The sequence below is a fragment of the Mustelus asterias genome, chromosome 15 (genome assembly GCF_964213995.1).
Source record: "Mustelus asterias chromosome 15, sMusAst1.hap1.1, whole genome shotgun sequence".
Taxonomy (NCBI): Eukaryota; Metazoa; Chordata; class Chondrichthyes; order Carcharhiniformes; family Triakidae; genus Mustelus; species Mustelus asterias.
In genome coordinates this window covers 64,656,805-64,932,891 of record NC_135815.1, presented here as the reverse complement: position 1 = coordinate 64,932,891, position 276,087 = coordinate 64,656,805, and the positions used below count along the sequence as shown (strand labels likewise).

The window sequence follows — 276,087 nt, the reverse complement described above, 5'->3', positions numbered from 1 at the left end:
CATCAAGCATGATTTCCCCTTTGTAAATCAATGTTGACTTTGTCTGATTATACCACTACTTTCCAAATGCTGAGCTATGAATCCCTTGATAATGGACTCCAGCAACATCCCCAGTAGTGACATTAGGCTCACTGGTTTATGGTTCCCTGTTTTGTCTCTATCTCCCTTTTGAATAGTGGACTTGCGTTAGCTACCCTCCAATCTGTACAAACTATTCCAGAGTCCAAAGAATTTTGGAAAATGACCTACTATTGTAGTGATCTACTATTTCCAAGCCACTTGCGTATTCTGGGATGCAGATTATCAGGCCCAGGAGATTTATCTACCTTCAATCACATCAATTTCCTCTCGATCATTTCTCTACTAATACTGATTTCCTTCAGCTCCTCATTAAACTTGTTTCTCTCAGAACTTCTGGTACATTATTCATATCTTCCTTTGTGAAGAAAGAAGCAAGGTAAGAATTTTAGTTTCTCAGCCATTTCTTTGTTCCCTGTTATGAATTCTCATCTTACCAGGGACCTGATTGCTGTTAGAACCACAGCCTCTGCACAGAGGGGGCTCGCCACGTTTTGCAGTGCAGATGCAGTAGTTTTAACCCCTCCCACCACCCACTGAAGAATTCTCGACCCCCATCCCACCGACCCCCAGATCACTCTAGCCACTGTCTCCTTATCACGCACAACCCCCTCTCCACTCAATAATCCTCTTTTTTTATCTTTCCTGCCCAATTTTCACCCTGGGGTAAAGTCTGAGGCATTAAAATGGGATTAGATCAGGATCAAGGAAACATTTAAAGTGCTATCCTTAAGGATATAAAGTGATTCTGTAGTACCACTGATCTGTTGCACCACACATTAATGATCTTGCCTAGTTTACTGTGGACACTCTCTGACTGACTGCATTGAACACTAAAATCTAAATTGGCTGTTTCTGCTTTCTCCCTTTCAAACGCCAAGTTAATTTTGATCATATGATTCGGCAAACATTCTCTCATTGAGAGAGAATGTTTACCTAGGTGGCACGATGGCATAGTGGTTAGCACTACTAGCCTCGGTGACTGCCTCACAGCGCCAGGGCCCTGGGTTCAATTCCAGCCTGGAGGCCCAACTGCATCAGCAACATGGTGTGTGAGGCCTCAGCGATAGCCCTCTGAGTTTGGACCAAACTTTAGAGCCCCTCAGTGATAGCCTCTGAGACTGGTCCATGCTCTCAAAGCCCGCAGTCATGGCCTACTGTGTCTCCTGAGGCCCTCAGCCATGATCTTTGGAGACTCAGCCAAGCCTTGGACCCTGCCACACATGGCTACCACTTCATGCCCCAAACTTTCCACGTGGCGCTACCCTTGCAGTGTTGACCTGGGTGCTACGCAATGCCAACACCACTTTCTGTGCCTGAAGGCTGTGGGACTCCTCCAAACAGCCTTGCAGTTGTTGGAATGTTGCCTCCTGCAATTCCCGGCTCTCCTCTGTATCTCCAGCAGCTTTGGGAGAACTGTTCCCAGAATCTCAACGCCTAGCCCAGGGGCAAGCTGTTTCCTCTGCCCAAGCCCTCGGACATCCCAGCCTCCAGCTGATGTGTATCAATGACTGTGTGATGCTAAAGACAAAGTACCCCAGACGCCTCGCCACTAATATGTCCCACCAAGGTGAACGTATCTGTGCCGGTGGATGGTGCATATGATGCCTGTATTGACTGGTAATGCTTACCTTGGAGGTTTATGCGGGGCTTTCCTCCAAGGTTTTTTTTTGGAGCTTCGCTCTAGGATCTTGACGGGGGTCGCAGTAGGGCCTGCGGGGGGAGGGAGGTGGAGCTGCGACATCTGATGGGCTAACCTCATTGGGGGTCATCTGCAAAACAAGACACATGGTTCAGTGCAAGGGAGGGACAATATCTAAGCTGCTTGCAACTTGCATGAGATAAGTCATATTAATGAAGTATTTATGGAATCTCACCCCGAGACATCCATGGCACACTCCTCAGAGAGTCAGGAGATGCAGCTTGGTGACCCCACCTCCGGTTTTCTTAGAACGATAGAACATTACAGCACAGAAACAGGCCTTTTGGCTCTGCCGAACCATTTTTCTGCCTAGTCCCACTGACCTGCACCTGGACCATATCCCTCCACACCCCTCTCATCCATGTACCTGTCCAAGTTTTTCTTGAATGTTAAAAGTGAGCCCGCATTCACCACTTCATCTGGCAGCTCATTCCACACTCCCACCACTCTGTGTGAAGAAGCCCCCCCTAATATTCCCTTTAAACTTTTCCCCCTTCACCCTTAACCCATGTCCTCTAGTTTTTTTCTCCCCTAGCCTCAATGGGAAAAGCCTGCTTGCATTCGCTCTATCTATACCCATCATAATGTTATACACCTCTATCAAATCTCCCCTCATTCTTCTACACTCCAGGGAATAAAGTCTTAACCTATTCAACCTTTCTCTGTAACTCAGTTTCTCAAGTCCCGGCAACATCCTTGTAAACCTTCTCTTCACTCTTTCAGCCTTATTAATATCCTTCCTGTAATTAGGTGACCAAAACTGCACACAATACTCTAAATTCGGCCCCACCAATGTCTTATACAACCTCACCATAACATTCCAACTCTTATACTCAATACTTTGATTTATAAAGGCCAATGTACCAAAAGCACCCTTTTAGACCATATCTACCTGTGACGCCACTTTTAGGAAATTATGTATCTGTATTCCCAGATCCCACTGTTCTACTGCACTCTTCAGTGTCCTACCATTTACCTTGTATGTTCTACCTTGGTTTGTCCTTCCAAAGTGCAATACCTCACACTTGTCTGCATTAAACTCCATCTGCCATTTTTCAGCCCATTTTTCTAGTTGGTCCAAATCCCTCTGCAAGCTTTCAAAACCTTCCTCACTGTCCACTACACCTCCAATCTTTGTATCATCAGCAAATTTGCTGATCCAATTTACCACATTATCATCCAGATCATTGATATAGATGACAAACAACAATGGACCCAGCACTGATCCCTGTGGCACACCACTAGTCACAGGCCTCCACTCAGAGAAGCAATCTTCCACTACCACTCTCTGGCTTCTTCCATTGATGTGGAGATGCCTTCTTCCATTGAGCCAATGTCTAATCCAATTTACTACCTCTCCATGTATACCTAGCGACTGAACCTTCCTAACTAACCTCCCATGCGGGACCTTGTCAAAGGCCTTACTGAAGTCCATGTAGACAACATCCACTGTCTTCCCTTCATCCAGTTTCCTGGTAACCTCCTCGAAAAACTCTAATAGATTGATTAAACATGACCTACCACGCACAAAGCCATGTTGACTCTCCCTAATAAGTCCCTGTCTATCCAAATATTTGTAGATCCTATCTCTTAGTACTCCTTCCAATAATTTACCTACTACTGACGTCAAACTTACCAGCCTATAATTTCCCACATTACTTTTTGAGCCTTTTTTAAACAACGGAACAACATGAGCTATCCTCCAATCATCCGGCACCTCACCCGTGGATACCGACATCTTAAATATATCTGCCAGGGCCCCTGCAATTTCAACACTAGTCTCCTTCAAGGTCCGAGGGAATACCATGTCCGGTCCTGGGGATTTATCTGCCTCAAGACAGCAAGCACCACCTCCCCTCTAATCTGTATAGGTTCCATGACCTCCCTACTTGTTTGCCTTATTTCCATAGACTCCATGCCAGTTTCCTTGGTAAATACGGATGCAAAAAACCCATTTAATATCTCCTCCATTTCTTTTGGTTCCATACATAGCCGACCACTCTGATCTTCAAGAGGACCAATTTTATCCCTTACTATCCTTTTGCTCTTAATATACCTGTAGAAGCTGTTAGGATTATTCTTCACCTTGTCTGCCAAAGCAACCTCATGTCTTCTTTTAGCCCTCCTGATTTCTTTCTTAAGTAGTTTCTTGCACTTTTTATACTCCTCAAGCATCCCTGTTGCCTATACATGTCATACATCTCTCTCTTCTTCTTTATCAGAGTTCCAATATCCCTCGAGAACCAAGGTTCCTTATTCTTATTCACTTTGCCTTTAATCCTGACAGGAACATACAAACTCTGCACTTCTCAAAATTTCTCCTTTGAAGGCCTCCCACTTACCAATCACATCCTTGCCAGAGAACAGCCTGTCCCAATCCACGCTTTTTAGATCCTTTCTCATTTCTTCAAATTTGGCCTTTTTCCAGTTTAGAACCTCAACCCGAGGACCAGATCTATCTTTATACATGATCAAGTTGAAACTAATGGCGTTATGATCACTGGAACCAAAGTGTTCCCCGACACACACTTCCGTCACTTGTCCTAACTCGTTCCCTAATAGGAGATCTAATATTGCATCCTCTCTAGTTGGTACCTCTATATATTGATTTAGAAAATTTTCCTGAACACATTTTACAAACTCTAACCCATCTAGACCTTTAACAGTATGGGAGTCCCAATCTATATGTGGAAAATTAAAATCCCCTACTATCACAACTTTATGTTTCCTGCAGTTGTCTGTTATCTTTCTGCAGATTTGCTCCTCCAATTCTCGCTGACTATTGGGTGGTCTATAATACACCCCCATTAATGTGGTCATACCTTTCCTGTTTCTCAGCTCCACCCATAGGGCCTCGGTAGACAAGCCCTCTAATCTGTCCTGTCTGAGCACTGCTGTAACATTTTCCCTGACTAGCAATGCCACCCCCCACCCTTCATCCCTCTGCCTCTATCGTCTGAAACATTGGAACCCTGGAATATTGAGCTGCCAGTCCTGCCCCTCCTGTAGCCAAGTTTCACTAATGGCTATAATGTCATAATTCCATGTGTCAATCCACACCCTCAGCTCGTCTGCCTTCCCCACAATACTCCTGGCATTGAAATAGACACACCTCAGAAGATTATTACCACCACACACAACCCTTCTATTTGTGATTTTGCATGAACTATTAACAACATTTATTTTCACCCCCGCTCCACTATCTGCTCTGGCACTCTGGTTCCCATCCCCCTGCAAATCTAGTTTAAACCCTCCCCAATAAGACTAGCAAACCTCCCTGCAAGTATATTGGTCCCCTTGTAGTTCAGGTGTAACCCATCTCTCTTGTACAGGTCCCACCTGCCCCAGAAGAAGTCCCAATGATCTAGAAATCTGAAACCCTGCCCCCTACACCAGTTCCTCAACCACGTGTTCATCCGCCCGAGCATCCTACTCTTACCCTCACTGGCACGTGGCACAGGTAGCAATCCTGAGATTACTACCCTCGGGGTCCTGCTTTTTAACTTCCTACCAAGCTCTCTATACTCACTCTTCAGGACCTCCTCACTCTTCCTTCCTACGTCATTGGTACCGATGTGTGCCATGACATCTGGCTGATCACCCTCCCACTTCAGAATGCTGTGCACGTGATCAGAGACATCCCTGACCCTGGCACCCGGGAGGCAACAAACCATCCGGGAGTCTCTGTCACGACCACAGAACCTCCTGTCTGTACCTCTGACTATCGAGTCCCGATCACTACCGCTCTCCTCTTCCACCCTCCCTTCTGCGCTGCAGAACCAGACTCAGTGCCAGAGATCCGGCTGCCGCAGCTTGCCCCAGGTAAGGCATCCCCCACAACAGTATCCAAATCGGTATACCTGTTGTGGAGGGGAATGGCCACAGGGGAACCCTGCTCTGCCTGTCCTTTCCCCTCGCTTGACGGTAACCCAATTACCTGTGCTCTGTGCCTTTGGCGTAACTGCCTCCCTGAAGCTACTATCTATAAACTCCTCATTCTCCCAAATGATCCGGAGGTCATCCAGCTCCTGCTCCAGTTCCCTAATGCGGTTTTTTAGGAGCTGCAGCTGGATGCACCTCCTGCAGGTGTCATTGTCAGGGACACCAGAAGTCTCCCTGACTTCCCACATCATGCAAGAGAAGCATTCCAACATCCTGCCTGGCATTCTTTCTACTCTGAAGAAACAAAAACAACTTACCGGAACCTACCCTCGCCTCTGCCTGTTCACGCCGTAGCCTGTTTGAGCTAAAGCCGTCCCACTCTGCTCCCTCTCACTCCGCTGCCCGCTGAATAGAGTGGCCTGCTTTTTAAACCTTCCGTGCGCTACTGGCTGACGTCTGGCACCTGCGCAGTCTCGTGTTCCACTCGCTGCCTCCCTTGCTCCAACTCAAAAAATTCACTGGGGCCTACTTCTGGTTTTACACTCCCGGCTGCCTTAGAGAAAAAAAAACTCCGAAAAAAAGAGTAAGTTAAAAATACCTCTTCCTACTAGCTCTCCTCACTTGAACCACCACTCTAGCTGCTCCTCTGGAACAATGATTCCAGGCACAACAGACAAGATTGACGCACTCTCTTGCTGTCTGAACGAGGTCATTCGTTTTCTTTGCACTGGTCCTCTGTGCCAATGTATGGGCATTGGCTGTCATTGCTACTGCTTCCCAGGCTGCACTGCCAGCCCAACTCTTGGGTTGCTGACGCTCTCAAAGAACAAAGAAAGTTACAGCATAGGAACAGGCCCTTCGGCCCTCCAAGCCTGCACCGACCATGCTGCCCGACTTAACTAAAACCCCCTACCCTTCCGGGGACCATATCCCTCTATTCCCATCCTATTCATGTACTTGTCAAGACGCCCCTTAAAAGTCACTACCGTATCCGCTTCCACTACCTCTCCCGACAACGAGTTCCAGGCATCCACTACTCTCTGTAGAAAATCTGCCTCGTACATCTCCTTTAAACCTTGCCCCTCGCACCTTAAACCTATGCCCCCTAGTAATTGACTCTTCCACCCTGGGAATTTGTCAGCCTTCACAGTTAATATCTTCTCTTGGGGGGAGAAGATGGCCCTCCTGCGTCCAACAGCGTCCCAACTCTCCCTCGGTAAACAGTGTAGCAGCTCTAAATGGTGCCATCTTCCTGGTGTGACTGACTGTAAGTGCATCGTTAGTGTTAAAATGCAGCTCCCCTGCTTAACGGCACATAGCTGCAGCCACTTTGGGCGGGTCTGGTGCGTCCATGACATGGAGGCTGGTTCATTGCACCGTGTTGAAAGATTGCAATGCGGACCGTGCCTAAGAGACTCCTGTTTTCTTGCCTTTATGACACTTAGAATTTATTTGGGAAAATTCCACCCATCTACTTTACTAAATGATTCAGCTCATGACAACAAATGAGGTGAGAAACAACAAAACTTAAGGAAACAGTGTATCAAAAGTGCAATTAATGGTTTAAACCAAAGGGACAGGGAGCGACAAATAACAGCAAAAAAACACAGGAATTTTGGTAAGAGTGGCTGTTAGGGAATGCAGAAACAAACTAGCAGCATTAACAAAATAATTTTACAATTGTTGTTTAAAAAAGATTCCAAAAGAAATCCAGGAAATTATAGGCCAGTAAGTTTGACGTTGGTGGTGAGCAAATAATTGGAAGGTGTGATAAGGGATAGGATCTACAAATATTTGGATAGACAGGGACTTATTAGGGAGATTCAACATAGCTTTGTGCGTGGTAGGTCATGTTTGACCAATCTATTAGAGTTTTTCGAGGAGGTTACCAGGAAGGTGGATGAAGGGAAAGCGGTGGATGTTGTTACCTAGATTTCAGCAAGGCCTTTGACATGGTCCCTCATGGGAGGTTAGTTAGGAAGGTTCAGTCGCTGGGTATACATGGGGAGGTAGTAAATAGGATTAGACACTGGCTCAATGGAAGAACACAGTAAGAAGTTTAACAACACCAGGTTAAAGTCCAACAGGTTTATTTGGTAGCAAAAGCCACACAAGCTTTCGGAGCTCCAAGCCCCTTCTTCAGGTGAGTGGGAATTCTGTTCACAAACAGGGCATATAAAGACACAGACTCAATTTACATGAATAATGGTTGGAATGCGAATACTTACAGCTAATCAAGTCTTTAAGAAACAAAACAACGTAAGTGGAGAGAGCATCAAGACAGGCTAAAAAGATGTGTATTGTCTCCAGACAAGACAGCCAGTGAAACTCTGCAGATCCAGACAACTGTGGGGGTTACAGATAGTGTGACATGAACCCAATATCCCGGTTGAGGCTGTCCTCGTGTGTGCGGAACTTGGCTATCAGTTTCTGCTCAGCGACTCTGCGCCGTCGTGTGTCACGAAGGCCGCCTTGAAGAACGCTTACTCGAATATCAGAGGCCGAATGCCCGTGACCGTTGAAGTGCTCCCCAACAGGAAGAGAACAGTTTTGCCTGGTGATTGTCGAGCGGTGTTCATTTATCCGTTGTCGCAGCGTCTGCATAGTTTCCCCAATATACCATGCCTCGGGACATCCTTTCTTGCAGCGTATCAGGTAGACAACGTTGGCCGAGTTGCAAGAGTATGTACCGTGTACCTGGTGGATGGTGTTCTCACGTGAGATGATGGCATCTGTGTCGATGATCCGGCACGTCTTGCAGAGGTTGCTGTGGCAGGGTTATGTGGTGTTGTGGTCACTGTTCTCCTGAAGGCTGGGTAGTTTGCTGCAGACAATGGTCTGTTTGAGGTTGTGCGGTTGTTTGAAGGCAAGAAGTGGGGGTGTGGGGATGGCCTTGGCGAGATGTTCGTCTTCATCAATGACATGTTGAAGGCTCCGGAGGAGATGCCGTAGCTTCTCCGCTCCGGGGAAGTACTGGACGACGAAGGGTACTCTGTCCACTGTGTCCCGTGTTTGTCTTCTGAGGAGGTCGGTGCGGTTTTTCGCTGTGGCGCGTTGGAACTGTTGATCACTTAGTTACAGGAAGGATGTAAATAAGGTTGAAAGAGTGCAGAGAAGGTTCACAAGGATGTTGCCGGGACTTGAGAAGCTGAGTTACAGAGAGAGATTGAATAGGTTGGGACTTTATTCCCTGGAGCGTCGAAGAATGAGGGGAAATTTGATAGAGGTGTATAAGATTTTGATGGGTATAGATAGAACATAGAACATAGAACAGTACAGCACAGAACAGGCCCTTCGGCCCACGATGTTGTGCCGAGCTTTGTCTGAAACCCAAATCAAGCTATTTCCTCCCTATCATCCCGAAGTACTCTATGTGCCTATCCAATAGCTTCTTAAATGTTCCTAAAGTTTCTGACTCCACTATCCCTGCAGGCAGTCCATTCCACACCCCAACCACTCTCTGAGTAGAAATCCTACCTCGGACATCCTTCCTATATCTCCCACCATGAACCCTATAGTTATGTCCCCTAGTTACCACTCCATTCACCCGAGGAAATAGTCTTTGAACGTTCACTCTATCTATCCCCCTCATCATCTTATAAACCTCTATCAAGTCTCCTCTCAACCTCCTCCGCTCCAGGTCACTTTTAACATTTAAGGAAAACTTGGACGGGTTCATGGATGAGAGGGCTGTGGAGGGATATGGTCCAAGTGCAGGTCAGTGGGACTAGGCAAAAAATGGTTCGGCACAGCCCAGAAGGGCCAAAGGGCCTGATTCTGAGCTGTAATCTTCTATGGTTCTATGGTTCTAATTAGGGTTTGGACCTCTTGAAGCAGATGAGGTAATATCACAAATGAAATTAAGGAAATGGTAGATTTGTTGCACCATACCAACTCTTTGGAGCTCCTTTCAAATTAATTTGTCAGCCTTCACAGTTAGTATTGATTTCTGCAAGACATTTGATTTGGTTCCACATAAGAGGCAAATTTAAACCAATGGAATTGAAGACAAATTATTGACCTGGTCAGGTGATTAGTTAAATGGGAGGAATAGTGTAGCAACAATGAACTTGTGCTCAAATTGTAAGGAAGTGATTAATTACGCCAGACAAAGATCTTTGTTGAGGCCTTAACGATTGATTATATTTGTTAATGAATTAGTTAACACAATAGATAAACGCAAAATACTGTGGATGCTGGAATCTGAAACAAAAACAGAAAATGCTGGAAAATCTCAGCAGGTCTGACAGCATCTGTGGAGAGAGAGTAGAGCCAACGTTTCGAGTCAGCTCTGATGAAGGGTCATCTAGACTCGAAATATTGGCTCTAATCTCTCTCCACAGATGCTGTCAGACCTGTTGAGATTTTCCAGCATTTTCTGTTTTTATGTAGTTAACACAATAGATCAGTTAACAATTTGTTAACACCACATATCCAAGTTTGCTGATGACAAAAAAGGTTGGCGATTACAGTAAATTGTATAGACAGATGCTTAAAATGACAAAGAGTCCTTGATAGATTTAGCAAGTAGGTGAAGCCATAGCAGGTAGATTTCAATGGAACTATGTTGAAGGTCATTCATTCGAATTGTTCCGAAGTAGAAGTCCATTTGGCCCTTCACTGTGCACTGGATCTCTGAGAATCTGGGTGACATGGTGGCACAGTGGTTAGCACTGCTGCCTCACAGCGCCAGGGACCCGGGTTCAATTCTGGCCTCGGGTCACTGTCTGTGTGGAGTTTGCACATTCTCTCCGTGTCTGCGTGAGTTTCCTCCCACAGTCCAAAGATGTGCGGGTTGGGTTGATTGGCCATGCTAAATTGACCCTAGTGTCCAAAAGAGGATTAGCAGAGTAAATATGTGGGGTTATGGGAACAGAGCTGGGTGGGATTGTGGTCGGTGCAGACTCGATGGGCTGAATAGCCTCCGTCTGCACTGTAGGGATTCTATGATTGTGACTTAGTGCCGTTTTCCTGCCTTTTCCCGGTAACCATGCACATTGTTTCTGTTCAAATAATAATTTAATGCCCTCTTGAATGCTGTGATTGAACCTGTCTTTTCCAGGCAGTGACCAAATAGATACATCCACATTTTTTAAAATTGTAAAATGCTGTGAACAGGCAGTCCAAAGAAACTTAGGGGCCCATGTACACTGGTCATGAAAATGTAGCAGTTAGGTACAAAAATCATAGAATAGATCGTAGAATCCCTACAGTACAATGGAGGTCCATCGAGTCTGCACTGACCACAATCCCACCCAGGCCCTATTCCCGTAACCCCACACACTTACTCTGCTAATCCCCCTGACACTAGGGTCAATTTGCCATGGCCAATCAACCTAACCCGCACATCTTTGGACTGTGGGAGGAAACCCACGCAATGAATCAAAGTAATGATTTGTTAATTTTTTAACTAGAGGGGTATAATATAAAGGGAAGGAAGTTTAACGGTATCTATACAAATCATTGTACTTGCATCTTGAGTACTGTGTGCAGGTCTGGTTACATTACGTAAGAGAAAGAAGGAGGATTCATCACAATGTTATCAAGGATTAATGAACTCCTCAGAGGTTGGTGTCCCTTCACCAGATTCCCTTTATTTCCAAACTCAATTTCACTCCTGAAGGGTGCTTCAGATACGCAGTCAAAATTTGGAATGTCACAGCAGTGCATCTGCGTGGGTTTCCTCTGGGTGCTACGGTTTCTTCACCCAGTCCAAAGATGTGCGGGTTAGGTGCATCGGCATGCTAAATTGCCCCTTAGTATCACGGGATATGTAGGTTAGAGGGATTAGCGGGGTAAATACGTGGGGTTGTGGGGATAGGACCTAGGTGGGATTGTTGTCAGTGCAGACTCAATAGGCTGAGTGGCCTCCTTCTGCACTGTAGGGATTCTATGATACTAACAATGTTAATAGAAAAGAAAAATCTGAGTATGATGAAATTGAAAAAACAAAGAATGTACCTTAGCAAGCTAAAAAGAAATTGAATAAGAGATTTGTGATGGAGTATTGGAGCTGGAAAGCAATCACAAAAATGTGTTATGCACCAGGTGCAACCTTTGATGGATAGAAATGGAAAGGGTGCATAAAAGGGTGCAGATGTTCTGAGGGAAGATGTATTAGTAATTTTGAAAAATGTGAAGGTCGATAAGTCCCCTGGGCCAGATGAGATATATCCTAGGATTCTTTGGGAGGCAAGGGATGAGATTGCAGAGCCTTGGGCTTTGATCTTTGGGTCCTCACTGCCCACGGGGATAGTGCCAGAGGACTGGAGAGTGGCGAATGTTGTTCCTCTGTTGAAGAAAGGAAATAGGAATGACCCTGGTAATTATAGGCCGGTTAGTCTTACTTCGGTGATCGGTAAGTTAATGGAAAAGGTCCTGAGGGATAGGATTTACGACCATTTAGAAAGATGCAGCTTAATCTGGGATAGTCAACACTGATTCGTGAAGGGTAAGTCTTGCCTCACAAATTTGATTGAATTTTTTGAGGAGGTAACTAAGTGTGTCGATGAAGGTAGAGCAGTTGATGTCATATACATGGATTTTAGTAAGGCGTTTGATAAGGTCCCCCATGGTCGGCTCATGAAGAAAGTAAGGAGGTGTGGGATAGAGGGAAAGTTGGCCGATTGGATAAGTAACTGGCTATCTCATAGAAGACAGAGGGTGGTGGTGGATGGAAAATTTTCAGACTGGAGACCAGTTACCAGCGGTGTACCACAAGGATCAGTGCTGGGTCCTCTGCTATTTGTGATTTTTATAAAAGACTTGGAGGAGGGGGCTGAAGGTTGGATCAGTAAATTTGCGGATGACACCAAGATTGGTGGAGTAGTGGATGAGGTGGAGGGCTGTTGTAGGCTGCAAAGAGACATTGATAGGATGCAGAGCTGGGCCGAAAAATGACAGATGGAGTTTAACCCTGATAAGTGTGAGATGATTCATTTTGGGAGGACAAATTTGAATGCAGATTACAGGGTCAAAGGTAGGGTTCTGAGGAATGTGGAGGAACAGAGAGATCTTGGGGTTCATATCCACAGATCTCTGAAGGTTGCCACTCAAGTGGATAGAGCCGTGAAGAAGGCCGATAGTGTGTTAGCATTTATTAACAGGGGGTTTGAGTTTAAGAGCTGTGGGGTTATGCTGCAACTGTACAGGACCTTGGTGAGACCACATTTGGAATATTGTGTGCAGTTCTGGTCATCTCACTATAAGAAGGATGTGGAAGTGCTGGAAAGAGTGCAGAGGAGATTTACCAGGATGCTGCCTGGTTTGGAGGGTAGGTCTTATGAGGAAAGGTTGAGGGAGCTAGGGCTGTTTGTTCTCTCTGGAGCGGAGGAGGTTGAGAGGCGACTTAATAGAGGTTTATAAGATGATGAGGGGGATAGATAGAGTGGACGTTCAGAGACTATTTCCTCGGGTGGATGTAGCTGTTACTAGGGGGCATAACTACAAGGTTCGTGGTGGAAGATATAGGAGGGGTGTACGAGTAGGTTCTTTACTCAGAGAGTGGTTGGGGTGTGGAATGGACTGCCTGCTGTGATAGTGGAGTCGGACACTTTAGGAACTTTCAAGCGGTTATTGGATAGGCACATGGAGCACACTAGAATGATAGGGAGTGGGATAGCTTGATCTTGGTTTCGGAAAAGGTTCGGCACAACATCGTGGGCCGAAGGGCCTGTACTGTGCTATACTGTTCTATGTTCTATGTAAAAGACAAAGATTGTAAATAGTGTTTGAAAACGATTTTGAAAGTAAATGGTTGAACAGAATATATTAGTGAATTGTACGACAATCCAAATCCAGAAATTTGTTTTAAATTCATTTTACGGAACGTGAGAGTCGCTAGGCGGGATAGCATTTATTGCTCGTCCCTAACTGCTCTCTATTTCAGAAGACATTTGAGAGTCAACCACATTGTTGTGTGCCTGGAGTCACATGTAGGCCAGTCCGGATAAGGACAGCAGATCTCCTTCCCTAAAGGACATTTGTGAACCAGATGGATTTTTCCGACAATCGACGATGGCTTTATGGTCACCATTAGACTTTTAATTCCAACGTTTATACAGCTCCAACATTACCTCCTTGCTCTTATACTCGCTGCCACAACTGATAAAAACAAGTCTCCCATATGTCTTCTTTACTATCCTATTCACTTACTCTGCAACCTTCAGGGATCTGTGAATAAGTACTCCAAGATCCATCTGTTCCTCTGAGCTTTCTAGTGTCCTGCCATTCGTTAAATATTCCCTTGTCTAGCTACTTCATCTTCTCTTTTGAATTTTTACCAGCTGTACTTCAACTTTTCTTCTTCTTATTTTCTTATTTTCTATTCACAGAATTGCTAGGCTAATCCACATATCAAAAATCTCAGTCAACTTGTCTTCCTAATCAGTTCCCATTTAAAAATAGTTTATTTTCTTTTAATGATACATTCCCCAGAAAATATTCCCAATTATTAGATTCCTCAATTTGCATTTTATCACAACTTCTTGACATTATTCATAACTGAAGTCCCTCATCCCAGTTACAATCCTGGTAAATCTCCTCTGTGCCTTTCTTAAAGGATTTATATCTTGCCTGATGTCTGGAATGCTCCAGCTGATAATGAAACAATGATTTAAAGAGTTCTGTCATGATCTCTCTGCTTTTATATTCTGCTCCATTTATGAACCCAGGTAACTGCCTTATAATCACCCATCAACTTGCCATGTTACCTTTAAGATTTTTTGTACATTGACTTCAAAGTCTCCTTAGTCATATATACGTTTTCAAAATTATGCCATGTATTGTGTTACAGATGGGGAGTGGTGGTGAGATCATTTGTTTCTCACCTCTCAGTTGTATACATCAAGGTGTATATTTTGGAGACCAAAGAAAAAATGCTGGAAAATCTCAGCAGGTCTGGCAGCATCTGTAAGGAGAGAAAAGAGCTGACGTCTCGAGTCCAGGTGTCTTGGATGCATCTGTACAGAGATGTCTTGCTGCATCTGTACAGGGCATTGGTGAGGCCTGTAATGGAAAATTTTAACATAAAGAACAAAACAGACCACAGGTCAGGATGGCCAAGCTTGGGCTAGTTCAATAAGGAGGGACTAAAATGATTAAAACTCAAGGTTGAGCAGCTGCACAAGGGGGTGGTTGAGAAACTGCAGAAGCGAGGAGACTGATTAAAACAGGCGAGTGGGTAGTGATAAAGGATTTTAGAAGGAAGAGTTGGAAAGCCAGAAGGTGGTTGGGACCATTCCAGGTGCTCCTTGTGACGCAGACAGCGGTAAAGGTAGCAGAGAGGGCTACGTGGGTTCACGCCAGCCATTGCAAGCGAGTACCAGAACCCCAGCAAGCACCAGACGAGGCAACATGAAGCGGACAGGATCGCACCCCATGAAACTCCTGATTCTCCTGGCGGAGCTGGTGATGGGAGGAATCCCTGAAGTGACAGTGACATTGACCAAGGGAAAAACGGGAACGTTCACATGTGAGCCATGGCCTTATCCTCCTAGTAGAAGTTACGGTCGTGGCGATTATTCACAAAATGACAAGTACCTATGTAGGGACCCCTGTGGCCAGTCCGATTGGCACCTGGTGGTAGCAACTACAGCCAAAGGCACCCCTAACACTGGCAATCGCTTCAGTATAGTCAAGACAACTAGGACAACCTGGAATGCTGCTAGAGTGACCATAAGAGCAGTGGAGAAAAGAGATGAAGGAGTATATTGGTGTGCAATAGACGTGCCATATTCTGACTTATTTCAGAGAGCTGTTACAGTTGAAGAGCCTCAGCCTAAGGCGACGGACAGTATAATACCCCACAATGCTATGGTTGAGGACCCGCCGGATGAGGATGTGTTTAGCGATCTGGACACACTGGACCCGAGCGGGAAGGTCACAAGGCGGGCACTGAGACGATGTGGAGATAATAGTGCATGCGCCTTGGCGATCTTACATAAGGAAGACCTGAGGATAGATGGAGATTGTTGGATTTGCCATGCATTAGCAGCCCGGTGGCAAACCAAACCCCTGACAGTTGGGACTGCCCAGCAGGGCCATGCCGCCGGGAGCCAAGGAACTACAGAAGGTAACGGTTGTACCTTTCCCCGGAGCATGTTAATGGTGCTATATACAGGACAGTTAATTAAGGAGAATAAACCTGTGGTTCCGCACCCAAACGCCACATGTGTAGATGACCATCCGGCGGCAAGCAACATGGCCTTTGAAGTACCCCTTCATCATGCAGAAACGTGCGTGTGTTCTAACTATTCAAAGGGTCCAAAGCTGGGGTGGTCCAGCTGTGCCACAAGAATACGCGTAGACACTGCCAAATCCCTGAACTGTACATCAAGGTGGCCCAACGATACTACATATGCCTTCCAGTGCCCATTTAGTCAACTAACCTCACAATCGGGACTTATGTGGGTACGTGGCAGGAAAGCTTTACACCTCCTGCCTCCCCATTTTTGGTGGGCGGGATGTTGTCACCCCGCAGTTGTGACCACTGGAACTACCATATACTCAGCGTCCGAAGGTCAACCAGACCAACATCAACGTCGACGGAGGAGTCTGACAGAAGACGGGACAGGAGTCCCTCGAGGCTACCAAGGCTATACTCTGGCTGACCCTTGGACTGCTCCGGGAGCTAATATAGGATGGTCAATGTTTCTTGGAGTAGGCACTGCTGTGGCCATCAACAAGATTAACGGACTAGCATGGTCAGTCCTAAGGCTCGCCAACGAAACTGAAGCAGCCCTAGCTATGGTAGATGGAGAAATGACGGCCGTTAGAACCACCGTAATTCAACACAGATTGGCCTTGGATATTCTACTGGCGGAGCGAGGAGGCGTCTGCAAACTGCTTAATACATCCTGCTGTTTTTATATACCTGACGAACATGAGAACATAACTAATGTCATTAAGCATATGAGAGAGGCCATTCGTGTGCCCCCAGCAGCAGACAATGCTTGGTTTGCTTGGCTCACCCAGCTGTGGGGAGGCTGGGGGTACTGGATGATACATGTAATGATACCAGTAGTGATCGGGTTTATATTCCTACTATGCATGGGACCGTGCGTCTGCCAGTTTTTGCAAAGAATGATTACAACAAGCCTGTCTCGCGACTACCAAATGCTGAGACAATCTGACTCGAAGGAAATGGAAGAGGCAATTGAATGGGTACCTCCGTTCAGAGACGAACTGTCAATGGACTAAATGCTTATAATGTATAACTGTTGTGTGACAATCATTCCCTATATCGTATACCAAAGATTAATGATGGCATTGCAATGGTAATACCTGATTAATGTACTTTGAGTAAAATACTGTACAAAGCTAAGAGAACGTAAATAACGCTTGAGTAGCTTGGTAAAATTGAGCATTAAAATTTTAACAAGGTATTGTCATAAAATGACAAAAAGGGGGGAATTGTAATGGAAAATTTTAACATAAAGAACAAAACAGACCACAGGTCAGGATGGCCAAGCTTGGGCTAGTTCAATAAGGAGGAACTAAAATGATTAATACTCAAGGTTGAGCAGCTGCACAAGGGGGCGGTTGAGAAACTGCAGAAGCGAGGAGACTGATTAAAACAGGCTGAATGAGGAAGATAAGGAAGAAAATGAATGAGGAAGCAAAGGAAGAAAAACAACTCCCTAATACGGAATGAAAAGTACTGATATTGTATTAGCTCATTACTGCCTGTGTGTCTGTGTAGCCAGGCCAGTAGAATAGGTATAAAGACTGTCGTTTGCTGTACTCGGGCACGCCTTCCCCCCCACTCTCTCAAGTGGCAGGAGGAACGCGACCTCTGCAGAGTAAAAATAAACGTTGTTCCTATCCATGACTAACTGTCTCTGAATCCTATTTTTCCACCACAGGCCGCAGCTGGAATACTGTGTGCAGTATTGGTCCCCTTATTTGCGGAAGGATATATTGGCCTTGGAGGGAGTGCAGAGAAGGTTCACCAGGTTGATACCGGAGATGAGGGGTGTTGATTATGAGGAGAGACTGAGCAGATTGGGTTTGTACTCGTTGGAATTTAGAAGGCTGAGGGGGGATCTTATAGAGACCTATAAGATAATGAAGGGGCTGGATAGGGTAGAGGTGGAGAGATTCTTTCCACTTAGAAAGGAAGCCAGAACTAGAGGGCACAGCCTCAAAATAAAGGGGGTTCAGTTTAGGACAGAATTGAGGAGGAACTTCTTCTCTCAGAGGGTGGTGAATCTCTGGAATTCTCTGCCCACTGAAGTGGTGGAGGCCACCTGTTGAATATGTTTAAATCACGGATAGATGGATTCCTGATCGGTAAGGGAATTAGGGGTTATGGGGATCAGGCGGGTAAGTGGAACTGATCCACTTCAGATCAGCCATGATCTTATTGAATGGCGGGGCAGGCTCGAGGGGCTAGATGGCCTACTCCTGCTCCTATTTCTTATGTTCTTACGACCCTTTGTTTTGGAGACATTGTTTTAAACCTTTTGAATGTTGTCACTTTGAATAATGTACACAAACAGGCTTTCTGGTTCGCCTAAAGTAGAATAAAAGACAAACATTTATTCACACAATACCCCCAAAATGTAAATGCAACAAAAACATTCAGTTCCTCAAACACGCGCACCAGCATACACAAAAATGTAATCCTAGAAATGAGGCATGCACTTAGGTTATTAGCAGAATAACAAGAAGAATGAGGTGTTTGAGGTTTTATGAAATTGTGCCTGAACTTCTCACTCTTGCAAGTAAAATAAATTAGCTGTTGCGTATGTGGTGTTTGTCTCTTTAAGATAGTACAGCAGCAGTGAGTCACCTGACTTGAGGGATCAATAGAAACTTAGAGTAAGTGATCACCCCAGAGGGTGGAGTCCTCTCAGCAGAATCTTCTAGAAGCCATGTTGTAAGGACTGGAGATGCTGTTTAAGGACCAACAAGGGCTGCAAACCTCCATATCAACTTTCTCTTATCAATAAATACCTTTTGTTCCTAACAAAGTCTGAAATCTCTTGATGACACCAATACCACAACATAACACATATACGATGAGGTGGATCAATTGAATGGCACAACCTACCTGTGAATATCTAATTTAATTGAAGTTGGAAAAGAGGGATGCCTCTTGGGCAAATAGATTCAGCGAGAGTTGTTGAGCGAGTGACAACCCCGAAGAAGCAGTCAAAGTACTGAACCCGGTGTGGCTGGCAATTAAAGAGGTTTGGAAAATATAGGAAAAATTAAAATGAAGAGAGATTTGCTTCAGGAGCAAGGAAAGTGATACTTGAGCAAACTAAAAAAAAGACAAGAATTTGAAATAAAAGGAAGATATACACAGCCAAAAGAAAACTGTTTTTCAGATTTTAAAAGGAGAATCTGGAAAGGAGGTTTTCTTTAAAGGAAGATATTGGCTGCAGTTAAACAAGGTCAGAAAGAAAAGCCACAGGGAGTTATTGCAGGTCTCCTACTCTGAACAGAGCCTGCAGGAGTCTGGGTAGTAGCCCTGAGGAACGTGCAGCAGAGAAGTTCTGATGTTTTAGAAGAGAAGTCTTTCACAGAACATAGCAGCGCAGTACAGGCCCTTTGGCCCTCGATGTTGTGCCGACCAGTGGTACCAATCTAAAGCCCCTCTAATCTACACTATTCCAATATCATCCATATGTTTATCCAATAACCATTTGAATGCTCTTAATGTTGACGAGTCCACTACTGCTGCAGGCAGGGCATTCCACGCCCTTACTACTCTCTGAGTAAAGAACCTACCTCTAACATCTGTCCTATATCTCTCACCCCTCAATTTAAAGCTATGTCCCCTAGTGTCAGCCATCACCATCCGAGGAAAAAGGCTCTCACTATCCACCCTATCTAATCCTCTGATCATCTTGTATGCCTCTATTAAGTCACCTCTTAACCTTCTTCTCTCCAACGAAAACAACCTCAAGCCCCTCAGCCTTTCCTCATACGATTTTCCCACCATACCAGGCAACATCCTGGTAAATCTCCTCTGCACCCTTTCCAACACTTCCACATCCTTCCTATAATGCGGCGACCAGAACTGTACGCAATACTCCAAGTGCGGCCGCACCAGAGTTTTGTACAGTTGCAACATGACCTCCTGGCTCCGAAACTCAATCCCTCTACCAATAAAAGCTAACACATCGTACGCCTTCTTAACCACCCTATCAACCTGGGTGCCAACTTTCAGGGATCTATGCACATGGACACCCAGATCCCTCTGTTCATCCACACTACCAAGTATCTTACCATTAGCCCAGTACTCTGTATTCCTGTTACTCCTTCCAAAGTGAATCACCTCACACTTTTCCGCATTAAACTCCATTTGCCACCTCTCAGCCCAGCTCTGCAGCTTATCTATGTCCCTCTGTAACCTGCCACTTCCCTCCGCACTGTCCACAACTCCACCGACTTTAGTGTCATCCGCAAATTTACTAACCCATCCTTCTATGCCCTCATCCAGGTCATTAATAAAAATGACAAACAGCAGTGGCCCTAAAACAGATCCTTGCAGTACACCACTAGTAACTGAACTCCAGGATGAATATTTCCCATCAACCACCACCCTCTGTTTTCTTCCAGCTAGCCAATTCCTGATCCAAACCACTAAATCACCCTCAATCCCATGTGTCCGTATTTTCTGCAAAAGCTTACCATGGGGAACCTTATCAAACGCTTTGCTGAAATCCATATACACCACATCAACCGCTTTACCCTCATCCCCCTCTTTGGTCACCTTCTCGTTGCTTAAAATTTTTTTTTAAATGTTAAAAGAAGATAATGGTCCTAAAATGGATAGTGCCGCCTGGAAGTGCAATTAACAAAAAGAACGGCACAAACATCTCCATAGAGGTTAAAGTCATAGAGGTTTACAGCATGGAAACAGGCCCTTCGGCCCAACTTGTCCATGCCGCCCTTATTTTTTTAAACCCCTAAGCTAATCCCAATTGCCCGCATTTGGCCCATATCCCTCTATTCCCATCGTACCCACGTAACTATCTAAATGCTTTTTAAAAGATAAAATTGTACCCACCTCTACTACTACCTCTGGCAGCTTGTTCAGACACTCATCACCCTCTGTGTGAAAAAATTGCCCCTCTGGACACTTTTGTATCTCTCCCCTCTCACCTTAAACCTATGCCCTCTAGTTTTAGACCCCCCTACTTTTGGGAAAAGATATTGGCTATCTACCTTGTCTATGCCCCTCATTATTTTGTAGACCTCTACAAGGTCACCCCTCAGCCTCCTACGCTCCAGAGAAAAAAGTCCCAGTCTATTCAGCCTCTCCTTATAAGTCAACCCATCAAGTCCCGGTAGTATCCTGGTAAATCTTTTCTGCACTCTTTCTATTTAATAATATCCTTTCTATAATAGGGTGACCAGAATTGCACACAGTATTCCAAGTGTGGCCTTACCAATGTCTTGTACAACTTCAACAAGACATCCCAACTCCTGTATTCAATGTTCTGACCGATGAAACCAAACATGCCGAATGCCTTCTTCACCACTCTGTCCACCTGTGACTCCACTTTCAAGGAGCTATGAACATGTACCCCTAAATCTCTTTGTTCTGTAACTCTCCCCAACGCCCTACCATTAACTGAGTAAGTCCTGCCCTGGTTCAATCTACCAAAATGCATTACCTTGCATTTGTCTAAATTAAACTCCATCTGCCATTCGTCAGCCCACTGGCCCAATTGATCAAGATCCCGCTGCAATTGGAGATAACCTTCCTCACTGTCCACCTTGCCACCAATCTTGGTGTCATCTGCAAACGTACTAACCATGCCCCCTATATTCTCATCCAAATCATTAATATAAATGACAAATAACAGTGGGCCCAGCACTGATCCCTGAGGCACACCGCTGGTCACAGGCCTCCAGTTTGAAAAACAACTCTCTACAACCACCCTCTGGCTTCTGTCAAGAAGCCAATTTTGTATCCATTTAGATACCTCACCCTGGATCCCGTGAGATTTAATTTTATGCAACAACCTTATGCAAGGGCGGCATGGTCGCACAGTGGTTAGCACTGCTGCTTCACAGCTCCAGGGACCTGGGTTCGATTCCCGGCTTGGGTCACTGTCTGTGTGAAGTTTGCACATTCTCCTCGTGTCTGCGTGGGTTTCCTCCGGGTGCTCCGGTTTCCTCCCACAGTCCAAAGATGTGCGGGCTAGGTTGATTGGCCAGGCTAAAAAAAAAAAAATGCCCTTAGTGTCCTGAGATGTGTAGGTTAGAGGGATTAATGGGTGGATATGGGGGTAGGGCCTGGGTGGGATTGTGGTCGGTGCAGACTCGATGGGCCAAATGGCCTCTTTCTGCACTGTAGGGATTCTATGATTCTATGATTCAACCTACCATGCGGTACCTTGTCAAAGGCCTTGCTAAAGTCCATGTAGACAACATCAACTGCACTGCCCTCATCTACCTTCTTGGTTACACCTTCAAAAAACTCAATTAAATTTGTGAGACATGCTTTTCCAGTCACAAAGTCATGCTGACTGTCCCTAATCAGTCCTTGCATCTCTAAATGCCTGTAGACCCTGTCTCTCAAAATACCTTCCAACAATTTACCCACCACAGATGTGAGGCTAACTGGCCTGTAGTTCCCAGGCTTTCCCCGGCAGCCCTTTTTAAACAAAGGCACAACATTTGCCACTCTCCAATCTTCAGGCACCTCACCCGTGACTATCGATGATTCAAATATCTCGGCTCGGGGACCCGCAATTTCCTCCCGAGCCTCCCACAACGTCCTGGAATATACCTCATCAGGTCCCGCAGATTTATCTACCTTGATGCGCTTTAAGACTTCCAGCACCTCCTTCTCTGTAATGTGTACACTCCTCAAGACATCAATATTTAATTCCCCAAGTTCCCTAGCATCCATGTTTTTCTCAACAGTAAATACTGATGAGAAATATTCATTTAGGATCTCACCCATCTCTTGTGGATCTGCCCATAGATGACCTTGTTGATCCTTAAGAGGCCCTACTCTCTCCCTTGTTACTCTTTTGCCCTTTATGTATTTGTAGAAGCTCTTTGGATTCTCCTTTGCCTTAACTGCCAAAACAATTTCGTGTCCCCTTTTTGCCCTCCTAATTTCTCTCTCAACTCTACTCCTACACCCCCTATACTCTTCAAGAGATTCACTTGATCCCAGCTGCCTATGCATGTAATGTGCCTCTCTCTTCTTCTTGACCAGGGCCTCAATATCCCTAGTTATCCAGGGTTCCTGAGTTCTGCCAGCCTTGCCCTTCACTCTAAGAGGAATGTGTTTACCCTGAACTCTGGTTAACACACTTTTGAAAGCATGCCACTTACCAGACATCCCTTTTCCTTCCCCCAGACTCCCCCAATTAACTTTTGAAAGTTCCTGCCTGGTACCATCAAAATTGGCCTTGCCCCAATTTAGGATATTAACTTTTGGGACAGACCTACCATTCTCCATAGTTATCTTAAAACTAATAGAATTATGGTCACTGCAGTCAGTAAACATAAAAAAGTTACAGAAATTATTGAAGAAATCTTCTACCAGCTAACACGAGAAATTTCACAGTTTACAAAGGGTCCAAGAAGGAGGAGCTGTAGTTTCCCGCCAAATCTACAAAAGCATCGCAAAAGCAAATAGGGAAACAGCAGCTGAAGAAGTTTAATAAGCTGACAGTCTTAAAGTGGTAATACATTTAATGAAAGTGGGGCGGCACTGTAGCACAGTGGTTAGCACTGCTGCTTCACAGCTCCAGGGACCTGGGTTCGATTCCCGGCTTGGGTTACTGTCTGTGTGGAGTTTGCACATTCTCCTCGTGTCTGCGTGGGTTTCCTCCGGGTGCTCCGGTTTCCTCCCACAGTCCAAAGATGTGCGGGTTAGGTTGATTGGCCATGCTAAAAATTGCCCTTAGTGTCCTGAGATGCGTAGGTTGGAGGGATTAGTGGGTAAATATGTAGGGATATGGGGGTAGGGCCTGGGTGGGATTGTGGTCAGTGCAGACTCGATGGGCCGAATGGCTTCTTTCTGTAGTGTAGGGTTTCTATGATTCTATGAAAGAACCACAAGAAGGAACAAAGAACAAGGGACAGATAATTCAAAGACGACCCGAGTTAGAGAGCAACTCTTTTTCTTTTTTAAAAATAGGTAGTCTATAGGCAACATAAGGCCTCAAGAAAGGGGCAATGCTGGAGCTCAGAGGAGGTAATAAGCTCTCAAACAAGAGGCAACACCAGACACAGAGTAGGCAGTAAATGTCCTCTGAGGGGGGATCCTGAGAGACCCCAGGACGATAATAAAAGATCCTAACTGACTAAGTGAAGAGCCTGAAAGCAAAACTAAGTTGTGTCCCATCCTTTTGTATTATAATGAGAAGTTCCTTGAAGGTGTGGCAATGGACTACAAGCAAACAATAAAGCTATAATCAGTCTAAAAGTAAGACAAGCCACAGAAATGGAGAGTGAAAAAAAGAGTTGAATAAACTTCACCGAGAGCAAATAGTAAATGAGGTAAAAAAATTATGACCTGTAATCTAAATGAGAACTAGCCTAGCTATATCAAAGCTAAGGAAAAAAAACAAGCACTATGAAAAAGTGGAAGTAGCTTTTAGAGCCAGTAGAAAAATGGTACAACATTCACCAGCAAGCAGTAAAGAAACTGGAGTTGGAGCATGAAGATGTGAATAAAGGGTAAAAAGGGTTGAGAGCAAAAGCACAAATGGAACTTGGCAACAGAGGTCATAGCATTGAACTTGGGAAGAGCCAAAGAAATAATAGCCCATAACTTCCGATTAATGGTGGCGGAAAGCCATGGCCACCAAAAATAAAATAATATTTTGCGCACTTACCCAAGTTCATAAATTGCGCCCGAAGTCCTGATGGGAGCAGCAACCTTTAGTCTTCAGCGGGACCATCTCTGCAGCCCCAGTGTGATGCAGGAGGGCTCTAACCATGCCCCTTATGACGTGGCCAGATTGGAAATGCCCATTGAGGTCCAGCTTGGAAATAGCAGTTTTGCATTTGAAGATTTTTTTGTCATTTTTTTGCTATTTATTTTAAGTAGTTAGTACTATTGCAGTTGACTCATTTAATGTGTAATTTGTTTTGATTGAAGATGAGTACAACATAATGTATAAATGAACATAGATTTTGTTATTTTTTCTAAATCTGTGAAACTACTATTTAAATCTGCATTATATTATTTTACAGCTTTGTGTGGCATGTCAAATATTGTATTTAGAATGTGGAAACAGAAAATGTAATTGGGAAGATGAGAATTCAGAACTTCTTGGACCATGATTTGGATATCTTATTGCATGAGATTGAGCAAAGGAGAAATCACATTTGGGCCATGGAAAATCTAAATTGTGTTTATTATTAGTATTCTTCTGTCTTACTTACTTCATTTATAATTGTCATATTTAACTGTTCTGTGTTGATATTTCAATAAAGCATTTGTATAATTTCATTTTTAAATGCTTTGTTTTAATGTTTCAATAAAGCGTTAGTAGAATTTTATAAAGTTTAATGGAAAACATTTAACAAAAAAAGTTAGAAATACAAAAGTTTGATACCATTGTTAACATTTTACTTTAGCAGCTGCACTGATATTTTTTAAATTGTAAATGGCAGACCAATTGAACAAATACTTTGGATCTGTCTTTACGAAGGAAGACACAAATAACCTTCCAGATATAATAGCGAACAGAGGGTCTAACAGGAAGGAAGAACTGAAGAAAATCCTGATTCATTTTGGTAGGACTAATTTAAATGTGGATTACAGGATCAAAGGTCAGGTTCTGAAGACTGTGGAGGAACAGAGAGATCTTGGGGTCCATGTCCACAGATCTCTAAAGGTTGCCACTCAAGTGCATAGAGCTGTGAAGAAGGCCTATAGTGTGTTAGCTTTTATTAACAGGGGGTTGGAGTTTAAGAGCCGTGGGGTTATGCTGCAACTGTACAGGACCTTGGTGAGACCACATTTGGAATATTGTGTGCAGTTCTGGTCACCTCACTATAAGAAGGATGTGGAAGCGCTGGAAAGAGTGCAAAGGAGATTTACCAGGATGCTGCCTGGTTTGGAGGGTAGGTCTTATGAGGAAAGGTTGAGGGAGCTAGGGCTGTTCTCTCTGGAGCGGAGGAGGCTGAGGGGAAACTTAATAGAGGTTACAAAATGATGAAGGGGATAGATAGAGTGAACGTTCAAAGACTATTTCCTCGGGTGGATGGAGCTATTACAAGGGGGCATAACTATAGGGTTCTTGGTGGGAGATATAGGAAAGATATCAGAGGTAGGTTCTTTACGCAGAGAGTGGTTGGGGTGTGGAATGGACTGCCTGCAGTGATAGTCGAGTCAGACACTTTAGGAACATTTAAGCGGTTATTGGATAGGCACATGGAGCACACCAGGATGATAGGGAGTGGGATAGCTTGATCTTGGTTTCAGATAAAGCTCGGCACAACATCGTGGGCCGAAGGGCCTGTTCTGTGCTGTACTGTTCTATGTTCTACTCAGGAAATTGTATTGGAGAAATTACTGGGATTAAAACCCGATAAGTGCCCAGGGCCTGATGCTCTGCATCGCAGAGTACTAAGGAAGTGGTCCGAGAAATAGTGGTTGCATTGGTGATCATTTTCCAGCATCCTATAGACTCTGGAAGAGTTCCAATGGATTGGAGAGTAGCTAATGTAACCCCACTTTTTAAAAAGGAGGGAGAGAAAAAACAGGCAATTATAGACCGGTTAGCCTGACATTGGTGGTGGGGACAATGCAGGTGTCAATTATTAAGGATGTAATAACTGAGCATTTGGAAAGCAGTGGCAGGATCGGTCCAGCTGAGCATGGATTCACTAAAGGGAAATCATGCTTGACAAATCTTCTGAAATTTTTTGAGGATGTAGCCAGTAGTGTGGACACGGGTGAACCAGTGGATGTTGTGTATCTGGACTTTCAAAAGGCTTTTGACAAGGTCCTACACGAGATTAGTGAGCAAAATTAAAGCTCCTGGTATTGGGGAAATGTATTGACGTGGATAAAGAATTGGTTGGCAGACAGGAAGCAGAGAGTGGGAATAAACGGGTCCTTTTCAGAGTGGCAGGCAGTGACTAGTGGGGTACTGCAGGGTTCAGTGCTGGGACCCCAGCCTATTTACAATATACATTAATGATCTGGATGAAGGAATGGGACAGTGATACAGTGGTTAGTTAGCACTGCTGCCTGACAGCTCCAGGGACCAGGGTTCAATTCCGGCCTCGGGTGACTGTGTGGAATTTGCATGTTCTCCTTGTATCTGCCTCCGGGTGCTCTGATTTCCTTCCACAATGCAGCTTGGGTGGATTGGCCATGTTAAGTTGCCCTGTAGTGTCAGGAGGATCAGGAAGGGTAAATATGTGGGGTTATGGGGATAGGGCCTGGGTGGGATTGTGGTTGGTGCAGACTCAATGGGCTGAGTGACCTCCTTCTGCACTGAAGATTGTATGCTTCTATAAACTGAATGCAATATCTCCAAATTTGCAAACAGCACTAAGCTGGGTGGCAGTGTGTGCTGTGAGGAGGATGCTAAAAGGCTGCAGGGTGACTTAGACAGGCTGGCTAAGTGGGCAAATACTTGGCAAATGCAATATAATGTAGATAAATGAGGTTATCAACTTTGGTGGCAAAACAGGAAGGAAGATTATTATCCGAATGGTGGCAGTTTAGGAAAAGGGGAAGTGCAACGTGAGCAGGGAGGTAGGGTGGAACAATCGCTGAAAGTTTGCATATAGGTACAGTCGGCAGTGAGGAAAGCTAATGGCATGATGACCTTCATAGCAAGAGGATTTGAGTATAGGAGTAAGGATGTCTTGCTGCAGTTATACAGGTTTTGGTGAGGCCACACCTTGTGTATTGTGTGCAGTTTTGGTCTCCTAGTCTGAGGAAGGACATTCTTGCTATTGAGGGAGTCCAGCAAAGGTTCACCAGACTGATTCCTGGAATGGCAGGACTGACATATGAAGAGAGACTGGATCAGCTGTGCTGAGCAGAGGGACCTGGGTGTCCTCGTGCAGGAATCTCAAGGAGTTGGTTTGCAGGTGCAGCAGGTAATTAAGAAGGCAAATGGAATTTTGTCCTTCATTGCTAGAGGGATAGAGTTTAAAAACAGCGAGGTTATGTTGCAGCTGTATAAGGTGCTGGTGAGGCCACACTTGGAGTACTGTGTACAGTTTTGGTCTCCTTACTTGAGAAAGGATATACTGGCACTGGAGGGGGTGCAGAGGAGATTCACTAGGTTGATTTCGGAGTTGAGAGGGTTGGCTTATGAGGAGAGACTGAGTAGACTGGGGCTATACTCATTGGAATTCAGAAGAATGAGGGGAGATCTTATAGAAACATATAAGATTATGAAGGGAATAGATAAGGTAGAAGCAGGGAAGTTGTTTCCACTGGCGGGTGAAACCTAGAACTAGGGGGCATAGCCTCAAAATAAGGGGAAGCCGATTTAGGACTGAGTTGAGGAGGAACTTCTTCACAAAAGGTTGTGAATCTGTGGAATTCCCTGCCCAGTGAAGCAGTTGAGGCTACCTCATTGAATGTTTTTAAGGCAAGGACAGATACATTTTTGAACAGTAAAGGAATTAAGAGTTATGGTGAGCGGGCAGGTAAGTGGAGCTGAGTCCACAAAAAGATCAGCCATGATCTTATTGAACGGCAGAGCAGGCCCGAGGGGCCAGATGGCCGACTCCTGCTCCTAGTTCTTATGTACTCACTGGAATTTAGAAGAATGAGAGGGGATCTCATAGAAACATAAAATCCTGATGGGACTGGAGGCTAGATGCAGGAAGAATGTTCTCGAAGTTGGGGAAGTCTAGAACTAGGGGTCACAGTCTAAGAATAAGGGGACATTATCCATTCAGGACTGAAATGAGGAACAATTCATCTCAGAGACTCATGAACTTGTGGGATTCTCTACCACAGCTGTTGGGGCCAGTTCATTAGGTATGTTCAAGAGGGAGCTGGGCATAGCCCTTGTGGCTAAAGGGATCAAGGGGTATGGATGGAAAGTGGGAGTGGGATACTGAAAATGCATGATCAGCCATGATCAATTTGAATGGTGGTGCAGGCTTGAAGGGCCGAATGGCCTACTCCTGCACCTATTTTCTATGTTTCTATATTTCTTAACTTTTCAATTTTTTTTACAAAAATATATATTTTCTCTAACACGACAATCAATAAAATATTTTTACACACAGAACATAGAATGTTACAGCGCAGTACAGGCCCTTCGGCCCTCGATGTTGCGCCGACCTGTGAAACGAATCTAAAGCCCATCTAACCTACATATTCCAATATCATCCATCTGATTATCCAATGACCCTTTAAATGCCCTTAATGTTGGTGAGTCCACTACTGTTGCAGGCAGGGCATTCCACGCCCTTACTACTCTCTGAGTAAAGAACCTACCTCTGACATCTGTCCTATATCTATCACCCCTCAATTTAAAGCTATGTCCCATTGTGCTAGCCATCACCATCCAAGGAAAAAGGCTCTCACTGTCCACCCTATCTAATCCTCTGATCATCTTGTATGTCTCTATTAAGTCACCTCTTAACCTTCTTCTCTCTAACGAAAACAGCCTCAAGTCACTCAGCCTTTCCTCATAAGACCTTCCCACCATACCAGGCAACATCTTGGTAAATCTCCTCTGCACCCTTTCCAATGCTTCCACGTCCTTCCTATAATGCGGCGACCAGAACTGTACGCAATACTCCGAGTGCAGCCGCACCAGAGTTTTGTACAGCTGCAACATGACATCATGGCTCCGAAACTCAATTCCTCGACCAATAAAAGCTAACACACTGTACGCCTTCTTAACAACCCTATCAACCTGGGTGCCAACTTTCAGGGATCTATGCACATGGACACCCAGATCTCTCTGCTCATCCACACTACCAAGTATTTTACCATTAGCCCAGTACTCTGTAATCCTGTTACTCCTCCCAAAGTGAATCACCTCACACTTTTCCGCATTAAACTCCATTTGCCACCTCTCAGCCCAGCTCTGCAGCTTATCTATGTCCCTCTGTAACCTGCAACATCCTTCCGCACTGTCCACAACTCCACCGACTTTAGTGCCATCCGCAAATTTACTAACCCATCCTTCTACGCCCACATCCAGGTCATTTATAAAAATGACAAACAGCAGTGGCCCCAAAACAGATCCTTGCGGTACACCACTAATAACTGAACTCCAGGATGAACATTTCCCATCAACCACCATCTCTGTCTTCTTACAGATAACCACTCCATCTGACGAAGGGGCAGCGCTCCGAAAGCTTATGGTATTTACTACCAAATAAACCTGTTGGACTTTAACCTGGTGTTGTGAGACTTCTTACTGTGCTTACCCCAGTCCAACGCCGGCATCTCCACATCATTCTTACAGCTAGCCAATTTCTGATCCAAACCGCAAAATCACCCTCAATCCCATGCCTCCGTATTTTCTGCAATAGCTTACCGTGGGGAACATTATCAAACACTTTACTGAAATCCATATACACCACATCAACTGCTTTACCCTCATCCACCTCTTTGGTCACCTTCTCAAAGAACTCAATAAGGTTTGTGAGGCACGACCTACCCTTCACAAAACCGTATTGACTATCCCTAATCAAATTGTTCCTTTCTGGATGATTATAAATCCTATCTCTTATAATCCTTTCCAAAACTTTGCCCACAACAGAAGTAAGGCTCACTGGTCTATAATTACCAGGGTTGTCTCTACTCCCCTTCTTGAACAAGGGGACAATATTTGCTATCCTCCGGTCTTCTGGCACTATTCCTTAGACAATGACGACATAAAGATCAAAACCAAAGGCTCTGCAATCTCCTCCCTAGCTTCCCAGAGAATCCTAGGATAAATCCCCTCCGGCCCAGGGGACTTATCTATTTTCACACTTTCCAGAATTGCTAACACCTCCTCCTTATGAACCTCAATCCCGTCTAGTCTAATAGCCTGTATCTCAGTATTCTCTTCGACAACATTGTCTTTTTCCTGTGTGAATACTGACAAAAAATATTCATTCCGCGCCTCTCCTATCTCTTCGGACTCCACGCACAACTTCCCACTACTGTCCTTGACTGGCCCTAATCTTACATTAATATACATTAATACAATAGTTCTGTTGTCTCTAAACAAGGAGGTGAGGGAGGGATATGAGTAGGGAGTGGGTGGGATGCTGGGAAAGGGTGGGGGGGCTTAATAGGGCAGTCGCCAATTATCTCTATCTGTTACCATCCCATCAAAAGGAAATGAGGAGGGTATAGGTCCAGCATTTTCCCTCTAGGGTGAATGAGTAACTAGCCCAGAGAACCATGGATATGCAGCCCAGAGAACCATGGATATGCAACCCAGAGAACATGGATGTCCAGTCCAGAGATATTCAGGATACAGTGAGAAGGAAAAGAAAGGCTTTTAGCGGGTACAAGGGGGCAAATCAGAATTAGTGAAGTATAGAAAGTGCAGGGTGGAGCTTAAACCCACAGAGTCCCGAGTAGATACTCGTGATGCACCCTGTCGAATGCCTTGTCCTGGTCAAGAGACAGGAAGGCGCTTGACAGACCAGCCCTCTGGGAATGGTGGATTAGGTCCTGGGCCAGGTGCAAGTTGTCATGGATGGTCTGGGCCATGACCATGTAGGACACGTGAGGGTGGATCATGTGGTTCAGCACGGTGCCTTGGCAAAATGATTGGTGAAAATTTTATAGTCCGTACTGAGGAGGGAGACTGGGTGTCAGTTTTTCAGTAGGCAGATGTCCCCCTTCTTGGCAGCAGGGCAATCACCGCCCTGCGCAACGAAAGGGGCATCTCCCCGGTAGCAATACTCTCCCCCACGACCACCATGTAGTTGTTCCCCAGGATGTCCCAGAATGCCCTAAAGAACTTCACTTTCAGCCGCCCAGCCCCGGGGTCTTACCCTTGAAGAGGCTATCGAGGGCGCCGGTCAGCGCTGCCAGGCCAATAGCTTGTTGAGCTTCCCGGCACCCTCTGGGCTTACCTACAGCAGGTCCTCCCACAAGACTCTATGGACATCCTCGCTGGATGGATCTGGAGAGAAAAGGGCAGTATAATACTTTCGGGCGATGGCCCCAATGCCCTCCGGATCCGAGACAAAAGATCCGTCATCAGCATGATGATGGACCATGCCTTTTTTCCAGCGCGTAGAAGAAGGGGGAGCTGCAGTCCAGGTCCATAAGGAACCGTATCCGCGACCTCACATACGTGCCACGGGACCCAACAAGTTGATTTGATTTATTATTGTCACATGTATTAACATACAGTGAACAGTATTGTTTCTTGCACGCTATATAGACAAAACATACCCTTCATAGAGAAGGAAATGAGCGAGTGCAGAATGTAGTGTTACAGTCATAGCTAGGGTGTAGAGAAAGATCAACATAATGCAAGGTAAGTCCATTCAAAAGTCTGATGGCAGCAGGGAAGAAGCTATTCTTGAGTCAGTTGGTACGTGGCCTCAGACTTTTGTATCTTTTTCCCGAAGGAAGAAAGTGGAAGAGAGAATGTCCGGGGTGCGTGGAGCCCTTAATTATGCTGGCTGCTTTGCCGAGGCAGCGGGAAGTGTAGACAGAGTCAATGGATGGGAGGCTGGTTTGCGTGATGGATTAGGCTACATTCATGACCTTTTGTAGTTCCTTGTGGTCTTGGGCAGAGCAGGAGCCATATCAAGCTGTGATACAACCAGAAAGAATGCTTTCTGTGGTGCATCTGTAAAAGTTGGTGAGAGTCGTAGCTGACATGCCAAATTTCCTTAGTCTTCTGAGAAAGTAGAGGCGTTGGTGGGCTTTCTTAACTATAGTGTCAGCATGGGGGGACCAGGACAGGTTGTTGGTGATCTGGACACCTAAAAACTTGAAGCTCTCGATCCTTTCTACTTCGTCCCCCTTGATGTAGACAGTTGCCGGATCTTGAGCCCCTCCGCCGATCCTATGGACAGAGAGTATGTGCTCAAGATCTCCCCATATGAATTGTACAGGTGGAGACAAGCTAAGATCTCGACTCAGAGACTCCTTTTATATGAAATGGTTAAGGTGGCCTAAAGAATAAGAAAACATTTTTTTGAGAAAAGTTAAGACAATAGATAAACTAATTTAAGCTTCTCTTCAAGGTGATCATAGCCAGCAAGAAAGAGAGTTAAAGAGGAATTGTTGGTTGAGACAATTTGAAAGTGGAGGAGGACAAAAAAATACTTGCTAATAATTTATCACAAGATAGATTCGGGTAAATGGAGAAAGGATGGGTGGATGTATTAATGATTATTAGAGGCAACATGGTTTTGAGAAGGGGAGGTCGTGTCTCACTAACTTGGTCGAGTTTTTCGAGGAAGTGAAGAAGATAATTGATGATGGTAGGGCAGTGGATGTTGTCTACATGGACTTCAGTAAGGCCTTTGACAAGGTCCCTCATGGCAGACTGGTGCAGAAGGTGAAATCGTGTAGGATCAGAGGTGAGCTGGCAAGGTGGATACAGAACTGGCTCGATCATAGAAAGAGTTTTAACAACACCAGGTTAAAGTCCAACAGGTTTATTTGGTAGTAAATGCCATTAGCTTTCGGAGCCCTGCTCCTTCGTCAGATGGAGTGGATATCTGCTCCCAAACAAGGCAAGTGCCTTGTTTGGGAGCAGATTTCTACTCCATCTGACGAAGGAGCAGGGCTCCGAAAGCTAATGGCATTTGCTACCAAATAAACCTGTTGGACTTTAACCTGGTGTTGTCAAAACTCTTACCGTGTTTACCCCAGTCCAACGCCGGCATCTCCGCATCATGTCGATCATAGAAGACAGAGGGTAGCAGTGGAATGGAGGGCTGTGACAAGTGAAGTTCCTCAGGGATCAGTGCTGGGACCTTTGCTGTTTGTAATATATATAAATAATTTGGAGGAAAATGGAACTGGTTTGATTAGTAAGTTTGCGGATGTCACAAAGGTTGGTAGATTTGCGGATAGTGAGGATTTGAGGATACAGTTATAGATCAGTTGGAGACTTGGGCGGAGAGATGGCAGATGAAGATTAATCCGGACAAATGTGAGGTAATGCATTTTGGAAGGTCTAATACAGATAGGAAATATACAGTAAATGGCAGAACCCTTAAGAGTATTGATAGGCAGAGGGATCTGGGTGTACAGGTACACAGGTCAGTGAAAGTGGCAACGCAGGTGGAGAAGGTAGTCAAGAAGGCATACGGCATGCTTGCCTTCATCGGCCGGGGCATTGAGTTTAAAAATTGTCAAGTCATGTTGCAGCTTTATAGAACTTCAGTTAGACTGCACTTGGAATATAGTGTTCAATTCTGGTCGCCACACTACCAGAAGGATGTGGAGAGGGTACAGAAAAGATTTACCAGGATGTTGCCTGGTATGGAGGGCATTAGCTATGAGGAGAGGTTGGAGAAACTTGGTTTGTCCTCACTGGAGCGACAGAGGTTGAGGGGCGACCTGATAGAAGTCTACAAGGTTATGAGTGGCATGGACAGAGTGGATAGTCAGAAGCTTTTTCGCAGAGTGGAAGAGTCAATTACTAGAGGGCATAGGTTTAAGGTGCGAGGGGCAAGGTTTAAAGGAGATGTACAAGGCAGGATTTTTACACAGAAGGTGGTGGGTGCCTGGAACTCGCTGCTGGGGGAGGTAGTGGAAGCGGATACGATAGTGAGTTTTGAGGGGCGTCTGGACAAATACATGAATAGGATGGGAATGGAGGGATATAGTCCCCGGAAGGGTAGGGAGTTTTAATTAAGTCGGGCAACATGGTCAGTGCAGGCTTTGAGGGCCGAAGGGCCTGTTCCTGTGCTGTAATTTTCTTTGTTCTTTGTATATTACTGCGTCTATGAGCTACAACAAGACCGCAGAATTAACACCATGGTCACAGGCAGAGTTATGCGCCTATCAGAGGGAACTGCCTGGAAGTGAAGCTACTGAGACATTGAAAGATAGAGTTATATATAGACAGCTTAAGGAATTAAGGTCTGGAGTGAGACAGCAACAGGAGGTAGCAAACCCGGGAAGAAGTGAGGGAGAACAGTTACCCCAGAACATGCCAGAATTAGAGGATAGTTAGGGGGTGCACCAGAATTATCTGGATCTACCTTTCATGACAAGGACCTTACTGAATAATGATGATTAGTAAGTGATGCATGTATAAGTTTGGAAGCATTAATCATGACTGAAATTGGGGTGACACAGTGGCGAGCTGCTGCCTCACAGCGCCAGGGACCCAGGTTCGATTCCCAACTTCGGTTACTATCTATGCAGAGTCTGCATGTTCTCCCCGTGTCAGCGTGCGTTTCCTCTGGGTGCTCTGGTTTCCTCCTACAGTCCGAAAGACGTGCTGGTTAGGTGCATTGGCCATGCTAAATTCTCCCTCAGTGTACCCAAACAGGCGCCAGAATGTGGCGACTAGGGGATTTTCACAGTAGCTTCATTGCAGTGTAATCTTAGAAATCCTACAGCACAGAAAGAGGCCATTCGGCCCATCAAGGCTGCACCGACCACAATCCCACCCAGGCCCTATCCCCATATCCCTACATATTTACCCACTAATCCCGCTAACCTACGTATCTCAGGACACTAAGGGGCAATTTTAGCATGGCCAATCAACCTAACCCGCACATCTTTGGACTGTGGGAGGAAACCGGAGCACCCGGAGGAAACCCACGCAGACACGGGGAGAATGTGCAAGACAGTGACGCAAGCCCGGAATCGAACCCAGGTCCCTGGAGCTGTGAAGCAGCAGTGCTAACCACTGTGCTACTGTGCCTATTTGTGACACGAACAAATAAACTTAAACCTTATATCTTACAGTCTGTTTCTGTCAACAGAAAGCAACCAGCAGCTTACTGAACTATTTTTAGACAAACCTTCAATGCAATGGCCTTCTGGAGGACAGCAGCAGCAGTAATCACACCCTTATCAATAACAGCAGCATGGAGGTGCCCACCTTGGACATCAATAAAGCCATCAGTCTGCATCCAGGACAGTACATGCAACTACCTAACAGAGGGAGCAGAGAATGGATAAGGAAACCAAGTGTTGGAATTTCTGACATAAGTCCCTTCCAGTAGTCATCATGTTATAGAGTCATAGTCGTACAGCCCAGAAAAGACCCTTTGGCCCATCAAATCTGCACCAACAATAACTACCACTAAAGTCGCACTGATCCCATTTTCCAGCACTTGTCCCATATCCTTGAATGTTATGATATTTCAAGTGCTCATCCAAATACTTTTTAAAGGGTTGTGAGGTTTCCAACCTCCACTATCTTCCCAGACAGGGCATTCCAGATTCTCACCACCTTCTGAGTGAATTCTTTTTTTCTCAAATCCCCTCTGAATCCCCTGCCCTTTACCCTAAAACTATGCCTCCTCTTGGTTGACCCCTAAACCAAGGAACAGCTGCTTCCTATTTATGCTGTCCATACCCCATGTTATTCAGTTATATTATCAAAAAAGGGATAGACTGGCTCAGGTAACATTGCCCCGACCGTTTACATTAAAGGCATGGCTGGAAATATGGACATCAGAGGAGTGTACAATACTAGCTAGGTCTTGGGGGAATTCTGTTAGCTCCGTCCAACAGGAATGAACATTATGGCGGGATGGACTAATTTGTCCCTCTTTGTTTTAGGACCTGGATTAGAGCAGCAATACTTCAAGAGAGTTGTGTAGTTGTTATTAATCAACTTAGTTGTACCAATACATTGTGTTTTAACTTGTCAACATTCAAGTATCAGAAAGTCATTAAGTAAGTGCCCAGCCACCATGTCACTGCCCTTGGATGCATAATCAGAAATGAGAAACCCAAAGTGATATTACAGTCAGAAACAGGAGAATTCATAACAGGGAACAAAGAAATGGCTGAGGAACTAAACTCAAAGATGAAGATTTGTCCAAAGATGTGCGGGTTAGGTTGATTGGCCATGCTAAAAAATTGCCCTTAGTGTCCTGAGATGTGTAGGTTAGAGGGATTAGTGGGTAAATATGTAGGGATATGGGGGTAGGGCCTGGGTGGGATTGTGGTCAGTGCAGACTCGATGGGCCGAATGGCCTCTTTCTGTACTGTAGGGTTTCTATGATTTCTATGATTTCATACTTTGCTTCACAAAGCAAAACACGAATAACGAGCCAGAAATTTGAGAGAAATAGGTTTTAATGAGGCGTTGAAGGAAATCAGCATTAGTAGAGAAATGGTTTTGGGAAATTGATGGGATTGAAGGTGGATAAATCTCCAGGGCCAGATAGTCTTCATTCCAGAACACTTAAGGAAGTGGCCCTAGTAATAGTAGATCCATTGGTGGTCGTTTTTAAAAATTCTTTGGACTCTGAACTAGTTCCTACAGATTGGAGGGTAGCTAATGTAAGCCCATTATTCAAAAAGGGAGGTGGAGAGAAAACAGGAACTACAGACCAGTCGAGCCTAATATCAGTAATGGGGAAGTTATTAGAGTCCATTATCAAGAATTTCATAGCTCAGCATTTGAAAACCAGTGGTATAATCAAAGTCAGCATGGATTTACAAAGTGGAAATCATGCTTGATGAATATATTGGAATGCTTTGAGAATGTAACTAGTAGAGTTGACCAAGGAGAATGGGTGGATGTGGACAATTTAGACTTTCAGAAGGCTTTCAACAAGATCTCACACAGCAAACTATTATGTAAAGTTAAAGCACACTGGATTGTGGGTAGTGTTTTGAAATGGATAGAAAGCTGGTTAGCAGACAGGAAGCAAAGAGTTGACATAAATGGGTCTTTTTGAATTAGCAGGCAGTGACTTGTGGAATCCTGCAGAGATCTGTGCTGGAACCCCAGCTATTCACTATATATATTAATGATTTAGATGAGGGAACTAAATGAAATATCTCCAAATTTGCAGATGAGACAAAGCTCTGTGGGAGGGTGAGCCGTGAGGAGGATGCAGAGATACTTCAGCATGATTTGGACAAGTTGAGTGAGTAGGATAATGATTGGCAGATGCAGTATTATTTGGATAAATGTAAGTTTATCCAGTTTGTTGGCAAAAACAGGAAGGCAGATTACTACTTGAATGGTCATAAATTAGGAGAAGCGAATTTGCAATGAGATCAAGTTGGCCTCATACACCAGTCACTGAAGGTAAGCATGCAGGTGAGGCCACACCTGGAATACTGTGTGCAGTTTTGGTCTCCTTATCTGAGGAAGGGTGGTCTTGCTATAGAGGGAGTACAGAGAAGGTTTACCAGACTGATACCTGGGATGGCAGGACTGACATATGAGGAGAGATTTGCTAGGTTAGGATTGTATTCGCTGGAGTTCAAAAGAATGAGGGGGGAAATCACATAGAAACCTATAAAATCCTAATAGGACGACAGGGTAGATCCAAGGCTGGTGTTCCCGATGGTGGGGAAGTCCAGAACCAGGGGTTACAGGCTGAGGTTACAGGGTAGATGGTTTAGGACAGAGATGAGGAGAAATCTTTTCACCCAGAGAGTGGTCAGCCTGTGGAATTTACTACCACAGAAATTAGTTGAGGGTAAAACATTGCATGTTTTCAAGAAGCAGTTAGATATAGCACTTGAGATGAAAGGAATCAAAGGATATGGGGGGGGCGGGGGGGAAGGCGGGATCAGGCTATTGAGTTGGATGATCAGACATGATCATAATGAATAAGGTCATGCCTAGCAAATTTGAATTTTTTGAGGAGGTGACCTGGTGTGTAGATGAGGGCAGTGCAGTTGATGTAGTTTATCTGGATTTCAACAACATCTTTGACAAGGTCCCACTTGGGAGACTTGTAAAGAAGGCAAATGCACATGGGATACAGGGTAATTTGATAAAGTGAATTCAAAAATTGGCTCAGTTGAATGGTGTGGAGATGCCGGCGTTGGACTGGGGTGAACACAGTAAGAAGTTTCACAACACCAGGTTAAAGTCCAACAGGTTTATTTGGTAGCAAATACCATAAGCTTTCGGAGCACTGCTCCTTCGTCAGATGGAGTGGAAATGTGCTCTCAAACAGGGCACAGACACAACATCAAGTTACAGAATACTAATTAGAATGCGAATCCCTACAGGCAGCCAGGTCTTAAATGTACAGACAATGTGGTGGAGGGAGCATTAAACACAGGTTAAAGAGATGTGTATTGTCTCCAGACAGAACAGCTAGTAAGATTCTGCAAGCCCAGGAGGCAAGCTGTGGGGGTTACTGATAATGTGACATAAATCCAACATCCCGGTTTAGGCTGTCCTCATGTGTGCGGAGAGTCGCTGAGCAGACACTGATAGCCAAGTTCCGCACACATGAGGACGGCCTAAACCAGGATGTTGGATTTATGTCACACTATCAGTAACCCCCACAGCTTGCCTCCTGGACTTGCAGAATCTCACCAGCTGTTTTGTCTGGAGACAATACACATCTCTTTAACCTGTGTTTAATGCTCCCTCCACCCATATTGTCTGTACCTTTAAGACCTGGCTGGCTGTAGGGATTCACATTCTAATCAGTATTCTGCAATTTGATTTTGTGTCTGTGCCCTGTTTGAGAACACATTTCCACTCCATCTGACGAAGGAGCAGTGCTCCGAAAGCTTATGGTATTTGCTACCAAATAAACCTGTTGGACTTTAACCTGGTGTTGTGAAACTTCTTACTCAGTTGAATGGGACAGAGGGTGATGATAGAAGGCTGCTTTAATGGCTGGATGCCAGTGTCCAGTGGCATACCACAGGGATCTGTCCTGGGTCCCCTATTTTGTGTCATTTATCTAAATGACATAGATGATTTTGTTGGGGGTAGGATTAGTAAGTTTGCAGATGACACAAAGATTGGCTAGGTGGTTCACAGTGAGGCTGGGTGTCTTGGGCTACAAGACAATATAGACAGGATGGTCAAATGGGCAGATAAGTGACTGATGGAATTTAACCATGAAAAGTGTGAGGAGATACACTTTGGAAGGAGTAATTTGACAAAGAAGTATTCAATGAACAGCATGACACTAAGAAGTTCGTGTAGAACAAAGGAACCTTGGCATGTTTGTGCATAGATCTCTGGAGGTGCAAGGGCATGTCAATAAGGTAGTTAAAAAGGCATATGGGACACTTGTTTTTATCAATCGAGGCATAGATTACAAAAGCAGGGAAGTCATGTTAGAGTTGTATAGAACTTTGGTGAGGCCACAGCTAGAGTACTGTGTGCATTTGTGATCACCATATTATAGGAAGAATGTGATTGCACTAGAGGGGATGTAGAGGAGATTCAGCAGGATGCTGCCTGGGACATTTAAATTATGAAGAGAGATTGGATTGGCTTGGGTTGTTTTCGTTGGAGCAGAGAAGACTGACGGGTGACCTGATCGAGGTGTACAAGATTATGAGGGGCATGGACAGAGTGGATAAGGAGCAGCTGTTCCCATTAGTTGAAGGGTCAGTCATGAGGGGACACAATTTCAAGATCAGGGACAGGAGGTTTAAGAGGGATGTGAGGAAAAACCTTTTACCCAGAGGGTGATGATGGTCAGGAATGTGCTAGTAGAGTTGCCTCACATCCTTTAAAATGTACCTGGATGAGCACTTGGCATGTCATAAATTTCAAGGCTATGGGCCAAGTGCTGGTAAATGGGATTAGGTGGAATGTCAGGTGTAGGTGCAGACTCGATGGGCTGAAGGCTCGATGGGCTTCTGCACTGTATGATTCTATGATTCTAACACCATGGGATCTTTACTGTCTTCCTAGGTTTAACATGCCAGCTAACAGTACAATACTCCCTCAGACTGAAATGCCAGCCTAGATTACATGTTGGTAATAATCTTGAAGCTGCAACCTTCTGATTCAACATGCCAGTAACTGGGCCAAATAAGCACTGTAGAAGAACTTGGCTAGTTTGGTACCAAAGAACTTCAATTAGCTGAATGGCCTATTTTCATCCTTACCTTCTAAGATTTCTCTTTGTTTTTGGACATTACTTATCACCATTGGTATTTGAGTTCTTATTTTAGCAATTCTTTTAAACTTTCAGAATAAGACCATAGAGTAGTACAACATAAAATAAAACTATATAGCCCACTGAGTCTACACCATCCTTTTCAAGCGTTGCCCTCTAACTTGGGTCAACTGACAGCGTGAGCAAAGACACTCAAATTCCTGAATTATTGTACAACAATCTCCTTTACTGTACTGTACCAAATTACCACAAAATTACACCAGGAATCAAACTTCATTATACACAAAGCAACTAGTCTCTGAATTACTTTTTTATATACAACGTAACTAACCTCTGACGTAGTCTATTTTACACATGTGTATTCAGAACATGTCAAAACTTCACAAAATATCCAAACTCACGACTTGGACTTAGAAATACTGGCCTGAATTTTACTGTCCTATCCACTATGGGAATTGGAGCGGGCGAGGGGAGAGGTCCATTGACCTCGGGCGGGATTTATGGTTTCAGGACGAGCGAGGCCATAAAATCCTGCCCATTACCTGTGGTGAGACGAAGTGATCAGATTCCCTGCTGATGGGTTTTGTTTCAATGTTTCCGAGTCCCAGACTCAGGGTCTTTAATCCCAGGTTACTGTTATCAATATCCATGTGTCTCTTTGCCTTATAGAGATCTTGCTGGTACTGATCATGCTTATAATTACGTACTCCAAGGATAGGCACTAATCAATCACTGTCTTTTTGGTCGCAAGTACTGAGAGTGGTGCCTCTGTCAGGCGTCGTAATTCTCTCAGGAACATGACATACAGGCAGCTGTGTTTCATAGAATCCCAACAGTGCAAAAGGATGCCAGTTGGCCATCAAGTGCACCAACTCTCTGCAGAACATCTTACTCTGCTGGTCGATCTGTCAGTTTCCTTCTATCAACAGCAAAATCAACAGGTTTCCGAGCTTTTTCCAACAAGAACTCAATTTAAGAAATAATTTATACATTTAAAATTTGTTGGTCAAACTAGGAATTGAACAATGGGAGGTCTTCAAAGAGGAGATAGTTTGGGTAAAGCATAGACACATAAGGTGGAATTTTATGGCCTTGCTCTCCCCGAAACCGTAAAATCCCGCCTGAGGTTAACAGACTTTTCCATTTTCTCAGATTCCTGTCGTGGCCGTGGCTGTAAAATTTTGGCCAATATTCCAAAGGGGGCAAGAAAGAAAACTAGAACTTCCTGGACAAAAAAGGACATATGGGACCTTTCATATCCCCATTAAACCAAATGCTTATTTGCCTGTTAACATATGACACTTTTGGCACACTGCTCTAAATCTCGATTATGCATTGGTCTTCAGGGAGTGGTGTTTGTTGATTTGCAGCTGTAAGGAAATCCTGAATCAAATAGGAATCTAATCTTACCTGTAACCACAAACTGAAATGAATTGGAACTGTAGCACAGTGGTTAGCACTGCTGCTTCACAGCTCCAGGGTCCCGGGTTCGATTCCCGGCTCGGGTCACTGTCTGTGTGGAGTTTGCACATTCTCCTCGTGTCTGCGTGGGTTTCCTCCGGGTGCTCCGGTTTCCTCCCACGGTCCAAAGATGTGCAGGTTAGGTTGATTGGCCAGGTTATAAATTGCCCCTTAGAGTCCTGGGATGTGTAGGTTAGAGGGATTGGCGGGTAAAATATGTGGGGGTAGGGCCTGGGTGGGATTGTGGTCGGTGCAGACTCGATGGGCTGAATGGCCTCCTTCTGCACTGTAGGGTTTCTATGATTTCTATTTCTAGATGTTCAAAACCATGAAAGGTCTGGACAGAATATGGAGGGAGAAAGTGTTTCTGTTGGCGGGAGGATCAAGAACCAGAGAACATCGATTTAAGGTCTTTGGCAAAAGAAGCAAGAGTTGCATGTGGAAAAAAACATTTTAGTTGAGATCTGGAGTGCGCTGCCTGAGTGTAATGTAGTCAGATTCAAACGTGGCCCGGGTAACACCTGAAGAGGAAAAACAATGCAGGGCTACCAGCAAACAGCGTGGACTGGTACTAGATGAGTTATTTTTATTGAGAGTCGGTGTAGATACGACCGAATGGCATTCTGTGCTGTTAAAATTCTATGAATCCAATATGAAATATCAGATTATAATATCCATAGATTACACTAGATGTAGTCCATATTCATTTTGAAAAGAATGTTGAATATAAGAAAATAATTAAAATAAATGTTTTCTTTCTTGGCTCAAGGAGATGACTATGAGCTGAATGTGGGCGGGGTTGAACATAGCCCCACCCCGCTGTTTCCTGAACACTCACTTCCATCGCCATGAATCAGGATGAGGATGTTGTTATTGTCTCTGCTGCCAGAACCCCGATCGGTGAGAATACTCGGCTCGGTTTGCGGGGCGGGGGTCAGGGAGAAGCTGCGCGCTTTCTTTCCTGTCAGGCTGTGTGCGGAGCCGGCTTGTTGTGTGAAGGGTTGGCAGTCGCGGCCTATCCTTCCTTCACTCCCTAACCCAGCCTCAGAGCTGGCAGCCAATCGGAAACTGTCTCACTGCCTGGCATGATGCTCACACCGGCATCTGATTGCTTGTTTTCTTTCACAGGAAATGAGTGAGGGTAAGAGAAACAAAAAAATATTCACACTCTTTAAACTCAATGTAATCAATTTTCCAAATCCTAAAGCCTTTATCAAAATCATAGAATCCCAACAGTGCAGAAGGAGGCCATTTGGCCCATCAGGCCTGCACCGACCACAATCCCCCATACCCCATGCATTTTACCCCAGCTAGTCCCCCTGACACTAAGGGGCAATTTGGCATAGCCAATCCACCTGCCCCGCACATCTTTGGAATGTGAGAGGAAACCGGACCATTCGGTTTCCTCCCATATGTTGAACTGGGAACGCAAAATCCAAAGATGTGTGGGTTAGGTTGATTGGCCAGGTTAAAAATTGCCCCTTAGAGTCCTGAGATGCGTAGGTTAGAGGGATTAGCGGGTAAATATGTGAGGGTAGGGCCTGGGTGGGATTGTGGTCGGTGCAGACTCGATGGGCCGAATGGCCTCCTTCTGCACTGTCGGGTTTCTATGATTTCTATAAATGTCTCTTGGCTCCATGGAGCCCCATCTCGCAATCCAAAAATCAGAAAACTGGCAGCATTTCAGCTACTTACGGTTTCTTTGAAAGAAAGCTGTGGTGAACCATCGTTGGTTCCCACTAGGTAGTACTGAGCCAGGGTCTGGCCAGTACTACGAGTATGTATATATGTTGCTGTTGGGGTTAGGGATGGGTTGTTCTACTTGTTGCTGTTGGGGTTAGGGTTGGGCAGTTACACCTGTATTATAGTTATTATGGTACATCCCAGTCGGGCTCCGCTTCCTGGGAGAGGTATAAAGGTCACTGCTCTGTCTGGGACCCCTCAGTCTGGGATCGTGTACTATACATGGTAGCTTCGTTGTAATAGTAAATAAAAGCCTTTATTTCCTTGAGCATCTCAAGCCTCGTGTGTGATAACGCGCATCAATTTTATTCACTATTAATTAAACTCTCGTCGTTAAAAAAAAAAGAAAATGATACAGAGAGTATGGAGCAAATGTTAAAACCCGAACGTCTTACACTGGATCCACGTGCGGCGGGCGCCTCTAACACCTTCGACCACTGGTTGAAATGTTTTGAGGACTACCTTGCAGCCTCCGCAGCGGTCACCACAGACGACGACAGACTCCGGGTCCTCCACGCAAGGGTAAGCGACACCGTATATCTCGCGATCCGTGCGGCCACCAACTACACAAGGGCCCTCGAGCTTCTTAAGAAGCGTTACATTAAACCGCCAAACGAGATGCATGCTCGATGCCTCTTAGCCACTCGACGACGGCAGCCCGGCGAAATGACGGAAGAGTACGTGAACGAGCTCCTACAGCTAGCCAGGGGCTGTAACTGCAAAGCAGTGTCGGCAGACCAGAACATGAACGACCTCGCTCGAGATGCGTTTGTGGCGGGAATCGGATCATCTTATATCCGACTCAGACTGTTGGAGCAAGGTAATCTTGATCTCACTAAGTCGATAGAACTAGCGGATACGTTGGAGACGGCCTCCAAAAGCCTAGTATTGTATCCCGAAGACCACGTGGAGACAATGTGGCAGGAGCAGTCGCTGATCCCTCCTCGTCCCTCGGGTTCGAAAAGCTGCGTGATGGCGTGCCCACACTCGGGCCTGACGATGGCAGCAGCTCCGGGCGGCCCGCGGTGTTACTTCTGTGGGGGAGTGAAGCACACTTGGCAGCGATGTCCCGCTAAAGCTGTGTTGTGCTCCGCCTGCGGTAAGAAGGGGCACTATTCGAAGGTATGCCGATCCAAACTTACTTCCAGGAACAGCAGTGCGGCCTGCGACTCCCCGGAGCCCGGTTCTTCGTCGTCGGCATCGTCGAGGCTTTCGTCCACGTGCGAGGCTAGGACGCCGCCATTACAGTCGACGGAGTCGCAAGTGATGCGCAACCACCAGGGGTGGCTGATTTTGGCGCCATCACCCATGTGCGACCTATGGGAGCAGCCATGTTGGTTGGCACCGACCGCGAACGACCAGCAGGGGTCATCTTCATCTATCTCAGCTGCCTGCAGTGGCGCTCACGAACCAACGGTGGCGTCGATCATCCTGGACCAGGCCAAGCCTCACCGACTCGACAAGTCTATGATGGACATTCAGGTAAACAAACACTTGATTTATTGTCTGTTTGACAGCGGGAGCACTGAGAGTTTTATTCACCCAGACGCTGTGAAGCGGTGTGGCCTCCAGATCCAACCTGTCAAACAGACGATTTCGATGGCATCAAGGTCCCGGTCTGTCACCGTGCTAGGGAGTTGCATGGTAAATTTAACGGTGCAGGGCACGGTTTACGAGCGCTTCAAGCTCCTGGTGTTACCGCACCTTTGCGCGCCAATACTCCTCGGACTAAATTTCATGGTCCACTTGAAGAGTGTAACCCTACAGTACGGTGGGCCAGTCCCTCCGCTTTCAGTGGGAGAACAGCAGCTTCCAAATTGCCCAACGCGCCCCGCCTGTAGCCTCTCGACGCTGAAGATTACCACACCCTCCCTGTTCCAGAATCTTGTGCCAGGCTGCAAGCCCATCGCGACTAAGAGTAGGCGTTACAGCGCTGAGGATCGGATCTTCATTCGATCTGAAGTTCAGCGGCTCCTCAAGGAAGGGATCATCCAACCTAGCGCTAGTCCATGGAGAGCGCAGGTCGTGGTGGTCAAGAGTGGGAACAAACCCCGGATGGTCATTGACTAGAGTCAGACCATTAATAGATACACGCAGCTGGATGCGTATCCCCTCCCGTGCATATCTGACATGGTCAACCAGATTGCGCCGTACCGGGTGTTCTCCACCATAGACCTCAAGTCTGCCTACCACCAACTCCCCATTCGCCCAGAGGACCGACAATACACGGCTTTTGAGGCGGATGGTCGCTTGTATCACTTTCTAAGGGTTCCTTTTGGTGTCACCAATGGGGTCTCGGTCTTCCAGCGTGCTGTGGACCGAATGGTGGACCATAACGGACTGCGGGCTACCTTCCCGTACCTGGATAACGTCACCATCTGCGGCCATGACCAGCAGGACCACGACACAAATCTCCTTAAGTTCCTACGCACTGCATCTCGCCTGAACCTGACCTACAACAGGGAGAAGTGTGTATTTCGTACGCGCCGTTTAGCCATCCTCGGATACGTGGTGGAAAACGGGGTCCTTGGCCCTGATCCAGACCGTATGTGTCCCCTCCTTGAACTTCCCATGCCCACTAGCGCAAAAGCACTGAGAAGATGCTTAGGCTTCTTCTCTTACTACGCACAGTGGGTTCCCAATTACGCGGACAAAGCCCGTCCGCTCATCAAGTCCACCTCTTTTCCCCTAACACCAGAGGCTCGGTTGGCCTTTGATAAACTAAAAGCCGACATCGCGAAAGCCACGATGCACGCTGTTGATGAGTCCATCCCCTTTCAGGTGGAGAGCGATGCATCTGATTTCGCCCTGGCCGCCACACTTAACCAGGCGGGCAGGCCCGTCGCCTTTTTTTCCCGCACCCTCCAAGGCCCCGAAATTCGACATTCAGCGGTGGAAAAGGAGGCCCAGGCCATTGTGGAGGCCGTCAGGCATTAGCGCCATTACTTGACGGGAAAACGGTTCACCCTGATCACGGACCAGCGGTCCGTGGCGTTCATGTTCAATAACACGCTGCGGGGCAAGATCAAGAACGACAAGATCTTGAGGTGGAGAATCGAACTCTCCACCTATAATTATGACATCATGTATCATCCAGGGAAACTCAACGAGCCCTCGGATGCCCTGTCGCGTGGAACATGCGCCAGTATACAGGAGGACCATTTGCAGGCTCTCCATAATGACCTATGCCATCCTGGGGTCACTCGGCTCTACGACTTCGTAAAAGCCCGCAACCTGCCCTACTCGGTGGAGGATGTCAGGTCCATAACGAGAAGTTGTCGGGTATGCGCGGAATGCAAACCGAACTTTTACCGACCTGACCGGGCACAACTAGTCAAGGCCACTCGTCCCTTCGAAAGACTGAGTGTGGACTTTAAGGGCCCCCTTCCCTCGACAGATCGGAATGTGTACTTCCTCAACATCATTGATGAGTACTCGAGATTCCCTTTTGTTATTCCCTGCTCTGATACACCCGCTGCCACGGTTATCAAGGCATTCCGTGATCTTTTTACTCTGTTCGGGTACCCCTGCTACATTCACAGCGATAGGGGCTCGTCGTTCATGAGCGATGACTTGAGGCAATACCTGCTCTCATACGGGATTGCCTCTAGTAGAACCACGAGCTACAACCCTAGGGGTAACGGACAGGTGGAACGTGAGAATGCTACAGTCTGGAAGGCTGTCTTACTGGCGTTGAAGTCAAAAAGCCTTCCAGTCTCCCGTTGGCAAGAGGTGCTCCCTGATGCGCTCCATTCCATACGCTCACTCCTGTGTACGGCAACCAACGCTACTCCTCATGAGAGGCTGTTTTCATTCCCTCGGAAGTCTTCCTCTGGGACCTCATTACCGTCTTGGTTGACGTACTCAGGACCTGTCCTCCTGCGGCGACATGTAAGGGCCCGCAAGTCCGACCCTTTGGTTGAACAGGTCCATCTCCTCCACGCCAACCCTCAGTATGCCTATGTGGCATACCCTGACGGGCGAGAGGACACGGTCTCGATTCAAGACCTGGCGCCAGCAGGGGACGTAGAAACCCCTGTCGCTCCCATACCTCCTGTTAGAGACCCCCCAACTATTGTTTCCCCTCCTGACACGGCGCGGCCAGCATCGGGACCATCACTTAACCCTTTTACTCCCGTGTACAGCTTGCCTGAGTCCAGGAGATGGTCACCACTTCAGGGCGTGTCGGAACTCAACGGATTATCATCACCTCGGGGTCAGCCGGCCCGTGAGACTGTGGAGGAACCGTTGGACATCGCCTTGGGGAGAACGCCACCGCGAGTGCCTACTCCGGTGTCATCACCGGTGTTGAGGAGGTCACAACGACGGTGCGGTCCCCCTGACCGTCTGAACTTATAGACTGATGACAAATTATTCTGGTTTTTTTGTACCCCGCCGGCCTTTGTCTTCAAAGGAGGGGTGAATGTGGTGAACCATCGTTGGTTCCCACTAGGTAGTACTGAGCCAGGGTCTGGCCAGTACTACAAGTATGTATATATGTTGCTGTTGGGGTTAGGGATGGGTTGTTCTACTTGTTGCTGTTGGGGTTAGGGTTGGGCTGTTACACCTGTATTATAGTTATTATGGTACATCCCAGTCGGGCTCCGCCTCCTGGGAGAGGTATAAAGGTCACTGCTCTGTCTGGGACCCCTCAGTCTGGGATCGTGTACTATACATGGTAGCTTCGTTGTAATAGTAAATAAAAGCCTTTATTTCGTTGAGCATCTCAAGCCTCGTGTGTGATAACGCGCATCAAAAACAAAGATCCAAATCCCTTAATATAAAAGCAAAATACTGCGGATGCTGGAATCTGAAACAAAAACAGAAAAAACTGGAAAATCTCAGCAACCCTGACAGCATCTGTGGAGAGAGAATAGAGTCATCCACAGATGCTGTCAGACCGGCTGAGTTCCAGCATTTTCTATTTTTGGATCAAAAACCTTAAATGGGTATAGTTAAAACGGCAAAGAACATTTAGAGAAAGCCAGTTAATTTACAAAAAGAATATTCGGTTTGTAAACATGGACAAAGCCAGCATTCCATTTCTATACTAATGAATGTGAACATTTCAATTTTTTTCTATTCATTGTTGGATGAGCTGCCTTTTTGTACTGCTACAGTCCTTGTGGTGTAGGTACACCTACAGTGTTGTTAGGAAGGGAGTTCCAGGATTTTGACTCAACAACAGTGAAGGAACAGCAAAATGGTTCTAAATCATGATGGTGTGTGACTTAGAGGGAATTTGCAGGTGGTGGTATTCCTATGCACCTGCTTTCCTTGAGCTTTTAGGTGATAAAAGACCTGTGTTTGGGAGGTACTGTTGAAGAAGCTTGGATGAGTTGCTGCTCTGCCTCTTGTAGATTGATATTTGCTGTCACTGTGCATCAGTGATGGATGGAGGGAATGTTGAAGGTTGTGGATACGGTACCAATGAAGTAGGCTGGTTGGACTTGGATGATGTTGAGCTTTCTTAAGTCTTGATGGAGAAGCACTTATTCAGGCAAATAGATAGGCTTTGGAGATTCAGGAGATGAGTTACGTGCTGCAAGATTTCTAGCCTCTGCCCTGTTCTTGTAGCTTCAGTATTTATATGGCTAGTCCAGTTGAGTTTCTGGTCAATGGTAACCTCCAGGACGTTGATAGCAGGGGATTCGACATTAGTGATGCCAATGAATGTCAAGAGGCGATGGTTAAATTCTCTCTTGTTGGAGATGGCCGTTGTCTGACATTATGTGGCGTGGATGTTACTTGTCACTTACCAGTCCAAGGCTGAATGTTGTTCAGGTATTGCTGCATATGACATGGTCTACTTCCATATCTAAGGAGTTGAAATTGTTGCTGGACATTGTGCAATCATTGGTGAACATCCTCACTTCTGACTTTATGGTGGAGAGAACATAGAACATTACAGCGCAGTACAGGCCCTTCGGCCCTCGATGTTGCGCCGACCTGTGAAACGAATCTAAAGCCCATCTAACCTACATTATTCCAGTATCATCCATATGTTTATCCAATGACCCTTTAAATGCCCTTAATGTTGACGAGAACACTATTGTTGCAGGCAGGGCATTCCACGCCCTTACTACTCTCTGAGTAAAGAACCTACCTCTGACATCTGTCCTATATCTATCACCCCTCAATTTAAAGCTATGTCCCCTCGTGCTAGCCATCACCATCCGAGGAAAAAGGCTCACACTGTCCACCCTATCTAATCCTCTGATCATAGAACCATAGAAAATTACAGCTCTTGTCTGTGCCGAACCATTTTATGCCTAGTCCCACTGACCTGCACTTGGACCATATCCCTCCACACCCCTCTCATCCATGAACCCATCCAAGTTTTTCTTAAATGTTAAAAGTGACCCCGCATTTACCACTTTATCCGGCAGCTCATTCCACACTCCCACCACTCTCTGCGTGAAGAAGCCCCCCCTAATATTCCCTTTAAACTTTTCTCCTTTCACCCTTAACCCATGCCCTCTGGTTTTTTCTCCCCTAGCCTCAGCGGAAAAAGCCTGCTTGCATTCACTCTATCTATACCCATCAAAATCTTATACACCTCTATCAAATCTCCCCTCAATCTTCTACGCTCCAGGGAATAAAGTCCCAACCTATTCAATCTCTCTCTGTAACTCAGCTTCTCAAGTCCCGGCAACATCCTTGTGAACCTTCTCTGCACTCTTTCAATCTTATTTACATCCTTCCTGTAAAAAAGGAAGGAGACAAAAGGCGGGTAACTATAGGCCGGTCAGCTTAACGTCTGTAGTAGGGAAAATGCTGGAATCCATTATTAAAGAGGAGATAGCAGGGCATCTGGATAGAAATGGTTCGATCAATCAGACGCAGCATGGATTCATGAGGGGAAAGTCGTGCTTGACGAACATGTTGGATTTTTATGAAGATGTGACTAGGGCGGTTGATGGAGGAGAACCGGTGGATGCGGTGTTTTTGGATTTCCAAAAGGCGTTTGATAAGGTGCCCCATAAAAGGCTGCTGAAGAAGATTAGGGCACACGGAGTTGGGGGTAGTGTGTTAAAGTGGATTGGGGACTGGCTATCCGACAGGAAGCAAAGAGTCGGAATAAATGGGTGTTTTTCCGGTTGGAGGAAGGTAACTAGTGGCGTGCCGCAGGGATCGGTACTCGGGCCGCAACTGTTTACCATTTATATAGATGATCTGGAGGAGGGGACGGAGTGTAGGGTAACGAAGTTTGCAGACGACACAAAGATAAGTGGAAAAGTGAATCGTGTGGAGGACGGAGAAGATCTGCAGAGAGATTTGGACAGGCTGAGTGAGTGGGCGAGGATATGGCAAATGGAGTATAACGTTGAGAAATGCGAGGTTATACACTTTGGAGGAAATAATAACAAATGGGATTACTATCTCAATGGAAACAAATTAAAACATGCTACCGTGCAAAGGGACCTGGGGGTCCTTGTGCATGAGACGCAAAAGCCCAGTCTGCAGGTACAACAGGTGATCAAGAAGGCAAATGGGATGTTGGCCTATATTGCGAAGGGGATAGAATATAAAAGCAGGGATGTCTTGATGCACCTGTACAGGGCATTGGTGAGGCCGCAGCTGGAATACTGTGTGCAGTATTGGTCCCCTTATATGAGGAAGGATATATTGGCATTGGAGGGAGTGCAGAGAAGGTTCACCAGGTTGATACCGGAGATGAGGGGTTTGGATTATGAGGAGAGGCTGAGGAGATTGGGTTTGTACTCGTTGGAGTTTAGAAGGATGAGGGGGGATCTTATGGAGACTTATAAGAATATGCGGGGGCTGGATAGGGTGGAGGCGGAGAGATTCTTTCCACTTAGGAAGTTAAAACTAGAGGACACAGCCTCAAAATAAAGGGGGGTCGGTTTAAGACAGAGTTGAGGAGGAACTTCTTCTCCCAGAGGGTGGTGAATCTCTGGAATTCTCTGCCCACTGAGGTGGTGGAGGCTACCTCGCTGAATATGTTTAAAGCGCGGATGGATGGATTCCTGATCGGTAAGGGAATTAAGGGTTATGGGGATCAGGCGGGTAAGTGGTACTGATCCACGTCAGATCAGCCATGATCTTATTGAATGGCGGGGCAGGCTCGAGGGGCTAGATGGCCTACTCCTGCTCCTATTTCTTATGTTCTTATGTTCCTGTAACTAGGTGACCAAAACTGTACACAATACTCCAAATTCGGCCTCGCCAATGCCTTATATAACCTTACCATAACACTCCAACTTTTATACTCGATACTCCGATTTATAAAGGCCAATGTACCAAAGGCACTCTTTACGACCCTATCCACCTGTGACGTCACTTTTAGGGAATTCTGTACCTGTATTCCCAGATCCCTCTGTTCAACTGCACTCTTCAGAGTCCTACCATTTACCCTGTACGTTCTTCTTTGGTTTGTCCTTCCAAAGTGCAATATCTCACACTTGTCTGCGTTAAATTCCATTTGCCATTTTTCAGCCCATTTTTCTAGTTGGTCCAAATCCCTCTGCAAGCTTTGAAAACCTTCCTCACTGTCCACTACACCTCCAATCTTTGTATCATCAGCAAACTTGCTGATCCAATTTACCACATTATCATCCAGATCATTGATATAGATGACAAACAACAATGGACCCAACACCGATCCCTGCGGCATACCACTAGTCACAGGCCTCCACTCAGAGAAGCAATCCTCCACAACCACTCTCTGGCTTCTTCCATTGTGCCAGTGTCTAATCCAATTTACTACCTCCCCATGTATACCTAGCGACTGAACCTTCCTAACTAACCTCCCATGAGGGACCTTGTCAAAGGCCTTGCTGAAATCCAGGTAGACAACATCCACCGCCTTCCCTTCATCCACTTTCCTGGTAACCTCCTCAAAAAACTCTAATAGATTGGTCAAACATGACCTACCACGCACAAAGCCATGTTGACTCTCCCTAATAAGTCCCTGTCTATCCAAATATTTGTAGATCCTATCCCTTATCACACCTTCCAATAACTTGCCCACCACCGACGTCAAACTTACTGGCCGATAATTTCCCGGATTTCTTTTGGAACCTTTTTTAAACAACGGAACAACATGAGCCACTCTCCAATCATCCGGCACCTCCCCCGTGAATACTGACATTTTAAATATGTCTGCCAGGGCCCCTGCAAGTTCAACACTAGCTTCCCTCAAGGTCCGTGGGAATACCCTGTCCGGTCCTGGGGATTTATCCACTCTGATTTGCCTCAAGACAGCGAGCACCTCCTCCCCTTTGATCTGTAAAGGTTCCATGACCTCCCTACCTGTTTGCCCTATTTCCGTAGACTCCATGCCCGTTTCCTCAGTAAATACGGATGCAAAAAAACCATTTACTATCTCCCCCATCTCTTTTGGTTCCATACACAGTCTACCACTCTGGTCTTCAAGAGGACCAATTTTATCCCTCACTATCCTTTTGCCCCTAACATACCTATAGAAGCTCTTTGGATTTTCCTTCACTCTGTCTGCCAAAGCAACCTCATGTCTTCTTTTAGCCCTCCTGATTTCCCTCTTAAGTAGCTTCTTGCACTTTTTATACTCCTCGAGCATCTGATGTGTTCCTTGCTGCCTGTACATTTCATACAACTCTCTCTTCCTGTTAATCAGTGTTACAATCTCCCTCGAGAACCAAGGTTCCTTATTCCTATTTACTTTGCCTTTAATCCTGACAGGAACATACAAACTCTGCACTCTCAAAATTTCTCCTTTGAAGGCCTCCCACTTTCCATTTCCATCCTTACCAGAGAACAGCCTGTGCCAATCCACACTTCCCAGATCCCTTCTCATTTCATCAAATTTGGCCTTTTTCCAGTTCAGAACTTCAACCCGAGGACCAGATCTATCCTTATCCACGATCAGGTTGAAACTAATGGCATTATGATCACTGGATCCAAAGTGTTCCCTCACACTCACATTCATCACCTGCCCTAACTCATTTCCCAATAGGAGATCCAATATCGCATCCTCTCTAGTTGGCACCTCTATATACTGATGTAGAAAATTCTCCTGAACACATTTTACAAACTCTACCCCGTCTAAACCTTTAACAGTATGTGAGTTCATCTTGTATGTCTCTATTAAGTCACCTCTTAACCTTCTTCTCTCTAACGAAAACAGCCTCAAGTCACTCAGCCTTTCCTCATAAGACCTTCCCACCATACCAGGCAACATCCTGGTAAATCTTCTCTGCGCCCTTTCCAACGCTTCCACATCCTTCCGATAATGCGGCGACCAGAACTGCATGCAATACTCCAAGTGCGGCCGCACCAGAGTTTTGTACAGCTGCAACATGACATCATGGCTCCGAAACTCAATCCCTCTACCAATAAAAGTTAACACATGGTACGCCTTCTTAACAACCCTATCAACCTGGGTGCCAACTTTCAGGGATCTATGCACATGGACACCGAGATCTCTCTGCTCATCCACACTACCAAGTATCTTATCATTAGCCCAGTACTCTGTATTCTTGTTACTCCTTCCAAAGTGAATCACCTCACACTTTTCCGCATTAAACTCCAATTGCCACCTCTCAGTCCAGCTCTTCAGCTTATCTATGTCCCTCTGTAACCTGCAACATCCTTCCGCACTGTCCACAACTCCACCGACTTTAGTGTCATCTGCAAATTTACTAACCCATCCTTCCACCATCCAGGTCATTTAAAAACATGACAACTGGCAGTGGCCCCAAAACAGATCCTTGTGGTACACCACTAGTAACTGAACTCCAGGATTCGGTGTCTTTTGTTATTGCAATGGAGAGGGAGAGGGCCATACGGCAGGGCATAGTTTACAATTGGGGGAGAGGTAATTATGATGCAATCAGGCAGGAATTAGGAAGCATAGGATGGGAACAAAAATTGTCAGGCAAAGGCACTAATGATAAGTGGAACTTTTTCAAGGAACAAATACTGCGTGTCCTTGATAGGTATGTCCCTGCCAGGCAGAGAGGAAATGGCCGAGTGAGGGAACCATGGTTCACAAAAGAGGTGGAATGTCTCGTCAAGAGGAAGAAGGAAGCGTATGTTAGGTTGAGAAAACAAGGTTCAGTTGGCTCGATGGAGGGTTACAAGTTAGCAAGAAATGAGCTGAAAAAGGGGCTTAGGAGAGCTAGGAGGGGGCATGAGAAGTCCTTGGCAGGTCGGATCAAGGAAAACCCCAAGGCTTTTTACTCTTATGTGAGGAATAAAAGAATGACCAGGGTGAGGCTGGGGCCGGTCAAGGACGGCAGTGGGAATTTGTGCATGGAGTCAGAAGAGATAGGAGAGGTGATGAATGAATATTTTTCTTCGGTGTTCACCAAGGAGAGGGGCCATGTTTTTGAGGAAGAGATGGTGTCACAGGCTGATAGGTTGGAGGAAATAGATGTTCGGAGGGAAGATGTACTAGCAATTTTGAATAAACTGAAAGTTGATAAGTCCCCTGGGCCTGATGAAATATATCCTAGGATTCTTTGGGAGGCAAGGGATGAGATAGCAGAGCCTTTGGCATTGATCTTTGTGTCCTCACTGTCCACGGGGGTGGTGCCAGAGGACTGGAGAGTGGTGAATGTGGTTCCTCTGTTTAAGAAAGGGAATAGAAATGACCCTGGTAATTATAGGCCGGTTCGTCTTACTTCGGTGGTCGGTAAGTTGATGGAAAAGGTCCTTAGGGATAGGATTTACGACCATTTAGAAAGATGCAGCTTAATCCGGGTTAGTCAGCACGGATTTGTGAAGAGCAAGTCTTGCCTCACAAATTTGATAGAATTTTTTGAGGAGGTAACTAAGTATGTAGATGAAGGTAGTGCAGTTGATGTCATATACATGGATTTTAGTAAGGCGTTTGATAAAGTCCCCCACGGTTGGCTTATGATGAAAGTAAGGATGTGTGGGATAGAGGGAAGTTTGGCCGATTGGATAGGTAACTGGCTATCTAACAGAAGACAGAGGGTGGTGGTGGATGGAAAATTTTCGGACTGGAAACCGGTTACCAGCGGAGTGCCACAGGGATCAGTGCTTGGTCCTCTGCTATTTGTCATTTTTATAAATGACTTGGAGGAGGGGGCTGAAGGGTGGATCAGTAAATTTGCTGATGACACCAAGATTGGTGGAGTAGTGGATGAGGTGGAGGGCTGTTGTAGGCTGCAAAGAGATATAGATAGGATGCAGAGCTGGGCTGAAAAATGGCAAATGGAGTTTAACCCTGACAAATGCGAGGTGATTCATTTTGGTAGGACAAATTTAAATGTGGATTACAGGGTCAAAGGTAGGGTTCTGAAGAATGTGGAGGAACAGAGAGATCTTGGGGTTCATATCCATAGATCTCTGAAGGTTGCCACTCAAGTGAATAGAGCCGTGAAGAAGGCCTATAGTGTGTTGGCATTCATTAAGAGGGGGTTTGAGTTTAAGAGCCGTGGGGTTATGCTGCAACTGTACAGGACCTTGGTGAGACCACATTTGGAATATTGTGTACAGTTCTGGCCACCTCACTACAAGAAGGATGTGGAGACACTGGAAAGAGTGCAAAGGAGATTTACCAGGATGCTGCCTGGTTTGGAGGGTAGGTCTTATGAGGGAAGGTTGAGGGAACTTGGGCTTTTCTCTTTGGAGCGGAGGAGGTTGAGAGGAGACTTGATAGAGGTTTATAAGATGATGAGGGGGATAGATAGAGTGAACGTTCAAAGACTATTTCCTCGGGTGAATGGAGTGGTAACTAGGGGGCATAACTATAGGGTTCATGGTGGGAGATATAGGAAGGATGTCCGAGGTAGGTTTTTTACTCAGAGAGTGGTTGGGGTGTGGAATGGACTGCCTGCAGGGATAGTGGAGTCAGAAACTTTAGGAACATTTAAGAAGCTATTGGATAGGCACATGGAGTACTTCGAGATGATAGGGAGGAAATAGCTTGATCTGGGTTTCAGACAAAGCTCGGCACAACATCGTGGGCCGAAGGGCCTGTTCTGTGCTGTACTGTTCTATGTTCTAGGATGAACATTTCCCATCAACCACCAACCTCTGTCTTACAGCTAGCCAATTTCTGATCCAAACCGCAAAATCACCCTCAATCCCATGCCTCCGTATTTTCTGCAATAGCTTACTGTGGGGAACCTTATCAAACGCTTTACTGAAATCCATATACACCACATCAACTGCTTTACCCTCATCCACCTCTTTGGTCACCTTCTCAAAGAACTCAATAAGGTTTAGAAACATAGCAACATAGAAAAACTACAGCACAAACAGGCCCTTCGGCCCACAAGTTGTGCCGAATACATCCCTACCTTCTAGATCTACCTATAACCCTCCATCCTATTAAGCTCCATGTACTCATCCAGGAGTCTCTTAAAAGACCCTATTGAGTTCGCCTCCACCACCACTGATGGCAGCCGATTTCACTCGCCCACCACCCTCTGTGTGAAAAACTTACCCCTAACATCTCCCCTGTACCTACCCCCCAGCACCCTAAACCTGTGTCCTCTCATAGCAGACATTTCCACCCTGGGAAAAAGCCTCTGAGAGTCCTCCCTATCTATGCCTCTCAACATCTTATACACCTCTATTAGGTCTCCTCTCATCCTTCGTCTCTCCAAGGAGAAAAGACCAAGCTCCCTCAGCCTATCCTCATAAGGCATGCCACTCAATCCAGGCAACATCCTTGTAAATCTCCTCTGCACCCTTTCAATCTTTTCCACATCCTTCCTATAGTGAGGCGACCAGAATTGAGCACAGTACTCCAAGTGGGGTCTGACGAGGGTCTTGTATAGCTGCATCATTATCCCCGGACTCCTAAACTCAATCCCTCGATTGATAAAGGCTAGCACACCATACGTCTTCTTAACCACCTCCTCCACCTGCGGGGCCGATTTTAGAGTCCTATGGACCCGGACCCCAAGGTCCTTCTGATCCTCTACAGTACTAAGAGTCTTTCCCTTTATATTGTACTCCTTCATCCCATTTGACCTACCAAAATGGACCACGACGCATTTATCTGGGTTGAAGTCCACCTGCCACTTCTCCGCCCAGTCTTGCATCCTATCTATGTCCCTCTGTAACTTCTGACATCCCTCCAGACTATCCACAACCCCACCAACCTTCGTGTCGTCGGCAAGCTTACCAACCCATCCCTCCGCTTCCTCATCCAGGTCATTTATGAAAATCACAAACAGCAAGGGTCCCAGAACAGATCCCTGGGGCACACCACTGATGACCGACCTCCATTTAGAAAAAGACCCATCTATACACACTCTCTGCCTCCTTTGGGAAAGCCAGTTCTGGATCCACCGGGCAGCAGTCCCTTGGATCTCATGCCCTCTCACTTTTTCTAGAAGCCTTGCATGGGGGACCTTATCGAACGCCCTACTAAAATCCATTTAAACCACATCTACCGCCTTCCCTTCGTCAATGTGTTTAGTCACATTTTCGAAGAACTCCACCAGGCTCGTAAGGCACGATCTGCCCTTGACAAAGCCATGCTGAGTATTCTTGAGCATACTAAACCTCTCTAAATGCTCATATATCCTGTCCCTCAGGATCTTCTCCATCAGTTTACCAACCACTGAGGTTAGACTCACCGGTCGGTAATTACCTGGGCTATCCCTATTCCCCTTCTTGAAAATAGGAACCACATCTGCAATCCTCCGGCACCTCTCGCGTCTCCATCGACGACGCAAAGATCATCGCCAGAGGCTCTGCAATCTCTTCCCTTGCCTCCCACAGTAACCTGGGTACATCCCATCTGGACCCAGCAACTTATCTATCTTGATGCCATTCAAAGATTCCAGCACAACCTCTTTCTTAAAGTCCACATACTCAATCCTTTCAGTCCACCGCACGGCCGCAGTACATCCATCCAGGTCCTTCTCCTCTGTGAAAACCGAGGCAAAATACTCATTGAGCACCTCTGCCATTTCTACTGGTTCCGTACAGACTTTCCCGCCTTCACCTTTTATAGACCCTATTCCGTCACGTCTCATCCTTTTACTCTTCACATATTTATAGAACGCCTTAGGGTTCTCCTTAATCCTACCTGCCAGGGCCTTCTCGTGACCCCTTCTGGCTCTCCTAATTTCCTTCTTTAGTCCCTTCCTCCAAGCCGTATACTCATCTAGATCCCTATCTTCGTCAAGCTCTCTGAGCCTTTTGTACGCTTTCCTTTTCTTCTCCACTAGGTCCCACACAGCTTTCGTGCACCACGGTTCCTTTAACCGACCAACACCTCCCTGTCTGCTCGAAACGTTGTCCTGTAGAACTCTAGACAGACGTTCCTTGAAAAACTGCCACCTCTCCAGTACATTTCCCCGAGAATACCTCCTTCCAATTTACTCCTCTAATTTGCTGTCTAATGTCTTCATATTTCCCCTTACTCCATATAAACACTTTCCTAGCTTGCCTGATCCTCTCTTTTTCCAGTGCAAACCTAAAGGAGATAGAGTTATGATCGCTATCCCCAAGATGCTCTCCCACTGAGAGATCTGACACCTGTCCAGGTTCATTGGTCAGTATCAGATCAAGTACAGCCTCTCCTCTTGTAGGCTTGTCCACATGCTGTGTCAGGAAACCCTCCTGAACACACCTAACGAACTCTTCCCCATCCAATCCCCTTACCCTAGGGATATTCCAATCTATGTTTGGGAAATTAAAGTCTCCCATCACAACAACTCTGCTATTACTGCATCTCTCCAGGATCTGTTTCCCTATCTGCTCCTCCACCTCCCTGTTACTATTGGGCGGCCTATAGAAAACTCCCAGCAAAGCGACCGGCCCCTTCCCACTCTGAACTTCCACCCACAGAGACTCGGTGGACAATCCCTCCACAGCATACACCTTCTCTACAGCTGTGACACTATCCCTGATCAGCAGTGCCACTCCACCTCCTCTCTTGCCTCCCTCCCTGTCCTTCCTGAAACATCTGAATCCCGGCACCTGTAGTATCCAGTCCTGTCCCTGAGACATCCAAGTCTCCGTAATGGCCACCACATCACACTTCCAGGCATCGATCCACGCTCTGAGCTCATCCCCTTTATTCACTATACTCCTGGCATTAAAGTAAACACATCTCAATCCTTTGGTCTGAGCTCTCCCCTTCTCTATTCCCTGTCCATCCGCCCTCTTGCACTGTCTATAACCCTTCTCTGTTTGTGAGCTACCTTCCTCACTCTCAGTCATCTCATTTTGATCCCCTCCCCCCAACCTATCTAGTTTAAACTCTCCCCAGTAGCCTTAGCCAGGATATTGGTCCCCCTGGGATTCAAGTGTCACCCATTTTTTGTGTACAGGTCACACCTGCCCCTAAAGAGGTCCCAATGGTCCAGGAACCTGAATCCCTGCCCCCTTCACCAGTCCCTCAGCCACATATTCATCCTCCACCTCACTCCATTCCTGTCCTCACCTTCCCGTGGCACAGGCAGCAATCCTGAGATTACTACCTTTGCTTTCCTCCTTCTCAGCTGTCTCCCTAATTCCCTATACTCTCTTTTCATGACCCCTTCCTACCCACATCAGCGGTACCAATATGTACCGCTACCTCCTCTCCCTCCCACCTCAGGATTTCTGGGACTCGCCCAGCGACATCCTGGATCCCAGCCCCAGGGAGGCAGACCACCATGCGAGACTCCCGCCTACCTCCGCAAAAATGCCTGTCCAACCCCCTTACTGTCGAGTCCCCGACAGTACTCAGGCAGGAGTACTTGTTGTGTAGGGGCAGGAGTACTTGTTGTGTAGGGGCAGGAGTACTTGTTGTGTAGGGGCACACCCACCGGGGTGCTCTCAATTACCCGAGCTTTACCCTTCCTGGCCGTCACCCACTTGGCCTCCTCCCGTGGCCCTGGTGTGACCACCTGATGATAGCTCTTGTCTATCACCTCCTCATTCTCCCTTGACAGCCTAAGATCCTCGAGCTGCAGTTCCAGCTCCCTAACACGGTCCCTCAGGAACCGCAGCTCGACACACCCCTCACAGATGTGGATGTCCGGGAGGCCAGGTGCCTCCAGGACCTCCCACATACTGCACTGCAAACAACACACTGGCTTAACACTCATATTTCACCCTTTCTACCAAGGTACACAGAGAAAAGTAAATTAGAAATAACAAAAAAGAAACTCACCCCTGCTCGACCTTTCCCCCCGAAGTCCTGTGAGCCAAAGCCCTTACAGCTTTCACACTGCTTCCCACTCACTTCCCTGCCCACTCCCGACGCTGCCCGCTGTATACTGCGGCCTCCCTTTTATACTTCGCACGCTTAAAAAACTACAAAATGTCCGCCCACGTGACCCCGCGCCCGGGCTACTTCCGGGTTACTCTTACACTCTTAAATAACTAAAACCCCGCGAAAAAATAGATATTTAAAGTAGCTCCCTTCCCCTTAGCACTGTATCACTGTATCCACCAGCTCTCCTGTCTCTCTCTTGCTCCGGTGCAACAATGAAAGTTTGTGAGGCACGACCTACCCTTCACAGAACCGTGTTGACTATCCCTAATCAAATTGTTCCTTTCTGGATGATTATAAATCCTATCTCTTGTACTCCTTTCCAAAACTTTGCCCACAACAGAAGTAAGGCTCACTGGTCTATAATTACCAGGGTTGTCTCTACTCCCCTTCTTGAACAAGGGTACAACACTTGCTATCCTCCAGTCTTCTGGCACTATTCCTTAGACAATGACGACATGAAGATCAAAGCCAAAGGCTCTGCAATCTCGTCCCTAGCTTCCCAGAGAATCCTAGGATAAACCCCATCCGGCCCAGGGGACTTATCTATTTTCACACTTTCCAGAATTGCTAACACCTCCTCCTTATGAACCTCAATCCCGTCTAGTCTAATAGCCTGTATCTCAGTATTCTCCTTGACAACATTGTCTTTTTCCTGCGTGAATACTGACGAAAAATATTCATTCAGCGCCTCTCCTATCTCTTCGGACTCCACGCACAACTTCCCACTACTGTCCTTGACTGGCCCTAATCTTACCCTAGTCATTCTTTTATTCCTGACACACCTATTATAGAAAGCTTTAGGGTTTTCCTTGGTCCTACGGATGGGCGGCACGGTAGCACAGTAGTTAGCACTGCTGCTTCACAGCTCCAGGGGCCTGAGTTCGATTCCTGGCTTGGGTCACTGTCTGTGTGGAGTTTGCACATTCCCCTCGTGTCTGCGAGGGTTTCCTCCGGGTGCTCCGGTTTCCTCCCACAGTCCAAAGATGTGCGGGTTAGGTTGATTGACCATGCTAAAATTGCCCCTTAGTGTCCTAAGATGCGTAGGTTTGAGGGATTAGTGGGTAAAATATGTAGGGATATGGGGGTAGGGCCTGGGTGGGATTGTGGTCGGTGCAGACTCGATGGGCCGAATGGCCTCTTTCTGTACTGTAGGGTTTCTATGATCTATGATCTACCTGCCAAAGAGTTCTCATGTCCCCTCCTGGCTCTACTTAGCTCTCTCTTCAGGTCCTTCCTGGCTAACTTGTAACTCTCAAGCACCCTAACTGAGCCTTCATGTCTCATCTTTACATAAGTCTCCTTCGTTCTCTTCACAAGAGATTCAACTTCTTTAGTAAACCACGGTTTCCTCGCTCGACCACTTCCTCCCTGTCTGACAGGTACATACTTTTCAAGGACACGCAGTAGTTGTTCCTTGAACAAGCTCCACATTTCAATTGTGCCCATCCCCTGCAGATTTCTTCCCCATCCTATGCATCCTAAATCTCGCCTAATCGCATCATAATTTCCTTTCCCCCAGCTATAACATCCTACAGCTAGTGCGGATGAGCAGAGAGATCTCGGTGTCCATGTGCATAGATCCCTGAAAGTTGGCACCCAGGTTGATAGGGTTGTTAAGAAGGCGTGTTAGCTTTTATTGGTAGAGGGATTGAGTTTCGGAACCATGATGTCATGTTGCAGCTGTACAAAACTCTGGTGCGGCCGCACTTGGAGTATTGCGTACAGTTCTGGTCGCCGCATTATAGGAAGGATGTGGACGCATTGGAAAGGGTGCAGAGGAGATTTACCAGGATGTTGCCTGGTATGGTGGGAAGGTCTTATGAGGAAAGGCTGAGTGACTTGAGGCTGTTTTCGTTAGAGAGAAGAAGGTTAAGAGGTGACTTAATAGAGGCATACAAGATGATCAGAGGATTAGATAGGGTGGACAGTGTGAGCCTTTTTCCTTGGATGGTGATGGCTAGCACGAGGGGACATAGCTTTAAATTGAGGGGTGATAGATATAGGACAGATGTCAGAGGTAGGTTCTTTACTCAGAGAGTAGTAAGGGCGTGGAATGTCCTGCCTGCAACAGTAGTGGACTCGTCAACATTAAGGGCATTTAAAGGGTCATTGGATAAACATATGGATGATATTGGAATAGTGTAGGTTAGATGGGCTTTAGATTGGTTTCACAGGTCGGCGCAACATTGAGGGCCGAAGGGCCTGTACTGCGCTGTAATGTTCTATGTTCTATGACATTGAAATCCCCATCCTTGCTTCCTCCAAGTGATGTTCAACATGAAGGAGTACTGACTTATCAGCTGAAGAAGGACAATAGGTGGTAACCAGCTGGAGGTTTGACCTGATGCTATGAGATGTCATGGAGTGCAGAGTTAATGAGAACTGCCAGGACAACTCTCTCTCAACTGTATACCACTGTGCTGTCAAACCTCTGATGGGTCTGCCCTGTCAGTGGTGTCTGGGACATTGGATGGTGATGGCAGCAGCTGGGACAAAGTCCTACTTATGTAATCATACCTTATAGACAGTCAGGCTGTTGCTTGTCTCTCCCAATTATGCCACAAGCCAGATGTTAGTAACGAGGGCTTTGCAGGGTCAACAGGGATGTGTTTGCCGTTATCATTTCTGGTGTCTTGGGTTATGCATTGTTAAATTTTGTTAGGCCATTTCAGAGGACATTTAAGTCCTCCATACTGATATGGATTACAGTTAGGCTAGACCAGGTAAAGATGTCAGATTTCCTTCCCTAAAGGACGTCAGTGAATCAGATAGGTACTTATGGCAATCAACAATGATTTCACAGTCACCAGTTTTTTAAAACTAACTTTTTTAATTCCAGATTTATTAATTGAATTTAAATTCCACCAGTTGCCAAGGTGAATTACTAATGCAATGACATTACCATTACAGCACCGCCTCCCTGTTGTATTTTCAAGGAGTGGTTAAACATGATTTCCCTTTAACTAAACAATGTTGACCTTGCCTGATTACCTTGAATTTATCCAAGAGCCCTGCTGTAACTCCTCTAATAATAACTTCTAACATATGCACTACGACAGATGTTAAGCTAACTGACTTGTAATTTCCTACGTTCTGTCTCCCTCCCATTTTGAATAATGGAGTTACGTTTGCTATTTTCCAATCTAATGGGACCTACTCCGAATCTAGGGAGTTTTGGAAAATTAAAACCAGTGCTTCAACTATCTTACTCGACACTTTTTAAAGACCCTACGATGAAGTCCTTCAGGGACCTGGGCTCTTGTCAGCCCGCAGCTCCAACAATCTTTTCATTACCAATCTCTTGAAGAGTATAGGGGGTGTCGGAGTAGAGTTAAGAGAGAAATCAGGAGGGCAAAAAGGGGACACAAAATTGTTTTGGCAGATAAGGCAAAGGAGAATCCAAAGAGCTTCTACAAATACATAAAGGACAAAAGAGTAACAAGGTGGTGGTGGGCGGCACGGTAGCACAGTGGTTAGCACTGCTGCTTCACAGCTCCAGGGTCCCGGGTTCGATTCCCGGCTCGGGTCACTGTCTGTGTGGAGTTTGCACATTCTCCTCGTGTCTGCGTGGGTTTCCTCCGGGTGCTCCGGTTTCCTCCCACAGTCCAAAGGGTTAGGTTGATTGGCCAGGTTAAAAAATTGCCCCTTAGAGTCCTGGGATGTGTAGGTTAGAGGGATTAGTGGGTAAAATATGTGGGGGTAGGGCCGGGGTGGGATTGTGGTCGGTGCAGACTCGATGGGCCGAATGGCCTCCTTCTGCACTGAAGGGTTTCTATGATTTCTAAGGGAGAGAGTAGGGCCTCTTAAGGATCAACAAGGTCATCTATGTGCGGATCCACAAGAGATGGGTGAGATCCTAAATGAAAATTTCTCATCAGTGTTTACTGTTGAGAAAAGCATGGATGTTAGGGAACTTGGGAATTAAATATTGATGTCTTGAGGAGTGTACATATTACAGAGAAGGAGGTGCTGGAAGTCTTAAAGCGCATCAAGGTAGATAAATCTGCGGGACCCTGAGGTATATCCCAGGATGTTGTGGGAGGCTAGGGAAGAAAGTGCGGGTCCCCTAGCCGAGATATTTGAATCATCGATAGTCACGGGTGAGGTGCCTGAAGATTGGAGAGAGGCACAACATTTGCCATTGTTTAAAAAGGGCTGCAGGGAAAAGCCGGGGAACTTCAGGCCAGTGAGCCTCACATCTGTGGTGGGTAAATTGTTGGAAGGTATTTTGAGAGACAGGATCTACAGGCATTTAGAGATGCAAGGACTGATTAGGGACAGTCAGCATGGCTTTGTGAGTGGAAAATCATGTCTCTCAAATTTAATGGAGTTTTTTATAAACATAGAAACATAGGGGTAACCAAGAAGGTAAGATGAGGGCAGTGCAGTTGATGTTGTCAACATGGACTTTAGCAAGGCCTTTGACAAGGTACCACATGGTAGGTTGTTGCATAATGTTAAATCTCACGGGACCCAGGGTGAGGTATCTAAATGGATACAAAATTGGCTTCTTGACAGAATGTGGAGATGCCGGCGTTGGATACTTCTTGACAGAAGCCAGAGGGTGGTTGTAGAGAGTTGTTTTTCAAACTGGAGGCCTGTGACCAGCGGTGTGCCTCAGGGATCAGTGCTGGCTCCACTGTTATTTGTCATTTATATTAATGATTTGGATGAGAATATAGGGGGCATGGTTAGTAAGTTTGCAGATGACACCAAGATTGGTGGCATGGTGGACAGTGAGGAAGGTTATCTCCAATTGCAGCGGGATCTTGATCAATTGGGCCAGTGGGCTGACGAATGGCAGATGGAGTTTAATTTAGACAAATGTGAGGTAATGCATTTTGGTAGATTGAACCAGGGCAGGACTTACTCAGTTAATGGTAGGGCGTTGGGGAGAGTTACAGAACAAAGAGATCTAGGGGTACATGTTCATAGCTCCTTGAAAGTGGAGTCACAGGTGGACAGAGTGGTGAAGAAGGCATTCAGCATGCTTGGTTTCATCGGTCAGAACATTGAATACAGGAGTTGGGACGTCTTGTTGAAGTTGTACAAGGCATTGATGAGGCCACACTTGGAATACTGTGTGCAATTCTGGTCACCCTATTATAGAAAGGATATTATTAAACTAGAAAGAGTGCAGAAAAGATTTACTAGGATGCTACCGGGACTTGATGGATTGAGTTATAAGGAGAGGCTGAATAGAATGGGACTTTTTTCTCTGGAGGTCTTTTTTCTTATAGAAGTCTATAAGATAATGAGGGGCATAGACAAGGTAGATAGTCAATATCTTTTCCCAAAGATAGGGGAGTCTAAAACGAGAGGGCATAGGTTTAAGGGGAGAGATACAAAAGTGTCCAGAGGGGCAATTTTTTCACATGGTGGTTAGTGTCTGGAACAAGCTGCCAGAGGTAGTAGTAGAAGCAGCTACAATTTTATCTTTTAAAAAGCATTTAGATAGTTACATGGGTACAATGGGTATAGAGGGATATGGGCCAAATGCAGGCAATTGGGATTAATTTAGAGGTTTTAAAAAAGAAAGGGCGGCATGGACAAGTTGGGCCGAAGGGCCTGTTTCCATGCTGTAAACCTCTATGACTCTATGACTAGAACATAGAACAGTACAGCACAGAACAGGCCCTTCGGCCCACGATGTTGTGCCGAGCTTTATCTGAAACCAAGATCAAGCTATCCCACTCCCTATCATCCTGGTGTGCTCCATGTGCCTATCCAATAACTGCTTAAATGTTCCTAAAGTGTCTGACTCCACTATCACTGCAGGCAGTCCATTCCACACCCCAACCACTCTCTGAGTAAAGAACCTACCTCGGGCATCTTTCCTACAGAGGAGGTTTACCAGGATGTTGCCTGGTATGGAGGGGCTTGGTTATGAGGAGAGATTGGGGAAACTGGGGTTGTTCTCCTTGGAAAGACGGAGGATGAGGGGAGACTTAATAGAGGTGTATAAAATTATGAAAGGCATAGATAGGGTGAACGGTGGGAAGCTTTTCCCCGGGTCGGTGGTGACGTTCACGAGGGGTCATAAGTTCAAGGTGAAGGGGGGGAGGTTTAACACAGATATCAGAAGGACATATTTTACACAGAGGGTCGTGGGGGCCTGGAATGTGTTGCCGGGCAAGGTGGTGGAGGCGGACACACTGGGAACGTTTAAGACTTATCTAGACAGCTATATGAACGGAGTGGGAATGGAGGGATACAAAAGAGTGGTCTAGTTTGGACCAGGGAGCGGCGCGGGCTAATTGTTCTTTGTTTCTCGTTTCAAGGCTTCATTCTATGATCATCTTGCTGGTGCCAGTACAGAGCGAGACTGCGGATAGTTGGGAACCTGTCTCGGGGGCAGGGAATTCAGATGGTGTTCGTAAAGCAGAAGTGGAAATGAATAGGGTTGGGAAGCATTTTCTGATCAGGGCCAGTGTGATCTCCTGGACTCGTTTCGATCGCCTCAGGGGGTCGGAGAGGAATTTCCCAGATTTTTTTTTCCCCATATTGGCCCTGGGGTTTTCACTCTGGGTTTTCGCCTCTCCCTGGAGATCACATGGTCTGGAATGGGGGGGTGGGGGTGAGTTAATAGGTTGTGATGAACAAAGCATCGTAGCTGTGAGGGACAGCTCGGTGGATAGGATATTAGGATGTAGATAGGCTGGAAAATTGGGCGGGGATTCTGGATTCAGGATTCAATCCTGGACCGGGGAGCGGCGCGGGCCTGGAGGGCCGAAGGGCCTGTTCCTGTGCTGTATTGTTCTTTGTTCTTATATCTCCCACCATGGACCCTATAGTTATGCCCCCTTGTAATAGCTCCATCCACCCGAGGAAATAGTCTTTGAACATGCAGTCTATCTATCCCCTTCATCATTTTGTAAACCTCTATTAAGTCTCCCCTCAACCTCCTCCGCTCCAGAGAGAACAGCCCTAGCTCCCTCAACCTTTCCTCACAAGACCTACCCTCCAAACCAGGCAGCATCCTGGTAAATCTCCTCTGCACTCTTTCCAGCGCTTCCACATCCTTCTTATAGTGAGGTGACCAGAACTGCATACAATATTCCAAATGTGGTCTCACCAAGGTCCTGTACGGTTGCAGCATAACCCCACGGCTCTTAAACTCCAACCCCCTGTTAATAAAAGCTAACACACTATAGGCCTTCTTCACAGCTCTGTCCACTTGAGTGGCAACCTTCAGAGATCTGTGGATATGGACCCCAGATCTCTCTGTTCCTCCACAGTCTTCAGAACCCTGCCTTTGACCCTGTAATCCACATTTAAATTTGTCCTACCAAAATGAATCACCTCACATTTAGGGTTGAACTCCATCTGCCATTTTTCAGCCCAGCTTTGCATCCTATCTATGTCTCTTTGCAGTCTACAACAGCCTTCCACCTCATCCACTACTCCACCAATCTTGGTGTCATCAGCAAATTTACTGATCCACCCTTCAGCCCCCTCCTCTAAGTCATTAATAAAAATCACAAAGAGCAGAGGACCAAGCACTGATCCCTGTGGCACTCCGCTAGCAACCTGCCTCCAGTCCGAAAATTTTCCATCCACCACCACCCTCTGTCTTCGATCAGATATGATGTGGAGATGCCGGCGTTGGACTGGCGTAAGCACAGTAAGAAGCACACTTCGATCAGATAGCCAGTTACCTATCCAATCGGCCAACTTTCCCTCTATCCCACACCTCCTTACTTTCATCATAAGCCGACCATGGGGGACCTTATCAAGCGCCTTACTAAAATCCATGTATATGACATCAACTGCCCTACCTTCATCAACACACTTAGTTACCTCCTCAAAAAATTCTATCAAATTTGTGAGGCACGACTTGCCCTTCACGAATCCGTGCTGACTATTCCGGATTAATCCGCATCTTTCTAAATGGTCGTAAATCCCATCAATTTACCAACCACCGAAGTAAGACTAACCGGCCTATAATTACCAGGGTCATTTCTATTCCCTTTCTTAAACAGAGGAACAGCATTCGCCATTCTTCAGTCCTCTGGCACCATCCCCGTGGACGATGAGGACCCAAAGATCAAAGCCAAAGGCTCTGCAATCTCATCCCTTGCCTCCCAAAAAATGCTAGAATATATTATCAGGCCCAGGGGACTTCATAGAAATCATAGAAACCGTACAGTACAGAAAGAGGCCATTCGGCCCATCGAGTCTGCACCGACCACAATCCCACCCAGGCCCTACCCCCATATCCCTACATATTTTACCTGCTAATCCCTCTAATCTACGCATCCCAGGACACTAAGGGGCAATTTTAGCATGGCCAATCAACCTAACCCGCACATCTTTGGACTGTGGGAGGAAACCGGAGCACCTGGAGGAAACCCACGCAGACACGAGGAGAATGTGCAAACTCCACACAGACAGTGACCCAAGCCGGGAATCGAACCCAGGTCCCTGGAGCTGTGAAGCAGCAATGCTAACCACTGTGCCACCGTGCCGCCCGTAAGATGTGCTGGTTAGGTACATTGACCCGGACAGGCGCCAGAGTGTGGAAACTAGTGGAATTTCACAATAACTTCATTGCAGTGTTACTGTAAGCCTCACTTGTGACGAATAAATAAACTTTATTTTACTTTACTTTTCTGCATTCTCGCCAATGTGTTCACATTCTTCTTGTAGTGTGGCGCCCAGAATTGTGCACAATATTCCAGCTGACGTCCAACTAGTGTCTTGTATAAGTTCAACAAAACCGCCTTGCTCCTGTACTCTATGCTCCTGTTAATAAAGCCCAGAATATGATAAGCTTTATTAACTGCTCACTCCACCTATCCGGCCACCTTCAATGATCAATGCACAATACACAAAGGTCACTCTGCTCCTACACCCCTTTAAGAATTTTATTTCTTATTTTATATTATTTGTCCAAGTTCTTCCTACCAACATACAAATTAGGAGTGGGCTTAGGCTATTTAGCGGATCTGATTGTAACTTCAACCCACAATCCCCGCATATAGCCCAATAATCTTTCACCTCCGCCCCCCAACCGTCTCATAGAAATCATAGAAAACCTACAGTGCAGACAGAGGCCATTCAGCCCATCGAGTCTGCACCAACCACAATCCCACCCAGGCCCTACCCCCACATATTTACCCGCTAATCCCTCTAACCTACGCATCTCAGGACTCTAAGGGGCAATTTTTAACCTGGCCAATCAACATAACCCGCACATCTTTGGACTGTGGGCGGAAACCGGAGCACCCGGAGGAAACCCACGCAGACACGAGGAGAATGTGCAAACTCCACACAGACAGTAACCCAAGCTGGGAATCGAACCCAGGTCCCTGGAGCTGTGAAGCAGCAGTGCTAACCACTGTGCTACCGTGCCGCTACCGTACCGTCTCCACATACACCCTGTGAATACCCCTCAGGATCTTAAAGGTTTCCATCAAGTCGCTTCTCTCTTCTGAACTCTAGTCTCTCCAACCATTCCTCATAAGACAACCTGCTCATTCCTGGTATTAGTCTAGTAAATCTTCTCTGAACTGCTTCTAATGCATTTGCATCATTCCTTAAATAAGGAGACCAATATTGTACACGGTGCATCAAGGTAGATAAATCCCCGGGACCTGATGAAATGTTTCCCAGGACATTGTGAGAGGCTCGGGAGGAAATTGCTAGCCAAGATATTTGAATCATCGATAGTCACGGGTGAGGTGCCTAAAGATTGGAGAGTGGCAAATGTTGTGCCTTTGTTTAAAAAGGGCTGCAGGGAAAAGCCTGGGAACTATAGGCCAGTGAGCCTCACATCTGTGGTGGGTAAATTGTTGAAGGTATTTTGAGAGACAGGATCTACAGGCATTTAGAGATACAAGGACTGATTAGGGACAGCATGGCTTTGTGAGTGGAAAATCATGTCTCATAAATTTGATTGAGTTTTTTGAAGGGGTAACCAAGAAGGTAGATGAGGACAGTGCAATTGCATAAAGTTAAATCTCACGGGATCCAGGGTGAGGTATCTAAATGGATACAAAATTGGCTTCTTGACAGAAGCCAGAGGGTGGTTGTAGAGAGTTGTTTTTCAAACTGGAGGCCTGTGACCAGCGGTGTGCCTCAGGGATCAGTGCTGGCTCCACTGTTATTTGTCATTTATATTAATGATTTGGATGAGAATATAGGAGGCATGGTTAGTAAGTTTGCAGATGACATAAGATTGGTGGCATAATGGATAGTGAAGAAAGTTATCTCCAATTGCAATGGGATCTTGATCAATTGGGCAGTGGGCTGACGAATGGCAGATGGAGTTTAATTTAGACAAATGCGAGGTAATGCATTTTGGTAGATTGAACCAGGGCAGGACTTACTCAGTTAATGGTAGGGCGTTGGGGAGAGTTACAGAACAAAGAGATCTAGGGGTACATGTTCATAGCTCCTTGAAAGTGGAGTCACAGGTGGACAGAGTGGTGAAGAAGGCATTCGGCATGTTTGGTTTCATTGGTCAGAACATTGAATACAGGAGTTGGAACGTCTTGTTGAAGTTGTACAAGACATTGGTAAGGCCACACTTGGAATACTGTGTGCAATTCTGGTCACCCTATTATAGGAAGAGTGCAGAAAAGATTTACCAGGATGCTACCGGGACTTGATGGATTGAGTTATGAGAGGCTAGATAGACTGGAACTTTTTTCTCTGGAATATAGGAGGCTGAGGGGTGATCTTATAGAGGTCTATAAAATAATGAGGGGCACAGATCAGCTAGATAGTCAATATCTTTTCCCAAAGGTAGGTGAGTCTAAAACTAGAGGGCATAGGTTTAAGGTGAGAGTGGAGAGATACAAAAGTGTCCAGAGGGGCAACTTTTTCACACAGAGGGTGGTGAGTGTCTGGAACAAGCTGCCAGAGGTAGTAGTGGAGGTGGGTACAATTTTGTCTTTTAAAAAGCATTTAGATAGTTACATGGGTACGATGGGTATAGAGGGATATGGGCCAAATGCGGGCAATTGGGACTAGCTTAGGGGTTTTAAAAAAGAAAGGGCGGCATGGACAAGTTGGGCTGAAGGGCCTGTTTCCATGCTGTAAACCTCTATGACTCTGTAACACTCCAGATGTGGTCTTACCAATGCCCTGTACAACTCGGTTGTACAGGAGTGGAGGAGAAAGAAGGGAAGAGCAATAGTGATAGGGGATTTGTTAATTAGGGAACAAATAGGTGTTTCTGTGACTGTAGACTGATTCCAGGATGGGATATTTCCTCCCTGGTGCCAGGATCTAAGATATTACAGAGTAGTTGCAAGACATTCTTCTGGGTGAAGGTGAACAATCAGAAGTTGTGGTCCACATTGGTACCAAAGACTTCGGTAGGAAGGGGGATGGGGTCCTGCAATCAGAATTTAGGGAGTTAGGCGGAAAATGAGCAAGCAGGACCTCAAAGGCAGTAATCCCTGGATTACTCCCAGTGCGCCGTGAAAGTGAGTAGGGAAATAGGAGAATAAAACCGAGAGTACAGCTGGAAAGATAGTGCAGGAGGGGGGTCTTTAGGTTCCTAGGATTGACTCTGGGGTTCAGGCACAAGCCAGATGAACAGAACCAGGACTGGGTTCTTTCTAGGGCATTTTGCTCATGCTGTCGGAGGAGCTTTAAACTAACTTGGCAAGGGTGTGGGAACCAAGAGGAAATATTAGAGAAGAATATCAGGATGCACAAAATATTTGGTGAGACAGAAAGCAATGGTAAAGAGAATAGTAAGTTAATAGGTGAAGTCGGAATAGGTGAAGAGAGAAAGTAATGATGTCGAAATCAGGGTTACTGTGCATGTATGAGAATACACAAATACAAATAAATGAGATTGAAAATTTACAGGCACAGATCACATTGTGGAAATATAATGTTGTGGCTATAATGGAGGACAGGCTCAAGGAAGAGTAGGACTGGGTATTAAATATTCCTTGGTACAAGGTGTTCAGAAAATATAGAAAAGAAAGAAAGGGGGGAGGGGTGGTGGTATTGGTTAGGGAGCACATTACAGTGCTGGAGAAAGAGGATGTTCTAGAGAATTCAAGGACAGAATCAATGTGGCTTGAGTTAAAGAACAAGAAGGATGCAATTAGATTGCTCGGTATAGTCTATAGACCGTCAACTAGTGAGAAGGAGATAGAAGAACAAATCTGCAGGGAAATTGGAGAGAGATGCAAACATTATAGAGTAGCTATAATGGGGGATTTTGTTAGTCAAATGTAGACTGAGACAGTGGTAGTGTAAAGGGTGGAGAGAGGTAAAAGTTCCTAGATTGTGTTCAGGAAGATTTCCTGCAGCAGTACGCGTTCAGTCCAACAAGACCTGGTACTTGGAAATGAAGTGGACCAAGTAGATCAAGTGTCTGTGGGGGAAGGTTATATTGTGAGATTTATAATGATGATAGAAAGAGAAAATGGGCAATCCAGAGTAAAAATAATTAACTGGGGGAGAACTGACTTCAATGGGAAGAAAAACAGAACTGGGCTGGTTTGACTGGAATGAAAGGTTGGCAGGAAAAACTGTAGCTGAAAAATGGACTATCTTCAAAATAGAAATGGTCCGGACAATCAAGGTACAATCCCTTTAAAAGGGAAGGGTCAAGCAAACAAATCCAGAGCTTCCTATATTCAAGAAAGGGAACAGGGACAGCCCGGGAAATTACCGACCGGTGAGTCTAACCTCAGTGGTTGGTAAGTTGATGGAGAGGATCCTGAGAGACAGGATTTATCATCATCTAGAGAAGTTTAGTATGATCAAAAGTAGTCAGCACGGCTTTGTCAAGGGCAGGTCGTGCCTTACGAGCCTGGTTGAGTTCTTTGAAAATGTGACCAAACACATTGACGAAGGAAGAGCGGTGGATGTGGTCTATATGGACTTCAGCAAGGCGTTCGATAAGGTCCCCCATGCAAGACTTCTTGAGAAAGTGAGAGGGCATGGGATCCAAGGGGCTGTTGCCTTGTGGATCCAGAACTGGCTTGCCTGCAGAAGGCAGAGAGTGGCTGTGGAGGGGTCTTTCTCTGCATGGAGGTCAGTGACCAGTGGAGTGCCCCAGGGATCTGTTCTGGGACCCTTGCTGTTTGTCATTTTCATAAATGACCTGGATGAGGAAGTGGAGGGATGGGTTGGTAAGTTTGCTGACGACACCAAGGTAGGTGGTGTTGTGGATAGTTTGGAGGGATGTCAGAAGTTGCAGCGAGACATAGATAGAATGCAAGACTGGGCGGAGAAGTGGCAGATGGACTTCAACCCGGATAAGTGTGTGGTGATCCATTTTGGCAGATCCAATGGGATGAAGCAGCAGTATAATATGAAGGGTACCATTCTTAGCAGTGTAGAGGATCAGAAGGACCTTGGGGTCCGGGTCCATAGGACTCTTAAATCGGCCTCGCAGGTGGAGGATGCGGTCAAGAAGGCGTACGGCGTACTGGCCTTCATTAATCGAGGGATTGAGTTTAGGAGTCGGGAGATAATGCTGCAGCTTTATAGGACCCTGGTTAGACCCCACTTGGAGTACTGCGCGCAGTTCTGGTCACCTCATTACAGGAAAGATGTTGAAGCCATTGAAAGGGTGCCGAGGAGATTTACAAGGATGTTGCCTGGATTGGGGGGCATGCCTTATGAGGATAGGTTGAGGGAGGTTGGTCTCTTCTCCCTGGAGAGACGAAGGATGAGAGGTGACCTGATAGAGGTTTACAAGATGTTGAGAGGTCTGGATAGGGTAGACTCTCAGAGGCTATTTCCAAGGGCTGAAATGGTTGCTACGAGAGGACACAGGTTTAAGGTGCTGGGGGGTAGGTACAGGGGAGATGTCAGGGGTAAGTTTTTCACTCAGAGGGTGGTGGGTGAGTGGAATCGGCTGACGTCGGTGGTGGTGGAGGCAAACTCGTTGGGGTCTTTTAAGAGACTTCTGGATGAGTACATGGGATTTAATGGGATAGAGGGCTATAGATAGGCCTAGAGGTGGGGATGTGATCGGCGCAACTTGTGGGCCGAAGGGCCTGTTTGTGCTGTGGCTTTCTATGTTCTATGTTCCTGGATAAAAAAGGAGATAGAAATTTAGATAATGTAGAAAAAATGTGTTTATGACAGCTGTCAGGTAGAAAATACAGTTGAGAACAGTTGGTGGGAGATATAGGAAGGATGTCCGAGGTAGGTTCTTTACGCAGAGAGTGGTTGGGGTGTGGAATGGACTGCCTGCAGTGATAGTGGAGTCAGACACTTAAGGAACATTTAAGTGGTTATTGGATAGGCAGATGGAGCATACCAGGATGATAGGGAGTGGGATAGCTTGACCTTGGTTTCAGATAAAGCTCGGCACAACATCGTGGGCCGAAGGGCCTGTTCTGTGCTGTACTGTTCTATGTTCTATGTAGAACCAAGAGGAATATAGAAGATTCAGCAGGGAGGTGGAAAAGCACATTAGAGAAGCGAAGTGAGATTGTGATAAAAGGTGGGCAGCCAACATAAAGGGGAATCCCAAAGTCTTCTATAGCCATGTAAATAGTTAAAGAGTGGTAAAAGGAGTAAGGCTGATTAGTGGCCTAAAAGGGAATTTACGCATGGAAGGTTGCGGGCATAGCTGAGGCATTAAATGAATACTTTGCATCTGTCTTTATCAAGGAAGTAGATGCTACCCGGGGGGTGGTGACAGTCAAGGAAATTCTATCCTTAGATGAGTTCAAAATGGGTTCAAAATTGATAAGGAGGAAGTGTTGAATAGACCAGTCGTTTTCAACTGATTTCCTGCAGCACACTGGTGTGCCATGAGAACTCTCCAAGTGTGCTTTGAGATTTTGTCCTATGTCCTAGTAATACCATTGCATTTATCCATTCAACTTTCACGTAACATTTTAAAAATGTAATATGTGCCCATCAGAAAAAATGTTGGAATAAGTATCCTCTCTGCGATTGGTCTGTTTTATTTCTTGCTTTACAATACATACACACAAAAGTCTTTTAACAGGTGATTGGTTTCTGAAAATGAAATCCCCGGTTAGCAGCTTGAGCAGACAATTATTTATTCAGCAGTTTGTATGCGTGATTTAAAGTGGATTGCTCTGGGTTTGTTTGTTAGTTTTATTTTAGGTTTATTTTTCCTCAGTCACAGTTTTGCCCTTTTGCTGCCCAGTTGTTCCCTTGGTTTCTCTCTGAGTTGCTGCTGCCTCACCTTCACCTTCCTGCCAGCCTGGTCAGATTACCTTCTGGCGCCGGCTCATTGCCCTCTTTCCAGAGCCATCCATCCAGCTCCGGATGCTGGTTTCTTTGGCAGTTTTCTTCTGTCTGCTGCCGGCTGCCGTCCTCCAGCCGTCTCCTCCCAGTTTCGTTTTTACCCAGGCTCCTCTTCATCTCTCTAGGGCTAGCGACCACATTCCGTTGTTGCTGGCCGTATCCCTTGGGCTTTGAGGGTCGGGGCGGTAGTGGCGGCTGGGTGGCTATGGCCATCCAGGTGTTGCTGGTTGAGCCTGAAGAAGCTTGAGGCCCTGCTGCCTGCTGAGTGCAGCAGCAAGTTGCCGCTAACCAGGTTCTGCACTGCTTGGTTCACCCATTAATTGATCCGTGGCACATTGTCACCGGCGGCCGACAGCACCTTTACGCTGGCCAGAAGAGTCATCGTCTCCACGATGTGGCCAGACATGGTGGGTGCTCCTGCCACACCTTGGGCGGTAGCGGACTGCTCCTCCATCTCACCTTCCTGCCTCTGGAGGAGTCTTTAAACAGATTGCCCGAAGCTAATTGCAGTGATGCCTTCAGCATCTACCCTTTGCCACCCCTCCCAGATGGACCCCACTCCTTCACTACTCACTGTGGGGACAGAATTGGCTGATGGTTGAAGCTCGAAGCTAACCACAGCCGAATGACCAGAGTGGCCCCGCTCATTATTGATCACTGGCACAGGAAAAGCCTGGGCTGGCCTAACGAGAGACCTGTTCAGCAAGACTAGGTCAGTACCCAAACATGTCCTGAGCTGCAGAGGTGGCATCAGCTCCTGCTTATCCCTCTTCGGTTGCTCTATCCCCAGAGTCCTGTCTCAGGTAAGAGGCCGTTGGCTCTCAGTGAAGTTATTTCACATCAAAGTGATTGTTCACTTGTTTCTGCATGTTCAGATTCTTGCTCAGTTCCCCCCCCCCCCCCCAAAATTTACATTATTTGGACTCATGTTGAACTCATCTTTATTGGTATTATTCATGTGAATTCCACATTTATGGGTACATATAATTTATATCCAACGATCATTGTTTCATACATTTGCGCAAAAACTTTCCCTTGGTTATACATAAAATGACTTCTTTTATAAAACTCCAGCATGGTGACAGAGTAGTTGGCACTGCTGCCTCACAGCGTCAGGGATATGGATTCAATTCCTGGCTTGGGTCACTGTCTGTGCGGAGTCTGCTACATTCTCCCCGTGTTTCCATTTGTTTCCTCCAGGTGCTCTGGTTTTCTCCCACAGTCCAAAAGACGTGCTGATTAGGTGCATTGGCCATGTTAAATTCTCCCTTAGTGTACCCGAACAAGCGCTGGAGTGTGGCAAGTAGGAAAAACGCAAATGTCTCTAATCCCATGCAACACACTTTCTTTTCTCTGTCTTGTTCATTCAGAACCATCGTGCCAGAAGAGCTGGAAGATATCCTTGCAATCAGTCTTTACACACTGGATGTCCGTGGCCCTGCAGTTATACCGTGCCAAGGCGGCACGGTAGCACTGCTGCTTCACAGCTCCAGGGACCTGGGTTCGATTCCCGGCTTGGGTCACTGTCTGTGTGGAGTTTGCACATTCTCCTCGTGCCTGCGTGGGTTTCCTCCGGGTGCTCCGGTTTCCTCCCACAGTCCAAAGATATGCAGGTTAGGTTGATTGGCCATGCTAAAATTGCCCCTTAGTGTCCTGAGATGCGTAGGTTAGAGGGATTAGCAGGTAAGTGTGGAGGGATATGGAGGTAGGGCCTGGGTGGGATTGTGGTCGGGGCAGACTCGATGGGCCAGATGGCCTGTTTCTGCACTGTAGGGTTTCTATGATATCTCCCAAACATGAAATATTAAAGTTTAAAGTTTATTTATTAGTGTCACAAGTAGGCTTACATTAACACTGCAATGAAGTTACTGTGAAAATACCCTAGTCGCCACACTCCGGCACCTGTTTTGGTACACTGAGGGAAATTTTTTTTAGCATGGCCAGTGCACCTAGCCAGCACATCTTTTGGACTGTGAAAGGAAACCGGAGTACCCGGAGTACCCGGAGAAAACCCACACAGACATGGGGAGAACGTGCAGACTCTGCGCAGCTAGTGACCCAAGTCGGGAATCGAACTCGGGTCCCTGGTGCTGTGAGACAGCAGTGCTAACCACTGTGCTGATAAGGCACTGGGATTGGATGAGAGGCATCCAAGAATATTGAAGGAATTGAGAATAGAAATTGCAGAGGCACTTGCCATAATCTTCCAGTCTTGTCCAGACTCGGGAGGAGCCAGAGGACTGGAGAATTGCAAAAATTGTTCAAAAATGGTTGAATGGATAGCCTCAGTATTTACAGGCCAGTCAGTTTAACACAGCAGTGGGCAAGCTTCTAGAAACAATTATTCAGGGTAGAATTAGTAGTCACATGGAAAAATGTCAGTTGATTAGGAAGAGCCATATGGATTTTGAAAGGGGAAATCATGTTTAACTTGTTGGAGTTTTTTGAGGAGATAACAGAAAGGGTTGATGAGAGTAAACATAGAAACCCTACAGTGCAGAAGGAGGCCATTCGGCCCATCGAGTCTGCACCGACCACAATCCCATCCAGGCCCTACCCCCACATATTTACCACTAATCCCTCTAACCTACACATCCCAGGACTCGAAGGGGCAATTTTTAACCTGGCCAATCAACCTAACCCGCACATCTTTGGACTGTGGGAGGAAACCGGAGCGCCCGGAGGAAACCCACGCAGACACGAGGAGAATGTGCAAACTCCACACAGACAGTGACCCGAGCCGGGAATCGAACCCGGGACCCTGGAGCTGTGAAGCAGCAGTGCTAACCACTCTGCTACCGTGCCGCCCTTCAATGCAGGTAATGCACTTACCTGCATTGAACTTCATCTTTCCCCTATCTGCCCACCCCTCTAACTTGGCTATGTCCTTTTGAAATTCTACATTGTCCTCTTCACAGTTTACAGTAGTTGCAAGTTTTGTGTCATCCACAAACTTTGAAATTGTCCCCCGTACACCAAGATCTGTCAGGAAACTAGAAGCAGGAGTAGGCCGTTTAACCTTTTGAGCCTGCTCCACAATTCATAATGGTCATGGTTAATCCTCGAACTCAATGCTAAATTCCCACTTTCTCCTCATACCCCTTAATGTTGTTAAAATCTCAAAAAAATCTATCTCTTTCTTGTATTCATTCAATGACTTAACCTTCACAACCTTCTGCGGTCGAGAATTCCACAGGTTCACTACTCTTTTAGTGAAGAAATGTTTGCTCGTTTCAGTCCTGAATGGTCCACCCCATATCTTGAGACTCTGTCCCCAGTTCTAGATTTTCCAAGCATGGAAAACATCCTCCTTGCATCTAGTCTGTCTAGCTCTGTTGAAATTTAACACATTTCAATTAGATATCTCATCCTTCTAAATTCCAGTGACTACAGGACCAGTCGAACCAATCTCTCATCATAGCACAGTCCTGTTAACCCCAGTACGAGCCTAGCGTACCTCCACTGCACTCCCTCTATGGCAAGAACAATACAGCACAGGAACAGGCCCTTCGGCCCTCCAAGCCTGCACTGATCATGTGTTCCTAACTAGATAATCCGTTTGTATCCCTCTATTCCCAGTCTGTTCATGTGGCTATCTAGATAAGTCTTAAATGATCCTAGCGTGTCTGCCTCAACCACCTTGCTTGGTAGTGCGTTCCAGGCCCCCACCACCCTCTGTGTAAAATACGTCCCCCGCATATCTGTATTGAACCTTGTCCCCCTTACCTTGAACTTGTGACCCCTTGTGTTTGTCATTTCTGACCTGGGAAAAAGCTTCCAACTGTTCACCCTATCTATGCCCTTCATAGTTTTATAAACTTCTATTAGGTCACCGCTCAACCTCCGTCTTTCCAGGGAGAACAACCCTAGTTTACTCAATCTCTCCTCATAGCTAATACCCTCCATACCAGGCAACATCCTGGTAAACCTTTTCTGCACTCTCTCCAAAGCCTCCACGTCCTTCTGGTAGTGTGGCGACCAGAACTGGACGCAGTATTCCAAATGTGGCCTAACCAACGTTCTATATAACTTCAACATCATATGCCAACTTTTATACTCTATGCCCCGTCCAATAAAGGCAAGCATGCCATATGCCTTCTTCACCACCTTTTCCACCTGTGCTGCCACCTTTAAGGATCTGTGGACTTGTACACCCAGATCCCTCTGTGTGTCTATACTCCTGATGGTTCTGCCATTTATTGTATAGCTCCCCCCTGCATTAGATCTACCAAAATGCATCACTTCGCATTTATCTGGATTAAATTCCATCTGCCATTTCTCCACCCAATTTTCCAGCCTATCTATATCCTGCTGTATTCTCTGACAATGTTCATCACTATCCGCAACTCCAGCAATCTTTGTGTCATCCACAAACTTACTAATCAGACCAGCTACATCTTCTTCCAAATCATTTATATATATCACAAACAGCAGAGGTCCCAGTACAGAGCCCTGCGGAACACCACTAGTCATGATGTGGACATACCGGCGTTGGACTGGGGTAAACACAGTAAGAAGTGCGCTATATAAGTTAAAGTCCAACAGGTTCATTTCTGCCAAATAAACTGTCTGCCAAATAAACCTGTTGGACTTTAACCTGGTGTTGTGAGACTTCTTACTGTGTTAACACCACTAGTCACAGACCTCCAATCAGAAAAAGACCCCTCTACTGCTACCCTCTGTCTTCTATGGCCGAGCCAGTTCTGTACCCATCTAGCTAGTTCACCTTTGATCCCCTGAGATTTAACCTTTTGCACCAGCCTGCCATGAGGGACCTTGTCAAATGCTTTACTAAAATCCATGTAGACGACATCCACGGCCCTTCCCTCGTCAATCGTTTTTGTCACCTCCTCAAAAAACTCAACCAAATTTGTGAGGCATGACCTCCCTTGTACAAAACCATGTGGTCTATCGCTAATGAGATTATTCAGTTCTAAATGTGTATAGATCCTATCTCTAAGAACCTTCTCCAATAATTCCCCTACCACGGACATCAAGCTCACTGGCCTATAACTACCCGGGTTATCCTTGCTACCCTTCTTAAATAACGGGACCACATTTGCTATCCTCCAATCCTCTGGCACCTCACCTGTGTCCAATGAAGAAACAAAGATTTTTGTTAGAGGCCCAGCAATTTCATCTCTTGTCTCTCTCAGTAATCTAGAATCTTAGAATCTCTACAGCACAGAAAGAGGCCATTCGGCCCATTGAGTCTGCAGCGACCACAATCTCACCCAGGCCCTACCCCCATATCCACCCACTAATCCCTCTAACCTACGAATCCCAGGACACTAAGGGCAATTTTAGCTTGGCCAATCAACCTAACCCGCACATCTTTGGACTGTGGGAGGAAACCGGAGCACCCGGAGGAAACCCACGCAGACACAAGGAGAATGTGCAAACTCCACACAGACAGTGACCCAAGCCGGGAGTCGAACCCAGGTCCCTGGAGCTGTGAAGCAGCAATGCTAACCACTGTGCTACCGTGCCGCCCCCAATACCAGATGGTATCTAGGACATCTCTTGTCTCTCTCAATAATCTAGGACAGATGCCATCTGGCCCTGGGGATTTGTCTACCTTAATGCTTCCTAAAACACCTAACACTTCCTCCCTTGTAATTGAGATTTGTTCTAACGGGTCTACACATCCCTCTGAGACACTACCAATCAACGTGTCCCTCTCCTTTGTGAATACTGATGCAAAGTATTCGTTTAGGATCTCACCTACTTCCTTGGGTTCTAAGCATAATTCCCCTCCTTTGTTCTTGAGAGGTCGACTCTTTCTCTGACAACCCTCTTGTTCCTAACGTATGTATAAAATGCCTTGGCATTCTCCTTAATCCTGTCTGCCAAGGACATTTCGTGACCCCTTTTTGCCCTTCTAACTCCCTGTTTGAGTTCTTTTCTACTTTCTCTGTATTCCTCCAGTGCTTCATCTGTTTTTAGCTGCCTAGACCTTATGTATGCCTCTTTTTTCTTTTTGATTAGACCCACAATTTCCCTGGTTATCCACGGCTCTCGAATCCTACCTTTCCTGTCCTTTCTTTTTACAGGCACATAGAACATTACAGCGCAGTACAGGCCCTTCAGCCCTCGATGTTGCGCCGACCAGTGGTACCAATCTAAGGCCCCTCTAATCTACACTATTCCAATATCATCCATATGTTTATCCAATAACCACTTGAACGCTCTCAACGTTGACGAGTCCACCACTGCTGCAGGCAGGGCATTCCACGCCCTTACTACTCTCTGAGTAAAGAACCTACCTTTAACATCTGTCCTATATCTCTCACCCCTCAATTTAAAGCTATGTCCCCTCGTGCTAGCCAACACCATCCGAGGAAAAAGGCTCTCACTATCCACCCTATCTAATCCTCTGATCATCTTGTATGCCTCTATTAAGTCACCTCTTAACCTTCTCTCTAACGAAAACAACCTCAAGCCCCTCAGCCTTTCCTCATACGATTTTCCCACCATACCAAGCAACATCCTGGTAAATCTCTTCTGCACCCTTTCCAACACTTCCACATCCTTCCTATAATACGGCGACCAGAACTGTACGCAATACTCCAAATGCGGCCGCACCAGAGTTTTGTACAGTTGCAGCATGACCTTCTGGCTCCGAAACTCAATTCCTCTACCAATAAAAGCTAACACACTGTACGCCTTCTTAACAACCCTATCAACCTGGGTGCCAACTTTCAGGGATCTATGCACATGGACACCCAGATCCCTCTGTTCATCCACACTACCAAGTATCTTACCATTAGCCCAGTACTCTGTATTCCTGTTACTCCTTCCAAAGTGAATCACCTCACACTTTTCCGCATTAAACTCCATTTGCCACCTCTCAACCCAGCTCTGCAGCTTATCTATGTCCCTCTGTAACCTGCCACTTCCCTCCGCACTGTCTACAACTCCACCGACTTTAGTGTCATCCGCAAATTTACTAACCCATCCTTCCACGCCCTCATCCAAGTCATTAATAAAAATGACAAACAGCAGTGGCCCCAAAACAGATCCTTGCGGTACACCACTAGTAACTGAACTCCAGGATGAATATTTCCCATCAACCACCACCCTTTGTTTTCTTATAGCTAGCCAATTCCTGATCCAAACCACTAAATCACCCTCAATCCCATGTGTCTGTATTTTCTGCAAAAGCTTACCATGGGGAACCTTATCAAATGCTTTGCTGAAATCCATATACACGACATCAACCGCTTTACCCTCATCCACCTCTTTGGTCACCTTCTCAAAGAACTCAATAAGGTTTGTGAGGCACGACCTACCCGTCACAAAACCGTGCTGACTATCCCCAATCAAATTATTCCTTTCTAGGTGATTATAAATCCTATCCTTTCCAATACTTTGCCCACAACAAAAGTAAGGCTCACCGGTCTATAATTACCAGGGTTGTCCCTACTCCCCTTCTTGAACAAGGGGACAACATTTGCTATCCTCCAGTCTTCTGGCATTGTTCCTGTAGACAATGACGACACGAAGATGAAAGCCAAAGGCTCTGCAATCTCCTCTCTAGCCTCCCAGAGAATCCTAGGATAAATCCCATCCGGCCCAGGGGATTTATCTATTTTTACCCGTTCCAGAATTGCTAACACCTCCTCCTTATGAACATCAATCCCATCCAGTCCAACAGCCTGCTTCTCAGTACTCCCCTCAACAACACTGTCCCTCTCCAGTGTGAATACCGACGAAAAATATTCATTTAGTGCCTCTCCTATCTCTTCAGACTCCATGCACAACTTCCCACTCCTGTCCTTGACTGGCCCTAATCTTACCCGAGTCATTCTTTTACTCCTGACATACCTATAGAAAGCTTTAGGGTTTTTCTTGATCCTACCTGCCAAAGACTTCTCATGTCCCCTCCTGGCTCTTCTTAACTCTTTCTTTAGGTCCTTCCTGGCTAACTTGTAACACTCAAGCGCCCTAACTGAGCCTTCATGTCTCATCTTAACATAGGTCTCCTTCTTCCTCTTCACAAGAGATTCAACCTCCTTAGTAAACCACGGTTCCCTCACACGTCTGCTTCCTCCCTGCCTGACAGATACATATTTATCAAGGACGCGTAGTAGCTGTTCCTTGAACAAGTTCCACATTACAATTGTGTCCATCCCCTGCAGTTTCCTTCCCCAACCTATGCCAGCTAAATCTCGCCTAATCGCCTCATAATTTCCTTTCCCCCAGCTATAACTCTTGCCCTTTGGTATATACCTATCCTTTTCCATTGCTAAAGTAAACGTAATCGAATTGTGGTCACTGTCACCAAAGTGCTCACCTACCTCCAAATCTAACACCTGGCCTGGTTCATTACCCAGTACCAAATCCAATGTGGCCTCGCCTCTTGTTGGTCTATCTGCATACTGCATCAGGAAGCCTTCCTGCACAAACTGGACAAAAACCGACCCCTCTAAAGTACTCGAACTATAGCTTTTCCAGTCAATATTTGTAAAGTTAAAGTCCCCCAGTATAACTACCCTGTTACTTTCGCTCCTATCCAGAATCATCTTTGCAATCTTTTCCTCTACATCTCTAGAACTTTTCGGAGGTCTATTAAAAAACTCCCAACAGGGTGACCTCTCCTTTCCTGTTTCTAACCTCAGCCCAAACTACCTCAGTAGACGAGTCCTCATCAAATGTCCTTTCTGCCAACGTAAGACTGTCCTTGACTAACATGCCTGTCCTGCACTCCTATCAATTGCTTCTTAAAAGACTCCCACATGCCAGATGTGGATTTACCCTCGAACAACCTCTCCCAATCAACAGCTGCCTAATCCGGCTGTAGTTAGCCTTCCCTCAATTCAGCGCCTTACCCATAGGACAACCCTCATCCTTTTCCATGACTATCCAAAAGTTTACAGAATTGCAGTCACTGTTCACCACATGTTCCCCCACTGAAACTTTGATGACCTGACCGGGCTCATTCCCCAGTACTAGGTCCAGTTTAGCCCCCTCTCTAGTTGGACTATCAACATATTGTTCCAAAGAACCTTCCTGGACACATTTTACAAATTCCTCCCCGTCCGGACCCCTAGCCCTAAGGGATTGACTTGAACTTGAACGCCTCAGACCTAGACTTCAATAGTGCTATTGTCACTAGGCTGGTAATCCAGTGAGCCAGCATAATATTTTGAGGACCCTAGTTCGAATCCTGCCATGGTAGATGGTGAAATTTGAATTCAATAAAAATCTGGAATTAAAAGTCAAATGCTAACCATTGTTAATTGTCATAAAAACCCACCTGACTCACTAATGGCCTTTAGGGAAGGAAATATTCCATCTTTACCTGGTCTGGCCTACATGTGACTCCATATCTGCAGCAACATGTCTGACTCTTAAAATACCCCTCCGGCAACTAAGGATGGGCAATAAATACTGGCCGAGCGAGCAATGCCCACATTCCATGAACAATTAAGAAAAACAATATTGGTAACAGTGGCATAGTGCAGACTTTTTAAAATGTTCAGACTTACAAAATAGTAATAAAATCTATAACAAATGGCAATTTAACAATGTACCCATTAATAAATGTTTCCTTTGGGGATCTCAGGTGGCACAGTGTTTAGCACTGCTGCCTCAGCGCCAGGGACCTAGGTTTGATTCCAGTCTTGGGTGACAGTGTGGAGTTTGTGTGTTCTCGTCGTGTTTGCGTGGGTTTCCTCCGGGTACTCCGGTTTTCTTCCACAGTCAAAGATGTGCAGGTTAGGTGGATTGGCCATGCCAAATTGCCCCTTAGTATCCCAAGGTTAGGGGAATTAGTGGGGTAAATATGTGGGGTTAAGGGAATGAGGCAGGGAGTGGGTTGAGCCTGGGTAAGATGCACCGTTGGAAAGTCGGTGCAGTCTCAATGGGCTGAATGGCTTCCTTCTGCACAGTAGGGATTCAATGATTCTATGATCTGCATTGTTTAATTTGTGGTAAACCTTAGTAAATTTTGAATTTATGGATTTGTTTGTCTATGCAGGCTCGTTCAGTGGCAGCTTATCTAGCCTGGCTGCCCATAGCCTGGCTTCGGTGGTAATAAAAGAAGTCCTGAAGAGAGCAAATATCAAACCCGAAGATGTGTCCGAAGTAATTTTAGGGCACGTTTTACCCGCAGGTACAGTATGGTAGTTGTGTGGTATTAAGAGTTGTGCACAACAAAAGAAACAAAGCGAAGATTTGCATTTATTTTGCACCTTTCATGTGTTCAGGACATTCGAAAACTTTTCACAGCCAATTAAGTACTTCTGAGGCATAGTTACTATTGTAATCCATTCTTGTCCATTCCCCTGCACTAACCCAATAACACTGTAGGTTCATTTCTTTCAAGTGTCCATTTAATTTCCATTTAAAATCATTCATCGTCACCACTTCTCTCAGCCTCAAATGTAGCAAGTTCCAGGTTGTTAGTGGAAGAACAAACAGGACTGCCCAGTAGGCCCATTGTGTCAGCCTGTTCCTGCCCCACAGAACTAATTTCCTCCTTTCTTGACTCCATTCTCTCTATCCTCTTGTCCAGTCCCTTCCCACTTACATCTGCTATTCCTCTGACGCCCTACGCCATATTAACAACTTCCAGTTCCCTGGCCCAAGCCACCTGCTCCTCACCATGGATGTCCAATCCCGCTATACCTCCATTCCCCACCAGAATGACTTGAAAACTCTTCTTTTCTTCCTCAAACAGAGACCTGAACAATCTCCATCCACCACCACTTACCACCATAGACCTGGCAAAATTTATCAATTTCGCTTCCAATTTCCATCCCTTTATCACATTGTCCATCTCTGACACTTCTCTTCCCTTCCTTGACCTCTCTGCCTCCATTTCTATGATAGACTGTTTACCAGTATCCATTGCAATCCCACCGACTCCCACAGCTACCTTAACACAGCTCTTCACACCCCATTCTCTCAGTTCCTTCGCCTCTGCCGCATCTGTTTTGATGATGCCACTTTCCAAAATGGCACTGCTGATATATCTTCCTTCTTCCTAAATCGTGGTTTACCACCCACTGTGGATGACAAGGTTCTCGACCCATCTCCCGGACCACTGCTCTCACTCCTTCCCCTTCCTCCCAGAAAGAAGATAGAGTTCCCCTTGTCCTAACTTCTCACCCCACCAGCCTCCGCAGTTAAAGGATCATCCTCCACCATTTCCGTCAACTCCAACTTGATGTCACTAGTCAATTTTTCCCCTCACTCCCCCTGTCAGCATTCCGCAAGAGACCATTCTCCCCAGGTCACCCTGGTCCACGCCTCCATCACACCTAACATCTCATCCACTGCCAATGGCACCTTCCCATGGATTCAATATTCACAACGTGGTCAAACTAGAGCTTTATAAAGGTTCAGCATAATTTCTGTTCTTTAGTACTCAATACCTGTATGGACTAATGATCATGGTAAGAAGTCTCACAACACCAGGTTAAAGTCCAACAGGTTTATTTGGTACTCAAACCACTAGCTTTCGGAGCGCTGCCCCTTCATCAGGTGAGTGGGAGTTCTGTTCACGAACAGGGCATATAAAGACACAAACTCAATTTACAAAATAATGGTTGGAATGCGAGCCTTTACAGGTAATCAAGTCTTCAAGGTACAGACAATGTGAGTGGAGAGAGGGTTAAGCACAGGTTAAAGAGATGTGTATTGTCTCCAGCCAGGACAGTTAGTGAGATTTTGCAAGCCCAGGCAAGTCGTGGGGGTTACATGTGACATGAACCCAAGATCCAAAATTCACTGGACTCTGAAGCAGTTCCGGCAGATTGGAAAACAGCAAATATGACGCCACTGTTTAAAAAAGAAGGTAGACAAAAGGCGGGTAACTATAGGCTGGTTAGCTTAACTTCTGTAGTGGGGAAAATGCTTGAATCTATCATCAAGGAAGAAATAGCGAGACATCTGTTCAGAAATTGTCTCATTTGGAAGACGCAGCATGGGTTCATAAAAGGCAGGTCATGTTTAACTAATTTACTGGAATTCTTTGAGGACATTATGAGCGCAGAGGACAACAGGGAACCGGTGGTTGTGGTGTAAATGGATTTCCAGAAGGCATTCGACAAGGTGCCCCACAAAAGGTGTAAGAAAAAAGTGCATGGAGTTAACTGTAATGTATTAGCATGGAAAGCGGATTGGTTAACTAACAGAAAGCAAAGAGTGGGGGTAAATGGGTGTTTTTCTGGTTGGCAATCAGTGACTCGTGGTGTGCCTCAGGGATCAGTGTTAGAGTCATAGAGGTTTACAACATGGAAACAGGCCCATCGGCCCAATTTGTCCATGTCGCCCCTTTTTTTAAAACCCCAAAGCTAATCCCAATTGCTCGCATTTGGCCCATATCCCTCTATACCTATCTTACCCATGTAACTATCTAAATGCTTTTTAAAAGACAAAATTGTATCCGCCTCTACTACTATCTCTGGCAGCTTGTTCCAGACATTCACCATCCTCTGTGTGAAAAAATTGCCCCTCTGGACCTTTTTGTATCTCTCCCCTATCACCTTAAACCTATGCCCTCTAGTTTTAGACTCCCCTACCTTTGGGAAAAGATATTGACTATATAGCTGATCTATGTCCTTCATTATTTTATAGACCTCTATAAGATCATGCCTCAGCCTTCTACGCTCCAGAGAAAAAAGTCCCAGTCTATCCAGCCTCTCCTTATAACTCAAACCATCAAGTCCCGGTAGCATCCTAGTACATCTTTTCTGCATTCTTTCTTGTTTAATAATATTCTTTCTATACAAGGGTGACCAGAACTGTACACAGTATTCCAAGTGTGGCCGTACCAATGTCTTGTACAACTTCAACAAGACGTCCCAACTCCTATATTCAATGTTCTGACCAATGAAACTAAGCATGCTGAATGCCTTCTTCACGACTCTGTCCACCTGTGACTTCCCCTCCAAGGAGCTATGAACGTGTACCCCTAGATCTCTTTGTTCTGTAATTCTCCCCAACGCCCTACCATTAACTGAGTAAGTCCTGCCCTGGTTCAATCTACCAAAATGCATCACGTCGCATTTATCTAAATTAAACTCCATCTGCCATTTGTCAGCCCACTGGCCCAATTGATCAAGATCCCGTTGCAATACAATATAACCTTCACTATCCACTATGGCACCAATCTTGGTGTCATCTGCAAACTTACTAACTATGCCTCCTATATTCTCATCCAAATCATTAATATAAATGACAAATAACAGTGGATCCAGCACTGATCCCTGAGGCACACTGCTAGTCACAGGCCTCCAGTTTGAAAAACAACCCTCTACAACCACCTTCTGGCTTCTGTCATCAAGCCAATTTTGTATCCATTTAGTTACCTCACCCTGGATCCCGTGAGATTTAATCTATGCGGTACCTTGTCAAAGGGCTTGCTAAAGTCCATGTAGACAACATCAACTGCACTGCCCTCATCTACCTTCTTGGTTACCCCTTCAAAAGACTCAATCAAATTTGTGAGACATGATTTTCCACTCACAAAGCCATGCTGACTGTCCCTAATCAGTCCTTGTATCTCTAAATGCCTGTAGATCCTGTCTCTCAAAATACCTTCAACAATTTACCCACCACAGATGTGAGGCTAACTGGCCTGTAGTTCCCAGGCTTTTCCCGGCAGCCCTTTTTAAACAAAGGCACAAAATTTGTCACTCTCCAATCTTCAGGCACCTCACCTGTGACTATCGATGATTCAAATCGATGATTCAAAGATGTGCAGGTTAGGTTGATTGGCCAGGTTAAAAATTGCCCCTTAGAATCCTGGGATGTGTACATTAGTGGGTAAATATGTGGGGGTAGGGCCTGGGTGGGATTGTGGTCGGTGCAGACTCGATGGGCCGAATGGCCTCCTTCTGCACTGTAGGGTTTCTATGATTTCTATGAAATATCTCTCCTAGGGGCCCCGCAATTTCCTCTCTAGCCTCCCACAATGTCCTGGGATACACTTCTTCAGGTCCCAAGAATTTATCTACTTTGATGCGCTTTAAGACTTTCAGCACCTCCTTCTCTGTAATATGTACACTCCTCAAGACATCACTATTTATTTCCCCAAGTTCGCTATCACCCATGCTTTTCTCAGCAGTAAATACAGTGTTGGAGCTGCAATTGTTTACAATTTACATGGATGATTTGGAGTTGGGGACCAAGGGCCCGATTTTACCAAAACTTCGCGTCCGTTTTTGGGCGCGAAATCGCGGTAAAGTTGGGCGTCGGGCCTATACCGCGATCTGCACCCGGTTCCGAGCAGATCGCGACTTTACCAACACCCGACCCGCGCCCGAATCGGGCAGCCCGACGATTTAAATGCATTAGCAGTCTTGACAATTTAGAGACAGCGGAAGACTCAAGAGAAGTGAGGCAGGATTCTCCAGTGTCTTCTGTGGTGGGACCTGTTGCGAGTGAGAATGGAGAAATCATAGAAGAATTTGATGTTCTAGCCAAAACTCCATTCACTTGCAGCAGCACAGGAAAATCCCAGCCACGAACAAAGACAGAAGATTTTGGCCATGGTGTTGAGGTAGACCTAGAGTCAAAACGTGGAAGTAATAGTTTATGCAGTGGAGTTCTGATTTAGAACCTGAAAGGATGGAGGAAGCAGATTTAATAACATTCAAAAGACCAGTACTCGAAAAGGAAAATAATTACTCGGATATGGGAAAGTGTAGGGTGGTGAGACTAATTGGATATCTCATAAAAGAGTTTGCACCAGCGCAATTGGCCATACAGCATTCTATGCTTATCATTCTAAAATTCTTGTCTTTTACTTTAATTTCTGATGCTCGTCTCTGGCTGATGGGAAAATGTCATGATGTGGAGATGCCGGCGTTGGACTGGGGTAAACACAGTAAGAAGTTTAACAACACCAGGTTAAAGTCCAACAGGTTTATTTGGTAGCAAAAGCCACACAATCTTTCGGAGCTGCAAGCCCCTTCTTGCTCACTCACCTGAAGAAGGGGCTTGCAGCTCCGAAAGCTTGTGTGGCTTTTGCTACCAAATAAACCTGTTGGACTTTAACCTGGTGTTGTTAAACTTCTTACTGATGGGAAAATAGCAGTAAAACATTTTTGACAAAATCAGATCTCATGTACAAGAAAAATAATCTCAGTAATATTTGATTCAAGACTTTTTGTTCTGTTTTATAGTGATAATGATGTGCTTTATGATAGAAAGCATTACTGTTTTATTTTTCTTCCATTATTTTGTAGGCCAAGGACAGAATCCTGCCCGTCAGGCTAGTGTCAGTGCAGGAATCCCATATCTGGTGCCAGCGTGGAGCTGTCAGATGATTTGCGGCTCTGGGCTGAAAGCAGTGTGTCTCGCAACACAGGCCATCGTAACAGGAAACTCCAGTATTGTGGTAGCAGGCGGTATGGAGAACATGAGTAAGGTACAAGCATAGTTTATCAGTCGTGCTAAGTGATCATTCTCACCACAGACTTCTTGCTTTATGTGCAGATTTAAAACCAAGAAATTCCTGGAGTTGCTGCCAATTATTAATGCCATTTATTGCCCATCCTAATTTCTTGGATTAGGTAATGGTGGGCTGCCTTCTTGAACTGTTGTAGTTTATTTTTTGTAGTGCCTTGATAAAACTGGTTGGCTTGCTCCAGTGGGCAATTAACAGTTAAGTAGTGAGTCACGGTGGCAGTTTTCCTTCGCTAAAGGAGATTAGTGAACCAGTTTTTAGTGATGATCATTCATGGGCACATTTACTAATGCTAAATAATTATTTCCAGGATTATTTTGGTAACTGAAATCAAATTCTCAAACTTCCATTGTGGCATTTGAATTCACGTTCTCTAGAATATTAGTAGAATAGCAGGCCTGCCTCTGAATTACTAGTCCAGTAATGTATAACAGAAAAAAGTACACTGCAGTATGTCATTTGTCCAAGAATAACATTTTTGGAATTTTAAAAGTCATTCATTCTTGGGAGATATGGACCTTGTGGGGCATCAAGGAGAAGGGGTGGTACTGGCTCATTATTTCCACACCAGTGGGCAGAGAAGCACAGTTAATGTTTCATGTCAAAACCGCTATAGAAACTGGTATGTTTCAATGAGATCACGAATCATTCTTCCAAACTCCAAAGACAATAAGCCCAATTTGCGCAGCTGTTATCTTTAGGCAACCTTCTCAGCTCAGAAGCCAATGTAGTGAACGTTTGCTATTCTACCCCCAATGCAAGTACATCCCTTAAATATGGAATCAAAACTGCAGATATGATTTCCCTGTACAACTGTACCAAAACTTTCTTACTCTTCTTCTCTAATAATCCCTTCGCAATAAAGACTAATATGCTGATTGGTTACTGTATCTGCATGTGAACTTTCCATGTTCCTTCTATGAGTACAACAAAGTCTCCCTTTAATGAACTTTAGGAAGTTTCGCACCTTTTAATAGATTGTCCACATCCTTCCATCTGTGCAAGATGACATGCAGCAAATATAATCCATTAGAGATGGGTAGCTTCACATGGTGCACTTTTGCTGATGGCCAAAGTGACCAATCCATGAAAAGCAGCTTCAGCTATAAGTGATGCATGTGAAGCTGTTATAAGGTTCTGCTGTTTTTGATGTTGCTGCCTATTGCCAAGCTGCTGCATGAATCAATATTAGGGCTCTTATGTCATGCTGGTAAACATTCTTGAAGTGGAACTTAAGACACCCTACCAGCTACCTTGCCATTGGCAAATTCATAGGTATGTGATATGACCGTCTTCCATTCTGCCCGAACCATTAAAGTCACACGGCTTGCTGAGTGCCAACATACCTGTGAACTTTACTTCTGAGAGGGTTGCCACAAAGTAATTTGGTTATTTTTATTATCAAAGTAAATAACCTCACACTTCTCCACATTATACTCCATTAGCCACCTTGTTGTCTATTAATTAAGCTGTCTATATCTCTTCGTAGTCTTCTCACAATTCACATTCTCAAATAGTTTTATATCATCAGCAAACTTAGATATATTACGCTTAGTCTCAGTAATAGCTTAGCTGGAGGCTAATTCTGTGGAAGCTCAAAATTGACCAGACATGAAGTGCTATGGGCCATTAGTAGCAACTGAATTATGTTCGACCATGCTCTCTTAACTCATGGTCCAGTATCTCCCTCCTCAAATCAGGTGGCCAACCTTAGCAGCAGTGTCCTAGGCTCAACTATCTTCAGCTGCTTTATCAATGACCTTCCTTCCATCATAGAGTCAGAAGTGGGGATGCTCACTAATGATTGCACCATGTACAGTAACATTCACCACTCCTCGGACACTGAAGCAATCCATGTCCAAATGCTGCAAGACCTGGACAATATCCAGGTTTGGGCAGACATGTGCCAGTAACATTCACACCACTCAAGTACCAGACAAAGACCATCTCCAACAAGAGAGAATCTTGCCATCACCCCTTAATAGTCAGTGGTATTACCAACAATGAATCCCCCACTATCCACATCCTGAGTGTTACCATTGACCAGAAGCTGAACTGGATAGCCTTATATATACTGTGGCTACCAGAACAGATCAAAGGTTAGGAATTCTGCAGCGAGTAACTCACCCCCTGACTCCCCAATGCCTGTCCACCATCTACAAGGCACAAATCAGGAGTGTATTGGAATACTCTCCACTTGCCTGGATGAGTGCAGCTCCAACAACACTCAAGAAACTAGGAGAAAGCAGCCGGCTTGATTGCTACCCCTTCCACAAGCATTCAATCCCTCCACCACCAACGAACAGTGGCAGTAGTGTGTACTATCCAAAAGATGCACTGTAGGAACTCACCAAGGTTCCCTAAGCAGCACCTTACAACCCTACAACCATTACCATCTAGAAGGACAAGAGCAGTATATACCTGGGAACACCACCACCTGGAAGTTGCCCTCCAAGCCAATCACCATCCTGACTTGAAAATATATCGCCATTGCTTCACTGTTGCTGAGTCAAAATCCTGGAACACCCTCCTTAACAGCACCGTGGATATATACCTCAGGGACTGCAGTGGTTCAAGAAGGCAGCTCATCACCACTTTCTCAAGGACAACTAGGGATGGACATAAATGCTGATTTAGCCAGCGATGCCCACAGCCCATAAATAAATGAAAAACACCAGGCATACCTAAAAATGAGATGCCTAATATGTAAAGCTACACATGTTTAAAAGCATACTGAACATTTGTAGTAGTGCTATAGACAGAGATAAATAATCTCACATCCAATGGATAAGCTCTATAGTCTTGTCATATCCAGTCATGAATAGTGGCAGACAGTTAAACAACTAATAGCTGAGGAGGCTACATGAACATTCCCACACATTAAGTGAGTGCAAAACACAAGACTAAAGTATCTGCAACCATCTTTAGCCAGAAGTCCCAAGTGGATTATACTCCTACGGATGTCTTCACCATCTCAGATGCCAGTCTTTAATTAATTCAGTTCTCTTCATGTCACACCAAAAAAAGGTTGAGTGCATGGATATAGCAAAGGCTTCGGACTTTGGCGGCATGCAATTATAGTAATGAAGAAGTATTGTACTCCAGAATGAGTCGTGGCTTCAATCAAGCTGTTCCATGCAGCAACAACAATGGCCTCTACCCGACAAAGTGAAAAATTTCCAGACATGTCCACAAAAACAGGACAAAGTGAACCCAGCTAATTAACATCCCATTAACATGCTCATAACTGTCAGCTAAGTAATGCAAGGTGACATCATTGATGCTAACAAGCAACACTTACTTACCAATAACTTGATCACCAATGCTCAATTTGGGTTCTGCCAGGATTGCTCAGCTCCGCTCCTTGTAGTCTTCTACAAACATGAATGAAAGAGCAGAATTCCATAGGGTGGGTAAGAATACATCAGGGTGTGTTTGATAATGTGGGGCATCAAGGAACAATAGTAAGATTGAACCCCAAGGCTTCAGGGGGAAACCCCTATTCTAGCAGGGGTTAAACTAAGCACAAAGGTTGTGGTTGTTGAAGGCCAATCATCTCGGCCTCAGGATATTTCTGCAGGAGTTTCTTAGGGCAGTGTTCTGTACCTAGGCTCCCCAGAAATGGTCCCAGTGAAGTTTTGTGAGGAAGTGACAAAAACAGTTGACGAAGGAAGGGCCGTGGATGTCGTCTATATGGATTTCAGTAAGGCATTTGACAAAGTCCCTCAGGGCAGGTTGGTTAAGAAGGTTAAGGCTCATGGGATACAAGGAGAGGTGGCTAGATGGGTAGAGAACTGGCTTGGCCACAGGAGACAGAGGGTAGCAGTCGAAGGGTCTTTTTCCGGCTGGAGGTCTGTGACCAGTGGTGTTCCGCAGGGCTCTGTACTGGGACCTCTGCTATTTGTGATATATATAAATGATTTGGAAGAAGGTGTAACTGGTATTATCAGCAAGTTTGCGGATGACACAAAGATGGCTGGACTTGCGGATAGCGATTAACATTATCGGACAATACAGCAGGGGCGGCACAGTAGCACAGTGGTTGGAATGCTGCTTCACAGCTCCAGGGACCTGGGTTCGATTCCCGGCTTGGGTCACTGTCTGTGTGGAGTTTGCACATTCTCCTCGTGTCTGCGTGGGTTTCCTCCGGGTGCTCCGGTTTCCTCCCACAGTCCAAAGATGTGCGGGTTAGGTTGATTGGCCATGCTAAAATTGCCCCTTAGTGTCCTGGGATGCGTAGATTAGAGGGATTAGCGGGTAAAATATGTAGGGATGTGGGGGTGGGGCCTGGGTGGGATTGTGGTCGGTACAGACTCAATGGGCCGAATGGCCTCTTTCTGTACTGTGGGGTTTCTATGATGATTCTATGATATAGATAGGCTGGAAAATTGGGCGGAGAAATGGCAGATGGAATTTAATCCAGATAACTGCGAAGTGATGCATTTTGGAAGAACTAATGTAGGGGGGAGTTATACAATAAATGGCAGAGCCATCAAGAGTATAGAAACACAGAGGGACCTAGGTGTGCAAGTCCACAAATCCTTGAAGGTGGCAGCACAGGTGGAGAAGGTGGTGAAGAAGGCATATGGTATGCTTGCCTTTATAGGATGGGGTATAGAGTATAAAAGCTGGAGTCTGATGTTGCAGCTGTATAGAACGCTGGTTAGGCCACATTTGGAGTACTGCGTCCAGTTCTGGTCGCCGCACTACCAGAAGGACGTGGAGGCTTTAGAGAGAATGCAGAGAAAGTTTACCAGGATGTTGCCTGGTATGGAGGGTCTTAGCTATGAGGAGAGATTGGGTAAACTGGGCTTGTTCTCCCTGGAAAGACGGAGAATGAGGGGAGACCTAATAGAGGTGTACAAAATTATGAATTATAGATAGGATGAACAGTGGGAAGCTTTTTCCCAGGTTGGAGGTGACGATCACGAGGGGTCACGGACTCAAGGTGAGAGGGGCGAGGTATAAGGAAAGGAAGAAAAGGAAAGCATACAAAAGGTTCAGAGAGCTTGGCGAAGATAGGGATCTCGATGAGTATACGGCTTGTAGGAAGGGACTAAAGAAGGAAATTAGGAGAGCCAGAAGGGGTCACGAGAAGGCCTTGGCAGGTAGGATTAAGGAGAACCCGAAGGCGTTCAATAAATATGTGAAAAGTAAAAGGATGAGACGTGAAGGAATAGGGCCTATAAAAGGTGAAGGTGGCAAAGTCTGTACGGAACCAGTAGAAATGGCAGAGGTGCTTAATGAGTATTTTGCCTCGGTTTTGACAGAAGAAAAGGACCTGGGTGGATGTACTGCGGGCTTGCGGTGGACTGAAAAGATTGAGTATGTGGACTTTAAGAAAGAGGTTGTGCTGGAATCTTTGAATGGCATCAAGATAGATAAGTCGCCGGGTCCAGATGGAATGTACCCCAGGTTGCTGTGGGAGGTGAGGGAAGAGATTGCAGAGCCTCTGGCAATGATCTTTGCAAAGTCGATGGAGACGGGAGAGGTGCCGGAGGATTGGAGGATTGCGGATGTGGTTCCTATTTTCAAGAAGGGGAATAGGGATAGCCCAGGAAATTACTGACTGGTGAGTCTAACCTCAGTGGTTGGTAAGCTGATGGAGAAGATCCTGAGGGACAGGATTTATGAGCATTTAGAGAGGTTTAGTATGCTCAAGAATACTCAGCATGGCTTTGTCAAAGGCAGATCGTGCCTTACGAGCCTGGTGGAGTTCTTTGAAAATGTGACTAAACACATTGACGAAGGGAAAGCGGCAGATAGAACATAGAACATTACAGTGCAGTGCAGGCCCTTCGGCCCTCGATGTTGCGCCGACCAGTGAAACCAATCTAAAGCCCCTCTAATCTACACTATTCCAATATCATCCATATGTTTATCCAATAACCATTTGAATGCTCTTAATGTTGACAAGTCCACTACTGCTGCAGGCAGGGCATTCCACGCCCTTACTACTCTCTGAGTAAAGAACCTACCTCTAACATCTGTCCTATATCTCTCACCCCTCAATTTAAAGCTATGTCCCCTCGTGTTAGCCATCACCATCCGAGGAAAAAGGCTCTCACTATCCACCCTATCTAATCCTCTGATCATCTTGTATGCCTCTATTAAGTCACCTCTTAACCTTCTCTCTAACGAAAACAACCTCAAGTCCCTCAGCCTTTCCTCATACGATCTTCCCACCATACCAGGCAACATCCTGGTAAATCTCCTCTGCACCATTTCCAACACTTCCACATCTTTCCTATAATGCGGCAACCAGAACTGTACGCAATACTCCAAGTGCGGCCACACCAGAATTTTGTACAGTTGCAGCATGACCTCCTAGCTCCGAAACTCAATCCCTCTACCAATAAAAGCTAACACACCGTACGCCTTCTTAACAACCCTATCAACCTGGGTGCCAACTTTCAGGGATCTATGCACATGGACACCCAGATCCCTCTGTTCATCCACACTACCAAGTATCTTACCATTAGCCCAGTACTCTGTATTCCTGTTACTCCTTCCAAAGTGAATCGCCTCACACTTTTCTGCATTAAACTCCATTTGCCACCTCTCAGCCCAGCTCTGCAGCTTATCGATGTCCCTCTGTAACCTGCCACTTCCCTCCGCACTGTCTACAACTCCACCGACTTTAGTGTCACCCGCAAATTTACCAATCCAGCCTTCTACGCCCTCATTCAGGTCATTAATAAAAATGACAAACAGCAGTGGCCCCGAAACAGATCCTTGCGGTACACCACTAGTAACTGAGATCCTTGCGGTACATCACTAGTAACTGATGTGGTTTATATGGATTTTAGCAAGGCGTTCGATAAGGTCCCCCATGCAAGGCTTCTAGAAAAAGTGAGAGGGCATGGGATCCAAGGTGCTGCTGCCCTGTGGATCCAGAACTGGCTTGCCCAGAGGAGGCAGAGAGTGTGTATAGATGGGTCTTTTTCTAAATGGAGGTCGGTCACCAGTGGTGTGCCCCAGGGATCTGTTCTGGGACCCTTGCTGTTTGTCATTTTCATAAATGATCTGGATGAGGAAGTGGAGGGATGGGTTGGTAAGTTTGCCGACGACACGAAGGTTGGTGGGGTTGTGGATAGTCTGGAGGGATGTCAGAAGTTACAGAGGGACATAGATAGGATGCAAGACTGGGTGGAGAAGTGGCAGATGGACTTCAACCCAGATAAATGCATAGAGGTCCATTTTGGCAGGTCAAATGGGATGAAACATAGAAAAACTACAGCACAAACGGGCCCTTCGGCCCCACAAGTTGTGCCGAACATATCCCTACCTTCTAGGCCTACCAAAAACCCTCCATCCTATTAAGTCCCATGTACTCATCCAGGAGTCTCTTAAAAGACCCTATTGAGTTTGCCTCCACCACCACTGACGGCAGCCGATTCCACTCGCCCACCACCATCTGTGTGAAAAACTTCCCCCTAACATTTCCCCTGTACCTACCCCCCAACACCTCAAAGGAGTACTTTATATTGTACTCCATGAAGGAGTACAATTTAAAGGGAAAGACTCATAGTACTGTAGAGGATTAGAAGGACCTTGGGGTCCGGGTCCATAGAACCATAGAAAATTACAGCTCAGAAACAGGCCTTTTGCCCCTTCTTGTCTGTGCCGAACCATTTTTTGCCTAGTCCCACTGACCTGCACTTGGACCATATCCCTCCACACCCCTCTCATCCATGAACCCGTCCAAGTTTTTCTTAAATGTTAAAAGTGACCCCGCATTTACCACTTTATCCGATGGCTCATTCCACACTCCCACCACTCTCTGCGTGAAGAAGCCCCCCCTAATATTCCCTTTAAACTTTTCTCCTTTTACCCTTAACCCATGCCCTCTGGTTTTTTTCTCCCCTAGCCTCAGTGGAAAAAGCCTGCTTGCATTCACTCTATCTATACCCATCAAAATCTTGTACATCTCTATCAAATCTCCCCTCAATCTTCTACGCTCCAGGGAATAAAGTCCCAACCTATTCAATCTCTCTTTGTAACTCAGCTTCTCAAGTCCCGGCAACATCCTTGTGAACCTTCTCTGCACTCTTTCAACCTTATTTACATCCTTCCTGTAACTAGGTGACCAAAACTGTACACAATACTCCAAATTCGGCCTCACCAATGCCTTATATAACCTTACCATAACACTCCAACTTTTATACTCGATACTCCGATTTATATAGGGTCATAAAGGCCAATGTACCAAAGGCACTCTTTATGACCCTATCCACCTGTGACGTCACTTTGAGGGGATTCTGTACCTGTATTCCCAGATCCCTCTGTTCAACTGCACTCTTCAGAGTCCTACCATTTACCCTGTACGTTCTTCTTTGGTTTGTCCTTCCAATGTGTAATATCTCACGCTTGTCTGCGTTAAATTCCGTTTGCCATTTTTGAGCCCATTTTTCTAGTTGGTCCAAATCCCTCTGCAAGCTTTGAAAACCTTCCTCACTGTCCACTACACCTCCAATCTTTGTATCATCAGCAAACTTGCTAATCCAATTTACCACATTATCATCCAGATCATTGATATAGATGACAAACAACAATGGACCCAACACCGATCCCTGCGGCACACCACTAGTCACAGGCCTCCACTCAGAGAAGCAATCCTCCACAACCACTCTCTGGCTTCTTCCATTGTGCCAGTGTCTAATCCAATTTACTACCTCCCCATGTATACCTAGCGACTGAACCTTCCTAACTAACCTCCCATGAGGGACCTTGTCAAAGGCCTTGCTGAAATCCAGGTAGACAACATCCACCGCCTTCCCTTCATCCACTTTCCTGGTAACCTCCTCGAAAAACTCTTAATAGATTGGTCAAACATGACCTACCACACACAAAGCCATGTTGACTCTCCCTAATAAGTCCCTGTCTATCCAAATATTTGTAGATCCTATCCCTTATCACACCTTCCAATAACTTGCCCACCACTGACGTCAAACCTACTGGCCTATAATTTCCCGGATTTCTTTTGGAACCTTTTTTAAACAACGGAACAACATGAGCCACCCTCCAATCATCCGGCACCTCCCCCGTGAATACTGACATTTTAAATATGTCTGCCAGAGCCCCTGCAAGTTCAACACTAGCTTCCCTCAAGGTCCGTGGGAATACCCTGTCCGGTCCTGGGGATTTATCCACTCTGATTTGCCTCAAGACAGCGAGCACCTCCTCCCCTTTAATCTGTAAAGGTTCCATGACCTCCCTACCTGTTTGCCCTATTTCCGTAGACTCCATGCCCGTTTCTTCAGTAAATACGGATGCAAAAAAACCATTTAGTATCTCCCCCATCTCTTTTGGTTCCATACACAGTCTACCACTCTGGTCTTCAAGAGGACCAATTTTATCCCTCACTATCCTTTTGCTCCTAACATACCTATAGAAGCTCTTTGGATTTTCCTTCACTCTGTCTGCCAAAGCAACCTCATGTCTTCTTTTCGGTCTCCTGATTTCCCTGATTAGAGTCCATAGGACTCTAAAATCGGCCCCGCAGGTGGAGGAGGTGGTTAAGAAGGCGTATGGTGTGCTGGCCTTTTATCAATCGAGGGATTGAGTTTAGGAGTCCGGGGATGATAATGCAGCTATATAAGACCCTCGTCAGACCCCACTTGGAGTACTGTGCTCAGTTCTGGTCGCCTCATTACAGGAAGGATGTGGAAATGATTGAAAGGGTGCAGAGGAGATTTACAATGATGTTGCCTGGACTGAGTGGCATGCCTTATGAGGATAGGCTGAGGGTTCTCGGTCTTTTCTCCTTGGAGAGACGTAGGATGAGAGGAGATCTAATAGAGGTATATAAGATGTTGAGAGGCATAGATCGGGTGGACTCTGAGGCTTTTTCCCAGGGTGGAAATGGCTGCTACGAGAGGACACAGGTTTAAGGTGCTGAGGGGTAGGTACAGGGGAAATGTTAGGGGGAAGTGTTTCACACAGAGGGTGGTGTGCGAGTGGAATCGGCTGCCGTCAGTGGTGGTGGAGGCAAACTCAATAGGGACTTTTAAGAGACTCCTGGATGAGTACATGGGACTTAATAGGATGGAGGGTTATAGGTAGGCCTAGAAGGTAGGGATATGTTCGGCACAACTTGTGGGGCCGAAGGGCCTGTTTGTGCTGTAGTTTGTCTATGTTTCTATGACTCAGATATCAGAGGGACGTTTTTTACACAGAGAGTGGTGGGGGCTTGGAATGCGCTGCCAAGTAGGGTGGTGGGGGCAGACACTCTGACATCGTTTAAGACTTACCTGGATAGTCACATGAGCAGTCTGGGAATGGAGGGATACAAACGAATGGTCTAGTTGGACCAATGAGTGGCACAGGCTTGGAGGGCCGAAGGGCCTGTTTCCTGTTCTGTACTGTTCTTTGTTCTTTGATCCAGGAATCTAAAACTCTGCCTCCTGCACCAACTTTTGAGCTACACATTTTCCTATTTCTATACTTGCTCGCACCAGCATTCACTCTGTTACATTCTCAAGAACTGGCTTATAGAGCAGAATTTTGCAGTTAGTCCGCTAGTGAATTTGCAGGTGGCAGAACTTGTAAAATTCCACGGTGGTAATGCTACCACCTTCCCATCCAACCCTGACTTGTGCACAATTTTATGAGGGGCACGTATGGCTGGTTCCTGCTGGCCTCAATTTTGATCCTGGCAGGAATAGTTCAAGGTCAGGCCGCATGCCACATCATCCCTTTCCTTCCATCGTCCCACCATTCCACAGACTTCATCTCCTCTTCCACCCTGAGATCCTTGCCCTGCATTTACCTTGTGCTGGACTCAAGGATTTAGAAACTGAGGATTGCTCATAGCTGCCACTTTTGGAGAGGTTAGGTGCCCTTTGAGATTGATGGGAGTAGACATGAATGTGCATAAAAAGTGGATAAGCTCAGTAAAACTGTCAAGACATTTAAATCCCCAAGCCCTTTAAAGTTTGGTGATAAAGGCAGCCTGTTGTTATCCTGCTTATAATTTCACTAGTTGTTGACATGATGGTTTTGATTAAGGGATTAATGTTGTTGAACTGCTTCCACAATCTATCATTGTCACAGTGGGGGGGGGGCTCTGTAAATTCACAGTTTGATTGATGACTCCAAGTGTTTAAAAAGAGATTAGCTATCTTTGATGTGGACTATGACTACAAGTTACTGATTTCATAAGGAATTAAATACTTGAATGAATTAAGCATTGAATGAATTTTTATGAGTTTTTTAAAAGTAAAGTCTATAATATTCATAGATTCATAGTTGTTCACTGCATAGAAGGAGGCCATTGAATGTATCGTGTTCATGTTGATTAGCAAAGACCTGACTACACTAATCCCATTTTGCAGTGCTTGGCCTTGGAGGTTACAGCAATACAAATGAATTTCTAAGTATTTCTTAAATGAGAGACATACACTTCAAACTTTGTTTTATTTTGTCTCAACATGACTCCTCAGGTCTGCTCATGGTGTTAACTGGGTGAGTTGGCATGGAGTGTGTAAGGGCAAAGGGTGATGGATGGGTTGGCACCAAGTTGGCAATGGGGCAATCAAAGGGCCATGGGGATGAATGGAGTGGGTTATGGGTTTGCATGAGTTGGTACTTAGTACAGAGGCTATTAGGGTCACGGTGGGGATGTGTGGGTGGCATGGACAGTATGCAGGTACACCACCCCAATGGCTATTTGGACAACTTGGCCAAAGGCAAACCATTTTACCATAGAAGACATTATGAATGAGTGCTTGCCAACATCCAGTCCAGTCATTTAAACTTACAGAATACTGAAAGGCCTGGATCGAGTGGACATGGTGAAGATGTTTCCATTAGTGGGAGAGACTAGGATCTGAGGGCACAGCCTTAGAGTAAAGGGACAACCCTTTAGAACCGAGATGAGGAGGAATTTTTCAGCTCGAGAGTGGTGAATCTATGGAATTCATTGCCACAGCAGGCTGTGGAGGCCAGGTCATTGAGTGTATTTAACACTGAGATAGATAGATTCTTGATTGATAAGGGGATCAAAGGTTACGGGGAAAAGGTGTGAGAATGGGGTTGAGAAACTTATCAGCCATGATTAAATGGCAAAGCAGACTCGATGGGCCAAATGGCCTAGTTCTGCTCCTTTATCTTATGGTACATGTTTGTGCTTCCCTACAGTATTTAATTTGTTCAGTCTAATAATGCAGTATAAAAATTGCATTTAATTGTGTACTCCAGACTCCGCATGTGGCACTGATGAGAACTGGAATCAAAATGGGTGATGTATCGCTTCAGGATAGCATTCTTTGTGATGGTCTGATGGATGCTTTTCATAATTACCACATGGGAATAACAGGTAAGAGCTTCCTCTAGCTACCATGAAAGTGTATACTTTTGCAAGTATGAGAACATTTGGTTCAAGTATCAATTTTGGCCCAATGATAGTACTCCCACTGCTAAATCCCACATCAGAGACTTGAGCACATAATCTAGGTTAAGATTTCATTAAGGTGCGGTATTTCCAGTGTGACATTAAAACAAAGCAGCATCTGCCCGCTCAGGTAGACGTAGAAGATCTCCTAATGCTATTTGAAGATCATTGGAGCTTTCTTGGTTCCCTAGCTAATCTAATAATTAAAACAGATCAACTGGTCATTTATCTTATTGGACCTTGCTGTGTGCTAATTGTTTGGGCATGGTGGGCAGCATGGTGGTACATTGGTTAACACTACTGCCTCACAGCGCCACGGTCCCAGGTTCAATTCCAGCCTCGGGTCACTGTCTGTGTGGAGTTTGCACGTTCTCCCTGTGTCTGCATGCGTTTCCTCCAGGTGCTCCAGTTTCCTCCCACACACCAAAGATGTGCAGGTGAGGTTAATTGACCATGCTAAATTGCCCCTTTTAGTGTCAGGGAGACGAGCAGGGTAAATAGGTGGGGTTATGGGGATAGGGCCTGGGTGGGATTGTTGGCAGTGCAGGCTCAATGGGCCGAATGGCATTGTAGGGATTCTATGATTTCATGATTCTACATTTCTCCATGTTACAATAGTGACTGTATTACAAAAATACTTTGTTGGCTGTTAAGGACTTTGAAATGTCCTGAGGACATGGGGGCGCAAAATAAATGCATGTCTTCTGTGTGCTCTTATTTCTGATCCAGTTATAGCTACAGCTGTGAATCGTGAAACCATAAGACAAAGGAGCAGAATTAGGCTACTCAGCCCATCGAGTCTACTCCGCTGCCATTCAATCATGGCTGATATTTTTCAAATGCATGGCAATATTGGTCATGAATGCTGAATGAGGGAAGTGGCTAGGCTGAACAGTTATATCCGTTGATCCATTCTACTTACTTTGTGTTGCCATAGCCAACTTTTGACTTTGTTAAGTTGTAGATAAGTGGAAACATCTTAAAAAGGGGTAGGAATGACAAAACATTACATACCCAATGAAATAAACCTTCAAATATTGTGGATTTACAGAAGGGGTGACTTTTCTCAAGAACTTGAACATAAACGTCTAGCCTGTCAAAGTCTAACAGGTTTGTGCAATGGAAGCATGATCTGTCAGAAGTGGAATGTGACTCTTATGTTGTGGAATAAAATGCACAGACCACCTGGCACCAACCTAAGCACTAGAAATGACAACAGCACATCCAGTCCTGTTGATCCTGCAAAGCCCTGCTTATTAACATCTGGGGGCTTGTGCCAAAATTGGGAGAGCTATTCCCTGGACTAGACGAGCAACCGCTTGACATAGTCATACTCACCAAATCGCACCATACAGCCAATGTCCCAGACATAGCCATCACCATCCTTAAATATGTATTGTCCCCCTAACCAGCAAGACCCAAAATGGTATATAGTCAGAAGGAAATTGCCCTAAGAGTCCTCAACGTTAACTCTGGACCCCATTAATTCTCATGGAATTAGATCAAACATAAGCAAGGAAAATACCTGCTGGCTACCATGTACCACCCTCCTTGGCTGATGAATAAATACTCTCCGTGTTGAACATCATATCCAATCTGCAAGTGCCGGCCTCGGATGACAGTCTTCAAAGACTGTGACATTCATGCTGACGCTAAGATCCTCATGTACAAGGCAGTCATCCTCCCAACTTTTCTATATGGCTCAGAAACTTGGAACATATGAATTAGGAGCAGAAGTAGGCAAATTCAACCCTTCAACCCTGCTCTACCATTCAACCAGATCATGGCTGATCTCTCCCTGGTCTCAAATCCACCACCCCGCCTGTTCCCCATATCCCCTTATCCCTTTTATAAAATTAGAAATATATCTATCTCCTTCTTGGAGGAAACATTGAGGGTGGAGAGGGCACAGAATGTATTCTGGATAGGAGCTTCATTGTCATCAAGAATGGCTTGGTAACACCACTACTGACAAAGCTAGCAAGCCGTACTGAGAGGGGATATATCCGAGGGTTCGGCCACTGAGTCTATATGGGTAGAACTGAGAAATAGGAAGGGGGAAATCACTTTGATAGGGTTGTACTATAGGCCCCCAAATAGTCGGTGGGAAATTGAGGAGCAAATATGTAAGGAGATTACAGATAGCTCCAAGAAAAATAGGGTGATAATAGTCGGAGATTTTAATTTTCCCAACATTGACTGGGACAGCCATAGTATTAGCGGGTTGGATGGAGAGAAATTTGTTGAATGTATTCAGGAGGAATTTCTCTTTCAGTATGTGGATGGCCCAACTAGAGAGGGGGCAAAACTTGACTTCCTCTTGAGAAATAAGGAAGGGCACGTGACAGAAGTGTTAGTGAGGGATCACTTTGGGACCAGTGACCATAATTCTATTAGCTTTAAGATAGCTATGGAGAATGATAGGTCTGTCCCAAAAGTTAATATTCTAAATTGGGGCAAGGCCAATTTTGATGCTATCAGGCAGGAACTTTCAGAAGTTAATTGGGGGAGTCTGTGGGAAGGAAAAGGGACATCTGTTAAGTGGCACCCTTTCAAAGGTGTGTTAACCAAGGTTCAGGGTAAACACATTCCTCTTAGAGAGAAGGGCAAGGCTGGCAGAAGTCGGGAACCCTGGATGACTCGGGATATTGAGGCCCTGGTCAAGAAGAAGAAAGAGGCACATGACATGCATAGGCAGCTGGGATCAAGTGAAGAAGAGTATAGGGGGTGTAGGAGTAGAGTTAGAACATAGAACAGTACAGCACAGTACAGGCCCTTCGGCCCACGATGTTGTGCCGAACCTTTTCTGAAACCAAGATCAAGCTATCCCACTCCCTATCATTTTAGTGTGCTCCATGAGCCTATCCAATAACCGCTTGAAAGTTCCTAAAGTGTCCAACTCCACTATCACAGCAGGCAGTCCATTCCACACCCCAACCACTGAGTAAAGAACCTACCTCGGACATCCCTCCTATATCTTCCACCATGAACCTTACAGTCATGCCCCCTAGTAACAGCTACATCCACCCGAGGAAATAGTCTCTGAACGTCCACTCTATCTATCCCTCTCATCATCTTATAAACCTCTATTAACTCGCCTCTCAACCTCCTCCGCTCTAAAGAGAAAACCCTAGCTCCCTCAACCTTTCCTCATAAGACCTACCCTCCAAACCAGGCAGCATCCTGGTAAATCTCCTTTGCACTCTTTCCAGTGCTTCCACATCCTTCTTATAGTGAGGTGACCAGAACTGCACACAATATTCCAAATGTGGTCTCACCAAGGTCCTGTACAGTTGCAGCATAACCCCACGGCTCTTAAACTCAAACTCCCTGTTAATAAACGCTAACACACTATAGGCCTCCTTCACGGCTCTATCCACTTGAGTGGCAACCTTCAGAGATCTGTGAATATGAACCCCAAGATCTCTGTTGCTCCACATTCCTCAGAACCCTACCTTTGACCCTGTAATCCGCATTCAAATTTGTCCTCCCAAAATGAATCACCTCGCACTTATCAGGGTTAAACTCCATCTGCTATTTTTTGGCCCAGCTCTGCATCCTATCAATGTCATTTTGCAGCCTACAACAGCCCTCCACCTCATCCACTACTTCACCAATCTTGGTGTCATCCGCAAATTTACTGACCCACCCTTCAGCCCCCTCCTCCAAGTCATTTATAAAAATCACAAATAGCAGAGGACCAAGCACTGATCCCTGTGGTACACCGCTGGTAACTGGTCTCTAGTCTGAAAATTTTCCATCCACCACCACCCTCTGTCTTCTATGAGATAGCCAGTTACTTATCCAATCGGCCAAGTTTCCCTCTATCCCACATCTCCTTACTTTCTTCATGAGCCAACCATGGGGGACCTTATCAAACGCCTTACTAAAATCCATGTATATGACATCAACTGCTCTTTGAGAGAGAAATTAGGAGGGCAAAAAGGGGACACGGAATTGTTTTGGCAGATAAGGCAAAGGAGAATCCAAAGAGCTTCTACAAATACATAAAGGGCAAAAGAGTAACAAGGGAGAGAGTAGGGCCTCTTTAGGATCAACAAGGTCATCTATGTGTGGAGCCACAAGAGATGGGTGAGATCCTAAATGAATATTTCTAATCGGTATTTACTGTTGAGAAAAGCATGGATGTTAGGGAACTTCATAATGCTAAAGTGCAAAGGGACTTGGGAGTCCTAGTCCAGGATTCTCTAAAGGTAAACTTGCAGGTTGAGTCCGTAATTAAGAAAGCAAATGTAATGTTGTCATTTATCTCAAGAGGCTTGGAATACAAAAGCAGGGATGTACTTCTGAGGCTTTATAAAGCACTGGTTAGGCCCCATTTGGAGTACTGTGAGCAATTTTGGGCCCCACACCTCAGGAAGGACATACTGGCACTGGAGCGGGTCCAGCGGAGATTCACACGGATGATCCCAGGAATGGTAGGCCTGACATACGATGAACGTCTGAGGATCGTGGGATTATATTCATTGGAGTTTAGGAGGTTGAGGGGAGATCTGATAGAAACTTACAAGATAATGAACGGCTTAGATAGGATGGACGTAGGGAAGTTGTTTCCATTAACAGGGGAGACTAGGACGCGGGGGCACAGCCTTAGAATAAAAGGGAGTCACTTTAGAACAGAGATGAGGAGAAATTTCTTCAGCCAGAGAGTGGTGGGTCTGTGGAATTCATTGCCACAGAGGGCTGTGGAGGCCGAGACGTTGAGCGTCTTCAAGACAGAAATTGATAAATTCTTGATTTCTCGAGGAATTAAGGGCTATGGGGAGAGAGCGGGTAAATGGAGTTGAAATCAACCATGATTGAATGGTGGAGTGGACTCGATGGGCCGAATGGCCTTACTTCCGCTCCTATGTCTTATGGTCTAACTTGGGGAATTAAATATTGATGTCTTGAGGAGTGTACATATTACAGAGAAGGAGGTGCTGGAAGTCTTAAAGCGCATCAAGGTAGATAAATCTGCAGGACCTGATGAGGTATATCCCAGGACGTTGTGGGAGGCTCAGGAGGAAATTGCGGGTCCCCTAGCCGAGATATTTGAATCATCGATAGTCACGGGTGAGGTGTCTGAAGATTGGAGAGTGGCAAATGTTGTGCCTTTGTTTAAAAAGGGCTGCAGGGAAAAGCCTGGGAAATACAGGCCAGTTAGCCTCACATCGGTGGTGGGTAAATTGTTGGAAGGTATTTTGAGAGACAGGGTCTACAGGCATTTAGAGATGCAAGGACTGATTAGGTACAGTCAGCATGGCTTTGTGAGTGGAAAATCGTGTCTCACAAATTTAATTGAGTTTTTTGAAGGGGTAACCAAGAAGGTAGATGAGGGCAGTGCAGTTGATGTTGTCTACATGGACTTTAGCAAGACCTTTGACAAGGTACCGCATGGTAGGTTGTTGCATAAAATTAAATCTCACGGGATCCAGGGTGAGGTATCTAAATGGATACAAAATTGGCTTCTTGACAAACTGGAGGCTTGTGACCAGCGGTGTGCCTCAGGGATCAGTGCTGGGCCCACTGTTATTTGTCATTTATATTAATGATTTGGATGAGAATATAGGGGGCATGGTTAGTAAGTTTGCAGATGACACCAAGATTGGTGGCATGGTGGACAGTGAGGAAGGTTATCTCCAATTGCAGCGGGATCTTGATCAATTGGGCAAGTGGGCTGACAAATGGCAGATGGAGTTTAATTTAGACAAATGCGAGGTGATGCATTTTGGTAGATTGTACCAGGGCAGGACTTACTCAGTTAATGGTAGGGTGTTGGGGAGAGTTACAGAACAAAGAGATTTCGGGGTACATGTTCATAGCTCCTTGAAAGCGGAGTCACAGGTGGACAGAGTGGTGAAGAAGGCATTTGGTATGCTTGGTTTCATCAGTCAGAACATTGAATACAGGAGTTGGAACGTCTTGTTGAAGTTGTACAAGACATTGGTAAGGCCACACTTGGAATACTGTATGCAATTCTGGTCACCCTATTGTAGAAAGGATATTATTAAACTAGAAAGAGTGCAGAAAAGAGTTACTAGGATGCTACCGGGACTTGATGGATTGAGTTATAAGGAGAGGCTGAATAGACTGGGACATTTTTCTCTGGAGCGTAGGAGGCTGAGGGGTGATCTTATAGAGGTCTATAAAATAATGAGGGGCACAGATCAGATAGATAGTCAATATCTTTTCCCAAAGGTAGGGGAGTCTAAAACTAGAGGGCATCGGTTTGAGGGGAGAGATACGAAAGTGTCCAGAGGGGCAATTTTTTCACACAGAGGGTGGTTAGTGTCTGGAACAATCTGCCAGAGGTAGTAGTAGAGGCGGGTACAATTTTATCTTTTAAAAAAACATTTAGATAGTTACATGGGTACGATGGATATAGAGGATATGGGCCAAATGAGGGCAATTGGGATTAGCTTAGGGGTTTCAAAAAGAAAAATAAGGGCGGCATGGACAAATTGGGCCAAAGGGCCTGTTTCCATGCTGTAAACCTCTATGACTCCTGAAGGACACATTTGCCACATTGGTCCTGTAGCAGTAAGTGAGGGAACCAACAAGCAGGAAACATATACTAAACTCTGTCCTTACGTGTTGCAGATGTATCCATGAAATTATTGGGAAGAGTGACCACCACATAATCCTCGTGGGGATAAAATCTGGTCTTCACACTGAGGATACCCTCCATTGAATTGTGTGGCACTACCAGCATGTTACAAGGAATAGATTCAGGACAGATCCAGCAACTTCAGTCTGGGCAATAATAAGATGCTGTGGGCCATCAGCAGCAGTAGAATTGTATTGAACCAATATCTGTAATCTCATGGTCAGCATATCCCTTACACCACCATTATCACCAACCCAAGGGATCAAGCTTTCCTAGATATGAGGGAATGTCAAAGATTGGAAAAGCAAATGTATTTAATATATCCTTATTCAAGAAGGGTTGTAAAATAGTCCTCGGCCTGAATTTTTGCAAAGTCAGAAGGGGTTTGCGCATTGGAGGGAGTTCAGAGGAGGTTCGCCAGACTGATTCCGGCGTTGAAGGGGTTGACATATGAGAAGATATTAAGTAGTTTGGGCTTATACTCGCTGGAGTTGAGAAGGATGAGAGGGGATCTCATCAAGGGAGATAAAATTTTAAAAGGGATTGATAAAATAAATGTAGACCAAATGTTTCCACTTATGGGGTAATCTCGAACAAGAGGCCACAGGTATAGGTTGCGAGGTGATAGATTTAAAACTGAGATGAGGAGGAACTACTTCTCGCAGAGGGTGGTGAATTTCTGGAACTCGCTGCACCATAGTGCGGTGGAGTCTGAATCGTTGAATGGTTTCAAGAAGCGTGGGTGCGATGACACATCCCTGCTTGCCTCCAGTCTTGACCTGAAAGGTTTCTGTCTTATTTCCATTGATGAGGACTGTCACCGACATCTTGACATGAAGGAGTCGAAGGATGTTGATGAATTTCCCTGGACAGCCAGCCTTTGACAGGGTCTTCCATAGCACTTCCCGATTCATCGAATCAAAAGCTTTGGTCAGATCGATAAGGGCTTTGTCAAATGGTTGATGTTGCTCCTGGCATTTATCTTGAAGTTGTCAAGCAATGAAAATCATGTCCACTGTTCCATGATTTGATCAGAAGCCATACTGGCTAGCAAGGATTTGGGCAATGATCTTCCCGGTGATGGAGAGTAGGGAGGTTCCTCGGTAGTTTCTACGGTCCACTTTTTCTTATTTCCTGTAGATGGTGTCGAAGATGACATCCCTGAGGTCAGCAGGAATTTCTTCTCTGTCTGAGAGTTTCAGGAACAGCTGATGGAGATGACAGGTGATCTCTTCTCCAGATTTGAAAATCTCTGCCGAAATCCCGTCCACTCCTCTGGGTTGTTCATCCGGTAGGGGTACTCCAGTTGCAAGCAATAAAAGAACTAACTTCACAAAGTAAATCAAAGAAAAGGTTTAATAAAGATACTTCATTATGCCACGCCCTGGGCCACAAATGCTCTCTACAATCCTGTCTGCTTTCTATTTATATCTGGTCAGCTGACCACCACACCACTTTGCCATTGGTTACACTGTCTATTGGGTCAGCTGACCTTCACAGCATGTTATCATTGGTTACATCATAACATGGCTTTTCCATTCTTCACGTATTTAATAGTGGCTTCGACTTCGTCCACGCTTGCTGGGAATCTAAGATCATCTTTGATGGGGAGTTGGGGGATTTCTTCAAACATGTCCTCCTCTATGATTGTGTCATGATTTAGGAGTTCTTGGAAGTGTTCTCTCCATCTCTCTGTCTCTCAAGAGATTTCTGCCCTTACTCTGCACCAATTTGAGGCCTCGAGTGTTGGGTCCATATATTGCCTTGGTGGCACTGAAGAAGCCCCTGGTATCATGCTTGTCAGTGAGGAGTTGTAGCTCCTTAGTTTTCTCAGTCCATCATTGGTTCTTGATTTCCCTAGTTCTTTGTTGATTGGAGAGCTCCCCTCTTTGCCTTGCTGCTTCTGTTGTTTTGGCAGGCACCGAGAGCTTTCCTCTTCATGTCGATGAGTTCTTGGATGTTATGGTCATTCTCATCTCACCAGACTTGGTATTTCGTGGTCTTGTGATCGATGGTTTCTTCACAGTTTGAGATGATGGCTGTCTTCAGCTCTTTCCAGTTTTCCTCCACTCCATTAAAATGAACACTTTGGAGCTTATGGAGAAGATATTTTTGGAAGTTCACTAGCATGTTTGGCTCTTGAAGCCGCTCAATGTCGATCTTTGTTTGAGCTGTTTCATCATCCTCCGCTGCTTCTGGTGAAGTTTGATGGACATAAAGGAGCAGATGAGCTGGTGGTCTGTCCAGCAGTCGTCTGCACTAGTCATCACTTTGGTGATGAGGGCATCCTTTTAGTCTTGGGATGATGAAGTCAATCATGTGTCAGAGCTTTGGTAGTGGGTTTTAAACAAAAATAAAATATGTCGTTTGCACACGGGGATTCAAAGTAACAACAAAGATTTATTCTAAGAGCATTGAGTGCCAAAGCAGGGAAGTTATGCTGAACCTTTCAAAATGTTCTAGTTCGACCCCAAATAGTGTATTGTGTGCATTTCTGGCCACCATATTTTAGAAAAGATATGTAAGAGTAGAACATGAAACTAAACAGCAGCCTGTGAAACACCCCAACGACATCATGTGACTGGCTCTTACAGCAATCACACAACTGCTTAAATATATAACACAACTAACTAGGCACAGCACTGAAAGAAAAATTAAATGCTTAATCCACCATAACTGATCTTGCCCATAACCATCCATATGACACATTTACTTATTTTACCCACATGTCTGCTGCTGTTGTATTGGAATCCATCTGACAGAATATGGCATGACTTTACTGACTTTTGTTATCAGATACAAAACAGGTCCAAGTCCAGTTTAGAGACCAAGACCTGGATCACACCATTCCTTTTCCTGCTTCACTCTCGTAATGAGTGGGAGATGGTTGGGCAGGGGAGTAAATGTAGAGTTTAAGTAATTCATCCCCTTGCTCTATCTGGGCTAATACTAGGGCCTAAGTAAAATGGTGCGGAAAAATAAATTTTTTAATCAGTGAATCAATTCTCATCTCACTTTATTGTCATAATGAAATAGGATTATTTTCTTTCACAACCCACATTTCAGTAGATACAAATTTAATGTAACTGAATTGGAACTGGCAGTGAAGATTCCTCAACTCTATTTAAAACAAAGATTCTAATTTTTTTCCTCAAACACTTCAAGACAACACCAGCACAGTATGTGATTTTCTTGTGCATAATTCTAATTTGTAAAGCTTTAAATCCCCCTTTAATCTGTGTTAACTGTTCAATAGTTCAAGAGTTGTCACAGCAACCTTTGGAAAATGCACCTCCGATATCATAGAAATTTACAGCATACAAGGAAGTTGTGTCTTCATTGGATGACAAGAAGCCTTGCAATCTAATCCCACTTTCTGGCTCTTGGGTCCTTGGAAGGGTGAGATGGCTCTCTATAGAGCTAAGGGAGACTTGACTATTTGAATAGAATTGTGCAAGATTATGACAGGTTTCGATAAAGTAGACAAAGAAAAGCTCTTTCCATTAGTTGATGGGACAAGGATGAAGAGACACAGATTTAAGATGTTGACCAAGAGTCAGGGTGGGGCGGCACAGCAAGTGATAAAGTGATAATAATGTGGAACCCATGCGGGTGATTGAAGCAGATATAATCATTGATTTCAAAAGGAAATTGGACATAGCCTTGTAGATTATAGCACTTCAAGTACATATCCAGGCAGTTTTTAAATGTTATGAGGGAGTGGAAGTTTTCATTCTGGGACTAAGACCTGTGGTGGGGATGGGAACTGGGAGTGCTTCCTCTCATGGGGCTGGTTGGAATTTGTGCCATACCGCATGATGCCAGCCTCTTGTGTAGTCAGGGTTTCCCAATTTTCTTTTGTGGACTGGATGTCACACCTTGCTCTCGGATCTGAGCATTAAGCACCAAAGCAGGGAAGTTATGCTGAATCTTAGAGCCCAAATAGTGTATTGTGCTCATTTCTGATCACCATACTTTAGGAAGCATGTGAAGGTCATTGAGAGAGTGCAGAAGAGATTTACCTGAATGATTCCAGTGATTGGGTGGGTTTTATTACATGATTAATTTGGAAGGGTGAGATGGCTCTCTATAGAGCTAAGGGAGACTTGACTATTTGAATAGAATTGTGCAAGATTATGACAGGTTTCGATAAAGTAGACAAAGAAAAGCTCTTTCCATTAGTTGATGGGACAAGGATGAAGAGACACAGATTTAAGATGTTGACCAAGAGTCAGGGTGGGGCGGCACAGCAAGTGATAAAGTGATAATAATGTGGAACCCATGCGGGTGATTGAAGCAGATATAATCATTGATTTCAAAAGGAAATTGGCCATAGACTCTGAGTTTTACAGCACATGGGCGCTTCAAGGACACAGAAGTATCAGGGCTAACTGGATATGGTGAGTGTAATAACTCCACAGAGTTTTAACTCTTGAGTTAAAACAGAAACTATGTGAAATGATTGCAGATTAAGTGTTTGTATGCCAGACTGTACTAATACAAACATCGAGTTCTCAGGCAAAAGGGAACATTTTGACCAAGGCCAATAGTGTAAAAAAGGCAATATTGATTAATTATCTGTTATATACCCTCCCCGATCTCCATGTTCACAACTGGGAAAACAACTGATCATGATTTTTACAGCACAATGTTTTATTTTGTTATTTTTCTTCTCCTTTTGCAGCCGAGAATGTGGCCAAGAAATGGAACATTAATCGGGAAGAGCAGGACAAGTTTGCTGTAGAGTCCCAGAAAAGAACTGAGATGGCACAAAAAGCAGGATTTTTTGATAAAGAAATTGTTCCTGTATCTGTCCCATCCAGAAAAGGTATTTGTGTGATTCCTTTTGGGAGGTGGTTTGATCTTCAACATTGACCATGGTCAGCTGTGTTTTTTGGGGTGGAGGAACTAGATTGCAGGAGAGGTATTTCAGTCTCCAGCAAGTAATTCCTGTCTTCCTCTTCTGAAATTGCTGCCTAACATTGGGACATTAAAACTTATCCCTAATTTTGTATTCCAGCTCTGAGCAAGAGTCGTACAAACTCAAAATTTTAAATCTGTGCCTCTCACTACAGATCCTGCCAGACCTGCTGGGTCTTTCCAGCATTTTCTGTTTTTGTATTTATATTATTTCGTTTGTCAGAGTTGACGACTAATGTCACTGGTGAATTAGTTGTGGAGCAGGCACCTCAACCAAACCAAGTCATAGTGTTCATATAACATATGAAATATAACATAAACATATAGTGTATCAAAGTGTTCATATAAATTAGCACTTCCAGCTCTGCTGCATTGCAGTGTCCTGGAACTGAGACTATTGATCTCCAATAATCGCAACAATCTTCCTTTGTTCTAGGCAACCAGTGGAGAGTTTTCCCGCAGTTCTCATTTATTCCAGTTATGCGAGAGCTCCTTGGTGCCAAATGCTGCTTTGATGTCGAGGGCAATAATTCTCACCTCACCTCACTTCTGGATTTCAACTCTTTTGTCCATGTTTGAACCAAGGCTGTAATGACATCAGGAGCTGAGTGACCTAGGCAGAACCCAAACAGAGCAGTGAACATGTTATTGCAAAGCAAGTGTCACTTGAAAGCTCCCTTTCCATCACTTTGCTTATCATCGAGATGGACGGATGGGTTGGTAATTGGCTGGGTTGGATTTATCCTGTTTTGAGTACAAGACATAGCTGGACAATTTTCCACATTGCTGGTTAGATGCTGGCGTTGTAGCTGTCCTGGAACAGCTTGGCTATTAATGCGGCAAGTTCTAGAGCACAAATCCCTTGCAGTATCCAATATCACATGGAGTGAATCAAATTGGCTGAAGACTGGCATTTGTGATGCTGGGGACTCCTGGAAGAGGCTGAGATGGCAATTCTGACTGAAGATTGTTGCAAATGTGTCGGCCTTATCTTTTGCACTGACGTGCTGGGCTTCTCCATCATTGAGGATGGGGATATTTGCGGAGCTTCCTCCTTCTCCAGTGAATTGTTTAATTGTCCACCACTCTTCATGATTTTGATTTGATTTGATTTATTATTGTCACATGTATTAGCATACAGTGAAAAGTATTGTTTCTTGCACGCTATACAAAGCATATCATTCATAGAAAAGGAAACGGGAGAGTGCAGAATGCAGTGTTACAGTTATAGCTAGAAAAAGATCAACTTAATGCAGGGTAGGTCCATTCAAAAGTCTGATGGCAGCAGGGAAGAAGCTGTTCGTGAGTCGGTTAGTACGTGTCCTCAGACTTTTGTATCTTTCTCCCGACGGAAGAAGGTGGAAGAGAGAATGTCCGGGGTGCGTGGGGTCCTTAATTATGCTGGCTGCTTTGCTGAGGCAGTGGGGAGTGTAGACAAGAGTCTGGATGTGGCAGCACTGCAGAGCTTAGAACTGATCCGTTGGTTGTGCAATGTCTTCACTTTGTCTATTGCATGCTGTAGCCTTGTGTTTTGGCTTCACAAGGTTTACATCTCATTTTTAGGTATGCCTGATCCTGCTCCTGACATGCCCCCCTTCATTAACAAATGAATAACCACATTATAAATTTTTTAAACCTTATCCTTATTCGATTCCAGAGTCAAAATGTGTCCGAGCAGAGGGATCAGGTTGTCTATGTTAATGAATCGCAGAAAGTTAGTATGCAGGTGCAGCACGTAATAGAAAAGGCAAATGGGGTGTTGGCATTTATTGCAAAAGGACTGGAGTATATAAGTAGAGAAGTGTTGTTGCAGTTGTATAGGGTGTTGGTGAGACCACATCTGGAGTATTGTGTCCAGTTTTGGTCTCCTTAATTTGAGGAAGAATGCAATGGCATTGGAGGCGCTTCAGAGGAGATTCACCAGATTGATTCCGGAGATGAATGAGTTGACGCATGAGGAAAGATTAAACAGTTTGGCCTTGTACTCGCTGGAGTTTAGAAGGATGAGAGGGGATCTAATCGAGATGTATAAAATTTTAAAAGGGATTGATAAAGATAAATGTTTCCTCTTATCAATCAATCTAGAACAAGAGATCACAGGCATAGGTTGCAAGGCGGTAAATTTAAAACTGAGATGAAGAGGAATTACTTCTCACAGAGAGTGATGAATTTGTGCAACTCACTGCCCCATAGCATGGTGGAGTTTGAATCATTGAATGATTTCAAGAGGGAGGTAGACATATTTCTAATAAAAAAGGGGAAAGAGGGATATGGGGAAAAGGTGGGGAGGTGGATTTGAGACCAGGGAGAGATCAGACATGATCTTGTTGAATGGTGGAGCAGGGTTGAAGGGCTAAATTTGCCTACTTCTACTCATAATTCCTATCTTCCTATATATGCAAAGAGGGACAGCTGGACAAAGATCTTCCTCTGTGGATTGAAGTCAAATGTCAGAATCTTACATAGTCCAGCCTTTTTTTGGTGATCTGATGCGCACACACATTGGGGCAGCAAAGCATCATGTCCAATACACACACACTGATTTCTTTCCCAGTCCAACATCAGAACATCTTTAATGACTGTAGCACACTGCTGAAAAAGCAAAGTTAATGCAGCACAAACATAATATTTACAAAGATATAGAAACCTTATTGCTGCAGTGGTGTTAACGTTCCCTTCTTAGATGAGGTGCATCCCAGCGTCTAAAGGTGACTTGGAGGCTGACTTCTGATGTCCATGCTCCGTGGCCTTCTATGACTTGGTGAGCATCCTCAGGTTGCTGGATGCATGGTGGGGCCAAGACAATTCTGTGGCTGCTGTTGTTGCTGGAGGGGTTTGAGTACTGGCAGAGGGGGCGGGGAGCTACTCACAGCCCTCAGGCTGCCCTAAGAAGTATCCTCTAGTTTTTCAGTTGGCATCTCCTCAGTCCTTTTGGTTCGGGGTGACACCTCCTTACTTTCTGCGGGTGAAGGTGCTCCTGGAGGGATGCCCTGGGCTTCATTTGCCTTTTGTTGGCTGACGGTGGTCACTACAGTTCAATGTGTCATGCTGCAGGCTTTCATTCACACTAGGCACCCACTGAGAGGTCTCCTGATTCTGCCTCTCTATGATGGTTGCCAACGTCTCCATGGAAGAAGAAATGTGCTTGTCCACTTGAGACATTTCAGAAGTCATGGCCTGGATGGACACCTCCCAGTTTCTGCTGATCACAAAATCTCATACAACTTTGCAGATTCTCCCATGTCTTGTCTTTAGAACTGCAACAGTGTGAGTGTGACCCTCATCTGAGGCTTGTCATCAGCTTCGGGTGTAGAAAGAGCCTGGCCTCCAACTGTCAGTGGCCTCATCTATCACAGCCCCTATTATCTGTGTACACTCAACATTGAGGAGCTCACCAGAGTGTGACTTAGAGCTGGCGTGCACTTCTATCCAGCACTTGTGATTTGATTTGATTTGATTTATTATTGTCACATATATTAGTATACAGTGAAAAATATTGTTTCTTGCACACTATAAGACAAAGCATACCGTTCATAGAGAAGGAAACGAGAGAGTGCAAAATGTAGTGTTACAGTCATAGCTAGGGTGCAGAGAAAGATCAACTTAATACAAGATAGATCCATTCAAAAGTCTGATGGCAGCAGAGAACATAGAACATTACAGCGCAGTACAGGCCCTTCGGCCCTCTGTTGCGCCAACCAGTGAAACTAATCCAAAGCCTATCTAACCTACACTATTCCAATATCATCCATATGTTTATCCAATGACCATTTAAATGCCCTTAATGTTGGCGAGTCCACTTCTGCTGCAGGCAGGGCATTCCACGCCCTTCCCACTCTCTGAGTGAAGAGCCTACCTCTGACATCTGTCCTATATCTATCACCCCTCAATTTAAAGCTATGTCCCCTCGTGCTAGCTATCACCATCCGCGGAAAAAGGCTCTCACTATCCACCCTATCTAATCCTCTGATCATCTTGTATGCCTCTTAAGTCACCTCTTAACCTTCTCTCTAACGAAAACAGCCTCAAGTCCCTCAGTCTTTCCTCATAAGACCTTCCCACCATACCAGGCAACATTCTGGTAAATCTCCTCTGCACCCTTTCCAATGGAAGAAGCCAGAGAGTGGTCTTGGAGGATTGCTTCTCTGAGTGGAGGCCTGTGACTAGTGGTGTGCCGCAGGGATCGGTGTTGGGTCCATTGTTGTTTGTCATCTATATCAATGATCTGGATGATAATGTGGTAAATTGGATCAGCAAGTTTGCTGATGATACAAAGATTGGAGGTGTCGTGGACAGTGAGGAAGGTTTTCAAAGCTTGCAGAGGGATTTGGAGCAACTAGAAAAATGGGCTGAAAAATGGCAAATGGAATTTAACGCAGACAAGCGTGAGATATTGCACTTTGGAAGGACAAACCAAAGTAGAACGTACAGGGTAAATGGTAGGACTCTGAAGAGTGCAGTTGAACAGAGGGATCTGGGAATACAGGTACAGAATTCCCTAAAAGTGACGTCACAGGTGGATAGGGTCGTAAAGAGTGCCTTTGGTACATTGGCCTTTATAAATCGGAGTATCGAGTATAAAAGTTGGTGTGTTATGGTAAGGTTATATAAGGCATTGGTGAGGCCGAATTTGGAGTATTGTGTACAGTTTTGGTCACCTAGTTACAGGAAGGATGTAAATAAGGTTGAAAGAGTGCAGAGAAGGTTCACAAGGATGTTGCCGGGACTTGAGAAGCTGAGTTACAGAGAGAGATTGAATAGGTTGGGACTTTATTCCCTGGAGCGTAGAAGATTGAGGGGAGATTTGATAGAGGTGTATAAGATTTTGATGGGTATAGATAGAGTGAATGCAAGCAGGCTTTTTTCGCTGAGGCTAGGGGAGAAAAAAACCAGAGGGCATGGGTTAAGGGTGAAAGGAGAAAAGTTTAAAGGGAATATTAGGGGGGGCTTCTTCACGCAGAGAGTGGTGGGAGTGTGGAATGAGCTGCTGGATAAAGTGGTAAATGCGAGGTCACTTTTAACATTTATGAAAAACTTGGACGGGTTCGTGGATGAGAGGGGTGTGGAGGGATATGGTCCAAGTGCAGGTCAGTGGGACTAGGCAAAAAATGGTTCGGCACAGACAAGAAGGGCCAAAAGGCCTGTTTCTGAGCTGTAATTTTCTATGGTTCTAACTCAATCAGTTAAGGATGATTTATTGTGTAACTCCCTGTTACTTTCCAGTGATTTGATTCCCAAGAGCGCGACAGGAACATAAAGTACAAAACTCACAACAAATATCACAAACAGTACAAACTTATACTTTAACTAAACATATAAACAATTCTCTGTGTTGTTCGCCACTACAGACAGAGCCCTTAACACAGTATCTTAAACTTTAACAGTGCACTTTAGTTAATCTCACTTATGACCCTATCACACAAGAATCGGTCCTATCACACAAGGACCCTGTCTGACCCTTTTACCTTTCTCGCCCCATCAAACAAGGGCTTGTTCCTCTCCCAGAGGGAATAGAGACTCTCTCTCCTTCTCATGACGTCTTTCCTTTAGTCATAGAGTCATAGAGGTTTACAGCATGGAAACAGGCCCTTCGGCCCAACTTGTCCATGCCGCCTTTTTTTAAAACCCTAAGCTAATCCAATTGCCTGCATTTGGCCCATATCCCTCTCTACCCATCTTACCCATGTAACAGTCTAAATGCTTTTTAAAAGACAAAATTGTACCCGCCTCTACTACTACCTCTGGCAGCTTGTTCCAGACACTCACCACCCTCCGTGTGGAAGAATTGCCCCTCTGGACACTTTTGTATCTCTCCCCTCCCACCTTAAACCTATGCCCTCTAGATTTAGATACCCCTACCTTTGGGAAAAGATAGAAACATAGAAAAACTACAGCACAAAACAGGCCCTTCAGCCCCACAAGTTGCGCTGAACATATCCCTACCTTCTAGGTCTACCTATAACCCTCCATCCTATTAAGTCCCATGTACTCATCCAGGAGTCTCTTAAAAGACCCTATTGAGTTTGCCTCCACCACCACTGACGGCAGCCGATTCCACTCGCCCACCACCCTCTGTGTGAAAAACTTCCCCCTAACATTTCCCCTGTACCTACCCCCCAGCACCTTAAACCTGTGTCCTCTCGTAGCAGCCATTTCCACCCTGGGAAAAAGCCTCTGAGAGTCCACCCGATCTATGCCTCTCAACATCTTATATACCTCTATTAGGTCTCCTCTCATCCTACGTCTCTCCAAGGAGAAAAGACCGAGCTCCCTCAGCCTATCCTCATAAGGCGTGCCACTCAATCCAGGCAACATCCTTGTAAATCTCCTCTGCACCCTTTCAATCTTTTCCACATCCTTCGTATAGTGAGGCGACCAGAACTGAGCACAGTACTCCAAGTGGGGTCTGACGAGAGTCTTATATAGCTGCATCATTATTCCCGGACTCCTAAACTCAATCACTCGATTGATAAAGGCCAGCACACCATATGCCTTCTTAACCACCAGCTCCACCTGCGGGGCCGATTTTAGAGTCCTATGGACCCGGACCCCAAGGTCCTTCTGATCCTCTACAGTACTAAGAGTCTTTCCCTTTATATTATACTCCTTCATCCCATTTGACCTACCAAAATGGACCACTACACATTTATCTGGGTTGAAGTCCATCTGCCACTTGTCCGCCCAGTCTTGCATCCTATCTATGTCCCTCTGTAACTTCTGACGTCCCTCCAGACTATCCACAACCCCACCAACCTTCGTGTCGTCAGCAAACGTACCAACCCATCCCTCCACTTCCTCATCCAGGTCATTTATGAGAATGACAAACAGCAAGGGTCCCAGAACAGATCCCTGGGGCACACCACTGGTGACCGATCTCCATTTAGATAAAGACCCATCTATACCCACTCTCTGCCTCCTTTGGGCAAGCCAGATCCGTGTCACTCATGATTTTATAGACCTCTATAAGATCACCCCTTAGCCTTCTACGCTCCAGAGAAAAAAGTCCCAGTCTATCCAGCCTCTCCTTATAACTCAAACCAGCAAGTCCCGGTAGCATCCTAGTACATCTTTTCTGCACTCTTTCTAGTTTAATAATATCCTTTCTATAATAGGGTAACCAGAACTGTGCACAGTATTCCAAGTGTGGCCTTACCAATGTCTTATACAACTTCAACAAGACGTCCCAACTCCTGTACTCAATGTTCTGACCGATGAAACCAAGCATGCTGAATGCCTTCGTACCACTCTGTCCACCTGTGACTCCACTTTCAAGGAGCTATGAACCTGTACCCCTAGACCTCTTTGTTCTATAACACTCCCCAACACCCTACCATTATCTACCAAAATGCATCACCTCGCATTTGTCTAAATTAAACTTCATCTGCCATTCGTTAGCCCACTGGCCCAATTGATCAAGATCAACAAAGAACAGTACAGCACAGGAAACAGGCCCTTCGGCCCTCCAAGCAGTGGCACAGGCTTGGATCCCATTGCAATCGGAGGTAACTTTCTTCACTGTCCACTATGCCACCAATCTTAGTGTCATCTGCAAACTTACTAACCATGCCTCCTATATTCTCATCCAAATCATTAATATAAATGACAAATAACAGTGGACCCAGCACTGATCCCTGAGGCACACCGCTGGTCACAGGCCTCCAGTTTGAAAAACATCACAGGCCTCCAGTTTGAAAAACTCAATTAGACAATCTGCCCGGTCTGTTCAGGAGTGGAATTTCAACAATCTGTCCCTTTGTCGTCAAGCTAAAAAGAGGAAGTGATTTTAAAAAAGTTAAGCCATTCCTGAAATAAGTCAAATATCGCAGTACACCCGCTGGGACAAACAGACTGCACTTTGAACCATCCAAGGGAGGGCCTCTTTAGTGACTAAAATATCACCTTTTTGTTGTACTGGCCAGGTAGAGTTATTCCCTGGAGAGCCGCTGTGCTTGTGTCTGCTTACTCACCAGCTAGGAGCAAGCGATCTCAGTGGGACCTCCAAAGAATACTGTCGAAATCTCGACTTCCAGATTTGACTTTAACACAAACACACATTAACACAAGATACTTAACCGACAGATTGTCTTTATTTTACTTGTTAGCAAGGGGGTCAGTTCCTAACACAATGGGTCGAGACACCACTCAAACGGACGAAGAAAATCATCCTGGTTTATACAATTCTGCAGCTCACAGATAGTTGGACACAATCCAATCAAAAGTGTTACAAATGACATACTTTATGTATTGATCCAATAGAAAAAACACTGAACCACCCTGATCTATGAGATCACGATACCTTGTAGGATACCCCAATATATCATCCCTAAGCCTGTCCTCTGGTCTCTTAGTCAGACATCATGTCTCTATTTTCGATAGCAGCTTCACAAAGCATCTTCACTAAAACAGTCTCACATGGGTATCCTTTAATTGATAAAGGGGGCCTACAAAAACCATTAGTATTTTATGGCCTTGTCAGTGAAGTTAACTGAATCTCTAAAGGATGTGGTCAACTCATCTTGCCTTCAGGATATTTCCCAATTATAGCCCTGATAAGTTTTGCTTATTACCAATATAATGAAACACATGGATATATTGCTGATCAATTCAATGACTGAGCTTTTTATCACTACCTACAGTGGGTAGTAGGTACAAGGGTATCATCATGTTACCATTAACTCTTGTCAGTTTCCACTAAGTCCCCTACCATAACTCTTTTATTGGCTAAGACATTAATATCTTTCTGACTCTGTTTTGGTTAGAAACTGTGAAGGCAGCTTCATTAAAACTCACTCTTGTATCAGTTGTTTCTGATAAGGTGTCTGGTGAGGCAATTAAGTCTCCTTTATGGCCTTGTGATTCCAATAGTTGAGTGCTTTAAAGGAATATGTTTGGTATCAAAGGGGCACTCTGTAACTGCATCAAAGTTTCTTTATTTAATTTCTAAAAATGTATAGAAGATGTATTTATATGTATGGACTAATTAAAGGTATTACATGTACCTCTAAAACTACAAAGTATTTAAAACATCTCATTACAATTACTAGCAAACTTGCTCCCCATTGATTTAAAGTGAATTCTACATCTAAGTTGATTAAACAAAAACCCTAGCAGAGTCTGCCAATCTTATAGTAGCCCTCTTCTTTTCTATCTTTCTAGAGGGATACAAAGGAGATTCACCAGGATGTTGCTTGGGAGGAACATTTGAGCTAGGAGAGACTAGATAGGTGTGGATTGTTTTCTTTAGAGCTGAGAAGGCTGAGGTGGGACATGATTGAGGTGTATCAGATTATGAGGGATATGGAAGGGTGACCAGGAAGTACCTTGACTTTTAAGGGGCATCTTGGCAAATACATGAATAGTATGGAAATGGAGGGATATGGTCCCTGGAAGGGTAGGGGGTTTTGGTTCAGTTGGGCAGCATGGTAGATACAGGCATGAAGGGCTGAAGGGCCTGTTCCTGTGCTGTAATTTTCTTTGTTCTTTGTACCTGTTCTCTTTGGTTGAGAAGTCCATCATGAGGGTTTAGAGTGAGAGGCAGGAAATTTGGAGGGGACTTGAGGAAAAAAATCACTCAGCTGGTGGTGAGAATCTGGAATGCACTGTCTAGGAAGGCAGTGAAGGCCAGAAACCTTACAACCTTTAAAACGTATTTGGATGAGCACTTAAAATATCATAACATTCAAGGATATGAGACAAGTGCTGGAAAATGGAATTAATGCAACTTTAGTGGGAGCTATTGTTGGTGCAGACTCAATGGGCCAAAGGGCCTTTTCTACGCTATATGTCTCTATGACTAATGCTTTTTAATCATAGAATCCCTACAGTACATTCAGCCCATCCAGCCTGTACCAACTACAATCCCACTCAGGCCCTATCCCCGTAACCCGACCTATATTTAACCTGCTAATCCCCCTGACACTAAGGTTAATTTGGCATGGCTAATCCACCTAACCCACACATTTTTGGAGTGTGGGAGGAAATCAGAGCACCTGGAGTAAACCCACGCAGACACGGGGAGAACGTGCAAACTCCACACAGACAGTGAGCCGGGGCTGGAATTGAACCGGGGTCCCTGGCACCATGAGGCAGCAGTGCTAACCACTGTGCCACCCGGAGGAAGCAATCTTTAGGGGAGGAATCTTTGCACAATAGTGTGCAAGAATGTTCTTGGTGCATTTTTCCTCATTTTATTGGGCATAGTCCCTGATTTTACCAGCACGGCCGCCCCGAAATCAGGGTGGGCAAGGCTCATAGAACGGCATTCCCCGTTGGCCTCAGACGTGATATTACAAGCCTCAGGCGGCCGTGTCGGTAAAATTAGGGCCAGAGAGTATAAAAATTAGCAAGTCACATAGCAGCTATATAGAATTTGAATTAGGCCACATTTGGAATATTGCATACATTCTGGTCACCACACTACCAGAAGGATGTGGAGACTTTGAAGAGGGTACAGAGAGGGATGTTGCCTGGTTTGGAGGGTATTAGCTATGAGGAGAGATGGGTCAAATTTGGTTTGTTTTCAATTCAACATTGGAGGCTGAGGGGCGACCTGATAGAAGTTAACAAAATTATGAGAGACATGGATAGTATGGATTGTTGGGAGCCTTTTTCCCAGGATAGAAATGACAATTACTAGGGGACATAGGTTTAAGGTATAAGGGGGAAAGTTTAAAGGAGATATGAGAGGCAAGTCTTTTACACAGAGGGTGGTAAGTGCCTGGAATGCACTGGCAGAGGAGGTGGTAGAAGCATATACAATAGCAATGTTTAAGTGGCATCTTGAGAGATACAGGAATCGGCAGGGAATAGAGGGATATGGGCCACAAAGAGGCAAAAAGTCTTTAGTTTAGCAAGGTTTCATTTGTTGGCGCAGGCTTGGTGTACTGTTCTTCGTTCTTTGTTCTTTTTATTCGAGACAGGCAGTATAAGGCGTATATTGTGCAACATGGTTGAATGTCCCTGTGGGGGAGGGTGGGAAGTTTGCGCTGGTAGATTGTGTTAGGATAAAGAACAAAGAACAGTACAGCACAGGAAACAGGCCCTTCGGCCCTCCAAGCCTGTGCCGCTCCTTGGTCCAACTAGACCAATTGTTTGTATCCCTCCATTCCCAGGCTGCTCATGTGACTATCCAGGTAAGTCTTAAACTATGTCAGCGTGCCTGCCTCCACCACCCTACTTGGCAGCGCATTCCAGGCCCCCACCACCGTCTGTGTAAAAAACGTCCCTCTGATATCTGAGTTATACTTCGCCCCTCTCACCTTGAGCCCGTGACCCCTCGTGATCGTCACCTCCGACCTGGGAAAAAGCTTCCCACTGTTCACCCCATCTATACCCTTCATAATCTTGTACACCTCTATTAGATCTCCCCTCATTCTCCGTCTTTCCAGGGAGAACAACCCCAGTTTACCCAATCTCTCCTCATAGCTAAGACCCTCCATACCAGGCAACATCCTGGTAAACCTTCTCTGCACTCTCTCTAACGCCTCCACGTCCTTCTGGTAGTGCGGCAACCAGAACTGGACGCAGTACTCCAAATGTGGCCTAACCAGCGTTCTATACAGCTGCATCATCAGACTCCAGCTTTTATACTCTATACCCCGTCCTATAAAGGCAAGCATACCATATGCCTTCTTCACCACCTTCTCCACCTGTGTTGCCACCTTCAAGGATTTGTGGACTTGCACACCTAGGTCCCTCTATGTTTCTATACTCCTGATGACTCTGCCATTTATTGTATAACTCCTCCCTACATTATTTCTTCCAAAATGCATCACTTCGCATTTATCCAGATTAAACTCCATCTGCCGCCTCTCCGCCCAATTTTCCAGCCTATCTATATCCTGCTGTATTGCCCGACAATGCTCTTCGCTATCCGCAAGTCCAGCCATCTTCGTGTCATCCGCAAACTTGCTGATTACACCAGTTACACCTTCTTCCAAATCATTTATATATATCACAAATAGCAGAGGTCCCAGTACAGAGCCCTGCGGAACACCACTGGTCACAGACCTCCAGCCGGAAAAAGACCCTTCGACCACTACCCTATAACTGTTGAAAAAGTGGATCTCAAGGGCATCCCTGGGTTAGGGTCTGACTCAATACAAGCTTTCAAACCAGGTCATTACACACAACAGAACATTCTACAAGTCATCTGTTCAGACACCAGATCATACACACTCCCCCACTGATTTGATTTGATATATTATTGTCACATGTATTGGTATACAGTGCAAAATATTGTTTAGAGTCACAGAGGTTTACAGCATGGAAACAGGCCCTTCGGCCCAACTTGTCCATGCCGCCTCTTTTTTTTAAACCCCTAACCTAATCCCAATTGCCCGCATTTGTCCCATATCCCTCTATACCCATCTTATCCATGTAACTATCTAAATGCTTTTTAAAAGACAAAATTGTACCCGTCTCTACTACTACCTTTGGCAGCTTGTTCCAGACATTCACCACCCTCTGTGTGGAAAAAATTGCCCCTCTGGACACTTTTGTCTCTCCCTCACCTTAAACCTATGCCCACTAGTTTTAGTTTCCCCAACCTTCGGAAAAATATGTTGACTATCTAGCTGATCTATGCGCCTCATTATTTTGTGGACCTCTATAAGATCACCCCCAAGTCTCCTACGCTCCAGGGAAAAAAGTCCCAGCCTACCCTTATAACTCAAACCCTCAAATCCTGGTAGCAAACTAGTAAATCTGTTCTGCACTCTTTCTAGTTTAATAAAATCATTTCTATAATAAGGTGACCAGAACTGTACACAGTATTCCAAGTGTGGCCTTACCAATGTCTTGTACAACTTCAACAAGATGCCCCAACTCCTGTATTCAATGTTCTGACCAATGAAACCATGCATGCCGAATGCCTTCTTCACCACTCTGTCCACCTGTGACTCCGCTTTCAAGGAGCTATGAACCTGTACCCCTAGATCTCTGTTCTATAACTCTCCCCAACGCCCTATGATTAACTGAGTAAGTCCTACCCTGGTTCAATCTACCAAAATGCATCACCTTGCATTTATCTAAATTAAACTCCATCTGCCATTCATCAGTCTACTGACCCAATTGATCAAGATTCCTTTGCAATCCTAGATAATCTTCTTCACTGTCCACCATGCCACCAATCTTGGTGTCATCTGCAAACTTACTAACCATGTCTCCTAAGTTTTCATCCAAATCTTCAATATAAATGACAAATAGCAGTGGACCCAACACCATTCTCTGAGGCACACTGCTGGTCACAGGCCTCCAGTTTGAAAACCAACTCTCTACAACCACCCTCTATCTTCTGTCATCAAGCCAATTTTGTATTCATTTGGCTACCTCACCCTGGATCCCGTGGGATTTAATCTATGCAACAAGATTTAACCTTATTCAATCTTATGTATTCAGAAAGGATGCTTTCTATGGTGCATCTGTAAAGATTGGTGAGAGTCGTAGGGGACATGTCAAATTCCCTTAGCTTCCTGAGAAAGTAGAAGATTTGGTGGGTTTTCTTAACTATAGCGTTGGCGTGGAGAACCAGGTCAGGTTGTTGGTGATCTGGATACCCAGAAACTTGAAGCTCTTGACCATTTCCACTTCACTTTCATTTCATTTCCACTGGCACCATAAAGCACAGCTGCCGTCAAAAATGTTCCAGTTAATTTTCATGTTCAGGCTCATGTAATTATTAATTTGCTTGCATACGAAGTAGCTGATACTAACAGGTCTTCAGGTTCTGATTTAGTATTTAACAGCACAGAGGCATTAGCCAAAAGTGGAGTACTCTGGACCCACTAAATTCAAACTCAAGAATAAGCTATAAAAATGCAAACAGGACTGAGTCACCATTTGGTTACTCAAGAGTTGCTCACTCCTGAAATTATGGCTGTATGTTCTGTCTCCACAAGCTATAGTTGGGTGGAATTTTCCACGCTGGAGATTAAGTGCAGCAGTACGTGAGAAAGTTGGCATGATTCCTGTCATGTCAAATCATCCACTTTTCAGCTCATTGTGTATGCATAGACAAGCAGCCTGTGGTGGGGTGGGCTGAGATTTGTTCATCCTGCCATTACCTTATAAGGATGAAGAGCCAGGCACCATATTTAAACAGCACTCAGACAGACAAATTCACTCTGCAACCTAGGACATCTTGTGCCAAATACCAGAATGGCCCCAAGAACCAAATCATCTGCCTCAAAATACTATGAAAAATACATGGAGAATCTCCTCCAGGCAACCGAGGACCAGCAAAAGACCCTCTGCCCTTGTGATGAGAGCTAGGAGTTCACTAACCTCATAACGCAGGCATGGAAGAAGGTCGCCAGGAGGTCAGTGTTTGCAGACCTCAGAAGAAGACTGCTCTATAATGCCGAAGAGGATGAATGATCTCATCCACTTCACCAATGTAAATCAAACTTCTCCTCACTCTCAATTCGTACTCTCATAAGGTCATTAGGCATTCGCAGGGTTAGAGGCCAGAGGGATCTCATACCACAAGTGCAAGGGACATCGCCTCTGATTCTCTCAATGCACACTTAAACATCTTCAACTCTTGTGACATCCTGCACAAGATCAGTCAATGCACACAAGGGCAGGCATGCTTTTCTGTTTTTGCATCCAAGCTACACACTCTGTCCATCTGTTATTTGCAGGACAAGATCACCCACAACAAGGAGAAATCCCAGACAAGAGATGGGATGCTAGAGCTCAGGCCACTCCCCACTTTGAGGAACAGGTGGCAGAGCTGACTGATGAAGAGAGAGACTGTTCCTGCACCAAAGGCGAGATTGGTGTCTCCCAACAAGCCAGTGAGGGTCCATCCAGTAGTCTTCACCCACCCGCCAATACTGCGAATGCTTTTTAATGTACATGACACCCCAGCCAATCACTAATTATCTCTTCTCTCCATTACAGCCCACCAGCAAAAAAAGGCCATGAGAAGCCACCGGCCAGCTCATCAACCCACAGAACACTGAGATTCTGACGAAGCATCCGAAGAAAAGCTCAGTGGTGATCTGCACTCTGCACTCTCCACTCACACACAGACACACACTTTGGTGGCACCTAGTTTTACAGCAGGCTCAAGTTCGCCATCTGGTTAGCACAGCACAGAAATGGATCCACAGCAAGCAGAGGCAAAGATGCTCTGAGGACTACAAGAGGTCAGGCTCCTGCTAAGTTTGGGTCTGATAAGAAGCCTCGACAATCAGCCCTCAGAGAAATGTTAGAGTTCCAAAGACAGGCAGGTGTACATCAGGCAGGGTTGTCAAAAGCCATCACCAGATTAGCACCAGATGAAGGCGTCTGCACCAAATGAATTGAGGTCACCATTGGAATTGTTGCGACCACCATGGAGACCAAGGTCCAGCGGTTTTTGCCAGATATGCACTTGGACCTGGACAACATCACTCTGGTCATAGTAGGATCCATCAGTGGCTGGATGCGATGGGAACAGGGCACCCTGTTCTCCCTTGAGGAGTCCCTTCTCCTCAAGGAGTCAAAGATGGGCTCTCAGGCATCTCTTGTCCTGTATACAAAATGCAGGACAAATCCAACCTGACCAATTACCGCCCAATCAGTCTATTCTCGATCATCAGTAAAGTGATGGAAGAGGTCATCAACAGTGCTATCAAGCAGCACCTGCTCAGCAATAACCTGCTCAGTGACGCCCAGTTTGGGTTTCGCCAGGGTCACTCAGCTCCTGACCTCATTACAGCCTTGGTTCAAACATGGACAAAAGAGTGAATCCCAGAGTGACGTCAAGGCCGCATTCGACCGAGTGTGGCATCAAGGAGCCCTAGCGAAACAGGAATCAATGGGTATCAGGGGGCAAACTCTCCGCTGGTTGGAGTCATACTTGGTACATAGGAAGATGGTTGCGGTTGTGGAGGGTCAGTCATCTCAGCTCCAGGAGATCTCTGCAGGAGTCCCTCAGGGTAGTGTCCAAGCCCAACAATCTTCAGTTGCTTCATCAATGACCTTCCCTCCATCATAAGGTCAGAAGTGGGGATGTTTGCTGATGATTGCACAATGTCCAGCGCCATTCGCAACTCCTCAGATACTGAAGCAGTTTATGTTCAAATGCAACAAGATCTGGACAATATCCAGGTTGACAAGTGGCAAATAACATTCACGCCACACAAATACCAGGCAATGACCATCACCAATAAGAGACAAACCAACCACTGCCCTTTAACATTCAATGGTGTAACCATCACTAAATCCCTCACTGTCAACATCCTTGGGGTTGCCATTGACCAGAAACTCAACTGGACTCACCACATAAACACAGTGGCTACAAGAGCAGGTCAGAGGCTAGGAATACTGTGGCAAGTAACTCACCCCCTGACTCCCCAGAGCCTATCCACCATCTACAAGGCACAAGTCAGGAGTGTGATGGAATACTTGCCTGGATGGGTTCAGCTCCAACAACACTCAAGAAGCTTGACACCATCCAGGAAAAAGCAGCCCGCTTGATTGGCACCACATCTACAAACATTCAATCCCACCACCACTACCGGTGCTCAGTAGCAGCAGTGTGTACTATCTACAAGATGCACTGCAGCAATTCACCAAAGATCCTTAGACAGCACCTTCCAAAGTCACGACCACTTCCATCTAGAAGGACAAGGGCAGCAGATACATGGAAACACCACCACCTGCAAGTTCCCCTCCAAGTCACTCACCATCCTGACTTGAAAATATATCGCCATTCCTTCGCAGTCGCTGGGTCAAAATCCTGGAATTCCCTCCCTAACGGCATTGTGGGTCAACCCACAGAACATGGACTGCAGCGATTCAAGGCAGCAGCTCACCACCACCTTCTCAAGGGCAACTCGGGATGGGTAATAAATGCTGGCCAGCCAGCAACGCCCATGTCCCACGAATGAGTAACATGGAAGAGGAGCATCAGTTGGATAGTAGACCTTGTAGCAATCCATCACGGACTTTCCAAGGCTGTACAGGCGCACCAAATCCCCTTTGACAGTGACCTCCAACTGCTCAAGCGAGGAGGGCATGCCTGTCCCACAGAAGGAGACCTTCAGGGCTTGGGTTTCCAGAGAATACCTCTAAGATCATCTCAGACAATAGGGTGTGGCAGTTTGCAGACTGCCTCCACTTTTGCTGTGGATGTCCGGGATACACCTAGATGAAGCAGTAAGGAAAGGAAAATTAAGTACTGAGAAAACTGTGTGGAGTTTGCACATTTTCCTCGTGTCTGCGTGGGTTTCCTCCGGGTGCTCCGGTTTCCTCCCACAGTCCAAAGATGTGCGGGTTAGGTTGATTGGCCATGCTAAAATTGCCCTTAGTGTCCTGAGATGCGTAGGTTAGAGGGATTAGTGGGTAAATATGTAGGGATATGGGGGTAGGGCCTGGGTGGGATTGTGGTCGGTGCAGACTCGATGGGCCGAATGGCCTCTTTCTGTACTGTAGGGTTTCTATGATTCTTCTAAAACAATGGTGGCACGGGAATTCACTCTCATCATATACTTTGCACATCTGTGAATATATATGGTGACCCACACTGGGGTCATTCCAACCCAGTGCATTTTTCAATAGCCTTCATGTAATGTCTGTTAGATTTATGTGTGGGTTACAGTTTAAGTAACAGTCAGGAACCTTAGCCATTCATGGCAGTCTTCAGCGTGATGTCATGATCACATTTCCAGCTAAACATTAGTCCGGGAGCAGCACGGTGGCACAGTGGTTAGCACTGCTGCCTCACAGTTCCAGGAATCCAGGTTCAATTCCAGACTTAGGTGACTGTCAGTGTGGAGTTTTCACATTCTCCCTGTGTCTGCGTGGGTTTCTTCCCACAGTCCAAAGATGTGCAGGTTAGGTGCATTGGCCATGGTAAATGCCAGAAATTAAAAGGCAGTACTGGGGCAATGTGCAGCATACTACAAAGCTACGCGTGGTGCGCATGTCTTGGTCCAAGTCTGGGGAGGGGGTGGACCTGTTTATGAAGGTTGTGAACAGCATGGTGTGCAGAGGCTGGTCAGTCCCTCACACTTTTGAGTTCGAGGGGTTGGTGTTTTGGTACTGGGGTGGCAGATGGCACAGTGGTAGTCAGGGGTGGCATCTGCAGCCCATGAATGGGGAACTGGTAAGTAAGAGTGGTATGGTCTCATGGGACAAGGTGGTCTTGGAGCCACAGAGATATACAGCACAGAAACAGACCCTTCAGTCCAACTTGTCCATCCCGACCAGGTTTCCTGAACTGAACTAGTCCAACCTACTATAGAAAGGATATTATTAAACTAGAAAGAGTGCAGATAAGATTTACCAGGATGCTACTGGGACTTGATGGATTGAGTTATAAGGAGAGGCTGGATAGACTGGGACTTTTTTCTCTGGAGCATAGAATGCTGAGGAAAGATCTTATAGAGGTCTATAAAATAATGAGGAGCACAGATCAGCTAGATAGTCAATATCTTTTCCCAAAGGTAGGGGAGTCTAAAACTAGAGAGCATAGGTTTAAGGTGAGAGGGGAGAGATACAAAAGTGTCCAGAGGGGCAATTTTTTCACACGGAGGGTGGTGAGTGTCTGGAACAAGCTGCCAGAGGTAGTAGTAGAGACGGGTACAATTTTGTCTTTTGAAAAGCATTTAGACAGTTACATGGGTAAGATGGGTATAGAGGGATATGGGCCAAATGCAGGCAATTGGGACTAGCTTAAGGGTTTAAAAAAAAGGGCAGCATGGACAAGTTGGGCCAAAGGGCCTGTTTCCATGCTGTAAACCTCTATGACTCTATAACCATTTGCCTGCATTTAGCCCATATCCCTCTAACTTTTCCTATCCATGTACCTGTCCAAAGGTTTTTTAAATGTTATAATTGTACCCGTCTCTACCACTCCACTGGCAACTCTTTCTATATTTTCACCACCCACTGTGTGAAAAAGTTGCCCCTCAAGTGCCTTTTAAATCTTTCCACTTTAGGTAAGTTATTGTGCATAGGGCCACGTTATTAACTTGGCTGTCAAGTCCTGAGGTGGAACTTGAACTCATAGCTTCTGACTCAGAAGCAGGGATACTACCCACTGGCCACAAGACTTCTGAATGGATAATAACCCACCTATAATTTAACTGCATCCAATCTTTAGGCTGTACATAGCTGCATTTCATCTTTTATCGTTTCATTAAAATATATGCTAATACTGGAATAATTCAGTGGATGATTTTTATACTTTTCCATTCCTGATTTCAGCTCTTTTTCATTATTAGCTCTGCACTTTGATAAAACTGATTCTGGACATTTCCTGTACCACGAGTAAGGAACATTTCTGAAAAACACAATTTTAGCCTATTCGGGCAGTAAAAATCAGTACATCATTGATGCATTTAATCTTTTGAATGCTTGTTGGGAAAAGAAGTAGGTTTTAATTTGAGTAGCTTTCACATGAAAAAGACACCAAAAATGACATTGCATTTGGTATGTTTCTTTCAAGTTTATTTATTCCTGTTACAAGTAGGCTTACATTAACACTGCAGTGAAGTTACTGTGAAAATCCCCTAGTCGCCAGAATCCAGCGCCTGTTCGGGTACACTGAGGGAGAATTTTGCATGGCCAATGCATCTAACCAGCACATCTTTCGGACTGTGGGAGGAAACTGGAGCACCTGGAGGAAACCCACACAGGGGAGGTGATGGCCTAGTAGTATTATCGCCAGACTATTAATCCAGAAACTCAGCTAATGTTCTGGGGACCTGGGTTCGAATCCCGCCACAGCAGATGGTGGAATCTGAATTCAGTAAGATATCTGGATTTAAAAATCTACTGATGACCATGAAACCATTGTCGATTGTCGGAAAAACCCATCTGATTCACTAATGTCCTTTCGGGAAGGAAATCTGCCATCCTTGCCTGGTCTGGCCTACATGTGACTCCAGAGCCACAGCAATATGGTTGACTCTCAATTGCCCTCAGGCAACCAGGGATGGGCAATAAATGCTGGCCAGCCAACAACACCCATGTCCCACGAATGAATTTAAAAAAAGACACGGGGAGAATATGCAGACTCCACACAGACAGTGACCCAAGCCGGGAATTGAACCAGTGTCTCTGGTGCTGTGAGGCAGCAGTGCTATCCACTGTGTCACCGTGTGTCTGAAAGTGCTGTTTTAAGCATTCAATGTTGGCTTTGATCTATAAATAACTGAATGTAAATATACCTCTCTTCAGGCTCTATTGAAGTAACAACTGATGAATTTCCCCGTCACGGGAGCTGTTATGAAGTGATCTCAAAACTGAAGCCATGTTTTTTAAATGATGGAACAGGGAGCGTCACAGCTGCTAATGCATCAGGTGAGTAAGGAGCCTTCCCTTTAACCCTAGTCATTTTCATCTCCTGAGCAATGATTAGCTATCGCAAGAACTGGACTGATGTTATTTTGGTTCCTATTCCTGATGCTGCAGGTATAAATGATGGGGCTGCAGCTGTGATTCTGATGAAGAAATCAGAAGCTCTTAAAAGAAATTTGGCATCGTTGGCACATGTTGTATCCTGGGCACAGGCTGGATTAGATCCTGCGATCATGGGAATTGGTCCTATACCAGCAATAAGGAAAGCGGTAAGACGCGCAAATTCCTTCACAGCATTGTACATTAATAACAGGCCTTACAGCATTACATTTGTTATAGTGTGAAGCAAAATATATACGGTGGCACAGTGGTTAGCACTGCTGCCCCACAGCACCAGGGTCCTGGGTTCAATTCCAGCCTTGGGTGACTGTGTGGAGTTTGCATGTTCTCCCTGTGTCTGTGTGGGTTTCCTCCGGGTGCTCTGATTTCCTCCCACACTCCAAAGATTTGTGGGCTAGGTGGATTGGCCATGCTAAATTACCCCTTAGTGTCAGGGGGATTAGCGGGGCAAAGACATGGGATTACAGGATAGGGAGTGGGTGGAATTGATTTTGATGCAGACTCGATGGGCCGAATGGTCTCCTTCTGCACTGTAGGAATTCTGTGGAATTATCTGACTTATCCTATGATAACCAAAAAAGAAAGAAATTAAACTATAGAATCCCTAGAGTGCAGAATGAGGTTATCTGGCCCATCGAGTCTGCACCGACTCTATGAAAGAGCATCCTATGCAGGCCCTCCCCTCTGCCCTATCCCCGTAACCTCATGCATTTGCCATGGCTAATCCACCTAACCTACAACTCTTTGGACTGTGGGAGGAAACCAAAGCACCCAGAGGAAATTCACGCACTCACGGGGAGAACATGCAAACTCCACACAGATAGTCATCCAAGGTCGAAATTGAACCTGGTGCTGTAAAGCAGCAATGCTAACCACATCAAGGGAGAAAATGTTTCAGAAAACAGAAACCTTCCTCATTCCAAGGAGAATGGTCTTTAATTTTCCAATTGCTCCTCGCAATTGAAATCATTCGTCCCTAATAACAATGTGGTCAATCTCCTCAATACCGTTTCATAAGACTTTACATCTTTCTGAACCCAGAATTGTCCACAATGCTCCAGCTGAAGTCTAACAAGTGATTCATAAAGTTCTAGCATGATCTCTCTGCTTTTATATTCTATGCCTCTACTTAAAACCCAAACAACCTATATGGTGTTTATCCATCTTTAGGAATTTGTTCTTTGGCCACCAACATCTCTCAACTCGCCTCCATTTTTCAAAATTAATTCATTTGTATGATCTCCCGTATTAGTCCTCTGGAAGTCTATTATTTCACACTCTGCATTGTCTTCCACCATCATTTCATCATTTTGTCAATGTTATCTTGAAGCCTATAACTTTTCTTCGTCTCTACCTACCACTTTGCCAAGTTTCGTAAAATCTGATAACCTTATAATGCTACTCCACATAGTCATAGAATCGTAGAATCCCTACAATGCAGAAGGAGGCCATTCGGCCCATCGAGTCTGCACCGACCACAATCCCACCCAGACCCCATTCCCGTAACATCACATATTTATCCTGCTAATCTCCTTGACACTAGGGTAATTTAGCATGGCTAATCCACCTAACTCGCACATCTTTGGACTGTGGGAGGAAACCAGAGCACCTAGAGGAAACCCATGCAGACACGAGGAGAACATGCAAACTCCACACACAGTGACCTAAGCCGGGAATCGAACCCAGGTCCCAGGCAGCAGTGCTAACCACTGTGCCACCATGCCACCCACAGTTGAGTCTAGGTCGTTCATAGATTTCGACAGGATTAATGGACCCTGAACTGACCCTTGAGGCACATCACTGTAAACCACCTCTCATTCTGAAAAAATCCGTCCATACCACTACATTTTATTTCAATTCCATGGGCTTCCATCTTCTCTTACAGGCCTCTGTCAAATGCCTTCCAAAAGTTCATATAGTCAACATCTACTGATCTATTACGTCATCAAATAATTTAATTAAGTTTGTGATTTACTTGCCTTTAGTAAATCTATGTTGGCTTTCCTTGATTAACTCATGCCTTTTCAAATGAAAGTTTATTTTGCCTTTGATAATCTTGATGGGTTCATCATAGAATCATAGAAACCCTACAGTGCAGAAAGAGGCCATTTGGCCCATCGAATCTGCACTGACCACAATCCCACCCAGGCCCTACCCCCATATCCCTACATATTTACCTGCTAACCCCTCTAACCTACGCATCTCAGCACACTAAGGGGCAATTTTAGCATGGCCAATCAACCTAACCCGCATATCTTTGGACTGTGGGAGGAAACCGGAGCACGCGGAGAAAACCCATGCAGACACGAGGAGAATGTGCAAACTCCACACAGACAGTGGCCCAAGCCGGGAATCGAACCCAGGTCCCTGGAGCTGTGAAGCAGCAATGCTAACCACTGTGCTACCGTGCGCCCAATGTGAATATTCGGCATCCCTGAATGGGATCGAACCACCATCCTTTCGATTAACAGCCGAACGCGCTAACCGATTGCACCACAGAGACACGGCACGATAGCACAGTGGTTAGCACTACTGCTTCACAGCTCCAGGGACCTAGGTTCGATTCCCGGCTTGGGTCACTGTCTGTGTGGAGTTTGCACATTCTCCTCGTGTCAGTGGGACTAGGCACAAAAATGGTTCGGCACAGGCAAGAAGGGCCAAAAGGCCTGTTTCTGTGCTGTAATGTTCTATGGTTCTATGGTCTGTGTGGGTTTCCTCCGGGTGCTTCGGTTTCCTCCCACAGTCCAAAGATGTGCGGGTTAGTTTATAGAGTCAGGTGGAAGGAGCAGCACGCTCCGAAAGCTAGTGGCATTTGCTACCAAATAAACCTGTCGGACTTTAACCTGGTGTTGTTAGACTTCTTACTGTGTTTACCCCAGTCCAACGCCGGCATCTCCACATCGGTCATAGAAGACAGAGGGTAGCAGTGGAAGGGTGCATTTCTGAATGGAGGGCTGTGACAAGTGGCTTTCCTCAGGGATCAGTGCTGGGACCTTTGCTGTTTGTAATGTATATAAATGATTTGGAGGAAAATATAACTGGTTTGATTAGTAAGTTTGCGGACGACACAAAGGCTGGTGGATTTGCGGATAGCGATGAGGACCATCAAAGGATACAGCAGGATATAGATCGGTTGGAGGCTTGGGCAGAGAGATGGCAGATGGAGTTTAATCCGGACAAATGTGAGGAAATGCATTTTGGAAGGCTAATACAGATAGGAAATATACAGTAAATGGTAGAACCCTTAGGAGTATTGAGAGGCAGAGGGATCTGGGGTGTACAGGTACACAGGTCACTGAAAGTGGCAACGCAGGTGGAGAAGGTAGTCAAGAAGGCATATGGCATGCTTGCCTTCATCGGCTGGGGCATTAAGTTTAAAAAGTGGCAAGTCATGTTGCAGCTTTATAGAACCTTAGTTAGGCCGCACTTGGAATATAGTGTTCAATTCTGGTTGCCACACTACCAGAAGGATGTGGAGGTTTGGAGGGCGTACAGAAAAGATTTACCAGGATGTTGCCTGGTATGGAGGAGAGGTTGGAGAAACTTGGTTTGTTCTCACGGGAACGACGGAGGTTGAGGGGTGACCTGATAGAAGTCTACAAGATTATGAGGGGCATGGACAGAGTGGATAGTCAGAAGCTTTTTCCCAGGGTGGAAGAGTCAATTACTAGGGGACACAGATTTAAGGTGCAAGGGACAAGGTTTAAAGGAGATGTACGAGGCAAGCTTTTTACACAGAGAGTGGTGGGTGCCTGGAACTCAACTCGCTGCCGGGGGAGGTAGTGGAAGTAGATACAATAGTGAGTTTTAAGGGGCACCTAGACAAATACATGAACAGGATGGGAATGGAGGGATATGGTCCCCGGAAGGGTAGGGGGTTTTAGTTCAGTCGGGCAGCATGGTCGGTGCAGGCTTGGCGGACCGAAGGGCCTGTTCCTGTGCTGTAATTTTCTTTGTTCTTTGTCCTACTCTCGCTAGCACATGGCACCGGCAGTAGTTCAGAAATTACTACCTTGAGATCCTGCACTTTAGGCTTCTGCCTAACTCTCTATATTCACACTTCAGGACCTCATCCCATTTCCTATCTAGTCGTTGGTATCAATGTGTACAATGACCTCTGGCTGCTCACCCTCTCCCTTAAGAATATCCTGCAACCGCTCTGAGACGCCCTTAACCCTGGTACCGGGGAAGCAGCACACCATTCTGGAGTCTCGATCGCAGCCACAGAAGTGCCTGTCTGTGCCTCTAACTAGCGAGTGCCCTATTAATAATGCTTGCTTGCTCTTTGCCCGACCCTGCTTTGCAGCAGAACTAGGTGTGGTGCCATAGGCCTTGCTGCTGCTGGTATTTTCCCCGGAGAGGCTATTCCCCTCAACAATATCCAAAATGGTATACCTGTTTGAAAGGGAAATAGCCACAGGAGACTCCCGCACTACCTGCCTGCCTCTCCTGATAGTCACCCATCTACCTTACTGAACCTGTGATGTGACAACCTCTCTGTAACTAGTGTCTATCACACTTTCTGCCCCTGTATGCTCTGTAGTGCGTCCAGCTACCTCTCCAGCCGAGCAGTGCGGTCTGTGAGGAGCTGCAGCTGGACACACTTTTTGCAGACAAAGTTGTCAAGGAGACTAGATTGCCCTTGATTTCTCACATCTGACAGGAGGAGCATACCACTGCCCTAACTGCCATAACTGCCTATTGACAGTTAAAAGGATAACAGAATCGCAACTCACCTTTCCCTTGCTTGTGGTCCTCACAGTGACCTTTTTTAGCTAGAGGGAGGGAGGGAAACACTGAAGTAGTGTTTGGGGTTTAACTGTCTCTTGACAACAACTCCTCTACAAACCGCTGTCTTGCACAGGTCCTCCTTCTGGAAAAGAGTTTTTTCTCACATTATGTTTGCATCTTCTACAAATCACTTTAAATCTGTGCCCTCTCGTTCTTCATCATTTTGTAGAGAGAACAGTTTCTCTCAATCTACTATGTCCACCCTCTTCATGATTTGAACATCTCTATCAAATCTCCTCTTAGCCATCTGCCCTCCAAGGAGAACAGTACCAAACTCTCCAATCTATCCTCATCACTTAAGTTTTGTTATGTTGTGGCACTCTAGTGTCATCAAGCGATTTGAGGCTTTGTTTGGAATAAAAGGTATTTATTGATAAGAGAAACTTGGTACAGGCATTTACAGCCCTCAGCCGCCCTGGAGCAGCAGCTCCAATCAAGAACAAAGAACAGTACAGCACAAGAACAGGTCCTTTGGCCCACCAAGCCTGCGCCGATCAGTCCTTGCATCCTTCAGTTTCCGTTGGTCTTTCAAATCAGGTGACCTACTTCTGCTATACTGCCTTAAAGATACAGACAACATACACAAAAGTTTCTCACCTCTGAAATCATTCTTGTAAGCCTCTTCTATACTCTCTCCAGTGCGTTCACATCCTTCCTATAGTGTGGTGCCCACAATATTCCAGCTGAAGTCTAACTAGCCTCTCGTATAAGTTCAGCATAACTTCATTGCTCTTATACGCTATGCCCCTATTAATAAAGCCTAGAATATTTTATGTTTTATTAATAGCTCTCTCCACCTGTCCTGCCTGCCAAGCAGACCCACACAAGAACAGTGGAGGGAAGCAATGCGTGGAGCCACAGGAAGTGGATGAGATCCTTAATGAGTACTTTGTATCAGTATTCACGGGCGGCACGGTAGCACAGTGGTTAGCACTGCTGCTTCACAGCTCCAGGGACCTGGGTTCGATTCCCGGCTTGGGTCACTGTCTGTGTGGAGTTTGCACATTCTCCTCGTGTCTGCGTGGGTTTCCTCCGGGTGCTCCGGTTTCCTCCCACAGTCCAAAGATGTGCGGGTTAGGTTGATTGGCCATGCTAAAAATTGCCCTTAGTGTCCTGAGATGTGTAGGTTAGAGGGATTAGTGGGTAAATATGTAGGGATATGGGGGTAGGGCATGGGTGGGATTGTGGTCGGTGCAGACTCGATGGGCCGAATGGCCTCTTTCTGGACTGTAGGGTTTCTATGATTTCTTATTCACCAAGGAGAAGGACATGATGGATGTTGAGGTCAGAGATAGGTGTGTGAACACTCTAGAGAATGTCAACATATCGAAGGAGGAAGTGTTGAGTATCCTAAGTTGCATTAAGGTAGACAAGTCCATGGCACACGGGTTCGATTGCCGGCTCGGGTCACTGTCTGTGTGGAGTTTGTACATTCTCCCCGCGTCTGCATGGGTTTCCTTCGGGTGCTCCAGTTTCCTCCCACAGTCCAAAGATGTGCAGGTTAGGTGCATTGGCCATGCTAAATTCTCCTTCAGTGTACCCGAACAGGTACACTGGGGTGTGGCAACTAGGGAATTTTCACAGTAACTTCATTGCAGTGTTAATGTAAGCCTACTTACGACTAAAACGTAAATAAATAATAAAAGTCCCCGGGGCTGGATGGGATCTATCCCAGGTTACTGTGGGAGGCAAGGGAAGAAATAGCTGGGGTCTTAACAGATATTTTCACAGTCTCTCAGGCAAGGTTCCAGAGGACTGGAAAATAGCTAATGTTGTTCCCTTGTTTAAGAAACGAAGCAGGGATAATCCAGGAAATTATAGACCAGTGAGCCTGTCCATCTTCTCCAAAAGCTTCCCCAATGGTGGGGAAGCTTTTGGAGAAGATACTAAAGGACAGGATAATTGCACATTTGGAAGAAAATGGACTAGTTAGTGACAGGCAGCAAGCTTTTGTACGGGCAAGGTCATGTCTCACCAACTTGATTGAGTTTTTGAAGAGGTGACAAAGATAATTGATCAGGGAAGGGCTGTGAATGTAGTTTATAGGGACTTTAGTAAGCGTTTGACAAGGTCCCACGTGGCAGACTGGTACCAAACTTAAATCACATGGGAGTTGGGGTGGGCTGGCTGGATACAGAAGTGACTTGGTTAGAGAAGTATCACCATCTCCACATCTTGGTTAGAGAAGACAAAGTAGCGGTGAAAGGGTGTTTTTCAGAATGGAGATCTGTAGCTAGTGGTGTTCCACAGGGATCACTGCTGGGACCTCTGCTGTTTGTTGCATATATAAGTGATCTGGAGTAAAATGTGGGGGGTCTGATTAGTAAGCTTGCAGAGGACACGAAGATTGGTGGAGTTGCTGATAGTGCCGGGGATTGTCAGATGATACAACAGGATCTTCACGCAGAGAGTGGTGGGAGTGTGGAATGAGCTGCCGGATAAAGTGGTAAATGCGGGATCACTTTTAACATTTAAGAAAAACTTGGACGGGTTCATGGATGAGAGGGGTGTGGAGGGATATGGTCCAAGTGCAGGTCAGTGGGACTAGGCATAAAATGGTTCGGCACAGACAAGAAGGGCCAAAAGGCCTGTTTCTGAGCTGTAATTTTCTATGGTTCTATATAGATAGATTGGAGATTTGGGCACAGAAATGGCAGTTGGAGTTTAATCCAGACAAATGTGAGGTGGTACATTTTGGATGTGAATTATACTGTAAATGGCAGAAACCTTAAGAACATTAACAGAGAGATCTGGGTCTACAGTTCCCTAAAAGTGACAACAGAGGTGGCCAAGGTGATAATGAAAGCATAAGGCATGCTTGCTTTCATCAGCCGAGGCATTGGATAAAAGCTTTGGGAAATAATGTTGCAGTATATAAAACTTTGGTTACGCCACATTTGGAGTATTGCATGCAGTTCTGGTCACCATACTACCAGAAGAATGTGGAAGTTGTGGAAAGAGTGCAAAGAAGATTCACCAGAATGTTGCCTGGTCTTGAGAGTGTTGACTATGAGGGGAGGTTGAAAAAACTAGGATTGTTTTCACTGGAAAGACAAAGGCTGAGGGGAGACCTGATAGAGGTCTATAAAATTCTGAGACATAGAGTGGGTGGATAGTCAGAGGCTTTTTCCTAGGGTGGAAGTGTCAATTACAAGAGGGCACAGGTTCAAGTTGAGAGGGGGAAAGTTTAAGAGAGATCTGTGGTGAAGTTTTTCACGCAGAGTAGTGGGTGTCTGGAACACGTTGCCAGAGGAGGTGGTGGAAGCAGGCACATTAGCAACATTTAAGAGGCAGCTGGACGGGTACATGAATAGGGAGGGAATAGAGGGATACGGACCGAGTGAGGGTAGAAGGTGTTGTTATTGTTTAATTAGGGCATCATGATCGGCACAGACTTGGAGGGCCGAAGGGCCTGTTCCTGTGCTGTATTTTCTTTGTTCTTTGCCATCTTTAATAACTTCTGCACCTAGGTTTCTCTGTTAGATAGAAACATAAAAGATAGGAGCAGGAAGAGGCCATTTGGCCCTTTGAGCCTGCTCCGCCACTCATTAAGATCATGGCTGATCATCCAACTCAAAAGCCTAATCCTGCTTTTTCCCCATAACCTTTGATCCCATTTGCCCAGTGCTATATCCAGCCACCTCTTGAATGCATTCAATGTTTTGACATCAACTACGTCCTGTGGTAATGAATTCCACAGGCTTTTTGAGTGAAGAAATGTCTCCTCACCTCCATCCTAAATGGTCTACCCTGAATCCTCAGACTGTGGCCCCTGGTTCTGGACTCCCCCACCATCGGGAACATCCTCTCTGCATCTATCCTGTCTAGAGCTGTTAGAATTTTATAAGTCTCTATGAGATCTCTCCTCATTCGTCTGAACTCCAGCGAAAACAATCCTAACCTAGCCAATCTCTCCTCATACATCAGTCCTGCCATCCCTGGAATCAGCCTGGTAAACCTTCGGACTTGCGGATAGCGATGAACATTGTCGGACAATACAGCAGGATATAGATAGGCTGGAAAATTGGGCGGAGAAATGGCAGATGGAATTTAATCCAGATAAATGCGAAGTGATGCATTTTGGAAGAACTAATGTAGGGGGGAGTTATACAATAAATGGCAGAGCCATCAAGAGTATAGAAACACAGAGGGACCTAGGTGTGCAAGTCCACAAATCCTTGAAGGTGGCAACACGGGGAGAAGGTGGTGAAGAAGGCATATGGTATGCTTGCCTTTATAGGACGGGGTATAGAGTATAAAAGCAGGAGTCTGATGTTGCAGCTGTATAGAACGCTGGTTAGGCCACATTTGGAGTACTGCGTCCAGTTCTGGTCGCCGCACTACCAGAAGGACGTGGAGGCTTTAGAGAGAGTGCAGAGAAGGTTTACCAGGATATTGCCTGGTATGGAGGGTCTTAGCTATGAGGAGAGATTGTGTAAACTTTCCAGGGAGATTGTTCTCCCTGGAAAGACGGAGAATGAGGGGAGACCTAATAGAGGTGTACAAAATTATGAAGGGTATAGATAGGGTGAACAGTGGGAAGCTTTTTCCTAGGTCGGAGGTGACGATCACGAGGGGTCACAGGCTCAAGGTGAGAGGGGCAAGGTATAACTCCGATATCAGAGGGGCGTTTTTTACACAGAGAGTGGTGGGGGCCTGGAATGCGCTGCCAAGTAGGGTGGTGGAGGCAGACACACTGGCATCGTTTAAGACTTACCTGGATGGTCACATGAGCAGTCTGGGAATGGAGGGATACAAATGAATGGTCTTTGTTCTTTGTTCTTTATTTGGTAGCAAAAGCCACACAAGCTTTCGGAGCTCCAAGCTTGTGTGGCTTTTGCTACCAAATAAACCTGTTGGACTTTAACCTGGTGTTGTTAAACTTCTTACTGTGTTTACCCCAGTCCCACGCCGGCATCTCCACATCATATTTGCAACAACACATCCCTGCTCCTGTACTCAAAATGTCTCGCAATGAAGGCCTCTGTTCCTGCTACCCCTTAAGAATTTTACCCATTATTTGATATTGGCTCTCTTCATGTTCTTTCTACTAAATTGCATCACCTCATACTTATCTGCATTGAACTTCTGCCACCTATTTGCCCATTCCACCAACTTGTCTATATCCTTTCAAAGTTCCATGCTGTTCTGTTCACTGTTTACAGTACTTCCAAGTACTGTGTCATCCGCATGCTTTCAAATTGTTCCCTGCACACCAAGATCCAGATCATTAATATATATCAGGAAAAGCCAGGGTGCCAACACAAACCCTGGGAAATACCACTACAAATCTTCCTCCAGCCTGTAAAATAGCCATTGACCATCACTCTCTTTCCTATTATTCATTCAATTTTTGTGCCTGTGTTGCTTCTGTCCCTTTTATTCCATGAGCTATAACCTTCCTCACAAGTCTATTGTGTCACTCTGTCGAATGCTTTCTGAGATCCATGTACACCACATCAACAGCATTACTCTCATTGAACCTTTTTGTTCCCTCCACAAAAATCTCCCCTTTAGAAATCCATGTTGGCTCTCTCTTATCATAGAAACATAGAATGTCATAGAATCATAGAAACCCTACAGTGCAGAAAGAGGCCATCTGGCCCATTGAGCCTGCACCGACCACAATCCCACCCAGGCCCTACCCCCATATCCCTGCACATTTACCCGCTAATCCCTCTAACCTACCTAGGACGCTAAGGGGCAATTTTAGCATGGCCAATCAACCTAACCGGAGCACCCGAAGGAAACCCACGCAGACACGAGGAGAATGTGCAAACTCCACACAGACAGTGACCCAAGCCGGGAATCGAACCCAGGTCCCTGGAGCTGTGAAGCAGCAGTGCTAACCACTGTGCTACCGTGTCGCCCAATAATCAGCTGGCATTTTTCCATGTGACTACTAATTTTATCCCCAATAAATGTTACTAGAAGTTTTCCTACCACTGATGTTAAACTGACTGGTCTGTAATTGCTGGACTTTCCTTACACCTTTTATGAACTACAAGATTATGGCCAGCACCCCTGCAGTTTCCATTCTCACTTCCTTCACTATCATTGGATGCATCTTATCCGGTCCCAATGCCTTGTTAACTTTAAGTACCGAAGTTTATTCAACATTTCCTCCTTACCAATTTTGAACCCCCTAGGAGCAGACTTTCGTCATCTGTCTCCATGGTCTGGGTAGCATCTACCTACATGGTAAATTATTCATTTAATACCTGATCTATGCCCCCAGACTCCATGTGTAAATTCAATTTTAGGTCCCTAATTGACCCTACTCCTCCTTTTACCACTCTTTTACTATTTATATGACTTTGGGATTCCTCTTTATGTTGGCTGCTAATCCTTTCTTAGAATCCCTCTTTGCTTCCTTAATATGATTCCCACCTTCCCTCTGAACCTTCTGTATTGGTTTTCAACTGTATTTACCACCTGACACCTTTTACTGCTGTATCTTAATTTCTATCTCCTTCTTCATCCAGGGAGTTCTGGATTTGTTTGCCTCACCTTTCCCTTTTAAGTGAATATACCTTGACTGTGTCTGGGCCATTTCTGGTTTGAAGGTAAACATAGAAACTAGAAGCAGGAGTAGACCATTCGGCCCTTCAAGCCAGCTCTGCCATTCATTATGATCATGGCTGATCATCAAATTCAATATCCTGATCCCCTCTTCCCCCTAGATCCCAAGAGCTTTATCTAATTTCTTCATAAAATCACACAATGTTTTAGCCTCAACTACTTTCTTTGGTAGTGAATTCCACACATTCACCACTCTGAGTGAAGAAATTTCTCCTCACCTCAGTTCTAAAAGGTTTACCCCTTATCCTCAAACTATGACCCCTAGTTCTGCACTCCCCACCATTGGGAACATTCTTTCTGAACCCTACCCTGTCTAACCCTGTTAGAATTTTAAGTTTCTATGAAATCCACTCTCACACTTCTAAACCCCAATGAATACAATCCTAACCAACTAAGTCTCTCCTGATATGACAGAAGTGCCATCCCAGGAATCAGCCTGGTAAACCTTTGCTGCACTCCCTCTATAACAAGGACATCCTTCCCCAGATAAGGACATCAAAACTGCACACAATACTCCAAGTGTGGCCTCACGAATGCCCTATACAATTGCAGTAAAACATCTCTATTCCTGTATTCAAATCTTTTCACTATGAACGCCAACATCCAAATTAGCCTTCTTTACTGTCTGATGTACCTGCGCACTTACTTTCAGCGACTGATGCACGAGGATACCAAGATATCATTGAGTATTCACTTCTCCCAATTTACATCCATTCAAGTGATAATCTGTCTTCCTACTATTGCTACCAAAGTGGATAACCTCACATTTATCCACATTATGCTGCATCTGCCATGCAGATGCCCAAACACTCAGCTTGTCCAAATCACTCTGAAGCATCTCTGCATCCTCCTCACAGCTCACCCAACTTTGTATCATCTGCAAATTTGGAGATAATACATTTAGTTCCCTCTTCCAAATTATTTATATATAATGTGAATAGTTGGGGTCATAGCACAGATCTCTGTGGTACCCCACTAGTTACTGCTTGCCAATGAGAAAAAGACCCATTTATGCCAACTCTTTGCTTCCTATCTGCTAACCAGCTTTCTATCCATCTCAAGACATTACCTGCAATCCCATGCGCTTTAACTTCACATAGTAGTCTGTTATGTGAGACCTTGTTAAAAGCTTTCTGAAAGTCTAAATAAACCACATCCACTGGTTTGCCTCGGTCAACTCTACTAGTTACATCCTCAAAGAATTCCGATAGATTCGTCAAGTATGATTTCCGTTTTGTAAATCCATGCTGACTTTGTCTAATAATATCACTGCTTTCCAAATGCTGAGCCATGAAGTCCTTGATAATAGACTCTAGCAACTTTCCAGTACTGATGCTAGGCTCACTGGTCTATAGTTCCCTGTTTTCTCTCTTAAATGCACAGCCTCTGCATTTAAAAGAACAAAGAAAATTACAGCACAGGAACAGGCCCTTTGGCCCTCCAAGCCTGCACCGACCATGCTGCCCGACTTAACTAAAACCCTCCACCCTTCCGGGGACCGTATCCCTCTATTCCCATCCTATTCATGTACTTGTTAAGACGCCCCTTAAAAGTCATTACCGTATCCGCTTCCACTACCTCTCCCGGCAACGAGTTCCGGGCACCCACTACTCTCTGTGTAAATAATCTGCCTCGTACATCTCCTTTAAACCTTGCACCTCGCACCTTAAACCTATGCCCCCTAGTAATTGACTCTTCCACCCTGGGAAAAAGCTTCTGACTATCCGCGCTGTCCATGCCTGTCAGGTCTCCCCTCAACCTCCGTCGCTCCAGTGAGAACAAACCAAGTTTCTCCAACCTCTCCTCATAGCTAATGCCCTCCATACCAGGCAACATCCTGGTATATCTTTTCTGTACCCTCTCCAAAGTCTCCACATCCTTCTGGTAGTGTGGCGACCAGAATTGAACACTATATTCCAAGTGCGGCCTAACTAAGGTTCTATAAAGCGTCAACATGACTTGCCAATTTTTAAACTCAATACCCCGGCCGGTGAAGGCAAGCATGCCGTATGCCTTCTTGACTACCTTCTCCACCTGCGTTGCCACTTTCAGTGACCTGTGTACCTGAACACCCAGATCCCTTTGCCTATCAATACTCTTAAGGGTTCTGCCATTTACTGTACATTTCCTAGCTATTAGACCTTCCAAAATGCATTACCTTACATTTGTTCGGATCAAACTCCATCTGCCATCTCTCCGCCCAAGTCTCCAAATGATCTATATCCTGCTGTATCCTCTGATGGTTCTCATCGCTATCCGCAAATCCACCAACCCTTGTGTCGTTCACAAACTTACTAATCAATCCAGTTACATTTTCCTCCAAATCATTTATATATATTACAAACAGCAAAGGTCCCAGCACTGACCCCTGAGGAACACCACTTGTCACAGCCCTCCATTCAGAAACACACCCTTCCACAGCTACCCTCTGTCTTCTTTGACCGAGCCAGTTTTGTATCCACCTTGCCAGCTCACCTCTGATCCCATGCGACTTCACCTTCTGCACCAGTCTGCCATGAGGGATCTTGTCAAAGGCCTTACTGAAGTCCAAGTAGACAACATCCACTGTCCTACCCTCATCAATCATTTTCGTCACTTCCTCGAAAAACTCGATCAAGTCAGTGAGACACAACCTCCCCTTCCCAAAACCATGTTGCCCCTCACTAATACGTCCACTTATTTCCAAATGGGAATAAATCCTGTCTCGAAGAATCCTCTTCAATAATTTCCCTATCACTGATGTAAGGCTCACTGGCCTGTAATTGCCTCGATTATTCTTGCTATCCTTCTTAAACAAAGGAACAACATTGGCTATTCTCCAACTCTCTGGGACCTCCCCTGTAAGAAGTCTCACAACACCAGGTTAAAGTCCAACAGGTTTATTTGGTAGCAAAAGCCACTAGCTTTCGGAGCGCTGCCCCTTCGTCAGGTAAGTCGGAGTTCTGTTCACGGGTTGGACTTTAACCTGGTGTTGTGAGACTTCTTACTGTGTTTACCCCAGTCCAACGCCGGCATCTCCACATCATGACCTCCCCTGCAGCCAGTGAGGATACAAAGATTTCTCTCAAGGCCCCAGCAATTTCCTCCCTTGCTTCTCTCAGTATTCTGGGATATATCCCATCAGGCCCTGGGGACTTGTCTATCTTAATATTTCTCAACAACCCCAATACTTCCTCCTTTTGGATCTCAACATGACTCAAACTATCTACACATCCTTTCCCAGACTCATCATCCTTCTCTTCGGTGAATACTGATGCAAAGTACTCATTTAATACCTCGCCCATTTCCTCTGGCTCCACGTATAGATTCCCTGTCTTGTCCTTGAGTGGGCCAACCCTTTCCTTGGCTACCCTCTTGCTCTTTATATATGTATAAAAACCCTTGGGATTTTCTTAATCCTGCTGGCCAATGCTTTTTTAAGACCCCTTTTAGCCCTTTTACTCCTTGCTTAAGTTTCTTTCTACTTTCCATTGCTTCGTGTGTTCCCAGCCTCCTAGCTTTGACAAATGCTTCCTTTTTCTCTTTGACTAGGCTCACAATATCTTTACATCATTTAATCAATAATGGTAAATTGACACCACCTCCTATTTCAACAAATAATGCTCAGATACAGTTATTGACAGATAAACAATCCAGGAAACCTGGATTCCAGGTTGAAATAGATTGTGTTGAACAGCTTGGTCTTGAGTGATTATTTATCGCTTGTGTGTGATATTATTAATAATAAGAAATTAAAATCAAAAATCAATACAGATACAAAAGTGGTTTCTGTCACAGTCACCATCTGCAACTCTGTATGTTTTTGTAAATACACATTTCTCTTTGTTCAGTTTCTCAATTCCATGATTTTGTGTGTACACACCAGCCTTTGCTAATGCAATGCTTCAGTCACACAAGTCTGACTTGCTTGGCTGTGGTCACACAGTCATGAAGGTGAGAATAATTCAGTGTGCACAGCTTCCTGGGAAAAAAAGAGAGATGTGACATTGTGAAATTAGCTTATTTTTGCACCTTGGCTCATCTCCCTCTATAGTTGGTTTGTGTCCAGCAGAATTCATGACCTGTTTACTATTGTTACCAATATCTACAAGATACTTTGCAACAGTTGAGATTTATTTTTACATTAATATTCTCAACATCCAGAGAAACAGAACTTATGTAAAATCACTGCTAAACCGTGGGTTTCATTTACTGACTTTACTCTTAAATTTTACTAGGTGGAGAAGGCTGGCTGGACACTAGATGAAGTCGATCTATTTGAAATTAATGAAGCTTTCGCAGCACAATCAGTTGCTGTTGTCAAGGAGCTGGGTTTAAACCCAGAAAAGGTGAGATATAGCTACAAAACTTGTTTTCACAGTACCTGGGGAAAAAAAAGGGAAGAATTGGACAAGAATCTCAGGGAAACAAGGTATATGTGACTCCACTTTCATAACTCCTTGAAAGTGGAGTCACAGGTGGACAGAGTGGTGAAGAAGGCATTCGGCATGCTTGGTTTCATTGGTCAGAACATTGAATACAGGAGTTGGGACGTCTTGTTGAAGTTGTACAAGACATCGGTAAAGGCCACACTTGGAGTACTGTGTACAGTTCTAGTCACTATTATAGAAAGAATATTATTAAACTAGAAAGAGTACAGTAAAGATTTACTAGGATGCTACCAGGACTTGATGGTTTGAGTTATAAGGAGAGGCTGGATAGAACAACGAAAAGTACAGCACAGGAACAGGCCCTTCGGTCCTCCAAACCTGCGCCGATCATGATGCCTGCCTAAACTAAAACCCACGGAGTCCGTATCTTTCCATTCCCATCCTATTCATGTATTCGTCTAGTTGCCCCTTAAAGGCTGCTATCGTACCTGCTCCCAACACCCCCCAGGGCAGCGATAGACTGGGACTTTTTTCCCTGGAGCGCAGGAGATTTAGTGGTGATCTTATAGAGGTCTGTAAAATAGTGAGGGGCATAGATCGGCTAGATAGTGAACATCTTTTCCCAAAGAGAACTAAAACTAGAGGGGATAGGTTAAGGTGAGAGGGGAGAGATATAAAAGGATCCAGAGGGGTAATTTTTTCACACAGAGGGTGGTGAGTGTCTGGAACAAGCTGCCAGAGGTAATAGTAAAGATGGGTACAATTTTGTCTTTTAAAAAGCATTTAGTTACATGGGTAAGATGGGTATAGAGAAATATGGGCCAAACGCGGGCAATTGGGATTAGCTTAGGGGTTAAAAAAAGAGGGCGGCATGGACAAGTTGGATCGAAGGGCCTGTTTCCACTCCATATTAGAACAGAGGATAGTTAATACAAGCATACTCCAGTAAGACTTGGCAGCTTAAGGAACATATGAACACACAAATGATGACTTCCGGAGCAGCAATGGAAATTCATAGAATCCTTACAGTAGAGGAGGCCATTCAGCCCATCGAATCAGCACCAAGTCCCTGAAAGACCATACCAGCCAGACCCAATCTGTACTCTATCCCATAACAGTGCACATTTATCATGGCTAATCCCCCTAACCTACACATTTTTAGACACTAAGGGGCAATTTAGTATGGCCAATCCATCTAACCTGCGCATCTTTGGACTGTGGAAGGAAACTGGACAACCCGGAGACAACCCACGCAGATACGGGGAGAACATGCAAACTCCGCACAATCACCCAAGGCTGGAATCGGCTGGCTGGCGCTGTGAGGCAGCGGTGCTAACCACTGTGCCACCATGCCACAGAGAATTAAATATATAACACAGCACCTTAAGTACACAAAGCAGTGATGCTGTGATATTCTTTGATTTCTGGATACACAATACAGCAGGATTGCCATAAAGAAAGGTCTGTATCTGTAACTGGTATCAGAATTCCCACATCCCACACATACACACCACATACACCACACTACCTCACACACACATACTTCACACACACACACATCACACACACACACCACACACACACACACCACACACACACACATACACACCACATACACCACACTACCTCACACACCCCACACACACATACTTCACACACACACACATCACACACACACACCACACACACACACACACCACACAGACGCACCAACACACAAACCACACACACAAACACACCACACACACACCAACACACACACACCACACAGACACACACCAACACACACATACACCCACCAACACACACCCCACACACACCATACACGCCACACACACACACCACACACACACACATACACACCACATACATCACACTACCTCACACACCCCACACACACATACTTCACACACACACACATCACACACACACACATCACACACACACACCACACACACACACACCACACAGACGCACCAACACACAAACCACACACACAAACACACCACACACACACCAACACACACACACCACACAGACACACACATACACCCACCAACACACACCCCACACACACCATACACGCCACACACACACACACCACACAGACACGATATACACACACACCACATACACACACACACCGCAAATACACATACCACACAGCACACACCCACACACCATACATACCACACCCACAGAGCATACAGACCACACACCCACCACACACAACACAGCCACCACAGACACACACACACCACACACATACCACACACATACAGACTCACCATACACACTCACCCACACCCCGCGCGCGCACACCCCACCCCGCGCGCGCACACCCACCCCGCGCGCGCACACCCCACCCCGCGCGCACACACCCCACTGCACGCGCGCACACCACACCGCACACACGCGCGCACCCCACATGCGCACACCCCACACAGACACGCACACAGAGACACCACATACACACACACCCACACATTCACACACCACACACACGAACACACACACACCACCGAGACACACGTACATACCACACGCACACCCATACACCACACACACGCACCAACACACACCACTCACCAACAAATACCACACACCCCACACACATACACCCCCCATGGCTATCAGTTTTTTCTCAGCGATTCTACGTTGTCATGTGACCTTCGGGTAAGCATTCTCCAAGGTGGCCTTCGCGACACACGATAACACAGAATCGCTGAGCAAAAACTGATAGCTAAGTTCCGCACACATGAGGACGGCCTCAACCGGGATCTTGGGTTCATGTCACACTATCTGTAACCCCCACGGAACTGTCCTGGTTGGGGACAATTCACACCTCTTTAACCTGTGCTTAACCCTCTCTCTACTCACATTGTCTGCACCTGTAGAGACTAGATTACCTGTTAAGACTCGCATTCCAACCATTATCTTGTAATTGAGTTTGTGTCCAGATATATATGCCCTCTCACTCACCTGATGAAGGGGCAATGCTCCGAAAGCTCGTACTACCAAATGAAAGAAAGAAAGAAAGAAACCCTACAGTACAGAAAGAGGCCATTCGGCCCATCAAGTCTGCACCGACCACAATCCCACCCAGGCCCTACCCCTATATTCCTACATATTTACCCACTAATCCCTCTAACCTACGCATCTCAGGACACTAAGGGCAATTTTTAGTGTGGCCAATCAACCTAACCCGCATATCTTTGGACTGTGGGAGGAAACCGGAGCACCCGGAGGAAACCCACGCAGACACGAGGAGAATGTGCAAACTCCACACAGACAGTGACCCAAGCCGGGAATCGAACCCAGGTCCCTGGAGCTGTGAAGCAGCAGTGCTAACCACTGTGCTACCGTGCTGCCCAATAAACCTGTTGGACTTTAACCTGGTGTTTTGAGACTTCTTACCGTGCCTATTGGTGCACTGCACTCCTTTAGGGAGCAGCACTCCCAGCAATCTCCAATACTGAATACCATAGAATCATAGAATCCCTACATTGCAGACAGAGGCCATTCGGCCCATCGAGTCTGCACCGACCACAATCCCACCCAGCTCTGTTCCCATAACCCCACATATTTACCCTGCTAATCCCCTGACACTAGGGTCAATTTAGCATGGCCAATCAACCTAACCCGCACATCTTTGAACTGTGGGAGGAAACCGGAGCGCCCAGTTTGGAAGTAGCACACACCCTGAAGGCCTGTGCACTTCCTGCCTCTTCCTAGTCTTCCAGGTGGCACATGCCTAATGTCAAGAGCTCTTACTGTCTGTGGATGGCTGCCTCCCACAACGTACATTAAAGTAACGTATCCTCCTTGATGCTCCACTGCGGCTGCAGTTGCGTTAGAAATCTCGAGCTGGAGTTGATTCATTTCCAGCACAAGGTTCCCTATAATACGTGAAATGTTTTGAGGTCAAAGTGTGGGAATTGCAGGTAACAGATGTCCATTCATGATGTAAAAAAAACTCAATTCCCTCTAGTTACCCCCTTATTTACACTACTGATTTTAATTGATAAACTTTAGCCTGACCTTCTACACATCAAATAGCATTTCGATTGCACTCTTTATAATTTTTGAATGAATTTAAACAAATATGTTCCTTATTAGTGGATATACCTGTTACAAGATTCCGATAATCCTGCAATTGGTGAACTTCCAGTTTCTGTACAGCTTGTGACCACATCACAACAATCAACCCTCCCTGGGTGTGCAGTCATCTCTCAAATCACCTTGAACATAATATTACTGTGGGTATTTTTTGTTAGCTGGAAGAGACATGTCAGGTTTGAAATTACTCTACTGGCACAACCACGATTATTTCACTCATCACCAAGAAGCTGCCTCCTCTCATCAAACTATATCTCCCACACAACCTACTGCCTTCAGGGGCATTTGGTTTCAGGGAGATTGATAAATCAGTATGAGAATGCTAGGATTTTTACTTTAGAAAACAAATTGCCGTGTTAATTGACTTTATGGCAGGCTGGGGACAGTTCCAGTCCCCTGGGTCAGCATGTGTGCAGGAAGTGTCTCCAGCTACAGCTCCTGGAAGCTCGAGTTTCAGAGTGGAGCTGCGGCTGGAGACACTATGAAGCATCCGCGAGTCAGAGAGTATCATGGACAGCACGTATAGAGAGGTGGTCACACCTCAGACTCCGCAGGCAGGAAGGGAATGGGTGACCACCAGACAGGAAGAGAGATAGGCAGGTAATGCAGGAATCTCTTGTGGCCATTCCCCTGCAAAACAGATATACGGCTTTGGATACTTTTGAGGGGAATGACCTCTCAAGGGAAAGCAGCAGCAGCCAAACATGTTGCATCATGGTTCTGCTGCAGAGGAGAAGGGTAAAAAGTGCGCCAGTGCAATAGTTACAGGGGATTCAATTGTAAGGGGAATAGACAGGCATTTCTGTGGCCGCAAACGAGACTCCAGGATGGTCTGTTGCCTCCCTGGTGCTAGGGTCAAGGATGTCTTGGAGCGGCTGCAGGACATTCTGAAGGGGGAGGGCGAACAGCCAGTGGTCGTAGTACACGTTGGTACAAACAACATAGGTAAAAAAAGGGATGAGGTCCTAAAAGCAGAATACAGGGAGCTGGGAAGAAAGTTAAGAAATCGGACCTCAAAGGTAGTGATCTCAGGATTACTACCGGTGCCACGTGCTAGTCAGAGTAGAAATGACAGGATATATCGGATAAATACATGGCTGAAGAGATGGTGTCAGGGGGAGGGTTTCAGATTCCAGGGGCATTGGGACCGGTTCTGGGGGAGGTGGGACCTGTACAAATTGGACGAGTTACACCTGGGCAGGACTGGGACTGATGTCCTAGGGGGAATGTTTGCTAGAGCGGTTGGGGAGGGTTTAAACTAATATGCCAGGGGGTTGGGAACCTATGTAAGGAGTCCGAGAAGGAGGGAGCAAAGACAAAATGTGGGGAGAATGTTCCAACTACATCAAAAATCAGGAAAAAAGTTAAAAGGAAGGAGAACTCAGGAGATGTTATTAATCGAAGTGTTAGAATTCAAAAAGAAGGTACAAAAACTAGCATAAGGGCACTTTATCTGAATGCTTGCAGCATTCGAAACAAGGTAAATGAGTTGACGGCACAGATCATTGCGAACGAGTATGACTTGGTGGCCATTACAGAGACATGGTTGCAGGATGGTCACGACTGGGAGTTAAATATCCAGGGGTATCAGACTATTCGGAGGGACCGACAGGAAGGTAAGGGAGGTGGTGTAGCTCTGATATTTAAGGATGACATCAGGGCGGTAGTGAGAGATATAGGTTCTATGGAAAAAAAGGTTGAATCCATTTGGATGGAAATTAGAAACAGTAAGAAGAAAAAGTCACTGATAGGCATAGTCTATAGGCCACCAAATAATGATACCATGGTGGGGCGAGAAATAAACAAAGAAATAACTGATGCATGTAAAAATAGTACAGAAATTATCATGGGGGATTTTAATCTACATATCAATTGGTCAAGGCAGCCTTGAGGAGGGGTTCATAGAATGTATCCACAATTGCTTCCTTGAACAGTATGTAATGGAACCTACGAGGGAGCAAGCTATCCTAGATCTGGTCCTGTGTAATGATGTGGAGATGCCGGCGTTGGACTGGGCATTCTTCCTGTGTAATGAGGCAGGAGTAATTAATGATCTTGCCGTTAGGGATCCTCTTGGAAGAAGCAATCACAGTATGGCTGAATTTAAAATACAGATGGAGCGTGAGAAGGTAAAATCCAACACCAGTGTCTTGTGCTTAAACAAAGGGATGAGGGAAGAGTTGGCTAAGGTCGACTGGGAGCAAAAACTTCATGGTGGCACAATTGAGAAACAGTGGAGGACTTTCAAAGCGATCTTTCACAGTGCTCAGCAAAAGTATATACCAGTGATAAGGAAGGACTGTAGAAAAAGAGATAATCAGCCACGGATATCTAAGGAAATAAAGGAGGGTAACAAATTGAAAGAAAATGCATACAAAATGGCAAAGATTAGTGGGAATTTAGAGGATTGGAAAATCTTTAAAGGTCAACAGAAAGCCACGAAAAAAGCTATAAAGAAAAGTAAGATGGATTATGAGAGTAAACTAGCTCAGAATATAAAAAGAGATAGCAAAAGTTTCTACAAATATATAAAACAAAAAAGAGTGGCTAAAGTAAACATTGGTCCTTTAGAGGATGAGAAGGGGGATGTAATAACTGGAAATGAGAAAATGGCTGAGGCATTGAACAGGTATTTTGTGTCGGTCTTCACAGTGGAAGACACAAATAACATGCCAAAAATTGATGACAGGAAGGCAATGGGAGGTGAGGACCTAGAAACTAACATTATCACGAAAGAGGTAGTGTTGGGCAAGCTAATGGGGCTGAAGGTAGACAAGTCCTAATGGAACGCATCCCAGGGAGATGGCAGAAAAAATAGCAAATGCATTAGTGGTAATTTACCAAAATTCGCTGGACTCTGGGGTGGTTCCCACAGATTGGAAAACAGCAAATGTGATGCCACTGTTTAAAAAAGGAGATAGACAAAAGGCGGGTAACTTCTGTAGTAGGGAAAATGCTTGAATCTATCATCAAGGAAGAAATAGCGAGACATCTGGATATAAATTGTCCCATTGGCAAGACGCAGCATGGGTTCATGAAGGGCAGGTCATGTTTGACTAATTTGGTGGAATTCTTTGAGAATATTACATGTGCAGTGGACAATGGGAAACCTGTGGATGTGGTGTATCTGGATTTCCAGAAGGCATTTGACAAGGTGCCGCACCAAAGACTGCTACATAAGATAAAGGTGTTACGGGTAATGTATTAGCATAGATAGAGGATTGGTGAACTAACAGAAAGCAAAGAGTGGGGGTAAATGGGTGTTTTTCTGGTTGGCGATCAGTGACTAGTGGTGTGCCTCAGGGATCAGTGTTGAGACCGCAATTGTTTACGATTTACATAGATGATTTGGAGTTAGGGACCAAGTGTAGCGTGTCAAAGTTTGCAGATGACACTAAGATGAGTGGCAGAGCAAAGTGTGCAGAGAATGCTGAAAGTCTGCAAAGGGATATCGATAGTCTAAGTGAGTGGGCGAGGGTCTGGCAGATGGAGTACAATGTTGGTAAATGTGAGGTCATCCATTTTGGTAGGAAAAACAGCAAAATGGACTATTATTTAAATGGTAAAAAATATGCAGTATGCTTCTGTGCAGAGGGACCTGGGTGTCCTTGTGCAAGAATCACAAGGAGTTGGTTTCCAGATGCAGCAGATAATTAAAAAGGCAAATGGAATTTTGTCCTTCATTGCTAGAGGGATGGAGTTTAAAAACAGCGAGGTTATGTTGCAGCTGTATAAGGTGCTGGTGAGGCCACACCTGGAGTACTGTGTACAGTTTTGGTCTCCTTACTTGAGAAAGGATATACTGGCACTGGAGGGGGTGCAGAGGAGATTCACTAGGTTGATTCTGGAGTTGAGAGGGTTGGCTTATGAGGAGAGACTGAGTTGGAATTCAGAAGAATGAGGGGAGATCTTATAGAAACATATAAGATTATGAAGGGAATATATAAGATAGAAGCAGGGAAGTTGTTTCCACTGGCAGGTGAAACTAGAACTAGGGGGCATGGCCTCAAAATAAGGGGGAGCCGATTTAGGATTGAGTTGAGGAGGAACTTTTTCATACAAAGGGTTGTAAATCTGTGGAATTCCCTGCCCAGTGAAGCAGTTGAGGCTACCTCATTGAATATTTTTAAGGCAAGGATAGATAAATTTTTGAACAGTAAAGGAATTAAGGGTTATGGTGAGTGGAGCTGAGTCCACAAAAAGATCAGCCATGATCTCATTGAATGGCGGGGCAGGCTCGAGGGGCCAGATGGCCTACTCCTGCTCCTAGTTCTTATGTTCTTATGTTCTTATATCTGATTGTGTTTTTCTAGGTAAACGTGCAAGGTGGTGCCATAGCTTTAGGACATCCCTTGGGAATGTCTGGGTGTCGCATCCTGGTCACACTTATCTACGCTTTGGAGAGAACTGGAGGAAAACGTGGGATTGCTGCTTTGTGCATTGGTGGTGGAATGGGAATAGCAATGTGTGTTGAAAGGCAATGAATCAGACTTGTGCTTTGGTTGCAACAAATCCTACACTGGATAAAAGTGAGCAGGCATTTCACATGGCTTCTTCGCCATAACAAAATTAAAGGGTGATTGCCGACTGTTGTTGATGATTTGATTTTTCCCCTTCAATATTTTTGGCCAAAATTTGCTGCAAAAATAATGGTGAGTCCACAATGCAAGCCATTATTATTAACGTGTAATGAAAGAAAACAATTTGTAGTGAGGAAGAGAGTTGCCATAAGTTTGCAAATTGCCATGATGATTTTTCCTGCTTTGCTTTTAGCCTCATATAAATGTATCAACCTCATGAATGTCCAGAAATAACTGCAGTTGGATTAGAGAAACAAATTCAATTCACCACAACAAGTTAGGGTTGTTATTTATGTAAGGACATTATTAATGGGGCATATATGTTTCCGTGACTTTACACTTTGGAACCAGTTAGCAATAAATGATCAGTGTTGTGTATGTAAAGCATGTAACCAGACTGCAAGTTAAAATGTGGACATTATAAAAAAGAAGTACAGAAACTAAAACCAGTAATGACAGCCCCAATTCCCCACGCACCAACATTCCCATGCTTTACCATCCCTCTTTTACAAAGTCCATTTAGCCGCAATGGAAAAATAAAAGTCAAAATAAACATTCTAAATGAAACTTATGAATTAACTCAGCATCACTTGTGAATTCCTGTGCTGTCCATATTCTGTGTATCTTTGACCACCCTAATGTTACCTCAGTGGCTGCAGCATAGCTAGTGAGTGGATATCTGCTGGCATTCAGTGAGGAAACAGCAGATGACCTTCGAATCAACTCCGCGCCTGTCAGGGATGATTGTTTCACCAGCAAGGGCACTAGCAGATATGAAAAGATGAATGCTCAAAGAAACTACCGTCACGCCCCGGGATGTGATCTTAGTAATTTTCAATCTTAGTAATTTTTGGGGAAAGACTGCTGGACCATAAGCCCCTTTATCTACTGTAATTCATAGCCGTGATGGCAGCAGTCTGAGCTTCCTTGTCATTCTCAGATGTTGGGTGGCTGCTGTTTATTCTGCGATGGATGCTGTGACCTCAGTCATCAGATGATGCATTATGGTTTATTCCACAAATTCACCACCAGAAACCCTGTTCCAAGTTGGTGCTAGGCTCCTCCATTCTCGTTGTCATTGACCAGAGGCTTTTTGACAGTCCTGCCAATGCACCAACAAGTTACCTTCTTCTATAGGTTATTTTACCCGGATCCTCTGTAATAGAACCTATGTGAGACAACCCTGTGGTGAACTGTGCAATCCTTGCCCTCTGTTTGCAGCTCACTTCTGAATTACACATACTGTCTTCTGAGCTGGTGGTTGTGAGTGTGGAATTACTGTCTCTTCAGCATACCTTCAGTGCCTGGCCAGGTTCACCTCTTGGTTATCTGAAAAGATAGACACAAGAATAAGTTGTTGTTGGCAGTTGGGGGTGTTTGCTCACACCATCTGCATCTTGTAAATCAAAAGTCTGGAAGAGAGGCAAGTGAGAAGGAGGATTAGTTAACTGCTACAGAATCACAGAATTGTTATGGTGCAGATGGAGGCCATCAGGCCATTGTGACTGCACCAGCTCTTCAAATGAATGTTTTGATTTAGTGCCATTAGTGCCATTCTTTGCATTTTCCCCCACAGCCTTGCACATTGTTTCTATTCAAATAGTCATCTAATGCTCTAGAATCATAGAGTCATAGAAACACTAGTGCAGAAAGAGGCCATCTGGCCCATCGAGTCTGCACAATCCCACCCAGGCCCTACCCCCATATCCCTACACATTTACCCTCTAATCCCCTAACCTACGCATCTCAGGACACTAAGGGGCAATTTTAGCATAGCCAATCAACCTAACCCGCACATCTTTGGACTGTGGGAGGAAACCGGAGCACGCGGAGGAAACCCACGCAGACACGAGGAAAATGTGCAAACTCCACACAGCCAGTGACCCAAGCCAGGACTCGAACCCAGGTTTCTGGAGCTGTGAAGCAGCAGTGCGAACCACTGTGCTACCGTGCCGCCCTTGAGCATTCTCTTGAATGCCTCAATTGAACCTGCCTCCACCACACTTCCAGACAGTGCATTCCAGACCCAAGGATACTGTAAACTTCAGTGGTTTCAGCCCTACCAAAATGATTATCATGTCTGAATTGTGGTACGTGTGCAAGCTGTGAGGTATGGGTGTGAGGATTACAGCAGTCCAAACTGTGAAGGTGAAGTAAACGTTAGGTGTAAGTCCTGATTGATAGAGCTTGTTGGTAGGTGAATAATGGGAGCGTAGTGCTTTGAGTAGTGTTGGAGGCTAGTGTGAAGTTGATTGGACATGGTATTTGAAGATGCATTCACTGATCTTGACCACTTGTGCACTTTCATTGAACTTCTTGTAGTGTTGCATCCAAATCCTGGGCGCTTAAAAACTGGCTTTAACCTCTGTGGCTACCTACTCTCTCTGTGGAGTCTCCTAGGCCCTGCAACCACGGAACATCTCTTCTACTCTCCACTTCCTTCTCTAAAGTGTCCAATACTTTGTGAGGAAAGCTTGGAGCTCACTCTCTCACAGGTTGTACCATTTTTCACATTTTCCAGGTGAGAATCATTTCCTCATGACTGCCAGTTCCTGCTTCAGCTATAAGGTACCTTCCAGACTGGGTTTAAGCAGTGCAAGCTAACTTTAAGTGGTATGAGGATGCATTCAGCAAACATTCAACTGTGCAGGCAGCACAAAGTTAGCATGTCGTCTACATTACAGTGAATTGATGCAGGTTAATTGTGATTCACGTGCCCATTTTGTGGCGGCGGTTCAACTTAGTCCGCACTGTCTTTCACCATATAATGAGATTACTGTTCCCAATAGAAAATAAATTTGATCTATTGTGCCTCTTTGTATTGAAAGTCAATATATATCAATCATTTTATCTTCATCAACCCTCCCTGTTATTTCACCAAATAATTGAACCATATTAGGCAAACATATTTTACCTTGGGGAAGTTACCTTAGGGAAATTATTGGAAAAGATTCTTAGGGACAGGATTTACTCACACTTGGAAACAAATGGACTTATTAGTGATAGACAGTTTTGTGAAGGGGAATTCATGCCTCACTAACTTGATCGAGTTTTGTGAGGAAGTGATGATGATAATAGATGAGGGAAAGGCAGTGGATGTTGTACACATGGACTTCAGTAAAGCTTTTGACAAGGTACCTCATGGTAGACTGGTATGAAAGGTGAAGTCACACAGGATCAGAGGAGAGCTGTCAAAATGGATACAGAGCTGACTTGGCCAGTGAAGACAGAGGGTAGAAGTAGAGGGGTGCTTTTCTGAATGGAAATGTGACTAGCGGTGTTCTACAGGGATCAGTTCTGGGACCTTTGTTGTTCATAGTATATATAAATGATTTGGAAGAAAATGTAGCTGATCTGATTAGTAAGTTCGCAGATGACACACAAATTGGTGGAGTTGCGGATAGTGAAGAGGATTGTCAGAGGATACAACAAGATATAGACCGGTTGGAGACTTGGGCGGAGAAATAGCAGATGGAGTTTATAGAACAGTACAGCACAGAACAGGCCCTTCGGCCCACGATGTTGTGCCGAGCTTTATCTGAAACCAAGATCAAGCTATCCCACTCCCTATCATCCTGGTGTGCTCCATGTGCCTATCCAATAACCACTTAAATGTTCCTAAAGTGTCTGGCTCCACTATCACTGCAGGCGGTCCATTCCACACCCCAACCACTCTCTGCGTAAAGAACCTACCTCTGATATCCTTCCTATATCTCCCACCATGAACCCGATAGTTATGCCCCCTTGTAATAGCTCCATCCACCCGAGGAAATAGTCTTTGAACGTTCACTCTATCTATCCCCTTCATCATTTTATAAACCTCTATTAAGTCTCCCCTCAGCCTCCTCCGCTCCAGAGAGAACAGCCCTAGCTCCCTCAACCTTTCCTCATAAGACCTACCCTCCAAACCAGGCAGCATCCTGGTAAATCTCCTCTGCACTCTTTCCAGCGCTTCCACATCCTTCTTATAGTGAGGTGACCAGAACTGCACACAATATTCCAAATGTGGTCTCTCCAAGGTCCTGTACAGTTGCAGCATAACCCCACGGCTCTTAAACTCCAACCCCCTGTTAATAAAAGCTAACACACTATAGGCCTTCTTCACAGCTCTATCCACTTGAGTGGCAACCTTTAGAGATCTGTGGATATGGACCCCAAGATCTCTCTGTTCCTCCACAGTCTTCAGAACCCTACCTTTGACCCTGTAATCCACATTTAAATTAGTCCTACCAAAATGAATCACCTCACATTTATCAGGGTTAAACTCCATTTGCCATTTTTCAGCCCAGCTTTGCATCCTATCTATGTCTCTTTGCAGCCTACAACAGCCCTCCACCTCATCCACTACTCCACCAATCTTGGTGTCATCAGCAAATTTACTGATCCACCCTTCAGCCCCCTCCTCTAAGTCATTAATAAAAATCACAAAGAGCAGAGGACCAAGCACTGATCCCTGTGGCACTCCGCTAGCAACCTGCTTCCAGTCCGAAAATTTTCCATCCACCACCACCCTCTGTCTTCGATCAGATAGTAAGAAGTTTAACAACACCAGGTTAAAGTCCAACAGGTTTATTTGGTAGCAAAAGCCACACAAGCTTTCGGAGCTCTAAGCCCCTTCTTCAGGTGAGTGGGAATTCTGTTCACAAACAGAGCATATAAAGACACAAACTCAATTTACATGAATAATGGTTGGAATGCGAATACTTACAACTAATAGTTATGTTATGTAACATTGTAACATTAGTTGTAAGTATTCGCTCCAACCATTATTCATGTAAATTGTGTTTGTGTCTTTATATGCTCTGTTTGTGAACAGAATTCCCACTCACCTGAAGAAGGGGCTTAGAGCTCTGAAAGCTTGTGTGGCTTTTGCTACCAAATAAACCTGTTGGACTTTAACCTGGTGTTGTTAAACTTCTTACTGTGTTTACCCCAGTCCAACACCGGCATCTCCACATCATGACTTCGATCAGATAGCCAGTTACCTATCCATTCGGCCAACTTTCCCTCTATCCCACACCTCCTTACTTTCATCATAAGCCGACCACGGGGGACCTTATCAAACCAGATCAAACGTTTAATCTGGACAAGTACAAACAAAGAACAATACAGCACAGGAACAGGCCCTTTGGCCCTCCAAGCCCATGCCGCCCCCTGGTCCAAACTAGACCATTCTTTTGTATCCCTCCATTCCCACTCCGTTCATATGGCTGTCTAGATAGGTCGTTCCCAGTGTGTCCGCCTCCACCACCTTGCCTGGCAGCGCATTCCAGGCCCCCACCACCCTCTGTGTAAAATATGTCCTTCTGATATCTGTGTTAAACCTCCCCCCCTTCACCTTGAACCTATGACCCCTCGTGAACGTCACCACCGACCTGGGGAAAAGCTTCCCACCGTTCACCCTATCTATGCCTTTCATAATTTTATACACCTCTATTAAGTCTCCCCTCATCCTCCGTCTTTCCAGGGAGAACAACCCCAGTTTACCCAATCTCTCCTCATAACTAAGCCCCTCCATACCAGGCAACATCCTGGTAAACCTCCTCTGTACTCTCTCCAAAGCCTCCATGTCCTTCTGGTAGTGTGGCGACCAGAACTGGGCGCAGTATTCCAAATGCGGCCGAACCAACATTCTATACATCTGCAACATCAGACCCCAACTTTTATACTCTATGCCCCGTCCTATAAAGGCAAGCATGCCATATGCCTTCTTCTCCACCTGTGACGTCACCTTCAAGGATCTGTGGACTTGCACACCCAGGTCCCTCTGCGTATCTACACCCTTTATGGTTCTGCCATTTATCGTATAGCTCCTCCCGACATTATTTCTGCCAAAATGCATCACTTCGCATTTATCAGGATTGAACTCCATCTGCCATTTCTTTGCCCAAATTTCCAGCCTATCTATATCCTTCTGTAGCTTCTGACAGTGCTCCTCACTATCTGCAAGTCCTGCCAATTTTGTGTCGTCCGCAAACTTACTGATCACCCCAGTTACACCTTCTTCCAGATCGTTTATATAAATCACAAACAGCAGAGGTCCCAATACAGAGCCCTGTGGAACACCACTAGTCACAGGCCTCCAGCCGGAAAAAGACCCTTCCACTACCACCCTCTGCCTTCTGTGACCAAGCCAGTTCTCCACCCATCTAGCCACCTCCCCCTTTATCCCATGAGATCCAACCTTTTTCACCAGCCTACCATGAGGGACTTTGTCAAACGCTTGTCCATATAGACGACATCCACGGCCCTTCCCTCGTCAACCATTCTGGTCACTTCTTCAAAAAACTCCACCAGGTTAGTGAGGCATGACCTCCCTCTCACAAAACCATGCTGACTATCGTTAATTAGTTAATTCCTTTCTAAATGCGCATACATCCTATCTCTAAGAATCTTCTCCAACAACTTCCCCACCACGGACGTCAAGCTCACCGGCCTATAATTACCCGGGTTATCCTTCCTACCCTTCTTAAATAACGGGACCACATTAGCTATCCTCCAATCCTCTGGGACCTCACCTGCGTCCAGTGACGAGACAAAGATTTGCGTCAGAGGCCCAGCGATTTCATCTCTCGTCTCCCTGAGCAGCCTTGGATAGATTCCATCAGGCCCTGAGGATTTGTCAGTCTTTATATTCTCTAACAAACCTAACACTTCCTCCCTTGTAATGGAGATTTTCCCCAACGGTTCAACACTCCCCTCCGAGACACTCCCAGTCAACACATCCCTCTCCTTTGTGAATACCGATGCAAAGTATTCATTTAGGATCTCCCCTACTTCTTTGGGCTCCAAGCATAATTCCCCACTTTTGTCCCTGAGAGGTCCGATTTTTTCCCTGACAACCCTTTTGTTCCTAACGTATGAATAAAATGCCTTGGGATTCTCCTTAATCCTGTCTGCCAAGGACATTTCGTGACCCCTTTTTGCCCTTCTAATTCCCCGTTTGAGTTCTTTCCTACTTTCTTTGTACTCCTCCAGAGCTCCCTCCGTTTTTAGCTGCATGGACCTAACATACGCCTCTCTTTTCTTTTTGACCAGTCCCTCAATTTCCCTGGTTATCCACGGTTCTCGAATCCTACCCAGTGTGAGATAATGCATTTTGGAAGGACTAATGCATGTAGGAATTATACAGTAAATGGAAGAACCCTTAGGAGTATTGACAGGCAGAGAGATCTGTGCGTTCATGTCCACCGATTACTGAAAGTGGCAACGCAGGTGGATAAGGTAGTCAAAAAGGCATACGGCATGCTTGCCTTCATCGGTCAGGGCATTGAGTATAAAAATTGGCAGATCATGCTGCAGCTGTACAGAACCTTAAATTAGGCCTCATTTAGAATATTGTGTACAATTCTGGTCGCCATAGTACCAGAAGGATGTGGATGCTTTGGAGAGGGTACAGAGGAGGTTTATCAGGATGTTGACTGGTCTGGAGGGTATTAGCTATGAGGAGAGGTTGGAGAGGTTTGGTTTGTTCTCACTGGAACAACGGAGGTTGAAGGGTGACCTGACAGATGTCTACAAGATTATGAGAGGCATGGACAGAATGGATATCAGATGCTCTTTCCTAGAGTTGAAAAGACAAGTACAAGGGGACATAAGTTTAAGGTGCATGCAGAAAAGTTTAGAGGAGGTGTGCGAGGCAAGTTTTTCACACAGAGGGTGGTGAATGTTTGGAACGCGCTGCCCGGGGAGGTAGTGGGAGCAGGTACAATTGCAGTATTTAAGGGGCGACTAGACGCATACATGAATAGGATGGGAATTGAAGGTTATGGACTCCATAAGTGCATACGGTTTTAGTTTAGGCAGGCACCATGATCGGCGCAGACTTGGAGGGTCGAAGGGCCTGTTCCTGTGCTGTACTTTTCTTTGTTCTTGAACAAATCATAACTTTCGTTTTGTGTCAGATTATTGAATCGAAAAGGTTCAATTTGGCTGAGTGGGCTGAATCCAAATACAAGTTCAATTGTGCAGTTTCTGCCTCTAATGAGCACAGTCAAGTAATTATATACGGCACGAAAAGAGGAATTAAATACTGAATTTGCCATAAATCATCTTGCTCATGACCATCCATATGACACATTTACTTCTTTTACCCACATGTCTGTGGCTGTTGTCCTGGAGTCCATCTCAACAGTTTCTGACAGAGTATGACATGACTGTACTGATCTTTGTTATCAGATACAAAACAGGTCCAAGAGACCAAGGCCTGAATTTTAAGCGATCACACCATTCTTTTTTGTTATGGTTCAAATAAGAAACTCCAAAATGTTTGATGGAGCCTGCCTGGATCATAAGTTTTGCGTCTTGAATTTGGCTACGATAAGCATGATGTGTTTCACTTCAGGTATGATTCAAAAGACCCACTAGGGAGCTTTTATTAAACAGGTTTATTTAAGAATATAGTTGATATGTATAGTAAGAAAATTAGCAAGAACTCATCACATATTTATAGAACGCCTTAGGGTTCTCCTTAATCTTACCTGCCAAGGCCTTCTCATGACCCCTTCTGGCTCTCCTAATTTCTGCCTCACTCTCATAACAGGTTGGGCAGGGCGCGGGGGGGGGGGGGGGGGTAAACGTAGAATTTAAGTAATTCATCCCCATAATACTAGGACCTAATAAAATGGAGTTCTGTTCACAGGAGAAGAAAAATACATTTTATCAGAGTGTCAATTCTCACCTTACTTTATTGTCACAATGAAATGGGATTATTTTCTTTCACAACCCACATTTCAATAGAAACAAATTTAATGTAACTGAATTGGAACTGGCAGAGGAAGAGGATCAGAGAGGTTTACACCATGGAAACAGGCTCTTCGGCCCAACTTGTCCATGCCACCCTTTTGTTTTAAACCCCTAAGCTAATCCCAATTGCCTGCATTTGGCCCATATCCCTCTATACCCATCTTACCCATGTAACTGTCCAAACGCTTTTTAAAAGACAAAATTGTACCCGCCTCTACTACTACCTTTTATTAACAGGGGGTTGGAGTTTAAGAGCCGTGGGGTTATGCTGCAACTGTACAGGACCTTGGTGAGACCACATTTGGAATATTGTGTGCAGTTCTGGTCACCTCACTATAAGAAGGATGTGGAAGCGCTGGAAAGAGTGCAGAGGAGATTTACCAGGATGCTGCCTGGTTTGGAGGGTAGGTCTTATGAGGAAAGGTTGAGGGAGCTAGGGCTGTTCTCTCTGGAGCAGAGGAGGTTGAAGGGAGACTTAATAGAGGTTTATAAAATGATGAAGGGGATAGATAGAGTGAACGTTCAAAGACTATTTCCTCGGGTGGATGGAGCTATTACAAGGGGGCATCACTATAGGGTTCATGGTGGGAGATATAGGAAGGATGTCCGAGGTAGGTTCTTTACTCAGAGAGCGGTTGGGGTGTGGAATGGACTGCCTGCTGTGATAGTGGAGTCAGACACTTTAGGAACATTTGAGCGGTTATTGGATAGGCACATGGAGCACACCAGGATGATAGGGAGTGGGATAGCTTGATCTTGGTTTCAGATAAAACTCGGCACAACATCGTGGGCCGAAGGGCCTGTTCTGTGCTGTACTGTTCTATGTTCTATCTCTGGCAGCTTGTTCCAGACACTCACCACCCTCTGAGTGAAAGAATTGCCTCTCTGGACACTTTTGTATCTCTCCCCCCTCACCTTACACCTATGACCTCTAGTTTTAGACTCCCCTACCTTTGGGAAAAGATATTGACTATCTAGCTGATCTGTGCCTCTCATTATTTTATAGACCTCTATAAGGTCACCCCTCAGCCTTCTACGCTCCAGAGAAAAAACTCCCTGTCTATCTAGCCTCTCCTTATAACTCAAACCATCAAGTCCCGGTAGCATCCTAGTAAATCTTTTCTGCACTCTTTCCAGTTTAATAATATATTTTCTATAATAGGGTGACCAGAACTGTACACAGTATTCCAAGTGTGGCCTTACCAATGTCTTGTACAACTTCAACAAGACGTCCCAACTCCTGTATTCAATATTCTGACCAATGAAACCAAGCATGCTGAATGTCTTCTTCACCACTCTGTCCACCTGTGACTTCACTTTCAAGGAGCTATGAACATGTACCCCTAGATCTCTTTGTTCTGTAACTCTCCCCAACGCCCTACCGTTAACTGAGAAAGTCCTGCCCTGGTACAATCTACCAAAATGCATCACCTCGCATTTATCTAAATTAAACTCCATCTGCCATTCGTCAGCCCACTGGTCCAATTGATCAAGATCCCATTGCAATCGGAGATAACTTTCTTCACTGTCCACTTTGCCACCAATCTTGGTGTCATCTGTAAACGTACTAACTATGCCTCCTATATTCTCATCCAAATCATTTATATCAATGACAAATAACAGTGGACCCAGCACCGATACCCGAGGCTGGTCACAGGCCTCCAGTTTGAAAAATAACCCTCTACAACCACCCTCTGGCTTCTGTCAAGAAGATTTCTCAACTCTATTTAAAACAAAGATTCTTATTTTTCCCTCCAACACTTCACTACAACACCAGCACAGCATGTAATTTTCTTGTAAAGCTTTAAATCCCCCTTTAATCTGTGTTAACTGTTCAATAGTTCAAGTCTTGTCACAGCAACGTTGGGAAAATGCACCTCGGGTATCATAGCATGCAAGGAAGTTGTGTCCTCATTGGATGTCAAGAAGCCTTGCACTCTAATCCCATTTTCTGGGTCCATAGCCTTGTAGATTACAGTGCTTCAAGTACATATCCAAGCAGCTTTTAAATATTATGAGGGGGTGGAATTTTTCATTCTGGGACCCAGCCCTGTGTTGGGAACTGAGAATTTCGGAAATCATGTTGTAACAAGCTGGGAACGTCATGCTGTGGGGACTTCCCGACGTTTTTCACAGTGGAGCGGCTTAGATGTCGTACATTGCCCTCAGATCCAAGTGCCAAATTTAAAAGACACCCAAACATCACACTTGAAGGAGGAGATGACCTGCCAATCACAGGAATCTCTGACCCTGAGATTAGTGTGAACCTGATTGCATTGCTGGCGAGGGGCGTTGAAAATCATGATCCCACCAGTGCGATACGCATTTTACATGTTTTGCTGGATCTTGAACCCCCGCCGCCATTCCAGCGCACAAAGAGTGCGGGCTCAAAATCACCCCTGATATCTCCAGATTTGCACATGACTCAAAGCTGTGTGGGATGGTGAGCTATGAGGAGGATGCAGAGATGCTTCAGTGTGATTTGGACAGGCAGAGTGAGTGGGCAGGGATCTGGGTGTACAGGTACACAAGTCACTGAAAGTGGCAACACAAGTGGATAACATAGTCATAACCATTGACCCCCAATTGCAGCAGTTAACCCTTCAACCCTCTCCATCATCCTCATTCCACGCAAATGAATGCTCCCTGACTTTCATAGATACCCACTCCTATGGAAGTGGATCTCCTTCATTTTGCCAAATACATCCCCTCCAAAAACTCTCAGTGCCCCTTCACTCACCATTGCTGAACCTTGACCCTAGTGGCTCCCACTGCACCTTTAAACCAACACCATTCCTTCTTGAGGATGCTCCCAGAACTCCTTAATTGACACTATAGATTCCTCCCTCTGAACTCCTTTTTCCTCTTCTCCCCATGTCTGTTCACACCTGCCCCTCCACCTTCATTCCAGTACAGCCCTTCCCACCCTCCTGTTCCATAGCTCATCCATTCGACAACCCTCACAGCATATATTTCTTTCATAGAAACATAGAAAATAGGTGCAGGAGTAGGCCATTCAGCCCTTCGAACCTGCACCACCATTCAATATGATCATGGTTGACCATGCACTTTCAGTATCTCACTCTCGCTTTCTCTCCATATCCCTTGATCCCTTTAGCCACAAGGGCCACGTCCAACTCCCTCTTGAACATATCTAATGAACTGGCTCCAATAGCTTTCTGTGGTAGAGAATTCCACAGGTTCACAACTCTTTGTTAGGTGTGTCCAGGAGAGTTTCCTGACACAGTATGTGGATAAGCCTACTAGAGGAGAGGCTGTTCTTGATCTGGTGCTGGCTAATGAACCTGGACAGGTGGAGGATCTCTCGGTGGGTGAGCATCTTGGGGATAGCGATCATAATTCTATCTCCTTCACGATAGCATTGGAAAGAGATAGGGTCAGGCAGGCTAGGAAAGTGTTTCTCTGGAGTAAAGGGAAATACAGTGTCATCAGGGAGGAAATTAGACGGGTAAATTGGAAGGAGGCATTCTTGGGGAAAAGTACCGAAGGAAAGTGGAGGATTTTCAAGGAATGTTTGTCTGGAGCTCTGCATGACAACGTTCCGATGAGACAGGGGGGTGTTGGTAGGGTACGGGAACCGTGGTGCACGAAGGTTGTGATGAACCTGGTAAATAAGAAAAGAGAGGCGTACAGAAGGTTCAGAGAGCTAGGAGGTGTTAAGGATTTAGAGGAGTATACGCGATGTAGGAAGGAGCTTAAGAAGGAAATTAGGAGAGCGAGAAGGGGTCATGAGAAGACCTTGGCGGGTAAGATTAAGGAGAATCCCAAGGCTTTCTACAAATATGTCAAGAGTAAAAGGATGAGATGTGAAGGCATAGGACCCTTAAAAGGTGAAGGGGGAAAAGTTTGTGCGGAACCGTTAGAAATGGCGGAGGTGCTTAATGAATACTTTACCTCGGTATTCACGGTGGAAAGGGATCTGGGTGGTTGTACTGCTGGATTGCGGAGGACAGAAAGGATCGAGCATGTGGACATAAAGAAAGAGGATGTGTTGGAACTATTGAATGGCATCAAGGTTGGTAAGTCGCCGGGACCGGATGGGATGTACCCCAGGTTACTGTGGGAGGCGAGGGAGGAGATTGCGGAGCCTTTGGCGATGATCTTTGCATCGTCGATGGAGACGGGAGAGGTTCCGGAGGATTGGAGGATTGCAGATGTGGTCCCTATATTCAAGAAAGGGAACAGGGACAGCCCGGGAAATTACCGACCGGTGAGTCTAACCTCAGTGGTTGGTAAGTTGATGGAGAGGATCCTGAGAGACAGGATTTATGATCATCTAGAGAAGTTTAGTATGATCAAAAGTAGTCAGCACGGCTTTGTCAGGGGCAGGTCGTGCCTTACGAGCCTGGTTGAGTTCTTTGAAAATGTGACCAAACACATTGACAAAGGAAGAGCGGTGGATGTGGTCTATATGGACTTCAGCAAAGTGTTCGATAAGGTCCCCCATGCAAGACTTCTTGAGAAAGTGAGAGGGCATGGGATCCAAGGGGCTGTTGCCTTGTGGATCCAGAACTGGCTTGCCTGCAGAAGGCAGAGAGTGGCTGTGGAGGGGTCTTTCTCTGCATGGAGGTCAGTGACCAGTGGAGTGCCCCAGGGATCTGTTCTGGGACCCTTGCTGTTTGTCATTTTCATAAATGACCTGGATGAGGAAGTGGAGGGATGGGTTGGTAAGTTTGCTGACGACACCAAGGTAGGTGGTGTTGTGGATAGTTTGGAGGGATGTCAGAAGTTGCAGCGAGACATAGATAGAATGCAAGACTGGGCGGAGAAGTGGCAGATGGACTTCAACCCGGATAAGTGTGTAGTGATCCATTTTGGCAGATCCAATGGGATGGAGCAGCAGTATAAAATGAAGGGTACCATTCTTAGCAGTGTAGAGGATCAGAAGGACCTTGGGGTCCGGGTCCATAGGACTCTTAAATCGGCCTCGCAGGTGGAGGATGCGGTCAAGAAGGCGTATGGCGTACTAGCCTTCATTAATCGAGGGATTGAGTTTAGGAGTCGGGAGATAATGCTGCAGCTTTATAGGACCCTGGTTAGACCCCACTTGGAGTACTGCGCGCAGTTCTGGTCACCTCATTACAGGAAAGATGTTGAAGCCATTGAAAGGGTGCAGAGGAGATTTACAAGGATGTTGCCTGGATTGGGGGGCATGCCTTATGAGGATAGGTTGAGGGAGCTTGGTCTCTTCTCCCTGGAGAGACGAAGGATGAGAGGTGACCTGATAGAGGTTTACAAGATGTTGAGGGGTCTGGATAGGGTGGACTCTCAGAGGCTATTTCCAAGGGCTGAAATGGTTGCTACGAGAGGACACAGGTTTAAGGTGCTGGGGGGTAGGTACAGGGGGGATGTCAGGGGTAAGTTTTTCACTCAGAGGGTGGTGGGTGAGTGGAATCGGCTGACGTCGGTGGTGGTGGAGGCAAACTCGTTGGGGTCTTTTAAGAGACTTCTGGATGAGTACATGGGATTTAATGGGATTGAGGGCTATAGATAGGCCTAGAGGTGGGGATGTGATCGGCGCAACTTGTGGGCCGAAGGGCCTGTTTGTGCTGTGGCTTTCTATGTTCTATGTTCTATGTTCTTTGAATGAAGAAGTTCTTCTCATCTCAGTTCTGAATAGCTTACCCTTATACTGAGACTGTGACCCCTAGTTTTGGACTTCCTCAACATCGGAAACATTCTTCCTGCATCTAGCCTGTCCAGTCCCATTAGGATTTTATATATTTCTATGAGATGCCCTCTCATTCTTCTAAATTCCAATGAGTATAAGCCCAGTCGATCCAATCTCTCTTCATATATCGGTCCTGCCATTCCAGGAATCAGTCTGGTGAATCTTCGCTGGACTTCATCAATAGCAAGAATGTCCTTTCTCAGACTAGGAGACCAAAACTGCACACAATACACAAGGTGTGGCCTCACTAAAACCTGTATAACTGCAGCAAGACATCCTTACTTCTATATTCGAATCCTCTTGCTATGAAGGCCAGCATGCCTTCCTCATCGCCTGCTGTACCTGCATGTTAGGCATCAGCAACTATTCCACCATTTCCCCCACCTCTTTCAACCTTCCCCATCCCCCTCTAGGCCTTCACACACACTCACCTCTTTATTCCTCTCCTTGTCATCTAATACACCCCCCAGTACAGACTATCACCTCCCGACAGCCCCTCCTGCAGCTGTCCACGTGCAGCTTGAAAATCCACCTCCTGCATGTTGCTGCAGTTAAGGATTCTCATTGTTGAAGTTCCACCCACTACTGCATGTAATGTTCCTGCATTCCCCGTTGCTGGAGGGTTCCATCTTGATCTCTACAGCCTACTTCAGGTAAGTGCCAACATTTGCACATCACGTTGGTCCAGGCCTGTTCTGGACTGATGTGAAAATTGACTGGTGGCGTGGATGATCGGGCATGGGGATACAATTATAGTCGGGTCTTCATCTGTAGCCCATTTATGGTGCATAGAACAGTTTCACACTGGCTTCTGTCGAGAATGGTGACCTGCCCTTTCAGGCGGGAGTGAACATTGTAACCAGTTTTTCAGCTCCCACTGCACTATCCCCCAAGTCCACCATTCGACCACCACAGCGGAGACTGGAAAATTCCACCGAGGGTTTCTTCTTTCTCCCATTCAAAACAGTAAGTTCAACATCTCCACAATGTTTCCGGATGAGAAAATTTCCCCTGAATCCCCTCTAAACCTTCTACTCCTCACGCTAAATCTGTGCCACTTGGTTATGAACCCCTGAACCAAGGGTAATAGAGCCTTCATAATTTTATACCCTTTAACTAAAGTTACAATTAAGCTTCTTGTTACAAAGAAAGTAACCTCTAGTCAATCCAATCTTTTCTCATAACTAAAATTCTCCAATCCAGGCTGCACCATACTATAGCCAGAATTTTACCACCATGTCCACCCCAGAAACGGGGCGGGCGCGGCTCACAGAACGGAATTCCCCGTTGGCCTCGGGCAGGATTTTACGAGCCTCACCCGAATGAGGCCGTAAGATACCGGTCTATATCTCTGTGCTCTCACCAGTACAATTACATGTTTCCTATAGTGTGGTGAAGGGGGATGTTACAACCCCCATAGAAACCGATCACTTTTAAAGGGAGATATGAATTTCCCAGTGACCAATGCAAAGAATCACACAACAGGATTTCAGGTTTTAAGACTTTTGTTGTGACAGAGACAAACTAAAATCAATATTGACTGGACATTACTTAGTAAACAATAAACTGAAGAAAAGGTATTCCCTATTAAAGCTATCTCTTAAAACAACCAAAATGCCTACACCACATTTACACATTACACCACACTCCCAGGTAATCTGGTGTTTAACATCCGTAAATTCCACTTGATCTCTTGTCCCTGCCTGTTAGGATGCTGGACCACAACCCCAAGTTATATTAGGATGCCAGACCAGACCCGAACAATTTTTCTGTTTTGGCAATAATGAGGAAAATATACTTCTTGTTTCTACTGACAAATTATGGATCTTTTAGAGTAGAACAAACTTTATTTAAAAATGTAATTTAATAACAAGCAGATTAACTATTAATAGTTGAACAATATTTAAAATTGAAAGGAAGCAACTTTACTTTCTACCTTATGACTGTTTCAGTTCCAAATAAGCAACTTTCCTCTTAGAGACTTAAATGTCACTTTAAATGACATTTAAGTCTCGGCACGGTAGCACAGTGGTTAGCGCTGCTTCACAGCTCCAGGGATCCGGGTTCGATTCCCGACTTGGGTCACTGTGTGGAGTTTGCACATTCTCCTCGTGTCTGCGTGGGTTTCCTCCGGGTGCTCCGGTTTCCTCCTACAGTCCAAAGATGTGCGGGTTAGGCTGATTGGCCATGCTAAAATTGCCCCTTAGTTTCCTGAGATGCGTAGGTTAGAGGGATTAGCGGGTAAAATATGTAGGGATGGGGGTAGGGCCTGGGTGGGATTGTGGTCGGTGCAGACTCGATGGGCCGAATGGCCTCTTTCTATACTGTATGATTTCTATGATAATTCTATGATTCTATGAAATATAGTTAGCAATCATAAATATACTTGCTATAAATTGTGTTAACAGTCTTAACGTTTTCAGAGAGAAAATTAATTTTAGAGCAGCTTGTAGACCTCTGACTTCAGCAGACTCCCAGCTAGTACTGCAACTCTAAAACTGCAAAAGCTCCTTTCTCTCTGCTATGACCAAGTTTATCACATGACCCTGTCAATCAACTTTCATCAGAAATCCCTGGGGAATTTCTTGTATAAACAAGAGCCTATTAACTCTATCTAAGTAACAAATTCTGAGCTGAAAATGAGTTATTAACTTGCTTTTACACCCTTGAGCTAAATGTTTTTCAGATACACCAGCTGCCAGCATAATAAATCTGAAATTTTAAACATTCCCCTTAACAAGAAAATAACTCTATGTATTTATATTAATTGCACTTATATCATCACACTGCCCTACCAAGGTTAATTTTCCTATGGCCTTTTTGTCCCTTCATTCAATCTTCTGAGTATACTCATAGATTTCCAGGAGCAAGGCATTTAATTCTCCATAGACTTCATTTCTTTGAACAGGATATCTATCCTCATCAGAACTCTGCTTGGAGGTTAAGACAAGAACAGCCCATGGCATAACAGCAGCTGTTTTGGGTCTTCTTCTCCAAAATCTCTGGCTGACTCAGAGTTGGTGAATTTGCAGCAAGAACAAGTCTTGTGTTCAAGTGTTAAAACTTTCACCTTGGATCTTCTCACTGCAGGAGATTCCTGGTGTTCGATCTTCATACTGCAGAGCGATTCCAGGTGTTGGATCTGCTCACTGCAAGTGGTTGCATGAGGTACCTTTCACGGCAATGATATTTACTGGGGGGAATTAGATGGGGAGGAGAGGAATGATGAGGTGGAAGATGAGAGGTTGGGGAGATGGTGGATGGTATAGGTGAAGCGATGCTGAGCATTGTTAGACTGGACATGGAAGTGAACCATATTCTGGGGGTCAGCAGGATGAGGGGTGGGGGAGTGTTAATTGTAACAGGGATGGGCTCTGGGAAGGTAAGTGTTGTAGACATTCACCTGCATGGGACAAGGCATGATGGCGGAGAGTGTTAGGGTTGTTGTCAGTATGTCAAAGTTCACATGAGGAGGGCCAATTGTTATGGGGTGGAGGAGGGTATGGGTCATAGGGGGAAGCTGGATGGTGTTGGACTCTGTATGAAATTTCACATGCACTGTGGTGCTTATAATATCTAGAGCCTCAATATGGAGATCTTGAGATGCTGCCATTGTGACAAATAAGTTGATGTCCCAGCCCCTTTTAAATATGGCGGGCAGAAAAAATGGCAAGATGTGTGTCATCCAGTTCATCCCACCACGAAATATGCTGGAAAACCCTCAACTGTATAATTAATGAATCCCGCATTACATTAACGCTAATTTCCAATGACCTCTGTGCAAAAAGGGTCAGAATATATTGGTGGGAGTAGATTATAGGTCTCCTAACAGTAATTATACCATTAGACAGAACATTAGCATTTAGCAAGAAATACTTTTAGCTTATAATTGTGGGAGACTTTAAACTGGACAAAACTGGATGGCACAGTGACACAGTGGTTCATACTGCTACCTCACAGTGCCAGGGAGCTGGGTTCAACTTCTGGCCTCAGGTCACTGCCAGTGTGGCGCTCTGACCAAGGGTCAGCTAGCTTCAAAATGTTGGCTCTATTCTCTCCCCACCAATGGCGGGGACTTGCTGAGAGTTTCCATCATTTTCTGTTTTTGTTTCAGATTCCAGCAACCACAGTATTTTGCTTTTATCAACTGTCTGTGTGGAGTTTGCACATTATCCACTGGTCTGTGTGGGTTTCCTCCGATTGGTTTCTCCAGTGCTTCAGCCACTCCCCTGTCTATCACGGGGAGATTTAGTGTCCCGAAGAACTCCTGAAAGTCCACCAGTATTCTCCGGACTATACAGGGTTGAGTAAAAGCCCCTAAACAGTTCATTTATTCGCTGTGGATCAGCAGAGACCCCATTCGGAGTCTGCATTTGTGGTATTAGACTTTTGGCGGAGAATTGGCACAACTGGTGAGCTAGTAGCTTGCTTGCTTTGTCCCCATGCTCATAGTGTGTATACTTAGATTTGAACAGCATCTCTTCCTCTTGATGTGAGGACAAGGTCTGAAACTCCGCCTGTAGTAGTAAACGTTCCTTTTATACCTCTGGGGACGGGCCCACAGCGTACGTGGCATCAACTTGAGCGATACGCCCCAGCAATTCCAATAACCACCTACCTCTCTGCTTCGCCTTGTGTGCTGAATAAGATATCATCTGGCCTCTTAAATAAGCTTTCAATGTCTCCCATAAAGGTAGCTGCCGAGACTCCCGGAGCATCTAAGAAATCATCGATCTGGGTTAACAGAAATCTAACAAATTCATCATCAGAGAGCAGACAAGTATTGAATTGCCAAGGCGTACGGGGGTCCACCCTTCTCCCCACTGCCAAGTCCATTGTCAAGGGAGCATGGTCCGAGATTACAATGGTTTCGTAGGAGCATGAGCACACAGCCAGGAGCAACTTTTTATCTACCAAAAAGTAATCTATACATGAATACGTTTGGTGGACAGGTGAAAAAAAAGAATTTTCGCTAAGAAACCTCTATGGGTCCAACACCATGTATTCCATGAGAAATGATTTAATAATTTCTGCATACTTGGAAGATACAGCGGTCCTGGGGGAGGGGCGGTCCAGGGCAGGATTCAACCTCCACCCAGTATCAACCGATTCGAATTCAAATCTGGAAGTAGCGCAAAAACGACCAGAAAAGGTTTTCACAGCCCCAGTTTGGGGCATACACATTGGCTAACACCAACATAGGCCTCCGGAAGGCCTATCAGATGGATGTTATCAGATGGATGTCCATCTCATCACATTTCTCCCTCAGGGACTTAACCTCCAATGTCAAATGAGTAACTTGGCTCTTCAGTTCGGAGATAGTGTTTCCACTAAATGCTTCCCGAGTCCTCAAGCTCCTTCAAGCGGTTCTCATGGGTGACATGACACTTTGGAGAGATTTAACAGATGATCCAAGCTCCTCTCTCAGCTCATCTATCTTGGCCTGCAACTCAGTGGCCCACTAGTCCAACTTACTGTCCAATCTTTGCATGGCCTCCATAATAACTTCCCCTGTCCTTTCGCTCAGCATGCTCTCTGATGCACTATCAATCAAGCAAAGACTAGTTTGTATGCAAGAACAAATAGGCTTTTATTCGCAAAAGACTTGGAGCACACCCATGCCGATGAACTGGTCCAGAGACTGAGGCAGGGGGTGGGGAGCAGTCACCTTTATACCCGGACTAGGGGGGGGAGGAGTCTCAGGCAGGGCCGACAGGGACATGTCCAGGCATGTCACACACACACACAGGCAATAAGCTAACAGTGGTTTACCACATTCACCCCCTGCTTTTAAAAAAAAGAGTTCGGTGGGGGTGAGGTGGATGGAACGATATTTACAGAATTACAAATTTACAAATTTAGTCTCTCTGGGGGCTTGATCTGCCGCTGCGACTGCCGTAGTGCCGGTTGTGGTGTCGGTTCCGGTGGCCGCGGTGTTGGTTCAGGCACCAGGCCGTAGTCGCTCGAGTCGTCTGTAGTCCCTTCCAATTGTCGGGTGCGAGGTGGCGGCTCCTGGGGCTCAGGCGTGCTGTATACGGGGGCTAGGGGAGCGTGCTGTGGCCCCGGTGCTGTATATGGGGGTTGGGGGTGTGGGGTTGTGGGTCGTCGTGGTCCCTGGGGCACCTGCAGGTGCCAGGTCTCGAATAGAGACCATGTCCTCCCGCCCGTCGGGGTACGCCACATAGGCGTATTGGGGGTTGGCGTGGAGGAGCTGGACCCTTTCGACCAGGGGTCCGACTTATGGGTCCTCTCGTGCTTCCGGAGCAGGACAGGGCCTGGGGACGTCAGCCACGACGGTAGTGAGGTCCCCGAGGAGGACTTTCTGGGGAAAACAAACATTCTTTCGTGAGGGGTAGCATTGGTAGCTGTGCAAAGGAGTGATCTAATCGAGTGTAGTGCGTCAGGGAGGACCTCTTGCGAGCGGGTGACTGGAAGACCTTTAGACCTCAGAGCTAGTAAAACGGCCTTCCAGACTGTCGCGTTCTCCCTCTCTACCTGTCCGTTCCCCCTGGGGTTGTAGCTGGTGGTCCTACTCGAGGCTATGCCTTTGGAGAGTGGGTACTGTCGCAGCTCATCACTCATAAAGGAAGATCCCCAGTCACTATGGATATAGCTAGTGAAACCGAACAGGGTGAAGAGGCTGTGCAGGGTCCTGACGACCGTGGCCGAGGTCATATCCGATCAGGGAATAGCGAAGGGGAAACGTGAATATTCGTCAGTGACATTGAGGAAGTATATGTTGCGGTCAGAAGAGGGGAGGGGGCCTTTGAAGTCGACGCTTAGGCGTTCGAAAGGTTGGGTGGCCTTTAGGAGGTGTGCTCTGTCTGGCCGATAGAAGTGTGGCTTGCACTCTGCGCAGACCTGGCAGTGTCTGGTTATAGACCTGACTTCCTCAATGGAGTAGGGCAGGTTACGGGCTTTAATGAAGTGAAAAAACCTGGTGACCCCCGGGTGGCAGAGGTCGTTGTGGAGAGTCTGCAATTGGTCTATTTGTGCGCTGGCACATATTCCCCGGGACAGGACGTCTGGGGGCTCATTGAACTTCCTGGGCTGGTATAAGATGCCGTAATTGTAGGTGGGAAGCTTGATTCTCCACCTCAATATTTTATCATTTATGATCTTGCCCCGCTGTGTGTTATTAAACATGAATGCAACTGACCGTTGGTCCGTGAGCAGGGTGAATCGTTTACCAGCTAAGTAGTGGCGCCAGTGCCGTACAGCTTCCACTATGGCTTGGGCCTCCTTTTCGACAGAGGAGTGTCGAATTTCAGGGCCTTGGAGTGTTCGTGAGAAGAATGCCACGGGTCTGCCCGCCTGGTTAAGAGTGGCGGCGAGGGCGAAGTCAGACGCATCGCTCTCCACCTGGAACAGGATGGATTCGTCTACAGCGTACATCGTGGCCTTCGCGATGTCTGCTTTGATGCGGTCGAAGGCCAGGCGGGCCTCTGCCGTCAGGGGAAAAGAGGTGGATTTGATGAGCGGACGGACTTTATCCGCATAAGTGGGGACCCACTGGGCGTAATACGAGAAGAAGCCCAGGCATCTTCTCAGTGCTTTGAGGGTGGTGGGGAGGGGGAGTTCCAGGAGGGGACGCATGCGGTCGGGATCGGGACCGATGACCCCGTTTTCCACAACACAACCAAGGATGGCAAGGCAGCGAGTGCGGAATACGCACTTCTCCTTATTATAGGTCAGACTTAGAAGTGTGGCAGTGTGGAGGAATTTGTGGAGGTTGGCGTCGTGGTCCTGCTGATCATGGCCACAGATGGTGACGTTATCCAGGTACGGGAAGGTGGCCCGCAGCCCGTTCTGGTCCACCATTCGGTCCATCTCACGCTGGAAAACCGAGACACCGTTGGTGACGCCGAAGGGGACCCTAAGGAAGTGATAGAGGCGGCCATCCGCTTCGAAGGCTGTATATTGGCGGTCTTTTTTTTAATAGAAACCCTACAGTACAGAAAGAGGCCATTTGGCCCATCGAGTCTGCACCGACCATAATCCCACCCAGGCCCCATCCCCATATCCCTACACATTTACCCACTCACCCCTCTAACCTACGCATCTCAGGACACCAAGGGGCAATTTTAGCTTGGCCAATCAACCTAACCCGCACATCTTCCGGGCGGATAGGGAGCTGGTGGTATGCAGATTTTAAGTCGATGGTGGAGAACACCCGATATTGCGCAATCTGATTAACCATGTCAGATATGCGGGGAAGGGGGTACGCGTCCAGCTGTGTGTAGCGGTTAATGGTCTGACTGTAGTCAATGACCATGCAATGTTTCTCCCCAGTCTTAACAACTACTACATGGGCTCTCCAGAGGCTGGTACTGGCCTCGATGATCCCCTCCCCTAGGAGCCATTGTACTTCGGACCTGATAAAAGCCCTGTCTCCAGCACTGTACCGTCTGCTCTTGGTGGCAATGGGCTTGCAGTCGGGGGTGAGATTTTCAAATAGTGAGGGAGGGGCGACTTTAAGGGTCGAGAGGCTGCAGGTGGTGCGCGGTGGGCGATCTAAGAACTGGTGATTGCAAACAGAGAGCAGGGGAAAAGGCCCGTTATACTCCATGGTGACGCTCTTAAGGTGACACAGAAAATCTAGCCCCAGGAGTACGGCAGCGCAAAGTTGTGGCAGCACGAGGAGCCTGAAATTTTTTTCCACTGTGCCCCGTACAGTCAGGGTCGCCACACAGTACCCAAGGCCATCCACCGAGTGGGACTTTGAAGCCATGGAGATTGTTGGCTTCACTGGCAGTACTGAAAGAGCGTAGCGACTCACTGTGTTAGGGTGAATAAAGCTCTCCGTACTCCCAAAGTCAAATAAACAGTTTGTAGTGCGACCATTTACCTCGATGTCCATCATGGACCTGGCGAGTTGGTGAGGCCTGGATTGGTCCAGCGTAACCGAAGCCACCGTTGGATTTTGCGACGCGGCTGACGGCATCCAAGATGGCGGCCCGCATGGCTCACACTCGGCTGAAGGCGTCCAAGATGGCAGCCCGCACGGCTCACACGCGGCTGATGGCATCCAAGATGGCGGCCCGCATGGCTCACACGCAGCTGAAGGCATCCAAGATGGCGGCCCGCACGGCTCACCCGCAGCTACCGGCGCCCAAGATGGTGGCCCCCGCGGGTCGCACGCAGCGCTACTGGGCTTGGAGGTCGATTTCGCCCTGCATACCTTCACGTAATGGCCCTTCTTTCCACACCCAGAGCAGATCGCATCCTTCGCCGGGCAGCGTTGTCGGGGGCGCTTCCCCAGGCCGCAGAAGTAGCACTTCAGGCCTCCGGAGACTGCCGCAGCGGTCGGGTCATTGGTGGGACATGGCATGGCGTAGGCCTGCGGCCCTCCCGAGTACAGAGGTGGCGGCGACCACGGTGTCCACGATGCGCCCCCATGGTCGAGATTACGGAAGGCCACCTCTAACGAGTCGGCAAGCGCCACAGTCTTTTGTAGGTCCAGCCCACCCTGTTCCAGCAGTCGCTGTCGGATATAGTTTGACCTGATACCCGTGACAGAGGCATCTCTGATTAAGTCCTCAGTGTTTTGGGCGGCTGTTATGGCCTTGCAGTTGCAGGCCCTGCCATGTGCTCGCAACGCACGCAGGAATTGATCACCCGATTCTCCTGGCTGTTGTCTGCGAGTAGCCAGAAGATGTCTGGCGTAGATTTCATTAGACTGTTTGTTGTACTGGCCTTTTAAAAGTTCAATCGCATCCTTGTAAGTTTCAGCGTCTCTAATCATCGAGAATACTTGATCGCTTACCCGGGCGTGGAGCACGTGTAGCTTGTCCGGTTTCGGTCCGGATGACGGAGGCGGTGCGGAAAGTTTCGAAACATCGCGGCCAGTGATCGAAGCTGTTACAGGCTCCTACAGCTTGAGGATGCAATTCTAGTCTATCGAGTTTTAGTATCTGCTCCATCCCAAAACTTTTGCGAATATCAATCAATCAAGCAAAGACTAGTTTGTATGCAAGAACAAATAGGCTTTTATTCGCAAAAGACTTGGAGCACACCCATGCCGATGAACTGGTCCAGAGACCTTTATACCTGGACCAGGGGGGGCGGAGTCTCAGGCAGGGCCGGCAGGGGCATGTCCAGGCATGTCACACACACACACAGGCAATAAGCTTAACAGTGGTTTACCACACTCTCTTCAGGGACCCCTCCAGGAGAGCGTGGTGGGGACCCCCCTCTGCCCCTGTGGTCCCACTCTTTGATTTTGGTTTGCCTCCTGCCATATTGCCAGTGCCAGCACCTGTGAGCTTACCCATTTCCTCCAGCCTGGAGCGCTATTTCTTGGTCCACATATCAAGCTATCTTGCTGTTCGATCTACCAGGGTTCTTACATGGATTGCTTTTCACCTTACTTCACCCTTAACTTGGGTGAACAGAAGCAGCAAAGGGTTCCCAGCCGAGCTGCAAGTTGCAACTCTCTCCCTCACTTTAATTCACCCTTGGCTGGGTGAAAAAAGAAACAGCACAGTGTCCCCAGGTTGATCTGACAGCTGCAGTTTTTATGACACAGGAGTTCTTCCCTGGGCTGCCCCCCACCCTAAACCAATTCACACTTGACTGAGTGAAAAAACTACAAGATGGTTCCAGGCTGAACTGCAAGTCCCAACATGCCCCTCATGGATTTTTTTTTCCAGCTGGAGCTCTATAAGTAGAAGTAGCAGCTTGCAATTTGCAGCAGGAGCTCAGTGGCTCCTGCTTCCCATCTTAACTCACCCTATCTTGGGTGAAAAAAGGAGAGAGTATTTGCAGACTGACCTGAAATCCACTGCCCCTCCCCCACTGAGCACACACAGTAAATTCTAACGGCAGGAAGGAATCTAAAAATAACCCTTTCCAGTTAGACTTTTGAAGTTCTCTCTTTGTAGCTGCACTCCAAGTATGTTTAAAGCTTTCTTTTGATGTACATTAAACTCTCTCCAGACCTCAACAAACAGCCAGATTTCAAGAAGGATCTTGCCACCTGTGGATCATGCTTCCTCTCACACCAGCGCCATCTTTGATTCCCCCCCCTTTTCCTTTCTTGAATAGCGGAACAACATTAGTTATTCGCCGGTCCTCAGGGACCTCTCCAGTGGCTAGCGAGATACAAAGATTTTTGCCAGGGCCCCAGCAATCTCCTCTCTTGCCCCTCTCAATAACCTGGGGTAGATCCCATTAGGCCCTTGGGACTTATCTACCTTAATGCTCTTCAAGAGACCCAACACCACTTATTTCTTGATCTCAAAATGTCCTAGCATATTAGCATGCTCCACACTAATCTCACTATCCTCCATGTCCTTCTCCTTAGTGAATATCGACGCAAAGTACTCATCTAAGAACTCACCTACAACCTCTGCTTCCAAGTACAAATCTCTCTTTTATCCTTGAGTGGTCCTACCCTCTCCCTCGTTATGTTCTTGTTTTTAATGTTTGTATAAAATGCCTTGGGATTCTCTTTAACCCTACTTTGTCAAGGTCCTTCCTTGTTTTTCTAATTCCCTGCTTGAATTCTTTCCTTTCTTTATATTCCTCATGGGCAGTCTGATTTTATCTTCCTAAACCTTGCATAGCTTTTTTCCTTTTAACTAAATTCACAACCTCCCTCATTATCCAAGGGTCCCTACCCTTACCATCCTTGTCCTTCCACTTTACTGGAACATGCCGGTCCCAAACTTTGATCAGTAGGTTTTTAGACGACTCCCACATGTCAAATGTGGACTTGCCCAATATCAACTGCTCCCAATTAACTCCCACTTCCTAGCTCCTGCCCAATTCTGTGGTAATTTGCCCTCCCCAATTTAGTAACTTTCCACAAGGTCCTGACTTATCCCTGTTCATAGCTATAGAAGTTCAACAGATTGATTTTGGGGATGAAAGTGTTGACGTATGAGAAGAGAGTAAGCAGTTTGGGTTTATACTCGCTAGAGTTTAGAAGGATGAGAGGGGATCTGATTGAGGTATATAAAATTCTAAAAGGGATTGATAGAGTATAGACAAAATGTTTCCCCTTATGGGAAAATCTAGAACAAGAGGTCACAGGTATAGATTGAGAGGTGGTGGATTTAAAACTGAGATGAGGGGAAACTACTTCTCACAGAAGTGGTGAACTTGTGGAACTCGCTGCCCCATAGTGTAATGGAGTCTGAATCATTAAATGATTTCAAGGCGATAGATTTCTAATAAAAAATGGGTAAAAGGGATATGGGGAGCGTGGATTTGAGACCAGGGAGAGATCAGCCATTATCTGATTGAATGGCGGAGCAGGCTCAAAGGGTTGAATTTGTCCACTTCTGCTCCTAATTCTTATGGTTTGGTTTTCAGACAGATATTAATACATTGTCATTTTGTTTTTAGATACTGCTGACCTTCATTCTGATATTCATTCTGACCAATCCTTTTGAATTTAATCCTATCATTACCACTCCCTTTGTCTTGTGTTTCATGACATTTTTGTCATTTAATCTCCCCCACCCTTTAACCTTCTATTTTGCTCCAACTGCCCCTCCCTGTTTTCAACAGCAAAAAACCCATCACATTTCTACCTCTCCAGTTCTGAAATCATTTTAGACTTGAAACTAACTGTTTCTCTCTCCTCCGATGCAGTTAATCCAACTTTTTCTGTTTTTATTTCAGATTTTGCTTTGATTTAACAGATGATTGGCTTCATCTAAAGGGTATTAGAACACTAAAGATTATATGCTTCAGTTCATTAGAGACTTTCTTAAGACCATCTGAACCACCAAGTTTTGGCCTGTGCGACTCAGGAAGGATAGAATTTCTCTGATATTGCTTCACTGGAACATGTTAGCCTCATGTGATTGCTGCTGAAATACATGGTTTAAGTTTTTTCCTATCAGCTGCTTCATTCAATAATTGTTATGGTGAGAGGCAAGATCTGCTTTGAATTTGATTTGATTTGATTTATTATTGTCGCATGTATTAATATACAGTGAAAAGTATTGTTTCTTGCGGGCTATACAGACAAAACATACCGTTCATAGAGAAGGAAACTAGAGGGTGCAGAATGTAATGTTACAGTCATAGCTAGGGTGTAGAGAAAGATCAACTTAATGCAAGGTAAGTCCATTCAAAAGTCTGACAGCAGCAGGGAAGAAGCTGTTCTTGAGTCGGTTGGTGTGTGACCTCAGACTTTTGTATCTTTTTCCCAACGGAAGAAGGTGGAAGAGAGAATGTCCGGGGTGCGTGGGGTCCTTAATTATGCTAGCTGCTTTGCTGAGGCAGCAGCAAGTGTAGACAGAGTCAATGGATGGGAGGCTGGTTTGCGTGATGGACTGGGCTACATTTACGATCTTTTGTACTTCCTTGCAGTCTTGGGCAGAGCAGGAGCCATACCAAGCTGTGATACAACCAGAAAGAATGCATTCTATAGTGCATCTGTAAAGGTTGGTGAGAGTCATAGCTGACATGCCAGATTTCCTTAGTCTTCTGTGGAAGTAGAGGTGTTCGTGGGCTTTCTTAACTATAGTGTCCACATGGGGGGACCAGGACAGGCTGTTGATGATCTGGACACCTAAAACTTGAAGCTCTTGACCCTTTCCACTTCGTCCCCATTGATGTACATAGAACATAGAACAGTACAGAACAGGCCCTTCGGCCCACGATGTTGTGCCGCGCTTTATCTGAAACCAAGATCAAGCTATCCCACTCCCTATCATCCTGGTGTGCTCCATGTGCCTATCCAATAACCGCTTAAATGTTCCTAAAGTGTCTGACTCCACTACCACTGCAGGCAGTCCATTCCACACCCCAACCACTCTCTGCGTAAAGAACCTACCTCTGATATCCTTCCTGTATCTCCCACCACGAACCCTATAGTTATGCCCCCTTGTAATAGCTCCATCCACCCGAGGAAATAGTCTTTGAACGTTCACTCTATCTATCCCCTTCATCATTTTATAAACCTCTATTAAGTCTCCCCTCAGTCTCCTCCGCTCCAGAGAGAACAGCCCTAGCTCCCTCAACCTTTCCTCATAAGACCAGGCAGGTCTGTTTTTATTTCAGATTTTGCTTTGATTTAACAGATGATTGGCTTCATCTAAAGGGTATTAGAACACTAAAGATTATATGCTTCAGTTCATTAGAGACTTTCTTAAGACCATCTGAACCACCAAGTTTCCTCCAAACCAGGCAGCATCCTGGTAAATCTCCTCTGCACTCTTTCCAGCGCTTCCACATCCTTCTTATAGTGAGGTGACTAGAACTCCACACAATATTCCAAATGTGGTCTCACCAAGGTCCTGTACAGTTGCAGCATACCTCTGATATCCTTCCTGTATCTCCCACCACGAACGAAAATTTTCCATCGACCACCACCCTCTGTCTTCAATCAGACAGCCAGTTGCCTATCCAATCGGCCAACTTTCCCTCTATCCCACACCTCCTCACTTTCATCATAAGCCGACCATGGGGGACCTTATCAAACGCCTTACTAAAATCCATGTATATGACATCAACTGCCCTACCTTCATCAACACACTTCGTTACCTCCTCAAAAAATTCTATCAAATTTGTGAGGCACGACTTGCCCTTCACGAATCCGTGCTGACTATCCCGGATTAATCCGCATCTTTCTAAATGGTCGTAAATCCCATCTCTAAGGACCTTTTCCATCAATTTACCAACCACCGAAGTAAGACTAACCGGTCTATAATTACCAGGGTCATTTCTATTCCCTTTCTTAAACAGAGGAACAACATTTGCCATTCTCCAGTCTTCTGGCACCATCCCCATGACAGCGAGAGACCAAAGCCAAAGGCTCTGCAATCTCATCCCTTGCCTCCCAAAGAATCCTAGGATACATTTCATCAGGCCCAGGGGACTTATCGACCTTCAGTTTATTCAAAACTGCCAGGACATCCTCCCTCCGAACATCTATTTCCTCCAGCCTATTAGCCTGTAACACCTTCTCTTCCTCAAAAACATGGCCCCTCTCCTTGGTGAACACTGAAGAAAAGTATTCATTCATCACCTCGCCTATCTCTACTGACTCCATACACAAGTTCCCACTACTGTCCTTGACCGGCCCTAACCTCACCCTGGTCATTCTTTTATTCCTCACATAAGAGTAAAAAGCCTTGGGGTTTTCCTTGATCCGACCCGCCAAGGACTTCTCGTGTCCACTCCTAGCTCTCCTAAGCCCCTTTTTCAGCTCATTCCTTGCTAACTTGTAACCCTCAATCGAGCCATCTGAACCTTGTTTCCTCATCCCTACATAAGTTTCCATCTTCCTTTTCACAAGACATTCCACCTCTTTCGTGAACCATGGTTCCCTCACTCGGCCATTTCCTCCCTGCCTGACAGGGACATACCTATCAAGGACATCCAGTATTTGTTCCTTGAAAAAGTTCCACTTTTCATTAGTAGACAGAAGCATGTTCTCCTTTATGCTTCCTGAAGTCGATGACAATCTCCTTCATTTTGTTGACATTGAGGGAGAGATTATTGTTGCTGCACCAGTTCACCAGATTCTCTATCTCATTCCTGTACTTTGTCTCATCATTGTTTGATATCCGACCCATCCGACGATCAGTGGTGTCGTCAGCAAACTTGAAAATCGAATTGGAGGGAAATTTGGCCACACAGTCATCAGTGTATAAGTATAGTAGGGGGCTGAGAACACAGCCTTGTGGGGCACCAGTGTTGAGGATGATCGTGGAGGAAGTGTTGTTGCCTATCCTTACTGATTGTGGTCTGTAAGTTAGGAAGTTCAGGATCCAGTCGCAGAGGGAAGTGCTGAAGTCCAAGCCATGGAGTTTGGAGATGTGTTTCGTGGGAATAATAGTGTTGAAGGCTGAGCTGTCAATAAATAGGATTCTGACATGGGTGTCCTTGTTATCTAGGTGTTCCAGGGTTGAGTGCAGGGCCAGGGAGATGGCATCTGCTGTGGACCTGTTGCGGCGGTAAGATAACTGTAGTGGATCCAGGTAGTCCGGGAGGCTGGAATTGATTCATGCCATGACTTTCGAAGCACTTCATAATGATGGATGTCAGAGCCACTGGCCGATAGTCATTAAGGCACGCTGCTTGGTTTTTCTTAGGTACCAGGACGATGGTCGTATTCTTGAAGCAGATAGGGACCTCAGATTGTTGTAAAGAGAGGTTGAAGATGTCTGTGAATACCCCCCCCCCACCCCAGCTGATCCACGCAGGATCTGAGTGCTTGTTCGGGTACCCCATCCGGGCCAGTCGCTTTTCGTGGGTTGACCTTCGAGAAGTCTGCTCTGACATCTGCAATGGTGACCCAGATACAGATTCATCCAGGGTGGAGGGTATGCTCTCACTGACCTCTTGCTCAAAATGGGCGTAGAATGCATTGAGCTCATCAGGGAGGGGTGCGTTGGAGCCGTTGATTTTACATGCCTTCATCTTGTAGCCTGTTATGTCTTGCAGACCTTGCCATAATTGGTGGGAGTCGGTGTGGCTAGCCTGGGACTCTAGCTTGGTGCGGTACTGTCTTTTGGTATTTTTGATGGATCTTCTTAGATCGTATCTGGTTTTCTTGTATGTGTCACCTGCCTTGAACACCTCAGACCTCGACTTCAGCAATCAGTGGATATCCCTGTTCATCCATGGTTTCTGGTTGGAGAACACACAAATTTGCTTCTTTGGCAGTCTTCTATACACTTACTAACGAAGTCAGTTACTGTAGTGGCGTACCTGTTTAGGCTGGTCACAGAGTTTTTTAATCCTGACCAGTCCACTGACTCCAAGCAGCCCCGTAGATCATCCGATTCCTCAGACCAATATTGCATGACTTTCTTTGATGGATTCTCCCGCTTCAGTTTTTGTTTGTAAGCCGGGAGCAGGAACACAGCCTTGTGGTCTGATTTGCCAAAGTGTGGGCGGGCGATAAAGCGGTCAGCATGTTTGATATTTGTGTAGCAGTGTTCTAGGATGTTTGGGCCTCTGGTTGAACAGGAGACGTGTTGGCGGTAACTTGGTAGTATGCTCTTGAGCTTGGTCTGATTGAAGTCCCAGGCCATGATGAACAAGGCCTCGGGATGTTTTGTCTCAAGGCTATTCGTAGTGGTGGGACTATCAAGTAGGATTTTGTAAAGCATTTCCTGACACAATCGCTTTTGTAAACTCATCTGTTAGGGATGCCATCAATTATATTTTAAAACCAAATATCAGAATCTCTATTTTACTTGTAAAGGTAGCAATTCATCATTTTAATACCAGATCAATTTTTAAAAGCTTGATTCTTTTTTGTTATCCTTGTTTTTAAAGATCTTGTTTCAAAAATGATAGGGATGGTACCTGGCTGAGATGCAATGCCAAGTTCAATATTCCAGATGGGGTTTCATTAGAGCACTATTGACTCAATTTCTGCTTTAAAGGTAATATGCCATAGTTTATTTTTGTACCCACCAGCTGTGTGATTTCTGAATCTCCAGATTCAATTCATCCAGTTCCTAGCTTCTCATTCCAAAGATGTGCAGGTTAGGTTGATTGGCTATGCTAAAATTGCCCCTTCGAGTCCTGAGATGTCTAGGTTAGAGGGATTAGTGGGTGGGATATGGGGATAGGGCCTGGGTGGGATTGTGGTCAGTGCAGACTCGATGGGCCGAAGGGCCTCTTTCTGCACTGTAGGGTATCTATCTATTATTTAGAAAATATTCACCACTTTCTCACCATCCCTTCAAATTATTTGAGTAAAACCACTGCATTATCAGTGCAGTTGCCTGGGGGGGGGGGGGGGGGGGGGGGCGGAAAGAGGGGACACAACTACACGTACCCTGCCAATTTGACCATACTTGTTACTCCTCCCATCTACCTACCAACAGGTTTCATATCCAAGCCAATAGAATGCCTATAATTCCAAGAGTGCTCATTTTTTATTGAACTTTTTTTGTATATGGGATCATGTCAATTCCTCATCTCCCCACACCTTCTCAGAAAATTCAGTGCTAGGACTTGTCCACTACAAATCCGGACTTTCTCCGATAGCTCATTTGTCCACTCGGTCACTCTATACCACAACCCCCTCACTCCCTATAGATTTAAATCCCACAACTGATCTTAACCTGTCCACCATCTCTTGTTTTGTGTCTCCTAACCTTCTTAAATAATGGGAGATATTTTGGCAGTTTTCTTATTAAAGGGGGTTAATTTCCCACACTTGTACTAATCTCAGCTTTTCTCCATGATTTAGTTTTCCTTGAGTGCCTGATACTTTATCCCCATCCTCTGCTACGAAGTTCAACACAAAGTAGCCATTTAGAAAATCTGCTATTTCCTTATTTCCAATTACCCCTGGATCAAATTCTTGTTCTTAAAGGAGAATCACATGCCAGGTGCAATGCAAGGTTGACAGCAGGAACCGCCTTTGTGAAGTTCAGGATCATAATGTAAACCAGCCCTAAATATGCAGCCTAATTTCTGATGCATATCTCTTACTATTGTCTTTTTCTAAATATTTTCAGCTGTCTCAACCCAAGAGATCATGGACAGCAATTCGTTCAGTACAAGTAACAGCAAGTTCAGAATAGCTTATTTGATCCAACTCCTACTTTGTTTTAACCCATTTCAGTGGCTGGGGATGAGGACTCAGACCAGCCAAAATGAATCAAAGCAAGAGGAGATCAAAGTGCTATTCAAATTGCACTATCCATTTATGAAATATGTCAAAAGATGTGCAGGTCAGGTGGATTGGCTATGCCAAATTGCCCCTTAGAGTCAGGGGGACTAGCTAGGGTAAATGCATGAGGTTATGGGGATGTCTGGGATTGTGGTCAGTGCAGACTCAATGGACTGAATGGCCTCCTTCTGCAATGTAGGATGATGATGATTCTATGTCAAAATGTTCCAGTGAACCCAGTGATACATTACAGAAGGCAGTCAAAAATTCTACTGTTAGAACCAGACGAAGCATGAATAAAAAGAGAAACCCAGTTTGACAGATTTTATTTAAGATATCAATGTCAATCCTGTGCAAGAAAAAACATAAAGGTAGCATATACTATGATAGTTTCTAACAGCTCCTTCAAAAAAGTGATGCTCTTCCACAACTCACATAAGGAATTATAAAAGAATTGGGTTGGGTTTTTGCACAGATCTAATTTTTATTAAACGGAGTGCAATCTGCAGATACCAGAAACACTTAAATATTCACTGCTGCCACTAAAACAAAAAATGAAAGCAGAAAGTGAGAGATTTTACTTTGTATTTTGCAGTCTGTAACAAAATACAAATTACAATCTGAAACAGTGACTCTCACTATAACTTTTAAAATTCACTCTTCAACCATCAAGCTCTCCACTTTGAACTGCATCATGGTAACTCTTTCCTTTATCTTGTTTATCTTCAGGATAAAGTTTGATTAGATCATCAATGCGAAGGATTGTAATTGCAGCTTCTGTTGAAAATTTCAGACTCTTTGTTTTGACCATTGTTGGCTCAAATACACCAGCTTGTTTGTTGTCCCTTGGTTTTCCATTTATTAAATCAAGACCAATCCTGTGCAAGAAAAAAAACAATTACATTTCTTTTGCTTGGTTCAAATAAGAGATTAAACTAGTCAAGATAATCAGAGTACCAAGGTAAACAAGCAGCCTATTAAACTTTCCTTGGAGGCTGGCTATGTAAAATTGAAAAATTAAAATCACGCTCCTGTGGATATTCCTTCAGCCTCCAAAGAGACAAATAGTGAAGCAAATCTGCAGCAAAATCACAGAATCATTACAGCACAGGAGGCCATGTGTGAGCAGCAATTACCTCGTACCATTCGCGATTTCTCCCCAGAGTCATGCAAAGAACAAAGAACAGTACAGTACAGGAACAGGCCCTTCGGCCCTCCAAGCCTGCACCAATCATGTCTGCCGAAACTAAAACCATATGCACTTATGGAGTCTGTATCTTTCCATTCCCATCCTATTCATGTATTCATCTAGTTGCCTCTTAAATGCTGCTATTGGACTTGCTCCCACCCCCGGGCAATGCATTCCAGACATTCACCACCCTGTGTGTAAAAAAACTTGCCTCACCTCTAAACTTTTCCCCATGCACCCTAAACCTATGTCCCTAGCACTTGACTTTTCTACCCTGGGAAAGAACATCTGACTATCCATGCCACTCTATCTTGTAAATCTGTCAGGTCACCTCTCAACCTCCATTGTTATGAGTTTATCCAACCTCTCCTCATAGATAATACCCTCCAGACCAGGCAACATCCTGGTCCTCTTCTGTATCTTCTCCAAAGCATCTACATCCTTCTGGTAGTGTGGCAACCAGAATTGTCCACAATATTCTAAATGAGGCCCAACAGCTGTACAGCTGCAGCATGACCTGCCAATTTTTATACTCAATGCCCCAACCGATGAAGGCAAGCATGTCGTATGCCTTCTTAACTATCTTATCCACCTGTGCTGCCAATTTCAGCAATCAGTGGACATGTACGCCCAGATCTCTCTGCCTGTCAATACTGCTAAGGGTTCTGCCATTTACTGTATAATTCCTACATGCATTGGACCTTCCAAAATGAATTATCTCACACTTGTCCAGCTTAAACTCCATCTGCCATTTCTCCGCCCAAGTCTCCAACTGGTCTATATAGAATCATAGAGGTGAACAGCATGGAAACAGGCCCTTCGGCCCAACTTGTCCATGCTGCCTTTTTTAAAAAAAAACCCTTAGTCCCAATTGCCCGCATTTGGCCCATATCCCTCTATACCCATCTTACCCATGCAACTGTCTAAATGCTTTTCAAAAGACAAAATTGTACCCACCTCTACCACCACCTCTGGCAACTTGTTCCAGACACTCACCACCACCTGTGTGAAAAAATTGCCCCTCTGGACACTTTTGTATCTCTCCCCTTAAACCTATGCCTATAGTTTTAGTCTCCCATACCTTTGGGAAAATATATTGATTATCTAGCTGATAATCTAGCCCCTCATTATTTTATAGACCTCTATAAGATCACACCTCAGCCCTCTACGCTCCAGAGAAAAAAGTCCCAGTCTATCCAGCCTCTCCTTATAACTCAAACCAAGTCCCAGTAGCATCCTAGTACATCCTTTCTGCACTCTTTCTAGTTTAATAATATCCTTTCTATAAAACTGTCACCGCTGTGTTCCTGCTTTTTAAACTTCTTTCCTAGTGCACTCTGAGGAAGGGGGAAAAGGGTTCAGTGTTCCATTGGAGCAATTCTTTTTCTTTGTAGCAGTAAGTTATATGGAGGGGATGGAAGTGAAGGCAGTGCAATGTACCTCCTGCAGAATGTTTGAGGTGAGGGACACCGTCAGTGTCCCTGCTGATTACACCTGTGGGAGGTGCACCCATCTGCAGCTCCTCCAAGACCACGTTAGGGAGCTGGAGCTGGAGTTGGATGAGCTGAGGGTCATCAGGGAGGCAGAGAGGGCCATAAACACAACATAGAACATTACAGCGTAGTACAGGCCCTTCGGCCCTCGATGTTGCGCCGACCAGTGGTACCAATCTAAAGCCCCTCTAAATCTACACTATTCCAATATCATCCATATGTTTATCCAATAACCACTTGAACGCTCAACGTTGACGAGTCCACCACTGCTGCAGGCAGGGCATTCCACGCCCTTACTACTCTCTGAGTAAAGAACCTACCTCTAACATCTGTCTTATATCTCTCACCCTCAATTTAAAGCGATGTCCCCTCGTGCGAGCCAACACCATCCGAGGAAAAAGGCTCTCACTATCCACCCTATCTAATCCTCTGATCATCTTGTATGCCTCTATTAAGTCATCTCGTAACCACCTTCTCTCTAACGAAAACAACCTCAAGCCCCTCAGCCTTTCCTCATACGATTTTCCCACCATACCAGGCAACATCCTGGTAAATCTCCTCTGCACCCTTTCCAACACTTCCACATCTTTCCTATAATACGGCGACCAGAACTGTATGCAATACTCCAAATGCGGCTGCACCAGAGTTTTGTACAGTTGCAGCATGACCTCCTGGCTCCGAAACTCAATCCCTCTACCAATAAAAGCTAACACACCGTACGCCTTCTTAACAACCCTATCAACCTGGGTGCCAACTTTCAGGGATCTATGCACGTGGACACCCAGATCCCTCTGTTCATCCACACTACCAAGTATCTTACCATTAGCCCAGTACTCTGTATTCCTGTTACTCCTTCCAAGGTGAATCACCTCACACTTTTCCGCATTAAACTCCATTTGCCACCTCTCAGCCCAGCTCTGCAGCTTATCTATGTCCCTCTGTAACCTGCCACTTCCCTCCACACTGTCTACAACTCCACCGACTTTAGTGTCATCTGCAAATTTACTAATCCATCCTTCCACGCCCTCATCCAAGTCATTAATAAAAATGACAAACAGCAGTGGCCCCAAAACAGATCCTTGCGGTACACCACTAGTAACTGAACTCCAGGATGAATATTTCCCATCAACCACCACCCTTTGTTTTCTTACAGCTAGGCAATTCCTGATCCAAACCACAAAATCACCCTCAATCCCATCTGTCCCTATTTTCTGCAAAAGCTTACCATGGGGAACCTTATCAAACGCTTTCCTGAAATCCATATACACGACATCAACCGCTTTACCCTCATCCACCTCTTTGGTCACCTTCTCAAAGAACTCAATAAGGTTTGTGAGGCACGACCTACCCTTCACAAAACCGTGCTGACTATCCCTAATCAAATTATTCCTTTCCAGGTGATTATAAATCCTATCTCTTATAATCCTTTCCAATACTTTGCCCACAACAGAAGCAAGGCTCACCGGTCTATAATTACCAGGGTTGTCCCTACTCCCCTTCTTGAACAAGGGGACAACATTTGCTATCCTCCAGTCTTCTGGCACTGTTCCAGTAGACAATGACGACACAAAGATCAAAGCCAAAGGCTCTGCAATCTCCTCTCTAGCCTCCCAGAGAATCCTAGGATAAACCCCATCCGGCCCAGGGGACTTATCTATTTTTACCCTTTCCAGAATTGCTAACACCTCCTCCTTATGAACATCAATACCATCCAGTCCAACAGCCTGCATCTCAGTACTCCCCTCAACAACACTGTCCCTCTCCAGTGTGAATACCGACGAAAAATATTCATTTAGTGCCTCTCCTATCTCTTCAGACTCCACGCACAACTTCCCACTCCTGTCCTTGACTGGCCCTAATCTTACCCTAGTCATTCTTTTACTCCTGACATACCTATAGAAAGCTTTAGGGTTTTCCTTGATCCTACCCGCCAAAGACTTCTCATGTCCCCTCCTGGCTCTTCTTAACTCTTTCTTTAGGTCCTTCCTGGCTAACTTGTAACTCTCAAGCGCCCTAACTGAGCCTTCACGTCTCATGTTAACATAAGTCTCCTTCTTCCTCTTCAGAAGAGATTCAACCTCCTCAGTAAACCACGGTTCCCTCACACGTCTGCTTCCTTCCTGCCTGACAGGTACATATTTATCAAGGACGCGTAGTAGCTGTTCCTTGAACAAGTTCCACATTACAATTGTGCCCATCCCCTGCAGTTTCCTTCCCCAACCTATGCCAGCTAAATAGAATAGAATAGAATAGAAACCCTACAGAAGGAGGCCATTCGGCCCATCGAGTCTGCACCGACCACAATCCCACCCCACATATTTACCCGCTAATCCCTCTAACCTACGCATCCCAGGACTCGAAGGGGCAATTTTTAACCTGGCCAATCAACCTAACCCGCACATCCTTGGACTGTGGGAGGAAACCGGAACACCCGGAGGAAACCCACGCAGACACGAGGAGAATGTGCAAACTCCACACAGACAGTGACCCAAGCCGGGAATCGAACCCGGGACCCTGGAGCTGTGAAGCAGCAGTGCTAACCACTGTGCTACCGTGCCGCCTTAAATCTCGCCTAATCGCATCATAATTTCCTTTCCCCCAGCTATAACTCTTGCCCTTTGGTATATACCTATCCTTTTCCATTGCTAAAGTAAACGTAATCGAATTGTGGTCACTGTCACCAAAGTGCTCACCTACCTCCAAATCTAACACCTGGCCTGGTTCATTACCCAGTACCAAATCCAATGTGGCCTCGCCTCTTGTTGATCTATCTACATACTGCGTCAGGAAGCCTTCCTGCACAAACTGGACAAAAACTGACCCCTCTAAAGTACTCGGACTATAGCTTTTCCAGTCAATATTTGTAAAGTTAAAGTCCCCCATAACAACTACCCTGTTACTTTCACTCCTATCCAGAATCATCTTTGCAATCTTTTCCTCTACATCTCTGGAACTTTTCGGAGGTCTATAAAAAACTCCCAACAGGGTGACCTCTCCTTTCCTGTTTCTAACCTCAGCCCAAACTACCTCAGTAGACGAGTCCTCATCAAAAGTCCTTTCTGCCACCGTAATACTGTCCTTGACTAACAATGCCACACCTCCCCCTCTTTTACCACCTTCCCTGCACTTACTGAAACATCTAAACCCCGGAACCTGCAACAACCATTCCTGTCCCTGCTCTGTCCATGTCTCCGAGATGGCCACAACATCGAAATCCCAGGTACCAACCCATGCTGCAAACTCACCCACCTTATTCCGGATGCTCCTGGCGTTGAAGTATACACACTTCAAACCGCCTTCCTGCCTGCCAGTACACTCCTGCGACTCTGAAACCTCATCCATGACCTCACTACTCTCAACCTCCTGTACACCGGAGCTACAATTCAGGTACCCACCCCCCTGCTGAATTAGTTTAAACCCTCCCGAAGAGCATTAGCAAATTTCCCCCCCAAGATATTGGTACCCCTCTGGTTCAAGTGCAGACCATCCTGTTTGTAGAGGTCCCACCTACCCCAGAAAGATCCCCAATTGTCCAGGTATCTGAATTCCTCCCTCCTGCACCATCCCTGTAACCACGTGTTCAACTGCTCTCTCTCCCTATTCCTCTCCTCACTATCACGTGGCACGGGTAACAAACCAGAGATAACAACTTTGTTTGTTCTAACCCCAAGCTTCCACAAGCTTCAGGGATATAGTTGCTCCAGGGAATGAAAATAGATGGGTGACGGTGAGAGGGGCTGGAAGGAAGCAGTTGGTGCGGGGATCCCCTGTGGTCATTCCCCTCAGCAACAAGTATTCCACTTCGGATACAGGTGAGGGGGGCGACCTACCAGTGGTAAGCCGCAGTGACCAGATCGCCAGTGCTGAGTCCGTCCCTGTGGCTCAGAAGGGAAATGGGGAGAGCGGTAGAGCTATAGTTATTGGGGACTCGTTTGTTAGAGGGATAGATAGGAGGTTCTGTGGCAACAAGAGAGACTCACAGATGGTATGTTGCCTCCCGGATGCCAGGGTCCGTGACATCTCCGACCGTGTCTTCAGGATTCTAAAGGGGGAGGGGGAACAGTCACAAGTCATGGTGCACGTCGGCACCAAAGACATAGGTAAGAGAGGGGACGGGGATTTAAAACAGGAATTCAGGGAGCTAGGGTGGAAGCTGAGAGCCAGGACAAAACAGGTTGTCATCTCTGGTATGTTGCCGGTGCCACGAGATAGCGAGTTGAGGAACAGGGAGAGAGTGCAGTTAAACACATGGATGCAGGGTTGGTGTAGGAGGGAGGGTTTCAGCTATGTGGATAATTGGAACACTTTCTGGGGAAGGTGGGACCTGTACCAACAGGACCACCTGAACCAGAGGGGCACCAATATCCTGGGAGGGAAATTTGCTACAGCTCTTCGGGGGGGTTTAAACTAATTTGTCAGGGGGGATGGAAAAAGGAGTTGTAGTCCGGAGGTCAGTGAGTGTAATGAGGTACTGGGAAGGGTATCATGGTCAAAGGTGGGTACCAGCAGACAAGAAGGTGGGTTGAAGTGTGTCTACTTCAATGCAAGGAGCACCCGAAATAAGGTAGGTGATCTTGGGGCGTGGATTGGCACTTGGGACTACAATGTTGTGGCCATTACGGAGACATGGGTAGAACAAGGACAGGAATGGTTGTTGGAAGTTCCGGGGTATAGATGTTTCAGTAAGTGTAGGGTAGCTGGTAAAAGAGGTGGAGGAGTGGCACTGTTAATCAAGGAGAGTGTAACGGCTGCAGAAAGGCATTTCGAAGGGGATCTGCCTACAGAGGTAATATGGGCTGAGGTTAGGAATAGGAAAGGAGCGGTCACGTTGTTAGGAGTTTACTATAGGCCCCCAAATAGTAATAGAGATGTGGAGCAAGAAATTGCTAAGCAGATTATGGATAGGTGTGGAGGTCACAGGGTAGCTGTCATGGGGGACTTTAACCTTCCAAATATTGATTGGAGCCTTTATAGGTCGAATAGTTCGGATGGGGCAGTTTTTGTGCAGTGTGTGCAGGAGAGGTTCCTGACACAATATGTGGATAAGCCGACAAGAGGTGGGGCCACATTGGATTTGGTAATGGGAAATGAACCGGGCCAAGTGTTGGATTTGGTTGTGGGAGAGCACTTTGGAGATAGTGACCACAATTCGGTGTCTTTTGTTATTGCAATGGAGAGGGAGAGGGCCATGTGGCAGGGCATAGTTTACAATTGGGGGAGAGGTAATTATGATGCAATCAGGCGGGAATTAGGAAGCATAGGATGGGAACAAAAATTGTCAGGGAAAGGCACTAATGAAAAGTGGAACTTTTTCAAGGAACAAATACTGCATGTCCTTGATAGGTATGTCCCTGCTAGGCAGAGAGGAAATGGCCGAGTGAGGGAACCATGGTTCACAAAAGTGGTGGAATGTCTTGTCAAGAGGAAGAAGGAAGCGTATGTAAGGTTGAGAAAACAAGGTTCAGTTGGCTCGATGAAGGGTTACAAGTTAGCAAGAAATGAGCTGAAAAAGGGGCTTAGGAGAGCTAGGAGGGGGCATGAGAAGTCCTTGGCAGGTCGGATCAAGGAAAACCCCAAGGCTTTTTACTCTTATGTGAGGAATAAAAGAATGACCAGGGTGAGGTTGGGGCCGGTCAAGGACGACAGTGGGAATTTGTGCATGGAGTCAGAAGAGATAGGAGAGGTGATGAATGAATACTTTTCTTCGGTGTTCACCAAGGAGAGGGGCCAGGTTTTTGAGGAAGAGAAGGTGTCACAGGCTGATAGGCTGGAGGAAATAGATGTTCGGAGGGAAGATGTACTAACAATTTTGAATAAACTGAAAGTTGATAAGTCCCCTGGGCCTGATGAAATATATCCTAGGAGTCTTTGGGAGGCAAGGGATGAGATAGCAGAGCCTTTGGCATTGATCTTTGCATCCTCACTGTCCACGGGGGTGGTGCCAGAGGACTGGAGAGTGGCGAATGTGGTTCCTCTTTTAAGAAAGGGAATAGAAATGACCCTGGTAATTATAGGCCGGTTAGTCTTACTTCGGTGGTCGGTAAGTTGATGGAAAAGGTCCTCAGGGATAGGATTTACGACCATTTAGAAAGATGCAGCTTAATCCGGGATAGTCAGCACGGATTTGTGAAGGGCAAGTCTTGCCTCACAAATTTGATAGAATTTTTTGAGGAGGTAACTAAGTGTGTAGATGAAGGTAGTGCAGTTGATGTCATATACATGGATTTTAGTAAGGCGTTTGATAAAGTCCCCCATGGTCGGCTTATGAAGCAAGTAAGGATGTGTGGGATAGAGGGAAGTTTGGCCGATTGGATAGGTAACTGGCTATCTAACAGAATGTGGAGATGCCAGCGTTGGACTGGGGTGAACACAGTAAGAAGTCTCACAACACCAGGTTAAAGTCCAACAGGTTTATTTGGTAGCAAATACCATAAGCTTTCGGAGCCTTTATAGGTCGAATAGTTCGGATGGGGCAGTTTTTGTGCAGTGTGCGCAGGAGGGGTTCCTGACACAATATGTGGATAAGCCGACAAGAGGTGGGGCCACATTGGATTTGGTAATGGGAAATGAACCGGGCCAAGTGTTGGATTTGGTTGTGGGAGAGCACTGATCTTTGTCCATTCCACACCCCAACCACTCTCCGAGTAAAAAACCTACCTCGGACATCCTTCCTATATCTCCCACCATGAACCCTATAGTTATGCCCCCCCCCAGTTACCACTCCATTCACCCGAGGAAATAGTCTTTGAACGTTCACTCTATCTATCCCCCTCATCATCTTATAAACCTCTATCAAGTCTCCTCTCAACCTCCTCCGCTCCAAAGAGAAAAGCCCAAGTTCCCTCAACCTTTCCTCATAAGACCTACTTGATAGAGGTTTATAAGATGATGAGGGGGATAGATAGAGTGAACGTTCAAAGACTATTTCCTCGGGTGAATGGAGTGGTAACTCGGGGGGCATAACTATAGGGTTCATGGTGGGAGATATAGGAAGGATGTCCGAGGTAGGTTTTTTACTCAGTGGTTGGGGTGTGGAATGGACTGCCTGCAGGGATAGTGGAGTCAGAAACTTTAGGAACATTTAAGAAGCTATTGGATAGGCACATGGAGTACTTCGGGATGCTAGGGAGGAAATAGCTTGATTTGGGTTTCAGACAAAGCTCGGCACAACATCGTGGGCCAAAGGGCCTGTTCTCTGCTGTACTGTTCTATGTTCTAATCGGGTGACCAGAACTGTACACAGTATTCCAAGTGTGGCCTTACCAGTGTCTTGTACAACTTCAACAAGACGTCCCAACTCCTGTATTCAAAGTTCTGACCAATGAAACCAAGCATGCTGAATGCCTTCTTCACCACTCTGTCCACCTGTGACTCTACTTTCAAGGAGCTATGAACATGTACCCCTAGATCTCTTTGTTCGGTAACACTCCCCAATGCCCTCCCATTAACTAAGTCCTGCCCTGGTTCAATCTACCAAAATGCATCACCTCGCATTTATCTAAATTAAACTCCATCTGCCATTCATCAACCCACTTGCCCAATTGATCAAGATCCCATTGCAATCGGAGATAACTTTCTTCACTGTTCGCTATGCCACCAATCTTGGTGTCATCTACAAACTTACTAACTATGCCTCCTATATTCTCAGCCAAATCATTATCAATGACAAATAACGGTGGACCCAGCACCGATACCCGAGGCTGGTCACTGGCCTCCAGTTTGAAAAACAACCCTCTACAACCACCCTCTAGCTTCTGTCATCAAGCCAATTTTGTATCCATTTAGCTACCTCCACCCTGGATCCCATGAGATTGAATCTTGTGCAACAACCTACCATACGGTACCTTGTCAAAGGCTTTGCTAAAGTCCACGTAGACAACATCAACTGCACTGCCCTCATCTACCTTCTTGGTTACCCCTTCAAAAAACTCACAAAGCCATGCTGACTGTCCCTAATCAGTCCTTGCCTTTCTAAATGCCTGTAGATCCTGTCTCTCAAAATACCTTCCAACAACTTACCCACCACAGATGTGAGGCAAGTTCCCAGGCATTTCCCTGTTTTTTAAACAAAGGCACAACATTTGTCACCCTCCAATCTTCAGGCACCTCATCTGTGACTATCGATGATTCAAGTATCTCTGCTAAGGGACCTGCAATTTCCTCCCTAACCTCCCACGATGTCCTGAGGTACACTTCATCAGGTCCCAGGGATTTATCTACCTTGATATGCTTTAAGACTTCCAGCATCTCCTTCTCAGTACTCCTCAAGACATCAATATTTATTTCCCCAAGTTCCCTAACATCCATACTTTTCTCAACAGTGAATACTGATGAAAAATATTCATTTAGGATTTCATCCATCTCTAGTGGATCTGCAAATAGATGACCTTGTTGATCCTTAAGAAGCCCTCCTCTCTCCCTTGTTACTCTTTTGCCCTTTATGTAGAAGCTCTTCGGATTCTCCTTTGCCTTAGCTGCCAAAACAATCACGTATCCCCTTTGTGTCCTCCTGATTTCTCTCTTAACTCTGCTCCTACACCCTCTATATTCTTCAAGGGATTCACTTGATCCCAGCTGCCTATGTATGTCATGTGCCTCCTCCTTCTTGACCAGGGTCTCAATATCCCGAGTCATCCACAGTTCCCTACTTCTGCCAGCCTTGCCCTTCACATCTTGCTTTTGTCCTGACAATCCTCATTATCCACAACTCCAATTTTTGTGTCATCTGCAAACTTACTAATCACACCAGCTACATTTTGCTTCAAATCATTTATATACAGATTCTACTTCAGATTGAATGTTACTCAGACAGTGCATTTCCAATCATAGAATCCCTACAGTACGGACGGAGGCCATTCACCCTCTGAACCTGCACTGACTCTTCGACAGAGCATTTTAACCAGGCACCCTACCGTATCCCCGTAACCACAACCATTTACCCCACTAATCCCCTTAACCATCTTGGGACACGAAGGGGTAATATTGCATTGCCAAGCAACCTAACCTGCACATCTTTGGACTGTGGGAGGAAACCGGAGCATCCGGTGGAAACCTACAGACACAGGGAGAATGTGTAAACTCCACACAATTACCCAAGGCTGCAATCAAATCCGGGCTCCTGGTGTTGTGAGACAGCAATGCTAACCACTGTGCTGCCCTAACCATTCGCTGAGTGAAAAAATTTGTCTTCATGCCACCGTTGCCTCTTTTGCAAATTACCTTTTGTTCTCAATTTCTTTCACCAATATGAACAGTTTTTTCCTATCTCATTGGATCCAGATCTCATGATTTTGAATACCTCTCAACCTTCTCTTCTCCACGGAAACAGTTCCAATAAATTGGAGGGTGGTGGGTGCGTGGAATCAGCTGCCAGTAGTGGTGGTGGAGGCAGATTCGATAGGGTCTTTTAAGAGACTTTTGGATAAGTTCATGGAAGTTAGTAAGATAGAGGGTTATAGGTAAGCCTAGTAGGTAGGGACATGTTCGGCGCAACTTGTGGGCCGAAGGGCCTGTTTGTGCTGTAGCTTTTCTATGTTCTAAATATCTGAAGCTCATCATCCCTGGGATCAGTCTTTTCTGCACTCTTTCACATATTTCCCAAAGCCAGAACCATCCAGATCTCACTCTCATTTGGTCAATTTAGTCATTTGGTGTCTTTAAGACAGAGATAGATAGGTTCTTGATTAATAAGGGGATCAGGAGTTATGGGGAAAAGGCAGAATGGGGATGAAAAAAACATCAGCCATGATTGAATGGCGGGAGCAGACTCGATATCCTGAAATTTAGACTCCAAATCTTTCAAGCAAGTTTGTGTTTTTATATATGCTCTTTCCCCCCCAACATACTTGTATCTACTCCTACATTTCTATTAATATTCTGAAAATTTTACATTTGGTGACTCACCATTAGTTTAAATCCTTTGAAGCAAAACATTATTTCCCCACCACTGTGAATACACCACACAAGGACAGATATTCCCCATCTATGGCACAGGAACAAAGGAGGAAAGTACGGCACAGGAACAGGCCCTCCAAGCCTGCACTGGTCATGATGCCTGCCTAAAATAAAACCGTATGCACTTACGGAGTCCGTATCACCAAAACCCAACTGAGGATTAAGAAAAAGTGACATTGAACTGTCATTTTATGGATGAATAGATGATTTTCCTCCATGCTGAAACTGTGGATAATAGTCTGTAACAAATTATCTTTAACAAATAAATGTACTTACCATTTGAGATTCTTGCGTTCAGGATTTACCTGGGCTTCGTTGTGGAATGCACGGAGTTTAGCAACTAGGTCTGTAGAATCCTGAGCTGCATTTACTGCCAGAGTCTTTGGAATAACCAACATGGCTCGGGCAAATTCAGCAATTGCAAGCTGCTCACGTGATCCCTAAAAGGCAAATAAAAAATTCACTCTTCACAAAAACTTCCTTCCAATATTACAACTAGATAGGCACAATAAATCAGTTATGACCCAATTAATTGCACAAGGCAAAGTGGATTCTTTTAACTCAGCATCCTGAGGAAGTGCTCTCCGGGATAAAATAAGAATACCCAAACCGCAGCTTCCCTTTTCGTATCTTTCTCTTGATTCCCATCACATTGAGCAATGATTAATTTCTTCCTACAACATATTTGGTAATCATCGTCTTTTGCTTCAACAATTAAAGGTTGTATTTTCAAAGCTAATACAGGGAACGTCAATACCCTCACTTGAGTTTAAACTACCATGGATGCTAACATTTGGTCAAAAAAAGGTTACAGTTCTAGGGCTTTAATTTGCACCAAGGACACAATCAAAACACAGCTTAAATAAGCAATTTAAATGATCAGGAAGGAATCCCCCCCCCCCCCCGCAGAAATATCCAAATAGACGCAAATAACAAAATTACAGCACAGGAACAGGCCCTTCGGCCCTCCAAGCCTGCACCGACCATGCTGCTCGACTTAGCTAAAACCCCCTACCCTTCCGGGGACCATATCCCTCTATTCCCATCCTATTCATGTACTTGTCAAGACGCCCCTTAAAAGTCACTACCGTATCCACTTCCACTACCTCCCCCGGCAATGAGTTTCAGGCACCCACTACTCTTTGTGTAAAATATCTGCCTCGTACATCTCCTTTAAACCTTGCTCCTTGCACCTTAAACCTATGCCCCCCCTAGTAATTGACTCTTCCACTCTAGGAAAAAGCTTCTGACTATCCACTCTGTCCATGCCTCTCAATCTTGTAGACTTCTATCAGGTCTCCCCTCGACCTCCGTCGCTCTAGTGAGAACAAACCAAGTTTCTCCAACCTCTCCTCATAGCTAACGCTCTCCATACCAGGCAACATCCAGGTAAATCTTTTCTGTACTCTCTCTCCAAAGCCTCCACATCCTTCTGGTAGTGTGGCGACCAGAATTGAACAATATATTCCAAGTGCGGCCTAACTAAGGTTCTATAAAGCGTCAACCTGACTTGCCAATTTTTAAACTCAATACCCCGGCCGATGAAGGCAAGCATGCCGTAAGCCTTCTTGACTACCTTCTCCACCTGCATTGCCACTTTCAGTCACCTGTGTATCTGTACACCCAGATCCCTTTGCCTATCAATACTCCTAAGGGTTCTGCCATTTACTGTATATTTCCTATCTGTACTCGTACCAAACTAGTTGCGTAGTTCTCCAAGTAGATGGAGAGTGCAGCTTCAACAGCACCACCACCTGGTACGATCGACTTGGATTCCAGAACTCTCTTCACCACGCTGAGTGCATCATGAAGAGAACGCTCCATCTCGTCACACATGAAATCATTTGCTCCACGCAGGATGATGGAAGCAGAAGTGCGAGCCTTTGTGCTTAAAAAAAAAGTGAAAGCGCCACGTCAAAATGGCAGTATATATGTTGATGTACAAAAATGCAGTTCAACTCATTTTAACCCTGCAACAATCAAGCTCAGTGACAGGTAGAAGTCATAATTTCCTATACTGCTTACATTTGAAGATTTAGCTTTACAGTAACAAATTAATTTGCATTTGTATGAAATTTAAACATCGAAAGATGATTCACAGGAAAGTTGACACTGAGTTACAAAAGATGACCAAAAGCTTGGTTAAAGAACTAAGGAGAAGGACGGAGAGGGACTTGAAGAGAACTACCATGCAGTTGAAGACAGGTGCCAATGATAGAAACTGGAATGCACAAGGCATCATATTTGGAATGGTGTAAAGCAGGATGGCATTTCAGATATAGGGAAAAGCAAGACCATGGAAGAATTTGAACACAGGAAAACAATTTGTAAAATTGGGAGCAAATGTGGGTCAGTGATGGTCGAGTAGGATACAGCACGTTTGGAAAAGGATTTTTAAAAAAAATCTTTACTTAATATCACAGCTCAAGAAATTTTCAATTTTGTTCAAGCAGACTTCATCAGCTGAATATCACAATGAGGAGACACATTTAAAACCTGTCCTAATATTTTCACTTTGCAGCTGCAAGGCAAGTTTATGAAATGAGTTTTCACAATCTCAATTCAGATCCCAGTGAGTCCAAATTTAGAATAGACAATGGTGAACAATGATCAGTTACCAGCCTCAAAAAGGCCACAAAGATATGTAGGGTAAAAAAAAATTAAATTGATGAAGCACAATGTAAAGCTCCAGGAATAAAGGAGCTTTATTCTGCAATTAGATTGTAGAATGCTGAAAGGGGATGCTTCATTCACCTGCACCTCCATGCCTCACTTAAACAGCAAAAAATCCAAGACATTTGATCTTTATGCTTGCGCAAGGAATATGACAAACAAAAATGAATTCCTTCCTTCTGTTGGACACATGTATCAGAGCGCACTTCCTTAATAACAGCACCCTCAATGCCAACTGCTCAATGGTCATTTTTGACATCTACATACTAGACTTTGCTGTAGGACATTGCAATTAATCTAGATTTCAGCTTGCTCAACATTAATTCGGATGCAATTTTCAGCAAGGATCAACGACCAGCAGGAACTTGGATTTCTGATGCATCAAGGTGACAATGTCCCAAAAATGACAATTGAGAAGTTGGGTAAAAAACAAACAAGGTATCCTTCCCAGTTTCACAGGGCATGCTTGCTCATAAATAACTGTGACAGCGATCAATTTCAGATGTTCAAACTATACATCTGCAACATCAGACCCCAACTTTTATACTCTATGCCCCGTCCTATAAAGGCAAGCATGCCATGTGTCTTCTTCACCACCTTCTCCACCTGTGACGTCACCTTCAAGGATCTGTGGACTTGCACACCCAGGTCCCTCTGCGTATCTACACCCTTTATGGTTCTGCCATTTATCGTATAGCTCCTCCCTACATTATTTCTGCCAAAATGCATCACTTCACATTTATCAGGATTGAACTCCATCTGCCATTTCTTTACCCAAATTTCCAGCCTATCTATATCCTTCTGTGGCCTCTGACAATGCTCCTCACTATCTGCAAGTCCTGCCAATTTTGTGTCGTCCGCAAACTTACTGATCACCCCAGTTACACCTTCTTCCAGATCGTTTACATAAATCACAAACGGCAGAGGTCCCAATACAGAGCCCTGCGGAACACCACTAGTCACAGGCCTCCAGCCGGAAAAAGACCCTTCCACTACCACCCTCTGCTGTGACCAAGCCAGTTCTCCACCCATCTAGCCACCTCCCCCTTTATCCCATGAGATCCAACCTTTTGCACCAGCCTACCATGAGGGACTTTGTCAAACGCTTTACTAAAGTCCATATAGACGACATCCACGGCCCTTCCCTCGTCAACCATTCTAGTCACTTCTTCAAAAAACTCCACCAGGTTAGTGAGGCATGACGTCCCTCTCACAAAACCATGCTGACTATCGTTAATGAGTTTATGCCTTTCTAAATGCGCATACATCCCATCTCTAAGAATCTTCTCCAACAACTTCCCCACCACGGACGTCAGGCTCACCGGCCTATAATTACCCAGGTTATCCTTCCTACCCTTCTTAAATAACTGGACCACATTAGCTCTCCTCCAATCCTCTGGGACCTCACCTGTGTCCAGTGACGAGACAAAAATTTGCGTCAGAGGCCCAGCGATTTCATCTCTCGTCTCCCTGAGCAGCCTTGGATAGATTCCATCAGGCCCTGGGGATTTGTCAGTCTTTATATTCTCTAACAAACCTAACACTTCCTCCCTTGTAGAACCATAGAAAATTACAGCTCAGAAACAGGCCTTTTGGCCCTTCTTGTCTGTGCCGAACCATTTTATGCCTAGTCCCACTGACCTGCACTTGGACCATATCCCTCCACACCCCTCTCATCCATGAACCCGTCCAAGTTTTTCTTAAATGTTAAAAGTGACCCCGCATTTACCACTTTATCCGGCAGCTCATTCCACACTCCCACCACTCTCTGCGTGAAGAAGCCCCCCCTAATATTCCCTTTAAACTTTTTGTAATGGAGATTTTCTCCAACGGTTCAACACTCCCCTCCGAGACACTCCCAGTCAACACATCCCTCTCCTTTGTGAATACCGACGCAAAGTATTCATTTAGGATCTCCCCTACTTCTTTGGGCTCCAAGCATAATTCCCCACTTTTGTCCCTGAGAGGTCCGATTTTTTCCCTGACAACCCTTTTGTTCCTGACGTATGAATAAAATGCCTTGGGATTCTCCTTAATCCTGTCTGCCAAGGACATTTCGTGACCCCTTTTTGCCCTTCTAATTCCCCGTTTGAGTTCTTTCCTACTTACTTTGTACTCCTTCAGAGCTCCCTCCGTTTTCAGCTGCCTGGACCTAACATACGCCTCTCTTTTCTTTTTGACCAGTCCCTCAATTTCCCTGGTTATCCACGGTTCTCGAATCCTACCCTTCCTATCTTTTTTTACAGGCACATGCCTGTCCTGTAGCCCTAACAACTGTTCCTTAAAAGACTCCCACATGCCAGATGTGGATTTACCCTCAAACAGCCTCTCCCAATCAAGAGCTGCCAATTTCTGCCTAACCCCACTAAAGTTAGCCTTCCCCCAATCCAACACCTTACCCTTGGGACACCACTCATCCTTTTCCATCACTATCCTAAAGCTAACAGAATTGTGGTCACTATTTGCCACATGTTCCCCAACCAAAACTTTGAAGACCTGACCGGGCTCATTCCCCAGTACGAGGACCAGTATAGCTCCCTCTCTAGTCGGGCTATCTACATATTGTTCCAAAGAACCCTCCTGTACGCATTTTACAAATTCCTCCCCATTCAGAGTCCCTGCTCTCAGCGATTTCCAGTCTATACCAGGGAAATTGAAGTCTCCCACTACAACAACCCTATTTTTCCTGCACCTATCCATTATCTCCTGACATATCCGTTCTTCCACTTCCCTTGGGCTGTTGGGGGGCCTGTAGTATACCCCCAACATAGTGACTGCGCCCTTCCTGTTTCTAAACTCTACCCAGAGTGACTCGTTACACGACCCCTTTGAATTGTCCTCCCTCTGCACCGCTGTAATATGCTCTCCAACTAATACTACTACTCCCCCACCTCTTTTGGCCCCTCCTCTGTCTCGCCTAAAACACTTGCACCCCGGAATATTCAGCTGCCAGTCCTGTCCCTCTTTCAACCAAGTCTCTGTCACCGCAACCACATCCAAATTCCTCGTGAGCATTAAGGCCCTAAGTTCGTCTGTCTTACCTGCTACGCTCCTTGCATTGAAGTATAAGCACTCCAGACCTCCAGGCCGAGTGAGGTCATCCTCCCCCAGAGTGCTCTTCTTTGCCAGCCTTGTCCCAGCCCCAAACTCGTCCCCAGCCTCTACACTTGTAGACCTAATATTTTGATCCCCACCCCCCCGCCATACTAGTTTAAACCCCACCGAACCGCACTAGCAAATAACATCTCATATTTACCCTGCTAATCCCCGACACTAGGGTCAATTTATCATGGCCAACTGTACCCACATCTTTGGACTGTGGGAGGAAACCAGAGCACCCGGAGGAAACTCACGCAGACACAGGGAGAATGTGCAAACTCCACACAGTCACCCGAGGCTGGAATTGAACCCGGGTCCCTGGCGCTGTGAGGCAGTGCCGCCCTATCTAAGCATAATATTAATTCAAGTGGCACATCACTGCTACTCTACATCAGCAGATTGTAAGTCAGACAAAGATTTTTGTATAGTCCATGCTCTCACTGTCAAACACACCTGCAGCATCTTTCAGTTCTGCATGACTAACTATTCTCTATCCCACGCATATAACTGCTCATACTACTGATCCAAGTATAGCAGCAAATTAATGGGAATTTCAGCATCAAAACAAACCTTCAGGTAATGTGTGCAATCATCTTAATCACACATCCATAAATCATAATCAAAGCAATTTGTTCAACTTGACTATAAATCTAACACTATTAACAATATGATCTCTTTCTGCACTGTAGGAATTCTATGGTTAGAGTCATAGAGGTTTACAGCATGGAAACAGGCCCTTCGGCCCAACTTGTCCATGCCACCCTTTTAAAAACCAGTAAGCTAGTCCCAATTGCCCGCGTTTGGCCCATACCCCCCTGTACCCATCTTATCTATGTAACTGTCTAAACGCTTTTTTAAAGTTTGAAGGTGCTTGTGGATAAGGACAAGAGTGGTCCTCAGGCAAAGATGTTAAATTGGGGGAGACTAACTACAACAACATTAGGCAGGAGCTAGAGAATGTAGATTGGGGGAGGCTGTTTGAGAGTAAATCAACATCCGACATGTGGGAGTCTTTTAAATGTCAGTTGATTGGAATTCAGGACCGGCATATACCTGTGAGGTTGAAGGGCAAGTGTGTCAAGTAGTGGGAACCCTCGATAACGTGGCTCATAATATCCCTTGTCAAAAAAAAAGGAAACATTCGTAAAGTCTAAAAGGCTTAGGACAGATGAAGCCCTTGAATAATACAAAGAATGTAGAAAGGAACTTAAGGAGTTAGCTAGAGGGCTAAAATGGGTCATGAAAAGTCCTTGGCAAACAGGTATACGGTAAATCCTAAGGCATTTTATATGTATGTAAAGAGCAAAAGGGTGGTCAAGGAAAGGGTTGGTTCACTCAAGGATAGAGGGGGGAAAATCTATGCATGGAACCAGAGGAAATGGGCGAGATACTAAATGAATACTTTGCCTCAGTATTCACCAAAGATAGAGAATTGATGGATGAGGAGCCTAGGGTAGGGTGTGTAGATATTCTGGGTCATGTCAATATCAAAAAGGAGATATTGGGCGTTTAAAAAACATTAAAGTAGATAAGTCCCCAGGGCCTGATGGGATCTACCCCAGAATACTGAGGGAGGCAAGGGTGGAAATTGCTGAGGCCTTGACAGAAACCTTTGTATCCTCATTGGCAACAGGATAGCCAATGTTGTTCCACTGTTTAAGAAGGGCAGCAGCGATAATCCAGGAAATTATAGGCCGGTGAGCCTTACGTCAGTGGTAGGGAAATTATTGGAAAAGATTCTTAGGGACAGGATTTACCCCAATTTGGAAACAAATGAACATATTAGTGATAAACAGCATGGTTTTGTGAAGGGGAGGTTGATCGAGTTTTTTGAGGAAGTGACGAAGATGATAGATGAGGGAAAGACAGTGGATGTTGTATACATGGACTTCATTAAAGCCTTTCACAAGGTACCACATGGTAGAATGATCCCTGACTTCACCTTTCGTACCAGAGGAGAACTGTCAAGATGGATACAGAACTGGCTTGGCCACAGAAGACACAGGGTAGCAGTAGAGGGGTGCTTTTCTGAATGGAAAGCTGTGATTAACGGTGCTCCACAGGGATCAGTTCTGGGATCTTTGTTGTTCATAATATATATGATTGAGGAAAATGTAACGGGTCTGTTTAGTAAGTTCGCAGATGACATAAAAATTAATGGAGTTGCGGATAGTGAAGAGGATTGTCAGAGGATTCAGCAAGATATAGACCGGTTGGAGACTTAGGCGGAGAAATGGCAGATGGAGTTTAATGCCAGCAAGTATGAGATAATATATTTTGGAAGATCCAATGCATGTAGGAATCATACAGTAGATGGTAGAACCCTTAAGAGTATTGACAGGCAGAGAGATCTGGGTGTACGTGTCCACCGATCACTGAAAGTGGCAACGCAGGTGGATAAGGTAGTCAAGAAAGCATACGACGTGCTTGCCTTCACTGGTCAGGGCACAGAGTATAAAAATTGGCGGATCATGCTGCAGCCTTAATTAGACCTCATTTAGAAGATGTGTACAATTCTTGTCGCCACGCTACCAGAAGAATGTGGATGCTTTGGAGAAGATACAGAAGAGGTTTACCAGAATGTTGCCTGGTCTGGAGGGTGTTAGCTACGAGGAAAGTTTGGATGAACTCAGTTTGTTCTCACTGGAATGACGGAGGTTGAGGGGTGACCTGATAGAGCTTTACAAGATTATGAATGGCATGGACAGAGTGGATAGTCAGATGCTCTTTCTAAGGGTAGAAAAGTCAAGTACAAGGGGACATAGGTTGAAGGTGCGCGGGCAAAAGTTTAAAAGATGTGCGAGGCTATTTATTTTTACACAGAAGATGGTGAATGTCTGGAACGCACTGCCTGGGGAGATGGTGGGAGCAGTATGATTGCGGCATTTAAGGGGCAACTCGACAAATACATGAATAGGATTGGAATGGAAGGACTCCTCAAGGGGCGGCACAGTAGCACAGTGGTTAGCGCTGCTGCTTCACAGCTCCAGGGTCTCCGGTTCGATTCCCGGCTCGGGTCACGGTCTGTGTGGAGTTTGCACATTCTCCTCGTGTCTGCGTGGGTTTCCTCCGGGTGCTCCGGTTTCCTCCCACAGTCCAAAGATTAGGTTGATTGGCCAAGTTAAAAAAAAAAATTGCCCCTTAGAATCCTGAGATGCGTAGGTTAGAGGGATTAGTGGGTAAATATGTGGGGATAGGGCCTGGGTGGGATTGTGGTCGGTGCAGACTCGATGGGCCGAATGGCCTCCTTCTGCACTGTAGGGTTTCTATGTTTCTAAGTGCATACATTTTTAGTTCAGGCAGGCATCATGAGCGGAGGGACAAGATTTATGAGCATTTAGAGAAGTTTAGTATGCTCAAGGATACTCAGCATGGCTTTGTCAAAGGCAGATCAGATCGTGCCTTGCAAGCCTGGTGGAGTTCTTTGAAAATGTGACTAAACACATTGACGAAGGGAAAGCGGTAGATGTGGTTTATATGGATTTTAGCAAGGCGTTCGATAAGGTCCCCCATGCAAGGCTTTTGGAAAAAGTGAGAGGGAATGGGATCCAAGGGGTTGCTGCCCGGTGGATCCAGAACTGGCTTGCCCAAAGGAGGCAGAGAGTGGGTATAGATGGGTCTTTTTCTAAATGGAGATCGGTCACCAGTGGTGTGCCCCAGGGATCTGTTCTGGGACCCTTGCTGTTTGTCATTTTCATAAATGACCTGGATGAGGAAGTGGAGGGATGGGTTGGTAAGTTTGCCGACGACATGAAGGTTGGTGGGGTTGTGGATAGTCTGGAGGGATGTCAGAAGTTACAGAGGGACATAGATAGGATGCAAGACTGGGTGGAGAAGTGGCAGTTGGACTTCAACCCAGATAAATGCGTAGTGGTCCATTTTGGCAGGTCAAATGGGATGAAGGAGTACAATATAAAGGGAAAGACTCTCAGTACTGTAGAGGATCAGAAGGACCTTGGGGTCCGGGTCCATAGGACTCTAAAATTGGCCCCGCAGGTGGAGGTGGTGGTTAAGAAGGCGTATGGTGTGCTGGTCTTTATCAATCGAGGGATTGAGTTTAGGAGTCCGGGGATAATGATGCAGCTATATAAGACCCTCGTCAGACCCCACTTGGAGTACTGTGCTCAGTTCTGGTCGCCTCATTACAGGAAGGATGTGGAAAAGATTGAAAGGGTGCAGAGGAGATTTACAAGGATGTTGCCTGGATTGAGTGGCATGCCTTATGAGGATAGGCTGAGGGAGCTCGGTCTTTTCTCCTTGGAGAGATGTAGGATGAGAGGAGACCTAATAGAGGTGTATAAGATGTTGAGAGGCATAGATCGGGTGGACACTCAGACTTTTTCCCAGGGTGGAAATGGCTGCTACGAGAGGACACAGGTTTAAGGTGCTGGGGGGTAGGTACAGGGGAAATGTTAGGGGGAAGTTTTTCCACACAGAGGGTGGTGGGCGAGTGGAATCGGCTGCAGTCAGTGGTGGTGGAGGCAAACTCAATAGGGTCTTTTCAGAGACTCCTGGATGAGTACATGGGACTTAATAGGATGGAGGGTTATAAGTAGGCCTAAAAAGGTAGGGATATGTTTGGCACAACTTGTGGGGCCGAAGGGCCTGTTTTGTGCTGTAGTTTTTCTATGTTTCTATAACCCAAACCATCAAGTCCCAGTAGCATCCTAGTACATCTTTTCTGCACTCTTTCTAGTTTAATAATATCCTTTCTATAATAGGGTGACCAGGACTGTACACAGTATTCCAAGTGGCCTTACCAATGTCTTGTACAACTTCAACAAGACGTCCCATCTCCTGTATTCAATGTTCTGATCAATGAAACCAAGCATGCCGAATGCCTTCTTCATTAGTCCACCTGTGACTCCACTTTCAAGGAGCTATGAACCTGCACCCCTAGATCTTTGTGCTATAACTCTCCCCAACGCCCTACCATTAACAGAGTAAGTCCTGCCCTGGTTCAATCTACCAAAAAGCATCACCTCAGATTTATCCAAATTAAACTCCATCTGCCATTCGTTAGCCCACTGGCCCAATTTGATCAAGATCCCGTTGCAATCCTAGTTAACCGTCTCCACTGTCCACTATGCCAATCTTGGCATCACCTGCAAAGTTACTAACCATGCCTCCAAATCACTCATCCAAATCATTAGTATCACTGACAAATAGTGGATCCTGCACCTATCCCTGAGGCACACCATTGGTCATAGGCCTCCAGTTTGAAAACCAATCCTCTACAACCACCCTCTGGCTTCTGTCATCAAGCCAATTTTGTATCCATTTGGCTACCTCACCCTGGTTCCCGTGGGATTTAACCTTGTGCAGCAACCTACCATGCAGTACCTTGTCAAAGGCCTTGCTAAAGACCATGTAGACAACATCAACTGCACTGCCCTCATCTACCTTCTTGGTTACCTCTTCAACAAACTCAATCAAATTTAAGAGACATGATTTTCCACTCTCAAAGCCATGTTGACTGTCCCTAATCAATCCATGCCTCTCTAAATACCTGTAGATTCTGTCTCTCAGAATACCTTCTAAAAACGTCCCCACTACAGATGTGAGACTCACCGGCCTGCAAGTCCAAGGCCTTTCCCTGCAGTCCTTTTTAAACAAAGGCGCAACATTTGCCACCCTTCAATCTTCAGGTACCTCACCTGTGGCTGTCGGTGATTCCAATATCTCTGCGAGGGGACCCGCAATCTCCTCCCTCGCCTCCCACAACGTCCTGAGATACACTTCATCAGGTCATAGAACATAGAACAGTACAGCACAGTACAGGCCCTTCGGCCCACGATGTTGTGCCGAACCTTTTCCGAAACCAAGATCAAGCTATCCCACTCCCTATCATTCTAGTGTGCTCCATGAGCCTATCCAATAACCGCTTGAAAGTTCCTAAAGTGTCCGACTCCACTATCACAGCAGGCAGTCCATTCCACACCCCAATCACTGAGTAAAGAACCTACCTCAGACATCCCTCCTATATCTTCCACCACGAACCTTATAGTTATGCTTCTAGTAACAGCTACATCCACCCGAGGAAATAGTCTCTGAACGTCCACTCTATTTATCCTCCTCATCATCTTATAAACCTCTATTAAGTCGCCTCTCAACCTCCTCCGCTCTAAAGAGAAAAGCCCTAGCTCCCTCAACCTTTCCTCATAAGACCGACCCTCCAAACCAGGCAGCATCCTGGTAAATCTCCTCTGCACTCTTTCCAATGCTTCCACATCCTTCTTACAGTGAGGTGACCAGAACTGCACACAATATTCCAAATGTGGTCTCACCAAGGTCCTGTACAGTTGCAGCATAACCCCACGGCTCTTAAACTCCAACCCCCTGTTAATAAACGCTAACACACTATAGGCCTTCTTCACAGCTCTATCCACTTGAGTGGCAACCTTCAGAGATCTGTGGATATGAACCCCAAGATCTCTGTTGCTCCACATTCCTCAGAACCCTACCTTTGACCCTGTAATCCGCATTCAAATTTGTCCTCCCAAAATGAATCACCTCGCACTTATCAGGGTTAAACTCCATCTGCCATTTTTCGGCCCAGCTCTGCATTCTATCTATGTCTCTTTGCAGCCTACAACAGCCCTCCACCTCATCCACTACTCCACCAATCTTGGTGTGATCCGCAAATTTACTGACCCACCCTTCAGCCCCCTCCTCCAAGTTATTTATAAAAATCACAAATAGCAGAGGACCAAGCACTGATCCCTGTGGTACACCGCTGGTAACTGGTCTCTAGTCTGAAAATTTTCCATCCACCACCACCATCTGTCTTCTATGAGATAGCCAGTTACTTATCCAATCGGCCAAGTTTCCCTCTATCCCACACCTCCTTACTTTCTTCATGAGCCGACCGTGGGGGACCTTATCAAACGGCTTACTAAAATCCATGTATATGACGACATCAACTGCTCTACCTTCATCGACACACTTAGTCACCTCCTCAAAAAACTCAAATCAAATTTGTGAGGCAAGACTTACGTTTCACGAATCCGTGTTGACTATCCCGGATTAAGCTGCATCTTTCCAAATGGTCGTAAATCCTATCCCTCAGGACCTTTTCCATTAACTTACCGACCACCGAAGAAAGACTCACCGGCCTATAATTACCAGAGTCATTCCTATTTCCTTTCTTGAACTGGGGATTTATCTACCTTGATGCTCTTTAAGACTTCCAGCACCTCTCTGTTATCTGTACACTCCTCAGGACATCGCTATTTCCCCAAGTTCCCTAACATCCATGCCTTTCTCAACAGTAAATACCAATGAGAAATATTCATTTATGATTTCTCCCATCTCTTGTAGATCTGCACATAAATGACCTTGTTGATCCTTACGAGGCCTACCCTCTCCCTAGTTACTCTTTTGCCCTTTATGTATTTGTAGGATCTCTTTGGATTCTCCTTTGCCTTATTTGCCAAAACAATCTAGTGTCCCCTTTTTGCCCTCCCGATTCCTCTCTTAACTCTATTCCTACACCCTCTATACTCTTCAAGGGATCCACTTGATTCCAACTGCCTATGCATGTCATACTGCCATGGGTAATTTTTGTTCATCTAGTTTTTCTGAGAGTTTGGACTGATGGTGTTAAAAGGCTCTTTGTAGAATAGTTAGGGCATCATAGATGATAATTATAGTGTCAACTGATTTAGCAAAAATCCTGAACCCATGGCTGTTTGTTTTTTTGCTTGAAGGTGTTGGCTGAAAGGACTCTTCCAGTGACTTAGTTTATGAAACTCCTTATGCAAGTGTTACATGATGTTGGGGATCCCTACTCAAGTCAATCTCAGTTAGGGGGACAAGAGTGTTACAAATGGCCCCACTCCAAACTACAGACAGCAAAACGTATTCAGGGTTTTATTTTTTCAGTTGACACTAATTGTCATCTATGATGCCCTAACTACTCTACATAGAGCCTTTTAACACTATCGGTCCAGACTCTCAGAAAAACGAGACAAGAACAAAAATTACCCATGGCAGCAGCAAACTGACTCCTGACAAAAGTTATGATAAATTCTGTCAGAACTTTGGTACAAACCTCATTATGCACTCAAAACCTTTTGCTTGTATTCAGTTACAGATTTGAACCTTCAGACTATTTGGTACAATTAATTTTCCTCTCCACCTGCAACAATAAACAAATGCTGCTAAGCTAATTCAAAGGGTAATATCAAAGGAAGTAATCCTGTAAATGTAAATATTCAGGAGCAGAAAAAATCCAAAGTGAATGAAGCTTTTGCAAAAAAATTAGTTCATTTAAACAAATCCTTAAAAACCAAGGTATTGATTGCAAAGAAAATACATTTCACTCCCCTCCCCTGCTTACTTTTTAATCAGTATCAGTTCATCGTCACATATCCTTTCTTGAACCACTTCCTCAGCCTGGCCCAGCATAGAGACTTCAAAAGTCTCTTCTCCTTCCAAGTTTGCCAGCGTTGAACACATAGTTGCTACAAATGAAACAAGGGGTAAAAATGTGAAATAAATACCCCAGACTTGATTTTTATCTTTTATTCCAACATAAAATTATGCCATCAATAGGAACAAAATACTCAAATTAAAATGACAGTTGTACTTAATTGCACATTAGCATTGTCACATCAAGACTTCAAAAGTTGAGATAATCATCACCATTATGCATTGGACCCTTCAGAAAACCTGATCTACACATACAGGGTCATTGCTTGGGAAGCCTAACCTTCCACAGGCAGGTTTGCACTGCACAGGCCCTTCTCAAAATACCAGCATCGGAGACTTGGGCCCATTGTGGGCCGGATGCTTGCACTAGACAGGTCTAAGGGACGGAAAACCAGGCTGCAAGGATGGAAAATGGACAGCCGTAAATGTCTCTGTAGCAGGACCCTCAGATTGCAACTGACTGCAAGGTCTGAGCCAAAATGCTTATGCCAAGATTTTGTAATTGCATATTTGACCACCTTAGTTACTTTATAGAATGCATAATTACACAAAACCGAACTGCACAGTGCAAGTTGATGCATAAGAGTGGCATAGTGGTTAGTGCTGCTGCCTCAGCACCAGGGACCCAGGTTCAAATCTAGCCTTGGGTGACTCTGTGGAGTTTGCACATTCTTCCCACGTGTGGGTTTCCTCCAGGTGCTCCGGTTTCTGCCCACAGGCCATGGATGCAGGTTAGGCGGATTGTGTCCCATGACATGTAGGTTAGGGAGATTAGCAGGGTAAACAGATGAGGTTACAGGAAAGGGCCCCGAGTATGATGATCAGAGTCGGTACAGACTCGATGGGCAAATGGCCTCTCTCTGCACTATAGGATTCTATGATTTTGTTAGGAAGAACATGGAGAGACAATATAAAATGAAGGGTAAATATTTTATGGGGATGAAGGAACTGAGAGACCTGGGTTTATACATGTATAGTTCATTGAAGGTGTCGGACAGGGGGAGAGAGCAGTTAATAAAGCACACACTATCTTGGTGTAAGATTTTGAGAGTTCTACTAATTTTTATGATCTGTACTATGGATTTTATCTGGTAAGCACAGTTTAAAATTAAGTGGTTCCGTTCTGACTTGCTGGGCAATTAACAGTCCGGATGGATGGGAAAACAGGAAAAGCATTTATTTGTGAAGAAACAAACTTGTTTTATTGTTTTATGATGGAGCTCATTTGAGTTGAGCTGAAGCTGGTCTTAATGACCAAGATACGATTGAGTGTTTATTTTTAAAGTCAGTTTGAAGGAATGGCATAGACATTGTGAACTTAGGATGACATCTTATGTTAAACAAACCATGCAGGCTTTAATAGATGTATACCAGAGTCATAGAGGTTTACAGCATGGAAACAGACCCTTCATAGAATCATCATAGAAACCCTACAGTACAGAAAGAGGCCATTCGGCCCATCGAGTCTGCACCGACCACAATCCCAACTTGCCCATGCCACCCCTTTATTAAACCCATAAGCCAGTCCCAATTGCCTGCATTTGGCCCATATCCCTCTATAATCATCTTACCCATGTAAATGTCTAAACGCCTTTTAAAAGACAGAATTGTACCCACCTCTACTACTACCTCTGGCAGCTTTTTCCAGACACTTACCAGCCTCTGAAAAAATTGCCCCTCTGGACACTTTTGTATCTCTCCCCGCTCACCTTAAACCTATGCCCTCTAGTTTTAGGCTTCCCTACCTTTGGGAAACGATAGAACATAGAAAAAAATACAGCACAAACAGGCCCTTCGGCCCACAAGTTGCGCCGGTCATGTCCCTACCTACCTAGGCTATATATAGGCTTACCTATAACCCTCAATCCTATTAAGTTCCATGTACTCATCCAGAAGTCTCTCAAAAGACCCTATCGGGTTTGCCTCCACCACCACTGACGGCAGCCGATTCCACTCACCCACCACCCTCTGAGTGAAAAACTTACCCCTGACATCTCCTCTGTACCTACTCCCCAGCACCTTAAACCCGTGTCCTCTTGGCAGCCATTTCAGCCCTGGGAAAAAGCCTCCGAGAATCCACCCGATCTATACCTCTCAACATCTTGTACATCTCTATCAGGTCACCTCATCCTTCGTCTCTCCAAGGAGAAAAGACCGAGCTCCCTCAACCTATCCTCATAAGGCATGCCAACCAATCCAGGCAACATCCTTGTAAATCGTCTCTGCACCCTTTCAATAATTTCCACATCCCTCCTGTAATGAGGGGACCAGAACTGATAAGATATTGACTATCTAGCTGATCTATGCCCCTCAATATTTTATAGACCTCTATAAGATCATCCCTAAGCTTCCTATGCTCCAGAGCAAAAAGTTCCAGTCTACCCGGTCTCTCCTTATAACTCAAACCATCAAGTCCTGGTAGCATCCTAGTAAATATTTTCTGCACTCTTTCTAGTTTAATAACATCCTTTCTATAATAGGGTGACCAGAACTGGACACAGTATTCCAAGTGTGGCCTTACCAATGTCTTGCACAACTTCAACAAGACATCCCAACTCCTGTATTCAATGTTCTGACCAATGAAACCAAGCATGCCGAATGCCTTCTTCACCACTCTGTCCACCTGTGACTCCACTTTTAAGGAGCTATGAACTGTACCCCTAGATCTCTGTTTTGTAACTCTCCCCAACGCCCAAGTCCTGCCCTGGTTCAATCTACCAAAATACATCACCTCGCATTTATCCAAATTAAACTCCATCTGCCATTCGTCAGCCCACTGGCCCAAATGATCAAGATCCTATTGCAAACCTCGATAACCTTCATCACTGTCCACTATGCCACCAATCTTGGTGTCATCTGCAAAGTTACTGATCATGTCTCCTAAACACTCATCCAAATCATTATCACTGACAAATAACAATGGACCCAGCACTGATCCCTGATGCACATCACTGCTCACAGGCCTCCAGTTTGAAAAACAACCCTCTTTCACCATCTTCTGTCATCAAGCCAATTTTGTATCCATTTGGCTACCTCACCCTGGGTCCCGTGAGATTTAACCTTATGCAACAACCTACCATGTGGTATAAGAGAGGAAACTCTTATTCTCTGATATTATAAGAAAGTGTCTTAACTGTTGAATAGCTTTAGTTTTGGACTTGGGTTCAGATATATTAACAAGAGAAAATGACCACTTATGGCTTCTCTATAGTTGGATGGGGATGTGTATTTGTTTATGATGGAATGTAAACTTCTGGAGTTTATGATCCATAAGGCATGGATTGTTGCAACGGTGGGGTGACACGGGATGAGTTGTGTCCTATAGCCAATAGAATGAATTTGGATCATCTCCAAAAAATGGAAGGAGGAATGGAAAGGAGGAGACTGAGGGATAAAAGCTGAGAAATAATTCTCGTTGATACCATAGCTTCTGGGCATGGCTCTTTTGGACACAGTTCAACATCACTTCAAAAGACAGAGGACATGTGCTGACAATACCAAGATTTCCTGGGATCTTAAGAAATGAAAACTTCTATATTGTCTTCACTGGTTGTTAAGTATATGCAAAATCTTGCTTCACAAATTCTACTTGATTCATAAATATTAGTTATTTATACCTTGTAGGTCAAACACAACTGAAGACATTAGTGTTAGAAATTACACTGGGCTTTATTAATAGGAACACAGTACAGGAGCAAGGAGATTATGTTGAACCTATACAAGACACTAGTTAGATCGAGTGGAATATTGCGCACAGTTCTCAACACCACACTGCAGAAGGATGCAAGTGCAACGGAGTGTAGAAGAGGTTTATAAAAATGGTTTCGGGGTGACAAACTTCAGTTTTGAGGCTAGATGCACTAAGTCACAATACTCATGTGGGAGAGTCGGCACAGACATGAATGGCCGCCTCCTGCGGCATAACAATTCTGATTAGAAATCAGGAAAAATGGCTCGCTATTTGTAATGGAATAGTGTAAAAAATCCAACATTTTCAAGTACGTGCAGCAACAAAATACTGCTGAAACTGTAAAGATGAATTCAAAACAGAAAATGCTGGAAATATATATATACCTGAATACCCTGGCGAGTGAAAGGGGGAGAATTAAAATTGGGAGGGGAGGAGTGGTGAAAGTGGGGGGGGGGGCTTGGTCTGGCTAATTAAAATAATTATGCTGAAGTTGGAAATGGCTTTATTAACTATTAGCATATCCTTGACAGAACCAAAGTTACGGATTTAAACTGGTTCATCAGATAGTTCCCAGCACAGCGCTATTGACCAGGGGAGTTGGCACTTCAAGACAACTGCCAATTAAGCCTTTATCTGGGTACATCCCAGAGGAATTCCCCAGCACATCTTTGGGTATCCTCCGAATCCGATGCTGGAAAGCTAGGAAGTTAAGGGACAATGTTTCAGGTTGATGGATTTCAGATTTCATAAAACATCATGATCTGAAGCTTTAACTCTATTTCTCTCTTCAAGAATGTGCAATTTGTTACACTTGTCAACAGACTGCAATTCCTAACTCAAGTCTGATTTTTATACTTACCTCCACTTGCCTTTGCAATACGTTTCAAGTCCCTTTTCAGACATCTGCGTACAGCCATGGCACCAGCATCCACAAAATATTTTAGACACATATCATCAATGCCACCAGTGGTCAGGATGACATTTGCACCTGTAGCCAAGACTTTATGGATTCGCTCTTTGGTAATATCAGACTCTCTGAAAAATCAAAGCCACAGTCAACATTGAATACTAAGGAGGACATACGAATACAAAAATAAAGACAGTAGTGATTACAATGAAACTACCCAGAGGACTTTTGATGTGTCAGGTGATCTCAGGTGGGGTAGCGAAGCTGATTTAGCATGTGATCATTGTAAATCTGAACACAGGTCTAAAACTGTTGATTTTAACTGGTTATGAACATAAGGATATTTATATGCACAATTTATTGTACCACACATTTAAATACTTATTGCAATTCTCCTTTTCAACTGCCTATCTCCTATGTCTTGGAGGGATGTGAAAATAAGGTTGGGTTTGAGACCAATTCAAAATATAGGTATCAATGCGTACAAGGTGAAACGATGAAAGGGAATTGGGGAGAGTTCATAGAATCCTACAGTGCAAAAGGAGGCCATTTGGCCCATCGAGTCTGCACCAACCACAATTCCACCCTTAGCCCCCTGCATTTGACCCCATGCTAATCCCCCTGACACTTTGGGGCAATTTAGCATGGCCAATCCACCCAACTTGCACATCTTTAGACAGAGAGGAAACCGGAGCACCCAGAGGAAACCCACACAAACACGGGAGAATGTACAAACTCCATACAGTGACACAAGCCGGAAATCGAACCCAGGTTCCTGGCACTGTGAAGCAGCAGTGCTAACCACTATGCCACCATGCCGCCCCAGTTAACATACAGGTAGCAGAATTTTGGGTGAGGTGTATTTTGAGAAGCAGACTTTTGAATTGACACAAAAAAAAGGAATGGATAAAGGCTTCAGCATCAGATAAGATGACATGAGCTGGGTGGGTACAAAGAAAAAAAATTCCAGCACAGGAATAGACCCTTCAGCGCTCCAAGCATGCCCAACTGAAATAAAACCCCCTCCCCTTCCGGGGACCATATCCCTCTATTACCATCCTGTTCATGTATTTGTCCAGGCGCCCCTTAAAAGTATCAGCTTCCACTATCTCCCCCTGCGCAGAGAATTCCAGGCACCCACCACCCTCTGTCAAAAAAAAACTTGCCTCGTATATCCCCGGCCAATGAAGGCAAGGATGCCGTATGCCTTCTTGACTACCTTCTCCGCCTGCGTTGCCACTTTCAGTGACCTGTGTACCTGTACACCCAGATCCCTTTGCCTATCAATACTCCTAAGGGTTCTGCCATTTACTGTATATTTCCTATCTGTATTAGACCTTCCAAAATGCATTACCTCACATTTTTCCACAGTAAACTCCATCTGCCATGTCTCCGCCCAAGTCTCCAAGGATCTATATCCTGCTGTGTCCTCTGACGGTCCTCATCACTATCCGCAAATCCACCAACCTTTGTGTCATCCGCAAACTTACTAATCAAACCAATTACATTTTCCTCCAAATCATTTATATATATTGCAAACAGCAAAGGTCCCAGCACTGATCCCTGTGGAACACCACTAGCCACAACCCTCCATTCAGAAATGCACCCTTCCACTGCTACCCTCTGTCTATGACCAAGCCAATTCTGTATTCATCTTGCCAGCTCACCTTTGATCGATCCCATGTGACTTCATCTTCTGTATCAGTCTGCCATGAGGGACCTTATCAAAGGCCTTACTGAAGTCCATGTAGACAACATCCTCTGCCCTACCCTCAAATCACCTTAATCACTTCAGTGAAAAACTCAATCAAGTTAGTGAGACACGAACTCCCCGTCACAAAACCATGTTGCCTCTCGCTACTACATCCATTTATTTCCAAGTGGGAGTAAATCCTGTCCCAAAGAATCCTCTCCAATAATTTCCCTATCACTGACATAAGGCTTACCAGCCTGCAATTACCTGGATTATTTTTGCTACCCTTCTTAAACAAAGGAACAACATTGGCTATTCTCCAATCCTCTGGGACCTCCCCTGTAGAGATGCCGGCGTTGGACTGGGGTAAACACAGTAAGAAGTTTAGCAACACCAGGTTAAAGTCCAACAGGTTTATTTGGTAGCAAAAGCCACACAAGCTTTCGGAGCTCTTAGCCCCTTCTTCAGGTGAGTGGGAATTCTGTTCACAAACAGAGCTTATAAAGACACAGACTCAATTTACATGAATAATGGTTGGAATGCAAATACTTACAACTAATCAAGTCTTTAAGAGACGAAACAATGTGAGTGGAGAGAGCATCAAGACAGGCTAAAAAGATGTGTATTGTCTTGGGGAGACAATGTTTCTCGTTATCCAAGGTTCCCGAAACATGCCATACTTATCCTTCATCTTTACAGGAATGTGCTGGTCCTGAATTCCTACCAACTTACACTCGAAAGCCTCCCACATGCCAGATGTTGATTTGCCCTCAAACATCTGCCCCCAATCTATATTCTTCAGTTCCTGCCTAATATTGTTGCAATTAGCTTTCCCCCAATTTAGCACCTTAACTTGAGGACTACGCTTATCTTTATCCATCAGTACCTTAAAGCTTACTGAATAGTGGTCACTGTTCCCGAACTGCTACCCTATTGAAATGTCGACCACCTGGCCGGGCTCATTCCCCAATACCAGGTCCAGTACAGCTCCTTCCGTCGTTGGACTATCTACATACTGCTTCAAGAAGCCCTCCTTGTTGCTCCTTATAAACTCTGCCCATTCATGCCCCTAGCACTAAGTGAGTCCCAGTCAATATAGGGGAAGTTAAAATCTCCCACCACAATAACCCTGTTACTTTTACATCTTGCCAAGATCTGCCTACATATCTGCTCCTCTATCTCCCGCTGGCTGTTGGGTGGCCTATAGTAAACCCCCAACATTGTGACTACACTCTTCCTATTCCTGAGCTCTACCCATAATGCCTCACTATGGGCCCTCCGAGATGTCCTCCCACAGTACAGCTGTGATATTCTCCTTAACCAGTAGTGCAACTCCCCCACCCCTTTTATATGCCCCTCTATCCCGCCTGAAACATCTGTATGCTGGAACGTTAAGCTGCCAATCCAATCCTTCCCATAACCAAGTCTCTGTAATAGTATCATAATTCCAAGTACTAATCCAAGCTCTAAATTCATCTGCCTTACCGGTTATGCTTCTCGCATTGAAACAAATGCACTTCAGTCTACCAGACCCTCTGATTAGCAACCACAACCTGCCTGTTCTTTTTCGGGAGTCTTACTGGCCCTAGTCTCTGGTTCCCCTTCAGTTAATTCACCTTTGCTTTGGTTCCCACCCCCCCACCAAACTAGTTTAAATCCTCCTGTGTGACACTAGCAAACCTCCCAGTCAGAATATTTATGCCCTTCCAGTCTAGATACAACCCATCCTTCTTGTACAGGTCCCACCTGCTCCGGAAGAGATCCCAATGATCCAGATATCTGAAACCCTCCCTCCTACACCAGCTATTTAGCCACATGTTGAGCTGTACTATCTTCCTATTTCTAGCCTCACTGGCACGTGGCGCAGGGAGCAATCCTGAGATTATAACCCGAGGTCCTGCTTTTTAACTTTCTACCCAATTCCCTAAACTGCTGCTGCAGGACCTCAATCACTCTTCCTACCTCTGTCATTAGTACCAATATGTACCATGACCACTGGCTGATAATGATCAGAGATGGGAGGTGGTCTTGGCAATGAAGCCAGAATCGGAGCTCAGGGTCACATAAAAATACAAAGATTGCAAACTTTCTGATTTAGCCTCAGACTGTGGTCAGGGAGAAAGTGTCGAGTGAACGAAACTTGCAACAGAGACCAAAGAGAATGGCTTTTTTTTTCTCAATTGAAAGTAATTTTGGTTTGTCCAACGTTGGATGTCTGCAACTAGCATGACAAACCAGAGTAGTGGAGGAGCCAAGAGTAGTAGTAGTGAGGTAGAGTTAGGCACCACCAAATGTACTTGTGAAAGCAGACTGTGTTCCCTGGTGTCGTCAAAAGGCATCATGTAAATGAAAAACTGATGATCGATGGCGCCTCTAGAAGAAATGGCGCAGAAGCAGGAACAGCTGTCACTGCAGGTTTTCTGGCTATGGCTAAATAGATAGGAATGGAACCAAGCCAGACCACTCAGCTAGACAATGGAGGAGGTACTGAAGGGTGGACTTGTGGTCAGCATGTGATTGCAAACAGCTCAACTAGGATACCATACAGTCACACAGGATGTAATTTTTGATGAAGGCTGTTTCAGTGCTGGGGTAGAAAGGGTAATTGAGGGTTCAAACATAATTACATGAAAAATGGACATTGATTTTGGAGATGATAACGTTCCAAACACTTGAGGGGAAAGGGAGATGGAGCAGTAGCTTGCAACCACAGAGGTGGCCAAGGTGTTTTTTCTGCAGTGGGGTTTATTTTGGAAGATTTGACAGGGAGCTGGGGAAGTATGTGAAGTGCAGAAACCACCAACATCAGCAGCGAAGTTTCGTGGCCAGCAATTTTGTAGGAATAATGCCAAGGAAGCATGTGGTGGGTTTCATGGACAATAGGTTCAGGGAGGGGGAGAGATCCCCAAACTCAAATTACAATAAAATTCCCTAAAAACTCTCAATTGCAATCTCAGGATAAACTAACAAAAATATTTTTTCAATTTAAGGATTAAGTGCCTCAGTATTCACCAGAATAACAAATGATTAAAGGAAAGAGCATCCTTTCCCATTCCCAGCTTCAATCCCATCATACCTTTGTCTAATTTGGTCCAACTTTTCTGGGTCAGAGATGACAACTTGGATACCCAACTTCATTTTTGTCTTCTGCAGGCTGAAGTCCAAACATGCAATCTTAGCATTAATTATTCTTTTGGTCATTCCTAGAAACAAAAATATTTCAATTAATCTCAATTGAATGGAAATGAAATAAAATTACATTAATTAATTCAAAACATGGATATTGGAAGTGAATTAGGGTGGAACAAAAAGCCAACACATCAGATCTCAAGTTTTAACTATTGCAAAAGTGTACCACAACTTTAACCTTTCAAATTATAAATAAAATGTGCATAAGCTTCCTCAATGGTTTAAGTGATATAGAAGTACCACACAGGTACTCAAGCTGACAGACTAGGTCAGATTCAAAGGCAGTTGTTACTCTTACCCAGTCCTAGCTAGGGCAGTATCTGGGGTCAAACTTATTTAGTTGATTAGAGGATTGAGCTTGGCAATGATGTTCAACACTTTGCAGTTGATCAGCCTGGCAAAGGCGACAGACTGAACACACAAGGAAAGAATGGACATTTGGGTTGCCAGTATCTGTGCAATCAGATCACCAGTTGCCTTCAGAGTACAAGCTAGTATTATTGTAGAAGGTAATGTTAATTTCAATTTACAATCCTGGGACAAAAATGTGCATTAGTTATAAAATTTGTGTAACATTTTACTTTTATTCTATGTTGTAGTTAGCTACAATTAGACTGAATGATCAGCAATAACAATGAATTTTCTATGTCTCACTTGAATGGCCTGACTAGTCCAAGAGTCCCAGTCTAGTAGAAAAGCTTTATCTATATGGACCAAAGGGCCTGTTCCTGTGCTGTATTGTTCTATGTTTACTGACAATCTTAATTCCTTTTAACAAATCTCAAATCATATCATCACCCTTCCCTGTAGCTTCACATTCTGCATTCCAGGGAATAGAAGCTTAGTATTTCCTAATCTAATTCATGCAGTCTAATGATGAATCTGCACTAAACTCTTTCCAAGAAAGACTGGTGATGTAATCTGGAACACAATTTTTGTAATTATAAACTCATTAATACTTGATTATTACAGTCTTAAAATGCGAGGAGAATTAGATGATGTGTCCTTCGCAGGCGGACAGAAAAAAAACCATGAATATGTTAGTTACTTGTGTAACCTTGACTGAAGAAATTAATTCAGGATTAGTGGTCAACACTTAAACTACATCTCTTGACTTGAGTTAGCCTGAGGGAAAGCATTGTCTCAAAGTTGAAACAATGTGCACAATTAGCTAAAAAAACAATGGGTTAATTTTTATTTTGTTCTTGACAAGTTATAGACCAATTGATTATTTTCCAACAATTGACAGAGGCGGACTTCTAACATTTTTACAGTATAAAAAGGGGTCCTGGACGGTACGCTGGTACAACAGGACTGCTGCCTCACAGTGCCAGGGAGCCGGGTTCAATTTCAGCCTCTGGTCAGTGTGTGGAGTTTGTAAGTTCTACCCGTGTCTATGTGGGTTTCCTCCGGGTGCTCCAGTTTTCCCTCAGTCCAAATATGGAGGTTAGGTTGATTGACTTTAGTGTAATATGTGGGGTTACAGGGTTTGTTGCCACCTCAGGACCAAATGGCCTCCTTCTATGAGAAGCCATTTTGGTAGAGAAAGGGGTGTTTTGAGGGGGGGGCGGAGTTGTCTTAATTTGTTATCCATGTTTTTGGAGCCTTCACTTCATATCCTAGTCTGAGAAGGTAGTTAGAAGTCTGTTCAATTGTTAAATTTAAGTTATTTCCCTTTACTGTTAATTGACACTTTGCTTTTTATCTTCCTGACTTGTTACTCTTTTAATAGTTAACTTTCTGAATTCACCCTTTAAAAATGTTCCTTCTTGCCATGTGGTTAAGCCTCGACAACCTGGTGTGATTTACAATTGGGGGGGGGGGGGGGGGTATTGCAAACAAATGAACCCTTAAACCTTAGTTCAAATAAATCAAATTTGTTACACATGGACCCCAAATGTTTGGCCATCCAGCTTAAATTTCTCTAAAAATTCAATCTGTTTAATTCTAAATTTCTGTTAACTTTTCCAGAAGAGGAAAGACCAGGAGATCATAATTTCATGCTTCTGCACTCTTACTTTTTTAAATGTACAATTTTCCAATATAAAAGGCCAATTCCTGAATCAAGAAGGTTTGGGAAGATTGTGGTGAAAGTATCAGCCATTTTCTCAACTATTTTGGTTAAAATCCTGGGATGAAAACCATCACGTTGTCAAAGTTTGTTTAGTGGCATTAATTTTTCTACCATTTCTTGCTTACATTAACTTTAGTGAGCTCCAGTCTGGCTGCATATTATGCATCACTATTTGTGACACCACTATTCTTAGCCAGAATGGAGTTGGTGATAAATTCCCCATCAGATCAAACCTAGAGGTCACTGCGTAAGTGAATGGAATTTATTTTACACACAATTAGTAAGCAACAATGCTCCATGTGATAAAGACTGCATTTCTGCATGTTTGTCAAGTAAACCAGCTGAGTCCTGCTTGCTGCAATCTGTAGAGACTCTGTGCTGAGTAAATCAAGACATTGCTTGTTTTGCTATTTGCTGAGGAATAAATCCTGCCCACTTCAACTATCAGGCTTGCATTGTGGTGTCATTCTGCTGAAAGCACTCCAGTGGTTTATAACAGGCAGCACAGTGGCGAGCACTATTGCCTCACAGCACCAGGGAACCGGGTTCAATTCTGGCCTTGGGTGACTGTGTGCAGTTTGCACATTCTCAGGTGTTCCTCCGGGTGTTTTGGTTTCCTCCCACAATTCAAAGATGTGCAGATTAGGTAGATTGACCATGCTAAATTGCCCCCTAGTGTCCAAAGATGCACAAGTTAAGTGGATTAGCCATGGTATATCCATGGGGCAATAGGGATAGGGTGGGCTTGGGTGGGATGTTCTTTCGGAGAGTTGCTACAAATGGACTGAATGGCCTCCTTCTATACTGTAAGGATTCTATGTATTCAACCACATAGAACGTATACAATGTTGATATTTACCTTGTGAACCAACAGTACAATTAAGCGCATACCCATTTACCAAAAGGCTCTCTCTCTGGCTCCGCCCGTGTGCCTTGAGCAAATTTATAGCCTTGATTGGATAGCGAGCCTGACCCTTGGCATCTGTGAATTTTACTGCATGAGCAGCATCTACCACCATGTTGGCAAAGAAGTCTGCATCACTGTGATTCAAGTCAAGGTTCAAAAGCATTGTTTAAGTTTAAAATTAGATCACGGGTTACGTAAATAAAGCATATTTTAAAAAATCAATTCCACCCAGTTGCAAGGTGCTACATTAAACAGAAAGTACTGTGGCATACAATGTGCTAACTTGGTGCAGTCATATATGTACATAAAGCAAGCATGGAATGCCAGTGGATAATTTCCACTCATTTACACAATTCAATGGTATTCATCTCAAACCCTACTGTGACAATACTGTATAAGAAATGTATTTCTGTCATGTTTCTTGTGCAGTACTTTGTTTAGAAGTCAGTTGTATTCACCCGGTGCCACTTTGTCTATAACCAGCAGCCCACGTGTTGATAATGCAGAAGCATAACTGATCCCAAATATTGGGTGACATTTTGGTTTAGCACAGCTGCCTCACAGAGCCAAAGACCCAGGTTCCATTCCGATCTTGAGTAACTGTGTGTGGAGTTGCATTTTCATCCCGTGTCTGCGTGGATTTCCTCCGAGTGCTCTGGTTCCCTCCCACAGTCCAAAGATGTGCAGGTTAGGTGGATTGGTCATGCTAAATTGCCTCTTGTCCAAAGATGTGTGGGTTAGCAGGATAAATGTGTGGGGTCACAGGTATAGGGCAGAGTGGGCCTAGGTAAAGATACTCTGTCGCAGAGCTGGTGCTGACTCAATGAACCAAATAGCCTCCTTCTGCACTGGAGGGATTCCATAAGTGTTTTAAAAGTGCTAATGCAGTTTTGTTATTTTAGTGTATTCCCCTGGGGTTTCAGAGTATGGTTTGATTAAGTTGATTGATAGGGAACCTATGTGACTGGGCGGAGCTAGGCTCAGAGAGAGAAACAAGCACCCAGATGCGGATTTGAATCTTTACAGTGCGGTAACTCTGACTCTCTCTCTGGAGATTGGCATTTGGGACCTGCCAAAAAATAAGTCTCTTTCTCTGAAGTTCTGCTGTTTGAAGATTTTTTTTTTCTGGATGCTGCTGTCTGGAAGTCAGAAGGCAGGTGTCTCGGTCGAGAGCTGTTAAAAGGCAATAAGCCTAGGACCCCACATAAGCCTGTGTGTTTTCGCTAACTGATTCTGAAGAGGGGTTTACGCCTGTAGGGACACTGCTTAAATTGGAACTAGAGATAGCTAGCAGTTAAGAATTATACCTGATAATGTTTAAGTTTTTCAATTAGTAAAGGTTATGCTAATTCTGTAATATTTTAATTGTGTTAAATAATATTTAAAAGCTTCCTAGTGGGTCAATTGAATCGCGAAATATCTTATGCTCACACTAATGCCGAAAATTAAAATAAGCTGGGTTCTAGACTAACTTCACAATATACTTGAGTTTCTGATTTGGTCCCTAACACCACAAAGAAACAAAATTGCTACCTACATAACTAAGCTGGTTTGAATAATCTACATCAAAATCAAATTTGTTGGTTAACATTACACAAGAAATAATGCTGTCATTTTGAGACAAGTGGAAACAGAACAACAACAAATTAATCAGTGCTCACAAGCCCAACCGTACTTTGTAACAGAAATGGGCTCATCTCACTGAAAGATTATTACATATCAAGCTAGCTGGAGAATTCTAAACCTGTTGCTTTGCGGCAAGACATAATACTGCAAGTATTAAAAGAAACTGAAATTTTAAAGTTTGTATTGCAATTACATTCATGATTGCACTCAATTCTATCCATGAAAAAAAAACAAGGGCAGAAATGGGATGTAATCTCGAGACACTCTCAACTGATACTCATTAGAGTAACTGCGCATCAACATCTTGGGAATGTTAAAAACATAGCTCAACTTCTTGCCCTGGTGAAAATGCCCCTTCATAGATGCACATATTTGGAATGCTCACTGGAGCGAAGGACAAGAGAAGTCACAATGTTGAACAATATTAATCTCAGTTAGAAGGAAGCCTGCAGCAAAGATTTTAGGAAAGAAATATATAGAATGCTCAAGCCAGTTTTGTTAGAAAGATACACTCCAATTATTTTTGACGACATAGAAGTTTTGGCAGCATTGACAAGACATTCTCTGCCTAGTTCATCCATATTAATAGTCAGGTTCTCCTGGATGTAACGGACTGCCTCCCTGTTAATAAAAACATTTTTCAAAATTACCAAATTTTAAATTACAAACTTTTCATTCCTAAATATGTTGAACATCCTCAAGTATAAACGCATACAATTCTAGATGCTTTAGTGATATCAATTCTACAGCAACTTTATATAATCTTCAACATTAGACCATCATAAAATAGCCATTCTCCTCTTCATGTTATTAGAATGGTTAAAGCAAACTCACCCAATCAAATTTCCCAGAGAACAGAGAATGCACATTCTGCACACCCCAAGTTTATAATGAACAATTCTCAAAGACAATAAATCACTGCTTAGCTGTTTGGAGGAGAGCACAATGAAGGGTATGTCAACAACATTGTAAAACACCCAGCCTCAGCACCACTCTCTCAAGGGCAATAAATGCTGGTCAAGTCAGCAACTTCCAATTCCAGGAAAGAGTAAGTAAAAAACAAACTTATGTACAGCCATTTTATTTGTACAGAAACAAATTCAGCACATTATTATGACAATGTTTTTCTCCCCACAAGCAATAACTAGCAAGTCAAGAAGAAAGTCAGGCTAGTCAAACGATGTGGGTTCTTGGAAAGATTAACCATTTATCAAATCTAACCACAACATCATATGGTATAGAAACAGAATTAGGCCATTTGGCCCATCAAGTCTGCTCCACCATTCAATCATGGCTGATATGATTCTCATCCCCATTCTCCTATCTTCTCCCCTTAACCCCCTTATTGATCAATAACCTATTTCTGTCTTAAAGACACTCAATGACCTGGTCTCCACAGCCCTCCGTGGCAATGAGTTCCACAGATTCACCACCTTCTGGCTGAAGAAATTCCTCATCTCAGTTTTAAAGGAGCCTCCCTTCACTCTAAGGTTATGTCCTCGAGTTCTAGTCTCTCCCACTAGTGGAAACATTCTCTCCATGTCCACTCTAGACCTCTCCGTATTCTGCAAGTTTCAATTATATCCCTCCTCATCCACCTAAACTCCACTGAATATAATTCCTAAACCGCTCCTCATATGACAAACCCTTCATTCCTGGGATCATTCTTGTGAACCTCCTCTGGACCCTCCTCCAAGGCCAGCACATCCTTCCTTAGGTATAGGGCCCAAAACTGCTCACAATATTCCAAATAGATAAGAAAGTAATATCCAGTAAAACCATTCCCTAGATAAGAACTCAGGTATGCGTGTTTTTAAAAACAAGCATTAAGACTGAAACTATACTAACATTTCACCATTCTTTTAAAATACGAGGTCCAAGACTCTCACTAATAGCCCTGATTGGAGCAGTTGTGTTCATCAATTGTGTTTATCCAACACAAAATGTTACGGTAGCAAATAGAAGATAGGTAATAGCATTCACATTGAGTAATTACAGTTCAGTCCCAACAATTTCTGAAAAGGACAGGGACATACATAATCTGCTCAAGAGAATTAATAGCCCCAAACTATCCTTCAACATTTTTCACATGGCACAAGGAAAAAGCTACCTATGTAAGAGTAGTTTATCTAATCTTGCATAACTCCAAAATAAATATCTGCATCGAAAGTAAAAACATCAATTCCCCAATGCTTGTCAAAAGTTGTCAAATTCAAATAAAGTTTATTTTAAAACCCAAGCCCATTAAAATGTTAAGTGCCCGATATGATGCGCAGACATATTAAAGAGATCATTTATACCAGACTAAATTATATATAACTGTTTGTAAACTTTCTCTTTCCACTTGTTTGTTTCAAACTTGGTTTCACCTAATCACTACTCCAATTTACCTTCTGTTGTCACCTGTAATTCTGTCCTGCATTACAGTATTGGCTTCTTTACCATTGATTTTCGATAAAATGTTACAAATGCACTGACAAATTTCAACTAATCTTAACTATCAAACAAATTTCAACTTCTCAAAGGCAACCAGTATCTCATGCTAGAGAGATTAGTGCAAATTAAAATCTGCAACACATCTGTACAAGTCTCAAGTGATTGTATTAATTGTATCTACCTGACCTATTGTATATTTCATCAGAACTTACTTGCAGGCAAGACGATAACCACCAATGATGGAGGTTGGATGAATTTTCTGTTTCACCAATTCATCCGCGCCCTTTAGTAGTTCAGCAGCAATAATAACCTGTATTAAAAACAAAGGCACTCAATTTGTTAAAAGTATTAATCGTCCTCCCACCCCATGTTCACTTTCGCAACTGGCAGATGTGTTTGATTGACCGAGTATTGTAAATCAATGAGAAACCAAAGGCGAACTAAAAATAGACAACCATCAATTGAACAATTGATTTAAATTAATTGAATGATAAATTACGCAAAGTCACATTTTAAATTCTGAGAATCCAATTTTTAATGCACTAATTCCAATACAATTACATTGCTTAATTTAAAATGACTATTGGCATTTCCATTTTTAAACAGAAAAAATTGATCTGTATCTAAAATACAGTACTCATGACTAATGAAGCATATTGTTAACTTGCGGCCAACAGGATACAGGAAAACAACTTTAGTATAACCCAATTGTTTACGTTGCGAGTCTTTGGATCTCAAAATATTACCCTCCCTCACCCACCCCATCCTTCCTCCCAACCGCCATCTGCTGCATTTTTATTGATCCCACTCACCCAGTCCTTCCTCCTAACCCCCATCTGCTGTATCTTTAGAGTTAATTATAGTCAATAGGCAGTGATAATACTGTGGTCTCAACCCATAGCACTTCACAACACAGGTTATTGATGGAAGATTCTGTTGGTCAATGAAAATTTAAATTGTCATGTGATTCATATATATTTATGCTTAAAATTATTCCGGTTAATTCACAGTAGCATTAAGCTTTCTTTAAACAAAAAGGCCAGTTGATACAAATTTACTTACAACTGATGTTGTACCGTCCCCTACTTCCTTGTCCTGAAGATCAGCTAACTCACACAACACCTTGGCAGCTGGATGTTCCACTTCAAGAAGCTTTAGAATTGTTGCTCCATCGTTCGTGATTGTAACATCCTGCACAAAACCAGAAATATGTATAATTTAGGAAAGTGTTGCATTTAAGATGTTTATTTTATTTTGCCACATCCTTTAGAGTCATAGTATTTTAAATAAGACAGCTTGAAATAATTTCCTTTATCCCCACAACTTTTGTAGATAGCACTAATTCTTAGTGGTTACATGCGGATTTATCTTCCTTTAGAACTATGCAGCTTTAAAAATCTTTGTCATGTGATAACTGATTTGGTTAAATTCTACAAAGGACAGCAGCAAGGGGTGGTTATTTTGAAATACTCGAGCTCAGGAAAGTCCGCCTGAAAATCCATCTCTGGTAGAGATTTCATAGAACAGTACAGCACAGTACAGGCCCTTCGGCCCTCGAAGTTGTGCCGAGCTTTGTCCAAAACCAAGATCAAGCTATCCCACTCCCTATCATTCTGGTGTGCTCCATGTGCCTATGCAATAACCGCTTGAAATTTCCTAAAGTGTCTGACTCCACTATCACAGCAGGCAGTCCATTCCACACTCCAACCACTCTGAGTAAAGAACCTACCTTGGACATCCCTCCTATATCTCCCACCATGAACCTTATAGTTATGCCCCCTAGTAACAGCTACATTCACCCATCTGCCATTTCTCGGCCCAGCTCTGCATCCTATCAATGTCTCTTTGCAGCCTACAACAGCCCTCCACCTCATCCACTACTCCACCAATCTTGGTGTCATCCGCAAATTTGCTGACCCACCCTTCAGCCCCCTCCTCCAAGTTATTTATAAAAATCACAAATAGCAGAGGACCCAGCACTGATCCCTGTGGTACACCGCTGGTAACTGGTCTCTAGTCTGAAAATTTTCCATCCACCACCACCCTCTGAGCATATTACAGCGGTGCAGAGGGAGGACAATTCAGAGGGGTCGTGTAACGAGTCACTCTGGGTGGAGCTTAGAAACAGGAAGGGCGCAGTCACTATGTTGGGGGTGTACTACAGGCCCCCCAACAGCCCAAGGGAAGTGGAAGAACGGATATGTCAGGAGATACTGGATAGATGCAGGAAAAATAGGGTTGTTGTAGTGGGAGACTTCAATTTCCCTGGTATAGACTGGAAATCGCTGAGAGCAGGGACTCTTGAATGGGGAGGAATTTGTAAAATGCGTACAGGAGGGTTCTTTGGAACAATATGTAGATAGCCCGACTAGAGAGGGGGCTATACTGGACCTCGTACTGGGGAATGAGCCCGGTCAGGTCTTCAAAGTTTCGGTAGGGGAACATGTGGCAAATAGTGACCACAATTCTGTTAGCTTTAGGATAGTGATGGAAAAGGATGAGTGGTGTCCCAAGGGTAAGGTGTTGGATTGGGGGAAGGCTAACTTTAGTGGGGTTAGGCAGAAATTGGCAGCTCTTGATTGGGAGAGGCTGTTTGAGGGTAAATCCACATCTGGCATGTGGGAGTCTTTTAAGGAACAGTTGTTAGGGCTACAGGACAGGCATGTGCCTGTAAAAAAAGATAGGAAGGGTAGGATTCGAGAACCGTGGATAACCAGGGAAATTGAGGGACTGGTCAAAAAGAAAAGAGAGGCGTATGTTAGGTCCAGGCAGCTAAAAACGGAGGGAGCTCTGGAGGAGTACAAAGTAAGTAGGAAAGAACTCAAACGGGGAATTAGAAGGGCAAAAAGGGGTCACGAAATGTCCTTGGCAGACAGGATTAAGGAGAATCCCAAGGCATTTTATTCATACGTTAGGAACAAAAGGGTTGTCAGGGAAAAAAAATCAGACCTCTCAGGGACAAAAGTGGGGAATTATGCTTGGAGCCCAAAGAAGTAGGGGAGATCCTAAATGAATACTTTGCGTCGGTATTCACAAAGGAGAGGGATGTGTTGACTGGGAGTGTCTCGGAGGGGAGTGTTGAACCGTTGGAGAAAATCTCCATTACAAGGGAGGAAGTGTTAGGTTTGTTAGAGAATAGAAAGACTGACAAATCCCCAGGGCCTGATGGAATCTATCCAAGGCTGCTCAGGGAGACGAGAGATGAAATCGCTGGGCCTCTGACGCAAATCTTTGTCTCGTCACTGGACGCAGGTGAGGTCCCAGAGGATTGGAGGATAGCTAATGTGGTCCCGTTATTTAGGAAGGGTAGGAAGGATAACCCGGGTAATTATAGGCCGGTGAGCTTGACGTCCGTGGTGGGGAAGTTGTTGGAGAAGATTCTTAGAGATAGGATGTATGCGCATTTAGAAAGGAATAAACTCATTAACGATAGTCAGCATGGTTTTGTGAGAGGGAGGTCATGCCTCACTAACCTGGAGGAATTTTTTGAAGAAGTGACCAGAATGGTTGACGAGGGAAGGGCCGTGGATGTCGTCTATATGGACTTTAGTAAAGCGTTTGACAAGGTCCCTCATGGTAGGCTGGTGAAAAAGGTTGGATCTCATGGGATAAAGGGGGAGGTGGCTAGATGGGTGGAGAACTGGCTTGGTCACAGCAGAGGGTGGTAGTGGAAGGGTCTTTTTCCAGCTGGAGGCCTGTGACTAGTGGTGTTCCGCAGGGCTCTGTATTGGGACCTCTGCTGTTTGTGATTTATATAAATGATCTGGAAGAAGGTGTAACTGGGGTGATCAGTAAGTTTGCGGACGACACAAAATTGGCAGGACTTGCAGATAGTGAGGAGCATTGTCAGAAGCTACAGAAGGATATAGATAGGCTGGAAATTTGGGCAAAGAAATGGCAGATGGAGTTCAATCCTGATAAATGCGAAGTGATGCATTTTGGTAGAAATAATGTAGGGAGGAGCTATACGATAAATGGCAGAACCATAAAGGGTGTAGATACGCAGAGGGACCTGGGTGTGCAAGTCCACAGATCCTTGAAGGTGACGTCACAGGTGGAGAAGGTGGTGAAGAAGGCATATGGTATGCTTGCCTTTATAGGACGGGGCATGGAGTATAAAAGTTGGGGTCTGATGTTGCAGATGTATAGAACGTTGGTTCGGCCGCATTTGGAATACTGCGTCCAGTTCTGGTCGCCACACTACCAGAAGGACGTGGAGGCTTTGGAGAGCGTACAGAGGAGGTTTACCAGGATGTTGCCTGGTAATGAGGAGAGAATGGGTAAACTGGGGTTGTTCTCCCTGGAAAGACGGATGGGGGGAGGGGAGCTAGAAGAGTTGACTAGGATCAAGGAACTAATTGATGGGGGGGAGGATGCAGGGGTAAGGGGAATTACAAAATTAATGGTAGAGGAGAGGGTGCAAGTGAATGAAGGCGGTAATTTAGATAAGGGAGTAGAGGGAGAGGGTGTTCGCGACTCATCAAAGCGGGTTCAGATAAAAGCTGGAATAAGGACACTTTGCCTGAATGCACGAAGCATTCGGAACAAGGTGAATGAGTTGATGGTGCAAATCAGCACAAGTGGGTACAATCTAGTGGCCATTACAGAAACGTGGCTGAAAGGTGACCAGGACTGGGAGATGAATATCCAGGGGTATCAGGCGTTTAGGAAGAATAGACAGGAAGGAAAAGGTGGTGGGGTCGCGCTATTAATAAGAGATAATATCAGGGTAGTACTGAGGGATGACATAGGCTCTGAGGAACAAAACGTGGAATCATTATGGGTAGAGATGAGGAATAGTAGAGGGAGAAAGACACTAGTAGGTGTGGTATATAGGCCCCCAAATAATAATGTTGAGGTAGGGAGGGCTATAAACAAGCAGATAAGGGATGCGTGTAAAAACGGAACGGCAATAATCATGGGGGACTTCAACATGCACATTGACTGGCAGACTCAAGTCGGTAAGGGTGGAATGGAGGAAGAGTTCTTAGAATGCTGTCGGGATAGTTTCCTTGAACAGCATGTTACGGAACCGACGAGGGAACGAGTTATTTTGGATCTGGTATTGTGTAAGGAGGTAGGTAGAATTAAGGATCTTATTGTGAAGGGCCCTCTTGGGTCTAGTGACCACAATATGGTCGAATTTCTGATTCAGATGGAAGAGGAGAAGGTTTGGTCTCAAACCAGTGTCCTCTGTTTGAACAGAGGGAAATATGATAGGATGAGGGATGAATTGGCTAAGGTAGACTGGGAGAGCAGGCTGGCAGGTAGGATAGCTGAGGAACAGTGGAGGATTTTTAAGGAGATCCTTTTCAGTTCTCAGCAAAAATATATTCCAGCAAAAAACAAGGATTGTAAGAAAAGGGAGAACCAGCCGTGGATAACGAAGGAAATAAAGGAGAGTATTAAAATAAAAACAGCTGCGTACAGAGTGGCCAAAAATAGTGGAGAAACAAGTGATTGGGAAAAATTTAAGAAACAACAAAGAGAGACTAAGAAAGCGATAAAGAAAGGAAGGATAGACTATGAAGCTAGGCTAGCAATTAATATAAAAAATGATAGTAAAAGTTTTTATAAATATATAAAAAGAAATAGAGTGGCTAGAGTGAATGTTGGACCCTTGGAGGACGAGAGGGGGGAGATAATAGTGGGAAATGAGGATATGGCTAAGTCTTTAAATAAGTTTTTTGTGTCGGTCTTCACGGTGGAGGACACAAATAGTTTGCCAAATATTAACGATAGAGGGTTGGCAGCAGGAGAAATACTTAATACAATTAATGTTACCAGAGAGGCAGTGCTGGGTAGACTAATGGGACTGAAGGTGGACAAGTCCCCGGGTCCGGATGGAATGCATCCCAGGGTATTGAAAGAAATGTCAGAGGTAATAGTGGATGCGTTAGTGATTATTTATCAAAACTCGTTGCATTCTGGGGTAGTGCCGGTTGATTGGAAAACGGCTAATGTTACGCCGCTGTTTAAAAAAGGAAGGAGACAAAAGGCGGGTAACTATAGGCCGGTCAGCTTAACGTCTGTAGTAGGGAAAATGCTGGAATCCATTATAAAAGAGGAGATAGCAGGGCATCTGGATAGAAATGGTTCGATCAATCAGACGCAGCATGGATTCATGAGGGGAAAGTCGTGCTTGACGAACATGTTGGATTTTTATGAAGATGTGACGAGGGCGGTTGATGGAGGAGAACCGGTGGATGCAGTGTTTTTGGATTTCCAAAAGGCGTTTGATAAGGTGCCCCATAAAAGGCTGCTGAAGAAGATTAGGGCACACGGAGTTGGGGGTAGTGTGTTAAAGTGGATTGGGGACTGGCTATCCGACAGGAAGCAAAGAGTCGGAATAAATGGGTGTTTTTCTGGTTGGAGGAAGGTAACTAGTGGCGTGCCGCAGGGATCGGTACTCGGGCCGCAACGGTTTACCATTTATATAGATGATCTGGAGGAGGGGACGGAGTGTAGGGTAACGAAGTTTGCAGACGACACAAAGATAAGTGGAAAAGTGAATCGTGTGGAGGACGGAGAAGATCTGCAGAGAGATTTGGACAGGCTGAGTGAGTGGGCGAGGATATGGCAAATGGAGTATAACGTTGAGAAATGCGAGGTTATACACTTTGGAGGAAATAATAACAAATGGGATTACTATCTCAATGGAAACAAATTAAAACATGCTACCGTGCAAAGGGACCTGGGGGTCCTTGTGCATGAGACGCAAAAGCCCAGTCTGCAGGTACAACAGGTGATCAAGAAGGCAAATGGGATGTTGGCCTATATTGCGAGGGGGATAGAATATAAAAGCAGGGATGTCTTGATGCACCTGTACAGGGCATTGGTGAGGCCGCAGCTGGAATACTGTGTGCAGTATTGGTCCCCTTATATGAGGAAGGATATATTGGCATTGGAGGGAGTGCAGAGAAGGTTCACCAGGTTGATACCGGAGATGAGGGGTTTGGATTATGAGGAGAGGCTGAGGAGATTGGGTTTGTACTCGTTGGAGTTTAGAAGGATGAGGGGGGATCTTATGGAGACTTATAAGATAATGCGGGGGCTGGATAGGGTGGAGGTGGAGAGATTCTTTCCACTTAGTAAGGAAGTTAAAACTAGAGGACACAGCCTCAAAATAAAGGGGGGTCGGTTTAAGACAGAGTTGAGGAGGAACTTCTTCTCCCAGAGGGTGGTGAATCTCTGGAATTCTCTGCCCACTGAGGTGGTGGAGGCTACCTCGCTGAATATGTTTAAAGCGCGGATGGATGGATTCCTGAGCGGTAAGGGAATTAAGGGTTATGGGGATCAGGCGGGTAAGTGGTACTGATCCACGTCAGATCAGCCATGATCTTATTGAATGGCGGGGCAGGCTCGAGGGGCTAGATGGCCTACTCCTGCTCCTATTTCTTATGTTCTTATGAGGGGAGACTTAATAGAGGTGTATAAAATTATGAAAGGCCTAGATAGGGTGAACGGTGGGAAGCTTTTCCCCAGGTCGGTGGTGACGTTCACGAGGGGTCATAGGTTCAAGGTGAAGGGGGGGGGGGGAGAGGTTTAACACAGATATCAGAAGGACATATTTTACACAGAGGGTGGTGGGGGCCTGGAATGCGCTGCCAGGCAAGATGGTGGAGGCGGACACACTGGGAACGTTTAAGACTTATCTAGACAGCCATATTAACGGAGTGGGAATGGAGGGATACAAAAGAATGGTTTAGTTTGGACCAGGGAGCGGCGCGGGCCTGGAGGGCCGAAGGGCCTGTTCCTGTGCTGTATTGTTCTTTGTTTTCTATGAGATAGTAAGAAGTCTCACAACACCAGGTTAAAGTCCAACAGGTTTATTTGGTAGCAAATACCTTAAGCTTTCGGAGCACTGCTCCTTCGTCAGATGGAGTGGAAATGTGCTCTCAAACAGACACAAAATCAAGTTGCAGAATACTGATTAGAATGCGAATCCTACAGCCAGCCAGGTCTTAAAGGTACAGACAACGTGGGTGGAGGGAGCATTTTAAACACAGGTTAAAGAGATGTGTATTGTCTCCAGACAGAACAGCTAGTGAGATTCTGCAAGCCCAGGAGGCAAGCTGAGGGGGTTGCTGATAATGTGACATAAATCCAACATCCCGCTTTAGGCCGCCCTCATGTGTGCGGAACTTGGCTATCAGTTTCTGCTCAGCGACTCTGTGCTGTCGTGGGTCGTGAAGACCGCCTTGGAGAACGCTTACCTGAAGATCCAAGGCTGAATGCCCGTGACTGCTGAAGTGCTCCCCCACAGGAAGAGAACAGTCTTGCCTGGTGATTGTCGAGCGGTGTTCATTCATCCGTTGTCGTAGCGTCTGCATGGTTTCCCCAATGTACCATGCCTCGGGACATCCTTTCTTGCAGCGTATCAGGTAGACAACGTTGGCCGAGTTGCAAGAGTAGGGACCGTGTACCTGGTAGATGGTGTTCTCACGTGAGATGATGGCATCCGTGTCGATGATCCAGCACGTCTTGCAGAGGTTGCTGTGGCAGGGTTGTGTGGTGTCGTGGTCACTGTTCTCCTGAAGGCTGGGTAGTTTGCTGCAGACAATGGTCTGTTTGAGGTTGCGTGGTTGTTTGAAGGCAAGAAGTGGGGGTGTGGGGATGGCCTTGGCGAGATGTTCGTCTTCATCAATGACACGTTGAAGGCTCTGGAGGAGATGCCATAGCTTCTCCGCTCCAGGGAAGTACTGGACAACGAAGGGTACTCTGTCCACCCGTGTCCCGTGTTTGTCTTCTGGGGAGGTCGGTGCGGTTTTTCGCTGTGGCGAAGAAGCTACGGCATCTCCTCCGGAGCCTTCAACATGTCATTGATGAAGACGAACATCTCGCCAAGGCCATCCCCACACCCCCACTTCTTGCCTTCAAACAACCGCGCAACCTCAAACAGACCATTGTCCGCAGCAAACTATCCAGCCTTCAGGAGAACAGTGACCACGACACCACACAACCCTGCCACAGCAGCCTCTGCAAGACGTGCCGGATCATCGACACGGATGCCATCATCTCACGTGAGAACACCGTCTACCAGGTACACGGTACCTACTCTTGCAACTCGGCCAACATTGTCTACCTGATACGCTGCAGGAAAGGATGTCCCGAGGCATGGTACATTGGGGAAACCATGCAGACGCTACGACAACGGATGAATGAACACCGCTCGACAATCACCAGACAAGACTGTTCTCTTCCTGTGGGGGAGCACTTCAGCAGTCACGGGCATTCAGCCTTGGATCTTCAGGTAAGCGTTCTCCAAGGCAGCCTTTACGACACACGACAGCGCAGAGTCGCTGAGCAGAAACTGATAGCCAAGTTCCGCACACATGAGGACGGCCTAAACCAGGATGTTGGATTTATGTCACATTATCAGTAGCCCCCACAGCTTGCCTCCTGGGCTTCAGAATCTCATTAGCTGTTCTGTCTGGAGACAATACACATCTCTTTAACCTATAGAACATAGAACAGTACAGCACAGAACAGGCCCTTCGGCCCACGATGTTGTGCCGAGCTTTATCTGAAAGTCATGGTCCAATAAACGACTTTATGTTTAATGTTCCCTCCACCCACATTGTCTGTACCTTTAAGACCTGGCTGGCTGTAGGATTCGCATTCTAATCAGTATTCTGCAACTTGATTTTGTGTCTGTTTGCACTGTTTGTGAGCACATTTCCACTCCATCTGACGAAGGAGCAGTGCTCCGAAAGCTTAAGGTATTTGCTACCAAATAAACCTGTTGGACTTTAACCTGGTGTTGTGAGACTTCTTACTGTGTTCACCCCAGTCCAACGCCGGCATCTCCACATCACTTCTATGAGATAGCCAGTTCCTTATCCAATCGGCCAAATTTCCCTCTATCCCACACCTCCTTACTTTCTTCATGAGCCTACCATGGGGAACCTTATTTCCTTCTACCCAATAATCTTATTGGTGCTACACCAGCATGACCATTTTCTACTGCAATCATGGAAACTTCTCAATGGAAAAGGCATTTCAGGCAAAAGTAGTTTTAGCTGACTGCTATATTTCCAAACCGGGAAACTGACACCTATGGTTTTCGAACCACTAATGTGGTTTTGTAGACTGAGCAAAATCTGTAATCTTTGTTAACGTGGTTCAGATTTTGCAAAGTAAACTGGGAACAGAACACAAGCTAAAATGTAATGCAACAACACACAGTCTGGCCCAAATGTTCAGTGAGTTACATAGAAACGTAGAAAATGGGAGCAGGAGTCGACCATTTGGCCCTTGACGCCTGCTCCACCATTCATTTTGATCAAATATCTTGGTCCCGCCTTTCCCCCATATCCCTTTAGCCCCAAGAGCTATAACTAATTTCTTCTTGAAATCATACAATGTTTCGGCCTCAACTACTTTCTGTGGCAGTGAATTCCACAGATTCACCACTCTCTAGGTGAAGAAATTTCTCCTCAGTCTTGAAAGGTTTGCCCCTTATCCTCAAACTATGACCGCCAGTTCTGGAATCCCCCACCATCGGGAACATTCTCTCTTAATCTAACCTGTCTACTCCTGTTATAATTATATAAATTTCTATGAGATCCCCTCTCACTCGTCTAAACTCCAAATAATACAAACCTAACCAACTTTGTTGCTCCTCATATGACAGACCTGCCATCCCAGGAATCAGCCTGGTAATTCTTCGCTGCACTGCCTCTATAGCAAGGATATCCTTCCTCAGCTGACACCAAAACTGCACACAATACTCCAGATATGGTCTCACCAATGCCCAATTGCAGTAAAATATCCCTATTCCTATACTCAAATCCTCTTGCTATGAAGACCAACAGACCATTTGCCTTCTTTACGGCCACGGTCGCACTGAGTATCCACCTCTCTCTCAATTTACAGCCAAATAATAATCCACCTTCCTATTATTCCTACCAAAATGGATAACCTCACATTTATCCACATTATACTGTATCTGCCATGCATATGCCTGCTCACTCAGCCTGTCCAAATCATGCTGAAGCATCTCTGCATCCTCCCCACAACTTTGTATCATCTGCACACCTGGGGATAATATATTAATGATTTGGAGGAGAACACCAAATGTATGTGTACAGTTGGGGTCCTTGCACAGATCCCTGTGGTACCCCACTAGTCACTGCCTGCCAATGAGAAAAAGACCCATTTATACCAACTCTTTGCTTATCTGCCAACCAGCTTTCTATCCATCTCAAGACACTACCCGCAATCTCATGCACTTTAACTTTACATAGCAGACTGTTATGTGAGACCTTGTCAAAAGCCTAAAACCACCACATCCACCGATTCTCCTTGGTCAACTCTACTAGTTACATCCCCAAAGAATTCCAATAGATTACCTTTTGTAAATCCAAGTTGACTTTGTTTGATTATACACTGCTTTCCAAATGCTGAGCTATGAAGTCCTTGATAACAGACTCCAGCAACTTTCCCAGTGATGATGTTAGGCTCACTGGTCTACAGTTCTCCATTTCTCTACCTCCCTTTTTGAATAGTGGGCTTACATTAGCTACCCTCCAATCTGATTAAATCAACATTAAACTGGATAGAACAAGGAAAATGGTAGCCAGAACAACAATTTGTGGGGGTGTTCTGCAAATATCATAGCCACAGGACAGGTCTTTCAGCAGAACTTAAGGTTTAAAAAAATAAAATTAATGGGGACATGGGATCAAACAGCATTAGGGCAAAGTCTGGCTTGCTGAAATGAACAATGAAATCTGAGGGACAGGATTAATCAACACTTGGAAAGGCAAGGATTGATCAGGGATAGTCAGCACGGATTTGTTGATGGATGATCCTGTCTAACTAATTTAGTTTTTTGAAAAGACAACTAAATATATAGATGATGATCGCGCAGTTGATATGGTTTACATGGATTTCAGTAAGACCTTTGACAAAGACCCACATAGAAGATAGGTCTAAAAGGTTAGGCCCTGTGGGATCCAAGTGGGCAGCACAGTGGTTAGCACTGCTGCCTCAGTACCAGGAACCTAGGTTTAGTTCCAGCTTCGGGTAACTGTGGAGTTTGTACATTCCCCCAGTGTCTGCACGGGTTTCCCCTGGTACTCTGGTTTTCTCCCACACTCCAAAAGATGTGCAGGTTAGATTGATTGGCTATGCTCAATTGTCCCTTAGTGTCAGGGGGATTAGCAGAACAAATACGTGGGGAAAGGGGTAGGGCCTGGGTGGGATTGTCATCAGTGCAGGCCCGATGGGCCACATGGTGTGCTGTGGGGATTCTATTAAATTGGATCCAAAGTTGGCTTGTGGAGAGTGGAGATTGGTTTTGTGATTGGAAGCTTGTGACCAGCAGGGTGCCATTTGGATCGGTGCTGGGAGCCTTGCTGTTCATTATATACATTAATAACTTGGATGTGAATGTAGAAGGTATACTTAGCAAGTTTGCAAATGACATGAAAACTGGTGTTTATTGTGAAGACAGTCTTAGGCTACAGACTGATATTGATCAGCTGGTAAATTTGACAGAGCAACGGCAGATGGAATTTGATCCTGATAAGTGAGGTGATGTATTTTGGGAAATCTAATAAGGGTAGGAAATACACAATGAACGGTAGGTCCCTAGGGAGTATTGAGGAACAAAGAATTCTGAAGGTGGCAGCACAGATAGGTGGAGTGGTGAAGAAGGCATACAGAATACCTGCCCCATTAGTCAATAGTAGAATATAGGAGCACGGAGGTCTTGGTACAACTCTATATAGCATTGGTTAGGCCAGAGATGGAATAAAGTGTGTAGTTCTGGTCACTACATTGCTGGAAGGACATGACTGCACTGGAGAGGGTGCAGAGGCGATTCATCAGGATGTTGTCTGGGATGGAAAGTTTCAGCTATGAGGAGAGACTGGATTGGTGTTCGCTAGAGCAGAGGAGGATCCGAGAGGTATACAAAATAATGAGGGGCATAGATTGGGTAGATCATAATGAATTTCTTCTCCATGACAGAGGTGTCCAAGGCGAGGAAGTGGTTTAGGGGGGATCAGAGGAAAAATGTTTTCACCCAGAGGATGGTGGATATATTGAAAGTGCTACCTCAGAGGGTGGTGGAGGCAAGTACTCTCGCGATGTGCAAGCAGCACTTAAACAAGCCCTTCAATCACCCCATCATAGCACGCTATAGACCAAGTGCCAGTAAATGGGGTTAATGTAGATTGGTATTTGATGGTCAGCATAGATATGCTGGTCCAAAGGGCATGTTTCTGTGCTGTATCTGCATTAGACCAGATCTGTCCTTCAGCTGAATTGGTGCATTACATTGCTCAAATTCACTTTAACCCATGCAATGACTGAACAAAACAGAGGGCACCCGATACCCAAGGAACAGCATACCAACATTCCAGTAGAGGAAAACTTTGGTGACAAAAATCTACAGTGACAAATTTTACTTACACCAATATCATCCACCAACATTTTATCCAGACCAACTGGTCCCAAGGAGCTTTTCACAATGTTGGCAATGGAGGCTGCTGCCATCACTGGAAAAAAGAACAAATATACTAGTATAAAAAGGCAAATTATCTTTGGAATTGTATGACAAGTAATTCGGTACGGTGGAATAGTGAGTGGTTACGGTACTAGTAATATTACGAGTCATCTAGAACCAGGGCTAATAGGAGATGAGAGTTCAAATCCCACCATGGCATATAATAAACTTCATTTCAATTAATTAAATAATTCTGGAGTTTAAAAAAACTGTAGAGAGGTCTGAAGCCAAGTGATCCTGGCAAAATTCAAACTGAGCACCATTGGTGAGTAAATGCCCTACTAGTAATATTACGAGTCATCTAGAACCAGGGCTAATAGGAGATGAGAGTTCAAATCCCACCATGGCATATAATAAACTTCATTTCAATTAATTAAATAATTCTGGAGTTTAAAAAAACTGTAGAGAGGTCTGAAGCCAAGTGATCCTGGCAAAATTCAAACTGAGCACCATTGGTGAGTAAATGCCATTACTTTGCTCATATGGTCCAAGTAAAGGCAGAAGGTTTTTTTTTGGTTTAGTTAGGGCATCATGATCGGCCCAGGCTTGGAGGGCAGAATGGGCCTGTTCCTGTGCTGTACTTTTTTGTTCTTGGTTCTAATTCAGAGAATACCGTTGGGGCAGTAATTGGATCTGTTCTACTTTTTGTGGATAGGACCTGGAATGATTTTCCATTTGGAAAATCCAGCCTGGCTGGAGGCATGGCAAGTTCTGGAGCACAATATTTCAGCACTATAGCTCTACTCTTCAATTCAGATCCTCAAGATCATTGAAAAGGTCCTTGGTACTGCTCTCATAAAGTGCCTTGGCACCCTCTCAGAATGTGACATGTTTACTCATCCTTCACACAACACAAAACCCTTTGTTAAGGGAATAATAGTGCACAAAGATGTACAATGGGGTTTCCTAAAGCTTAGTGGGCCCATCATTTGGGGTTGCAAGCTCCAAGGCAGCAATGACTGTAGAGTGCAGACCCTGCCCAAAATAGGATCCACCCGCCCCCCCCCCCCCCCCCCATGACTTACTGTCCTCAATAGTTATTCTAATTGGCCTTCCAGTGCAACATTCCAATTGGCTAATTGGGGGCCTCCTTGGATGCAGAGTATGCACTAACAAATGGTGGATCAGTCCTGGCATTGGCACTGAAGTTTTATTACACAAGTGCGCAATTTTTAGCTTTAAAATCCCACCAGAATGTTTGAAACTATTTGTGGACAAAACCATTTGGGCCCACTCTGTGATCGCATCAATTTCCAAGCATTAAGATGAGATCAGTGTGGGAAGCACTGATGAATGTCACACGGAAGTTGTCTTTCAGACTACTGAGAATCTAAAATTAAAATAAAATCATGTAAATACAACAGATTGGGCAGTGCCTGTGAATAAAGAAGCCAACTTAAATGTTTCAAGTTGATGACCTGTTATCAAAACTACTGAGAAACCAACATATGTCAAGCAGTGACAATCAGGTATTCAATTTATTTACACAGAGTACTTTATACATTTCAACACAACTGGCTGGAAATTAATCTCAATTTAAACAAATTAAGAATTAAATTAAAATTTTAAAGAGTGAATTTCTACAAAATTACAAGGACTACAATGTCTCCATGAAACAATCAAAATGACCTCAAATATTTAAAATGCAATAGAAAATCACATATATGAGGAAGTCAGTAATAATCTATGATGGTGTTAATAGTAGAGCAGGCTCAAGGAGATAAATGGCCTACTCCTGCTCCTAGTTCTTTATAATTTTTATGAATAAAAGAGTAGAGCTTCAATGATTATATAAAGAAAGTAATGATGTCCAAATCAGGGTTATTGTGCATGTTATGTGAATCATAAAGTATAGCAAATAAGATTGGGGAGATACAGGCACAGATTGCATTGTGGAAATATGTTGCTGCAGAGATAACAGAAACCTGGCTCAAGGAAGGGCAGGATTGGGTCTCAAGCATTCCTGAGTAGGTGTTCAGAAAAGATAATAAATAAAGTAAAGGAGATGGGATGGTGGCACTTGTTAAGGAGAGCATGGCAGTGCTAGAGCGACAGGATGTCCATGAGAGTTCAAGGACATGATAAATTTGCTAGAGATAAGGAACAGAAAGGGTGTAATTACATTGCTCAGTGTAGTCTATGTAGACTAGTGAGGACATAGAATAACAAATATGAAGGGAAATTATGCAGAGGTGCTAACTACTAGAGTATTTATAATGGCAGACTTTAATTATCCAAATGTAGACTGAGACAGTGGTAGTGTAAAGGGCAGAGAGGAACCAAAGTTCCTAGAATGTGTTCAGGAAAATTTTCTATGGCAGTATATGTCCAGTCCAACAATCTGGTTCATCAAAATAAGATGGGCCAGGTAGATCAAGTGTCAGTGGGGGAACATTTAGGAGACAATGATTACTGTATCATAAAAGATGATGGTAGAAGAGAATAATAGACAATCCAGAGTAAAAATAATTAACTGGGGGAAAAGCTGACTTCAATGGGGCAAGAACCAAGCTGAGCTGGTTCAACAGGAACGAAAGGTTGGCAGGACAACTGCAGGTGAATAATGGGCTACCTTCAAAAAAGAAATGGTCTGGACACAGTCAAGGTATATTCCCTTAGGAAAAGCAAATAAATAGGCCTTGGATGAAAACAGATTGAAATTAAGATAGGAAGGAAAAGTGCACTTGTCACAAGTGCCAGGTGGAAAACATGGTCGAGGACCAAGAGGAATACAGAGGGTTCAGAGGAGAGGTGAAAAAGAAAAAAGAAAATTACAGCACAGGAACAGGCCCTTCGGCCTCCAAACCTGCACCAACCATGCTGCCTGACTTTTCTAAAGCCCCCTAAAAGAACATTAGAGAAGAAAAGAGGGACTATGAGCAAAACCAAATAGATATCAAAAGTCTTTAATAGGCATATAAAAAGGTGGTAAAAGGAGGAGGGCCGATTAGCGAACTGAAAGGGAATGTATACATCGGGGCTGGGCTGAGGTATTAAATGAATACTTTGCACTTGTCTTTTATAAAGGAGGCAGATACTATGCAGGACATGTTAACAGACGAGAGAAACTCTGCCCCTAGAAATACATCAAAATTGGCAAACAATAAGTGTTGAATAGACTGTTGGTACAGAAAGTTGACAAGGCACCAAGACTGCATGAGATGCATCCAAGGATATTGAAAGGAACAAAGAACAAAACAGCACAGGAACAGGCCCTTCGGCCCTCCAAGCCCGTGCCGTTCCCTGGTCCAAACCAGACCATTCTTTTGTATCCCTCCATTCCCACTCCGTTCATATGGCTATCTAGATAAGTCTTAAACGTTCCCAGTGTGACCGCCTCCACCACCTTGCCTGGCAGCGCATTCCAGGCCCCCACCACCCTCTGTGTAAAATATGTCCTTCTGATATCTGTTAAACCTCCCCCGCTTCACCTTGAACCTATGACCCCTCGTGAACGTCACCACCGACCTGGGGAAAAGCTTCCCACCGTTCACCCTATCTATGCCTTTCATAATTTTATACACCTCTTTCACGTCTCCCCTCATCCTCCGTCTTTCCAGGGAGAACAACCCCAGTTTACCCAATCTCTCCTCATAACTAAGCCCCTCCATACCAGGCAACATCCTGGTAAACCTCCTCTGTACTCTCTCCAAAGCCTCCACGTCCTTCTGGTAGTGTGGCGACCAGTACTGGACGCAGTATTCCACATGCGGCGGAACCTACGTTCTATACATCTGCAACATCAGACCCCAACTTTTATACTCTATGCCCCGTCCTATAAAGGCAAGCATGCCATATGCCTTCTTCACCACCTGTGACGTCACCTTCAAGGATCTGTGGACTTGCACACCCAGGTCCCTCTGCGTATCTACACCCTTTATGGTTCTGCCATTTATCGTATAGCCCCTCCCTACATTATTTCTACCAAAATGCATCACTTCGCATTTATCAGGATTGAACTCCATCTGCCATTTCTTTGCCCAAATTTCCAGCCTATCTATATCCTTCTGTAGCTTCTGACAATGCTCCTCACTATCTGCAAGTCCTGCCAATTTTGTGTCGTCCGCAAACTTACTGATCACCCCAGTTACACCTTCTTCCAGATCGTTTATATAAATCACAAACAGCAGAGGTCCCAATACTGAGCCCTGCGGAACACCACTAGTCACAGGCCTCCAGCCGGAAAAAGACCCTTCCACTACCACCCTCTGCTGTGACCAAGCCAGTTCTCCACCCATCTAGCCACCTCCCCCTTTATCCCATGAGATCCTACCTTTTTCACCAGCCTATCATGAGGGACTTTGTCAAACGCTTTCTAAAGTCCATATAGACGACATCCACGGCCCTTCCCTCATCAACCATTCTGGTCACTTCTTCAAAAAACTCCACCAGGTTAGTGAGGCATGACCTCCCTCTCACAAAACCATGCTGACTATCGTTAATGAGTTTATTCCTTTCTAAATGCGCATACATCCTATCTCTAAGAATCCTCTCCAACAACTTCCCCACCACGGACGTCAAGCTCACCGGCCTATAATTACGCGGGTTATCCTTCCTACCCTTCTTAAATAACGGGACCACATTAGCTCTCCTCCAATCCTCTGGGACCTCACCTGCGTCCAGTGACGAGACAAAGATTTGCGTCAGAGGCCCAGCGATTTCATCTCTCGTCTCCCTGAGCAGCCTTGGATAGATTCCATCAGGCCCTGGGGATTTGTCAGTCTTTATATTCTCTAACAAAGGAGTGAGAATGGAAGTTGCAGGGATGCTGGCCATAATCTTCCAGTCTTCCCAGACTCAGGGAAGATGCCAGAGGGCTGGAGAATTGCAAATGTTTTGGTCTTGCTCAAAAAAGGTTTTGTGGTAACAGAAAGGTTAGATAAGGATAATATTTTTGATGTGTACATGTATTTTCAGAAAGCATTTGAGAAAGCACCATACAACAGACTTGTGAGAAAAGTTATTGCTCATGGAATAAAAGAGACAGTAGCAACATGGATACAAAATTGGCTGAATAATAGAAAGCAAAGCGGTCAGTGGATACTTTTCGGAGGAATCTTTTCAGTGGTGTTTGCCAGGCGCCCATATTAGGACCCTTGCTTTCCCGGATATTATTAATCATCTGGATCTTGGTGTGCAGGGACAATTTCAAAGTTTGCAATGACACAAAACTTGGAAGGATTGTAAACTGCGAAGAGGACAGTGTATAACTTCAATTGGATATAAAAAAGTTGGTGGAGAGAGCAGATGAAGTTCAATTTGGAGGAGTGTGAGTGATGCATTTTAATTGGAAGAACGTGGAGAAACAATACAAAACGAGTAGAATTCTTAAAGGGGTGCAGAAGCAGAGGGACATGGGTGCATATTGCAAAGATCATTGAAGGTGGCAGGATAAGTACATAGTATTCTGAACTTTAATAGGGGCATAGAATACAAGAGCAAGGAGGTTAAGCTAAACTTATACAAGACACTAGTTAAATCTCAGCTGGAATATTGTGTATAGCTCTGGGCACCACACCATAGGAAGGATGTGAATGCAGTGGAGGAGTGCAGTTCAGGTTTACAAGATTGGTCCCAGGGATGAGAAACTTCATTTATGAGTATAGATTGGAGAGGTTCGATAGATTTGATAGAGATATTCAAAATTATGAGGGGGCTGGGTGGATAGGGAGAAACTGCATACGCTCAAAGACCATAAGAAACATGAAGTAGGCTGTTCAGTCCATTCGAGCCCGCTCCACCATTCAATAGGATCATGACTGATCAGACATTCTTCACATTCACTTTTCTGCCCTTTCCCTGTTTGCCTTACTGATCAAAAATCCATCTACTTCAGTCTTAAATATACACAAGATCTTTGCCTCCACAGCTCTCTATAGCAAGGAATTCCAAAGAGACTCAACCCTTTGAGGGGGAGAAGTTCATCCTCATCGGAGTCTTAAAGGTTCAACCTTTCCTCAAAAGACAATCCCCCCCCCCCCTACTGGGGATCATCCTAGTGAACCTTCTCTGAATTGCCTCAAATGAAATATTTTTCCTTAAATAAGGGAACCAGAACTGCCGAAGGACCAATAATGAGAAGGCACAGATTTAAAGTGACTTGCAAAAGAAGCAAATGCAATGCAAAATAACCTGTGTCACACAACAAGTGGTTCTGGTCTGGAATGGACTGCTTAAAAGTGTGGAGGAGGCAGGTTCAACCAAGGCATTCAAGAGGTTGACAGATGATTACTTGAATAGAAACAATGTTCAGAGGTATGGGGAAAAGGCAGGGAAACAGCACCAAGTTGTGATGCGCGTCAGGAGAGTGGCACAGACATGGGCCAAATGGCCTCCTTCTGCACTGTAAGAATTCTGAGATTCACTCAAGATCTGGATCAGCAGGTTCTTCAAAGAACAAAGGTCAGTACAGCACAGGAAACAGGCCCTTCGGCCCTCCAAGCCTGTGCCGCTCCTTGGTCCAACTAGACCATTCGTTTATATCCCTCCATTCCCAGGCTGCTCATGTGACTATCTAGGTAAGTCTTAAACGATGTCAGCGTGCCTGCCTCCACCACCCTACTTGGCAGCGCATTCCAGGCCCCCACCACCCTCTGTGTAAAAAAACGTCCCTCTGATATCCGAGTTATACTTCGCCCCTCTCACCTTGAGCCCGTGACCCCTTGTGATCGTCACCTCCGACCTGGGAAAAAGCTTCCCACTGTTCACCCTATCTATACCCTTCATAATCTTGTACACCTCTATTAGATCTCCCCTCATTCTCCGTCTTTCCAAGGAGAACAACCTGAGTCTACCCAATCTCTCCTCATAGCTCAGGCAACATCCTGGTAAACCTTCTCTGCACTCTCTCTAACGCCGCCACGTCCTTCTGGTCGTGCGGCGACCAGAACTGGACGCAGTACTCCAAATGTGGCCTAACCAGCGTTCTATACAGCTGCATCATCAGACTCCAGCTTTTATACTCTATACCCCGTCCTATAAAGGCAAGCATACCATATGCCTTCTTCACCACCTTCTCCACCTGTGTTGCCACCTTCAAGGATTTGTGGACTTGCACACCTCGGTCCCTCTGTGTTTCTATACTCCTGATGACTCTGCCATTTATTGTATAACTCCTCCCTTCATTATTTCTTCCAAAATGCATCACTTCGCATTTATCCGGATTAAACTCCATCTGCCACCTCTCCGCCCAATTTTCCAGCCTATCTATATCCTGCTGTATTGCCCGACAATGCTCTTCGCTATCCGCAAGTCCAGCCATCTTCGTGTCATCCGCAAACTTGCTGATTACACCAGTTACACCTTCTTCCAAATCATTTATATATATCACAAATAGCAGAGGTCCCAATACAGAGCCCTGCGGAACACCATTGGTCACAGACCTCCAGCCGGAAAAAGACCCTTCGACCACTACCCTCTGTCTCCTATGGCTAAGCCAGTTCTCCACCCATCTAGCCACTTCTCCTTGTATCCCATGAGCCTTAACCTTCTTAACCAACCTGCCATGTGGGACTTTGTCAAATGCCTTACAGAAATCCATATAGACGACATCCACGGCCCTTCCTTCGTCAACCGTTTTTGTCACTTCCTCAAAAAGCTCCACCAAATTTGTAAGGCACGACCTCCCTCTTACAAAACCATGCTGACTGTCACTAATGAGATTGTTCCGTTCTAAATGCACATACATTCTGTCTCTAAGAATCCTCTCCAACAACTTCCCTACCACGGACGTCAAGCTCACCGGCCTATAATTTCCTGGGTTATCCCTGCTACCCTTCTTAAACAACGGGACCACATTCGCTATCCTCCAATCCTCAGGGACCTCACCCGTGTCCAAAGAAGCGACAAAGATTTCCGTCAGAGGCCCAGCAATTTCATCTCTCGTCTCACTGAGCAGTCGAGGATAGATGCCATCAGGCCCTGGGGCTTTGTCAGTTTTAATGTTCCCTAAAAAACCTAACACTTCCTCTCTTGTAATGGAGATTTTCTCTAACGGGTCAACACCTCCCTCCGAGACACTCCCGGTTAACACGCCCCTCTCCTTCGTGAATACCGACGCAAAGTATTCATTTAGGATCTCCCCTATTCCCTTGGGTTCTAAGCATAATTCCCCTCCTTTGTCCCTGAGAGGTCCGATTTTCTCCCTGACAACTCTTTTGTTCCTAACATATGAATAGAATGCCTTAGGATTCTCCTTAATCCTGCCTGCCAAGAACATCTCGTGACCTCTTTTTGCCCTTCTAACTCCCCGTTTGAGTTCTTTCCTACTCTCTCTGTATTCCTCCAGAGCTCCATCTGTTTTCAGTTGCCTGGACTTAACGTACACCTCCCTTTTCATTTTAATCAGATCCTCAATTTCCCTGGTTATCCACAGCTCTCGAATCCTACCTTTCCTATCTTTCCTTTTTACAGGCACATGCCTATCCTGCAGCCTTATCAATAGTTCCTTAAAAGACTCCCACATGCCAGACGCGGACTTACCCTCGAACATCCTCTCCCAATCAACATCCACTAATTCCTGCCTAATCCGGCTATAGTTAGCCTTCCCCCAATTTAGCACCCTGCCCGTAGGACAGCACTCATCCTTGTCCATTACTATCCTAAAGTTAACAGAGTTGTGGTCACTATTTGCCACATGTTCCCCTACCGAAACTTTGACGACCTGACCGGGCTCATTTCCCAGAACTAGGTCCAGTATAGCCCCTGATCTGAACTTCACTTCACTTCCATTATGTTCAAGTCAGGCAATTGTACTGAACTTCCTTGCACGCATTTTATATGATTCATTTTGTGGGATGGAGCCATCATTGGCTGGGCCAACATTTGTTGTCTATCCCTAATTGCCCTCGAGAAGGTGGCAGTGAGCCGTCTTCTTACACCGCTGCAGTGCCTTTGGTGTAGGTACATGCAGGGTGCTGTTAGAAGTTCCAGGGTTCTGACCCAGCGACAGGGAAGGATTGACAATATAATTCTAAGTCAGGATGGTGAGTGACTTGGGAGGGGAACTTCCAGGTGATGGTGTTCCCAGATATTTTTCTAGATGGTAGTGATTGTGTTTTGAAGTTGCTTAGCAAATTCCTCCAGTGCATCTTGTAACTGGTAGACACTACCACCACTGTGTGTCAGTGATGGAAGGAGTGAATGTTGTGGAAAGGGTGCCAATTAAGTGGGCTGCTTTCTCCTGGATAACGTGAAGCTTCTTGAATTTTGTTGGCACGGCACTCACCTAGGCAACAGGAGACTGTTCTATCATACTCCTGACTTGTGTGGACACTTTGGGGAGACAGGAGGGGAGTTACTCGCCACAGGATTCCTAGCCTCTTGATCTGCTCTTGTAGCCACAGTATTTATATGGCCGGTCCAGTTCAGTTTCAGGTCAACGGTAACCCCCAGGATGCTGACAGTGGGGGATTAAGCAATGGTAATGCCACTGGTGATAGTGATAGCGACCCCAACATGGGAAATAAGTTCAGGAAATCCTGGATGTCAAGGATAATTCAGGACTGGATAAGGAAGAGAAAGGCTTTTAGCAAGTCCAAAGAAAGCAATTAAGCTGCCCTACAGGAATATAGGAAGTGCAAGAGAACTTAAGAAAACAATTAGAAGAGCAAAAAAGGAGCAAGAAAAAGGGCTTATGAATAAGATTAGAGAGAATCCTAAGATCTATAAATAAATTAAGGGGAAGAGGTTAACCAAGGAAAGAGTAGGGCCCATTAGGAGACCAAGGGGGTAATCTGTGTGTGATGCTACAGGACTTAGGAAGGGCGTTAAATGAATACTTCTCATCGGTCTTTACTCAGCAGCAGGAGGAGGACATGGGTACAGAATTCAGGAAAAGCAACTGTGAGGATCTTGAGCAGTTTGACATAGGAAGTGAGGTGGTATTGGAGGCTTCGATGGGCTTTAAAATGGACAAATCCCCAGGCCCAGATGATTTGCACTCCAAGCTGCTGTAGGAAGTGAGGCAGGAAACTGCAGGGGCTCTGACGCAAGTTTTTAATTCCTCTGTGGCCATAAGGAAAGTGCCAGGGGACTGGAGGACAGCTAATGTGGTTCCACTTTTCAAGAAGGGTGATAGAGATAAACCAGGGGATTACAGACCGGTGAATCTCACGTCAGGGAAACAAAACGAGAAAATTAATGGATTGATCAGGGATATTCACCATGGCTTTGTCAGAGGGAGGTCATGCCTAACAAATTTGATAGAATTTTTCAAAGTGATAAGAGTGTGTAGATGAGGGAAATGCAGTTGACGTAGTTTCTATGGATTTTAGCAAAGCACTTGACAAGGTCCCACATGGGAGAAGGTCAAAGCACATGGAATTCAGGGAAACTTAACGAGATTGATCCAAAACTGGCTTAGTGATAGGATAAAAGGTGGTGTTGGTCGAAGGCTGTTCAAGTGACTGGAGGCCAGTGTCATACCACACGGTTCAGTGCTGCGTATCTTATTGTTTGTTCTATACAGAAATGATGTAGATGATAATTCAGGGGACAGCTGGAGTAGCGTGCAGTTCTGTTCACCCCACTATAAGGATGTGGTAGAGCTAGAGGGGGTACAGAAGAGATGTACCAGGATGCTGCTGTGAATCAATGGAATATTATGTTGCTATAGCAAAAAAACAAGGCAAGTTCCATCAAATGCCCATGAAAAGGAGTCCAGAATGATGCAAGAAAACCACCAATGATTTGCATGAAACAAAACCTCTGACTTTACATTGTTGGATTTGTCATGTTAAGATAAACAATGTTAATCCAGTTGAAGTGATCATCATGTACCTTGTACTTTGTCGTGGCATTCTTTTAGTCCAAATGTCCTTAAAAACATCTATGACAGCTTTGAATGGAGCGACTGGATAGGCTTGGATTGTTTTCTTTAGACCAGAAAAGATGGGGGGGGCATGATTGAAGTGTATAAGATGAGGGGTGTGGCCAGGGTGATTAGGAAGCAGCTGTTTCCCTTGGTTCAGGAGGGGTCAATCACAAGGGGGCATAGTTTTAGGGTGAGGGTCAGGAGATTCAGAGGGGATATAAGAAAAAACATTTTCAGAGGATGGTGGGAATCTGGAGTGCACTGCCTGGGGAGGTAGTGGAGGCTGGAAACTATACAACTTTTAAAAAGCATTTGGATGAGCACTCAAAACATCATAACATTCAAGGATAAGTGCTGGAAAATTGGATTAATCCAATTTTAGTGGTAGTTGTCAGGTCAGCAGGAAAGGTCTTTTGCCCCATCGAGTCTGCACTTAAGGGACAAGTTAAGTTAAGGGACACAAGTCACAATAACCCACTGGTTTTAATTCAGTAAAAAAGGGGATACTAGTTTGTAAATCAGGAATTGGAAGGGAGGAACTCAGGAAAATTATCAGGGAAGTGGTACTTAGTAAACTGTTGGAACTATGTGGCAGGTCCCCTAGCCCTGATGGGTTTCATCCTGGGGTCTTGAAAGAAGTGGCTACTGACGTAGTTGGGGCATTGGTTTTAATTTTCCAAAATTCCCTAGTTTCAAGGTAGTTTCCATTAGATTGGAAAATAGCAAGTTATTCCTTTATTCAAAAGGGGGGGGGGGAGAGAAAGCAGAGAGTTTAACATCTGTCACAGGGAAAATGTTAGAATCTTTTATTAAAGAAACTACAGCAGGGCACTTAGATGAATTCAAGATAATCAGGAGACATGGTTTGCAAAAGGTAAATTATGTTTAACCAATTTACTGCAGTTCTTTGAAGTAGTAACAAGGTCTGTGGATAAAGGGGAACCGGTGGATGTGCTGTACTTGTGTTTCCAGGAGGCATTTAATAAGGTGCCTCTATAGAATTCCTACAGTGCAGGAGGCCATTCAGCCCATCGAGTCTGCACCGACTCTCCGGAAGAGCACCTTAACCAGGCCCATCCCAGCAGCATCCCACTGCCCCCATTTACCACCTAATCCCCCTAACCAAAAGATCTTTGGACACTATGGGGCAATTCAGCATGGCCAATCCACCTAACCTGCACATCTTTGGACTGTGGGAGGAAGCTGGAGCAACCAGAGGAAACCCACGCAGACAGGAGAATATGCAAACTACACACAGGCAGCAGTGCTAACCACTGTGTCACCATACCACCCGTGCCTCAAAGGTTATTGTGGAAGATAAAAGGTCACATTATAGGGAGCAACACATTGGCGAACAACCAGGAAACAGTATGCATAAATGAGTCATTTTCTGGTTGGCATGGTATGCCACAGAAATCAGTGCTGGAGCCGTACCTTTTTCTAACTTCTATAAACAATTTGGGTGAAGAGACTGGTTTTGGGGAAATTGATGGGATCGAAGGTGGATAAATCTCCAGACCCTGATAATCTTCATCCCAGAGTACTTAAGCAAATAGCCCTGGAAATAGTGGATCCATTGGTGGCTATTTTCCAAAATTCTTTGGACTCTGGACTGGTTCTGACAGATTGGAGGATAGCTAATGTAAGCCTGTAAGCCCACTATTCAAAAAGGGGGGTAGAGAGAAAATGAGGAACTACAGGCCAGTGAGCTTAACGTCAGTACTGCGGAAGTTGCTAGGGTCTATTATCAAGGATTTCATAACTCAGCATTTGGAAAGCAGTGGTATAATCAGACAAAGTCAGCATGGATTTACAAAGGGAAATCATGCTTGACGAATCTATTGGGATTCTTTGAAGATGTAAATAATAGAGTTGACCAAGGTGGATGTGGTTTATTTAGACTTTCAGAAGGCTTTTGACAAGGTCTCACATAGCAGACTACAATGAAAAATTAAAGCGCATGGGATGCAGCTAATGTCTTGAGATGGATAGAAAGCTGGTTAGCAGATAGGAAGCTAAGAGTTGTCATAAATGGGTCTTTTTCTCATTGGCAGGCAGTGACTAGTGGTGTATTATAAGAATCTGTGCTAGGGCCCAAACTGTTCATATTATATAGTAATGGTTTGGAAGAGAGAACTAAATGTATTATCTCCAAATTTGCAGAGGAATCAAAGTTGGGTGAGAGGGCAAGCTGTGGGGAGGATGCAGAGATGCTTCAGGGTGATTTGGACAGGCTGAGTGAGTGGGCATATACATGGCAGATGCAGCATAATGTGGATAAATATGAGATTATCCACTTTGGTAGCAATAATAGGAAGGCATACTATTACTTGAATGGTGTAAACTGAGAAAGGTGGATACTCAACGAGACTTTGGTGCCCTTGTGCAACAGTCGCTGAAAGTGCGCGCGCAGGTACAGCAGGCAGTAAAGGCGGCAAATGGTATGTTGGCCTTCATAACAAGAGGATCTGAATATAGGGATAGAGAGGTTTTACTGCAATTGAATAGGGCGACGGTGAGGCCACACCTGGAGTAGTGTGTGCAGTTTTGGTGTCCTTTGTTGAAGAAGGATGCCCTTGCTATAGAGTACAGCAAAGATTTACCAAACTGTTTCCTGGGATGGCAGGTCTGTCACATGAGGAGAGATGTAGTCGGTTAGGATTGTATTTATTGGCATTTAGAAGAGTGAGACGACATCTCATAGAAACTTATAAAATTCTGACAGGGTAGATTCAGAAAGAATGTTCCAAATGGTGAAGGAGTCCAGAACTAGGGGCCATAGTTTGAGAATATGGGGTAAACCTGAGACGAGGAGAAATTTCTTCACCCAGAGAGGTGAATGTGTGGAATTCACTACCTCAGAAAAGTAGTTGAGGCCAAAGCTGTGCAATTTCAAGAAATTAGCTCTTGGGGGATAAAGAGCTCAAGGAATATGGGGGGAGGGAAGAGGGGATCAGGATATTGAATTTGCCATGATCATAATCAATGGTGGAACAGGCTAAAAGGGCCTATTCCTGCTTCCAGTTTGTATGACTGCCAAATTTGCTGATGATACGGAGATAGGAAAGAAAGGTCGTCACAGAAGGATAAAGATATTTTTGGTGGGTAGAAAATGGTGGGAAATGTGAAGTTGTTCACATTGGCAGGACAAAGCAGGGCAGCAGTGGTTAGCACTGCTGCCTCAGTGCCAGGGACCCTTCGAAGTTCAGGTGAGGAAGGAGCAGCGCTCCAAAAGTTCGTGATTCCAATTAAACCTGATGTTGTGAGACCTCTTACTCAGTTATACAGGGCACTAGTGGGACCACATCTGGAGTACTGGTCACCTTATGCAAGGAAAGATGTAAATGCAGTAGTTCAGAGAAGGTTCACTAGACTAATACCCGGAATGGTCAGGTTATCTTACGAGGAAAGATTGGACAAGCTAGGTTTGTATCCATTGAAGTTTAGAAAAATAAGAGGTGACTTGATTGAAATATAGTCTTGACAGAGCAGATCTGCAAAGGATGTTTCCTCTTTTGGGAGAATCAAAAGCTGTTTAAAAATAAAAGGATTGCCCATCTAAGACAGATGAGGGAAATATTTCTGAGGATCGAGACTTCTTCCCTCAAAAGGCGGATGAGGCAGAGATAGATTCTTGAAAAGCATGTGGCCCTATCCCTGAACTCCTGCGTATTTACCACAGCTAATTATGATTAAATCTCAAACTTTCACTGTACACAGAGGTGCAGAAATAGTCAGAAGGAATAAAAAAAAAGTGTGAAGCTAACAGAACTTGAGAGATCCAATTTAATTACAAGTGGCATATTCAGAATCACAGGAGGCCACCATTTGGCCCATCATGTTGGCACCAACTCTCCAAAAGAGCATCATGACAATGGCACTCCTGCCTTTCCCCGGTCATTATTTCTATTCAAATAATCATCTAATGCCCTTTTCACTGCCGTGATTGAACCTGCCACCAACAGACTTCTAGGCAGGGCATTCCAGAATGTGAGAAAATGTTTTCTTCTCACATCACGTTTGCTTCTTTTGCAAATCACTTTTAAATCTGTGCTGTGTCTTCCTTGATTCTTTTATAAGCGAGAACATTTTTGTCCAGCCCCCTCATGATTTTGAATACCTCTCAAATCTCCTCAGCCTTCTTCTCTCCAAAAGCAGTCGCAACCTCTCCAATCTTTCCTCAAAACTGAGGTTCATCATCCCTGAAATCATGCTTGTAAACCTCTTCTACACTCCGCAGTGCGTTCACGTCTTTTCTATAGTGTGGTATCCAAAACTGTACACAATATTCCTGCTGAGGTCTAATTAGTGTGTTGCACAAGTTCAGCATTACTTGCTCTTGTACTCTATGCCTCTATTAATAAAGATGATGTGGAGATGCTGGTGTTGGACTGGGGTAAGCATAGTAAGAAGTCTCACAACACCAGGTTAAAGTCCAACAGCTTTATTTGGTAGCACAAGCTTCGGAGTGTCGCTCTTTCGTCAGGTGAGTGAGGAGTTGGGTTCACAAACAGGGCATATATAGACACAAACTCAATTTACAAGATAATGGTTGGAATGCGAGTCTTTACAGGCAATCAAGTCTTAAAGGTACAGACAATGTGAGTGGAGAAAAGGTTAAGCACAGGTTAAAGAGATGTGTATTGTCTCCAGCCAGGACAGTTAGTGAGATTTTGCAAGCCCAAGCAAGTCATGGGGGTTACAGATAGTGTGACATGAACACAAGATCCCGGTTGAGGCCGTCGTCGTGTGTGCGGAAGTTGGCTATCAGTTTCTGCTCAGCGATTCTGCGTTGTCGTGTGTCGTGAAGGCCGCCTTGGAGAAAGCTTACCCGAAGATCAGAGGTCGAATGCCCATGACTGCTGAAGTGTTCCCCGACAGGAAGAGAACACTCCTGCCTGGCAATTGTTGAACAGTGTCCATTCATCCGTTGTCATAGCAGCTGCATGGTCTCGCCAATGTACCATGCCTCGGGACATCCTTTCCTGCAGCGTATCAGGTAGATAACGTTGGCCGAGTCGCAAGAGTACGTACCGTGTACCTGGTGAATGGTGTTCTCACATGAGATGATGGCATCCGTGTCGATGATCCAGCACGTCTTGTAGAGGTTGCTGTGGCAAGGTTGTGTGGTGTCGTGGTCACTGTTCTCCTGAAGGCTCATGTGTGGGATCTTGGGTTCATGTCACACTATCTGTAACCCCCACGACTTGCCTGGGCTTGCAAAATCTCACTAACTGTCCTGGCTGGAGACAATACATATCTCTTTAACCTGTGCTTAACCCTCCCTCCACTCGCACTGTCTGTACCTTTAAGACTTGATTACCTGTAAAGACTCGCATTCCAACCATTATCTTGCAAATTGAGTCTGTGTCCATATATGCCCTGTTTGTGAACCCAACTCCTCACTCACCTGAAGGAGCGACACTCCGAAAGCTTGTGCTGAGATGTTAAGGGGTTAACATCCCATGAATTTGCTATGATCATAGAAATCATAGAAACCCTGCAGTGCAGAAGGAGGCCACCCATACCCGACCCCCATATCCCTCAAACCTACGCATCGCAGGACTCTAGGGGGCAATTTTGTTTTAGTATGACCAATCAACCTAACCCGCACATCTTTGGACTGTGGGAGGAAACCGGAGCACCTGGAGGAACCCACGCAGACACGAGGAGAATGTGCAAACTCCACACAGACAGTGACCCAAGCCGGGAATCGAACCCAGGAAGCAGCAGTGCTAACCACTGTGCTACCGTGCCGCCCCAGTTTGGCTAGACTCAGAGCACTGTACTGAGTTAGAAAAGCAATCCTCCAAAAAAGCTTGTACTTGCTTGAAAATAAAGGACTAGGTTATCTCTAAAGATCAGTGTTTTGCTTTTACATCAAGTACGCAAGTGTGTCTGAAAAACAGACTTTAACAGTGGTACCAAATAAACTTGTTGGACTTTAACCTGCTGTTGAGAGACTTCTTACTCTATTTATAAAGCCCACTCACTATATGCTTTATTAAACTACTCTTTCCATCTGTCCTGCCATCTTCAACGATCAATGCATAAATACACCCATGTCCCTGTGCCGCCTTACTTTATATTATCTGTCCAGGTTCTTCCTCAAAATGCATCACCCCACGCTTCTCCACATTGAACTTCATCTGCCACCTATCTGTCCACTTCACCAACCTTTGAAGTTCTACATTTTTCTCCTCAGTTTAGAATGAATCCAAGTTTGGTCCCCTGCACATCAATATCTAGATCATTAATATCAGGAAAAGCAAGGGTCCCATTACCAAACCCCAGGGAACGTCACGACAAACCTTCCTCCAGCCCAAAAAATACCCATTAACCGTTACTGTGTTTCCTATTATTCAACCATTTTATATGTCTTAAGTCCATGAATACGGCAACAACAGCATTACCCTCGTCGACCCTTTCCAAAAACACCAGCATGTTAAACATGATTTCCCCTTTAGAAATCCATTAGTCTCTTTCAATGCACACTCTTCCATGTCGTTACTAATTATATCCCAAATAATTGTTTCTTGAAGCTTGCCCACCACTGATATTAAACTTGACTGGTCTGTAATTGCTGGGGCTATCCTTACAACCTTTTTTGAACAAGGGCATAACATTTTCAATTCTCTAGTCCTAGCAAAGACGAGAAAGATTATGGCCAGCACCCCTGCAATTTCCATTCACACTTCCTTCAGTATCCTTGAATGCATCTTAATCGGTTCTGGTTCCGAATATTATGCTGATTTTGATCCTCTAACCAAATTACCAATAGCCTTCCCATTGTGAATCTTCTAGGGACAGAGTTTCCTCATCTGTCTCGATGACCTGGGTAGCACCTACGTCCTTGGTAAAGACGGATACGAACTATTCATTACAGGCAGTCCCCGGGTTACGAACACCCGTACTTACGTACCGACCTCCGTAAAGCTTATTATTTTTTTAAAAACCGAGTTACATACAATGGTTCATACTAACGAACGGACGGACTACACTGCGCGACGCTCAAAACACTGCGCGTTTTCAGTGGTTCATCGGCCCGAGGGAGAACAACGCCACGCTGTCGTCACCATTTTAAGTCAGATCGCGTAAATGGTGTTATGTGCGCTGTGTTTTGACTTAAATTTTTTGTGTGTTTACCCATGTAATCATGGCTCCAAAGCATAAATCTGATGCAAGTGATGGTGATGCATCGAAGAAAAGGAAAACGGTCACGATTGAAATGAAAGTGGAAATAATAAAGCGATCGGAGAGAGGTGAAACGCCAACAAACATTGGAAAAGCATTAGGCTACAGTCGGTCAACGATCGGGACAATTATAAAAGGACAAGGGGAGAGTAATGGAGCATGTAAAAGGCTCTGTCCCGATGAAAGCGACAATTATCACTAAGCAACGCAGTGGTTTAATTATCGAAATGGAAAGGCTATTGGTAATTTGGTTAGAGGATCAAAATCAGCATAATATTCCTACTAGCCTTGGCTTAGTGGAAGAAAAGGCTCGAAGCCTTTTCAGTGATTTAAAAGCTGCATGTGCAGCAAGTGAAGATGCTTGTGATGAAGAATTTGTTGCGAGTAGGGGTTGGTTCAAACGTTTCCGAGGGAGGGTAAATTTACACAATGTTAAAGCGCAAGGTGAAGCATAAGAACATAAGAAATAGGAGGAGTAGGTCATCTAGCCCCTCGAGCCTGCCCCGCCATTCAATAAGATCATGGCTGATCTGCCGTGGATCAGTACCACTTACCCGCCTGATCCCCATAACCCTTAATTCCCTTACCGATCAGGAATCCATCCATCCGCGCTTTAAACATATTCAGCGAGGTAGCCTCCACCACCTCAGTGGGCAGAGAATTCCAGAGATTCACCACCCTCTGGGAGAAGAAGTTCCTCCTCAACTCTGTCTTAAACCGACCCCCCTTTATTTTGAGGCTGTGTCCTCTAGTTTTAACTTCCTTACTAAGTGGAAAGAATCTCTCCGCCTCCACCCTATCCAGCCCCCGCATTATCTTATAAGTCTCCATAAGATCCCCCCTCATCCTTCTAAACTCCAACGAGTACAAACCCAATCTCCTCAGCCTCTCCTCATAATCCAAACCCCTCATCTCCGGTATCAACCTGGTGAACCTTCTCTGCACTCCCTCCAATGCCAATATATCCTTCCTCATATAAGGGGACCAATACTGCACACAGTATTCCAGCTGCGGCCTCACCAATGCCCTGTACAGGTGCATCAAGACATCCCTGCTTTTATATTTTATCCCCCTCGCAATATAGGCCAACATCCCATTTGCCTTCTTGATCACCTGTTGTACCTGCAGACTGGGCTTTTGCGTCTCATGCACAAGGACCCCCAGGTCCCTTTGCACAGTAGCATGTTTTAATTTGTTTCCATCGAGATAGTAATCCCATTTGTTATTATTTCCTCCAAAGTGGATAACCTCGCATTTATCAATGTTATACTCCATTTGCCATATCCTCGCCCACTCACTCAGCCTGTCCAAATCTCTCTGCAGATCTTCTCCGTCCTCCACACGATTCACTTTTCCACTTATCTTTGTGTCGTCTGCAAACTTCGTTACCCTACACTCCGTCCCCTCCTCCAGATCATCTATATAAATGGTAAATAGTTGCGGCCCGAGTACCGATCCCTGCGGCACGCCACTAGTTACCTTCCTCCAACCGGAAAAACACCCATTTATTCCGACTCTTTGCTACCTGTCGGATAGCCAGTCCCCAATCCACTTTAACACACTACCCCCAAGCCCGTGTGCCCTAATCTTCTTCAGCAGCCTTTTATGGGGCACCTTATCAAACGCCTTTTGGAAATCCAAAAACACCGCATCCACCGGTTCTCCTCCATCAACCGCCCTAGTCACATCTTCATAAAAATCCAACATGTTCGTCAAGCACGACTTTCCCCTCATGAATCCATGCTGCGTCTGATTGATCGAACCATTTCTATCCAGATGCCCTGCTATCTCCTCTTTAATAATGGATTCCAGCATTTTCCCTACTACAGACGTTAAGCTGACCGGCCTATAGTTACCCGCCTTTTGTCTCCTTCCCTTTTTAAACAGCGGCGTAACATTAGCCGTTTTCCAATCAACCGGCACTACCCCAGAATGCAACGAGTTTTGATAAATAATCACTAACGCATCCACTATTACCTCTGACATTTCTTTCAATACCCTGGGATGCATTCCATCCGGACCCGGGGACTTGTCCACCTTCAGTCCCATTAGTCTACCCAGCACTGCCTCTCTGGTAACATTAATTGTATTAAGTATTTCTCCTGCTGCCAACCCTCTATCGTTAATATTTGGCAAACTATTTGTGTCCTCCACCGTGAAGACCGACACAAAAACTTATTTAAAGACTAAGCCATATCCCCATTTCCCACTATTAACTCCCCCCTCTCGTCCTCCAAGGGTCCAACATTCACTCTAGCCACTCTATTCCTTTTTATATATTGATAAAAACGTTTACTATCATTTTTTATATTAATTGCTAGCGAGTGCTGATGTAAGTGCTGTGAGAGTTTCCTGAAACGTTTGAAAAAATTATTGAGGAGGGAGGTTATGTACCTGAGCAAATATTTAATGTAGACGAGACTGGCTTATTTTGGAAAAAAATGCCTGAAAGGACATACATTTCAAAAAAGAGGAAAAAACTGCTCCAGGGCATAAGGCATCCAAGGATAGGCTAATGTTATTGCCTGGTGGTAATGCATCCGGCGATTGCAAGCTTAAGCCTATGCTTGTGTATCGCTCCCTAAATCCGAGGGCACTTAGCCGAATCATCAAGGCATCTCTTTCCGTTATTTGGAAGTCAAACACAAAGGCTTGGTAACAAAAGCTCTCTTCGGAGATTGGTTCCTGAACTATTTTGTTCCTGCTGCTGAACGTTATTGCTTGGCCAAGAAGATTCCTTTCAAAATTCTCCTTGTGCTTGACAACGCCCCCGGACATCCAAGCACTTTAGATGACCTTCACCTCAATGTAAAGATCGTCTTTTTACCACCCAACACCACATCACTATTTCAGCCAATGGATCAGGGGGTCATAGCCTCCTTTAAGGCTTTCTATTTACGCCGGACCTTCTCACAAGCAGTCAGGGCTACCCAAGATGATGCAATGACCTTAAAGGAGTTCTGGAGGAATTACAACATCTACGACGGCATCAAAAACATTGCAGATTCTTAGGAGGAAGTGAAGACAACCAACATAAAAGGAGTGTGGAACAAATTGTGCCCCCAATTCGCACATGGTTTTAAGGGGTTTACAGCTGAGGACATCGCCGAAGCCAGGCAAGCTGTGGTTGATAATAGGTAATAATCAACTGCAGTTAGACATCAATGAAGACGATGTCTTAGACTTGCTTGAATCCCGCGCGCGCACACACAAATAATCCAAGTTTTTAGGTGAAATATATACTATATACCAAGACAAACATTTGACTAATTGACGCTAGATGTGAACCGTACGTAACTGTTCCGACTTGCATACAAATTCGACTTACAGAACTTAAAAACGGAACTCATTTGTAACCCGGGGACTGCCTGTAATACCTCAGCCATGCCCCCATCCTCTATGTGCAAATTCTCTTTTCACTCACTAATCTGTCCCTCTCTTTTCACTATCTACTTTGGGATTTACCTTTATGTTGGCTACCAATCCTTTCTCAATCCCTCTTCGCTTCTCTAATATGCTTTTACAAGTCCCCTCTAAACCTTCTGCATTCCTAACATTAGCTAGCCTCCAATCTGTAGGAACCAGATCAAAATCCAAAGAATTTTGGAAAATTTCCAGGGCCCGAAGATTTATCCACCTTCAATCCCATCAATTTCCCCAAAACCATTTCTCTACTAATGCTGATTTCCTTCAGCTCCTCACTAAAACTTGTTCCTCTCTGAACTTCTGGTACATAATTCATGTCAAGTTCATTCAAGTTTTTAGGTGTCCAGATCACCAACAACCTGTCCTGGTCCCCCATGCCGACACTGTAGTGAAGAAAACTCACCAACGCCTCCACTATCCCAGAAGACTAAGGAAATTTGGCATATCAGCTACGACTCTCACCAACTTTTAACAGATGCATTATAGAAAGCATTCTTTCTGGTTGTATCACAACTTGGTATGGCTCCTGCTCTGCCCAAGACCGCAAGAAACTACAAAAGGTCGTGAATGTAGCCCTATCATGCAAACCAGCCTCCCATCCATTGACTCGTCTACACTTTCCGCTGCATCAGCAAATCAGCTAGCATAATTAAAGGATCCCACACACCCCAGAATTCTCCCTTTCACCTTCTTCCGTCGGAAGGATACAAAAGTCTGAGGTCCCCTACCAACTGACACAAGAACAGTTTCCTCTCTGCTGCCATCAGGCTTTTGAATGGACCTATCTTGCATTAAGTTGATCTTTCTCTACACCCTAGCTATAACTATAACATTACATTCTGCACTCTCATTTCCTTCACTATGAACAGTACGCTTTGTATAGCACGCAAGAAACAATACATTTCAGTGTATGCTAATACGTGACAATAATAGATCAAATCAAAAATGTCTTCCTTTGTGAAGACCAAAGCAAAGTACAACTTTAATTCCCTCGGCATATTGTGAAACATATTTGAATGTCCCTGTAGGAGAGTGGGCAGACTGCACTGGTAGATGATAGGGTGACTGTTGAAAAAGTAGATGGCAAGTCACTGACACCCCTGTTGTACTCTCTGAACATGTGTCTAAATTCTGTAATTCTCCACTGGCAGCTCTCCTGAATTACTGAAATGTGAGCAATATCACTGCAATTTCCTACAAATTGATGCAATAACAGCAAGTTGTCTTCTAGTCCTTGTGCCATCTGTTAATGGGAACAGCTTTTCTTTGTCTACTTTATCCAATATCATAATCATGTAAATCTCTATCTAATCTCATTCTCTCTTCCACCAAGCAAGCCTTTTAAGTGATATGTTTCTAGGTACAGTGTTAATAGCTCTAACACCGATTTTGTCTTAATACTATTTTTAAAATACTCAATGCTACAAGGCCAAAATAATCGGTACGTTCCTTGTGGCAGCCTGGTTTTCAAGTAAAGCAACCTTTTATTTTCCTTATAAATGTTTCATCCTGTAGCTGGAACTCATTGCATTTGATAATTAACTCGGTGTGGATTTCTCTCGGTTTCGATGACTGCAAAAAATCATTTTTCAGCGACCACTGGCTATCGTTTTACCAATCACTCCAGAACTGGAGAAGTTGGACAAATTATCCATCTAGATTTCTAGAACCGTTCCCTGCATTTTAAATTCGGCCAATGTTGAATTCAGGCATTTCGCAGATAAGTGGAGTCGGTCATAAATAACATTCTTCAAACGAGAAGCTCTTACACGAGGTCAGGCTTTGTCTAAAGGCCGGGAAAGGGCGTGGGGTGGCCGTTGAGCGCTTGTTAAAGCGGGAAGGTTCTGGATCATTCTGAACAGCCGGGCGTGTCGCACCACCATGTCGACAGGCCCAACTCTAACTGACTGACCCAACCCGAGCACAAGACGACTTTTTCCCGATTCCTCCACACGCGCATCTGCCGATAAGACACGTGTCTCCGTACAGTAAGAGCCCCTCATTCGTGATCCCAGATCTTGCTGCCTGCGCCAAATATGACCCGCAAATAATTGGCTCCTTGTGAGTGTAACGCTATTTCTTACCATTCTGAGTGCGAATCGAATCTCCAGATGTCCTCTGCCCGAGTACGGTTAACGGACCTTCCATTGCCGCCATCTTCCACTCCTTCACTCAGGCAGGAAGAGACAATGCGCAGTGCATGCTGGAAACGGGCATTCTGGCTCCTCCTACTCCGTTACTATGGAGTGTGTGGTAACTACTTTAAAGTAATTCTATTCCTTGGCCATATATTAATCACAATTGATTTCTCACGATGTTTTATTCTGGATTTATTTGTAGCAGTTTGCGTTGTCTGGGTAATCGGATGCGGATAAGGTAGCCCCTCTGGATCAGGAGACTTGCTTCTGGTTTTTTAAAAATACTTTTCCAATTCAATCAAATCAAATCCAATTCAGAGTCTCAACAAGTTGAGACATTTCAGATCCAGGCTGACAAGACAGGACGGGAGACCAAAACCATCCTGTCCTGGGCCTGATCTACATGAGCCAAGCTGATTGGAGAAGGGGGAGGATCCTCCTCCAAGACTTGAGCTTATTTGCATCTTAGCCAAAAGGCCGAGATGCCGCTTTAAAAAATTGCTTCATATGAAACATATGAAGCCTCAGCGTAACCTAATGACCTCGACCAAGCACGGCCGACAATGGGGTGCCGTCCATACACTTGATCTTAGCCAAAAGGCCGAGAAACTATTTGAGATGGCCGGTTCACAGACTTTATCAGGGAGGCCACTTGGCACACCACAGCTCCACGTGGAGCAATCCAGGCGTTCCATTCCCTCGCTCTATCCCCTTGCCTGTGTTTCCCCTCAATTACCAATCCAATTTCATTATTAAAATCATAAATTGCTTCTGTTTCTACCACTGTCAAAGGCAGCGAATTGCCACTTTCCTCACATCCCCTCTGCATCTCTTGCCCAAAACCTGGAACTTGTCTTCTAGCCTTTGTGCCATCAGCTAATGGGAACAATTTTTCTTTGTCTACTTTGTCCAAACTGATCAATCGTGTATACCTCAGTTGTAGGTAAAATAATACCTCTGAGAATAGTGGTAAGTCAAAGTACAGTGGTTTATTTGCACAATTGTGGGAGAGGTCCGATGCCTAACACGGCCTCAGACCTCTCAGTGAATACAGGTCAAGAGCACACATTTATACATATATTTTCACCCCTGGTCACGTCCTCATCTTCCCACGATTATTGCTATCTCAGCGATTCCATCCTTTGCGTAGTCCGCGTAGTCGTGGCCGTCTCAAGGCTGTGTTTTGTCGCCTCTATGTGGACTCCTGTGGGTTGTTTAGATTATAAGTTTGCACAAACAGGTTAACTAAAACACAAGAGCCTATATAGCAATTTATATCAGTAGATGAATAGCATATAATGAATATGTGAATCTATTGTTATACGATAACAGAAGGCATACATGTCAGCTCCAGCGTGTTAAACAAAGGTACAAAATAGAAAGGAACATAAAATGGAGTCTGCTTAGCCACATTCCTGATATACAATTAGCTGGGAACAGCAAGGATAGCTGTCTCTCTTATCTGGTTTGGATACATGTAAACAGGCTTTATAGACATGAAGACACAAAAACATGAGCCCTAGAGTGCTTCTCACACAATCTCTAAGTATCACAGAGTTCACTCTAAGTGTTACAGAGTTCATTAACCCATTCCCGTCTTCACTCCCCCCTGTTGGTTGGGCCAGGTCCAAACATGGCCCAATTCAGAACCACATGTTATCAGCGAATGGGCCTAGCTCCTTTGTTGGGAGGTCTGCCCCCTCCGCCTGTACACTTGTGCCTGGCATAATCCGCGCCGTTACTGTTTTGCAACAGGCGTTCAATAATGCCATCCAAACACAGCAAGTAATTACAATTACAATTAATACAATCAATCCATGCATCAGGTATGCACACCATGACCCGAACCATTGCCCCAGCCAGCCCGGAGGGTTATAATTGTGATATTGGTTCCCCTCATCCTATATGGTTTTCGCCACGTGTTTAATATGATCTGCCAAGCGAGTTATATTCTCCGAAGCATCGAGAATATACGTACAGCATTCGGAGCCAACTAAAGCACATGTTCCTCCATGGGAGGCTAGCACATAATCGAGTGCCAATCGGTTCTGTAACGCCACAGTCCGAATAGCTACGACCTCTGCTGATATTTCAGAGACGGCTGTGCTCACCTCCTCGAACCCATCTCTAGTCTCATTTGCAATTCTTTCTAGGGTTGAGGCCATCCGTATAAGTTCCTGTGCTGCCT

At 45.1% G+C, this 276,087-nt stretch overlaps 2 protein-coding genes and 1 non-coding gene across 3 annotated transcripts; 1 reads left to right on the top strand and 2 right to left on the bottom strand.

Moving 5' to 3' along the window:
* Positions 1 to 42,845: 42,845 nt before the first annotated feature.
* On the top strand, positions 42,846 to 163,224 carry acat2 (acetyl-CoA acetyltransferase 2). Its single transcript, XM_078230026.1, has 9 exons — positions 42,846 to 42,958; positions 86,194 to 86,328; positions 91,412 to 91,593; positions 103,834 to 103,951; positions 115,321 to 115,464; positions 135,732 to 135,854; positions 135,966 to 136,120; positions 151,562 to 151,672; positions 160,147 to 163,224. Exons 1-9 carry the CDS (start codon positions 42,907 to 42,909, stop codon positions 160,315 to 160,317), a joined length of 1,191 nt encoding a protein of 396 aa, XP_078086152.1. The 5' UTR covers positions 42,846 to 42,906; the 3' UTR covers positions 160,318 to 163,224.
* Positions 138,401 to 138,474, bottom strand: trnan-guu (transfer RNA asparagine (anticodon GUU)). Its single transcript has one exon. It is a non-coding gene; the product is annotated as a tRNA-Asn (tRNA).
* A 30,534-nt stretch (positions 163,225 to 193,758) lies between the features above and the next one.
* tcp1 (t-complex 1) lies at positions 193,759 to 274,289 on the bottom strand. The gene is made up of 12 exons (XM_078229986.1): positions 273,846 to 274,289; positions 250,235 to 250,320; positions 237,875 to 238,003; positions 237,025 to 237,122; positions 234,887 to 234,997; positions 232,703 to 232,884; positions 229,657 to 229,783; positions 224,840 to 225,015; positions 220,198 to 220,321; positions 207,780 to 207,972; positions 206,361 to 206,524; positions 193,759 to 194,326 (listed from the first exon to the last, which is right to left on the bottom strand). Exons 1-12 carry the CDS (start codon positions 273,916 to 273,918, stop codon positions 194,110 to 194,112), a joined length of 1,680 nt encoding a protein of 559 aa, XP_078086112.1. The 5' UTR covers positions 273,919 to 274,289; the 3' UTR covers positions 193,759 to 194,109.
* Positions 274,290 to 276,087: the final 1,798 nt, after the last annotated feature.

Bases quoted from the DNA above. Each gene is read 5' to 3' on its own strand.
- acat2 (XM_078230026.1), top strand. From the start codon at position 42,907: ATGAATCAGGATGAGGATGTTGTTATTGTCTCTGCTGCCAGAACCCCG. The intron at 86,329-91,411 runs GTACAGTATGGT...ATTATTTTGTAG, and splicing joins AGGGCACGTTTTACCCGCAG to GCCAAGGACAGAATCCTGCC. The intron at 103,952-115,320 runs GTAAGAGCTTCC...CTCCTTTTGCAG, and splicing joins TTACCACATGGGAATAACAG to CCGAGAATGTGGCCAAGAAA.
- tcp1 (XM_078229986.1), bottom strand. From the start codon at position 273,918: ATGGCGGCAATGGAAGGTCCGTTAACCGTACTCGGGCAGAGGACATCT. The intron at 237,123-237,874 runs GTAAGTAAATTT...TTTTTAATACAG, and splicing joins GGGACGGTACAACATCAGTT to GTTATTATTGCTGCTGAACT. The intron at 194,327-206,360 runs GTAAGTACATTT...TTTCTTGCACAG, and splicing joins GAACGCAAGAATCTCAAATG to GATTGGTCTTGATTTAATAA.